The sequence below is a fragment of the Siphateles boraxobius genome, unplaced genomic scaffold (genome assembly GCF_051911475.1).
Source record: "Siphateles boraxobius isolate OS27281-9 unplaced genomic scaffold, OSU_SipBor_1 26, whole genome shotgun sequence".
NCBI lineage: Eukaryota > Metazoa > Chordata > Actinopteri > Cypriniformes > Leuciscidae > Siphateles > Siphateles boraxobius.
Genome location: NW_027508876.1, coordinates 4676678 through 4947500, shown reverse-complemented (window position 1 = coordinate 4947500; position 270823 = coordinate 4676678). Strand labels below are relative to the sequence as shown.

Genomic DNA, 270823 nt, shown 5'->3' with positions numbered 1-270823 from the left:
ATTATGCATGACACATTTGAATTGTTTATTAAAAAAATAGTGTTTTCTGTAAGTGTCGACTGCAAAGATAAAGTTAACGATGCTGACTCGCCATCTTCGCAGTGAACGCGCCTATAGAGAGAAATGCACACTTCGAATTAACCTATACATAAGTAGAGAGCAGCCCATTTCTGCTCGTTTTTAATTATTTTGTTTAAAAGTACAAATTTCAAGCTTTCTATAGATATACTTCTCATGTATGTGAGGCAAGTATCTTATACGCTGAGTTTCGTTGATTAATAAGACGCGCTCCAGTTCACACGCCCACGCCTCCGTGTCCTGCATATCTACTATTTTTGCTTCTTATTTATTATTCCAGGCAATTTGTTGATAAAACATTGATTAAAATGAAGATACAATTTATACTAAACGAAATTCACTTTAAAGAAAGGCTTTCTACAAAACAAAACTTAATAATGGTCAAAATCATGAGCCATTCCAAATGTTTTCTGATATATTGGGCATCTTATGATCATATCTGACTCATCTCATGCGGTTCCCTTTTCAACATAGATGAAATAAATAAAACCATTATATTATGAAACATAAATATAAAACGTATGTTTAGTTGATTTTTTTTAACTTATATTTAAGCGTCACACCGCTCCGCTTTGCGCACGTGCTCTGGTGTGTGGTCTATACATGCATGTGTGCGTGATGTGATGGAGGGGTGCGATTTTCGAATAATAATTGAATAATACCCAGCGATCTTCGATTATTATTTTTGCTTGAAATGCCAATCCCTACTGGTAACGTATTAGGCGTTTGTCAACAAAATGGTGCGGAGAGATACACCTTTTTCGTTGGATGCTTCAGTTTTAGCGCAGCTAACCAAAAACGTCTACTCTCTGGCATTGAATGTAGCTGATACGAACCGGACATAGCTACGCATTCTCTCCTTTTTATCTTATGCTCAAAGCATCCAGTTTCTAAAAAGTTTTTTTATCTGCTTTCATTTGTTAAAACAACCAACAACAGCACATGTAGAGCCTGAACTCATTCTCTCACTGCTAATACAGTACGAACCGGAAGTAGGCAACCGGAGTCGTCGTCATGGCGCGCGCATTGTTTTATAGCAGAATAAGGTGGATAGTTCAATACTGCTTGCAGTTCCGATGTTGCTAGGCAACCACAGACAGCCTGCAGTAACTCAGCCATACAATGTCCAATCTGCCCCAAACTTCACATGTTTGATAAGAGTCCTGTCCTGAACACATGACCATACTCCTATTTGGTTATAGCAATAGCGCCACCTGCTGGTAGCAGGAAGTGTGCAAATACAAATCCTTTGACATAGTCCTCCTATATTTATTATCATTACATACTGCCCACCGTGCTCTGTTTTCTTAAAACCGCCGGGTGGTGATGGCACGGGTGTGAAATTTACATCTGATATGGGTTTCTGAATTGGGTGGGGCAAATGGGCAAAAAGTTGGGCAAACAAATATTTCGACTAATTGCCCCTGGCGCTACGTTTCACGTACGTGGACTAAATTCGGTACATACATGTAATAACCCAATACCTACTAAAAAGTATCTTGGAGCATAGCCCTAAACACAACTGGAAGTCTGCCATTTTGTATTTTCCTCTCTGATTTTTGTGCAGTTTTTGCCATTTTCAGGCTTCGTACTTTAACAAACTCCTCCTACAGTTTTTATATGATCCTCTTCAAATTTGTCCTGTCCTGTCCTGTCCTGAACCAGGGCCGGATTCAGCCAGCCCCACTAGGGGGTGCAGGTAGAATAACAGGGGGGGTAAGTCATTTAACGGAACATTTAAATTTGACAAATATAGTGATATGATTTATATTGTGATATATATCGACATGGCCAGAAATGAAAAAATATATTGTGAAATGAAAAAATCCTATATCGCCCAGCTCTAATCTATCAGCTCCTTTGATCCATTTGATTTGTGTTATAGGTTTTATGTTGGATGCCCTTCCTGACACTACCCTCTGCATTTACCCGGGCTTGGGACCGGCACAAATAGGACACTGGCTTGTGCCCTGTTGAGGCTGCATTTATCTTTTGTTTTTGTTTTTTTGTTTATCTGTCTGTCTGTCTGTTTGCCTTCCTGTCTGTCTGTCTTGTCTGTCTGTCTGGCCTTTCGTTTTTTATTTCAATCTTTTTTGGGTTTGTTTTTTTTTCATTTCTTTAGCTCTGTACACAGCATGGCTTATATCAGCCATTATAGCATCAGTCGTCTGCTTTTCTGTGCAAAAGTCCTAACAAATGCGTCCATATCCAGACCTGTTGTTATGGCCTTCTCGTGAGCCAGAATAACTAAATTTCTTTTTCTCTCATGTTGCATAGTGCGGCGGAAGGGAGTAAGAACACGAGACCATGTGGAGAAAGAGCTCTCGCATGATGCAGATGATATTCCAATCACAAGTGAGGTCACATGCATGCTATGGAGCTGAGGAAAGGCATTCTTATACCCGTGTAAATATGTGCAAATGGTGGAGAGGTCTACAAACTCTACGTTCTCATCATCATTAGGCTTTTTGAATTCTTTTTCCAACATTATTTTTGCGACAAGAATCTCATTGGAAAGTTTGTCACTGTCACTTTTTGCCATTTTTTGCAGAGGACTTAACATGGCAACATCCAGAAAAGAGGGAAATTGTGGTTGAAGGCAATTAACTGCTTTCATGAGATCCAGATTGCTTTTGGAGAATCTTGTCTCCATCTCTACAATGGTGATGTCCAAAATGTTGAGCTCTCTTCAGAGCCTGGCTAGGAGTCATGGAGTCTTCTGCATGCCCTACAGTGGACGTAACAACGCTACCCTACGAGCAGTGAGCTCATTGTTCTTTTTCTATTAGCAAGTGGTGCAGGGATGCTGGTTAATGTCTCACTCTCCTCATCTCTCATCTGCTTCAGAGCCTGCAGAGATGCACTGACTACTTCTGAAGCACAGCACAGGTCAACAGAATGAGCCTGCAGCATAGCATTTGCAGACTTCAAGGAACCCAGAACTTTAAGGAAGAATTTTCCTATTTCAAAGAAATGATGCCTCCTTAACATCATCAACAGCCCTGATGCCTCTGTACAGATATCAACAGCAGCGGCTCTGTCCTCTGTAACCTCTGACAGGATACTCAGAATAGCATCCTGATTCTCCACAAGACACTTGGTCACATCATGGTGGCTTGTCCACCTGATCTCCAACAGTCTTTTAAGGGAGGGAACATTATAGTTCTTTGACACATAATGACGGTGAAAAAAAGAGTGCAGTGATCCTGATAGATCAAAAAAGATTTTTGCACACGGCTCTCCTTGCATTCCATGGAACACGGCCAAGTGCAGCTGGTGGTTATAGCAGTGGATATAAGGAATATCCTTCCCTACCTTCTTTTGCAATAAGGCCTGAACCCCACCCCTGACCCTACTCATGACAGAAGCTCCATCATAGCACTGACTGATAATTTCAGCTGCACTATAGCCTGAGTCAGAAAGATGCTCAAGAATTTGTGTGGTAATAAATTCAGCATTTAACTGACTGAGGTCAAGCAGGCCAATCAGGTGTTCCTCTGGAATGCCTTTACAGACAAATCTAACCATGATTGACAGATTCTCCACATTACATCTGTCCCTTGTTCCGTCACTTTTGATGCAAAACCCAGCATAATCTGCTTTGTCATAATTACCTTTTATCTGATTTAATACCATTTTGGCCAGTGTTTCAATAATTTCATTTTGTATGTTGTGAGAGGTGTATTTTGCATTTGGTGGGATGTGTTTGTTAATTTCATTAAATTTTGGGTCCTTTGCCAGTGTATAGTCAACCATTTTTAAGAACAGTCCTGCAGAGAAATCATCATCATTTGAACTTTCCACACTGCCACGAAGTGGAAGTTCATTTACTGCTAGGAACTGAACTACTTCTCCAATTGTTTTAATATAATACCTATTTTTTCCATTTGTGTGGGCCCTATTAAATTACAAATGGTCTCCCCTGTGGCCTCTCTTTGGGACATTTCAGACCAGGCTTTTGCATTTTTTATGTGGCATTGACTTGATGCGTGCTTTGAGAGTCCCTTGTCCTTTTCCAATGCAGTTTTCCAATTAGTAAATCCTTTTTTTGTGAAAAGCAAATCCCTATCATTGTTCCCCCCAAATTTCTGACACGGGAAACAAAAGCACGCATCAAGCTTTGCTGAATATTCGAGCCATGGTCTCCCACGATACCAACCTGGGCAGAATGAGCGGGAGCTCTTGACAAAATTACGTTTGGGGAAAACCAGAGCTATGGGTTGTGAAGGTGCTTCAGCGTTTAAGCCTATATGTTGTATTCATCCGCAACAGCCACGGATGGGCTGGGAACGACGGGGGATTCGGTCTCTGCTGCAGTTAATGCCCTAGCAGCCTCGTTGCTGCTGCCAGTGCTAGTTTTAGCAACCAGAAATCGGCGCATACTTGACTCGTCACTCGGTGCAAATTACAAGAGAAAGCGATAGAGAGATATGGAGGGAATGAGAACACGCTTACAGAAAGAGTAACCAAATAATTTCAGAGACTGACGGCGAAGGAAACTCAAAACAGGGGCTGAGCTCAGCTGACGACAGTGTGTCTGCTTGCTCCGCTCTGCAGTGACTGACTGAGACGTGAAGCTCAGCAGGTTCACCACAAGCCGGTGAAGCGGCCATGCCCTCCCCATGCATCTACCAATCAGTAGCTACTTTGAATGAGGGATAGAGAGCAGAGAGCGCTCACTCTGACCATTTTTCTTGAAATATTTTTTAAATTTGGCATCTTTGCATGCCATCACGTTTGGGGGGGCAGTCACGGCATTTGGGGGGGCATTGCCCCTCCTTGCCCATGCCTATATCCGGCCCCGTCCTGAACACAAGACCATGCTCATATTCGGTTATAGTAATAGCACCACCTGCTGGTAGCAGGAAGTGTGCTAAAAATAAATGACTTTGACATAGTCCTCCGGCTTAAACATGCTCGAAAACTCGAAACTTTGCACACGCTTCAGAAGTGGTAAAAATTTCCGTGTGATGTGGGTTTCGGCATTGGGTGGGGCAAATTACTTTTACATATTCCCCCTATATTTACATACTGCCCACCGTGCTCTGTTTTCCTAAAGGCGCCGGGTGGCTGTGTTTGATAAAAATCCCGCCCTGAATACATTTACATGACAATATACAGTTATAGTAATAGCACCACCTAGAAACGGGAAGTAGGAAGTGACGTGTTCAACACTGTGATTCAATCTCAGCAACATATTAAATTAGGTCATGAAGTACCAAAGACTTGAATACAATTTATAGATTTCATAAATCTAATGAAAAATATATTACTTTTTAGGTAGATGCTACAAAAAACAAGGGCACTGTAGGGAATCGAACCCCATCCCAGTAAACCAGGAGTACCATTACCAGTGTCTTTTGCTTTTTGAAACTACATTGATAGAAACTACATTGTTATTCCTCTGCTATTATGGTTGTCTGTAAAACGCTTTGAGAAAGCTACTTTTAAAGGCGCTATACAAAATAAATATATTATTATTATTATTATTATTATAGATGGAAAAGCAAAACCTGCATTGGCAACAACATAAGTGTGGTAGCACTGCGCGACTTGAACATTGGTGTAGGAGTGAAATTATAAACCAAATTCAGAAAATTGCACGAAAGGATTAATAAATGTGTAAAGACTTCAGAAACACAAGATTAACCTAATTTCTATTATATAGCCTAACATTTTCATCTCATGATACACACATGAAATGGCACAATCTTAATTCTAATTTTTTTATATGTAGTTATTGTGTAATTGTTTTAGTATGTGAAACAGCAATTGTTGGTTGTCTTTGACCTTTGAATTGAGTTATTATTTGTTAATGTTTTAAAATAAGTCATTTGCTGTCATATGCTAAGACATATGCATGTTTGTTTATCATTTTATCAGATATAACTAGTAAGATCTAATTTACTCTTTTTCCCCAATGGTGTACAAAATGAACGTTTGAATCTTTGTTACAGAAAAATTAGAGTGAGATCAGCAGTATTACATATAGAATTATTTATATGTTTAGCTAATGTTTATAACTATGCAGTTAGTGCAGTTTTGAATTGTTTAGTTAATGTGTATAACTAGTTTTGAATAAGTGTTAACGGAGACAAATATGAATAAATGTTTCAAATGTAGCATAAATGTTGTTGCAATGCAGGAAAAGAAACCATTTTGAAATGAAATTGTATTATGAAAGGTACTGTTTGAATCCAAGTTCTCTTCGTTTCCTTAGTCAAATGAATCTGTTTAATATGTTACACGTACACTTCTACCTTGCAGTGAAAACGCACTGCAATACAGCTATATTTGGCTTAGCAGAGATAAAGTATCCACAGGGATGTGAATTCTCTCTCCACCTCCTTCGCCAAACAAAGCATTTTAAGAAGTAAGTTTCATATGAAAAGAGAAGAGTGCATTACTACAGGTGGTTTGTACGACCCACTCACCTGTGTGTAGCACACTCAAAATTTTAAGAAGTAAAAGTTTAATTTCTACCTTGCAGTGAACACGCACTGCAATACAGCTATATTTGGCTTAGCAGAGATAAAGTATCCACAGGGATGTGAATTCTCTCTCCACCTCCTTCGTCAAACAAAGCTGAACAGTAAAACCTACAAATGGTCAAATTCCCACTCATCATTGTTAAAAGTATTAGATGTAAAAGAACATAAAATACCCTCATGATCACTGAAATATATTGGAAGCACTATTGCTTCTACATTATAATGTTTTGTTTTCACATACACATGATCAATTAATGTGCCTTTTTCTGTTGTGTTTTGTGTTACGTGTTGAACAAACCCTCTGTCTGTCATAAGCTTGCAGATTGTTGAAGATGTTAAAATGTTATCATTGAAATCTCCCATGACAACAGTTGTATTATTTATGGGTTCTAGAAAATCAAGTAATTTGCCTAGATTTCCTTTAAACAAAGACATTGGATATGATGGTGGCCGATAAATAACTCCTATTAATATATTGTGTGTATTGTAGTTACAAACTAAACACTCTAAATTGACATTTGGTACTTGGACAACATTATGTGCCAAATTGTCTGAGGTATATATGCCAACACCTCCATGTTGTTGACTTTGCATTTCAATTAATGTTGGGTTACTGCTACTGTAAGATAAACTTCGTGGGTGACTTTGAAAACTATATCCATTAATTTTTACAGTTTCAAATGAGATATTGTCAGGTAACCATGTTTCAGTAACAGCGATGCAGTTAGGCTGCAAATGCTGAGTACATAAAACCAAATCAGCTAAATGTTGACGTAAACTTTGCACATTCATCAAAAACACACTGAATGCTTGTTTGTTGACTCTGTGCTTTGGAATATTATTAATAAAAAATGTAGGCATGCTTTGAATTGCATCCTTAATGCTCTCTTTACAATATATAGCCTTTTCTTCAAAATCCTGAATAATCAACCCTGACAAACTTCTAACACGACTTAATGCCACATACAGTATGCCTGTCCAGGAGCAAATATTTTATTAAGGGACACTACAGCTTCATCAACAGTAATTCCTTGTACTTTATGTACTGTACAAGCCCAAGGAAGCTTTAGTGGAAATTGTCGTCGCAGTCCACATTTATTACTAACCCTTTCCTCTTCTGGTTTAATACCTGTAGAACCCATTGCAACTGCTGAAGCAAATGCAGAAGATTTTCTCCTTTGTGCACCAACCTGATTGTCATCAAATTTGACATACACTGTTTCAGGGAACTTCGTATCATTGTTAGGATAAACTACGTGTGTTACTGTGCCACACGCCCCATTAACCAAACCAGCCACTACATCTACATTTTTGCACAACATTACACCTTTCCCTATAAGCAGCGTCTCAGCCAAACATGTATTACATGTTTGGCATGATGACCATTGATTTTTCATTTCAAGTTTGCCTGTCTTTTTATTAATTATAAAATCCTGAGCATCTATCTCAAAATTTTCAGGACAAGTTTTAAAAAGCAGCTGAAAATTATGCTCATTTACCTGTTTGTTTGTGGGAAATATGTGTAAAGCTGAGCTAACTTCACCGGTTTCACATTTTTTCAATATGTCTATAAAACTGTTTAACATTGGCGTCACTTTTGTGCGTATTCTAATTCGGTTTAATAACCCTGCAAATGTGTTATCTTTTTGTCTAACTATTGTTTTCAATTCCACAACTGAAAACAGAGTAGACCACAGGTTAATACCTATGTCGTCAACATACAGTGGTTTCCCTTTTACTGGAGGTAATTGAAAAAAATCTCCAACAGCAATTATACTTACATTTCCAAAGGGAGAAAAGTCACCAGTTTGTTTTATCTGTCTGAGTCTACCGTGAATATATGCTAATAGATTGTGATCAACCATTGATATTTCAACAATTATCAAAATCTGCAGATCACTATATTTAGCACGCAAACAATTGAGCTTGTCTTCACCCAAAGGTATGTATGGCAAACGAACATCTATCCCAATGTTAAGTGTTTTATGAATTGTTAATGTGTGCAAATTATATGCTGCAATCCCTGTAATAGCGATTAACAAAACACAAATATTGTCAGGATGACGACACAAGGTTGATAATTACCTCATTGCTTCATACTGAATAGCTTTTATTAAATGGCTTTTTCCTGTCCCTGCACCACCAGTAATAAATACATGTAATGGATCTAGGGTTTTCCCCATTAGCTTATCTAAGCACCATTGTCGAATCTGATAAAAAATAGATAACCGTGTATCATTCAAAGATCGAATTAAGGCCAGACCATCACTTCTGCACATTATATTATTTTTCTTTTCCAAATGTGCAACTTTTTGATTACTTAATGCTAAACCTGGGATATTTTCCACATGTTCTTCCACTAGCTGTTTTTTGTCTTTCATTTCCTCCACACACAGTAAACGTTCTAACTCTAGTTCTGGGCACAGCTTACTCCATCCATCTATTACACCATCACTATAAATTGTATTCTGGATATTATCCAATTCATCTGCATTCATTTCAAACTTCTTTCTATTTAAATCAACAACTGATTTTACTGAATGTCTAGATCCATCACTAAATGTCACATGACCATTTTTGTAAAACTGTTCAAATTTTTCAAAGTTTGGAGGTTTCAGCTGCATATCTACACGGTATGGCAGAAACAACTGCATAATGCTTTGATAAAATGGTTCTGGATTTGCTTCCTCAGAAAAGCGCACATAACGAACAACTGCAGGTTGCGTTCGTGTTCTTTTGGTGATAAAACCACAACCATTGTTTAATTTAAGCGGAGTCTTGGATTTTTCATTTTTACTTAAAACACAATATTCTGATGCAAATGTTGCCATACATATATCATTCAAGTCATTTGGTCTATTCTTATAACGAACTACAGTCATCCACATGTCTTCTGTGGTAAGGTCACATAATGCTGCCTTTTTCCTCAACACATTTAAAGGAAGACTCATTTTTATTACATTGTCTCCTGTTGGCACAAACACAACTTTCCTTGAACATTCCTTCAGATGCATATTTGTTAATCTATACACAGATTCTTGGGCACACACGTCTCTGTTATGCAAGTAAACACTGCCTAGATTTTTTAGTGCATCTTTTGCACTAACATTTCCCTCTTTACGTGCTTCTCTTTGTGCATTTCCTAACAGCAAACCCATCTCCCTTTCCGACTTTGATATATAAGAAATTATATAGACCACACAAGCATATGCATCAACAGCATACTGGATATCTAAATTTGCATTCCAACATTTTAAAAGTGACTTGCTATATTGATTGACCCAAACCTCATTAACCTGTCTTTTCAATACAACATGTGTATTTCGATTGAAGGATTTATATGCGGTCTCAAAAGTTGCTTGATTTATAACTAAATGTTTAAACAAATGTTCTACACTATCATATTTACTATTCTCATCTGAAAGAGCCTTCTTAATTGCTGACAAAATCTCACCTGCCTGTTCTCTTTTCATTTTAATATCTGCCTGACCTTGATTTTCACATGCACATTTCTTTAAATTATCAGTCTTATCTACCTGACACTTACACTTATTTTTTGCATCACTTTTACCACGACATATAAATGTTTGAGCAGATGCTGCTCTGGGAAAGTTAAAACGACAAACGGTGTTTTTCTTTTTACAAATTTTGAAATGTCTCTTTGAATGCTGCTGCACAGATGTCACAATGTCCAATAATGTATCATCCTGTGATGGTAATTCACATGTTACATATTTATTTATCAATCACTGGGGCTTTCTCAATCCAAAACAGGCAATGTACATGAGGTGAACCACGCTGCTGGAATTCCACACGATAAAAGTAATCCTTAATTTTACCTACTGGATGTGCTGAAGACATAAGTACCTCCCTTGAAAAACAATGCCACCGAAAATCAAACCGCAGTGACAGGATTGCAACGCGACAGCTCACACCTGTCTGCCCATTGTAATTCTTCAACCGTCTGTGTTCTTCCTTCCTGTTTCAAAATACTAAACAGAAGATTTTTCCATCGCATATCAGCAGAAGAAAATGAACAAAACCAAGTAGGGACACCAAGTTGTCAAACACAAGCTAGGAGGTCACGTTGTGCTGTCTGCCAAAAAGCTGGGGTACCTCGAATAGGTTTAAGGAAACGATACCCATCATCAAATTCCAACAGTTTCTACAAAGATTCCTCATTGTTCAATACATAATCATCAACTTTTCAGACACACAACCTCCTTTTCCTTTATGCAATGCAATCGATACATTTGAAAAAACTTGTTCAATTTCAGACATGTACTGAGCAAAAAATATATATTCTACATTTTGTGCAATCCTTCCATCAGCGTGTAAAATTCGGTTGTTAAAATACCTAGACAATGTCAAACGATAGTCTCGACATTCATGATATGTATTACATCCCAGTGGGAATAACACTGGAAAGCATTTGGCTTCATTTCCAAGATCAGACATCAATCTTACAGGATTGTTTCCTTCTGCTGGTGCCACATTCAATATATCATCAACATACTGATCAAGAGCTTCCTGACCAATGTCAACAGGCATGAGACATGTGTCCTGGAACATGCAATGTTGCTGTTGGTCATGCAAAAGCTCATCTTCACCAACATCTACAGATGTTACACCACTTTCATCATCTGCATCACTTTCTTTTCCTAAAACTTTGTTATTTTCCCTACAAAACTCATTTAGTCAAACTTCATTAAACTCTACATCTTTATAATGCACATTTATCTGTTTTAAACGATTTTACAGGCAACAAAGATCCTTCCGTACTAGAAAGGGGCAACAAATTAGAAGTCTGCACAATATTAGCAGGAACACATGTTACAGGTCCATGTACTCCATTTTGCCCCCCTTTGGGTAATGCTAACATTTTCATAAACGGTATATGTAAAGCAATCAAATGTTGTTCTAAGCTATTCAAACATGACAATTCTGGTGAAATGGGACCAACTCTCAAACTGTTTGTCGCACATTCAGGTGGCATTACACCTTTATTAAGCTTATAATGGCATGTGCAACAAATCCACAGTTTGCCTCTAGGTGTATCCAGCCACTGACATGGCATTACACAGTTCTTATCACATTTCTGCAAATATTCTTCAGTTATACATTTATCTGAAATCAAAGCTATTCCTTTTCTGTTATAATATTCTCTATTACAATTTAAAACCTGATGTTGAAACAGCAATCGATGGCAAACACAACACACAAAATCAGGCCCATCTTTTACTAAATCCAAAAAGTGCTGCATAAAAAAATCAAACTGTTCTGCTTTCACTTTGATTTGTTGCCTTTTAAATTTCATACCTGCTTTAACACGTTGCTTATGCTCAGGGTTACCACGATACTTTCTTGTACTAATGGCCTTTACATTTTGCTTGTGCACCTGATTTAACCTATATTTCTTTTTGCTCAGGTCCTTTAATTTGTCCTTATGCAATACGTTTTCCTGATACATGTGCCTGCTCATGTGCTTTTTCTTTTCCTTATACACCACATCTTTGTGATACTTCATTTTACAAACATTCTTTTTATTTTCCCTATACATCACATCTTAGTGATACTTATATTTGCTCATGTCCTTTTTATTTTTTTTATACAACACATTAATCTGATATTGAATGTTTTTTTGGAATGCACATTTCCTTTTATTATACTTAGAAAAATAATTATTGCTATTTGAAATACAAATATTTGCAGTCATGTCTGCCCGTCTTATTGAATTCTCTCTACACATGCATGGTTTCTCAGGCAAATTACTGACTTTGCACAAATCAAAGCAAACCTTCTTATCAACCTGTTGGACACATATCACAAGCTCAAAATTATTATTCTCACATTGTTTTAGGTAAATTCCTCCACTTCTCACCACTGTACCCATGCAAATGTACTTGACCCATTTTCCACCATTGCATATAAATAAATCCACTCCTAAAGCATTTGCTGTACCTTGAAATTCTATGTTTGAAGCACAATATCCAACATATTTCATTTGGGACTTGGAAATATATTCTGACATTGAAGCAAAATTTTTTCCTACTAACTTCATATGTTCTTCACTGTGATTTTCCATATACTTGACAACAGCTAGTCTTATCTTCTGGTGACTCTTTTGAGAACCACTAATCACTTGAGCTACTGCTCTGAAAAAACTATTACCATCCTTTACAACTTGATCCGTCTTACAAACAACACCTAAAGACCCATAAACAGTGGGTTCCTGTATATTCTCTCTTTCAAAATTCAAATTAAATGTATTACATAATGTTTGTGCAACTTCTGTAGATAGAGGACTATATGTGAATGTAATTTGATCTGCATTTTCCACAATTTCAACAACTGAATCACTCACAACTTCAACATCTGAATCAACTACAATTCCCGCTGCACAACATGTGTCATTAGGGCCCGAGCACCGATGGTGAGAGGACCCTATTGTTTTTGCTCTGTTTATTATTAGAGCCCGAGCACCGATGGTGTGAGGACCGTCTTGAAATTGCTCTGTTTATTATTATTATTATTATTATTATTATTAGGGGCCAAGCACCGAAGGTGCGGAGGCACCTATTGTATCTGTTCCGGTTCTTATTATTATTATTATCATTATTATACTTTTATTCTATTATTCTAAAATATCTACTTTTTCTAACTCGTCCTACACGGTTTGTCCGATTTTCACCAAAATTGCACCAGATAATCTTCAGGCAGTGCGGACCAAAAATCTTGGAATTCAAGTTGATTCGTAAAACCGTTTTCGATAAACGCACAAAGAAATGTTACGTATCGCTTGCAAAAACAGACGTAAGGCTGTATCTCCGCAACGCTTTATCGTATTGAGACCAAACTTGGTACATGTCATCACAAGCATGACCTGAGGCTACATGCTGCGTTTCGGCGCAGCGCCACCTACTGGTCCGGAGATACAGAAAATGACTATTTTTGCTTATAACTTCTGAATGGTTTGTCCAAAAATCATTAAAGTGGTCTCGTTAGATTCAGGGCTTCACGTCAAGTCGAGCGATATCCAATTTTCCCAGATCGGCCATTTTGGCTGTCGGCCATTTTGAATTATGTGCTAAAATGCTGTATTTTCTGAACGCATGAACGAATTGTTACGAAACTCGGTATGGGTCATCAGTACGATGCCCTGAAGGAGCCTGAGAAGTTTCGAAACAGCGCCACCTAGTGGTAAAATTTATTTTTCAAATGCTTATAACTCTGGGTGTGGTTGACTTATTTTCACGGGAGTCATCTCCTTAGGTTTCTGAATCCTTGCCGAATCCACAGATACCAAACATGCTAGGTTTCGTCCGACGGGTTGTGTAGCGTTGTGATTTAGCGCTTAAAAAACATTTGCCGATATCTTCGAAACCGTTAGTCCGATCGAGACGAAACCACCGTCAAAAGTTTGAAACCATAGCTCGTTATTCAAATTTAACTGCCCAAATGCCAAAAAATTGATAGTACGGGGTAGTAAAATTAAATAAAAGTCACGTGTCAGTCATTTTTGATGCGTTTTTTCATATAAATGTCTATAACTCCGAAGCGAATTGAGATATTTTCACCAAATTTGGCACACACATGTATGGGCTCATTCCGAGGACAAGTGAAAAACATTTTGAGATTTTGCCTCTTGGTGGCGCTACAATAGAACAAAACATGAAATTCCCATTGACTTCACTACAGTTTTGTGATGTAAAATGCTATACTTAACAAAAGCATTACTGTAACATTATGAAACTCAGAATTTGCCACCAGCACCATCCCCTGAAGGTACTCAAAAGATTTCGAGACAGCGCCACCTGTTGGTCAAAAGTTAAAATTATATTTCCAAAAATGCTAATAAGTTTTAAAAAAATATGCCTATTGTAATGACACTGGTCTTAATAGATTCCTTGGGTCATGCCGAGAACATAGATACCAAGTTTGACGTATTTGGACGAACTTCCTGTCCGCCATCTTTATTTACTTTCAAAACCTTCTTTTTCGAACTTCTCCTAGACCATTCGTCCGATTTTCACCAAAATCGAATCATATCATCTCCAGACCATGCCGACTAAAAGTTATGGATTTCGTGACGATAGACGAAACCGTTTTCGTATACTGCAGCAGCAAAGTTGAGGCATGCTGCCAAAATGACTATTAAGTCTTTATCTCTGCAATGCCTTCACATTTTGACACCAAACTTTGTATGTGTCATTGTCACCTCACTCTGACCACATCACATCGATTTCATAACTGCGCCACCTATTTGTCGAAAGTGATAAACCATTAAATCATCTTAAAAGTTACTGTATATATGATTTTTCAGCCATTTTGCCAAATTCTCTTAAAATGTCTTTAATTGCTCCTTGCTGCAGTTGGTCTGCCACATGCGTCAGAACTGGCGAAAATTTACATCTGATATGCGTTTCAGAATTGGGCGGGGCAAAATGGCTCGATAGCGCCACCTATAAAGGTTCAACGGAGTGCGCCTCCCGCTACGTTTCACGTACGTGTACGAAGTTCGGTACATGCATGTAATGACCCAATACCTACAAAAAAGTCTCTTGGAGCATAGCCCTAAAAACAACAGGAAGTCAGCTATTTTGAATTTCCTCTCAGATTTTGTGTAGTTTTTGCCATTTCCAGACGTTGTACTTTAACGAATCCTCCTACAGTTTTGATCGGATCCTCTTCAAATTTGGTGAGTGAAATCTTAAGGCCTTTGCGACATTAAATTGCGAAGATCTTGAGTTTTCGTCGAAGGGTGTGCCCTTGGCGGCCTGACAAATGTACACCCAATTTCAGCCTTTTGGTGATTTGTGCATGAATATGTCATATAGTTCAATATTGCTTGCAGTTCCAATGTTGCTAGGCAACCACAGACAGCCTGCAGTAACTCAGCCATACAATGTCCGATCTGTCCCAAACTTCACATGTTTGATAAGAGTCCTGTCCTGAACACATGACCATGCTCATATTAGATTATTGTAATAGCGCCACCTGCTGGTAGCAGGAAGTGTGGCAAATACAAATACTTTTGTGTTTGTATTTTTTTGTGTTACAATCACAGACAGCCTGCAGTAACTCAGGCATACAATGTCCGATCTGCCCCAAACTTCACATGTTTTATAAGAGTCCTGTCCTGAACACATGACCATGCTCATATTTTGTTATAGCAATAGGGCCACCTGCTGGTAGCAGGAAGTGTGGCAAATACAAATACTTTGACATAGTCCTCCTATATTTATTATCATTACATACTGCCCACCGTGCTCTGTCTTCCTAAAACCGGTGGCGGCGGCACGGGTGTGAGGGCCCTCTTCATCGCTGCTTGCAGCTTTAATTTTTTTAATAGTTTTTGTATTAAAAACATTATGTAAGCAAAGAAGAAAAAAGTCACAATATAGAACAAATAAATGGAAAGAAAAAAAAGACAAGACAGGGGTACATAACTAATCAGAAAAGATTACATATCAAAGGAAAAGACTTACATATTTCAATTGTTTTTAAAGCCTTCTTGGTACACGAGTTAGAGATAATCCCAAAGTAATGTTGTACTTGCAAGCGTTTCTAGCTAAGACGAATGGCGACGTACACAGTGACGTAACGACGTCGTTCGCTGGCCGCTCTAGTCAGTGGAAAAAAAAACAGGTTCTGAGAAGGTTCGCAAGTTGAACCAACTCCGAACCAACTTTGAACCAGCACCAGTTCTTTTTTGGTGGAAAAGGGGTAATAGAGGCCAGATCAGTAATGAGCCTCATATAGGAAAATATAGGAATGAGCCTTTCTAAAGGGCCAAGCTCCTTCTTATATGGTATATAGAACTGTGGTTCAAGTTCACCCAGGACCAGACAGACGTCGGGCCCTATAGTTGTGGAGAATTGTGCTTTTATTTTTTAATTGTGCTTGACACTTTATTTAAACGGAAAGAACCCTTACTTGTAAAGCGGGAACTTCTAGGTTATAAAACCTCATAAATGTGGATGGTGAGGCACAGCCGGCCGCTGCACAAATATCTTCAATTGGTATTCCACTCGACCATGCCCATGACGAGGCCATGCCTCTCGTGGAATGAGCTCTGATGCCTATGGGACAACGGAGGCCCTTAGACTCATAAGCCAGCGAGATTGCATCAACTATCCAACGTGACAGTCTCTGCTTCGTGACCGCAAGACCTTTGGTGTGGCCGCCGAAGCACACGTAGAGCTGTTCTGACTGCCTGAAGGGGGCAGAACGCTCAAAATAGACTCTGAGAGCTCTCACAGGGCAGAGTAAATTTGCATCTTTTTCGTCTTCTGACAAGGGAAGAGCTGACAGCGAAATGACCTGCGCTTTTAAATGGAGTAGAGAGCACTTTAGGAACATACCCGTGCCTTGGCTTAAGGATGACTCTGGAGTCGTTGGGCCCGAATTCAAGGCAGGAAGCGCTCACTGAGAGTGCTTGCAAATCACCCACTCACTTGACTGATGCCAGTGCTAGCAAGAGAGCAGTTTTGAGCGAAAGAGGCTTCAGGTCAGCAGACTGAAGCGGCTCAAAAGGGGCCCCTTTCATGGCCTCCAGGACCGTGGAGAGGTCCCAGATAGGTACAGAGGGGGGTCGAGGCGGGTTTAGCTTTCTGGCCCCTTTGAGGAAGCGCAAGACTAGGTCTTTCTTCCCAGTCATTGCCCGGCCACATGATCGTGAAGTGCTACTATAGCCGCCACATATACTTTGAGCATGGAAGGGGTGCGACTCGCGTCCAAAAGCTCTTGTAGAAAGGAAAGTACCCTTGTCACTCCTCATGAGTAGGGGTCCAGGCTCCGTGCTGTGCACCAGCCAGAGAACATTGACCATTTTAGAGCATAAAGACGCGTGTTTGAAGGCGCTCTTGATTCAGTAATGGTATTTAGCACCCTTTCCGGGAGGTTCCCGAATACCAGTTGAGGGGCCATACATGGAGGGCCCACAAGTCAGGACAGGGATGCCAGATCGTCCCGTTTACCTGCATTAGGAGGTCTCTCCTCAGCGATATTGGCCATGGGGCTATTTCCAGCAGCTGAGACAACTGGGAGAACCATAGCTGGTTCTTCCAGAGAGGGGCTATCAAGAGAACTGCACACTTGCTCTCCCTGATCCATTTGATGACCTGAGGTAGCATCGTGGCTGGAGGGAATGCATACAGCGGGTGGCTTGGCCAGTCCTGGGCCAGCGCGTCCCTGCCCTTAGAGAAAAATGTTTGGCAACGAGCGTTGTCTTCTGAGGCGAAGATGTCGACCTCTGCCTCGCCAAAGATGCTCCATATCAGCACGTGTGCCGCTCTCAACGAGCGCAGGTTGAGCTGAGTCCATAGTAAGAGGTGTTTGGCCATGGTGTGCAGGTTGCTCGACCTGAGTCCACCATGGCAATTTATATAGCACTGACATGTTGTCCTAGGCATTCTAGATGGCCGAGGAGCCAGGATCTGTGAGTCATTAACTGCGCCTCCGATTGGGCTATAACCAGCCAATCGACAAGGTAAATCAACACTCGCACTCCCCGTTGTCTCAGGAGAGTGACAGCTGCGTCCATGCACTTCGTAAACGTGCTAGGGGTGCTAGGGATAGACCGAATGGTAGGACTGTGATGGGGTGTTATCTGAATGTGAAAGTAAGCATCTTTCAGATCCACTGAGAAAAAACAATCCCCTAGGCGAATTTGTGCTAGGATTTGTTTGGTTGTCAGCATTCTGAACGGGCGTGTCATAAGCGCTTTGTTCAGGTGTCTTAGATCTAAGATGGGCATGAGGCCGCCATCCTTCTTTGGAACGAGGAAGTAGCGACTGTAAAAGCTTGACTTGCTTAGTGATAAAGGGTCTGGCTTGACAGCCCCTTTTACTAACAGTTTTGACACTTCGGTGCGAAGAACGTGAGCCACGTTGCTTCTCACCGATGTCTCGACCACAGCTAGAAAGCGCAGGGGTCTGCGAGCAAACTAGCGAGTAGCCTCGTTTTATTATGTTCAACACTCATTCTGATATTCCGGAGATAACTTCCCAGGGGGGGTGCTAGGGATAGACCGAATGGTAGGACTGTGATGGGATGTTATCTGAATGTGAAAGTTAGCATCTTTCAGATCCACTGAGAAAAACCAATCCCCTGGGCGAATTTGTGCGACGATTTGTTTGGTTGTCAGCATTCTGAACGGGCGTGTCATAAGCGATTTGTGGTGTCTAAGCTTTCAGGTGTCTAAGATCTAAGATGGGCCTAAGGCCGCCATGTTCCTTTGGAACGAGCCCCGTCGAGCCCGCAGAGTGGAGAGCGCCATCTCATCGCACTCCGAGAAACGGCTAGAAACTTTGGTCTTTTAGATAGTGAGTCGCAGCGCCGAACACACGAAGTTTGCTTTAAAAAGGATATATGCGCGCCGGATGGCAGCAGAACAGCGGGCTGAGGGCGGCGTCCAGTTGAAAACCAGGAAGCCGGCGTCCTCAGAGCTTCTTAGCACGTGGCTTGTTCCGCTGAAGGCTTTTCGACGGTGGCGGTGAAGGCTTCTCAACCTGAGATCGGCGAAGTGGAACTTGCTGAAGGAGATTAAATCTGAATTCTATGGCGAAAATGGGGGCTTATATAGCTATAAGCCACGGCCATACTGGCGGGCTATGACGTGACCTGGCACGAAGCGCCCTGATTGGTTTGTGCATCTTAGCCGCCTCGCCATAGGTTCGTGCAGTTGCCGCAGCACAGCCAATGAGCGTGCTAGACGGTCAGCTATATGTCTACTGTGCAGCTATACTGCGTTTTAAAAAAATTTGGCTTCAATATTCTCGAGAAAAGGAGTTTTGCCATAGCGTAAGCTAATTTACGCAAAACGAGAGACCTCTCGAAAGAGAACTTTTGAAATGTTTGTCAGAAAATCATGATCTTGACATATCGACACAAAATTACTTAGGGATCATCAAAAGCATGTCCTGAAGGTACCTGAGAAGTTTGAACACACCATCACTATAGTGTTCCAAGGATTTATGTATTTTTTGCACACAAAAAGTATTCTCGTCGCTTGATAAACTTAAGGTTGATTTCATCAAAAACATCTTAATTTGTGTTCCGAAGATGAACGAAAGTCTGGGTTGGAACAACATGAGGGTGAGTAATTACTGACAGAATTTTTGGGTGAACTAACCCTTTAAACATGGTATCACGTTGATGAATATGCATATGCAAATGATATGCAGATGAGTACATGAATAGTTAAACTAGGCGTTGTAAGTTCCATGTTTATTTCGAGGTGGAGTGTGCACAATCTTCCGCTGACTGGGATTTATCTATTTTAATGTCTATGGGATTTATAAAGGGAATTTTGCCCAGGTTGATCTGGCGTAGCACGGTTTTATAAGTCTGAATATTTTTTTGCCTTTCTGGCTCGTGCACGTACACTTTTAGTAAGGATCATACACACTGTAACACACAGTTTTATAAATGAGACCCCTGAGCGTTTGAAGGTGAAGAATTTTAGACATAAATAGCCATTGCAACTTCGTAAAATCAAATAATTGTTTTCCCGATAATTAGACCTAACAACTACTACTCTGTACTCGCAGCCCTATATTAAAATAAAACTAAATATAATTAATTAAGCCAAAAATAAAAAAGCTAGACTATTTCATCTGTTTACCTGCATGTCCTCGTGTGACCATTCCCACCATCAGAAAACTATGAACATCCGAATGTGTTTTGAGTTATTGATATTACGTTAAAATGTGAGCGTTCGGCTGACAAAAAAGTTTGGGAACCTCTGGTCTAATTGAAGCTGAGGAAAGGAGCGGGTTACAAAAGAACAAGTGCTCAGAATTCTAGTGTTGCTTGTAGACTGACACAGAGAGAGAGAGAGAGAGAGAGAGAGAGCAGCCTAGTCGATCGACCCCTGGAGGAGAGAGAAAGAATGACGAGGCTGAGCTGTCCTTTACCACAACGAAAGCAGACAGAGAGAAAGCAATTGTATATAAAAGGATAAAGGAACAACCGTCAGATTGTTCCTTTGATGTATTAATGAAGATAAACCAAAAGCTTACAGCACCTGGTATTCCCATTCCCCACTCCCCTCCAAGTACCTAAACGATCGTCAGCCGTCCAATGGTTGAGCAGAGCTGAGCAGCGATTTGCTTTCTACAGCCAACAGGTGAAAGTGCTTATGACAACTTACCTCCGCTTCTCACCACGCCTTTTTCCAGCCTCGTGATGAACGTGCTGGTACTGGACCTGAAGCCGGTCTGGCGGTGGGAGGGATGTTGGCAGCGCAGGAGCTTCCGGGAACGGTGCGTCCGACAGCACTTTCAGGTGAGGCGTCACCTTTGGCAGTACCCTGACCCATCTGGTGGTCAATATCCTGAAGTGTTATTTACAGAAATACCCGATAGATCCCATCCAAGTACTAACCAGGCCCGACTCTGCTTAGCTTCCAAGATCGGACGAGATCGGGCGTGTTCAGGGGGGTGTGGCCGTAAGCGAGAGACTCAGCCGATAGAGAGATATTTAAAGAAGAGACACCGGGGCTCGGCCTACATTCACACTACTGTAAAAGATTCACACACGTCCCGGGCTGCAGCTAAAAGACAAACAGCAATCACCAAGTGTTTTCATGTCTTTATAAACTTCTTTTTTTTTAAAAATAAATATTCTCGATTCAATTAAATATGTCACGATTTTAGAATATGTCGATTAATTCTGCAGCCACATTTAATGGGCTATAATTTGACATTCCTTTCTTTTCAGATTTGTGATTGTGTTTTCTGATTTGTTTTGTTTTCGGGAATTATTATTGTGTTTTCTAACTTGTTAATTTATTTTTAGTCATATCATTGCTTTTATAGATAGATAGATAGATAGATAGATAGATAGATAGATAGATAGATAGATAGATAGATAGATAGATAGCACTTTATTGTCCATGTACACAGAAATTTGTCTTGCAGTACAAGCTCCAACAATTACAACACACACAAGCTAAAAAAAATAGAGTCATCAATTAAAAATATAAATATATACTTAAATAATATTATGGGTACTCCGCACTGCAAGAGTGTTCTTTAATAGCCATAAATATATATATATATATATATATATATATATATATATATATATATATATTAAAGTGCAAGTGGGGGGGAACTATCACTTCTTTATTTGTTGATTCAGCAGCGATATTGACAGAGGAACAAATGATTGTTTATATTTGTTTTTTCTCCACTCTGGGACAGCATCTCCCAGAGGGCAGGAGTTGATACTCCTGATTTAACACATGGGAAGAATCTTGGGAGATTTTGTCAGCCAGGCTAACAGTATGTAGTACATGGCTTTCAGTGAACGCCTTCTCAACTGAGTGTCCCACCAATTTGGAAAAAATTCCCAGTAGCCGAAGAATCCTGGCCTTCAAATGAGCTGAGAGGCCCCCAAACCACACTGCGCCTCCATACTGCAGAATGCTTTGAATTGTTGACACAAAGAAAAGAGACAGGATTTCGCTACTCGCTCCGAATGACCTAAGTCTCCTTAAAAAGGAGATTCTCTGCTGTACTTTGCTGCAGATATAGTCTACATGATAGGTCCAGGAAAGGTCACTGTCCACGTGCACTCCAAGATATTTGAATGAAGATTTTTGTTTTATGATTTGATTGTGAATTATTATTGGTGTAATGTGGCACTCATGAGAGGTGCCAAAGATAATCTCCTCAGTTTTCTGTGTATTGAGAATAAGGGCATTTAAATCACACCCAGGGTCCGAAATTAACTTTTTGGCTCACCTGCCACGGGGACTGGTAGATGAAAAAATCCACCAGCTAAGCATATTTTTTACCGGCCAAAATAATAAACAGCCTTTTTGTGTCACATATACATTCATTTCAGTACATTTAATTGAGCTAAGTATTATGTTGAATGAATAAGAGTACATAGAAGTCAAATCAGAGCAACAAATATAAGACATGGAAGATGTGAGCATGGAACTAGTGCTCATAACAGTACATTTGAAGGTTTTGTAAAACTATCAGATACTTTACCGAAAGTAAACATAAAATTATGTTTTAAAATTATATATACACACACACACACACACATTTAGCTTTTTTGTTTGTTTGCTGCATGGTAAAAAAAAAACAGTATATATACCCTGTATTTGTTAAATCATGGGGTGCGTCGACACGCGCAACCACACGCGCCTAGAGACATATTTCGCTGAGCAAGCACAATGAAGCAAGGCAAGCGAAAAGAAGTAGCTACTGTGTTTTGACCATTTTGACAGAAAGGGCGACGAAGTTACTTGCAAAATATGCTACGTGGTATTAAAATAGCAGTAGGCCTAGTGCAAGTACAATGCAATATCACTGGCGAAGCAAACATCCACAAGCAAATGAAAGGCGCTTTCCGAAATTGGCCACTCTAGCGAGACGTCATCTCTGAATTCCCGGGACATCTGTGCCATCGGAGATCCAGACTCACCCCACATCATGTAGACATATTACTTTTTTAAGTAAAAACTAGACAAGCTGTGGATTGAGGTAGGCCTGCTATTTTTATTTGACGAAAAAACGTAGTCTGATGAAAAAAAGCGTTTTTTTCAAAGCTTCAAACTGATTCAGTGTTTCTTTTTGTCATCTTAATTTGTTAATTCTTTAAGTTAAAATAATACAGGTCCTTCTCAAAAAATTTGCATATTGTGATAAAGTTCATTATTTTCCATAATGTAATGATAAAAATTAAACTTTCATATATTTTAGATTCATTGCACACCAACTGAAATATTTCAGGTCTTTTATTGTTTTAATACTGATGATTTTGGCATACAGCTCATGAAAACCCAAAATTCCTGTCTCAAAAAATTAGCATATTTCATCCGACCAATAAAAGAAGTGTTTTTAATACAAAAAAAAAAGTCAACCTTCAAATAATTATGTTCAGTTATGCACTCAATACTTGGTCGGGAATCCTTTTGCAGAAATGACTGCTTCAATGCGGCGTGGCATGGAGGCAATCAGCCTGTGGCACTGCTGAGGTGTTATGGAGGCCCAGGATGCTTCGATGGCGGCCTTAAGCTCATGTGTTGGGTCTTGCGTCTCTAAACTTTCTCTTCACAATATCCCACAGATTCTCTATGGGGTTCAGGTCAGGAGAGTTGGCAGGCCAATTGAGCACAGTAATACCATGGTCAGTAAACCATTTACCAGTGGTTTTGGCACTGTGAGCAGGTGGCAGGTCGTGCTGAAAAATGAAATCTTCATCTCCATAAAGCTTTTCAGCAGATGGAAGCATGAAGTGCTCCAAAATCTCCTGATAGCTAGCTGCATTGGCCCTGCCCTTGATAAAACACAGTGCACTAACACCAGCGGCTGACATGGCACCCCAGACCATCACTGACTGTGGGTACTTGACACTGGACTTCAGGCATTTTGGCATTTCCTTCTCCCCAGTCTTCCTCCAGACTCTGGCACCTTGATTTCCGAATGACATGCAAAACGGAGCAACAGTCCAGTGCTGCTTCTCTGTAGCCCAGGTCAGGCGCTTCTGCCGCTGTTTCTGGTTCAAAAGTGGTTTTGACCTGGGGAATGCGGCACCTGTTCTGTATTTCCTGCACACGCCTGTGCACGGTGGCTCTGGATGTTTCTACTCCAGACTCAGTCCACTGCTTCCGCAGGTCCCCCAAGGTCTGGAATCGGTCCTTCTCCACAATCTTCCTCAGGGTCCGGTCACCTCTTCTCGTTGGGCAGCGTTTTTTTGCCACACTTTTTCCTTCCCACAGACTTCCCACTGAGGTGCCTTGATACAGCACTCTGGGAACAGCCTATTTGTTCAGAAATTTCTTTCTGTCTTACCCTCTTGCTTGAGGGTGTCAGTGATGGCCTTCTGGACAGCAGTCAGGTCGGCAGTCTTACCCATGATTGCGGTTTTGAGTAATGAAACAGGCTGGGAGTTTTTAAAAGCCTCAAGAATCTTTTGCAGGTGTTTAGAGTTAATTAGTTGATTCAGATGAATAGGTTAATAGCTTGTTTAGAGACCCTTTTCATGATATGCAAATTTTTTGAGACAGGAATTTTGGGTTTTCATGAGCTGTATGCGAAAATCATCAGTATTAAAACAATAAAAGACCTGAAATATTTCAGTTGGTGTGCAATGAATCTAAAATATATGAAAGTTTAATTTTTATCATTACATTATGGAAAATAATGAACTTTATCACAATATGCTAATTTTTTGAGAAGGACCTGTATATTTAGTGTTGGTCTATTTTGGGTGTGGAGAAGGTTCACATTCACACACGCTTCTTGAGGCACACACACACACACAAGGTCTCTCGCTCTCTGCAGTGCGCGCGCTACACGGTTTGGAGCACAGTATGAGCGCGCTCTTTCTTTCTCGCTCGCTCTAGATTCCTGGAGATTTGAACTAATTTGCGGGCATCAGGCAGCCGCTAACAATATGCGGGAGACTCCCGAAACTTCTGCAAGACTTTGGATGTCTCGAACATCCACCCGCCAGTGTGGCGGATAGCCTTTTGAGATTTACTCGCCAAACGGAAAATCTACCCGCATTTTGCGCTTGGCGGGTGCTAATTTCGGACCCTGATCACACCACTTTACAAGATTATTCACTGTTTCCACAAAGAGATCAGCCCCTTCCCCCTCCTTCATCAAAGCTACCAGTGCAGTATCATCGGAAAATTTGATGATATGATGGTTGGCTGCAAAGGTAACATAGTTGTTGGTATAAAGTGTGAAGAGCAAAGGAGAGCTAACACATCCTTGTGGGGCTCCGCAGCTGGTTGTGACCATGGGGTAATAGGTGTTATTGACCCTAACCAGTTGTTGCCTGTTAGTGAGGAAGGAACAGTACCAATGTATGAGATATGGGTTCGTACCCATTAGAGCCATTTTGGATAACATATGTCCGGTTTTATTGTATTGAATGCAGAGGAGAAGTCAATGAACAGTACCCTGGCATATGGCTTTATTTTTGGAGTGTCCAGGTGTTTTGAGACCAGATGCGCAAGAGTGTAAACAGCATCCTCCGTGCAGCGCTGTTGCCTGTATGCGAACTGCAACGGATCCAGTATGTCCTGTACAGACTGAGAGAGTCCATATGCTATGATTTTTTCCAATGACTTCATTAATACAGATGTTAATGCCACAGGTCTGAAGTCATTACACCCTTTGGGGCAAGATTTCTTTGGGGGGATGATATGCAATGTTTTCCAGGCCATAGGAACAGTGTGTGTATCCATGGATTGCCACACTGGTGCTATATGCTGTAAGTTTTCAGGATAGAGGCACTGATGTTGTCCGGGCCGGTGGCTTTACGTGAATTAAGCTGAATATAAATGTGTTGTTTTGTTTTCAGAATTCCAGGCTGAGAGATAACATACCACTGTTGAAAGGAAATCTAAAAGCAGAATTCATCAGTCAATTTTCCAGAGTTACTAAATGAGACTAGTGCAGGATCCAATCTGGCTGCCCTGTGCTCCAGTTACTGAATGAAGAGTTGCTCTGATCTGACCGGATCTGAGATCTGGTTCTGTACAGTCCAATCCAAACAGAATAATAATTTAAAATGATTTAAATTATAATACATTTACAATGCAATAGGCCTATTTAAAATGATTAATATTTTTATTTTCTTTAGATGGTTATTTGCATGATTTATTACCGTAAAGTTTTAAATGCCAGGATGATATCCATTTTCAGCAGTTGATCAACAATTTACCTTTGGATGTCTGCTCTTTGATTTGATTTGCTGTTTTGATGGTAGTTTATTGTCTTCATATTTATAGTGATTTACAAAATGGGTGGGATCATGTCTGTAAACACCCATGACATTATAAAACCTGTCTCATAACATAGTTGCCATATCAGATGTACATGCTGTACTTACAGACTGAAAAAAGAAAAGTATTTGCCATATGCATAAAAATAGTAAAGATTACATGTTGTACTTCTTTATGATTCGTTCAGTTTCCATTATTACTTTACCTTTAACAGATTAAAACATCTAAAACAAAGAGAAACTTGTTCTCGCTGGTATAGCTGGTATATTTACCTTGTTCATAACATCTGCACTCCCCAGACTGGGGTCAATAAATCTTTAATGTTCATCTTTATATCAGAAACATCCAATGTTGATTTTAATTGATTTTGAAAAGCTGTTTTTAAATCTATTCGTAATGAGAGTACTTATCAAATCTGCTACATCCCTACCCTCAGTCAAGGTCACTTAGATCCACTAATTCTGGATTATCCCAGGACAAGACAAAAAAATAGAGGTGATCGTGCCTTTTCTTTCATTGGCCCAAAACTATGGAATAGTCTCCCAGTTCATATCAGAACTGCCCCAACTTTATCTAGCCTAATTTATTTTCTTTGGTGTTTAATATATCTTGACTTGTTGTTTCATGATTTTACTTTCATGTGTTACACCTATTTTACAGCTTGTGTTTTCTTGTTAGATATAATAATAATAATAATTCATTACATTTATAAAGCGCTTTTCTCGGCACTCAAAGTGCTTTAAATCGAAGGGGGAATCTCCTCAACCACCACCAGTGTGCAGCATCCACGTGGATGATGTGACGGCAGCCATATTGCGCCAGAACGCCCACCACACACTAGCTTACAGGTGGAGAGGAGACAGTGATGAAGCCAATCATTATATGGGGATGATTAGGAGGCCATGATGGACAGAGGCCACTGGGCAAATTTGGCCAGGATGCCGGGGTTACACCCCTACTCTTTCGAAAGACATTCTGGGATTTTTTTGTGACCACGGAGAGTCAGGGCCTCGATGATAGTCAGGGCCAAGATATCTTTTTTTTTTTTTTTCTTTGGTCAACTTCAGTTGTTTTTAAATTGTGCTTTATAAATAAACATTGTATTGTATTGTTACAGGTATCACACATTTTGTTTGTCAGTGTAAACAATAATTGTATTTTCTAACATGCTAACATTGATTGAAATGTTTGGCTTACATAATCTGTCTGTAAACATAAGCAGTTGAAACATATCTACTGTGTGAAGAAACATTATGTACTCTTAAAGTGTGTATATATCACTAGTATTTCCTACAGTTTTTCAAAATGGTTTAAACACAATTTCTGAAACTATGGCTACATTTCTTTAAAACAGAAAACCAAAAAACATGCACAAAACATGCAAAACACCATACATCTCTAACAAAAGCCAAACCTACTATAGAAGTAAAAAAAATAATAATTTTGATTTCATAGGGACTTTAATAATTTTGTAGCGCCTCCTTGTAAACACTTGTCATTAATCCAGCTAGATCTGTATATATATTAAAAGTCTGTATTAAGATACAATTAATACAAAACGAAATTCACCTTAATGAAAGGCTTTGTGCTTTGTTTGATGTCTCTGTGAAAGTTTTAAAGCAGTCTTTCAGTGACGCTTTCAGAACGGTCACGTCTGAACTGACACGTAACATTGTTTTTCCCTCATAAATGCGTACACGAAAAATAAGACCAAATGAATATTTTATGTTCTGTGGAGAGCAAACCCTTCTTCATCCGGTGGGTAGTATTACTTTTTGTACTTTTGCCACCTAAAAAACACATGTGTAGACTGATATTTTTCTAATGTCTGGACTCCTTTATTAAGGGAGTATGGATAAACAGACAATTTCAGACAAAACAATTTCAATATATTGGTATTAAATGCCCCCTACAGTGCAATCGCATCCACGCGAATTAAGAAATATTTATGTATATACTATATATATATATATTTATACATAATTTATATAATAGCCTATATGTATATGTGATGAGGTGAAGGCTGTAACCACTATAGTATTTACGGTAGTCCTTTGTGGTAGGGTGAATACGGTAGTTTCCGATCCAATGTCCCCTTTATGAATGGAGTAGTTAGTTCAGTAGTAATGGCGGCGTGCACGCTGAATAGACAACGCCAGATAGGCTGCTGAGATTTCTGTCTTTGAGACAGTGAGTATGTGCCTAAATTGCAAAACAGTTGTTGTAAGCTGTAGCTGTTACAATAACGTCGGATAGGTGGCAGTGATTTTCCTTTTTGGAGGTTGTAGTGATGGTTTGTTCCTGGTTTGGAAAATAGTTATTGTAAGCTGTTGCCAGGAGCTGGTCTTTGTCATTTTTTTGAATTACCTAAAGTCAAGTCAAATAATGAAGGTCTGCACTGATTTACTTGGGTGTATGAACCCTTTTAACTTGTCAACTTCCTGCCATCTAAGCCTATTTATGTGATTGTCAATAAATTTAATTGAAACGACAACTGGGTTGGACATTTTAATGTGCACCATATAGGCTTTACATATATATATATATAAATAAATGATTTTTTTCTTAAATATATACATGCATGTGTGTGTATTTATATATACAAAATAATTATACACACATATAATATGTAAACAAAAACCTTTATTTTGGATGCGATTAATCGTTGCCCAGCACTAATAAAAATATATTTAAATGGGTGATTCAGTACATACATAATTTACATACATTACATATGTATAATATATCATTTTAAGTACATTACATCATTTTAATTGTTCATTTTTAAATACATAAATATATTGACTTTCAAAAATAAACCAAACCTAAGTGTCAATTTGTCAACTAGCCCTGCTCTCCCTTATTTTTAGATTCATTCATACATGCGCATTTTAGTTTTTTTGTTAATAACTAGAAACATATGTTTTTTTTATAGTGTTTATTGAATCTTTTATTCTCATTAATCATTAATCCAGCTAGATCTTCGGTGGCCTCCTGTGCATGGAAATAGGCCTATATATTGCTACATTTATTTAGTTGATTAAAAAAGAACGACTATGTTCCTCATAAGGTCCTGTGCCTTTCACCTGGACTGCTGTTAAATGAACAGATAATGGACTGGATGTGGTTTCTGTTCTTAATTGTGAGAGATGTCTGCTGGTTCAGTAAGACAATATCCAGTAAAAGTATAAGTAGGCCTACTGCTTTTAATTGATGTGTATATATTTTAGCCAATGATATAGTATAACATTTGTTATACTATATAAAGTTTTATTGTTATTGTTTAAAATAGGATAATTATTATTTCGAACTATCGCATCTAACCAATAAGAGACAAGTTATGGGCCACCATGCCACGCCCATTTTAGTTTCCCACCTATTCTTTCCGTTTATTCTATTTCTAAAACGGCCCTCCTCTGCGTGATTTTTTTCCCCAAACCACTTCAGCGGAAATCCCGCCCTGCAGCCGATTCTAAAGTTTTCATTGGTCATGTCAATCACTGTACTGATTGCCTACACCAAACACTGATCCCTAAACCTACCCGTCACTGTAACCTAAACCAATGAAATCGGCTGCAGGGCGGGATTTCCGCTGAAGTGGTTTGGGAAAAAAAATCACGCCCCTCCTCTTCAGCAGCACATCACGTGACAATATCTTCCGGTTCATGCTACGGTTGCGTAACGTGACGTCACTGGGCATGTGCGTGCCGGTGCGTGCCGCTCTCTGTCGGGGCGTCATGGCGGTGCCGTGGAGCCTGTGCTGGAGAAGCAGTGCAGGAGCTGCTGTTGTACTGGACTGGTGTTGTGGATTCAGCAGAAGAGCTATTACACACACGGCGTCAGCAAGCAGAATGACCGCGTCTTCCTCCGCTGTGACACAGGTAGCGCGATCACACTGATGATGATGATGAAGGTCACCGGTGTGAGCCAATGAATGACAGATCACTACCGTATATTATTAGGTTTGAGATGAGTTGCGAATGTCATGCGCTGTAATAGTGTAAAAAGTCTTAGATCAGATTAATGCAGTCGTGTTTGTAAAGAACTCCTGCCTGAACTGTGTGTTAAAGGTCAAGAACTCATGCATTAGATTCTCACTGCTCAGTATTGCATGCCATTCAATGTCACTGGTGGACAAGAATGTTGCACAGGAAGTTTTGTATTGTGCTTGTGTAAAAGTTGTGTTGGCAAATGTTAAGACGCACTATATCCTGAGCACAGTTTGCACTATTGTTTTGATGGGTGTTGTCTTTCAGCCTTATATGATATGGTATTTTATGTTTTTCAGGTTTTATTCCGGCAGGGCCCTGTACATAATTTTAACAAACCAATGATCCTTGCAAGGTATTTCGATGTCATGGTGTAAATGTGTACTACCAGTTAGTACAAATGTGCATAGGTACACTGGGGCTAGTTGTCACACAGGGAAGGTGTAACATAGACTATTATAAAAACTATTAGGTTCAAAGTCTAGTTGCATAATGTTATGAGTATTACTTATGATAGTTCCAGTTAGCCAAAACAGTTTTGTGTTTTTTTTTTGTATGAAATTTGAAAAAAACTATTTAATTACTGTTCAGAAATTTGAGGTTAGCAGGATATATATTTTTTATCTTTAAAGACATAAATAGTTTGTTACAGTAAAGACATTTAAAATGTTACAGAAGATTTGTTTCATAATAATTCCCCCCCCCCCCCCCCCCTCCAAAATTAAGCAGCACAACATTTCAATATTAATAGTAATATGTTTCTTGAGCAGCAAATCAGCATATTAATTATTTTCTGAAGGATTATGTGACAGAAGACTGGAGTAATTAAATGAACTACATTCTACTTAAATATATTCATTTACTTTAAATATATTCATTTACTTTAAATATATTTACATTTAAAATATATTCAAGTAGAAAAAGGTTATTGTTATACATAAAATAACTTCATATTATTATATAAATTCTCTCACTCCATATATATATATATGGTAAGCAAAAAAATGCAGTTGTGTATTAATAACTAGAAACATATGTTTTTTTATTGTGTTTATTGAATCTTTTTTTCCATGTTTGTGTCTCAGGCACAGGTCTAGATGTCTGTACTCAACACCACGGGTCTGTTGCAATGTACACAGTGATGCAAAGTTAAAAGATCCTTTCTCACTTGCACAAAAGGACTTGCAAGATTTATATGAAGACATAAAAAAGGTACAGCAAGAATACTGCATAGTATTACATCGCTTTTACCACTAAACATTGCTTTTCTTGTCCACTGTTGTTTTATGAAGTATTATATTTAGTAATTAGTAATGCCCGGACACTTTCCTCCACTTCTCTGGGATATTTTCAGCTATTCTATGCACTCAAACTGACCTTCTCAAATGTGTGTTTCAGCAGCTGCTGGTTTCTAAAGCAGAGCTCAAAGCACTCTGTGATTATTACTTTGATGGAAAGGGAAAAGCCTTTCGACCAATGATTGTGATCTTGATGGCTCGAGCTTGTAACGTCCACAGCAATAAAGAGGGGTGAGAAAGCACTTCAGTGCTGTGTGTGTGTGTGTGTGTGTGTGTGTGTGTGTGTGTGTGTGTGTGTGTGTGTGTGTGTGTGTTTTTAATGTGATGCATCCGTCAGTGTTATAAGGCACATCTGATGTCCTCAGGGTTTTGCTGCCGGCACAGCGCTCTATCGCTATGATCTCTGAGATGATCCACACTGCCAGCCTGGTGCACGATGACGTTATCGATGACTCGGACACAAGACGTGGGAAAAACACCATTAATAAATTGTGGGGAGAGAAAAAAGTGAGGAACTTATCTGATCATAAAACAGATCGGTGGTTTTCTACTGTTGGTCACACGTTTTTGGTACTTTGTTGATGTCTAATTTGAAATCTGAAGGAAAATCAGTTGTGAACTATGGAAGTTTTTTTCAGCCAGGTAATAATAATAATAATTAAAAGAAAAACTTGTTTGCGACTTTTTAACTAACATTTTTTTTTTCTTCTAAATTAAATGTTTAACCCCTGTTTTCACAAACACGGTTTAAGTCCAGTCCAAGACTAAAATGCTTTTTTGAGCTGTTTTAACTGAAAGCAACTTGCACTGAGATTTCTTAAAATATGTCAGTTCCATTATTTTGTCTCAAGATGCACACCAGTAATGTTTTTTTCTAAGGCACGTTTATAAAAGCTACTTAAATGTCTTAATTGAAATAAGGTCTAATCCTGGCTTAATCTAAGCACTGTCTGTGAAACCAGGCCTATATCTCACAATTCGGACTTTATATAACTCTGAATTGCTAGTTAATCTTACAATTCTGAGAGAAACAGACAGAATTTTGTGATAGGCAGATCGGTGGTTTTCAACTGTTGGTCACACATTTTGGCTCTGTGTTGATGTCTAATTTGAAATCTGAAGGAAAATGAGTTGAGAATATAAGCTTGTTTCAGCCAGGCAATAAAAAAAACTAAACGTAATTGCGACTTTTTATCTCACGATTCTGACTTTCCTTCTTGCCATTGTAAGTTTATATCTCACAATTTTGACTTTTTTTCTCAAAATTGCAAGTTTATATCTCGCAATTCAGACTTTATAATTCGCAATTGCGAGTTTCTCACAATTCTAAGAAATACAGTCATGATTCTGAGAGGCATTCTGACTATTTTGTTGCAATTGCAAGTTTAAATCTCAATTTCTAGAAAAGCGAGCATTGCGAGATACAGTATGAACACACAATTCTGACTTTTTTCTTGCAATTGTGTTTATATCTCACAGTAGGCTTTTTTGCCCTTCATAATTGTGAAATACACTCGCAGTTCAGAATTATCAAAAAAGTAGAAATTACCTTTTATTTTTTACATTTCTTGGCAGAAACAAGCTTCTATAGAGAATTGAATAATGTTGTTCGTAAATTAAAATAATAATAGTTGTATCTGTAAATGTTAGGCTATCCTGGCTGGAGATTTCATTCTGTCTGCCGCCTCCATGGCATTAGCGCGTATTGGGAACAATACAGTAGTTTCTGTGCTGTCACAAGTTATAGAAGACCTTGTACGAGGTAAGTCTCTACAGATTTATGCATGAGACTTGTTTTATACAGTGGGCCTGTTATTTATATTTTTCATTGATAAATTCCAGGTGAATTCATGCAGCTAGGATCTAAAGAGAACGAAAACGAGAGATTCAAGCACTACCTTGAGAAAACCTTCAAGAAGACTGCAAGTCTCATTGCAAACAGTTGCAAGGCAGTATGTACGTTCCCTTTTAACAATAATGAGATGAAGTTCAGAGCTGAAAGAGAAGTTGAACACCAGCATTATTTCTTTTGAATTTTAGGTGTCAATTTTGGTGAATTCTGATCCTGAGGTGCATGAGATAGCCTATCAATATGGACGAAACGTTGGCATTGCATTCCAGGTAATATTTTCATTTATATGTGAAATGCTATTTTCACTTGGTTTAAATAGCATCTAGTCTATCAATATTCACACTTGGTATAATAGCATTTCATTTTATAAAGCATTTAATTTACACAGTGTAAATAGAATCTGTAATTTGTAATGCAGTGTGCTGTGATCACCAAGTTAACAATGGTTCTTCTGTTGCAGTTACAAATGCAGGAAGTAATTGTAGTTAATTATTAATTATAACAGAAACTTCAGCAGTAGAAATTTATTCTGGTTAGTTATGCACCAGAATGAAAATTTTGGGCAGAAACTGAAAATTTACGATGCACTTGGCAAAATTTAAATTTTCATTTGGCGGAAAACCAAAGATTTTATTTTATTTACAATTAATCAGATTTGTTTAATGATAAATACTCAAATAAAACTGACTTGTACAAACATTTAAATTGTACATAAGGCGGTTTTTATATAAAATTTTAAATAAAATAAATGGTTTCTACTCAAATTTACTGGTGAAAAATAAACATTTAAATTATTGTAATTTCTTTTCATGACAGATTTATTTAAACGTATATTAAAATAATGAAGACAACAGGTTAAGTAAAAATATATTTAATATTTAATGCAGCGCTTGCATTTAGAAAAATGCTGCTCTCTAGAGTTCTTTTTTTTAGCTAACTCTTGAGCTATTGCCGAAACGACATTTATTGTTTGAATCTCTTGATAAAATTGACAGAATTTGAAATTCAAGAAAGTGAAAACTGTTGTTCCGGCTAAGAATCGTCTGGTTCTTCCAGGTAAAGCTGCAGTATGTCATTTCTTTCACTAGCAACACTAGAAATAAAGGTGAATAAGTCTCCAAAACTTCACGCTGGCGTTTCTCGGTCAAACAACTAGTCAGATAGATAGCAGTTCGGTTAATAGTACAAAACTTTTACGCTGCAACTTTAAGCAGTAAAAATATTGGCCAAACCTTTATGGCTCGTTTCCACCGTGCGGTATGGTACGGTACAGTTCAGTACGGTACGCATTTATTTCCGTTTCCACTGTCAAAAGTTGCTAATGGTACCAAAATGCTGAACCGTACCGTACCACTTTTACCTAAAGGTTCGAGCTAGACTCACTGCAGAACGTTGATTGGTTGACAGAGAATCGTCACTTGCGCATGCTAGGGGAATGACAATATAAAAAGCACCAATTTTTTTTAATATACAGTTGAAATATAATACTACTGTTATTGTGTCACGAAATGTAGTTTTAAGAGTTTTTTAGGCGAGAATGTAGTTGTTTAAAGCTCAAATCTGTGGTTTATTTATAAAGATTTATGAAAATTTGATCCAGGTTGTGAGATCCATTCCAGGCGATCAGCAACAAACTTCCTCGACTAGTCGTTCTGAAGTTTGCCGCTGACTCTGACGTCTCTGTAGAGGTTAAACGAGATGAATTTGTTCCCTGGCCAATCGTTTTGGCTAAGGGCTAAGTGAAGTTTCATAACTTTATATATTTAGGCTATTTAACTTTACCGCTGTAATGTTAGACTAGAGCGCTGACTTTGTACAAATGCACATATTGCCTGGACCATATTAATGTTTTATATTTTTAAAATTTAAATAAAAAAAAGAGGTAGGGTTGTGTTTTATGTTTAGTTTTGTTATAAATAGACTAACGCTATATACATGTGGTGAATATAATCAATACGCATCGCCTGCACCACATTTGTGTGCCTATAATGTTTAAGATTTCTTTAAATGAAAACAAAAAGAGGCAGAGTAGTGTTTTATAACATATTTCGTTTTATTGTTGCCTAAAATGTATACAGAGATAACCGGAGTAGCAGAGCGAGTTGAGTGACAGAATTGCCGGACTCGCGTCCTCGGGAGTCATTCTCCTCAGTCGACTTGCCAAGTCCGAACTTTGCTTACTTGGTATTGAGAAACGCCTAATTTCGGCGCTTGTCTTCTTGTGACAAACAGCCACATGCCGAGTAGCAAGAACAAGATCTGCTGTATGCCATCCATTGTTGTTTACTGTCGCTTTCTTCTTCACGCGAAAATGATACGATCACTTCTCTCCGGCATAGGCTACACTACGCCTATCAAGTAAGGTACTGTTGGCGGTGGAAACGCAAGCCGGATCAGGGTTTACTGTCCCGAATCGCACTGTACTGTACCGTACCGTACCTTACCGCTCAGTGGAAACGAGCCATTAGGCTGTGGCTGTATATTTTAATAAATCTGTGCTGTTATAGTTGAATTCTTTCATTACAAATTATTCATTACAGGTCATATTGGTTTTATCTTGAATTATTATTGTTTAAAGTCAGGTAAAATAGAACTTAGTTGTCTTTTTCAGCTTGTGGATGACATTCTGGACTTCACGTCCTGTGCAAACCGCCTGGGGAAGCCATCAGCTGCCGATCTCAAACTGGGTCTGGCCACCGGTCCCGTTCTGTTTGCTTGCCAACAGGTACGACAGCTGAACGCATCTGTGCTCTCACAATATGATGTCACTTCCCTGAAGTACAGAAAGGGGAATCAGGTCTAATGGTTGACTTGGTTTATTACAGCCATTAACTTAACTGTAAAACAGTTTGGATTTTCTAAAGATCTCCCAACCAGTTTCACTCTTTTATCACTGTTTAGTTTCCTGAGCTGCATGCGATGATAATGAGGCGCTTCAGCTCTGATGGAGATGTGGATCGAGCCTGGCAATATGTCCTGAAGGTGAGGAGGATTTGTGTTGTATACAGGTGAATCTCATGAAAACATGTCCAGGGGCAGCTTTCAGAAAACACTAAAACTAGTCTAACAAGTGAGTCATCCAATTTTTTCTTTTAGAGTGTTAATACATGTTAGTTACATAAAACATATTACCGTTTACCCATAACTAACTACTAAATATTAAGACAGTCTTAACTTAATGGCTATGTTTATGCAACTGGCCCCAACTCACATTTCTATGGAAGCTTGTTTCCGCTACGGAATACATTTTTTGAAAAGAAAACCTTTTAACTCACAATTCTAAAAAAAATACTTTTTTTCTTACAATTGTGAGTTGTCATCTTGAAACTTTTACTTTTTTTTCTCAGAATCGTGAGATATAAACTCACAATTCTGAGAGAAAAATACTTTATATCATGCAATAACTCGCAATTGCAACTTTATATCACACAATTTTGAGAAAAAAGTCAAAATTATGAGATAAAAAGTCACAATTACATTTTTTTTTAATTCCAAGACGGAAACAAGCTTCCATACATTTCCCCCCAATATTACAAGAAAAAAAGGCTGTAAATCAAACCTCTAAGAATTGTATGATATTTTTATATTGTGACGTTTTGTATGACAGTTTCCCCCCCAAAAGTCTCATTAACGCTAACAGATGTTTTACTTTAGTGATTCTTGTTATTCTTCTTGAGATCATTACTGTAATACTGTCATTTTGACCATATTCAGAATCACCAAATATGTAATTTGTGTAGATCCGATGGGTTTTTAAAATTGCTTTCAAACAGTCCTGCGTGTATTTGTGTGTTCTGGTTTCTAATTGCAAAGGTTTCTAATCAACGTGTTTTTGCAGCGTTGAATATTGTAGCCAATCACAGGCATGCCTGTTGAAAGCAATGGCCAATAAGAGATGTTTACTGTATGTTAGTCAGAATCTGAATTTAACTAAGTTCTACATCCTTGCAAATCATCTCATTATAACAAAGTGTAGACATTATGTAAATAAGAGATTTAAATATAATTTTGAGACTGCTGAAGTCATTAAAAGTTGCATTTTCAGTTGAATTTAGGGAAACCACTTAAAACGTTTTGCAAACAGCTGAAAGTCTGTAAATTTAGCAAATAAACCTGATTTGCAATGGGGGTTGGATAATTTTGATTACATCTGTGTTAAATAGTGTGTATTTAGATTAATTGATAATAACTGGAGTTTTTGTGTGAGTAAGCTCAGTCAGCTGCTAAAGGGAACATGGGTGGGTTTGGTTTAATATTTAAAAACATAATTAAAAAATTTCAATATTTAAAATGTTATGCGATCAAGGGGAACCACCTAAGTGCTTAGACAAATATCGAACACTGCTTGAGATATATATATATATATATATATATATATATATATATATATATATATATATATATATCATAGTAATATGCAGTTAGCATTCTGTTTGCAGTTACATTCTGCAACTTTTTCATGCATTCTGATTCCCTCATATAATGGTCTTTTGCCAGACCATGCAAAATATTAATCAAAACATTCAGTAAATGACATATATTTTATATTACACTGTATCAGGAAGTTAGTTTATTATATTTGTGAATAGATGTTTAGAGATTCAGTTTTTCTGCATATTGTACTTCAAGTATAACAAAAGCAAATCTAGTGACCCATGCACCAAATAAATGCACCAATGAAGTTTTTTGTTTTGTTTTTGTATAGAAAAGATCCACTGATAAATGTAAAGTATTGTAAAAGTCTTTGGACTTAAATCTGTCATAAAAATTAAAACTAACCTTTATCTGATGAAGTTTGGGATGCAGGCTATTGTTGCAAGATAATGTAACTGAAAATTGTATTACATAGCCATTGTCCTCAGCCATAAATTCTGGTAAATATGATTTATATATGTTATTACAATGCTATTCTTTGGCTTAGTGTGTGAATTGAATCAGCCCAGTGATAGAAGATGAAAATGATCTGTTTATAACACCAGTGGTAGTTAATGTGTGTTGTCATTGACAAATAAATAAATACACAGTTTATATATATTGTAGCGGGGCTTGGGGGAAAAGGAGAGCAAACATGTAAGTTGTTAAACCTGGAGGGTGCGTTTTATTTCTTGTGCAATAATGAGTATTGAAGGAGTGTTGGTGCTCTTGTGCTTCTGTGCTGGAGAAAGTGGAGGGAAGACTGCAAACTTCAGCCAGACAGCAGGGAGTTAGCTTGACCAGCAGAGAGTTCTATCAAGGTTTCCAGGTTCCTTCTCATTAATCACTCTCTGTAAGAGAAAGGGGTAAACAGAAGTTAGAGAGTGTCTGGGAGATCAAAAGCTCAACTGGTCTTTCTTCACTGGTGTTTATATGGCCTCAGTGATGAGTTGGTCGATGGCCGTCAGGTGTGTGTGTTGATTGCTGGTCAGCTGCTCTGTGTGTGTTGCCAGGGGCGACTGATGTCGGAATGATTGTAGTCCGCCACAATATATATATTTTTTTATTATACATGCATTAATATAAGGCATGTACAAATACAATATAAATATTAAATATTTGAAATTACACAACATTTTGCAAATATGCTACATAAATAGTCAATTTGGTCTAAGGTGCCTGGATCCGACTGTTGGTTGTTGACTTTGATTGCCATCCGCTGCTTTTTTTGTGGGGGTGACCTGTCCACTCCTGCACTGTCCTGTGGAAGGAACAGACATAATCATGTAACGCTGACCAGAATTACTTTGTGATTCTTAAATAAAATCTAAAGAAAAATTGCTTCTACCATTTCAATATGATGCGTCTGAATTGAAAAGGATATGATTCGCATGATCATCCCAGATTAAATTATTAAAGTATTTAGTTTCTAAATCTTAGTAAAATTGAGAGATAGGAGAGTCTAACCAATGCTCTTTTCCGGGTCGGCTGGGACCTGGGCTGAAGTATGTTCTGAGTTCTCCGGCTGGGTTGTGAAGTGGTTATCTGAGGGGCTGGATGGTTGTAGCGCCTCAGTTCCACACAAAGTTTTTGTGGAGGTGCCTGACTCAGACCTGCATTGTCCTGTTGAAAGAACAGATATAATCATGCAATACAGGGCAGAATTAATGGGTGCTTCTTAGACTAAATCTAAAGGCGTATCTTTTATATATATATATATATATATATATATATATATATATATATATATATATATATATATATATATATATATATATATATATATATATATAATTTTGAAATCTAAAAGGATTTTAAATTGAGGACCTAGAAAACATAGTAGCATAGTTAAAGGCAATGTTTACTTGTTTGAATACATTTTAAAATAAGTAAAAACAAGAGATATAAGGGACTTACAGAAGCTTCTGTGCTCCATAGACACACCTTCTTACTCCATCTGGACATGGGTGCTCCCTGGGGAGACCTGGGTGGTTGCTGTGGGGAACACGGTGGAGCAAGTGTTCTCTGTGGGGTCTTGGCAGGCAGAGACACTCCCTTTTGGATATTCTTTTGCCTCTGCTGCTGCCCCCACCATTCCCTCAACTTCTCCCTCTGCTGCCTAGGGATCCTGAGGTTTGCGGAAGACACAATCATTGGTGCATTTTGCAAATCCCTCAGCAGCTCAGGGTTTTTAGGATCTCGCCTCTCTGAGATCTTGTCAATATCAAGTGCTCCCTGTGCACAACAGACAGGCACTAACTCAGGCTCAGGGATCTTTCGTGTTTGCCTCTTTGAGATGTTGTCAGGCATGGGTGGTCCCTGCAGAAAAGCTTGAGGCATCTGCTGCAGCAGCTCCTGCCTTATTGGCTCAGGGATCTTTAGTTTTGGCCTAGCTCCGATCTTGTCCTGCATGGGTGCTCCATGTGAGGAGTATGTGAGCACCTTTGGGGCAGCCACTGGTGCCCTCTGTAGAGACTGGATGGGCATGGGTGTTTCATTAGAGGCCTTTATCAGATGTTTAGTCAAATGTTCAGGTATCCTGAGTCTTCCTCTTTGTTGGGACCCTATGGGCACAGGTGCTTCCTTTGGGGACCCAGCAGGCACAGATGCTATCTGTGGCTTTTTCTGCCTCCAATTTCTCCTCTGGTCCGTGGCCATTATTGCATCAGAGAAACTTGAGTGCTGAGCTTTTGTCGATGCATCACTGAAGACCAGGGATGAGGTGAGGTCCTCTTTTTTAGAACTGAGAGAGTTCCGCTGGGACCGGACAAGCATACATTCTCCCTGTCTTGACCCGTCAGGCACATGTGCTTTCGGTGTCTGCTGCCTCCACTGCTTCGTGGTCTTCAGTTCTCCCTCCTCATATTTCCCAGGCCTCTGCTGTCTCCACTGCCTCGTGGTCTTAGATGCATTACTGAAAACCTGGGATGAGGTGAGGTCCCCCTTCTCAAGTCTGGCAGGCACAGATGCTCCCTGTGTGGATCTGGCAGGCACAGGTGCTCCCTGTGTGGACCTCGAAGAAAAGGGTGCTCCCTGTGTGGACCTTGAATAAAAGTGTGCTCCCTGTGTGGATCTGGCGGGCACAGGTGCTACTTGTGTGGACTTGGAAGAAAAGTCTGCTCCCTGTGTGGATCTGGCGGGCACAGATGCTCCCTGTGTGGATCTGGCGGGCACAGGTGCTCCCTGTGTGGATCTAGTGGGCACAGGTGCTCCCTGTGTGGATCTGGCGGGCACAGGTGCTCCCTGTGTGGATCTGGCGGGCACAGGTGCTCCCTGTGTGGATCTAGTGGGCAGAGGTACTCCCTGTGTAGACCTGGATGAAAAGGTTGCTCCCTGGGTCATCTTCTGCCTCCACTGCGGTGTGGTCTTCAGTTTTGCATCTGAGAAGCCCGAGTGTTGGGAATGAGCCTTCTCAGATGCATCACTGAAGACCAGGGATGTGGGGCATGATGTTTCTCCTGCCTCCACTGTTCCCCCCCACTGGCCTGAGATGAGGTCCCCATACTCAGGATCCTCAGATATGGGGTCTGAAACTTCCATTATCGCCCACCACTTCCCTGCAGCAAGGGCTGTAGTGAGCTCATCTGAGAACTCAGTAGGTGAGGACTGCTCTGCACTCTCAAAAATGGTGGGCATGGTTGACATACTCATATTGATGTTGGATATGATGTAGAAAATGAACTAGAAGTGAACAATACGTTTTGCAATATATATCTGTAAAACACTATGAAAGAAAGAGAAAGGGAAGAGATGATTTGAGTAAACATACAGTACAAGAATCTGAAAGCTTGTTGTCTTAAGCCCTACTTATATCGTCCGCATTCTGCAATTTTTGTCAACTGAAGTTCCACGGACATCCGTGTGTAGTTAGCCCAATTTTTGTGTTTGGACTAACGTGTGTGCACAACAACGCATACGCTAGGTTATTAAGATAGAAGAATGTTCACACGACTCTTTGACATCTGGTATAAATAAGAAATTGTGCGGTGTCAAACTGGTCCACCAACTAATAGCTGTGCGGACACGACTGTGCGCGAGATGGAGCGGAACGCGAAAAATCAAGTATACCCGGGCCTTTAATTTTCTAAAAAAAAAAAAAAATGTATAAAGTATACAGTGTATGCCCATTGGCGATCCATCAGAAGAGGCAAGGGAGGCTGAAAGCCTCCTTATTTAAAATGAACAATGAAGTAAATTTTTTTTTTTATCAATTTCCCTACTAATGTGCATAACTCAGATGCAGATAATGTAAATGTATAGCATTTTTTTTATTATGCCCGGTTGTCGAGGCAAATTTGATTGAATCAGCTTAAGGCCAATAAGCTTTCAGTATCACTTCAGTGTGTCATCAGATCTGCTATCGTTTTGTCAATTAAATTTAAATTATCAACAATTATATATAAATAAAAAATGTTTGATCATTATTGATTTACATATCATCCTCTCATTTCCACACAAACCGCCACTGTGTAGCCTACCATGCCTATTTATTTATCTAAATGTAGCTACAGCAAATCGAGACCATAACATTCCACAGTTTAAGCAGATTCTTCTGCAAATTATGAAAAGATTAAAATTCAGATCCCTAAACCCTGTGTAAAAAGCATACTCACACAATCGCCGACTCGCTACAAGAAGAATAACTCCGCTGCACTCATTATCTACTCACCGAACGTTCTGAGGAATGCGGCGATCATTATGACGTAACAATCATCCACACGAGTTTGTGAGGGATGGGAGACCTAGGCTTTCGTTGTATTAAAAGTGAACATGGAATACAAACAAAGACTGACTTAGCATTTTTTATTCATGATTGTTAATACAAAAACTAGCGCTGTTTATTAATTATTTGTTTGCATTTGCAGCTGGTGCATAAACGGGAGCAAAAGTGAAGCTGCGGATTGGCATACATTTTATTATAGCATAACAGACCACTCAACCAAACTTAATAAACAGATATTCCAATACAAGCACATTTCTGAAACAGAATAGGCCTATAGGCTAATTAACAAAAAAGTTCCTTGTTTTTTTTCTATAATAACAATAGCCTAGTTAAGCAACATCATACGAGGAAGTCGTTAATATTACATGACTTACATTTTGCTCTATCGCCAACGAAAATAGTTCCAAATAAATCTATAAATCGTTGCGCATCTGTGAGAAACAGTTTCCCTGACTGAAAACTTTCCATAAGTTTAGCAGCTTGAGATGCTCTCTGAAGTGCAGGCAGAGCAGCGAAACATAACTGTGTCTCTTGTCAAAAAACCCAGTTTCTTTCAGATTTTTAAACTATTATTTCCGTTATAATGTATTTAATTGAAAAACGGAGAATAATAAAATTCGGATTCCAAACGCAACACCGAGTTCATGAAACTCAACGCTGATTAAGAAATAAACGGCAAATTAAGATGATAGGCTATATTAGAGAATCAGTGGGCATATATATGGGCTGCTGGCGGTGCTTGAGGATTTGTCATTTTGTGTTTCTGTGAAAAAATACTAACAATAACGAGGCGAACAATACGCTAAAAGATACTAGGCTAAATGTAAAATGTTTTATTTAAAGAAAGACGCATTCCCTTTTCATCAGGTAGATTGCATGTCTTTTGTGTGGCTGGATGTTGGGCTCATAAACAATAGTAACGTTCATCCAATCTTGCTGAAATATAAACGCAGACTGTGAAAGGGAAATTCTGATCAGCGATCAGCCGACAAACGATTCTGTTTAATTTAAAGCCTTCCGCGAACAGAAGTGTTGATATCACTTATGATCTCTCATATTCAGGTGGCCATACGCAAAATCCCTTTAAAGCCATATTCATATTTCTGCGTATGCCATACTTACTATTGACTATACGGGACAAACTGGGTTTAATAAGGGACGTTTTGATGTCTTATGCGATACGATTTCGTATTGGCTACAGAACGGTGCAACCCGACACGCTTACTTAAAATAGACCTATGCATTAAGTGTTGTAGTAGTGTAGACCTGTAACAGCAACATTAACAAACACAATAAAAACAAGATATGTAATGTATTATTTAATTACCGGTATTATAATTAGCGTTAATATTTAACTCTTACAATTAACTTATAATTTATTTTTTGTATTTTCAAGTAGTTAACTGTTTAAATACTCAAATAATTAAGATCTGTTAATTATGTTGTGCTGTTAGGATCTAGGCTTATTTATTTAGGCCTATCTAGCCTATTTTAAATATTCCCTTCATTTAAATAGGATAAGTCTGTTCTTAAACTTGCTATAGCCTACTTCATACATAAAAGTCAGTTTATAAAGGCAAAAGCAAAACAGGAAGTGGAAATGAGCTGGGAATATGCTGCCATCTACTGGTTATAGTGGTAATTTTATGTTGAAAGTGTCTAATAAGTTTCCTAATCCTCCACTAAAGCGTGAGAAATTGGCCGTGTGTTTAAAAATTATTTAAAATATTTTATTGTGGGAGGGTGGTTATAATATTATTGTAAAAATATTAAATGCTACACAAATATGCATAACTGTAAATATTTACATATAATTTTACTACTATATATACTGTAGTACTATAATATTTTTGTAATATATATTTTTTGCATTACATTAATGAGAATTGGATTAATATGATATTGAGTTGGAAAGTTTTGGTGTGGAAATGTTCTTTGCGGAAAGTAATGTCATAATGACATTTTTTTATCTTCCTAAAAATCGGCTTCATTTTCTTAAAGCAAAATACAATATCTGTTTGATTTGTGGTGAAATATATAGAGAAAGTAAAACATTTTAAAATATGAATGAAACAGTTTAAATGTCAATTTATTTTTCAATTTAGAAATGCTTTCTATTGATTTGTTCCTTACACTATTTTAAAACTTGAATTTAAATTTTTTTTTTAAGTAAGTTCATTTAAAAAAAGAGATTTCTTTTCCAGATTTGTTTGAATTAAATATAAAATCACGGGATAAGTTATACATTTATTGTTACTCCTAGTTGAAAGAATCTGAACCAGTCAAGTCTCTTGTGATTCATCCAACTAGAAGAGTTCCAGAAGTTTCTATCGTTGGTAAACCTCCTCACTCACTCACTCATCAGCTTGTGTTGTGTGTTCTGGTTCCCAGAGTGACGGTGTGGAACAGACTAACTACCTCGCTCAACACTACTGTCAAGAGGCCATTCGTCAGATCAGCCGTCTGAGGCCGTCGACCGAACGAGACGCTCTGATCCGACTGACCGAGCTGATGCTGCGCAGAGACAAGTGAAGCTGCACACACAGCTCCACACACAGGCAGCTCCACCTCTGCAGGGCCCGGGGAATGCTTTACCGTACTGTAATCACAGAGCCCTGATCTCCGTTGACCTCTATTGACCTCCATGCCAAGGGTTTGACTGGTACAGGAGGACTAACTCTGCGAGATCATTGTTATTCCAGGTGTAGCACAGATGTGCTACTGTCTCGTGTGTGTGGATCCATTACAGACGCACACTTAAACATCCGTCCACACTACGAAAGGCCAAACGTCTTTGATTCCACTGTAAGTGCTCAATAACAACCAAGTCCTTAAACCTCACTGGCTATTTACTTAAATTAAAGAAGGTATTTTTTAAAGTAAACAGCCTGTTTGACTTTTTATTTCTGGCGAAAAAAGAACATTACATACATTTTTTTGAAAGAAGTTTCTTACACTCACCAAGACAGCATTTATTTGATCAAAAATACAATCAAAATTTAAAATAGCTTATGTAAATCCTTCTATTAAAATGTAATATATTCCTGTGATCAAAGCTGCGTTTTCAGCATCTTCAGTGTCACATGATCCTTCAGAAATCATTCTAATATGATGATCAAGAAACATTTTTGATAATTACCAATGTTGAAAACAGCATTTTATAACAATGTAAAAGTCTCTGCTGTCACTTTTGATCAATTTAATGGATTCTTGCTTGAATAAAAGTATACATTTCTAAACAAAAAAACGTTGACACAAGTTTAGTTTGGCACGGAAAAAAGTTAAAATAAAGGTAATTCAGAGAAGGTAAAGTCACAATTCAAAGAAAAAAAAGGAAACTCGCAATTATTTTTTCCTAGCAATTCCGAGATTTAATTGAAAAAGTTACAATTACTATTTTTTAAATTCCATGGCAGAAACAAGCGTCCATATTGAACCGTATTGTATCCGTTTAGTATTTCCACAAAAAAAGGTTTAAATAATACTTCTAGACCTATTTCATGTTTTCTTGACAATTAGGAGTTCATGTCTAATCCATCTAGAGCTGCAGAATCACCACCAGTTTACAGTTAATGGGTTAGTTCATTGCTATTGCAGACTAAACAATGCAAAACTTGTAAATCTCAGAAAACAGCTCATACAGTATAATTAGTTTGACGACATGAGGTCATGAACATTTTTGAACCACCTTATGTTGTAAAGACAATTATTTAGCTCAATTTCGTAGCATTTTATGAAGTTCTGTGCATGTATGGTATGATGGTACGATATAAATTCAAATACGGCTCCACATTCTTCTAAAAAAGTAACAAATAACCAAAAAATGTTAAGTGAATAGACCAAGGTTTTACATAGAATGATTTATTATAAAAGACTGTACAATTAAATTTCAATTAACATTATAAATACAAATTCTGGGCTGAGACGAGCTTCAGCGCAGATGGAATTCAGTTGGAACAGTTCAAATGTTTCAGTATGACAAAAAAAGTCTGAAGGCATTCGCTTTAAACTCCTGAAATGACTGACTGGTCAGACGCAGTTGAATGAAATCTCTGTAATCGTTTCTCAGACAGTACGACTCCTGAAACATCTCAAAGAGTGAAAAATAGTCAAAGAAAGGTGTGATTAATGCCAGACCTGAGTCGAGTAACTAGACCAGTTCATTGCTCTCTGTACTGTACAACACGCCAGTTACTTCTTACAGACCACGGCACAAAAAAATGAGTCCAGCATTGTAAGAATTGTGATTTGTACTGATTAGAGACCTTTAGATACTTTACAGCTTACATATTCAAGCTATCTACATAGAATTCATGTTTGTTCATTGTAGCAAATACTCTAGTCCTTTTGGCATTAACTAAAAATATTAACATGGAGGGAGACGCTGTTGAAACAAATGAAAAAGTTCTGTGCTTTGCATTCATTAACCAAATTAATAAAGAAATTTATATCGACATTTCGCTAAAAATTAAAGCATAAACATAAGTAATCTACAAATGCCTATATTTAAAATAAAGTGTTCTGTAAATAATACAAAGATGGAAGCTGAGTGGAATTTAACGTTGAGGTTACAATACATATTTAAATTTTGTATGCATGCTTTACTTTAAGATTTTGATACACTTTGGGGCAATGACGTGGTGCTTTAAGATAAAACACTAAAATTAATTAGTTTATAAGATGAGTGATGGTTGACTTTCAGTCGGAAATGTCAAAAGAAAAAATGGTGACCATCATCTACTTTACATGTTCACTGTTGAAGATAATGTGATTGACATTCACTACGGAAACCCCACAGGCTAACTTTCATTTTATGTACACTGACTTCCTCCGAATAGTTGCTCCATCCCGTTTGCCCACATCCACCCATCACCACAAAGTAAAGTTCATAGATTTTCATGATCGGCCATTTGTCAGGAACAAACATGTATCCTTGTACACGGTTTATACGGTGTTCACGATTTCATTGTTTGGGTAAATATGATTTTTAGGTAGAGTCCCTTCAGTCGGCATAGTGCATGATGGACTCCACGTAGTTCCCGGGAAACAGACCAGTGACGCCGTTGCTAACTCCCTCGAACCAGCCGTCGTCGTTCTTCTTGATGATGTAGATGATGGCTCCTTCCATGAAGGACAACTCATCGTCCTTATCCTTGACGTAATCGTAGATGGCAACCACTGCAAAGATGAACCTTATTAGTTATTAAAACAATAAGCCACACCAGTGCCACATCAAGGGTGTTATTAGGCAACTATAATATGATCGAAGACACCAGTGTTTAATAAATAGCTCTATTAATACGATTATTATGAACAGTATAAAAAAGTACAAATAGTTACATATGTTAATAAAATAACAATACAAATTAAAGCTGCAAGCAGCATTTATCGGGTTCAAGCGTTTAAGGGATTTAAGCACACATACATAAAAAGACATTAAGTTTCATTTAGCAAGCATTTAACCACTGACATCATAGATGGAAAAGTCCATTTACCGCCAATACAGGCAATTTAACATAAGAAATACATGGTTTTCAAAGCTTTTTGAAAGTTATAGGGACTCTTCGTTATTTATTTAAGGGACCACCGGAGGAGTTTTGAGATCTGTAGTCAAAAAAGACTTGACCCTCCCTTCGCCAGTAATACATTTTTCTATGACCCTCCAAAATGATTGTGAAAAAAGCCATGACCCTCCCCTGGAAAAAGACATGACATCTTTGCGCTTGGCAAAGATGTTCAGTATAGCCATTGTTTTTTTACAACCATGACAAACGACTAAACTCCTGCTTTCTCATCTTACTAAGGCTGTAACGATAGACCAAACCTACAATTCGGTTCGTATCATAATTTTTTATTTTAGATTTAGATTTTCAAGTTTCGGTGCTGCAGTGGTGACACGTTCATGTAACAAGGGTGGCGCTCCCAATAAAGTATCTTAAAGCTGCCACAAAGAACCGGTAAAAGTAATGATTATGAATGTCAAATATAGCAGGGAGAGATTTTAATTGTTTATTAATAAACAAGTTTTTTCTGTGTCAGTGTGTCGGCTTCAAGATGAAGTTGACGATGCTGACTCGCGATGTTCACAGATTTCATACGGATTACATAAGCAGAGAGCAGTCTGTTTTTCGTTTTTAAATGTTCTGTTTAAAAGTAGACATCAAGCTTTCTATATATTTGTCAAGTCTGTGAAGTAAATTATACGCTGAGTTTCGGTTCATTTATGAGACGAGAGTCCAGTTCACGCGCCGGCGACTCCGTGTCATGATGATCTATTTTCTACTATATTTACTTCTTATTTATTAAATCCAGGCAATTGGTTGATGAAACATTAATTAAAATTAAGATACAATTTATAAAAAACGAAATTTACTTCAAAGAAAGGCTTTGTGCTTTCTGAAGTCGCTTTCAGAGCGGTCATGTCTGTAACGGAGAACTGTCACGTCCGTAACTTTGTTTTTTTCCTCATAAATTCGAACACGAAAAACAAAATAAAAAATAGTATTTTATGTTCAGTGGAGGCCGCCCCTTCTTCATCCGGTAATTAGCCTACTTTTGTTTTGCGCAGTGTAGCCTAATTCGTAGAATTATTAAAAAATATTTTGCCACCTAAAAGTTAAAGATTTGTTGTGTCACGTCACATATTTCGCTCATATTAAATATAAAACGCATGTGTAGACTGATATTTTTCTAATGTCTTGACTCCTTCATTAAGGGATATTGATATATAAACAGATTCAGGATTAAATGCATTTTCTGATAATTTATATTTGAAGTTTTGACTGCAAATGTCACGTCCATAACACTGGAATTGCCCAATTTTAAAGAATTTATCCTCAACTATTTTTTTGGTGTAGGTCTGCGTATTTTATTATGTTAACTTAAAATAATTCTAATAGTAATTTTAAAATGTGGTAGCCCTACGTCTAACACATCACACTCCACTGTTATGGTGGCAATTTCAGTAGATTTACTCACTAACATTGTTGTGGAAACACAATAAGAATGGAAACTAAAATATGGTAGTATCATACAGAGCACATTCTATCAGCTGCAGTTCTGGCGCCTCAGTACCAATACACTCAACGTACATTCATATCACATGTTAATGCTGCGGTAGAGTTACACTCACAGGAGACTGCACTTATTCGCAATCACAAAAGTTCATTATTTGCTCGTGCTTTAAAGCTATGCCGGGTAAACATTTCATTGGCGTTCTGTAGCCTACATGATGCACTTTTTTGAGCGTACTGAAGTGCGCGCGCACTGTCAGTGCCAAACTGGATTTTTGTTGGGTCAGACCCATCTGATAGGGGGACCGAGACCGAGAGAGCTACGTAAAGCTACATAGAAAAAATATTCACCAAACAAGCCACTTTGAAATTTTGCTGTTTTCATGAATACAAAAGTTGGGTGACCCTCCGCCTAGACTAAAAAAGTTGAATGACCCTCCCCTCAACAAAGAATAAAAAGACATGACTCTCCCCTATTTTCCTCCGGTGGCCCTTTCCATAAATACCGAACGGTCCCTAGCGCCACCTCTGGTCCGATCTCCATACAATTTTGCATGCTTCTTTAGATTGTTGTCACATATGCTCACCAATTTTTGTGAAGTTCTGAGTTTTCTTACTGCTAATAATAATAATAATAATTAAGAAAATAAATAAATTATAACGTTGACTTCAAAATATAAATGTTACATACATCAAATAAACAAAATAATGGCAAAAAAATAATTAACCAATAAAAAAAAAAATCAAATCATTGCATTGTGATTATTTCAAAAATATAAATGTTACATATGTTAATAAATAAAATAAACAACAAATGCTAAATAATAATAATAATTCTAAAAATAAAACAATATAGGTTGTTACTTCACATGAATAAACATTTGATGCAGATTAATAAGGCAGATGAAAAACTTCACCTTTCTCCATGTAGATCTTGGGGGCCCACTGAGGGTCTCCGTCTGCATAGGGGTCACTGTACTGCACTACAGCTGCCTCCTCATCCTCATAGTCCACTGGTGGAGGAGGTGGAGGAGGGGGCGGAGCCTCGTCAAACAGGGGTATGTCATCAGGGGGAGGGGGGGGCGGTGGAGTCGGGGTCTCTGCAACTGCACACCCATCACACAACAGTCAGATTAACAGCATTAATACGAGTGGCCACGCTCTTCAGACGCTCATGCAGACCGGTTAGTAGACATGCAAATCACATGATCAACGGTGAATCTGCATAAACACTCATGTCTGCTGGAGACACTCACGACGGGCGCTGATTACATACACACACACACACACACACACACACACACACACACACATCTATGGATCTAGGGAGATTATTGTGTATGTACGGATATGGATACTTACCAAATTGAAATGGAACAGAGAAGTTAAATTCAACAGTCCAAATGATGGCAATACACACACACACACACACACACACACACACTAGAACACCACTAAAGGGTGTTTGTGGAATGGTGGGTCGGCTTACAGCATATTTAAAATAAAAGTTCTTATTTAAACTTCATCGTTTATTACAATCATTTTAATACATTTTGTATTTTGATTTCAGTTCGCTTTTAAACATCTGGTTAGAAATAATGACATTAATTTTATTCTATTGACAGAAGAGTTGGTATTGTAACTAAAGCTAAAGAATTTATACAAAAGTATAAAAATAAGTGCTATTTAAAAGACTACAATAAATACTATAATAGTGTATAAATAATACTAAAATTAAAATTCAAAATTAGGTAGAAAGACATGTTGTCATCTTTCTACAAATTAAAGATTTTCCAGATAATATTTCATTTATTTTATTTGGCTTTAGTACAGTGACTTAAAAACAATTATTATTAAAAAAAAATATTCAACTATTTAACCAATAATATGCACATCATGTGATTGATGAGATTTCTTTAAATAATAATAATAAAATATTATATTATTATTTATAATGACACCTAATATATTTCTAAAACAACATAAATAGTTATTTATACATGAAAATATATTGCTGCCTTTATATTTTAGTAAATCATCATATTTTAGGGTCTTTGTTTCAAAAGCAGTTGAAAACATTCCCTCCATGAATTTGCTTTTTGCACTATTATTTTTATTACATTTTTCTATACATTTAAGATAAACATGCACTTGCATGGCACATGAAACCAATATGAACTATACTTAAACAATTACTTCCATTTTCCAAACTATCACTTGAATACAAAAAAAAATAAAAAATAAAAAAAAAATAGCAAACTGAGCAGACGTTGTGCTCATAGTCAACATTCTGGCTCTGTGAGACAAACTCAAAAACTCACAGTACCAGAATGCATCATGAGAGGGCAGCAAAAACCACTCTGTGGGCATTTTAACACGAAACCTACATGACAACTTCATCAACCTAGTCTCCTTCTTTCTGAAAAATACAGTGTCCATGAACTAAACACCTGTCAGCAGTGTATGAGTTAACCGATGCTGCGAAACGTTGGGATAAAAAGTTTCTATCCTTCCCATGGTGCATCAGTGTGGTTCAGCCCTACCTTAAGCTTGCTGGCATACACAAAAGTAGCCCATAAACATTGTCTAATAACACACACAGGGCAAGTGTATCTATGAGGCATGCTTTATCGCCATTGAATATAACCCAATGTAAAAAAAAAAACATAGAGCACACGGAAAACAATGAACGCCTTCAAGTACAAACATTAAATTCTTGCCCCAAACAGCCTAGTAAGCCTCTTAAGGTTACATAAAGCAATAGACACTTATGTAAATGTGTGACACACTTTTTGTGTTCAGAAAACGCAGGCTTTAGGCGTTAGCAAAGGCTTAATTTCGATCTGTTGTAGTGGACTGAATTATGCAAAGGTAATACGCATGCACTGTGACCTGCAGTCGCCACGCAGAATGAACAGTGACTACTTCACAAACTGATGGGAGACGGAGATGAGGGCATGCAGTGAACTTCTAACACATCCACATGCTAGGGTGAGAAACGTGGCCGTCAGACTTACTGTTTTCCTGAACTCTGGCCACAAAGCCTGTGAGTGGGATCTGTGGGGTGAGCTGGGGCATGGGTGGAGGAGGAGGGGCCATACACACTGAACACCACACACACACACACACACACACACACACACACACACACACACACACACACACACACACACACACACACACACACACACACACACACACACACACACACACACACACACACACACACACACACACACACACACACACAAAGAGCAGGAGAGACCAAGAGGAAAGTGGAAAAAAAAGAAGCAGGAAGAGAAAAGAAAACATCAGTCCCACATAATAAAGGCGGGGAAGAGAAGTCCTATAGGAATCCTAGATATAGAAAGACTGAACATGACGTTCTCTCTGGTCATTTGATATCAAATAACAAATCGGCAGCGTTCTCATACCTTTTGACCAATGAACTTCTTGCTTTTCAGTAACACTTTAAGGTGTAGTTATATCAATATCAAAATTCTCATTTAAGATTGTATTAATCTCCATGTTTTTCCCCAGGACTAAATGTTTCAATTTGAAACATTTAAATGTATGTATTCAGAATTAAATTAAATTTATGTATTTAAATGTATTCAGAAAATAAAGTCAAAAGGTATTTACTTTGGAGTGGAAAAGTAAAGTATTGTATAGTATATAAAATACAAAACACAAAAGTTTGGGTTGGTAAGATTTTTCGCTTATGCTCATCAAGTCTGCATTTATTTGATCAAAATAATAATTATTATAAAATAAATATAATAATAATATTTTTAGAATTTAAAATAACTTTTTGTATTTTAGTATCTTAAAATGTAATTTATTCTTGCAATGCAAAGCTGTATTTTCAGCATCATTACTCCAGTATTCAGTGTCACACGATCCTTCAGAAAACATTCTAATATGCTGATTTGTTGCTCAAGGAACATTTCTTATTATTAATCATCAATGTTGAAAACAGTTGCGCTATTGAATATTTTTGCGATGCATTGTGATAAATGTTTCCAGCATTCTTTGATGAACAGAACATTCAGAAGAACAGCATTTATTTGAAAATCTTTTGTAACAAATGTCCTTACTGTCAACTTTTTTTTTATTGCATTCAATCCTTGTTAATTAAAAGTATTATTTCTTTACAAAAAAAAATAAAAATTGTACTGACCTCAAACTTTTGGAACAGTGGTGAAAATCATCATCAACCAAAATATAAAAAGTTGTGATAAAATTGTTCTTAACACTTGTTAAACACTGTGACAGCTGATTGTGATCATACGGTGTGATAGTGGCCGGTTAGTTAAATGAGAAGGATTTTCCCCCTGAATGCATGAATGATGTGAATTTCATTCACGTCTGATGTCGATTTAACCGTCATTCACTCAAATGCTCATGGACATCTGACAGTGGGATTTCAAATCTCAGCTTGAATGCGTAGAAGACAATAAATCTCCATTCATAAACAGGTTGCCACGGGCCCTGTGCTCTCACAAATCATAAATCTGAGGCTTAATGACATTAGTGTGTACGGACGCACACCTGTGGGAAGAGACGGACGGGACGAGCATAAAAATAACTGCCTTTTGTGATGCATGGATATGGCTTTCCACTAGCTATTGCTCAATTTAAATTTGACAGGATTTAAACTGTCAAGTGCCTGATTCAATTTGATGTGAGTTTGAGCGTGTCTGTATATTAGTGCAGCGTTCTTCGTGTCTTACTTGCGTTTGTGCCCCCGTTAACTTGCGGCTGCTGCAGGGAGAACTGGGAAGACACGGACGGGGCTCGGCGGTATGTTCCCGTGGCGGAAACCATGGAGACGGAGGACGAGGTGTTGGAGTTGTGTCGGGAGATCTGCCGAGATATCGTGCCGAACTGGGACATGGGGATTGGCCCGAGACCCGGCCCAGCAGCCACAGCTGTTAGTGCCCACAGAAGAGGGTACAGAGAAAGAGAAAGACCAGGAGTGGACAGTGAATTACATACATACAGCAGCAAGACCAGCTTCCCAAGATTGAATGGTTTAACAGATTCATTTGAGGAAATAACTAATAGGCAGAAGAGTGAATCTAACGAAACACGTCAAGCTCATTTACAGGTCATATTTTAGACTTTTTTTTATACTTTTTATAGTGCTGCCAAAAAAAGAAAATTCTGTCATTATTTATTCTCAAGTTCAAGAGAGGCCTATCAACAGTTTGGTTACCCATATTGTTCAAAATATATTTTTTTGTGTGTGTTTAGCAGAAGAAGAAAAATCATACAGGTTTGAAACAACTTGAGGGTGAGTAAATGAGTTTTTTTGGGTGAACTATCACTTTAATAACATCTAACAAAAGTTTATGCGTGTATATTTAAAGCTGCATTCCGTAACTTTTTTGAGTTCAAATTATTCAAAACTAAATGTTTAAGCAAGTACATAACCAGTCAGTGTTCAAGACTATCTGCTTGCCTTAGCTCGATTCAAAACGGTAAGGTTGTAATAATGTTTTTAACTCCAGAGGTACTGGTGGGTTTCGCGGGAAATTCGAGCATGACTTTGCATCATTGTCACATCTGTACTCATAAAGGTGTCTCGGCTAGTAGGCTATGAGTGTGAAGATGTTGGAAGTGGAGATTACATTTTCCGGTAAAAATGCTTGTGTTGGTCATACTTCCAAAAAGTAGAATCTGTGATTCCGAATGACAGTATCCACACCGGCACGGCGACTGACACCCACACATTCTCCACAAAACATTGGATTCATCTGCGCTGTGCCGTGCCGAGAAACAACCACGTACAGTTGATAATTCCGCAAATATCTGCAATTGCAAATTTCGAACAGAGATGGCGACAAAGAGGAAAAACTACGGACTGCAGCTTTAAATAAATACATTTATATATATACACATACACATATCATAAACTTATGATTTTGGCATTATTTTCACAAATATTCATATATTTTATATAATATTTCTTTTCATTTTGGGTTTAATTATGACCAGGACATGTTTCATCAGAATCACAAAGAAAAAATGGGCTTGAGAAACCCAACATCAGATGAAAAGTTCTGATTTTTTTGTATAAAAAAGTCCCATTTTACTGTAATAACTACAAACAATGGCAATGAAATGATACAACACTACAACAGGACCTGCAATAAAATGTACAAGTTAGAAAAGGCCCTGAGAAAGAGTACCATGTTGTAGTTGTATTTGTAATACTAGTCCTTCGTGTGTTTACACTGTAGATGGGATTTCCTCTATAGGGGCATTTCCTGTTGACAGTGTCAGAGAACAGATTACAGGGAAACCCTAGAGAGACACGTTCTCCCTGATAGTGATGGCCAGAACGAAGCGAAAAACAAACACAGTTGACAAACATCACTGTGGCACCACAAGCCTTCACCAGTGACATATGATATGAACACAGTACAAATATCTCATTTAAGGATGAACCTCTCATTCCAAATGTGTCCTGGTGGAGCCAGTGAAAACCCGTTCTAATTAACAGAATTATGGGATATGATGTTTACATCTTACATTCAAGCATTTAGCTTTTATCCAAAGCACTTACAAAAGCAATTAGTCAATTCGTCATGCACTGGCTAACATGATCTTTCAAAAGAGCCTGCAGTGAGGAAGTCACTGACAACTCACCAACACAATGCTAGGTTGTTTAAAGTGGTTGCTAAGGCATTGCTATGCAGTTTCTAAGTCTGGCATGAGTCCAGAGAGCCCACCCTAAATATTCTACAATGTTTTGGTTTCTAGATACAGCTTGAGTTTCTCCATGTCAAGGTGAGGTAACATTAGTGAAACTTCAGTGAAACTTTGCAAATAAAGCAAGTTCATTGTCCATTGCAAACACTAGTGATTCAATAAACACCGCTTACTTAGAAGTCACTTGAAAGTGAAAAGTGAAAGTGACACGTGATGGCCAAGTATAGTAACCCATACTTGGAATTTGACCTCTGCATTTAACCCATCCAAGTAAGTGCACACACATTAGGAGCAGAGTAGTGAACACACACACACTGCAAACGTGGATACACACACCCGGAGCAGCGGGGAGCCTTGAGTGGCGCCCGGGGAGCGATTGGGGGTTAGGTGCCTTGCTCATGGACACCTCAGTCATATTCCTGCCGGTACTGGAATCGAACCAGCAACCTTTGAGTCACCAGTCCAACTCTGTTACCATTAGGCCATGACTGCCCCCAGAAGCTTTATATTGGTAAATGTGGTAAATTGGCATGTTTAAAGTTCATCAAGCTTAAATCCAATGGCAAATACACATGGGGAAATGTTTCATGAAATTCCCAATCATGCAGATTCATAATGAGAGGACTGCATTTTGCCTTACAATGGTAACAGTAATAACCTGTTAATGGGTTAATTAAATGAATGGGTGTAATAACCCATTAAAGGCCCATTCACACCAGGAACAATAACTATAAAGACAATTATAACAACAACCATATTAGCATCCACACAAATGGACAATAACATTGTTTATTCTAAGTGCGCTCTGCAGTTTTATCATCTGCCACTGTGAATGCTTAAGCTTTTCAAAGTCCGATGGATCCTGATTGGCTGTCAATGTTTTTATTGTTAATCAGCTAGAAACAATCCTTCTGAAAGTAATTCCAACAACATTTTTCCTCTTTGACATTATCATTATATTTGTGGTGTTGTCCCTATTCTCACAGAATTAGAATTATTATTAAAACATTATAGTTATTGTCCTTGTTATGAATAGGCCTTAAGTCTGCTGGATTTTTCCCCTTATTAAACAACACTAACATAATGAATTATGTGAAATTATTTTAGGTAGTTCAGAGACTTCTCAACAGTGCATTGATTTAAATTGGTTGATTAAGCACAATTCCACCACCCAAAATAACAATTATCACCACCACCAAAAGTGACCCATTCTGACACCCACAGACAGACAGGTGGATGGCGGGACGGGAACGCCGGTGTCGCCTGGAACAGATTTTGTGCAGTTGGCGATGGGATTGGGGGAGGGGCTCACCTATAGCAGCGGCTGGCATTGGTGGACCCTGACCGGGGAGGGGGGGTGGAGGAGGAGGGGCTGGGGGAGGAGCAGCCCATGAGGGTTCGACTGCGGGTCAGAACGTCATATCAGAGAAAACACACGTTGAGCGCGATTCATTCATTAATAGCGCACAGAAAACTAAGCTCTGTTCCAAAACCCAGTGAGCGACATTGCTATCTACATAGACAGGCAGCATCCTAACCATCCTATATTCTTGTAAGTTGACTGATTTGAAATGTTCCACATGGGCAGCAACTTTTCGTGGCACACAAATAGCACTTGATACATGAAGCACATGGGAGACTCGACTCTAAATTGACTCCAGTGGATTTTGATGTTAGAAATGATGCTAAGCTAACAACACAATGCTAAAAACATAGCATAACACAAACACTGGGTAAAAACATGTACTGCAGTGACAACATTTTTGACAACCACCTCGGACGTTTGCCTCACCCCAGTTCCCTAGACAAAAACTGGATTTTTCCATTGACTTTTGGATTATTGCAGAAAAAAGCTCTCTGACCAACAATGGCTCATGATTCTCACACGTTTTGTTTACCATGATAATGTTCACAAATGCAGAACTTGGAAGCCTAAATACAATCACCATAAATGAAATAGGCCACAGTCATATGACATCATCTCTAGCTTGAACTCTTTCAATCTTTATTTAAAATCTACAAGCTATAATAGTTTGCAAGAGTGTGATTATATGATTCACACAATGAGGCAGTGAAAGCAGACTAGTGAGCAGATGAATTTCCTGTGAATTTCCTTTGTCAAGGCTCAAAAGCCTTTTTACATGTATATCAGAAGAGAACAGGACAGCGACCTCATTTCTCACTAAACTCTTTCTTTTCTCCTGTTCCCTGCCGACCGACCAGCCTTTATAGTTTTCCACTTCCTCTCCATTTCTACCTGTCCTTGTTTTGTGTAGTGGCCTACTTTGACAAACCTTTAGCTGGAAGAATCAGGCCATGCACAACTAATCCTGCTCCGTTTCTCACTCTAGAGAACAGGAAATACTGCAGCGTAAAATACCCACATGTGGAGCGCAAGTCTAACTCTCCAGTTGGCCCTAACCTAGGGCATTGTGCTTCAGATACTGTACGTCTGCAGCAGCTCACCTGGGACTGAGTTGGGAATGGAGGGAGTCGGCACAGCGATGGGAATGCCGATGCTGCTGCCGCCACTGTTCTCTCGACTGCCGCTTCCTCCGCTGCTGCCACTACAGAGAGAGAGAGAGAGAGAAGTCGTCAGATACAGTTCTCAGCATACGATCATACATATCATATCATTTCTGAACTATGCAGTATGCATACTGTGCATTTTCCACACCTGGATGACCTACTACATCAACCAAAACAAAGAATACTTTGAGGAGCACTGTATCCCACAATGCAATTTGACGTTCAATGTGATGGCAATATCAACAGTGATCTTTCTCTCAACTCGTTAGATTACACTGCCAGAAGACAACACATTACTAAACAAAATAAAAATGCAAAATAACCGTATTAATAGGGCTGCAAAATATACAGTATATCAATGACTACAAAAAAATAATATTAATAAACATTAACATTTATTATTAGAATTGTGCTGTAAATAAAATTATTATTATTAAATTAAATTCTTTTACGAATATAAATAAATAAATAAATAAATAAATAAATAAATAAATAAAAACGACTATTTAAGAAAAATAGAATATTTTTTTTCACAGTACAACTGTCTGTCTTAATTACCTCATTCTCAAATGTTAAACCATGAAGCTTTTATTTTGACAGAAAACCAGAGCCAACCCTAAAAACATCTCTTTTGTAGACAACAGATGGGTTGTAAGCGCTTCTCATTACAAGTTGGAGAAGATAGTTGCCAGATTTTGCATTCCCAAATACATAAGTAACCCAAACTCTATACTGGATCATGAGCTGTCAGTGTGTAAACGAACACAATGCGTGCTTCACGGTCTATACATATATTTATTTATTTTTATCGCAGCTTTTGCGATTTGATAATCACACTAAGCCATATCGCGATTTTTTCCAAGATCACTGGATGCCACAATAAGGTCGTTATGGCATACTACTGTTAAATCCTTTTCATTACATCATGCATACTGTTCCAAATACTATTTTAAAAGAACAGTAAGCAGAACATCATATACTGTGTAGTATTTAGTAAGTAGTAAGCCAGTGCTCCGTTCTGAGTATCACAGGCTCACATGGTAAACTGACCTAGATACACACTTGGCTATGAGACACATTGTACTACGTTAGCCATACGTAGTTACATGTACGTTCAACACAGATCAATTGATGGATTATTCAACACTGTGGAGCTACGAACATCATTGCGTCAGTGTTACACCCCCGCATGATCCTCTGTGTCCTTGTAGAAACCAGAGCAGCAGGGGTTCCCATGATGCACTGCAAGAGATCTCATCATCACAGCACAGGCTTTATTGCTCTATTGAGTTAAATGATCTGATTTTAACTAGAGATGTGCAAATCTTTTCCAACTGAATAATTTTCAAATGATTCTGTGGGTTCTCTGAAAGACCAGTAAAGGCATTAAGAGAAGATCATATAGAAGCTAGTTTCCACCATTGCATTAACAAAATGAAAACGGTAATTCCGACTTGTATCCCACAATTTTTTGTTGCAATTGCGAGCTTATATTTCACAATTCAGGCTTATTTTTGATTAAAAAAAAAACATATAATTGATTTAACTGTCTACATCTCGCAATTGTGACTTTCTCACAATGTAAAAATTTAACCAATAAGCAGTGTTAAATGTAAATTATATCATCACCCATTGATATATTAAAAATTATACATTACATCCAAATTTACCCACCTACATACAGTATACTCACGTAAAGCAATTAATACAATATAGCACACATCTCGGCTGTGTGATTGTTTATATCGTTATATATATGCTACATCACATTTAACAATATCCACATACATACACTACTCGCGTAAAGAAATGCATACTATAGTGCAAATCTCATCTGGCTGATTTTTTTATCTGGTCTCAAAATGTAACTTATTGCCCAGCACTTTATATAAAGCTGAATATATAAGCATGTCCAACTTTATCCACATACATAAAGCATTCTCGTAAAGGGTGATATATCCAGTATTAGCATATTTTAACTGCTTGATTACTTGTACTGTCGCAGAATGTAACTACATCATCGCCCAGCTCTAATCTGTGAAATGCAATATCAAGAAACAATGAAATGAAACAATGTCTATTGTGAAAATCGCTATACAAATCAATTCGACTTAACTTGATATCTGGTCATCTGACCAACATCTAAACACTCACAACTGTTGTGAAGAAGAAGAAAAAAATCACTACTCAACATCACCAGATTACTAGATCCATTTCTAAATGTAACCTTAGAGAAACTAAATGGTGAACTGACACTGCCGTAACCCATAATGCCTCGGGTACCCAAAGACGTTTGTTTGAAGGCAGGATGAGCAGAGCTGAATAAGCAGCAGTGAATGCTTCTGAGAGCAGATAATGGATTCATACTTCATCTTAATCACACATGAAGTGCATATCCAAATTGCTGACGCTGCAACAATCACATCGATTGATAAACACTGTCGGCTACACATCAGTACTCGAGAACAGCATTCAAAGATTATTCAATAAAAATATATTTGAAGTGAAATCAATGAATCTCTATTCTCGTATGTCGCTCTTTTTCATACATTACAGAGACCAAGAATGAGGCTGTCGAGAGTGACGTAAAAGCCCATTATCGTTCAAAAGTTGGTAAGTTCGAGTTGGTAAGATTTTTTTTTTTAACTAGATGTACTTTAGGGTTAGGAATAGGGGTTTGTTTAGGGGTTAGTTCCATGTATTTATGCACAATTTATGGTAATTACTATAGTAACTACATGAAACCTGTGTAAGAAGGACACTGTGAAATAAAGTGTTACCCAATATTGTATGTAGTCAAATTGCAGTGCGCTTTCATGGTGATTTTCGCATGTTTTTGGAAGCTTGAACGACTAAGTTTACATTCATTGTAATTTTACCAATACAATTCTTCAAAATTTCTACTTTTGTGTTTTTATGGAGGAAAGTAAAAAGTAAAATTCTTTCTTCTCTTTAAGACAAGTAATTTGATGGATTCAGCAGGCCACACTCACAAGACTGGCGTTGTGGTGCCACTATTTACACAAATGAAAAGCATTAACTAATGAGGCCAATTGGTTCAGTCATTCTGAGCATGAGCGCTGCAGTCCTGACTGTGTTTAGCAAGCGCTGGGCAGTGGGACGAGGGGTTATTCCCTCCGGTCTGGAGTGCGGATGAGGTGTGGGTTGGTGTGATGACATTATTTACAGATGTTAGACGAGTGGGTGTGAAGAGTACCGATCGCACACTGGAAACGTTCAGAAACCCCCCCCGATCATCATCATTTAGACATTAGCAACATGAAGAACATGAGCGAAAATGTTATACCCCCAGAGGATGTCAAATATGCGCTGACATTCAGAAATAAAACTGGAGGCTGATGGAAAAGTGTGGGAGAGGACTAGTGGAAAAAAACAAATTAAGAGAGAAAATGAGATATCGGATTCATTAGTAAAGTCCATGCACGCATCACATACACAGTGTGTCTGCACACACAAAGGCAAATAAAGAATACAAAATTACTCAAATTAAAGTAGTAAACATTTTTAACAGACAGACAAACAGACAGACAGACAAACAGAAACAGAGATAGACAGAGAGGTAGATAGACAGATAGATAGACAGACAGACAGATACATAGACAGATAGATAGACAGAGAGATAGATAAAGATAGACAAACAGACAGACAGACAGACAGACAGATAGACAGACAGACGTGTGTTACCTGTGTGTTCTGGGTCTCTGGTTGAGAGCTGCGGTGCGTCCTGGACTGTGTTGGCTGCTCAAGCGAGCTGGACTCGTCATGTAGTCATTGGGAACGGTTGGCGGTTTCACCGGCTCAAGCGTTTTATATGGATTGTTACGCCTGCATTTGCATTTAAAACAAAAAGGGATATATGACTTATGATACATGATATATGATTTCCGACTTTGCTACCGGAAATTGCTGTCAGTGTTGAAGTACTGTCTGATAGCTTTATCATACTGCTCAGTAACGTTTTCATTCTTTTCACACTGAAATATATAATAAGATCTTACCCAAGAGTGCCTCGTCCTGCCATGGGTGGGCTGGGAGGTTTCTGTGTTGGGGGATTGGTCCTGGACAGAGTTCCTCCTCTGACTGACTGATTGTTGCCGTGTTGCTGATTGGACAAGCAAAACATCAGTTTAAATGTTCAACCAGAGCTCGACCATCAGGTTACATAAATAAGACTAAAGGAATGGAGCTGAGAAGGGGACTTTACCAGACAAAACAATAGATTTCATCCAAACGTTATGTTTTCTACTGCAATAAAAGGGCCTCATTCATGAATATATAATACATATATGAGTAATTTGTTTGTAAAATGGACTTTCCTGAAAACTCTTCTAACAAATGATTTGTAACCTTGGATTTGATAGTTAAAAGTGTGTATGTTAATGAAATAATTAATAAATAAGGTATGCATGTAGGCTCCTTCACAATTAGCATAATCTCCAATCACAACTACTTTCGCTCCAGGATAATAGAAATCTATAATAAAAAGGAAAATGGACTACATAGCTGTTACTTTTGTTTTAACGAATTAACTTATTTTCATTTTTAACTAATTAATTTAGGCACTATATCTATAATGGTATAATAGTGTTATCAAAACGCAGTCTTATCAAAGTGTTAATAAACGCAGAACACAAAATGTTTGGATATTTTATGCACCAGTTATTGTGCAAAAAACATTTTTTGATAATACACTTTCATGAATCCATTAATTTACCTCAAGCGGTTTCACATCCGATTTACAAAAAAAAAAAAAAAAAAAAAATTCATTCTGCTCATGTTTCATGAATGTGGACCATTGATTCAAAATGAAAAGACAATTAGTGGTCGATCATTTGCCTATTTCTAAACAACAAGGTAGCAGAAATAACATAATAATGAACAATGAAATATTTCAATAATAGCAAATAGGAATATTTAATTGCATTTCATTTTAATTCGTTTTTTTTACTATCCAATAACAATTATTAGCAGATTTTAATATATACACAATGGGAAACTAACACTTATCAAGCTTCTACAATCTCAAAATGCTCAGACATCAGTTGACTGGCCTCGCCAATATATATCAGTCTATCACTATCATATAGACTAAAAACTTGACATTGACAGTCAATAAATTACAAACAAAATAATAGAAGCTCAAATACTTCAATTACATAGGCAACTGTGTGTTTCAGCCACATATGAACATGATTTAGTGGTAAAACATGTAATAATCTTTAAATAATACAGCTATGATGGATCACTTTGCAATGGGATTAATCTACAACTACAGCACATTATGAGGTTATGAGTAGGCCTGTCACAATCATTTGTATTGATGAATAACTGTCTTAAAAAAATTGCAATTAACATTTTACTTCTGTAAGCCTAATATGTTATGATTCCAAGTTAAATGTATATATACACTGTATAATCTAATATAAAATCTAATCTAATGTAATAAATAACCATCATATATATATTTGGGCTCTCAACGTTAATGCGTTAACGCATGCGATACATTTTTTACGCATTAAAATATTTAAAGCAATTAACGCAGCATCTGTTTGTTAGCGGTGCATTTATGATTACGCTCTTATTTGTGCAAATGCTTTTAAACTATTCAAGCATGACAAGACAAAAGAGAACGCGCTGTCTGTGAATGTCCTCCTGAAACACACACACACACACACACACACACACACACACAATGCCAGTATCGTGCGTGCGCATGCACAGACAGCGCACCAGAACACAGTTCTCTTTCGCGCTTGATTTATTTTTTTCAATTATGCCAAAATGTCTTTTTTCTCGAGTATCCTCATAAGAGCACTCTTAAATGAGTTAAAGTCTTAAATGCACAACTTCGAGTTGTGAGAGACTGAGATCCGCGTCTCTGTCAGCAGCGGCTGGTTTTAAAGGGACAGCAGCCACTAATTCTGTCCGTCAGAAAAGTTCATCAAAGAACAGAGAAATTACTCACTGCTCTTGACTAAAGAACATTTGTAGCTTTAATTAGGATTAGTCTATTTAATTTATGATTTATGCAGTGCAGACTGTTTGATAACTATTACATTTCTGTAAATGTCCTACCTGTTAGACAGAAAGAGCACAGGAAAATATGACATTTATTATGGGTTTATGTGAGGATTGTTTAAAGTTCACTTAAATTGTTAAGTGATTTTTTTTTTTTAATACTATTATTAGTATTATTAGAATTAGTATTAGAATCAGTGATACTGGCCTTCATTCATAAAAAGATGCCATTAAACAAGTATTTAAAATACAATGTCTTTATGTTGTCTCTACATTAATTTGGAGATTAAATGTGAAATCATTACATTAAAATATATATAGAAACATACGTGTTTTTATTTTGCGATTAATCAATTGTGATTAGATTGAATAACCAAACCAGATGAATTATCGTGACAGGCCTATATGAGGTAAGGATGAATGCAGGAATATGAATATGTCATTGGATCACAGGGAAGATTGAATCAGTTGCTCAGTAATAGACTAGCAGGAGGGGTTCATGAAACAAGTGCACTTACCTTGGCTTTAAGCCACTAGCGAGGGCAGGAAAAGACAGAGTGTGATTTATAGAACAAGAGAGAAAGACAAAAAGAGGGAGAGAAAGAAAGACAGGCACGTCAAAAATTGGCATGTCTCAGTTCAGAGCTCTGGAAGCAGGACAAAAGCACTTTAAATCTCGAAACCGACATTTTACTGCATTAGAGCTGAGAGTGGCGATGCTAAAATGCTTTTTCCTCTTTTCACACTTTCTTCGATTGAGTGGTCTGAAGCAGACATTAACTTTATCCCTCGGTCTCATTTCATAATGTGTTATTTGGGTCTGAACTGCAGTGTGATTATAGGAAATAACTCTTGAAAACGTGAAAAAGTATTCATCCCTTTGGGTTTACCACCAAAACTTTTCATGGACACAAAAGCATTTGCGTTTGTCTGCCGCATATGCATGAATATGAGCTTTTCTACGAGCATAACTTAGTTATGCACTTATTAAATACTGTATAAAAATGTCCACATTGCAGAAAATGCAGTGACACAAACAACTCATCACACCAAAAGCTGCAAGTGTAGTGACTGTTCTGCACTACATGCAAAGTGTGGCATTATTAATGTGCTGTCCCGTATGAGCAATGAGGGCAAAAGTAACCGAGACAATGCTCATACATTAAGTAGGCAGAAAAAAGAAATAGTGTAGACCTGAGAGTTAACAATAGTGTATTTCAGCAATAAGGCACTTGAGGTCAGTCTATATTGTGAGGATATAAAGGATGATGTTATGCACAGTATGTTGTGATGCACCCTGTCACTATATCCACAATATAACAGGACCTGATGTGCCTTACTGCTTTTATAAAACTATACCAAATAAAAATAATAATTCTATCCTAATGGTATGCTAAGCCAGTAGTTTAACCGGTTAGACTGCAGTCTAACTGAAAATACAAAGTAGAAACATGTAATTTGACAATTTCGAACTTTGGTTATATATTAGGAAAGAATTTAAAAAATAGACTGAACGCGTAATACGCATGCGCAAGATATCACCAATTTCACAAATTCGCGTTTTTGTAATTTACACGAAGACGTCTTCAAAAACCTGATTTCCAAAGTTTGTATTTTCATGCCCCCGAAACGCCGTTTTTGTGTAATAGAACGGCCAAAATGCATAAAAGGTTTTCAGATTTGAGTTGAAAACAGTGTTGTGTAAACGGCCCTTAAATCTTGCACAACATCAGTTTCCAGGATCAGATACATCCCATCAAGCAAACATACATGCGGTGTTCATTTAGATCCCAGTGGAATCAGTCGAGAGCAAAAATCCCGCCTCAGCCAGACAGAAATACGGCTTAATGTTTCATACTCTGACAGCGCCGATATCCTCTGCGTTTAAGACTGCGAAAGCGCTTCATGTTCACCGAAGCCAAAGACAAGGATCCTCATATTTTTTCCTGAACAGGAAAAGGAAGTAAAATAAACTAGTCAAAAAACGTCTGAGAACTGCATTCCTGCGGCCGCTGACTAGATTAAGTGTCAACTGACATTGAAAATAAATCTCATCTTTTGCAAACAGTAAATTTGGCTGAAGACGCTGCAATCCCGTCAGGTGACTCAAGGTTACGGCTTCTCTTACTGAACCACATCAGGTGTAATAAAACACTGCCAGGAGATTCTGTGACAGTACGGTCAGGAGGATATCTAAATGTTGGCCTTAGTTAGTATGATACAAACTCTGGAACTTTGGTATAGATTACAAATTTAAACTTTTAAGGAATAGTTCACCAAACAATGTTCATTGTATGGAAACAAAAAAAACAACATAAAACATAAAAAAAAAAAAAATGAAGTATATTATTTTGTGTTTTTCAGAGGGAAGTTTGGAATAATTGGGTCAGAAAATATAATTTTGACTTTTGGATGAACGACCCTTTTAAGCAATAAATAACCAGAGAAACGGTATAAACGCTGATAAAAATAAAAATAAAATAAAAATAAATAAATAAATATTGGGGAGGAAAATAATGATTAACTGCATATCCCTCATGTTCTGTGAGCTTCACAAAAAAAATAAAAATAATAATGAATACATTAAATTAAAAATACACTACAGTGTAAATTGAGTCAGTTATTTATTTATTTAAAGAAATTAAAACTTGTTTTCATCAAGGATGCATTAAATGTATCAAAAATGACAGGAGTAATGATGCTCAAAATTCATCATTGCATCACAGGAATAAATTACATTAAAAATTTCATTACAATCTAAAATAACTTTTTTACATTTTAAAATTAAAAATAAACTTCTTTCCTTTTTTATATATTTCACAACATTAGAGTTTCTACTGGATTTTTTATCAAATAAACGCAGCCTTGGATGAGCATAAGATAATAATGACCCGTTTGTTTCCTGGTCACTGAAACAAGGCCAGGGCAGTTCTGGACATTAATATGGACATAAACTGCCAGTGGCTACAGTCCAAATAGATACTGAAGCTACACAAACAAACAGCAGTTAGCTTTAACCCCAATAAATGTAAACAACATATACATTAATATTGATCATATGCGAGTCTCATCCTATAAATGCTTGTAATCGATTGGCTGTTGGGTCGCAGCAGGCGTCATTTAAGCCCTAATCCCCTGTGAACGGCCATGACGCTCGAATTCCTGCCAGATGAACCACAGATGGAGGGTCATGCTGTCACTAGGTCAAATGTTTTTACATTTCAGCACATCAGATAACACAGACGCATGCTGTCAACACAAGGGCTGGAATGTGCACTGCGTTGCTGGATTTAAAAATAATAATAATAATGTCAGGTTATTTAAAACTTCAGCCCTATTGCAAAGCCTTCCTCTATAAACTAGAACAGAGGCAGGTGTAATCATTCATCTTATTCGGATGATAACATTTATACTACATTTTAATAGACATAAGGTATCAGAAACCCTACTTTAGATACCCTAACCCAAAGCGCAGATTCACAAAAACAATGCTTAATGCTGTTAACTAGTGGTGGACCAATATGGATTTTGATGGCAGATCACTTAGAGAGCGGGGCGGCCGATGGCCAATATAAAGTCGATTAGGGTGCAACTGATCGCAGAACTCACGGATCGGATCGTTTTGTGGTTATTGAGTCACGGATCAGTTCATTTTTCAAATGGGAGGGGCACATATAACTTTCATTTATTATTTAAATAACACTTTTAAGTACTTCATAACCATAGTCTTTAACTTGAAGAGATGAATATTTTGACATTCTAAAAATGCGTCACTCAAGTTTAAAAAAAAGTTCAACTTTTAAGCGTGTCTCTAGACTTTGTGCTTTTATTCGTTCCCCTGACCTGCATCTCGCGCTTGTCTCATTGTTTTTATACATGTATTTGAATAATTTTAAAGGCTATTCACTTGGGTCTATTTCTATCACCAAACAAAACACTGATTACTCGATTAATCATCAAAATAATTGACCCATTACTCGATTACCAAAATAATCGTTAGTGACATCCCTAGATATCACCCTACAAATTTAACAAAAAAACCTTGATAAATGCATAAATACATCTCTAAAATAAACAGATTTTTGGATTTTTCACAAAAAAAGAAATAGTTAAATATATGAAAAAAAGTAAGAATCACGTGAGTTGGAAGCAGAGGATATAGATTAAATAGATGGCAATGTATTTACCTTCACTCCATGGCCCACATCATCCAGTAGTGTGAAGTCGATGGGCTTCCTGATGTACCTCACCGGCCGCTCGATGTTGGCAGGAGCGATGATCTTATGAGTCCTTGATGTGTTCTTATTTGTTGTCAGGATGCCAATCTCTCTCCGGGCGACCTTCTCCTTATGAATGTCCACCGTCTGATAAACACACAAGACAAGATGCAAGATTGACAACAAGGTCCAGAAACCTAGCCTATAATTTGATTACATGCTTGTCATACGTTGGTACGCACTACGGAAATCATTTACACTACTGTTCAAATGTTTGGAGTAAGAATTTTTTTAAAGGAATTCACATTTTTATTCAAGAACACAAAAGTGACAGAAAAGACATTTTAAATTTTAAAAATAAATACTTTCTAAAAGTATTACTGTTTCAACAAATAGATTAAGCAGCACAACTGTCAACACTGATAATAATCAGAAATGTTTCTTGAGCAGAAAAGCAACATTATAGAATGATTTCTGAAGGATAATGAGAGTAATGAAGCTGAAAATTAATTTTTACCATCACAGGAATAAATAAATTCTATTTTAAAATAGTTTGAAATAGAATTTGTGTATATATATATATACAGGTCCTTCTCAAAAGATTAGCATATTGTGATAAAGTTAATTATTTTCCATAATGTAATGATAAAAATTAAACTTTCATATATTTTAGATTCATTGCACACCAACTGAAATATTTCAGGTCTTTTATTGTTTTAATTCTGATGATTTTGGCATACAGCTCATGAAAACCCAAAATTCCTGTCTCAAAAAATTTGCATATCATGAAAAGGGTCTCTAAACGAGCTATTAACCTAATCATCTGAATCAACTAATTAACTCTAAACACCTGCAAAAGATTCCTTAGGCTTTTAAAAACTCCCAGCCTGTTTCATTACTCAAAACCGCAATCATGCCGACCTGACTGCTGTCCATAAGGCCATCATTGACACCCTCAAGCAAGAGGGTAGGACAGAAAGAAATTTCTGAACAAATAGGCTGTTCCCAGAGTGCTGTATCAAGGCACCTCAGTGGGAAGTCTGTGGGAAGGAAAAAGTGTGGCAAAAAACGCTGCACAACGAGAAGAGGTGACCGGACCCTGAGGAAGATTGTGGAGAAGGACCGATTCCAGATCTTGGGGGACCTGCGGAGGCACTGGACTGTTGCTCAGTTTTGCATGTCATTCGGAAATCAAGGTGCCAGAGTCTGGAGGAAGACTGGGGAGAAGGAAATGCCAAAATGCCTGAAGTCCAGTGTCAAGTACCCACAGTCAGTGATGGTCTGGGGTGCCATATCAGCTGCTGGTGTTGGTCCACTGTGTTTTATCAAGGGCAGGGTCAATGCAGCTAGCTATCAGGAGATTTTGGAGCACTTCATGCTTCCATCTGCTGAAAAGCTTTATGGAGATGAAGATTTCATTTTTCAGCACGACCTGGCACCTGCTCACAGTGCCAAAACCACTGGTAAAGGGTTTACTGACCATGGTATTACTGTGCTCAATTGGCCTGCCAACTCGCCTGACCTGAACCCCATAGAGAATCTGTGGGATATTGTGAAGAGAAAGTTGAGAGACGCAAGACCCAACACTCTGGATGAGCTTAAGGCCGCTATCGAAGCATCCTGGGCCTCCATAACACCTCAGCAGTGCCACAGGCTGATTGCCTCCATGCCACGCCGCATTGAAGCAGTCATTTCTGCAAAAGGATTCCCGACCAAGTATTGACTATTGAGTGCATAACAGAACATAATTATTTGAAGGTTGACTTTTTTTTTTTGTATTAAAAACACTTCTTTTATTGGTCGGATGAAATATGCTAATTTTTTGAGACAGGAATTTTGGGTTTTCATGAGCTGTATGCCAAAATCATCAGTATTAAAACAATAAAACACCTGAAATATTTCAGTTGGTGTGCAATGAATCTAAAATATATGAAAGTTTAATTTTTATCATTACATTATGGAAAATAATGAACTTTATCACAATATGCTAATTTTTTGAGAAGGACCTGTATATATATATATTATAAATATATTAACAATAGTTTTTATTCATCATGTTATTTTAAATTGCATTAATATTTCACATTATTACTGTTTTTTTCTGATTAAATAAATGCAACCTTATTGAGCAGCATAAGTGAAAAAATTCTTACAGACAATGAACTTTTGAATGGTGATCTACATCATAAAAAAATAAAAAATAATAATAATAATTTGAACCATGGTGAATGCTATTCTTCTTCACAGGGGTTTTGGAGACGTGACATGCCAGCCAGTCGGACCGTGTACACACGCAAGTCCAGAAGCGTGACATGCTGTTAATGTGAAATTACTGTGGTGATGCTGGGAGCAGTGAGCAGCTCATAGTGCCGGTTTCTTCAGCGGTTTGATTCGCTGCAGTGTCTGTACCCTGTCCGGCGAGACATCCTCCGGGCGTTTTAAAGGAGCTTGTGAAGAAGTGAAACACTTTTGACCTAACGGTGTATAAAACCCCTAACGGTGCATAAAACACCAGACAGCCTCTGTTTTTCAAACTAATAGGGCACAAAAATCACACGCTGTGTCTCAATTTGCCTACTAGTACTACACATTAAAAGTATGCCGGACATACTACAGCGTGAGAAAATCATTACTTTAGGTAATACATTAAAAAGCTTCAGCCTCAGCAGCCATTTCTTGCTAAATTTCAACATTCAGAAGCATCTTACAGATGCATCATCTCACAAATACATAATTAGAAAATCCACCAGAAAAGTTCATAATCCAGGCATACTATTCTTAGTGTACAAACGTAAATACCAAATGTGATTCAGGATGGACTAATTCTAATTTTGCATACAGAGAGTATGAAAATTGGGATCCAAGGAGTATTTCTGTGAATATACTTTAAATACTTAAACTAAAGAGATATACTTGAACTCCTTTAAAACCCTAAAAGAGAGCAACAGTGCCTGCCCACTTTTTCAGCAGCGCTGGTTCTGGAAGTATTTTTTTCCATTCCTTTCTCCCTTAGAGATTTTAAAGCAGTCTCCGTTAAAGCTTTATAAGCCATGAACCAAGCCAACCAGCTCAAGGTGAATGATAACAATACAAAATTTGATTTGAAGCAGAAACATATTTGAAAATCAGACAAAAATGCAATAGTTTAAGACTGTGTACTTAGCTTTAGTGAGTGAAAAAAAATTACAATCCCATGTAGACTTGCGAACATAATCAAATAAAAAATAAAGAAATATAAAATTACTCATTTGAAAATTTAGTTTTGATATATATATACAAAATTTTCAAATGAGTAATTTATTATATAAATGATATATGGCTAAAGTATTTGTTTCAAACTTATTGCAATAAAATAGGCAATATATACACATATTTTGAGAGCGCACGGTGCTTTTCACGCTGGTCTAACAGTAGTTTTCAGGTATAGAAATTGAATAAAGCATAAACTCTGAATAAAATGGAGTTTTTACTCCGGTTGTAATGAAATTAATTCATGAAACTTTTAAAATCAATATTTTAAAATGACTGAAATCTTTTAAAAAATCCTTCGAAAGAAAACTTAAGAAGTTACATCAAAATTCAGATTACTTTGAGAAGTATATTTTTACTATACAACGTATTTAGGTGATTTGTAGTAAAGACCTATATGTGTGTTTTTGAAAATAGTTTTTAAATTAAATTAAGGCCGTGTGTCCACCAAAGCGTTTTTAGCCGGCTGAAAACGCCTAGCTGTGGGCGCTTGAGAGCGTTTTGGCAGCGCTGCGTTTTTTCAGTTGAGACGATTCGATGCTATGATACAGAATATCCGCAGCACAGTTTACTTGTAACTGATTTCGTAGATAATTTGTTTCATACTAAAAATTTATTTTTCATCCATTTTGTTCGGTTAGCTCTGCTGGTTGACGACGTTGTACAGAAAGAATGTTGTGACAGTTGGTCGGTGTGGTATTTGTCCCGCCCCTCCTCCACTGTGATTGGACGGCTGTGTAAAAAGTGACAGTGATGAGCGCAGCGTTTTACCCAAAGTTGAACATTTTTCAACTCTCGGCGACCAGTAAAAAACGCCGGGCGCTCAGCGCTTGAGCGTTAAATACACGCTCAACGCCTCGTTACGCTCATGGCGTTTAAAAAACGCGGCGCTCCCATTGAAAACAATTGGAATTTTACGCCAGCTGCATGAAAAAACGCTTTGGTGGACACACGGCCTAAATGACTAGTCGCTAGTCACTAAATTAAAGATACCAGTCACATAACGTGATTTAAATTACTTTAGCCCTTCTTTTGATTTGTAAATCCAAAATTTTACCTAATTCAGTGACATTTCACGTTATATACCAGATATTGGAAAATGATTAATGTGATCACATAGAGCTCTGAGAAGAATATGAGAAAGAATGGAAGAATGGAAAGAATGTCATTATATTTTTTATTTGATGAATGGCTTAAAAATATGCATATCATGTTTTCAACTCATTCTGACTATCTACAGTTCATCCAAAGGCCAAAATCAAATCAAATCAGTGGCATGAAAAGCTCACACAATGAATGCTGGGTCTGCATCACTTGCACTAGTGCTGAGGTTTCAGTTCTCTAAAGTCACAACTTTATGGATTCCTCAATTAGGCTTCATGGGCAACAAAGTTTACCAGTAACACACCATACAGCACCAATTAAAATGTTTATTGCCATCTGCTTGATCTAGTCTCTCTCTCTCTGGCACACGAGAGACTCGAGCAGACGCGCCAGGCCTTCTGTTGGAGATGAAAGGGCAGCAGTGTCTGCAGTGCAGAAACACAGAGGATCCCATTCATTTCTCGAAAGAGTCAGAGCAGCTCCAGCTCCTATTCAACATCAGGAAGGAGGAGTCTTGTGCATTGCGCCCTTAAAAACCTCTGAGGTTTAAATTCATCTGTTTATTACTTAGTCATCTCAAAAGACACTGGTTCAATACTGGTGTAATGCTACATACAGGAGCCCTTGATTTACACACACACACAACTGTGAAAGTCCAACAAAAATCACTTCAAACTAAATTATCGAGTTAACGATATGAATATGTTAGAACTACCTTAATTCTTCATGACAGATTCAACAACGTGTTGGAAACATTCCTCAGATATTTTGGTCCATTTTGACGACAGCATCATGCAGTTGCTGCAGATTTGTCGGCTGCACATCCATGATTTCCCATTTCCCACCAAGAGCATCCCAAAGGTGCTCTATTGGATTGAGATCTGGTGACAGTGGAGGCCATTTGAGTATAGTGAAGACACTGTCATGTTCAAGAAACCAGTTTGAGATGATTTGAGCGTTGTGACTTGGCGCGTTATCCTGCTGGAAATAGCCATCAGAAGATGTGTACACTGTGGTCATAAAGGGATGGACATGATTTGCAACAATACTCAGATAGGCTGTGGTATTAAGGGGCCCAAAGTGTACTGGGAATATATCTTCCACACCATTACACCACCACCAGCATGAACCTTTGATACAAGGCAGGATGGATCCATGCGTTCATGTTCAATTCTGATCCTACCATCTGAATGTCACAGCAGAAATAGAGACTCAACAGACTCATCAGCCAACGTTTTTCCAATCTTCTATTGTCCAGTTTTGGTGAGCCCATTTGTACTGTGGCCTTAGTTTCCTGTTCTTATCTGACAGGAGTGGCACTGGTGTGTCTTCTACTGCTGTAGCCCGTCTGCTTCGAGGTTAGACGTGTTGAGTGTTCAGAGATGCTCTTCTGAAGACCTTGGTTGTATGAGTGGCCATTCTCCTCTGACCTCTGGCACTAACAAGGCATTTTCACCCACAAAACTGCCACTCACTGAATATTTTCGGTTTTTCGGACCATTCTCTGTAAACCCTACAGAGGGTTGAGTGCAAAAATCCCAGTAGATCAGCAGTTTCTGAAATACTCTGACAAGCCCGTCTGGCACCATGCCACATTCAAAGTCACTTAAATCACAGCTCTTCCCCATTCTGATGCTCAGTTTTAACTTCAGCAGATCGTACCGAACCATGTCTACATGCCATGTCTACATACAAGTATTGTGTTGAAACATTGAATATTGGAAGAAAGATATATATAACACACAATATTTATATATATATATATATATATATATACACACACAATACATACATACTGTACATACACACACACACACAATAGATAAATATACACACACAATATATATACTATATATATACATATACTATATATACTAGTGAATTTGGATTTTTATTCAGTCTGTCTGCTGTTTTTTTGTGCAGGTATGTTTAATCTAGCATAATTTCACAAAGCTAAAGTCAGTTTTGCTTTAAATCTTGAAATTATACAATCTAATTTAAATTAAAACAACTGCTCAAGCAACATGTGACATCTTTGTTTGGGTCGTGATTAAAATGCAGTGTGGTTGCCTGTAATTTCAAAAGTCTACAGATATTTATGTTTAAGGCAAGTTAGGCCTGTAATAGAGCAAATGAACAACAAATAAATCGGATTTCACCGCATTTTGACTCGCTCTAAAAAGTATAAACCTTTAATGCACTAATGGCGAACTCTGTTAGAGTAAGACTAAATCAGTGCTAGCCTGCAGGACTTCTGCAGCACTAGAATCAATTGTAACCAAAAAGACAGACAAGGTTTCAGCTGTAAATGTGTATGGACGAAAAATAGATGTAGACTTTACAGAATGGTTGTTAGTGGAATCAGCAGCTCTTTTTTGGAGTAAACTGAGCTCTACATTCAGCAGTGCAGCTGGAGTTGGGGGAAGTGGGAGGGGAGCACAATCTGACTTCATCTCCTTCCTGTAAGCTGAAAACTAGATGTGCTGAAATGTGCGTTGCATATTGCACAATGTGTGTGGGTCCAACTTTATCAAAGGTCCTCAAAAAACCCAATGACATGTTCCATTGTTCTGAAATCAAGTATTGAGAGCGTTCTCCTGACTGACAAGAATTAGGGTTCAACGAAATGCCCGCTTGGTTTCAAACTGGGAGCATTTCAACATCCTATGATGAAGGCCAACCCTGCTGCCAAAACAGTTCAAATGCACACTCCATCACTTTCACATTCATCCCTTGAGCCCTGAATGGCTTTCACACATTGCTAATCAGCATGTGGATCTAACTAATTACAAATCACAGTAGGTCATCTGAATTTGGCAAGACTCTATCTGCTCTACAGTCTTGTGAAGCCAGACTTAAGACAATTGGCATGAAGTCTGGTCCACATTGCAGCTTATTCTAGCCAATAACTACTGACTAATATATAAAACACAGTTGTTGTTTTTTTTTACTTTAGGTTAAGGGTAAGTAAATCTGGTATCAAGTAAACCACACAGATATTGGGAAATTCAACCGTTCTCCATGGATGCATTCATACATTTTGCAAACACTATCAATGTAAATTTAATGTTAAATTCGGGGAAACCTGACTCCTGCACACTGCATATAGCCAGTTAATCAGAATGGAGCATTCTGAGAAAGTGCTTTTTATTTTCTGTGCAATAAGAATTAGACGGTATATGTCTGTAGGTGAGATGTCTGAAGCTGAGATTAGAACAGCAATAGTGTGTGATATTGCTCTAAAAATTTAATTATGAAGAAATTATTCACCTTTCCCATTAACAGAATATTTCAGAAATTATATATGTCAATGTTTAAATACAAGTGGCAATAATCTCTTTAAACTGTAATGGGCTGCACAACATTTTTTTTGGGGGGGGGGGGGGGGGGGCGCTGGGTCTGGGATCATGGCATTGCATTTTTCTGATAAAATTATGATCGCAATTAAAAAAACTATTCCAGCTTTGTTATTATTTTCAAAGCGTCATGAGAGATGGCTGCCTCATGTCTCAAAGCACATTACATTACAATAATAATGAACACAAACAACTTAAAGAGCTCTGATCTGTGCCACCTGACTGCTGCAGTTTCATTTCGCCGTTGATAGTTTTGCCATTGAAACGCAAAAATTTGAATCACGAACCTCTCGGAGTATGACGTAACTGGCTTCCGTCTCTTCCAAATTACAGGAGTTGTGAACGCAGCATCAGCTGTTTGTTTTGGTTCAGGAGGAACTGTAAAGTTGGCTGCTGTTTTGGTTGTGGTGCTCGCTGACTGACGTCTGTCTAACTCTGCATAGCATGAAGCGTGTTTATGACGTGTGATGTTGGTAAGAACAGGATGCGCAGAGGTATAACATTCGTTGACAGGCAGGTAGGACATTGTACCATTGCATTCGGACCAAATGCAATGTTTGGACGAAAATTTTACAGAATGTGAAGAGACTTTCAACCAGCAACAAAAAAAATTTCCTGGAACAAATCACCTACCCTGCCTTTAATATTTTTTTATTTATTTTTACCAGGAAGTCTTACTGAGAAGCGACGAGAATACTTATTGTGCACAAAAACAAACATAAATAATGACTTTCAACTATTCATTTCCTTCTCTGTGGGCCTCTAGTCAGTTAAACTAGTGTAATTGCGTAGAGCTACGTCACACGTAGGCTCACTATTGGCCGACGCTGGTCATGTGTATGATGCATGTGACGTACAACAACAGAAGCTTACGCTGTTACACTAGTGAACTGACTCGAGGCCCACAGAGAAGGAAATTAATAATTGAAATAAAGTCTTTATTTTTGTTTGTTTTTTTGCGCACAAAAAGTATTCTCGTCATTTGATAAACTTAAGATTGAGCCACTTTAGTCACTTGGAGAATTTTAACAATGTCTTTAATAACTTTCAGGCCGGCAAGTTCAATCCCTCAAGAAGCCTATGGACTAGTATGGAGGAGTGATCCAGCTCTCAGATTTCATCAAAAATATCTTAATTCGTGTTCCGAAGATGAACGAAGGTCTTACGGGGTTGGAACAACATGAGGGTGAGTAAATACTGACAGATTTTTCATTTTTGGGTGAACTATCCCTTTAATATCAGTGCATTTAACTGCTAATTATGTATTTTGGTTTAATTTCCCATTTTATAGGCCTCCAGAAAGAGATCGGGACAACCCCCTTGGCCTACCTCAAATTTTAAATTTGATAATGCAGCCGTGAAATGAACTATATTGCAATTTCGTTTATAGCAATTAATTGCAGAGCCCTATAATTTTTAATTCACACTGAATATCTAATGTAATGGTATGCCTCGGATCTTGTGTCTTACAACAGGATGTATCAAGATGCATCACAACTCAACATGAAGTGACTTCACACAGTGTTCACAGAATAATCACGTGAAAGAGCCTTTACTGTGTTATTAGTCATTTAGTAGATAATTTCCTATTTTAAGAAACTCAATGTACAATTTCTACAGGGACGTTACTGGATAAATGTCTTGGTCAAGAGTCTTTCATCACCCTCAGAAGACGACAAGAGGGTGCTTGCTTTGATAGCATTCAAAAATAAAGATATTTATTTAGTAAATCAAATGTAAAACAAAACTACTTAACAGTATTCACTGCACTTTCCCTTTTTAATAAATATTTTTATATATGTTTAGGTTTAGATATTGCACATTAATACTTTAATACTATCACAATGTGATAATAAAGTGTAATTATAATAAGCAGCTTCTGTTCAAAATCATTTTAAACTCTCTGTATGGAAAGTAGCGTGTTAATGGAGTTATTTTGCATTAAAAAGAGTTGTCTTCTCATCACCATTTGAGTGAGAGCAAGACAAGCATGTTCAGAGAGAGAGAGAGAGCGTGAGAGAGAGAGAGCGAGAGAGAGAGCGTGAGCGAGAGAGCGCGAGCGAGAGCAAGAAAGAGCGAGAGAGAGAGAGAGAGAGAGCGAGTGCGAGCGAGAGAGAGAGCGCGTGAGCGAGAGAGCGGGAGCGAGAGAGAGAGCGAGAGAGAGATAGAGAGAGGCCGCATACATGCAAAGATGGTTCAAATGGAAAGTGATGCGCTAGGTTTAAATGCTTGTCTGTAAATGACTGAATATTTTTGGTTAAAGCACCTCTGAATAATTGAATATGTTGACATAAATAACTTGCTAAAAGGAGCATTCAGGCACATTTGACCAGACATGCACGTAGCCATGATATTATTGCATGTACTATTCACAGGAGGACACACACACACATTTATGCACAGACAGCCCACTTGGTTTTACAGAGGGGTCAATGTCATATTTTCTTTTAGTTTGACAGAAACACATTTTTTTTAATCTACCAATATACCAATTTCTTAGAAATGTACTATTTGTATTCATGTTGGTTTTCAAAACTTTTATACTATTTTCGAGCAAAGGTTTAATTTAAATGACTAAAAATGTCACTAAAAATGAGTCAATCAAGTCAAAAATCATTTTTGATAAACCTTGAAAACAATAAAAATCAAGGCCATTTGAAACCAAATAATTGGAAATATATTTAGTTGCACTTTATTTTGCAGTACATGGACTTAACATGCGCTACTGGTTATTATAGCTAGTAAAAAGCACGTGTACAACAGGACTGTAAAATAAAGTGCAATCATATATTTTCCTTAATGTGAAATATAATTCACTTACAAATTAAATTGTGAATTTTGTGGAGAAGCAGCAGACAAAAAGAGAGAGAGGCTTTGATACTGGTCAGACAGACAGTTTCACTTCAGCATCTGACAGGAAAAAAGAAAAAAGTCATTTCAGCAGTTTAACGAAGCGACCCCGGGGTGGCATGGCTTCCGGAAAAGCTAGCTATGCACAAACAGACGGACGTGTTGTGCATATCTGTAGCAACAGTGGCCTGTAGCACACACCCAAAGCAACACACACACACACACACACACACACACACACTTCCACTTTTTGTGGTTATGTCAATAGGATTGCCATGCCAGCATTTAATAATAGAGCAAAACCACATGATTATTTCTGAAATGAGAAACGGACCACACCCTGATGTTCGTGTTACTAGCCAAACATTTTTTTTATATTCATCGTAAGAATTAAAGTCCCACAGCAGGCTAAATAGCTTGTGAACCTGCATTCGTAGCACATAACCAATACAATTCAGGAAAAAACTAACCACTCATGCAACAGAACATGTGGAACAGCTCTTTGGTCGCATATCCAGCGCTAAACGGAAACACTTGGTGACTAAAAGCAAGGACGCAGCTCGGTTAGTTTAGACTGCAGCTCACTAACAACATTCAGGCAAAGCTGAAGGATGAGGACAGGCGCTCCCTTCACAGATTTACGGGTGTGTTATGCTCCATCTGGCTTTGGCTTCTCCGACAGGGTGACCACGAGCATCTGAGAGCAGCTATCTCTGCAGCGAGCCAGATGAACGCTTGCTGTAAGCTATATAAATAGTAACCTCTTCAAGAGTGAGCCTTTACTTTTTAAATGTTTGCAAAAGTATATTAATGTATTTGGTGGCATATTACACAAAAGACTGCAATTAAATTCATCAATGACAAAGTTAAAGACACATCTACATACTGTGCAATCAGGGTCCGAAATTAACTTTTTGGCTCACCTGCCAATGAAAAAATCCACCAGCCAAGCATATTTTTTACCGGCCAAAATAATAAACAGCCTTTTTGTGTCACATATACATTCATTTCAGTACATTTAATTGAGATAAGTATTATGTTGAATGAATAAGAGTACATAGAAGTCAAATCAGAGCAACAAATATAAGACATGGAAGATGTGAGCATGGAACTAGTGCTCATAACAGTACATTTGAAGGTTTTGTAAAACTATCAGATACTTTACCGAAAGTAAACATAAAATTATGTTATAAAATTATATATATACACACACACACACACACACATTTAGCTTTTTTGTTTGTTTGCTGCATGGTAAAAAAAAAACAGTATATATACCCTGTATTTGTTAAATCATGGGGTGCGTCGACACGCGCAACCACACGCGCCTAAAGACATATTTCGCTGAGCAAGCACAATGAAGCAAGGCAAGCGAAAAGAAGTAGCTACTGTGTGGGACCATTTTGACAGAAAGGGGCGACGAAGTTACTTGCAAAATATGCTACGTGGTATTAAAATAGCAGTAGGCCTAGTGCAAGTACAATGCAATATCACTGGCGAAGCAAACATCCACAAGCAAATGAAAGGCGCTTTCCGAAATTGGCCACTCTAGCGAGACGTCATCTCTGTATTCCCGGGACATCTGTGCCATCGGAGATCCAGACTCACCCCACATCATGTAGACATATTACTTTTTTAAGTAAAAACTAGACAAGCTGTGGATTGAGGTAGGCCTGCTATTTTTATTTGACGAAAAAACGTAGTCTGATGAAAAAAAGCGTTTTTTTCAAAGCTTCAAACTGATTCAGTGTTTTCTTTTTGTCATCTTAATTTGTTAATTCTTTAAGTTAAAATAATATATTTAGTGTTGGTCTATTTTGGGTATGGAGAAGGTTCACACACGATTCTTGAGGCACACACACACACACACAAGGTCTCTCGCTCTCTGCAGTGCGCGCGCTACACGGTTTGGAGCACAGTATGAGCGCGCTCTTTCTTTCTCGCTCGCTCTAGATTCCTGGAGATTTGAACTAATTTGCGGGCATCAGGCAGCCGCTATCAATATGCGGGAGACTCCCGAAACTTCCGCAAGACTTTGGATGTCTGGAACATCCACCCGCCAGTGTGGCGGATAGCCTGTTGAGATTTACTCGCCAAACGGAAAATCTACCCGCATTTGGCGCTTGGCGGGTGCTAATTTCGGACCCTGTGTGCAATGGATGCAAAATACATAACTCCTCAGTGAAAATGAACCTCACTGAAAATGGACTCTATATGTGGACTATCTGACTATAAATTCTTACAGTACTATACGAGAAAATACTCAGAGAACACTGATTTAAGCTTTCCAAACAGTAAAAATAAGCCTAATCTACTGAAACAAATAACATCTCTTTTCACTCCTGTGTGAAGAATAAGGTTTATATACCCAGGTTAGAAATAATAAAGTGAATAACATAAGTGAAGTTGAGGAATCGACTGAGGGTAGTTTACATCACTTCTACTGAGCACTAAAATTATACTGTGCCCTCAATGACTCTCTCTTCTTCTACTTGTCAATACAGACAGCTGATTTGTGCACATATTGCGTTGGAGACTTCTACTCCAGAATCAAAACACTGTAAGACAACATCAGGTTACGAGGAGTCTAAACAGCACCCTAATGCAAGGATGCTTGTATTCACAATGCTTGTGCTTTTTCTTTGCCAAATAGATTGAAGTCTTCACACTGAGTAACACATTGGAGAGTTGTTGAGCTACTCTCTGTATCTCTAGCGATTCTGAAGAGGAATAAGAAGTTTCAGAGACTTGCAGGTTGTGAGGGAAGCATGGAGTTGGGAAAGGTTATACGATTGAAGAAACCCCCTAATGTAACCTAATTAGTTGTCACAATTCACTCATAATCTCATTCCCGAGTGACACATTTTGGCCAAACTGTATTGTCAGGAAACAGAGGGAGAGCAGGTCTTCCCTACAATCTCATCTCTGGCACTCCATTTCCTGTTTGGATGAAGCTCATCTGCCAAGAGCACACTCAGGCAGACAGTCAGGAGAGATGAAGACAGAGAGATTCCAGAAGAATTTGTAGTTGATCTTGCGAACTCAAAGTGGGGGGCTAAGTTACACTTCACATATAACAACCAAGTATGCAGAACTTCCCAGCGGGGGCATTCTGCAGCGAAGTACCATACACTATAAACTTGCACTTTGGTGATAATGATTAGAGATCCATCACAAAACAGAGCTTGTAGTTTATTAGAGTCTATAAACATGTTTGAGGAATGCAAAAACTTTGCTAAATTGCGGACAACTCAGAACTTTGAATTCTTACTTGAAAATACTCAATGACCGACATGGAACTTGTAAAGTTGGCATGGATCAATTAAACCCAACTTTAATGGAAAACAGGAGATGGTAAGCCCCGCAGAGGTTTGCATGACTTTAATTCAAAACAAGGCTTCATTCACCCCAAAGGAAAGCATATTTATTCTTTCTGAATCATTCATACCCTCCTTAGGCCCCGGTCTTAACATGGACTCCATCTTCTGTTCTCAGTCTTGACTCTGAATCAACCTACTCTTGATGTTTGGACTTGGACTCAATTAAGTTGGTCAGGAACACAGCATGACGCAAACAAACAGCAGACGCTTTTTTACAGCTCCATGAATCAAAACAATGAGCTTATGCTGCGTTCACGACATTGTAACTGTAATTACGAGATGAGAACCAGTGACATTCTATCAGGAGCTGTTCACGTCCTCAGACTCAAATTTGTGTTTTAATGTCAACACTTTCAATGCCAAAATGAATCTGCAGCAGTCAGGTGGTACAAATCCAAGCTTTGTAAGTTGTTTACGTTCATTATTATTTAAATGTTATGTGCTTTGAAAAATGCGGTAATTTAACTCCGTCTCCTGTCTTGTGATGCTTTGCAGACTCTGCTGTGTGTTCATGTGTTTAGAAGGAGGCATGGCTTTAGAGATGCTCTGAAGGGAGGGTGGAATATTATGCTTTCAAAGCTAGCTTGCTTTGTTAGCCTCTCCGAAATTAGTTAATAGGAGATCAGTTGCTGATGGGGTAAGCATTAAACCATATCTAAGCATGCTGCTTCAGAACTCCACTCAGAGCTGCCTTTAATTAGTCATCTCTCTAGTTCCTCAGATGCAACAGGCAAAAACAGATTTACTTGCAGCTATGAAGAGAGACAAAAACAAAAAATGAGACTCCAAGTGTGTTGCCAAGTCTTTAGCTGGCCAGACAAAGCACGGACTGTTCACAGTCTCTCAGCAGCCACTTCATGCACTGGTCTAGGTAGCAGCACTTCAGCCTCCCACACTCAGGGTCAGTGCCGGCTCCAACAAGACAGATTCGTGATAACAACTCAGAACATTCAGTGTAGAGCTGTGATGAAAACAATGAACTCCAGACCTGGCATGCTGGCCCATTAGTCTGGTGCACTGATGTTCTAATTTAATTTGGCCACATGCTGGCAATGCAGTCCGTCTAATCGGCAGTCAGAGGAAAAGGAAAGAGTGAGAAATGCTGTAAAGACGGGAACATCCTCTGTCAGCAAAGCTCTAGGTGTGCCTCAGCTGAGAGATTAGAGCCACTTTATAGCCATTAGTCACCTTCCAGTAGAGCAGCGCAGTCATGACTGATCTGTGGAAATCAGCACTGAAGGAACTTTCACACTTGGTTCGATTGCCTGTTCCGACCCAGAGTTCGATTGCTCCCCCCTCCCCCTGATGGACTGTGTTCACATTATATTATTTGCATCCGAACCGCGGTACGCTGGCGTCATCAAGCTGCAGCTGGCACGTAATCGTATTGCTTGGAAACTTCTCCTTTTTTTACCGTTGAGCTTCCAGTCTTTCTGAGCGAGTCATGTATTTTCAGATATTGCTGTCAGAGTTGTTTTACCTTCACGTGACATTGATCCGGTGTTCTTTCCCCTCGTTTTCCCCTCGTTTTCAGGTGCTCGTTTACCTTTTTTTGAAAATGTCAGCATTTTTATGTTTTCCAGTTTGGTTTTTATGTTTTCGTCAGCCCATACATCTAACAAGGTTTCAATTTCTTCTGATGACCAAAGTAAACCCTTTCCGCTCACCTTGAAAGTGACTCGTGTGCGACTAACGATTGTCCTGTCGAACACATTATATGTCATTGATAGTGGTTCACTTCCGCGTTTTGGTGCGATTGCATTCATATCAGCAGCGAACCGTACTGGAGTTCACATGAACCGTACCCCAGACCACCCTTTTCAAGTGGACTCGAGTACGGTTCATACAGAGTTGAATGACCAATGTCAGTTTGTCTAAAATATAGGAGTGGGTATCTTTAAACACTATGCAATTCAATTCCTTTTAGTCAAATGCAAAATGCAGGGACTGCACTGAGTTCTGACTGAAATTGGTTCTCTATGACAGGGGTGTCCAATTCTGCTCCTGGAGGGCCACTGTCCTGCAGAGTTTAGCTGCAACACACCTGCCTTGAAGTTTCTAGTGATCCTGAAGACCTAGATTAGCGGACTCAGGTGTGTTTAATTAAACTCTGAAGGTGGCTCTCCAGAACAGGATTTGACACTACTAAACTGAGATGTTGACAGGTTTTGAGCTGCACATGAGCTTCCACTCATTGTTGATGTAATGTGCAGTAGTAAAGGACAATGAAACATTATGGCACAAAATCCTGATTGCCGTATAAATTCATCATGCTCTTTCCAAACTTGGTGAAAGTTTAGATACTTGAGTTTTTTTTGTGTCTGAGATTGGCACCAAGCAAAGCATACCATTCTATCTGTGAGCAATTCAGAATTGTGATGCATCACTGAATAAGTTTTCCCCCACCTTTAGTACAACATGCTACAACAGAAAGCTTGCTCACAGACAGCACCCTGTTTTCAACATAAATGTCCTATTATTCTCATCTCCATCTTTGGAGAGAATCATGATTGACTCTGTAAGTGAAGGGTGTGTGTGAAGAGCTGGACGTGAGAACAGCCCTCTGTTGACCATCTAAATAAGCCTGTCTTACAGCCATTCATAAAGCCCACTGTGATTCCCAGACACGCTTATGAATGGAGACGAGATCGGAAAATACGCTCCACTGTACCCCAATCAAACCCATCAACATCTGCAGATTAAAATTCTAATGTGACTGGCAGATTATATCAGTCTAATAATTCTGGTTTTAGCACTTCACTGTGGGCAGTGTTTGTGCTATGAGGGTGAGAAAAACAGAATTGGTGTTTGTCAAATAAGAGATCGAATTTTAAGAATCCTCAGATGGTTGAAGGTCTTGCTGACACTGTCATAGGAAGCTGAACCTTCCCACAATTCTGAGTGATGGGCAAAACAATAGTTTAATTCTTCGTTAAGCTCTTTTCAAAAGCCTAGTGAGCTGCCTTCTTAGACAGCACCAAACCTGCTGCAAACAGACAGCAGAATATTTATTCAATTCAATACCAGAAAGCATTGTAATGAGCTCAGTGAAAAGACTAAACATTTAGTCATTCAGCAGAAAAAATTGGACTATTTTACCTGATTTTTTAGATGTTTTACGTACTTTTATATTTATTACAGCAGCAAGCCGTTAGCTTAGCAACATGCTAACTTCAGACTCTATTGAAATTAATAGTAAGTCAAGTTGCTATCTATGAACAGAATTCTAAATAAGTCACTTTTGAGATTATATAACTGTAAGGACCATACAAGATCGTAATGCAGTTCACTATGTTTTGGAACAGAGATAAAGTCCTTAGCTGAAGTTAATGATGAATCAGTGTGATTCTCTAGTCCTGATCAATGTAACGAATTACTCGCTGCTCAGATAAACTAACCTTGATCATTCAAACCATTCAAAATAATATATAATGCAATGATCTGAATAAACACACTTTCTCCTAAAGAAAAGTTATAAAAATAATATTCACATTCCTAAGTAGGGATTGGCTGTATGATGAAAAGCTTATATGACGGTATAACAATATCAGATAAGGAAGACTACTTTGTTCTAAATATCAACATGGCTGTCTTATGACCATAGGTTGCAGAGGTTTTTTTTTTATTGGCAGCAGAAACTGGTGGGTTTGACTGAAGCCAGCCATGACTTCAGCAGCTAACAGCACCATATGGAAGTGAGATGAGGTTTACACAAGGACTCTGTGGGAGAGTTTTACGTCTCCATGATGACTGCATAGAGACGCATTCAAGAAGAAGCAAGAGAAACGGGGGGCAAAAGAGGTGAACAGAAACAGATATTAACTAGTCAGTCACTGTGAGAGACAGACACATGCTTAATGAAAACTCTAGACGGACATGACAAAGCAAGGGAAATGAGATTGAGAGAGAGAGATATTAAAAATGAACATTTCTGACCTGAGATATGTGGTTAATGGAGGACTCCATCCTGCGCAGCTGTGAGGCCTGGATATCCAACAACTGCAGGACATTGTTGGCTAAGGCATTGATCTGATAGGCCACGCTCGCCAGGGACTGGGTGGTGTAGGCTTTGGTCTCCTCCAAGGCTTTCCTCTTATCCTGTGCCTGAAGGTCAAGGTCAGAAAAACATACATTTTAATTCACATTTTCACCAAAAACAGCAATCGCTTCAACCTATACACAGTCTCAGCCTTAGAGAGCAGAGCACACCCACGGACAGTAAACTGCAAACAAAAATAACCAGCTAAAAGCATCCATTCCAATCTGACTGCCAGGTTTCTATGTAACTTCTGGAAGATTGCACAAGTTTTAAATCCTTCTGTGGAAAACAAAGTCACATTTACAAGGTACCAGGATGCTTTAGTAAGCAAAAGTAAATCACTGGATTTGACTGGAGTTTCGTTTGAGTTTGCTAAGGTAGTTTGCGAGCAAACCCGATGTGAGTGTACCCAATTTTTACAGATTCACAATTTTCAACAAGGGGGTTAGGTTCCACTAGGGGCCTTTGATTATACTGTGAAATACATCACATATTTAATAAATAAAGTTAATAAATGAAGTTAAACAATGAAATTAAATGGATACAATTGAAATTGCAAAAAAAACTAGACAATTTCATGAATATTGTTATAACATTAATAATATTAATATAATAATATAATAATATATACCTTTGTATATATTAAAATTAAAATGTATCTAGTATTCTGTCCAAAGCTGTAAACACATTTTCTCATATTTTTGTTCTTCATATGGGATATCTCTTTATATCAGACAATTCAACCAAAAATAAATGGTATGAAAAAAAATATATATACTTGTCTTAACTTTCACCTATATCACATATGCTAGACTAAAAATATTTTAAATTTAAACAACTCGAAAACTGTTGTGAAACTAACAGAATAACAGAATCTGCCTCAAACACAACCCCACAGAACCGAAACTTAGTTTTTAAATGTGGTATTTTCTCAGTTCTCGAATTGGCCTACCTCTGTGGTTAACCATGATCTAACTTAGGTAAACTATCACTCATGCAAGGTCTTCAGTGAAAGGACTTCAAAACCTGACACACATGCAGATAAAACATTAACAAAAACCTGCAGTGAGGAGGGATTTCGATATTGCAAGTTTGTTTCTACTTTTAAAAAGTAACTGTCCTTACCGGTGCCCGAATTTGTGTACACGATATACTATTCACGACCTAGGAAGCTAGGGAGCTGATTGAGACGCACGTCTGTATTAAATACATGAACATACAAAAAGACATTTAACCATGGGGACTACTGTACAGCTCTGCATTCTCCATTGTAAATTATGTGGTGAAGGTATGCAATAATATTGGTTTACAGATGTTTCACTGAAAAATGGAACAGAGCTGTTCTTAAGTCAAAAGTTATGCTATTTTTAGCAAGGGTTTGGCAAGGGCAATGGACATTGTTACACTAGAGATCCACTTCCCAGAGTCTTGCTTTAAGAACCATAGAATTCACACATACTGGAAGGGTTGAAAATAAATGTGTCTCCATCTAGCCTACACAGTAGTTCAGGGTGCTCACTGAAAACCAACTCAAAGCTTAACATTTAAAACCCTGTCCACATGTCATACAATCCAGGCTTCATTTTAATGGTGCTGAACAAAATGTGTAAATAGGATCCAACATTCTCCACAGACAACTTAAAAAAGATTGAAAGTGCCATAAAGGCAGGTTGTAATCTCATATCTCTTAAACAAAACATTTGGCCTATTTCCAGTCTGGATGTACGGTTCTATTATCATTCTGCTTTATGGCTGTTCTGTTGATTGAATTTTACATTTGATGCGTCTGTAGCTAAATCTCAAAGTTCACATCTGGCTAACAGAAATGTACATAAGTAGGCAAGACACTAAGGACAAGACTAGGGAATTTCTACGGTTTGAAGAAGAGAGTCTCCAAAAGTCTCCAATAACACCAGAAAAAGTTGTTAGATTTGTCGCTAGTCGCTTTTTTGAAAATGTGTCGCTAAAGAGACAAGACAAAGTCGCTAAGTTGGCAACACTGCCGAGTGAAGACCGTGCACCGCGCGAGCCACAACAGAACACGGTATCTGCGCCACTGATCGCTGCGGCAACGAGCACTTTGATCACTTGATAAAAAAAAAAACAATTCAGCGCTATATCGCCTCTTATTTAACAAATGAACAAAATGAATGCTCTGGGTTAACTGGAGATGTTTTTATTTATTTGTATTGGTACATTTGTGCCGCGAGATGTTTCAAAAGTGGTGGTGGTATTCTATTTTTTTTGATCTGACATAGTTGGTTCCTCAACTACATCAGATTCAGATTCAGATTATTTTATTTAATGCCATGTCAACATTCAAAGCTATTTTCATGGCAAAAATTCAATTATAAAAATACAAATATCATGTAAATACAAAAAAAGAAAACAAATATAAACAAGAAGTCATTTTATACAATATATATTTTTAAATGAACATATGATAAAAAATCCAAAACCGTTTCAGGCGTAATCTCATTAAATATGTCCTTTAATGAAGTAACTTCATAAAAGAGCATTCTGCTCAACTACATCAGACGTTCATAATAATAACAGAAAAAAAATTGCCATAGTTTTGTCCTTTTATCAGTAGCCAGTTTTGGTGTAACAAGTTGTACATTTTGTTGCCAATTAGTAAATGTAGTGGGTGTATTAAGAGGCTACAATTTCCAAATATGCCTAAGTGTAACTTGATCCCCTCCCATTAGGCTGATCTGATGTGTGTTGGTCTGCCTGACCCCTCTTTGTTTGGAATAATTTAATGTTACTCTGCCTTATTTGGGAAAGCTGGCCTACAGTAGCCTTAAGACATCTCATTTTCTAAATACAATTAAATAAACACATTTCTACAAATGGTGCAAACTCTGCTAGATTATAGATAAAAGATTCCCATTCCCCTGCCATTCTGTGATCGGCAAACGGCAGATCATGATTTTGGTGATCGGTAATCGGTGATCGGCCCGAAAAATGCTAATCGGAGCATCTCTAATTATCACAATAAATGTCAAATCTTTATTTATTTTAAATGAAAGTCCTCAGCTTCGCGTCGGGGTCCTGATCACCCTGACGGTTTTTTCTGAGATAACAACCATGTACATTATCCCTTACTTATTTGCTGACGCAACTGTCACTTTCCCGATCAGGCCAGAGCTGCATCATGAAACTTAAGCATTTGCACGTTTTTAATCCTTGCCATTTTATGTATTCAAGCGCAAGCAGACGCAAAAGAGAACTCAATTTAATATTGTGAGAAGTTCTGTTTGCGCACACATCCCAAGTGCTTGCCCAGAAACCTGCTTCTCGAACATACATCTGTCAAATGCTGAATTGAGCTCTTTCACGTCTTCTTGCGCTTGATTGGACATATTCACACAAAATGACGTCAAACAATGCCGCCTCGGTGAGTATCCTAGTAAACATAGTCTGTTATATCTTAAGTGAACATAAACAGTTAAGACAAAAGACGCATGTGGAACATTATATTAGATCCGTGCAGCTCTTAAAGAGACAGCAGCCTAATAAAATTGGTGCTGCAGTGCTATTTTACATTTGATTATTCATTTTCTCTACCTGAAATTACTGTTAGACTTACCTGAAAAACATGAAAAGTAGTGTTTATTTTATATGTATGTTTGTTTTATTGTATTTGTGCTATTGCTCGTAATTTGACTGTTTGTTCTTATTTTATTACTTACAGTTTACTTGTCTTTAACAATACTTGAAATGTATATGAGTTAGGCGGGCTAGTAGTTTTTAGTCTCACAACCTTATTTATTAAGGATATGGGTCAAAAACAAAGACTAGGCCTATTTGATTTATTTATAACTTTTTTGTGGTGGGGCCAGTAGATTTTTTTTTATTATCCTAAATCCTTAATATTTTTGTGAAAACCATTACACATTTTTTCAGGATTCTTTGATGAACGGAAAGTTCAAAAGAACAGCATTTATTTAAAATAGTATTTACTGATGGTAGTGTACGAGTTAGTTTCTAAGAATTTTAAAGTAGATTTTTTAAATAATCATGGACGATCATACTTGTCGTTAGCCAGTGGATCTGATTCTTTAAGACACCAGACTGTGGGAGCTGATAAGGCAAATGTGTGTTGGTTGGCGTAAGAGAAATGGCCTTGTCAGTAACAGGAGTCATTTGTTCTGATCCAGCTGTTACATTTCTTTCCATATTTGCTCTTACAAAAACATCAATAACCTTCTAGCCTTCTTGTGGGACCCACAATGCACCAATCTCACATTAGCCCATCAAGGCTAAACGGGCAGTTTTTTTTTTAGAAAAACAGCTTTATCTGAAGGACATTTCACACAGATACAATGTTTGATTGGCATCTTCAGAAATCTCCAAAAACTTCCCACGAAGCAAAAAAGGCAAACTCCCAGTCCCACAAGACAATGGCAACAATCTCTTTTTATCTCTTCCACGGTCACAGGCACAAACACACAGAAATAAGAAAGGCAGAAGGTGCAGAAGAGAAAGACATCTCTTCCTTGTGGAACGAGCGATAAAATAATTGTATGGTCATAAAATTCTTAAATATCTTTAATGGTATTTTATGGTTAAGTATTAATACAATTTTTAAGAGGTCTTAAATCGTGATATGGTTTAATTAGATTATTAAACTTCGATTACTTGAAAACTTCAAAATAATTAAATTACTTAAATAAAAATTAATGATGCACGGTCAAAGCGAAAATGTGGCGCTGTTGCACATTCTAGGCATGCCGTTTCAGAGCCGTTCACCATCACTGAATACTGCACATTTCTGCCAAGCTAATACTAATGATCTACTGTTGATGATGAATCATGACAATGTTTACCTTATGGTGTTTGTACTGTAATATGTTTTAGTTGGTTGTAAGAAAGCATATTTTCTCATGTTTGAATGTGCAGCTAGAAGTATTAAAGACTACAAATAAATTAAAGTGTTTTGCTTGTACATAAAGAAAAACAAATTATTGAATACATTTTCATTGCGCCCTTAAGTTCTTTTTGTACTCTTAAATTTTTCAAATTAGAAAAAAAAGAAAGATGTCAAGCCCTGTACCTACATAATTAAAACCTTTAAAAATTACCTTTAAGAAAATTCACATTAAAACGGAAACGTACCACCAACAAATTGCTGAAATTCCTAAGACAATATCCTGTAAACAGTGTGACGTCTATTGACAAGATAAGAGCAAACATAAAGGATTTACTTGACCAAGCACAAGGCCAGACGAACATACCATTACAAGTAAACACTGCAGTCCTTTATCTTAAGTTTAAGCTGAACCTAAAACATTCTTCAACCTTCATCTCCACGACTTCCATGAAAGGAATCATAAGATAGGTCGGCTGTTCCTGGTTCTGAGTGCACAGGAAGGAAAAGCCTACGTTTCCTCCCTTGAGTCAGAGTATCAGGAGAGATGCTCCACCCAACACACTGGTGGAGACCACAGGAAGAAACAGTAACTCTTTTGGACACTTTTGTTGGACATAATCAGCTCTGAGGCACAGTACTGTCTTGGACGGTGGAGCCAAGTATCTTGGCACGCTTACAAGAACCTACAATTAATTCCTTTCTGTCCTAGAAGAACAGTCTGTGATGGGCACTCGGTAAAACACTCAAGGTTTAGCTTGCAATGAGTTCATCTTCATGCTGAAGAACAAGTCAAAACACTCTGAGGAGCTCTGTTTGGATTTCCTGTAGTGCTGACAGCCCAGCTCACGCTGCTCTAATACATATCCTGAGGGAAATGTACTCGGAAGATCAGGTGAAAAAAAATGTTAGGAATGTCCTTTATTAACACTGTGTAACTCTTATGAAGAATCCCCCTCTGCTTTGCTCTCCTGTTTGTGAACGCAATCGTATAAGACAGTTCTGGGAGGTGATAATAACAAACCACTTTGACGACAGACTTTGCTTAGGCATTTCAGATGCTGTGCAATGAGATCGGTCCGCTGGATAGTCCGGTTATGCCGTCCTATCGCAAAGTCACGTTTTTTCTGATGCGCATCGAGGAATTTATTCTGTAATGTGCTTCCATCGTAGTTTATGGACATGTTTTCAAATCAGATAAAAAAACGTAAAAAAAGCACATTGGTCGCATATGTTTTGTTTTTACAAATTATTAAATTAGTCATTCAGGCAACCTACCAACTCATTTTTAAAAAACAAATATGCATTTTGCATTTAGCATTCTGCTTAAGGCAAGTTCACACTGTCCCAACAAACTCCCTGCAAACATTCTGCTGGTTGTTTGATTTAGAATGTCAGGAAACATATTGTCATTTTCACACCAACCCAACAAACACCAACAGCCAGGGTTTAACCACACTGACTCATCCAATTTGGTATTCATTAAGGCAGTGTGAACTAGCCTTGTCACAGGCTTAGTTTAGGCTTAGAATCCAAAAATTCATATTGCATCAACATTTACTCAAGCCTGTATTACTTTTTTTTCACCATGAAGTAAGAAATGAAAAGTTATGATGAATGTCCACGCTGCTCCTTTGCAAAACTAAAGTAAATGAAAACTGGATTCTAGAAATTATTCTCAAGCCTGACAATACACGATATAAATGTCATAAAAATGTAATCTTTCAAAATGAAAGTTTATTCAACCTTTAAACACACACACACACACACACACACGCACACACTAGTGCAAAAAATGTCCCCAAAATGGCTAAACATTAAGCTTTTAATTGCCTCAACCACAAATGATTGGTATGGAAATTAGCTAAATTTAAGCAAATGCACTACTTAAAAAAACAATGCTCTCTCAGAAAACCATCAACGACAGATTGAAGTTTTTGGCAGAATATGGGAAGTTGTGGGAGTGATGAATCACAATGAAACAAGTTGCATAACGTTTAGTCTTTAGGTTAATTAAAGACTTAAGACCAATGTTTTACAATACATTTTTTTTTACAGTGACAGTAATTTATTAATTTGTCTAGGAAGTGCACAGCAATCATGCTGAATCTAACTGGTATTTACCATTTCACATAAAAAGCGAACATGCACCTGCCATTTATTTGCAAGAATGCACAAAACAACTCCATGAAGGCTTAAAGTCCGAAGCTTTACACATTTAGAAAAATATTGATCAAATATCATATGTTTACATGACATTTCTTTAGAAAGAGTATTTCTATTAATTGTCCAATTATAGAAATGATGTGATCTGAGCGAGGTCCCGTCTCACTACTGTTATCCTTTCAGCCAGAGCAACAGAGGGAGCTCACAAACAGAAAATAGGAGCTATGAGTTATGAGTTAACCGAAGTGCATGTTTTTTATGACATACAGTATATGCCGACTCATTAGTCCGGTATTAAAAAAGGCACAGGGAAGAGACAGATGTAACCGGAAAACAAATAAATACACGATTATAATCATATATGATTTGTCTACGTTCTTCAAGCAGTCTTTGGTATTTTCCAGAAACATGTTTATTATCGCAATGGTTATCAAGTAGCCTGTAGAATTGCACAGAAATACATTTCTGCCTCATACAGTGATCAAAATCCATAATAGATCGTAAGGAAGTTATTTCAAACACTCGCTGGTGTCTGAAAGTGAGTTTTGAGCTTAAAATGATTTACATGTTGAAGTTGGCTTGTAGCCTGAGATAATGACATGGGAAATGAGCAGCGGTGTAGCGGTCTCCTGACTCCGCCTTTGTTCATGACCACTCCTCAAGCCCGTTGGCCCGCTTTGGACCAAGGTATTCGACAGGCCTAAAACCCCTGGCCGTTGGCCCCGAGGAAGCCCTGATGAGGCCCTATCAAGCCCCGAAAGTGCTAGAGGAACCTCGACTGTCCCTGGCACGCACTAGTCTACTAGCACACTCGCTTTTGGCCCGGCAGTGGAAACACGGCTATTGTGTGGAGAGCGCTGCTGGTATTGGTGAGATACTTTACTGTGAAAAGTCAATTAATGCTTTGGATTACAGGAGAATATTGCAGAATGGCTTGCTTCTCACAATTGAAAAGTTTTCTAAAGAGGAATTATCAGATGTTATTTTCAACAAGATGCTCCTGCCCTAAGTTACTTTATCTACAGTATTTGTGCAAATCTTGTTAATTTCCTTACCAGTGATTTGTGATTAAAATGGTTAAGACCATTAGAAGTCCACTAAATATTTTGCCTTCGCTCATTTTGTGTGTTTGTGTGTGGGTATATGATATTAATGCAGTGCTTAGCATAAGTGAACACACCCATGCTAAAGTTGACTAATAAGAGGAATAAAAAAATCATCTTTTGGAAATTGATCTTAATGACTTAATTTAAAAAATGAGGAAAAATACAACCTTTAAGGACACCAATTTTTTTGTCAATGAATAATGTATCGTAAATTAATAAATGTTCTTCCTTAAAATACAGGGTGCATAAGTCAGGGCTCCCTATGTTAAATTCCCATTGAGGTAGGAATTTTTTTTTAAAGGCCAATTATTTCATGGATCCAGGATACTATGCATCCTGATAAATTTGGACTTTGGAATTAAAATATTCCCACATCATCACATACCCTTCACCATACTTAGAGATTGCCATGGTTTTATTTCAGTTAGCCTAATAGCTGGTTTGATTTGCATTGAGAGATGATCTTATGGAAAGTACCCCAAGCCAATATATATATATATATATACATAAACACATACATACAAATAAGTGTTTTTTGTATCATATTTGATAAATCAGGCTTAAATGACTCATGCTAGAGGAGAATATGTAGCTCATACTCAAGGAGGAAAAAAAGAGTTCGAAGTGTATGTCCTTTGTGTCAATTCTTTCAAGCAAAAGAACAGATGGAAGTCAAGGCCAAAGAAGCAGGGTTGTAATTACAGGCCTCTTTAATCTGTTATGGCCACTGTAATCGCCATGTCTGATCACAGGAAGGGGCATTTTAGAGCGACTCCCACCCGAGTGCATGCTGGTTCGCAAACTGCCTGGGTTAAGGGACAGCCTAGGATCTCCTCCAGGAAAAATAATGAGTATTTGTAGGATCTACTGATGTGGTTTTGCTAGAGGATGCCAGTGAGAAAAAGGATTATGGTCTTGTGGCGTAATCTAGGTACTGGCATGAGCAATGCTAACGCCACTTTCCAGGACATATGTTAGGCGGAGCTGAGCTAGCCGTGGTAAAGTCTCGTCTCTCGCATGATAACTGCACTAGCCTCTGACCTCGATTCCGTAACCAGAGACATCTGGGGGGGTTATTGTGTCCATTTCCATGGCAACCCTCAATGACACCCAGGCACAATTTAAACATACAGTTGCCCCAAAAAGTAGTTGGATGCTTAAACCACATTTAAATACATGTTACAAAAATGTTGAGTACCCAATTCTGTATATAAATTGAGTACCCAACACCACTGAATGATCTCACTAAATCCATCAGAGGGGTTACTGACTCAACATCTGACTCACTCAATGAACTGCAAGTCATTCCTTTCAGTCGGTCTCGAAAGGAAGCAAGTTTACAATGGGTGCAATGTTAAAAAGTTAAAAACTGTCAAAGTTAGCAATGGTCTGGCTAGTCAATTAAGAATATGATGATGAGCAAGGCATCCAAGCCCTGCAAAAGAAAAGCCCAGGCTGAGGTAGACAGTGCCCATGATATGACAATCACCACCCTTATCCAGACTCACTGACTCATCGACGAGAAGCAAGCCACACCTATGATGGCCACGGAACAAACATTTAAAAAGCTAAAACACACATAACCTCAAGTCTGGCTCTAAAGTATTTTACAACTTTTATCTGAGAATTCTGAATGTTCTCACAGCACTGTCATGCACAGAGGAAATGATTTAAAAACCACATCGGCCAAAGTGGTCAAGTATGAAAAAGAATCCAGGTCACTATCTATGCTTATTATTAGATAGCTAATAATAGTCATGCCTCAGTAGTTGAACACTTATTAAGAGAAAAAAAAAAAAGAAAAAAAATTTTTCATCCATTTTATAACTAGTTTTCCTACTATTGTGGAAAAAAATACTATTTTCACTGTAAAAAAAAAGAAACGAAAAGGAAGATAATGAACAAAAAAGCGATGTGTACACATACAAAAGTTTTCCGTAAAAACTGACGTATATGTTGGGCTTAATTCTACCATTTTCATAGCAACGGCATCATTCGAAACACACTAGCATCATGATGGTGACTTCTGCACAGACAGCCTAGTCACATACTTGTAAAATAAAACCAAGGACATTTGTATTTGACATATCTAGTGCTACATTATCTACATATCTAGTCTTTTCACTTTTCAAGTTCTGCTGTAGGCCTTTTATATCACACTAAAATCAGACTTATTGTTCTGTACACAATACCAACATCCTCCACAGAGAAGCCATGCTGGATCAGTGGGCAGCAATCTTCACACTTGTCCTATTATATAGAAAACCCAGGTCTGCAGTGCACTTGGTTTGCTGAAGACAGTGCTTGAGTCATGTAGGGCAGAACGCCGGGAGACTGCTAACAAGTACCATTGAACTGGCCCAGCCCAACAGGAGAAGAGCACCTAAACTCAACAGAAAACCAGCCAGGAAATGGAAAAACTAAAAATGACCGTTGGAACAAACATCAATACATTTTAGTACCAGAGCACTTGCTTGACTTTACTTAACTTGTGATCAATTTCATATTTGTGCGCATAGCAGTGGTGGTCCACCAACTGTTCAAGCCAGGTGGTGTGTGTTCATTAATGCATCCTTGTCAGAAGTCAACCTGTCCACGGAGGTTACAGAAGCACGCCGTCTTGCATTCCAAAAGAGGAACTGTTGATGGCCAAACATGCAAATTGGGCTCTGGAGTATTTTAATCACATTATACAAAACATGAAACACCAGAGATTTTACTTGAATGCATGCGTGAAGCAATGCAACTTGCGTCTCAATAATGCTTAAATGTAAGTGTCTCAATGAAACAGTTAAAATAAAATTGTTGTCATCATTTGATCACCCTCAAGTTGTTCCAAATCCTGACTTTTTTTTCTGCTCTTTTCTATACAATGACATTGGGAGAGATGCACAATTCAGCGTATAACTACTTAATCTATTTGAGTAATTTCTTTCTGTTTGCTATGTACACAAAACTATGTATGGTTTCAGAAGACTTGAAATATAGTCTTCCTGTCTGAATCACTAATAAGCCCGGAACCGGAAGATCTTTTGAGCTTGAAATGCTGTGAAAAATTGCAATTTCAAATTTTGGTATCTGCTGTCAAAGAGTAAGCAGTTGAAGACTATTTTATTGAATGTCATTTGTATATCATCGTCTGTATGGGGTAGGCTACTTAAAGGGAAAACTATATACAATATAACATTAAAATAACACAAATTAACGTAGTAGCAGTTTCAAATGATATAAAACTAGAATTCTGTTATTCACTTGCTTGCACACTTGAGTTATCGGTAACTTAAATGGATATTTTAGTATATTAAAGTTTAATGCTGTGACAGTGCATGACAAGTAATTGACTAGTGCTTACTAAAATGAATGATAAACATGGTACATTAATTAGTACAGTGTACAAGTACATAAAAAGATTTTAAAAAGACTAATTGAAAAGGAGTACATACTCTTTACAGTGTTTTAGGGCGGGGCACAGTAGACATGACTCGTGTGCAGCCAATGAAGGAAGAAGACCGCAGGCTGGCATGAAAGTTCGTTACAAACCTATGCAAGTTGGAGCAGGAAGTAAACCTGGAGTTATTGACAACTCGTTTCAAGAAGTTCAGAATCGGTTCTTTCTTTTGGAAGACTATTTTTACATTCACAAACATGGTACTTTTATGGTAGTGGTGCAGTGGATCACTAAGCTCACGCTTCGGATCATATTACGGTTTTTCCCAGATCGATCAAAAAAAAGGGGGGTGGGTTAATACTAACTTTTCTTTTATTACTTAAAGCCCAATTTAGGTACTTCGATATCACAGCAAAAAATCTACCTATTAATAACTAAATATTATTAAAGGCAAATGTAATCATTAAATGTAAAATAATACTATATTGTTCACTGTATAAATTAGATTCATCTTTGTTAAAGATGTTTTGTCGTTTGATTAACATTAATGACATTGAAAGCAGCAGATTTTATAGGAGGCAGCTGTCACTTTAAGACCTAATGAACAGATCCAATATAATGATCCACATGCGATTTCTTTCTCAACTGTTTACATTCACTTAAGACATAAGCGACTGCGTTCACGAGAATACTTGCGCATACAGGCATTTTAACATCATTTTTGTGTGTATGCGTCCGTTCAAGCGCAAGGAGACGCGAAAGATGAATCAATTCGGTGTTCGCTCGCTAATTAAAACATGCCTTTCTGTGTGCGCGCGATTCGGGTGTGTTCGGCTGTGTGCTAAGATAACAGTGCGCGATCGAATTCTCTTTCCTTGTATGTGTAAAATCACATAAATGTGTAATTGTCAAGAATAAATATGCAAATGATAAACTTTCACCCTATTATGGTTAAAGTTAGCTATTAATCCGAGTATCACGTGTGCCGAACCGTGGGGCCTGGTCCATATGGATCACCCGCGATCCTATTTTATGCTGTACGTTTTTGTCTTTTTGACGTGACCAAAACAGCATATGGTGCTTTTTAGAGTTTGACCGCCATTGGTCACGGTCTAAGTTCATTGAAAATACCATTCTGCTAAACTTCTCTTTTCATGTTCCACTTTAAAAAGAAAGTCATAAGGGTTTGGAATGAGTAAATCAACTATTTCTATGACACATTCGTTGGATTTTGGGTAAAACACAAGGTCTCTGGATGTCATCTCCGATTGAATCCAGACAGAGAAAGATCAACATTTCCACATTCAGGCTGTAAAACAGCAGCGCGACCTGTCCTGGCCCTGGAGGAGACGATCGACTCCACGACACTCCTTACATGCTTCACATGCCTCTCTCTCTCTCTTACACACACACACACACACACACACACACAGAGAGAACATGAGAAAGTGGGGCAGTGGCTGTCCTGGTTATAAAGACCCACTCCCACCATCTGCTGCTGCATCACTGCAGAGACACAGTCATTCACAGGAAGTGCCTTCATCCCGCACTCAGGCATGATGTAGAGGAAGAAGAGAGGAAGACAGACACACGCCAGCCTGCAGGCCGGACTGTCAAGCCGGGACTTGAACACTAGATCTAGTGATCGGTTTCCTATCTGAGTCATCTCGTTCTGTAGTATCGGTGCGACTCGAAGCGTGCTCGGTCATGCGGAGGAATAGAGTTGCCATTTTAATTCAAACCTGACGGGCAGCCTTTACATTAAATGTGGCACAACCTGTCGAGCAACTTTTTCTGCCATTAAACCTTGATAAACATCTTGATTATGCCGCTTTGGAGCAGTAGATCTCACATGTGGCTCGATCTTAGACACTTATAACAGGTGTTTTTGTATCTCGAGAGAGAGATTGGTTAGAAAGACAGGGCTTAAACATGACACTGTTTGCAAACATCTGACGCAAATGATTACAGAGTGTCACTTTTTTTAAATGTTCCTTACAGTCTGTAAATCAAGAGTGCACTGAACTCTCTTGACAGAGGAGGATCATTAAGTGCCGTTTAACACTTCAAAAAATTCCAGTCATACTAATAAACAAATCAATTTGCCCGATCATAAATGCATAATTCCTTCTCTTTTTGATTTAAGCTTTTTCACACGTTTATGTAGTATGACTTACATATGTAGTGAGTAAAACTTTTATGTAGTAAAACTTACATTTAAAAACAAATCTCATGCATTCAAATAATAAACAAAATAAATTATAATAAATAAATGATATATATATATATAATTTATGAGTTTAATAAAATAATGTAAATAGTATGAATAAAAAAAATTATATTACAACAATAAATAATAATATTCAATGTTTTTTTGTTTGTTTAATAAGCTATTATATCAAATTAGTGATTACCAATATAAAAATGCTTTATTTAAATACTAATAGTTGGATGATGTTAAATGATAAATTATATTTTTAGCAGTTTTATGTCTCAAATTCGAATAAGCAATATGGTTTTAGAGTTTCACCAGAAAAAAAACCTTCCTCACTTTGAGGAAGCAGATTTGATGAGATAGGAGAAACAATGATCTATAAATCATGACTAACTTATAGCTCGACTCTATGATCTCTCATTTTCCCATTTGACACGACAAGTTTATGAAAACACAATGAGTTGAACGAACGTGTTTTCATATCTAATCACAGTTTATCGTCAAAACAGTCAGAAATGTGTCGTTCTAAAGACAAGACAAATCTCACATCCTCCTTTTGAAGTTTGAGACAATTCTGGTGGATATGAGCAAACTTCATTTGTCCAAGTTAAACAGTATCTAGAGTCTAGACACACCCTCAATGTAAACGACACAAATCCCGAACACGATTACAAATCTGATCTACAAACCACTTAAATAAGATCAAGCTTTTTAAAAGATCGCCCTCAATGTGCTCTTAATGTTCTCCCACAAGCGGTTCGTCCCTGCTTTTCCATTTTACAACCAGATTTCCTGTCCGATCCCCACAGCAGTGTTGGAGATCAGCGAGTATAACAGAGAAACACGCGCGCGCTTACCTGAACATAATTATTCTCACAGTAGTCCGCGACCCTCGTTAGGTTCTGGTAACTCTCTACGAGAGCTCGTTTGCCGGCTGGAATTTCTTCCTCTAGTAACATCTGCAGCTCTGCCATCTTACATGTCTCCGCAGAGCTTCCTACTCCTCGTCTCTGGGATTTGATTGAGAGCTCAAGCTCAGCCCTGGTGAAGTCGGAGTCGTTCTTTTGAGTCGAATCTCCATTGAATCGTTTCGCAAAACAGGACTCAACGATTCGTATGTACACTATTCGCACGTCTATGTATTCCCATGCCGGACTGAATCAGTAAGAATCTGAATCTCGAGTCAACAACTCACTAAACCATTGAACCGAGACATGCGCGACTCGTAATGAGCTTTGGAGTGAACCGAGCAGGCAGGAATATTACAAAAAACACTGGAAATATGTTGACGACTTGATTGTATGACAGATTTATCAACACGCATACGAAAAGGAGTTGGTTATAACTTGCACGAAAAACATGAGAAATGGTGATTGTATAGCCTAATTTAATCCGCACTAGACTACATTTAGGTTCATATGAGAGTTGTAGCAAATTGGATAAATGACATTACACTATACAACCCTATAGCCTACCTATAACTTCATAGAGAAAGAAATACCAATAAACAGAAACATGTGTCAACATATGGTTTAATAATGAGCATTTGAAATGTAATGCCAGGATCTCAGGGACACGTGGTGACGTAACTACGTATTGACGCAAAATAATATTTTTTTAAACGGTTCGTTGCAAAGATCTGTTCAAAAGAGCCGATTCTATGAAATGAGTCTGATCCCCCTGGCCTCGCTTTCGTCACAGCGTCACCTATCAACACAGCTGACACAGTGTTGCTGAGCGAATGGAAAGTTGGGATTTGTAGTATTACAATTCGTTTAGTTACGAGGGACGGTACGCTTTGATGTGTTTCATTAAGTGCTACAGTGTTACCTTCGCGTCGATTGCGCACAGAATTATTAAACGTATTTGTTTCTTTAGAAATATGCGACAAAATATTGCTAGGCAGTTTCAAAGTTCGTAACTACGTACGGTTTTTATGTCATAAACCCCCTTGGGTAAGCTTACTTCGATGAACTACATTACCCAGAATGTTACGCATGTAGGTTAAGAACTATGGTATTTGTAGGGTTTAAATGCCGTTGTTGCAAAACCCTCGGCAGTTTCGTTCTCTAAAGAAACTACAATTCCCAGTAAACACCCGAGGAAGGCTTTCGTATGTTGACTGTCAGGTACGTATTCATGAGGTCGTAGTCTCACCAGCACAGCAGGTAGAGCAGCTAATGGTAAAGTATCAAATGCTAGTGTTTCATCGCTTCGATGATTTCTAATGCAGGTTGATCTAGAAATATCACATTAAATAGTATTCTGTGCACTTTCAGTCATGTCTTGCTTGTCCTTCAGGATTTGTCGAGACATAATGGGTTGTTTTGGGCTTTGTTTACTTCTTTTGGAATGATAAATAGTCGTATGAACTTGTAATGAGCAGCTTAGATTTACTGTGACAAATGCAAGGAAAATGCATTTCATAAATAGGGTAATATGTCATGTAACTTTGCTTGTAGGTTTGATCCAGATCTTGCTGTAGCGGTTAGATCATGATGGAGGGTGACAACAAACCAGTCTACGAGCAGAGGTTCAATGCTGCTGTCAAAGTCATCCAAAGTTTACCTTCAAACGGTGAGTAGATAGGTCAGTCGTTCAGGTAGTGTATTGTGTGTTATTGCAGCAGTAGACGCGACCCCTCACCTACTTTAATTTGATCGCCGCAGTTTCATAATCAAATTACAAAAGATCTCGGGCTTCTATGGTCAACGCGATTAGCCTACATTCAGCTGGGTTTAGACGAGAAACAGCTCATGTGCCACTAGCCCAGATTGGTGATGTATTACCTTATGACAACATGCTTATGGTATTTCTATGTAGATGGATAGTTCAACCAAAACATTAAATTCTGTCTTCATTTACCCCAAACCAATATGCTGTTTGTTTGTTTATGTGTTTATTTTGTGAAACACAAGATAGTACTTTTTTAAGAATCGATAGTGCCTTCTTTAAAACGAATTGAGGATGCGTAAATTTTTTATTTTTGTGTGAATTCACATAATTTGGAATGAATTCATGGTTCAGAATGGATCATATTTATACATTATATATATATATATATATATATATATATATATATATATATATATACACACACACACACACACACACACAAAAGGCACATGAAAGTAAAGTTGATATTACTTTAGAATTTATAAAATAGTATGTATATAAAAACATGTAGTTATATATATATATATATATATACACTTGACAAATCTCTAATATTGCACTATTTTTTGTTTTTCAATCAGGTTCTTTTCAGCCTTCCAATGACATGATGCTGAAATTTTATAGCTACTACAAGCAAGCAACACAAGGCCCCTGCAAGATCCCCCGTCCAGGATTCTGGGACCCCGTTGGCAAAGCCAAATGGTATTGAACCTGCTGAATGTCCATATTTGTAAATTTCTAAAGTAATGTTTAGTTATAAATGTTAATAGTTTTTTAAAGGTGAAGTGTATTTTTTAAGTAAGGGATAATGTCCGTCAAGCTGGTTGTTCTCACAGAGTAACCCTCGACAGGGTGATGGTCTTAATCAGCCTGAATGGGGTTATTCTGAGAGAAAAGTAAATAATTAGACATGAAATATTGTTGAAATATTTGATTCGGTTTTTAAACGCAAAGCTTCCGTGGAGAGAGACGTTTCTAGCACAGCAAGTTCAAACTAGATGGACATTTAAGAGATACGGTACACAGTCATACCACTTATTACACAACATTTCGCCACATAAATAATGATGGAGATAAGAGATATTGATTTCAGATTAAACTGTTTTAATATCGTACCCTTTTGTATCTCTTTAATCCAACTGTGTACAAAATAATAGTCACAAAATGGCAGCAGCTGTGTTTGTATGAAACAAGAAAGAGCAAGTCCTCGATACTGGATGGCATAATTAAATAACTGTATAGAAAATATTGATTGGACTAAGTTTTAATATTTTATTAGCTCACCAAATGCAAAATTTCCAAAAAGAAAAACCGTTCCAAGCAAGTGTATAGCACTGCTGACTTCACTAACCCGTATAAGCCTGCGTTATCTGTTTTCAGCAGTTGTTATCGAGGAATAACTAAATAATTAATAAATAATTGACCAATCAGAATCAAGAATTCCACTGCGCTGTGTAATAATTACTGTTAATTTGGCCTTTTACAAAGTCTTTTGAAAAACTTGACTTGACATTTTTGCAGTTCCACTTGGTCTTACTATTGATGCTAAAATAACATACTTCACCTTTAAATTTCACTTTCATATTTTTTCACTTCTACAATAATCTGCCAAGTGTCTTCTTTAAAAAGAGGACAAACTGAAGTCTTTGCTCCAAAGTATTCAAGAACTAAAGTTGGAGATGTCATTGTGGGTCAATGCCAGATTTCCTGTATGAGTCTACATCATTTAGACCAGTGTCAGTGCCCTACTGAAACTGAACTGTTGCTCCGTTTAAAGTTCAGTGAAATAACAGATCAGTATCAGTAACATCTGATTCCTATTATTAGTAACTTTTTGAAATACCGCTCTGAAAGTTCCGCATTTGTACTTCTGTAAAAATGCATTTTAAAATCGTCATAGAAAATCTTTAATGTAACCGACAGAGAGTCAGATGAACATGAAGGGATTCAGTTTTTCCTACACATAGCATTTTATTATGTTTCATGCTGTTTTTCTTCCTCCGTCTTTTATACATTCGTCCAGAGAGTTGCTTTGAAATGTGCAAACTCCTGATATGGTTTTGCGTGAGATGACAACATCAGTGTTGACATGGAGCTTATCAGTGAAGTGACCCTTCATGCCGCTTGTGTTTAGGGATGCGTGGAATTCTCTTGGAGAAATGCCAAAAGAGGAGGCGATGGCGGCCTATGTGGATGACTTGAAACTGGTATTATGTTTTGGATTCTTTAGCAGTGTTTGAGAATGTAGTATGTAACGTAATTGTTTGTGTTTCAGCTTTGTTGTAACTTGGTTTTATATGTGCTGAACAGATTCTGGAAAGTATGCCTGTAACAAATGAGGTAGAGGAGCTTCTGCAGATTATTGGACCGTTCTATGAGCTCATTGATGAAAAGAGGAGGATAACCCAAGTGTCAGATTTGAGCACAGGTAAACCGACCAATAGTGCCCTCTCGGGCCTCACACAAATTGTATTTTGGCCAAAAATCAAAAGAAAAAATGCAAAAAAATTAACCTTTAAGATTTTTTCTTATTTCTGTTATAATATATATATATATATATATATATATATATATATTTTTTTTTATTGGATTAGAGCAATAATAATCATTTTATAATTTAAGCACTTTTTTTGTGCAATTTTTAGCATTTCATTTGTTGTATTACAGAAATGAGACTTTTAAGGAAGAATGTGCCTAATTGTCATAAATAAATAATGTCACAATTCCATAAAATATAGTCCGAAAAATTTGGTTTACTATACTTTTACCCTTCAAATTTGGGGTGAAATATGACTGCACTTTTCTTTGAAAGAAACTTCCTCAAAATGTTCGCTTATTTATCAAACTTGTAATAAATCAAAAGTACTGAACATGTAGCTGTAGCATCAATTCAAATTAATCATGAATCAAATCATAAAAAAAAACTCACATCAAATTAAGAAATTGTTCACAGCAATTGTTATCAGTTTCATTTTTGTAAAAATGTCAGTTACATCTGGAAAGCCTGAAGTTGTATAATAATTATATTGTAATAGGAACAAACATCATTAGAAAATAATGCATATGACTATATATATATATATATTTCTTATATTCTATTTTTGTATACACTAATACGCATACATTCAATAGGATTTTAATAATGCTTTTATTCAGTATGGACACATTAAATTGATTAAAAGTGACAGCAAAATCTTTTAAATTGTTATAAAAAAAATAAATGATTATAAAAATGTTAAAAAATATATTATTATATATATTATATATATTAAGTAACACAACTCTTTTCAACATTGAAAATAACAAGAAATGTTTTGTGAGCAGCAAATCCTCATATTAGAATGATTTCTGAAGGATCATGTGACACTGAAGACTGGAGTAATGATGCTTAAAAAAAAACAGCTTTGCCATCACAGGAATAAATTACATTTTAATTATATTTAGAAAACAATCATTTTATTTTAAATTGTAATAATGTTTCAAAATATTAATATGTTTTACTGTATTTTTCATCAAATAAATGGAGCCTTGCTGATTATAACAGACTTCTTTCAAAATCATAAAAAATCGACCCAAAACGTAGGAACGGTGGTATTTATGTAAACGGTTATAACTTCTTGTTTACATTAATTAACTAATCACCGCTTTGTTTTAATGCTCAGCCCGCTTGGAAAGATTTGCTAGGCAACTTGAAGGCAAGTGAATATCAGTGTGTTCTCCCAGTGGCCTGTGCCCTTAGTTAATAGTGCCATAGTCCAGGTGTTTCCTGACACCCCCACTGCTATTATTAGTGTAGATTGCTGGCTTCTGTACAGGGTTGTAGACAGTCCTGATAGAACAGACCTTTTAGAAACTGTGCCTCAAGATTCAGAACATATCCTCAAAGCATCATCTTGCATATGATTCGTTCCAACCAGGCTTTGGGAGCCTGCTAACGTCACCACCCAAAAGTGTCACAAAAAGCATCATCAGGACAATGGAGATGAACGGCACCCTGGACAGTTACTCCGCCAAAACAGCAATAATGCCAAAGACTAAATTAATAGAGCTGGAAGATGGAGAAAATGATAATGAGGAGGAAGAAGAGGAGAAAGATCAAGAAGAGGAGGTTAAAGAGGTGAAAAAAGGTAAACATCATTATATAATATACGGTCACATTTACCGCAGTCATTTGAATAGGAATCCACACAGTCAGGAGTTTCCCCGGGCAGATTTCACAAAGGGTTCATGTGGATTTGCCTCGCTAACCAACAGAAAGTTGCTTGGTTTAAAAGTGATCTGTGCTTCATACATCACTAAACTATAATGATAATGAACAAAATATCACATGAGCATAACATACTATGTACTTATTGAAGTAATGACACTAACCAGGTAAGAAATAGGTACTAACCCTGAATCTACCCCTAAACCTTAACTTAAAGGGATAGTTCACCCAAAAATGAACATTCTGTCAGTATTTACTCACCCTCATGTTGTTCCAACCCCGTAAGACTTTCGTTCATCTTCGGAACACGAATTAAGATATTTTTGATGAAATCTGAGAGCTGGATCACTCCTCCATACTAGTCCATAGGCTTCTTGAGGGATTGAAACTTGCCGGCCTCGAAAAGTTATTAAAGACATCGTAAAAATAGTCCAAGTGACTACAGTGGCTCAATATTAAGTTTATCAAGCGACGAGAATACTTTTTGTGCGCAAACACAAACATTAATAACAACTTTCAACTATTCATTTCCTCCTCTTTGGTCCTCTAGTCAGTTAAACTAGTGTAATTGTGTAGAGCTACGTCACACGTAGGCTCACTATTGGCCGACGCTGGTCATGTGTATGATGCGTGTGACGTACAACAACAGAAGCTTACGCTGTTAAACTAGTGAACTGACTCGAGGCGAACAGAGAAGGAAATGAATAGTTGAAATAAAGTCGTTATTTTTGTGTTTTTTGCGCACAAAAAGTATTCTCGTCGTTTGATAAACTTAAGATTGAGCCACTGTAGTCACTTGGACTATTTTTACGATGTCTTTAATAACTTTTCGAGGCCGGCAAGTTTCAATCCCTGAAGAAGCCTATGGACTAGTATGGAGGAGTGATCCAGCTCTCAGATTTCATCAAAAATATCTTAATTCGTGTTCCGAAGATGAACGAAGGTCTTACGAGGTTGGAACAACATGAGGGTGAGTAAATACTGACAGAATTTTCATCTACTTTTAAGAATTTTAAGCTACTTTACATTACTCAGTGCTTTTGTGGGTAAGTACACTGAAAGTACATTGAAATTGCACATATTGTAAAATAAAGTGCAACCGAAATTTTGTTATGACCGCATCTTAAAAGTGCCCCTATTATGCTTTTTACGGAGATTACCTTTCATGTAGTGTGTAAGGTATTTATTTATTTAACCTTTATTTAAACACGAAAGTCAACTAAGAATGAATTCTTATTTACAACCGCAGCCTGCCAGGAGAATATAAAGCAGAGATTTAAATATGTGTCTGTATTTTCAGTGATTTTTGTAACATTTGATGCAGCAAAGCTTAAAGGGGCATTCGGCAACTATTTCAACTTAATAAAACTGTTTAGAAATCATTTGAGTGGTTAAATAACCTGTTCTGGTGAGAATGGTGACTTTCCCCGCTCCCCCCAACGTTCCCAGGCGGAACACCAACCTTGCAACATGAGGACTAACGTCCCGGTAAGTTGGAAATAGGAAGTCTCGTGAGAAGCGAGAACGAGCGAGAAACACAAACTGCTTTACGGCAATTCGACATAAACACACACGCCGCCCTCAATATGTATGATGTATTACTCACCTCGGTAGACATAGCTCCACACGACAAAGTTGGCCGGCTCCGATAATAACAAATGCACATGAGCAGCGGTAGAAAGGGGGAGGAGGGGCCGCAAGTGAGTTTTTTTTACGACATTGTTGTGAAATATACGCCTCACAGCTGTAGGGGGAGCTCGTTGAGAAAACATGCGAAAACAAAAGTGAAAATCAGCGAAGAAATAGCTAGAGTTGCCGAATACCCCTTTAAAGCAGAACTGTCACAAACACTTTTCTTTCTGGGAATATTTAAAAGAAATATAATTTTCATCTACTTGATGTTTTGACATGATGTTGCAGCATGACTTGGATGTAGGTGGGTGAAAAACCAGAAATATAATATAGCTGTTTGTGAATGTAAATGTCTCTTGCATAGTTTCAAAGATCAAACTGCAGATAAATTGAGTTATTGTCTCCCAAAATGAAGAACGATCAAAACGAGTCGTCATTAATTCCAGCCTCACTTCCTGCACGAACTTACATACGTTTGCAAAAATGCATCTTGTATGCACTTCCAAATGATGAGGATGTGAATTAAAATTAATTTTCGCAATGATTTTTCAATGATTGTCTTCAACCAACGTCTCATCTACAACATACGACAAACGAAAAAAAAAATATTAGTTAGAAAAGTCCTGCTCCAGTTGTGGATTAGGTTGATCAGATACTTCTTCTGTTTCTCCATCGAACCAAAGCTTGAAACGGTAAAACCTACGCCATCGTTACTGTTCGTATCACTGTGTAGACTAGTGCTGAGGAAGAATCTGGAACTGAAATACAGATATGAAAATGGGCGTTTTGTTTGACATGCGCTGTATGCAGTTGACCAATCACAAAAGACTGGGCCGTCTGACCAATCAGAACAGAATAGGATCTCAGACAGATGGGGTTTAGAGAGACCGAAACCTTTATCGAACCATTTCAAGCCATGTGTTTCGATCGATCGGATCACAAGTGGACGGCGTTAAATATAGGTGTAACGGGGTCTAAAAAGTTTTAAGCTTGTCCACTTTCGACCACTTCCAGAGGTAGTTGAAAACATGTTCGACCGGATTGCTTTCGTAGTGTAGACGCGAATGTGTTTGAACAGCCACAAAAGACCTTCTACTCTCCATCTACTGACCTAACCTATAAACATTATGAAAGGCACACTAGGCAGACTCGATTTAGGGCGCTTTCACACTAGCACATTTGGTGCAAACCCGGGTTCGAATGACGTCAGAGTTCGGTTCATTTGGATGATGTGAACGCTGAACTTGGGTGCGCACCCGCAAACCATACTCGGATCCGCTTAAAAAGGTGGTCTGGGGTACGGTTCATGTGAACTCCAGTACGGTTCGCTGCTGATATGAACGCAATCAAACCAAATCGTGGAAGTGAACCGCTATTGATGACTAATAGTACTATTAGAAATATAATTTACTTTAGAAAATAAAACATTACATGATCTATTCTATAAACAAGAATGTAGAATCAGCAGATATTATTTTACATTTATCAAAGTGAAATCTAAACACAAGTAAACATCCAAAAATTAATCGTACCATTTTATGAAGTTCCTAGCCTAACACTTAAGTTAACTCTACAAAATATTTGATTCGTTTTCATAAACGTTAGCTCTTTCATGCGTGCGTGAGTGTGTGTATACACGTACCTTGACGAAAAGTGGGATTGACGCATCGATGATTTCTGCTTGCCTCCGTAAAAATTGTCTTCGGTCTTAGAAACGATTTTAGTACTTTTGCGGCAGACAGATGCAAGTGTGTTTCTGTATCTTTTCTTTAAAAACAAAACCAAAGGTTCAAAAAAAGAACAACAAATGTGAAGCGAGCAATTCTATCCATTTTGACGCCTTTTCATTCATAATGGTTACCAAGCAACACGATTACGCGCCAGCTGCAGCTTGATGAGGCAAGCGTACCGCGGTTCGGATACAAATAATGTAATGTGAACACAGTCCATAGGGGGCTGGGGGAGGGGGGGCAATCGAACTCGGGTTCGGAACAGGAAATCAAACCAAGTGTGAAAGCAACCTTAAACTGTCGGCTGTAGACGAAAGTTTAGTTTGAAGAAGGAAAATGTATCAAGGACAATGTTCTCACCATTCCTGATTTCTAACACACACTCACAGCGTTCAGCTGGTCTTACAGCCGTCAGAGCAGAAACTAAAGCTGATGCTCTCTGCATGTTTTTCCGTCATCTTCGAACGTCTTCAAATGTACGTGTTCAAATGTACATTGCGTGAGCTTATTTTGTCCATTAGATCAAAAGTTTGAAAAAGCCCATACATTTACATAGACCCTCCCCTCGAAGAAATGCCGGACAGAAGTGTTTGAAAGTGGGCAAAAGAGATTAAAACACCAGGGGTGCTTCTCAATATCCCTCCTCGTCTCCTCGCTCCTCTGTCCTCCATCCTATGACCCGGAAAACAATCAAGCACAGCCATCTTGAAGGACATCTCAATTCTCTAATTGCACCGCGAGGAGTCGAGGAGTGAGGAGTGAGGAGGCTTTCAGAGTCATAAACGAGGATACACAGGTGTATTCTATGCGGAAGTGTTTTATCGACTAAACGTGACGCACGTATAAATTCTCCTCCCCCTTCACATCGGTGACAATCTTTTTAATTTATAGTTTACCTTTGCAGTTTATATAAACTACACATCTCACATATTTCAACAGGGTATCTTGCTTTATTATTATTCATTATGAATTTCTTAAATAAACAAACTTCAACAACATAAGGGCAGATGCTTTGAGCGCTGCTGATGACGCTGTGAAGTGACGCTCGAGTGATCAAGTATTCCAATGTATAAAAATAGCTATCATTCGATTCCTCCATCCTCATTTTCTTTCCTTGCGTCCTTCCCTCACAACCTACAGGGGGAGGAGCTGAGGCGCGAGGAAAGGAAACGAGGATGCACAAATAAGAAATGAGAAGCACCCCAGGTGTAAACGGGAATGTGTCTCCCTCGTCTACTTGTGATCTGATCGACCAAAACGTATCTTAATACCAGGTGTAAACAGGGCTTCAGAAACTGTGAGAAAAGATGCAGCAATGTACTGTATATTATGATAAAAAAAAATTTTACCTTGGATGTATTTAATTATTATGGATTTAATATTATAGGAGACCTCCAGAACAAAATTAAGAACCTTTAGAATAGCATAATAGGGCACTTTAAAAGTTGAATAGTCTTGAAGAGTCGTAAATTAAAGGAGGGACTTGAGTCAGAGACTATTTCTAGATGGTATTTTGTTGTGGGTCAGTTCAAATTTCTTCCTAGTCCATTCAGTAATAATACATTTGCTTTTTCAACAACTTTTTTTTAGCCTCACAACCGAAGAAAAGGGCTTCTACAGGGAGACTTAAAGGACCGGTATCTAACGGCAATATCAGTCAACATAAAGTCCTCATCAATGGAACACACGGGTCTATGTCTGATCTGAACAGGCAAGAGTCAGAAGAAGACTCTGAAAGCATTAACCATGCTGGAGACATCGTAGAGATCAACAGACACATCAAAGGTGAGGAAAGGGACTTTGAAGGTAATCATTTACCTATATAACTAAGACTTTAAAAGTAAGATCTTGAACACACTGTCAGTAGTTATCTGAACTTAAATTCTCAAAGACTCAATGTCTTGCATATGAAACAGAAGATGTGTCCAGTTCTCCCCATGTGGCCAGTGATTCGGACAGCGAGGTGTACTGTGACTCTGTCGACCAGTTTGGTGGAGAGGAAGTAAGCAGATTTCAGTTTACACTTCCATCATGTCCCAACAATAATTTACTTGATGCTGAGAATTTAAGATACACGTGCGGTCACATTAGAGAAATTTTGTCAGAATGTTGTGGACAAAGGTTAGGCATTATCTATTGTCAATAGTGTAGCAATGTTTCAAACCAAGCAGTTTCTGTTGGCCAGAATATGTTACGAAATATGTGTTGGGAAATCAAGTGAAATTCCCAATCGCGTGGATTCCTATTGTAATGACTGAATTTCGCCCACGCAAATTTGCACAACATACGTAAATGTGACCGTACCATAATTCTGCAGAGCACCTCTGCACTTGTTTGCCAGGATTCTAGCAAAATGTCAGCAATGCATGTGGTTTTGCTCCTGGACACCAGGGATCTGAGACACACATCAGCCACTCACTGGACGTGACTGAGGAGAGCCACAGCAGGATGTCCTCCACAGAGGAGGTCAGATCACAGGAGGAGCTGCTGGGTGCACAGCATGGAGGAGAAGATGGACGGAGCAGCGGAAGAGCTCCTGAGAGACGGGGACTTCCTGCCAATAGAAGTAACAGTTCTGTGGTCAAGAGGGGAAGAGGTAAAACCTAGCAGCCAAAAACAGCAGCCATCATATTTTAAGCTCTGTTTCAAAACCTTGCTAGCTTATTTTTGTCTAATCACGCCAAAATTCTTTTTCTTTCTTTTCTTAAGAAGTCTGAAATAAATTTGCAGCATTATACTGTTAACAAACATCCCGCTACCGCACACGCTGCTAAGAGCTGATGACAAAATGAACGACACTTTATGCATACGCTAGCATGCGTGTAAAAACCTAAGTATACTTAGCAGTGGTGGACAGCGTACACAAATCAGGTACTTGAGTAAAAGTACAGATACTCTATTAAAATATTACTCCAGTAAAAGTTTTAAATACTCCTTTTCAATTTTACTTTAGTAAAAGTACAAAAGTACATGAATTTGAATAAACTTAAAATAAAGGTACTGATTAAAAGGAAAAAGTACTGATGGATGAATGTTTATTTGGTAATTTTATATACTTGTATATTTTCATATTGGTTTTATATTACATAAGGAGGGAGGGAGTTTGTTGGGTCTGACATCATTATGAATTGTCTATCATGTAGTCAGTATGTTAGTGGATGCAGAACACATATGTATTGATCTGCATGTAAGAAAATTCTCGTTTTAGTTTATTTCCTAAACTTGTCAAACACTATCAATACACTATATAACATTTAGAAGAAGATATAGCATAGTATTTGAAAATGAGGAAAAACAAAATGCGTGTTGACAAAGAATATAAAAATAGACATCACATAGGAATAAATGCTTAAGATGTTAAAAAGAACATTATGCAAACATACTAGATTTATAGAATTTGATCTGCTACGGCAGCGGGGAAGATGCATGGACATTCATTTGCATTATTTTACAGTAAAGTTGAGGGTTGTTGTTTTTTTTTAACCTAAAAGCTACCCCGTTGAGATGGTGATGTGGACATGTATTACAGCAGATTTTGTTCACAAACAACTGACCGTCGAGACCTAAATATGATTTTCATTTATTGCACTCCAAGGATCTCCCAGTCTTTGGCTAATTTACAGCCAGACTTGTGAATTCAGTTAACTGGAGACTCGGAATGGATTTTTAATGGGCTCATTGAAAAGAATCACCTCGTTCACGAATCAGACACCGCTGTCGCGACTTGGACCATGTGACGATTTCTTCAGTTCAAAGTAAGGAGGAATGAGATGTTTTTTTTAGGAATTGGAGTAAACAGTACAATATTATGCTTTAGAATGTAGTAAAGTAAAAGTTTCTTAAACTAAAAATACTCCAATTGAGTACAAATGCTTGAAAAATGTACTTAAGTACTGTAACAAAGAAAAAAACTGTTACTGTCCACCACTGGGCTTTAGGATGGTGCATTACAACAGCAAAATCAAAGAACAAACTGGTGTGATGTCATTTCAAACAAAATCAGGCCAAAACGTATCGGGGGTTTCGTTTCAGGAGTTCGATACAGATCTTCAAAGCAGTTTTCTCTGGCTGTTAAATGCCTTTGAACCACCTTTGGTCCGTGGCGATTACATAATAGGTAGATGTGGCGCTGAGGCTCCGCCTTCTTTGACATGGAAATCTTCTCCGGTTCATTTCTTCTGTTCAGTCCGTCGAGGTCAGACGTCCGCGAGTGAAAACATGAACGCACGGGAGAGCCGCTTTATAGTAGAAAAGGAAGTTATAATTCTAATTGAAAGTGACACTGACACTGTTTTTTCATGTTTAATACTTCACAGCTACTAGCTTTAAAGCAATCTATAGTATAACGTGCTATATAAATAAACTTGATGTGACTTGATTGGAGGGCCGAATTGCAGAACTGATGCACACATATCCCCATCGCTATGACCAGATGCTGTCCGTTTTGTTGTGCGTCTATTTTGTTATTGAGTGGAAAGCGGGCAGCATATATTTACATATTCATCTAAACGCCACTCTCAGCAGCGTGGACAGCGTTGTAATGTTTCCTAACAGTACTGTATATCGCTGCAAAAGGATTTCAAGCATCTTTTTACCCCGAAGCGAAGAACCTTGCCGTGAGTATATCAGAATCTTTACGAGCACACACACAAATATCCGGGTAAAATAGTCAGCTTGGAATGAAATATTTGAACTATTTTTTCCTGACAAAAAAGACCTCTGTATTGATGACCTTAAAATGCTTCCTAGGTGGGCAGTTCACTAGGTTTTGGAGCAGAGCTGAAGTCCTCAAGTAAACCCTGTGTCTTTAATCTGTTAATGATCTACAGAATGTTGTTTGTGTGGCGTGTATCAGGGTCCAGGTCACCTGCCTCTGGCTCCGGGCCTGCAGGACCACAGCAGGGCAGTGGGGGAGATGGGGAACGCTGGGGGACGGGTGGACCTGTGATGGAGAACCTCAACCAACAGATCATCTGTGCTCTGGCCAGACTGCAGGAAGACATGCAGAGCGTGATAGAGAGACTGCACACGCTAGAAGCTCTGACAGCCGTACAGGTTACAAACCCTCACCTTTATCAGATCAAGAGAGAGAACACAGATTCAATCTGAAGTATAACATTTTTCACTTGTCATGTGCCACTTCTCAGGCCCGGTCCTTAGCGCTGCCGTCAGACTACCTGTCACCACCTGTAAATAAATCTAAGAAGGTAGAGTCATTATTATAAACTGATTGATGGGATGTTTTAAGACTAAATAGGAGAGCATTCCTGTAGCTCAAACAGCTAGCAGCACCAAGGTCATGGGTTCAATTCTCAGTGAATGCTTGAACTGATCAAATGTCTGCCAAATGCATATTTGTAAATGTTATTTTGTTCCTGGTCATAGAAAAGGCCAGTTATTTATCATGTCCCAGATCATTTTATGTGATTATGCCATTGCCTTAGAACGAGTGCTGACATAATATTTGCATATTTTTGCTATTTACACTTTACAGAAGCCATCCTGGTGGCCTTTTGACGTGTCTCCTGTAACTGTGGCCTTTGCCGTCATCTGGCCATTGGTGGTGCAGTGGCTCATCCGTCTGTATCTGCAGCGCAGGAGGAGGTAAGCACGGGCACAATGGCACACAATACTAATGTTTTTAGGTGTTCAAGCACGAAGTGCTGAAAACCTATTGTATTTGTACTGATTATTATTATTATTATTATTATTCTCCGCTAAAACGCATCGTGCAGACCGAATCGTAAGTGCTAGAGACTTGATATTTGGGATTAAGGTAGCACAGAAATCGAGGAGAGGTTGAGAGAATATGACCCCGATTGGCCCGTAGGTGGCGCTGTAGCAACAAAAACGCGAAACTCCTAAACCGTATGTGGTACACTTGTGTCTTATATCATTGGAAAGCTGGACTCCTGAAGAACAAAACGTATATTGCGAACTAGTCCCTGGTTTTTCGCCCGATCGGAACCAGACCAGTGCCAAAATGTTCTCTGGAGTCTGAATATCAATAATTATCAAAAATAAGTTGAAATTTTGATTCACGGTCGCTAGGGGGCGCAAAATGAATGTTGTGGGTGGAGCCTATTTTACTAAAATGGCTATAACTCAAGAAGTAAATGAGATGTCCTCACCAAACTCGGTACACATGTGAATGAGTTCATTCTGAGGTCACAGTAAAAAAATCGCGACGATCAAACACTAGGTGGCGCTATAATTTGAAAAAAACATAAAAAGGGCTCTGACCACCTGACCGTTTGTCCGATTGACTTGAAAATCGGTATGCAGTGTCTTGGTCCAAGGCCCCATGTATGTATATAAGGGTATGGCGTATATCAAAAAACATGGCCGCCATTGGCCAATGAAGTTTGAGCACTTGTGAGACGAGGTTAACGGAGGCCAATCGGAACGAAACTCGATGGGCATGTTTGACTCATGGCCCTAGAGGTCTGTAAGAGTTTTGAAAGAAATCGGCCACTAGTTGGCGCTAACGAGTTTTACGGCTCTGTAATGACAAGGTGTTGCACACATCCCCACAATATGCATATCATTTGATAGATCTCCTCATGCTGAACATCTTTGCCTCTATAACCGCTGTCAATCAAACCGTTCATTAAATATTCACGAATATGTTAAAAACCTACTTTTGCGAACTAGTCCTAGGTTTTTCACCCGATCGGAACCAGACCAGTCTAGGACAATTCTGTGGACTCTCTAGATCAATAATTTATTATAATTTTCAAAAAAAGTTGAACTTTGCCCTTTGGTTCACTATAACAGGGTAATTTAGAAAAGGGACGTGTCAAAATACATTCAAAAGCCTATAAATCATAAATAAAAAATCAGAACTTCACAAAAATTGATGAGCATATGTGTCATAACATATTGAAGAAGCATGCAAAGTTTCATGGAGATCGGACCATAGGTGGCGCTATAACTGTTAAAAAGCTTTAAAACCACTTATTTCCTATGGTAAATTGCCTGTTTAAAACCAGTGCAGTACAATTATCTGGACTCTCTAGATCAATAATTGTCAGAAAAGGTATAAATTCTTCATTTGGATGGCTATAATAGGGTGTAAGTTGGATGGTTATAACAGCTATAACAGCTTTGATGACTATAACAGCCAATAAGTGGTATTTTACTGCCCCCTGCTGTCATTTCATCATACTACTCCCTAATATTGTTATATATAATTCATATTTAGACTTTATAAAATCATTATTTTAACATTTACAATCACATTTAGTTAAAAATCATGTATTATTCACAATTGTGTCACAGGAAGGCTGAAAACGAAAGTATAACGTTAGGCCACGCCCTCCCAGTACAAATTCACTCATAACTCGAAAACAGAAACTCCCTGCGCGCTCAAATTTGGATGGTAAGGTCCTCTATTGGGCCTTGATCGAAATCTATCGTTGCGGGCCTCGGGAGTGCACCCCCGCGGATCGCTAATCCGTGAGACCCCCGACTTGGAACGGCTATTATATAGATTATTGTGGGATAGCTTGTTGGAAATAGCCCGTCCTCACCTAGCTTCGATTCTAGTTTGGTGCGATTTGGCCTGGGCATTCCCGAGATATAAGCCCCAAAAGATAGCCCTTTGGACGCTCATAACTCCCAGCCCCGATCGCCCACCAACACCGGGATGGTCTCGTTCAACAGGGCTCCTGTCTACTGTCTACACTATCTAAGTTCTGAGTTTCAGATTTTTTTCAGATCTGATTTTTTTTTCAGATACGCCCTCATACCAGTAAACATTATCAGAGAAGGCATGAGATGTAAGAGGGAGGGGAAGTTATTTTGATTGAAGATTACATTGATTGATTTAAAAAAAAAAAATGATGTGCACAGTTATAGTAAATACTGCAATAAAAAGATTTCATGGTGACTTTAAGATTGTATCATCTTGTTGCAGAAGAATCAACTGAAAGGAATGAACTGATGGTTGGCTCCAGAGGAGAGGAGGAGGAGGAGGAGGGCGTATCTCTGCCTGTCCCGTGATCTCGAACTCCTGCTTTTGCACTATGATGATGACGACTCTTGAGAATTAGCGAACAGAAAGACAGTGAATGTACAGCATTGCAGCGTATCATTTTATTTGTACTTTTTTTTTAATGTAACATTTACTAAGTGAGAAATATCTGATTTGGGTAATTAAACGTAGAATTACTATCTTTCGTAGTTGTTACGAAAACCCAGTTAATAGAAATGCATTATTATAACTTTTATGTCACTTATATATCATTCAGTGTTCTGTGCTCATAGCTGCTAACTGTCATTAATACTGTAGCAAAGATTTAGATGCACTGATGAACCGCACATTTGATTTCTCTGATTCTTAGCAGAAAACAGCCCACATCAAGGGCTTCGAACAACTAATTTGTTAGAGGTACTAAGAGTAACATTTTTAATATACATGTTAATATCTAGTCTTGACATTTGCTCAAGTGATCTGTGGTGCTTCTCAAAGCCATAATGAGAAAAATCATGCGTATTTAAGTGACCCTTTGCTTTGCAAATTTATGGAAAGGGTCATAAGGCAATATAGAGATTTATGTTCTTCATCCGCTCAATATCCCATGATTCCTGAAAGATCTGGCCTATCAGACACCCTTAAAAGTGTGTAGATGCTGAACCACACATAATAAAACAAAATCCGGCGCGTCACTGCATTAGATACAGAATATTAAAGCAAGTGTCATCTATAGAGATGCACACTTTAAGAACTTTTTGCAAAAAAAGTCTAGATTTCAAATATAACCATAATAAAATAAGAATAATTTGTTTGAAGATGCAGTGACATTCAGGCGCATGTTAGTGTGATTCAAGTGTGCAAATACTTTTTGGGTCCACTGTATTGTGTCGATGCAGACACATCTACACACATTTCTCAACACGGTTGCGTCGTTACTAATGTTAATTCGTGGCTGTAGTGAATTATTTGAATGTTACTACAAGGTCTGTGTGCATGAGAAATCCTAAACCTTTGTCAATGTTTGCAGGGTTGAGATTGAAAACTACCCAGTGGAAATGTAAAGCACTTTGGATGAATGTGAAGACAGTGTCTAAAACTAATACAAGGTTGAAATCTAATGAATCATTTACATAGGCTGTTTTTTAAGGCAAACTGAGACATACAAGTGTTTTGTTTCATTGTAGTTTGTGTAAATGAGTCAATAATTCCTTTAATAATTGTATATTAGAAATGTGCAAAAATATATACACGAAAAGTTCTATTTTAATTGTACTATACTGTAATGTAGCATTTGCATATATTATTCATGTCTGTACTACTTTGAATCATCTGTAGAGCAGGAGGTTCTTGATTTGATCCTTGTTCTGACGAAACATTATGTTCCTATTAAAACAGCAGACATATAAGCGCATGTTTCACCACTCACAATACATGTCATTCGTTATGTTAGACTCAAGCTTTATTAAAAGATAATGACCAAATACAGACCAAACTTGGTAGAATGGTTGTAAATTCTTCACAAAACATCTGCATTGATGAGACAAAAATAAGTGAATTTTACAAAAAGAATCACATGATTTTCCATTTCAGTCTAGAAAGTTTTTCAACTATTTAAATAGTAATTTTATGAAGTCCCAAACATGGCACAAAAAAAATAAGTATCAAATTTATGACCACATTGTACAAGTATGTTATTGTTTTAATCTAGTTAACCCTCTGGTGTTGTTCAGTCATTTTTTTTTACTTCAGTGGAATGGTACAAAACTTAAGGTTTTGACACTTAATATGTGGAGAAAATAAAATCATGGACATGATTGGATAAGCATAACTGGTCCTGAAAAAATATTCACACTTGTACTTTCGCTTTAGAAACGAATGGTAAGCGAATTTCATTTAGTGGAAAGGTTTTGGTACTGCACCCAAACAGAATATTACTGAAAGCTAATTCTTTTGTATAACCTCAAATTAGGAACTTTGTTTAGATACAGGGCTCTGATTTATTTCACATCAAATTTTAAAATGTTTTATGATTTATGCATTTTTCATAATATACTCTTATAACTTGTTTTAGATTTTTTTCAATTTTAAAAAAAAAAAACCTTTCCACTTTTACAATAATCTGCCAAGTGTCTTTAAAAAGAGACCAAACTTAAATCTTTGATCTAAAGTATTCAAGATTTATGGCAGATTAAGACAGAAATTAAAATTTTCAGGTCGATACTCAAAACAAGTAATAAAGGTGATTAACAGGTAATAAATGGACCATAACTATTGCATAAAAATAATTCAGTACCATAAAATCCCCTAAAATACAAAATATTAAATAAGAAAACATTATCAAACTAAAACATAGTACATTCACTTTATTGAAATAATTAAAAAGGTTAGCAGTTTTGAAACCTGAACAACAACAACAAAAAAGATTTGTATACATTTCAGTCAGGTTGAGGTCTGGGCGTTGACTGGGCGTTGACTGGGCGTTGACTGGACGTTGACTGGACGTTGACTGGACGTTGACTGGACGTTGACTGGGCATTGACTGGGCATTGACTGGACATTGCCATTCTGTTGTAGATTTGCTGGTGTGCTTGGGATCATTGTCCTGTTGCATGACCTAATATCACCCAAGCTTTAGCTGTCAGACAGATGGCTTCACATTGCACTCTAGAATACTGGTATGCAGAGGAGTTCATGGTCGACCCAGTGAGGGCAAGGTGCCCGGGTCCTGTGACTGCAAAACAAGCCCAACAACACCAACCCTCCATCAGCGTGATGGACCGTTGCCAAGGTATTTGTGCTGATATGCTGTGTTTAGTTTTCGCCTAACTTGGTGCTGTGGCCAAACATTTCCACTTTGCTCTCGTCTGCGTAAAGGACATTGTTCCAGAAGTTTTGAGGTTTATTCAGATGCAACTTTCCAAACCTAAGACGTGTCTTTTTCTGATTGTTCTGCCATGAACTTTAACATTTCACATGTTAACTGAGGCCTGTAGAATCTAGAGTGTAGTTCTTGGCTGTTTTCCGATTTCTCTGAGCATTGCACAGTAGGACCTTGGGTCAGATTTGCTGGGACGTCCACTCCTGGGAAGATTGGCAACTGTTTTGAATGTTTTCCACTTGTGAATAGTCTTCCTCACTGTAGAATGATGGACTTCAAATTGTTTGTAAATGGCCGTATAACCCTTCTCAGATTGATGGCATCAGGATTTGCTTCTCTAAGATCATTGTTGATGTCTTTCCTCCTAGGTATTGTGTTAACACACACCTGAATGCTCCAGACCAGCAAACTGACCAAACTTCAGCTATTATAGAGTTGGTCACACGATTATAAATTAATCAAAGTAATTTGATTAGCAGCGCCGGACTGTTACTTACCCTCCTCATTCCTATGGAAGCAGTAAGTGTGCACTTAGTTTGTAGCCCATGGCTTTTCCATCTTGGCCTAGTTTTTGTTAAATAAATAATGACATGGTGTAATGTGTCATGTGTTGTTCATCTGAGGTTATTTACCTAATTTGACCTGCCAAGGACCAGATGATTTTTTTTTTATTATGTCCTGATACACAAAACCATAGAATTGAATAGTGCTCCCTTTCTTTTTCACATGACTATATTATAACTATATACACATCAGGCTTGTGCAAAATTCTGAATTTCAGAATTGGCCTCCATTCAATTCATGAATTTGAATTTGAATTGAATTGACTCCGCCCCACAGGGAGTGGAATTTGAATTTGAATGACAGGAAGTGGAATTAAATTCATGGCAATTCACAGAAATTCTACAGTCACACATAGGGTGACCACCATCAAACAAACCAAATGTGAGATGATGTGGGACATGTTACCAACACTATAACATAAACTGAAACTGTTATATAATGTCCATTTAACTTAATATAAACATTTGTATTCTGCATTTCAGCTGATAAAAATACTTTGTTATTTAGTCCCTTCCAGACAACACAATTACATCACAATGTAACATAACATGTCTTTATTTTACTTGCCATTTAAATTCAACATCACTGAGACCAAAGGCAGCAGGCATCATGCAGATCACTATTTTTGAAACAGTTCTGACTAAATCCAACTAAAATAAATAATGAACAAATAAAATATAAAACAACATGAAATTAGTTTATTGACAGCCTTATATATTAAGAATATATTACACCAAACACTTTCATATTTTTAGAAAGGATGTGAATTAAAACAACTACAGCAGGCAATAAATTGATAAATTCTGTTAAATTAAAATTTTAATTTTATGAAAATTTTATTTCAATTTTAATCAAATGTTGAATCTCACATACATTCGGCGTTAGGAAGGTTACTTTGGAAATGTAATTGCTTATAATGTTATAAGTTACCCATTATAAATGTGGTTTGGATTATTTTATTTGGATTACCTTATCAATGTAAATCAATTTCCTTTTAATTTGATTAATAACTAATTAAATTACACATTTTACCTCAGTAATACAACTTAATAAAATTACATTCATTTTATAATTCAATAAAATAATTTCATTACAGTTAACTCACTCCTCAACCCTGCATACATTTTGTTCTAATATAAATATAAATATATATATGTATAAACAAATGTCCACCTAAAATTGTTTTTTTTTCTTCTAAAGATTTACTAAAGTAATTCTGGGAGTCATGTTCTATCATGTTCTGATTAATGTTCTATCATGTTCCACAAAATTACAATTAGAATAAATCAAACTTAAGTATTTGTTCTGTGACTAGAGCTTTTAACATTCATTGCTGGGGGAAAATATTTCCTGTTAATGTAATCTGTACAAGTAGTTCAAACTAATATCATTTATAGAATATGTAATGCAATCATATCTGACATATACTGTAAAGCTTCATTGTTAAACACTTCACTTAAAATATCTATATGAATTTCTTAGAATTTGTTTTGAATTGCAATTCTGCTTCCTTTAATTCAAATTCGAATTGTAATTCTAGATCCCGTTTTTGACATCAATTCAAATTCAAGAATTGAATTGGAATTTAGGAGTCATTCTCAATTCAATTCTGAATTGTCCACAAGCCTGATACACATGAATATCCACGGAGTCCAAACCACAGAAACACAAAAAATATAAATATATTGTAGTCTCGAATTAAGAAATTCATTACTACTTTTACTTTTTGATATTTATATTTTTGGAGATTTCTTTCTTCACACACACTCAGCAATTGAAACTTCTGGTGTGGTGCTCAGTTGTGCCGGGGCCCGTGGAAGATTTGGGCCCGTATCCCTAAAGATTCTGAGAATCCTCTCAGAGAGCTCCTAACTTAACCTAAAAATTCCTTGCCAGGAGTTTTAGCTTAGAAGCGATTCCAGAACATTTTCAGTGAACTCTGAGCGAGGAATGGATGGAAAATCCTATCTTAGTGAGGAGGTGTGGTTGACCCCGTTGCTAGGTATGAGTCATCATTTCAAAAGCCGTGATTGGTTGATCCTACAAGTTTGGTGAAAATGAACTTTTGGTGATAATGAGCAAAGGATGTACCCTCAAATCAATAAGATTTGAGTAAGACTGTAATTGTAAATAATATTTCACATTCAAGAAAATATCTGGAAAATGAATAGTAAGCTGTAGGGGTTATAGCCTAACATTAGAATAGAATCTAAAATATGTGAAAACTTAAGCTCATCACACCCTGTTCAAATAATGATTTGTGTCTTACTTGCTCATATTAATATCCTAGCTTGCATATTTTGTACTTTCACTCCCATATGGACCCCATTGAAAACAAGATGGCCTATCTCAAGGGGCTGTCCTTAATGAAGTAGAAATTGCAACGTTACAACTCAGTGTGGTCTTAACGAGGGTAACACGGCTCAGCTTTTATCAATCTCTGTAGCGTCTCAATAATTCCCTGTCATCCAGTCTTTGCAGGACATCTCTCCTGCCTCCTCTGTTGGCCATTTTGTGCAGCTGTTTAGGGGAACTCCTAAGCCACTAAAAGTCCTCTTCCCTGCTCTTAGCAGATCTCGCCTTAGGAGCCCTTTTAAGCGCTAGGAATCTTGAGGAGTCACTTTTAGGGGAAATTCTAAAAAAACGTCATGACTGAGAATTTTCTTAGAATGTGGCCGCTAGGAGCCACTTTTTGCACAAACATTCTTTAGGGATACGGGCCCAGGTACGCATTCATAAAGATTCTAAGGGTGTACTCACACTAGGCACGGTTGCCATGAACCGGGCCCGAGTACGATTGTCCCCCCTTGCCACTCCCCCTCTGGCCTGCACTCACATAGGGTTTCAGCATTCGTGCCGGAGCACGCTTACGTCATTATGGTGCGACAGTTTCGGGATAAACAAGAAGAGCGGCGCTCTCTGAACACAATGGAGTCCATCGCTCTGTTTTCTTTGTGGATAATTTTGTGTAGTTTGGTCCACGGTGGACCACAGCCCTCTCACAGCCTGTTGTTAAACAGATGTGTCGCCTTAGTGGCGCGAACATTTTCACGTAATCGTGCTGCTCGTATATGGAGGTTTGCAAGGTACCAGCTGAAGTGCAGCAAGGACTTTGCAGCTTTGATTACGGACTACAGTTCCCGTACATCACGCGTCCTGTTCCGTGCTCCAGCACGGTTAGCGCTCACACTGCATGCGAACCGCGCCCGAGTCCAACTGAACTGTGCTCTGGCCCACCTCTTCCAAGCGGGCCAGGGCCGGCTAAGTGAGCCGCGCCCGGGCACGGTTCGGGGCACTCACACTAGTCAAACGAACCGCGCTTTGGTGGTCAAACGCACTCGGGCACGGTTCAAACTGGCTAGTGCGAGTACACACTTAGAATCCTCTCAGAAAACTCTTAATTTAGCTTAAAATCTTTTACGTAGCAGTCTTAGCTTAAGAGCGATTCGGGACCGATCTGAGAGCAACTGAGTAAGGAAAAGAAAACTTTTATCTTAGTGAGGAGATTGCTATGTATGACACAATCTTTTGAAGATTGTGATTGGTTGGTTGTCCAAGAAGGGGAAAAAAAAGATTGATTTTAAGTATAGGGTCTATTCTAAGCCTTCACTTTGAAATTACATGCGTAATTGTTTGTGATCACTGCTTACAGAAGTTTGTGACAGAACCATACATTCACTGCTGCATTGATGCATTTTACCAGCTGCCAAATATCTTAATGTACAGTTGTGATTTAATTTCTGGCACTACGCCATTCCTGCGCTGTGTCGGAGATGTTATTGTGTCTCTAATAAAATCGGTCACAAACATGTTCCCTGCACGATCTAATCTATAGTGTCTTATTAACTCACTGTCATCTATTGTCTGCAACACATTTCTTCTCCCTCTTCATCTTTCTGCCATTTTCTCCTATGCTAAAGAAAGTCTTAAGCCTCTTAAAAGTCCTCATCCGTGCTCCTAACAATTTTGACCTTAAGACCTCTTTTACTTTTTTCTTTATTAGGATTTTTTCTTTAATTTTAAGAGTAAACCCCAACATTTCTAAGAATTTTCTTAGAATTTTGTCACTAAGAGCTACTCTTTGCATTAAGATTCTTTATGAATACGGGCCCTGGTCTATATTATATGCATATTTCTGTGAGAAGCGGCCACCAGGTAGTGCATTTATTTATTTATTTCTATCTGACAAACAGCACAGGCTTTAGGTTTCAAGTGAAAATCAGAAATAATGCTCATCTATTAATATAACTGTTGTATTTTATTCATCTTAAAAATAGGCAAGTGACAAGTTATACTCCACAAACATTTTAAGGTGTTGTGAATATTTAAACAATTACAAATGAATAAAACTGATGTTTTTTAAGCAGCAACGATGTTCAAAGTCATACTTGCTGTAGACTAGTTAAAACATTTAGCATGTTAAAATTAGACAAGTAGTTTCCAAGAAAACAAGTTAAAAACAGCAGTCTTCCATTCAAATGTGCCCTAATGAGACAGTAAATAGTAGTGTTGGAATATATTACTTTTTTTCCCCAAAACAAAGATAACTTAAGATTTTACGCCACAAGCTTTGCAGCATTTATGTGCTCACTGCATTTCAGAATGCTTTCCAACATTAATTCATTCTGCAGAACATAAAAACATTTGACATGAATAACTGAGACAGAAGGAAGAAGGACATACAAGAGGACTGTGGGATCTGTATTCATTAGAGCTTCTACAACACCTGAACATACTGCGTGAGCCCATTGCGCTACAGACTGAGTGTGTGTGTGTGTGTTTACAGACTGAAGCCCGATACATTGAGATGTTGGGCTGTGTTTCTCGCCTGAAAGTACGAGGTGTCAGTCTCATCATCAGGCTGAGGGATGAAGGGCATACTCTTATGATGAAGGTTTTCCCAGTCCACACCCTCAAAGAATGCATGATACTTCAGTTCTACAGAAAGACACAACATACATGAAAACATGTCAGTGTTGAGATTAAGGCCGTTTTAAGAATGTTTGTCATTAACAATTCTTGTTAGTAAGATTAACAAGTTTTAGATGCTAGTTCAAAATAATTCAATAAAAAGAAATTGGCAACAGTTCTTCTAACCCTAATTGATGGAGTGTGTAGCTTTTCATTTTTTAAACAGCCATCTAGGAACACACATCATGGCCAAATTCCAGGACGACAATGTCAAGATTCATCAGACGCAAGTTGAGAAAAAATTGTTGGGAGTGAGCATGAAGAATTATTGGAACCTCTGAGTCCAGACCTGAAAGTCTTTGGAATGTGCTGGAGGAGACTTTACAGAGTGCACACCCATAGACATTCACTTCACTGAATACTTGTCAGCTAAGAAATAATTACAACCTTACAATCCACGTTTGAATATCAAGACATCGATGTCTCAAAAAATAACGTGCAAAATAGCTACACAGTAGTATTTACGGGAAGCAAAGGGTCCAGAAAGTGCAAGCATTACCTGGAAAACCCACACTACCAGATGTTTTGAGTACGTTATTGCTTTCCGAGAAGGAGAAAATGGCGGCCTGAGCGGCTTCAACATGTCAGAGAAGATAGCATGCATAATACATAACGCACATAAATATATTCTTTACTCGCTGAAACTGGATCGGAAGGATCAGCGAACTGAGTGAAATACTTCACAATGCATGCTAAACAGAATTAACGCCAATCCAATTAAAAACTTCAGTGGTTAGTGAACATCGTTTGACGTTTGTTGGTTTTGATGGACATTTTTTATGCTGTTACAATTGATCACATGATTTCATTTAATTCTAATGAATTAGCCACAAGTAATGTAATGTTAAATGCTAAATTACTACTCATACATGTTACTTTATTCGTCAATTCAAATAGTGGGGTAACGCAGTGCAGTTTTACAAGTTCAAAACAATCATACTAAAAGTACATTTGAACGTACCCAACAGCATATGCAAAAAGACTGACGTGCTTATGTAGAACACATACTGTATTTAATTACACTGCCATAGACATGCAGAACACATACTGTATTTAATTACACTGCCATAGACATGCAGAACACATACTGTATTTAATTACACTGCAAAAGACTTGTTCACCAGACTTGTTAAACAGCGTTAGGAAATGCCACACTGGCTACATTTAAACTTTTGTTCCAATCGAACTGAATTCATTCTGATTGATGAATCTGAATGCAGTTTTTACATGAACGCTAAACAAGTGATCGGGTTGATGTGCGCATTTATATGTAACAAGCTTCAAATCGGAATAGATTTTTTGACATGCGCACACTGCACAAATATACAGTTTCCTGCTGTTAACATAAGCATTTCCTACATTTGTTCTTTATTTGTTTTAAACAGCGGAATTAATATTTATCATGGTCATAATTTGGAGACATGTGCATATGAACTGTTATGCCGTGCTGCTAATATTTATCACACAGTAAAAATGCCCAAAACCAGTCGTCTGTGGATGAGAATCCAAAACAAGGACTGGTGGGACTCCACTTCACTGACGCTGAGTGAAATGAGAATTTTCTAATTACGGGACACTCATTTAGATGACACTTTATTCAACAGAAAAAAAAAAAAGCTTGTTCCGTGCGTCATCACGCCATTTCAAATGCGCAGTCCTTTCAGTTTCGGTTTTCAATCCGATCAAGTGTTTACGTGTTCTCTCAATCGGATTATAAAAGGAATAAACCATCCCATTCGATCTGATCAAAATTTAATTGGGATTGAGCTCAATCCAATCGATTAAGGTGTTTACATGAAGGGTTTTTAGTCCAATTGAGCCGTCAATCTGATTACAAATGGATTATTTGTTTGCTTGTAAATTAGCGCTGCAACTAACGATTATTTTGATAATCGATTAATCGGACGATTATTTTTTCGATTAATCGATTAATCGGATAGAAATTAAATTAGATTTTTTTATTATTATAACTAAATAAAACCGTAAATCAGGGTATTTATGTGTAAAAGTGTACTTTAAAAAGTGCAAAAGCCACACATTGAGTTTTACTAATATCAATATTTGCATTGTTTTTAATGATAATTGCTGATGGCAAGTTGACAAACATGATTATTGTTAAAAAAATGATATCCAACATATTATGTTTTTATCTGAACTAAAAACAAACTAAAAACATCTAAAATATATAATTCATTTAATTTTTATTTAAAATTAATTATATATAAGGAATATAAGGATAAAGAATATAATATATATTATATATAATATATAAAAGAATAATATAAGGATAAATTGATTAAATAAATATAGAAAGACTGAAAACAATTGTGTGAACGTAGAGCCGCAGTAGATCGCGTTTGAAAAACAATTAAAACTTAGTAGACAAATGCTATAAAAAGAGAACGGAATGGAGGTAACGTTACCCAGCAAGCTAACAGGCTTGAGTAAAGGACAGGAGAAATTATGCATTAGTGCACAAGCATTCGCTGAAAACCACTGAGTACAGTGACTAAAAAACAATATTTTACTGCTGCTGTTATTAACTGCCTTTATATTTAGTGCTTCGCTTTGTAAAGACCGTTTTAATTTAACCTATTTCTGCGGTAGCGCTATTTTAATCCATCACTTACGTTGCGAGCGAACTGATTGCGCAACCTGATGCTCGAGACAAAATACAGACATCCCAAGATCCCGGAAGTCCCGGGAGTCTCCCGCATATTAATTGCGGCTCCCTGATGCCCGCGAATTAGTTCAAACTCCCGAAATCTAGAGCGCGCAAGCAAGAGCGCGCATATGCGAGACAGAAGAGACTGCTCCAAACCGTGTAGCGCGCGCGCTCGGCAGAGCGCCTGAGGGAGAGAGACCTTGCGTGTGTGTGCGTACCAGTAAACGCTCCCCGTGACGTAAGCAGACCAACTAATCGATAATGACATTCGTTGACAACGATTTTCATAATCGATTATAATCGATTTTATCGATTAGTTGTTGCAGCCCTATTGTAAATGTAGCCACTGATACTCAGAAAGATTCTGAGTCTCACTGTCTTCCCATGGTTTCTACAGCAGTAAATGTAGAAACCGAGGATAAAGAGGAAATAAAAACCATTGACAGGTGATGCAATGAGGGATGTTACACTGGATACAATTGCTAATTTCACTGGATTTAAACATTATTGGAAACATTTGGGAAAATATAAGTACACAAGTGAACAAAATACATAACACCGTGCTAGTGGTTTTCAGATATTTTAATGCACAAATCGTACATGTTGTGCCTTTGTGCTTACTACAGTTCCTCACTGTAGTCTTCCAATTTGACTCTTTTATGCTGAAGTAATACATAATAAACTTGACAGGTGATTTTTATAAAATGGTGATTTATTTTATTATAAAAGTTTGAATACTATCTTCTGAGTTGTTAAAAATATTAATTTGATATATAATCTGATTCACCTTTAAAGCCAGCTCGCTTGTTTGCATCCATGGTGAGAAGAATCTCAATGGCATTTCTTGAATTCTGGGTTAACTCCTCGTCTCCATCTGGCCACGGTATATCTGAACACATCATTAGATGAAGAACAAAGATCAGAAACAGTCAACACAACTTTCTTTTCATGGTGCTGAGGGAAGAAAAAAAACAGGAGATCCATTTGTTGTTTCTCATTGACACTATTACCTCTGTTGAGAATGTTCTGGAACACCAGCTGTGGAGTCTCATCGTTGAAGGGCGGGACTCCTGTGAGAAACTCAAACAGACAGACACCTAACGCCCACCAATCCACCATGAAATCTGTTGGAGAACAACAAAACCATCTTAGGCACACAGTTTTATTAGTGCAAACATGCAACATGGCTCAAATGTGTTAGAAATGTGACGACTGTTATAAAGAGGTGACAGCAGCGGGCTTAAGTTGATTTTTAGGGGGGGGAGGGAGAAGCAGAACACAAAACCAGCTTGACATGAACTCGAAAATCAAGATAGCTAATGTTACAATACAAAGAAATCAGTCAAAAAATATATACCTTCAACACTGATAAACTTAAAGCCTAAAAGGTGAAGTTTCTGTGCCAGTAGCAGCACGGAATAGAATTGTGAAAATTACTATTTTAAGAAAACAACTGCCCAGAATGAACTGAGTGGTTGCCAGAGTGTTGCTATGCAGTTGCTAGGGTGATCTGGGTGCTCAAAAAGGGAATCAAAAGTGTCCACCACCTAAAGTCTGTAGATTTGACTGGGTCCCTTCTTTAATGCAAGTCTACAGTTTTGCTCAACCTGTTTTATTGTGAAAACTGTCAGTTTGTTTAGAAAAATAATGGAGAAATAGTAAGAGTAAAGTGTGTGGTGTTAGCTTTTGATGCGACTGACCAGAGTTCGACGCATTTTGCACTTAGTGAAAAGAAAATACTTTTGGTTGCCATTTAGACTTATGCAAATAACCGCTGTCTGTCTTTTATGACTACGGGACAAACCGTGCGGGACTAATTGAATGCCGCAGTTTGTTCAAATTGATAAACCTAAATTATGCTTGAGATTTAACGTAGCATATTTGTACAGCCGAATGCAAAGCTTTTTAAAGCATACCTCATTCTATAGTATTCACGAACACAGGAGGTCCACATGCTAAAAAAAAGTTTAATCTTTGTCCAAATGCTGAGCTTTTTCTCGAAATTTGCGATACACATGTATGCATACCCTCACATACATGCAAAAACTAAAATATACTTTGGGTTTAAAAAGTATATCTAAAGTATACATCAGTTTTTATGTATACATTAGGGTTTTCGTACAGTGCGCAACCTAGGGGTGCACGATTAATCGAAATGAAACCGCACGCGATTTGGCAAAGGCAGCGATTAATTTATGCACAGCTTGTCAGTGCAGTGGGGCTGATCGGTAGAAAATACTGTTCCATCTGAAAGCCAGAGGGCGCTCTCACGCAGACACGCCAAATATGCCCCGCCGCAGAAGTACGATAACACTCATCATTCCAAGAATTGTGCCCAGGCACAACCAATTTTGTCATCATCATTGTACACAAGTAGGTAGATTTTTTATAATTGTTCATACTCTGTAGACTCAGCTTGCTCATGCACTCATAATCGTTAATCAAAATAAATTTCCCTCCCTCTTGAAGCAACATCTCAGCTCTTCTCTGATGACATGAGAGATCACAGCAATAACAAAACAAACAATCCAATCAATTCCCAATTGACAAAAACAAGTCCTGCCTTGCATTTTTTTCTTGTTCTGGATGAATACTGTTGGTGTTACAGGGCTTGAATTTTGGAGTGGGATTGCGTGTATTGAGCATGATTTTATTAATTCCCGCAGATTTTGTGCTTACGCCCAACGTGTGCGCACATAAAGCCGCCTCTCAGTACTAAATGTTGATGAGTTCTTTTTCGCTGCATATTGTGCTTAAACAGTCAAATACACACAAAATAATGTCAGTGAATGTAAACAGTTGAGAAAGAAAAATCATGTGTAATAGTATAATGGATCCGCGCGTCAGGTCTTAAAGTGACAGCAGCCTATACCTGATGCCAAATTATGAGATAATATTAAAATAACATATATGGCAGTTGTGGCCAGTGAAAATGCTAAGTGGCCAGTAACTTTGGAAAACCACTTGCCACAGTAGCTGGTGAGCAAAAGGGTAATGTCAAGCCCATATGCCCAATGCTCATAAACACCTTTGAAAGGCTATACGTTTGGCTGTTCGCATACACTAATTTGTTGCATCAAAACTTTCCCAAACCATCCCAAAGACTTCCATTGCTCAGCCATACAGGCGGACTCGCACCCTCGTTTGAGACGCAAGTTGGCAAGGTCCGCTCGAACAGTGCAATGTTTCGAAAGCACCACAAAGTTAGCGTTCACACATTTCAGGAAGTCAAGCCACAAATTACTTTTATTTGACTGCACAATAAACTAAAATGCAAGAAAATATTTTAACATCAAAATTGCTTTTTCAGTATAATGCCCCAGAATTCCCAAGCACCGTCATAACATCCCAACAGAGTTGAGACATTCATCATTACTGAAGCATTAAGGGTTGATGAATCAGGAGCCGCCAATCACAAAAGCTGCGACCCATAATGGAATTAGTCAGCCATGTCCTTATCTAATGCGGTAAAGGTAAGCTGCCCACACATGCACCAACATCTCCATGGCTTAGAATCTCAACGAATACTTTTTATCATACTTACCATAACGTACAGACCCTGAAACTAAAACATAACATCTGTTAATGAAGCAAAGTAAAAGATTCATTACCACTTTATTTGTATACGTATAGGTGTAACAAAAATGAATTGTACAATTGTAATGTTGTATTGCAAAGCCCTTATGCTGCAATTGAGGTGGGATACGGGTAAGGTTAGGGACATGTTTGGCGATATTGTTAGGTTTAAGGTTGGGTGAAGGAGTAAGGGAAGGTTCAACAGTGTTAATTACAGATGGAACTATAGAAATTAGTTACATATATATATATATATATATATATATATACACATATATACACATATATATATATTATTTTTTATATAACTACGTGTACAGAGTAAGTGCACTCATATTCAATGCTTAATTTAAAGACATGCATTACACATTTTGTATAATATCATATTTCAGTATTATATGAGCTGTTGGGACACCCTGCTCTCTCAGCCAGAGGTGGGAGTAAGTCACACATGTGCAAGTCACAAGCAAGTCTCAAGTCTTAACCTTCGAGTCTCAAGCAAGTCCAAGTAAATTTTTTATAAAGGCAAGTCAAGTCAAGTCAAGTCACTGCCTTATGTCAAGCAAGTCAAGTCGTAGCTTGGGTCACAAGTCACTGGCAAGTCATACAAACGTTTGACGATTTCACTGAATTTATATATTAAAATAAGTTAAAACTACAGAAGTTGTGGACTATGGTTTTATTTGCAACTTTATTTTTTTTTTAATAAATGCATTTCCACATATAGCTGAGTGGTTACTACAATAAAAATCTAAATGTAACTGAAATTAGGCCAACATTAAAGCATGAAAAAATAAATATGCCTCAAACATTGCAGAAGACCATTAAAAGGTATTAAACAATTCACAATTCAAGTATAATTCCTATGTGCCAAAGGCATTCTTCAAACTGGCATCCCCTTAATACAAGTTATATATTTTTAATTATGAAGTTAAAACCGCCAATAGGTGGCACCAAATTACCGTATTAATGTACGAGTCATAGAAGCATTCATTTAACTTATGTTCAAAACGGTAGATTCGTTCTGGAACTAAGCAACTAGGTCACTGAATCACAAATACGCATAACTCTTTCTGTGGCTTGTTTGGAACTATTGGCATTGGAGAAATCGAGCAAAAACAGAAAATATTTGGAATATTAGGCTATGTCTAAATGTCACATCAAAATATTCACTCTTTGTTTACTGAACTGTTTTATAAAATCATTATCACATTTGCAATCGTGTCAATATTCTGGAAATATTTTTTTTAATATCATATGTTATAATTATGAAAATAACTCATACTAGGGCATTTTTTTCACCACATTTTGAATTTTGGGTGCAATATTAATTCTGCTGGCATTTTGATAACATCTAATAGATGTAACCCCTGATAACATCTAACCCTGCTTTAACAGAAACATAAAACATGACAACACATTAACAGTTTTCTATGTTGTTTTTTTGTCATTGGAAAGAACGACATATTTGGCTTTAAAGCATGATTTAAAAAGAAATGTGGCAAATGTTATACAAAACATATGACATCATTAATTATCATTTGAATATTGACAACATTAAGCTACATTTGAAAACATAATTGTGTATAAAGAGGCATGCTGTTTTGACCAATATTCTCGATTTAAAGATAGTCAAATTAACTATAACAAACAGGTTAAACAAGCCATAGCTTACTTTTAGACGTGGTGAATGAAGTTCGACTGTTCGAGGTTGTGATGGTCGTCCGATATCCCTTGACAGTTATTATGCGTACAGCAAATCTTCTTGTATGAATATAGTCAATTTCTAGTGTTTATATCCAAAAAGAAACGATGCTGGGAGATGTTTTTGTATTTCGCTAGCTCACCGCGATGTATGTTTTTTCTGGGCTTGTGCGGTGTCACGCCATCGCACAGAATCTGATGACTGGTGTCAATGGTTCCGTTGCTTTCATTTTGTTCATCAATTGATGTTGCGATGATAAATGTATATCAAGTCATTCTCGAGTCATACAGTTCAAGTCAAGTCAAGTCTCAAGTCATTGGATCTCAAGTCAAAGTCAAGTCGAGTCATTTTCTTAATTTATTCAATCAAGTCTCAAGTCCTTAAATTTGCGACTCGAGTCAAGTCATGTGACTCGAGTCCCCCATCTCTGCTCTCAGCCATTGCAAAATCCATAATGGTTGACAATTCCCTTTACCAACTAATATTTTAACCACATATCAGCACAAGATAAGCATGTATTTTACATACTGATCACTCAAACTCTTACCATGAGGTTTGCCTAATAAAAGTTCTGGTGCCAAGTAGTCAGGAGTTCCCAAAATAGGAGCCCCTTCTACACGTTCTGGACCTCTACGGACACTTTTTGGTGTTCTGTAGGGAGTTTGAGACACAATCATCTGCTGTGGAGTCTAGAAAAGAAAAAGAAAATATGACCATTTCATTTTAAAATATTTTAATTCCAACTCAAATCCTTTTCCTCAGTTTTATTTGAGTTCCAAAAAAACTCCAAAAGGCTCCTCACCTGGTAAAGTGAGCTGCTCAGACTGGGCCTTTTCTTCTGAACTGGAGTCACTGCAGACTGGTCATTGTGGAAGGAGGTTGACGCAGACATCTCCATGGCATCCAAAGAGGCTAGGCTGAGATGCGACGTACAAGAACGGTTTATGGAGCTGCAGTAGCTCCTGAACGCAACCACGTTCTTGGGTTTGAGGAAGCCAGGTGATTTGGTCATACTGTCAGATAGCCCATGAGGATGGTCAAGAAGAGAACCCTTAGATTCACCCCTATGTTGCTTTGAGCTGCTATGCTTTGGTGTAGCTATTGTGGGCCGAGCTGCCGGTGTGACTACGGATATCTCGTTTTCATCCTGCTCCTCGAAAGAGGCCGGCAAAGCCTCATGTTTGAAGTCTGTTGATTTTTGTGGCGTGTTAGCAACCAGTGACATCTCATGGGCCGAGCCGTCAGAGTCTAAACTAAGGCTTCTTCTGAAACTTCGGGAATCGCCAGGTGAGGTTGGGGAGCTCAAGCTGGTCTCTGCTTTAAGCAAAGCCATCCCCTCGCCTTGATCTTCGAGATCAGAGAATAGATTTTTGGCCACAGCTATAGGACTAGATTGCTTTGGGCCCATTCTCTCACTGTACTGTTGACATATCGGTGCAGTTTTAACATCATCAAGCCCCACAATTGAGAAAATTCCTGTCAAGCCTGTGTTGGCCGTTGAGTTACCCTCAGGAATATCGAAGGACCTTTTGTACACTGCACTATTTTTCTTGCAGAGGATCTCAGCTTGCTCTGGGCTTTTCTCTACTTCTTCAAACGCTCGCTTTACTGAGACTTTGGGCTCTATTGGCGGCTCCTGCTTCATAAAACTGTTCCCAAATGACTGATGGGGAACAGCCTTACCCAGTGGTGTGGCACTGTGCTTGGTTGCACTGAACTGGAGCCTTTTTGCAGAAAAATCTGGTTTAATATTTCTGCTATTGTCCAGTTGGTTATTGAGCGGAGTCAAAACATTGCTGTGATCCTGAGCTCGTGCTGGAAACATGCTCCTCCTCTCCACAGGTGTCAAGGAAATGTTTTTTGACATTCTATCGCCCCTTTCTCTTCCGTTTCCCTGAGGAAGGTTCTCGCCATCAAGTAAATTCTAGAATTGCAAGAGAGAAGTTTTTATTATCATATACACTACTGTTTAAAAGTTTAGGGTCAGTATGTTTTTTAAATAAATTAATAATTTTATTTAACAAGGCAAAAACAAACTGTGTCAGTGAAGACATTTATAATTTTACTTTTAAATAAGGCTGTTATTTTTAACTTTCTTTTCATCAAAGAATTCTGAAAAATTGTTATCGTTGTTTTCAACATAATAATAAAAATATGAATAAAAAATGTTTTGTGAGCACCAAATTAGCATATTAGAATGTTTTCTGACAGATCATGTGACACTGAACTAATGACTGCTGAAAATTCAGCTTTGCAATCACAGGAATAAATGATACTTTAAAATATTTTCAACAGTAAACTGTTATTTTAAATTATTTCAATATTAATATTTCGGTTACAATTTATCTTACAGTACGTGTACTTAACCAAGAAAGTACTGGTAATATAAGGTAACTGCATGGGTTAAGGTTTTAGGTTTAGGGTTAGTACCTAGTTATAACCCAGTTATTGTAATTGCTATAATAAGTGCATAGTATGTACATGCAGAAAAGGACTGTAAAATAAAAGTGCTACCAATATTTAATATCTGTTATTACTGTACGTTGATTAAATAAATGCAGTCTTGGTAATATACACTGACACTCTTCTTTCAAAAATATTTATCTATCAAATTATAATGAATGAAATTATAAAAGCCAAATAAATGTGTAACTACCAAAAAACACAAATATAAGATTATAGTGAAGGGGGTGGATTGGAATCCACTGCTGCTTCAATGTATATGTAATGATTGATTATAATTAAGGCATTAATCAATATTTTTCCTTCTAAATATCAAATGAGTTGAATGACTTCTCTGGAGATTTTACTTTATTTATATAAGTTACCAGTGTGATTACTGAAATGTTCTTTTCATGTATTCTTTAATGTCTGTATTTGATATCTGAATGCAGTGCTTGCTTATTTAACCCAGCTTCCAGAAATGAAATAGGGACTTGTTTTGTGTTTGAGAAAGGTCTTCAATGTGTTAAAACATATAAGGGTCATTGAAGCCAATAGTTTAAGGGGCCACTTCTTTGTTAAAGCCTTTCTTTCCAGTTAGGACTAAAGTTTAGCTATCCTTGAGAGAAAGAACGCATTATCTTGATGTTTTGAGAGGACTCTCCTGTTTATAGTGAGAGCCTGGCCAAATCCAACCTTGGAAAAGCTGTGTGTCGGTGTGTGTGTGTTAGTCTTCTTGGTTACAGGTTAAGGAACCAATGGCATTATTGGAGATTGACTGAGTTGTTGTTCTGGACATGCTGGCGCCCAGCAACCCAAATCTGCGACCTGGAAGGTCATGACGTGCCTAACTTCAGCTGCATAATCGATGGAGATATGCTTCAGTCTATCTGTATATGTGTGGAAAATTACTGTGTTTATCTATTTCATAGCCAATGAGAATCATTCATCCTGTAAGCAATGACGTAGCTTAGACCTTGGAAATCGTATAACTGCTGTGATCTTTGTAACTGTAAGCGGGGCGACCTACGAACTCCTGTGCGAGTATTGAAGCTGACTTCTGCTGATGAAACTGCAAACTATCTTCAGTAAATATTTTCTTTAATTTTTTATAATTCTGACTCCGGGTCTTCATTCTTCATATCTGGTTCTTGGTCTTTAACTGTATACCCCTTACAATAGTTTTTAATTTGTTACTTAATATTTTACACAGACAATATAGTATTGATCAATGTGCTATGAACCAAAGGCCCTTCAACAGTAATGCTGAAACAAACCTGCTCATCTTCCCACATTGGGCTGACACAGTCTTCAGAATCAGTAGTGGATGGTAACTGGCACGAGTGGGTGCTTCCAACACTCTCGAATCTCTTCCTTGATTTCATCAGCCTTGGTGTCAAACTCCGAGCCAGCAGGCCAGGACTGAACACACTGTTGGATCCTAGAGAATATCTCATGTTAGGCTTTACATTGTTCGTTTACAGCAAAAACAAATGACAAATGTCATTCTCAATAACACTAATGACACACTCCGGATGAACATTATTCTGACACGTACCTAAAGCTCGAATTGTGCCGACTGGGGATTTCAGGTACTCTGCCCGTCTCTTCAGCCGAGGTGAACACAGAGAAGTATTCCTCTGCTTGAGTTTCCCACAGGACCTGGGACTGCCAAACACTGTGCTGCTGTGACGCTTGCCCTCTGTCACCGGGGTATTCTGCCATTTCAAGTCAAAAATGTAATGTGTTATACAAGCCGTTTCAAACATGTTGTAGACAAGTAGATATAGATATATATAACAAGGCTCATAAATAAGAATGATCGATGGCCAAGGCCAGATAACGGATCGTCACTTTATCTACAAGGCTAGTGCAGTGTTGTCACTCTCATCCGGTTTATGCTTTTTTTAATATCCTGCAAAGATTTTTTTGTGTTGTAAACTTTGCTGTGATATTTGAGTAATAGAAGATCATAGATATTTACTTTCAAAGGGCTGCACGTTCTTTATATTCAGTCTGCACTAGTTTTTGTAACATATGCAGATGGTTGTTGCATCTCACTGCTATTTTCAATATCTTGTGGTGTGAACGCTGTATTAAGAAAGCATGAAGTTTGAAAAAATGTACCAAGACCCCGCAGTTCTGTTGCACTTCATCAAGCCGTTTTTAAACAAGCACACGTTCCACATGAACAGCACGCCTCAATACAGTTCCTGATCATACAGTTCCTTCAAACCAACTAGTTCAGACAATTCAAACATTAATTGATTTTAAAACTACTTACAGCACCATATAAAGTTTGGGGTTTCTTATGCTCACTAAGGCTGTATTTATTTGATCAACAGTACATACAAAAAAAAAAAAGAAAAATCAATAGTACATTTAAAAAAAGAAATCAATAGTACATAAAAAAATTACAATTTAAAATGACCATTTTCAATTTTACTATATATTTCAAATTTGAATTTATTCCTGTGATGAAAGCTGAATTTTCAGCATCATTACTCAAGACTTTAGTGTCACATGATCCTCCAGAACTCAATCTAATGACTGGGTTCCCACTCTTTCATTAACACCAGATTCAAGGACTTTAAAAACACCATTTATTTTATATCAAGCACAATAAAGGTGAGTTGTTACTGCCAATCTGAAGAGTATTGAAGACGTACTGCACCAGAGTCTATCATTATCACTGAGGAGAGAGGGCCGGAAGAATCTACGAGAGAGAGTTAGGTAGGTCTAAATTAAATTATATAGATAAGGTAATTGTTAGGCATTAAAAATATATATTTGTAAATCACATATGGTGCAGGTTTGTAAACAAATAAATTAAGGTTTATACATGCTAGTTTCCATAGCAGAGTTCAGAATCAATCTTTTTATTACTACTGGAGCTGCCAGTTTGCTATTTTTCAATTAATTATTAAACAGCAAAAACAAACTGCAAAAGCGGCAGCCCTTCCAGAGCACTCAGTGTCCGAATTCACTCACTCGTTTTCATTCACTCCTTCAGTGGACCATATTAGTGGAGTATTTTAGGGAATAGTTAATGAGGGTATAGGGGGCGAAACACGGTAAAAGTTCAAAAAATCTGTTTCAGTGTGCTAGCGTAGGCCTTTTGGTTTTTCAAATAGTAAGGCGTGTCCAACACCAGGTAAAGTACCTAAACAGTGTAACAAGTACTCATTAGGAAAAGCAGCTCAAGTCGCAGAAGCGTGTAAGTGTACCGGTTTCTTCAAACCTGGATTTTCTAGGTGGAAAAGCTATTAACATATGAACAACAGAACTGTGAGGGGGAAAAAAACACCTTATTGTTGAGCCATATAAAATACAAATGTAATGAATCTGCAAATCTACTCACGAGACCAAGAGAGCTTATCAGTGACAGAACTTGACCAGGTGTTCTGAAATAATCTTTTTTAGGTTTCACTAAAGAAGGTGTGTTTAAAATGTCCATCAGGTTTAGCTCTGGATAGTGGGAAAGGAAAAAGTTGTTAATATCACAATAAAGTATTTTAGCTTTTTGGTTGTTTAAAAAAAATTAAAAAAACATACCCCTGTCAAGTTTAACCTTGGAGAGGCCAAAGTCTGTGAGCTTAATGTGACCCTCATTCGAGATGAGCATGTTGTCGGGTTTTAAGTCCCTGAATCAAATGACAAAAAAGTCAGTTAGTTTGACAAACAAAAGACTAAATGACTCAATTCCTCAGTTTCAGAAATACCTGTGAATAATGCGGTGTCTGTGAAGGTAATCGAGAGCGAGCGAGACCTCAGAGATGTATTTCAGAGACATGTCCTCGTCAAAGTACCCATAAATATGAAGAAGTGATTTCACATCCCCTCCAATCAGATACTCCATCACCTATAAAAGTATCAAACATACTTGAACCACTTCAAATTTCACATTAATGCTGAAATAAATGCTGAGGTGAACTTAATAGATTTTTGACATTATTTTTATTACAACTCAACATTTTCTACCTCAGTTCTTTTTTAAATGTAACCTTTACACGTTTTCATGAGATTCATCCTTATACGTACCAGATATACTTTAGTTGAGGTTTGAAGAGAGTAAAACAGGTGCACAATGAAAGGACTTTTACTGAGAGCCAGAGCATCTCTCTCAGCTTTCATCTGATCAGTCATGTTCTTATCCACCATGTCTGCTTTCTTCACCACCTGCCAGACAAAAGCAGCATCTTGTTAATCAATGCTAACAATTTCAAAATTCTAAATACAAATTAAATAAAGTTAACTTATAATAGATATCACCATTTACGCCTGTCAATTGATTACATAAATAATAGCAAATATTAATGGCATCTAGTTAAAGATCAATAAAGTTTTTTAAAGTAATATGCCCTCATGATCTAGAATCAAAATAACTTCCCCTCCCTCTTGCAGGATCTCTTGGTTAAATAGCCAGTGTGAAAACTTCCTTAATTTCTTCTGACAAAATTATCACCATTCAAACCCAAGCTTTTACCTCGTACCTGATCCCATTTTCCCCTTAGACATGCAAGGAAAATAAATAAAATCCACCTCTTCTCCTCATGATATATATTCTTCCTTCTCGTTTCTTAAAACAGGCCTTCGACATTGTTGGCTCAGATATTCTACGCATTTATAATTGTCTCGCGACCACTTAAAATATATTTTCATTTTGATAAACAAATACCTACTTAAACGAATATAATAAAATACTCATTATAATTATGAATTATATAATATATTATATAGAATAATAAATAACACAAATAATGAAATATCTGTATACCTTGATTGCATAGAGCTTGGAGTTGCATGTCTTTCGGGCCAGGTAAACTTTCCCAAAGGCTCCTCGACTGATGGGTTTGACCAGCACAAAGTCCTCGATGGAGGCAGCTTTCACTGCGCTGCTTGAGCCTTCGGATGAAGATCCATGAGCCTCCATCTCTGCCGTCGCTTCAAATATCAATGTTAATCCAACTAACGTTAGACCACTTGTCTTGCAGTCAGAGGCCTCATTCACATGAGACGCATAAAAACAATTTTATGGTGATTACTGTGTGGAAAATCAAACACATATCACCACAAAAGCTTTAAAACGCTACGTGCATTCGAACTGTAAGTTAAAAACTTAGTTTGAATAAGACAGTCCTGCGTTCAGTCCACCGCATCCATTCTCACTGTTGACAAGCGCGACGAGTTTGTTTTGAAATTTGAAATGTGCCACATAAATTTGGGTCCTAAAACGCGGTTGTTTAGCCGGTTTAGCCGCCCAAAAGTGTTAAAAAAATAGTCAACTGAAAAAAAAAAAGAATGTTCATATTTATTAATTATTGTACAAGAGCAGATATTCATTGTATAAATGTGATACTAATACAAATCTTACACAAGTAAATTACGGTTACATTTCTGCAAAACGAGTCAGGCAAAGCCGTTGGCCTCTTTGCGGGTCTTTAACGGAGCAGAAGAACGGAAGAAGAGGAGGCGCCCTCTGCTGGCCAGAACCATAGACAGTAAAAGAACACACTGTAGTGACCGAATAAAACCCTGGTTTAGTCAATCATAATTTATTTATTTTTATTGTTGGAGACGTGTATATACAAAAAAGTAATCTTTTAAAGTCCACATATTTTGGGAATTGGCCCAAAAATGTCATAAAATGAAGCACAAACGACATACGACAATCAATACTTCACGCAATAATCAAACACTAATTGTTGCATCTTCAACGGCGCTGAGAAAAGTAACAGGTTGTAGCCTACGTCACATCTCTGTCCTGCTGCAGCAGCGTGCCAGCGTTCATAATTTACCAGAACAATGTTTAATTTATAACTTGTGAGCTGGTTATTATATCTAATTGGACCTTTTTAAAATCTTATATGTGGCTTTCAGCAAATATTGGATGAACAACGTTATTATTGTTCATGAGCCCAACATCCAGCCACACAAGACATGCAATCTACCTGAGGGAAGACGTGAGGAAAAGGAAAGGCGTATTTCAGCCTAATGCTGTTAAATTGAGAAAAACATTTTACATTTAGCCTAGTATCTTTATGTATATTCTTAGTCTCATTATTGTTAGTCTTTTTTCACAGAAACACAAAATTACAAATAGGCTAGTCTCAAACACCGTAGCCCTTTTGCCTACTGTTCTTATCTAAGTTCAACTGCAGCGTAAAGCAAAAAAAAAAAATTCTTTTTCATAACCTGCACCTCTGTGGGGCAATTTATTTCTTAATCAGCGCTGATTTTCATAGGCGTTCATGTAACATCTAAAGTCCGTTTTTCAATCAATGCATATAGTGGAAATAATAGTTTGAAAAAGCTGAAAGAAGCCTTTTTTTGAACGAGACATTGTTATGTTTTGTTCCTCTGTCTGTGCTTCAGAGAGCATCTCAAGCCGCTAAACTTATGGAAGGTTTTCAGTCAGGGAAACTGTTTCTCAAAGATGCGCAACGATTTATAGATTTATTTGGAACTTTTTTTGAGAAGTCATTCAATATTAACGTCTTGTTTTTAAATGGTATAAAATCAGTAGGCCTAGAATCGTGCTGAATGATGTTCGAAAAGGGATCCCTTGTCTAATATGTTGCTATTTCTATTGTTATAAATGTATAAAAACAACAGCCTACAAGAGCTTTTTTGTGAATTATAGTCTGTTTCAGAAATTTGCTTTTATTGTAATATGACTAAATTTGGTTGAGTGGTCTGTTATGCCACAGGATTAAAATTTAATCCTGAGTGGTCTGTTATGCCGTCAGGTCCCAACAAATAGGGAACTCAGGATGCCTGAACATCTGACTATAAGCATCTGAAAACGGGCTCTTTTGAAAGTCCAATGCCCATCCGGTCTCTACAGAGGGCACCAGTGGCTGCCTCAAAGGTGCTCACATACTCCTCACATGGAGTACACATGCAGGACAAGATCACAGATAGGCCAAAACCAAGGGTAGGGACACACCGAACCGATGCCAAAGAACTAGTGCTGATGAAAGCCGACTGTGTTGATTCATAGATATCTATATTCGTCGTTCAAAAAGGGAAACCGACGCTGCAGGCTGCAGATACACAACCCGTGAACAAAGCAGCCACGCACTTGCAATTTTGAATATCAATCCTGCTGATCACTTTCTTTATTCCACTCCGGTCCTGTTAATAGGCCTTTTAAAATATTCGCCCAGGAACACTCGGGTAAGATGACATAAACTTAGAATACCCTTCTTTCTCTACAGTTTTGACTTCTTTGCTCGCTGCTTTGCTATTATTCTCGTGCACTGACTCATTCACTAAGCTGAAAAGCCAGTCAGAGTTCACTCTCTCACTGACAGCCCAACCCCTATTCTACAGCGTCTGACCAACGGAGCGGAACACAGAAAAAACTAAGTCGGCTGCACCCATGCCTGACAAAATCTCAAAGAGGCAAAAACTAAAGATCCCTGAGCAGTTGAGACGGGAGCTGCTGCAGCAGAAGTCTCTAGCCCCCTCTCGGAAGATAGCGCCTGTGTGTTGTGCACAGGGAACGTCTCTAGTTACTATCGTAACCTTGGTTCCCTGAGAGGCGGGAACCAGACATTACGTCTGCTGTGACGTATATGGGAACTCCTCCCTTCTCCACTTTTGCTGAAATCTTATGGGCTAACGCCAACTGGGGACTGCTGGCCAATTGACGCGAACAGGTTCGCCGACAGTATAAATTGCATGGGTGCGACAATTACGTCAGAATCTCTTTCTTCACGCTAGAAGTCATATCTTAAGTCATTGTGGAAGTTGCTATAGAGGACTACCTACTCCCTGTTTTTACCTCTCCGCATCCGATGGCTGCTACATGCCAGATATGTGCGGGTCCCATTGTTCGGACCGCAGCCTGCCTTCCAAGCCATGCAGGTTCATGGCCCACCAGCCAGACAAGGCATATGCATCTGCGGGAGAATCTACCAAGCGCTCTGAACAGGCCATCGGCCTTTCCATGGGGTTCATGGTCGTCGTTAACAGGCACCTATGGCTAACCCTAGGTGACCTGAAGGACTCGGACCGCAAGACGCTCCTAAACGCTCCAGTCACTCCCTTCGGCCTCTTTGGTGACGCCGTGGAGTCGATCACGGAGTGTTTTTCCGAGACGCAGAAGCGTGCCAAGTCGATGAGCCACGTGATGCCCCGTCACTCACTCCTGTCATCTGCAAGGTCCAGCTCTTCTTCGGCACCTCGCCAGGCTCAAGGAAAGGCTAGGCAGCCCATGTGGCGCCCCGCCCCGAACCGGATGCTCGTTTCTGACGGAACAGGCAGTGGACGGGGCCTGGGAGAAAATGTCAGGGTCAGAGAAGGAGCCCGCGCCGCGAGAGAGTCAGCGCGCCATCCTCGGCTACCAAGCCATCTTCCTGACGGAGTGGTCAAGAGGAAGAGAGCCCCGCCCCCAATCGCCATGTTCTAAAGCATCATGTCCCCCATGTTCATATGCTGTTTATTCAAATGCTGTTTATTTTTGTGTGAGTTACACAATAAAAACATGTATCCATTCACAAAAAGAGCTTTTTCTTCCTCTTGCACCCAACACTGTATCACTCGCCCTGCCTCAGAGCAGCGCAGAGCCACAACCCATGACTATAATGGCCTCTCGAAGGCGCGAGGGAGCCAACACCACACAAAGCCCGCCCCGAGCCGCCCTCCCGCCAGTGCTTCTAGCCTTGCGGGGGCGGGCCTCCAGTCAAAACATGCCATCAGCTGCTACTGGGAATAATTCAGCACAGATATTCTCTCCAGTTCAAACGCAGACCACCCCGCTTCAACGGCGTGGTCCCGTCACTGACTTTGCCCCAAAACGTTCCCGTTCTGAGACAGGAAGTTCTCAGTCTGCTCGAGAAGGGAGCTATAGAGCGTGTCCCTCAGAGCGAGCAGGAGAGCGGATTCTACAGCCGCTACTTTGTGGTGCCAAAGAAGGATGGAGGACTCTGTCTGATACTGGACCTGAGACCCATCAACCGAGCATTCACAAGCGCACATTCAGAATGACAACACTGAAACAGATCCTGGCACAGATATGTCCCGGGGACTAGTTCGCCTCAGTGGACCTAAAGGACGCGTACTTTCATATTCAAATAGCGACGCGCCACAGGCGATTCCTGAGATTTGCTTTCGAGGGCACGGCATACCAGTATTCAGTGCTTCCGTTCGGGCTGGCCCTAGCCCCCCGCACCTTTTCAAGGTGCGTGGACGCAGCGCTTTCTCCCCTCAGATCGAGCGGAATGCACATCCTGAATTATCTGGACGATTGGCTGATTTTAGCCCACTCAAGAGATGTGCTAATCAGTCACGTGGAAAAGCTGCTTTGCCATCTGGATACGCTGGGACTGCGTGTGAATATGCAGAAGAGCGTGTTTTTACAGAGTCGGACTATAACATATCTTGGAGTATGTTTGGACTCGATGGCGATGTGAGCCCTCATCTCTCAAGAGCGCATAGAGCCAATCTCATCGACTCTGTGGTCTCTTACATTAATCACTAGGGGGGCGTGAGAGGAGAAATCTTAAAAACCCTGAGCTGCTGAGAAAGGAGCTGCTGGAACAGAAGTCTCAAGCCTCTAGTACAGGAAGCACTCATTCCAGCCAAGGCCAAACAGGATATTTTTTTCTGTTCTATTTTTTTGCATAATTGTGTGCATTTGAACCAAAGTGCATGTATAATGTTAATGTTTATTATTCAAAAAGGTGAATAGTGAAATATTTCTATAAATAAATATACATAGGCTACACTTACATTTTTTATTTCTTAAATTTTAAAACCTTTAAAACACAGCCTTTTGCACACCTTAATTATCTTCAAAGTCTCGATTTACATTAAATTTTCTATACCATTAAAGCCAGGAGGTGGCGCTGTAATCATCTCATAGTATGCTACTCATGGATCATATGCATCGATTATTTGACAATTAAATTAGTGGATATGTTGTAAAATGCAAAATAAACAAAATTGAACTTAACTGAATAGTGAAAAATTGTTACTCCTGGTTAGGCTACTAGAAAAAAACTCGAATTTTGTTTTTATTTTATTTTAGCCTATTATTAAATCAGACAGCTATCTAGAGTCCTCTCTCTCTTTCTCCCGTGTATGTCTTTGATCAGAGGTTTGGGGAAAAAGGCAGCTGTCGTGCTGCTCCCTCCCACAGAGCAGAACAAACGCTATATTCATCTGCCTCTGAAACTCCCCGGAGCAACTTCAGAACAGACGGAGCACAATAATATCATTAAATGCAGCTGGACGCAGACACGTACACCGTCTGATCTGTTCCACCGTCCGTTCTAACAATGTGGAAGATCTGCGGTGTCCTGGTCGCCTGGGCTCTGCTGCTCATCCTGAATGTGCGAGCTCAGTCTCAAAACAGGTAACTTTCTTCAGTCATGAATGATGCGCGCGCACTGAATGCCCATGTATGATCACAGTTAGCGGCGCGGCGGATCTCACATACGAAACCGCTGTGCATGCATGTCAAAGTTTTATGATCCATATAGGCTGTGTTGAAAAAATGAATTCTACATCGATGCAGGTTTTTTGTGTGTGTTCTTTCTCTTGTCTAGACAGACCTTCACGTGTGGTGGTAATGTCACAGGAGAGTCGGGTGTTATCGGTAGTCAGGGTTATCCGGGCGTCTATCCGCCGAATACCAAATGTGTATGGAGAATTACTGTAAGTAACTGATTTAGGCTATTATGTATTCGGATTGTTGCCGACTGTAATTACCATGCGTCTTAAAGCTAATATAGTTCAACCGTATTTGCATTTCCTGAAGAAAATATTAGTGCACTGCAGCAATTAAAAAAAAAAATCGGTTTAGATTAAGTTTGAGGCTTTGGCACTGTAAAAATTAAATATCGCAGTGAAAATATAACAGTTGTCATGTTAAAGGGGCTATGGTTAACACGAATCAGAATTCACTATAGCAAAATTAACCAATTAGAATTAATCATGCAAATGCAGTGATGTAACCACCGCGTCGGTGACTTTTTATCTCACAATTCAAATTTTTTTTCTCAGAAAAGGGAGTTCCCACAATTGCGACCTCACAACTCTATAAGGATAAAAAAAGCAGGTTTGTGTGATATAAACACAAGTTTATATCTTGCTTGCAGTTCTGACTTTATTTCTCATAGTTAGATATAAACTCAGAATTGTGAGATATAAGCTTGCAAGAAAAACAATCAGAATTAGGAGATAAAAATTTGCAAACGCCATTCTTATTTTTTTATTCCGGGTTGGAAACAAGCTTCCATAATAATCAGTGGATCAAGTAATGGCGAAGAATACAAAAACACATGAATTGATGAACCAAGAAAAAAAAATTGATAATTGGATTTGTTACATAGCAGGTAACAGAAAACATTTTACAGATCTTAAGTTAGCATAGAACGCTACCAAATCTAACATTTGTGGAGATTTATGTTTTTAATCCACAATCCATCAGTATGTCCAGGAATGTATCTATACACACGCATAAAGAGCATAGGTATCTACAGGACTTAATTGAATACAATGCATGCTGTGAATGTTTGCAGTGTTAAACATTGTTCAATAAGTACAAAGTTTACATTTTAGACAATCTCTAACAAGTCAGTTTTTTTCAGATTTTTAAACTTTAATCTTATAAAGTTTATAAAGAACAAAAACAGATAACAACTAAGGCTGAATCGATCAGTGTTAATGTTTGAATATGTCTGTATGTTTAGTGTTTTGTGGGTAAATAAAAAAATAATTAAAATGTAGTTCTGCATTGCATGTAGCTACTGTAATGATGATGCAATAGAAAGTCGTGGCAAGAATCAGTGTGTGTCTGGTTGTGATCTCCATTTGGTTAGGCTGCTGCCCACATTACATCCTTGTGGCAACTCCAGACTCATTCTAGCATTTTATTGCATTGCCGTCATTGCATATGAGACTTAATTGGTGACCACTCTGACTAAGAGAGATTGTCCACTTTATTTTAAAGATCTCAATTAGGGCAGAACCTGATTTCCATGTTGCTGCAGTAAAATACAAAAAACAAACAAAAAACATATGCTTATTAGTTTGCATTTCACTGTTTTTATTCTTTTTGAGAGATGCTGAATCTGTTTTTGTGGAAGTGAGATGAGCACTACAATAACCATCATATTCACACAGCACACATAACGCCTCAGCACTTATGATTTCTCTCAAAATGCCGACAGGAGAGCTGAAAGACAATAAATAGGAAAACAAAGTAACTTGAGTTACTTTATTTGAAAAGTTAACATATTACTTTTTCAAGGAACGAGTAAAGTAACACATATTGCTTTTAAATTTACAACATCTGATTACGTAACTTGTGTTACTTGTAATGTATTAGCCTACATATTTGTTAGTATAATACTTTGGAAAGATTTCATAGTCATGGTTCTTGAAGTATTTTTCCATTCATTCTCTCCATAGGCTTGTGATAAACAATCCTCAGTAAAGCATTTTAAGTCACGAACCAAACCAATCACGAGATGCATCACAACATTACAAACTAAGTCAATCGAAAAATGCTAAGAAATTACAATAAAGTATTAAAAAAATATTTTTAGCTAAGCCGCAGTCACACTAGAATTTGAGAACGCAAAATTTCTTCACACACTGCAACAGTCATACTATGACGTCATTCTGCGGCATCTTTAAAAAAAAAAAACTAATTCAACATATAAATATTTCCAAAATGTAAAAAGAAAATATACAATCTACTCCACTTTAATGCAATCCTGCAACATAACATATCTCTTTTCTATTGAGTGTTTTCATGTGATACATATTCGCAGGGCTGAGTTCACCAAACTTGAACTTTGGAACACAGCAAAATTTGTATGAGCTTGAGTATGAATGGAAGTCAATGGAACGTAAAGTGTCGTGTGATCACCCCTTTAATATCACCGTAAAATCATGTTTTTTTATGGAATATTCCAGTATTTATTATAAATGATTTATCCCGATTGACAAAATCAAGTCCCGCCTTTCATGTTTGAGAAGCAGTTTCACTCGGATGTATGTCACAAATGAGAAGAACAGGCTATCACAACATCTATCTCATGCCAACCCCATGAAGGACTGAAAATGAAGTATTTAAATTAAAAATGTTTGTACAATATAAACGGATAACTGTAAGTGTAAAGTAGTGTTGAGCTGTTTAAAATGTGTGTATCAGACGTCTTTAGAAGAGAAGTGCATTCGGTCACATTTTAGTTTAGGGTCCAATTCTCACTATTAACTATGACTTTTGCCTCAGTAAACTCCTAATTACTGCTTATTAATAGTTAGTTAAGTTTAGGTATTAAGTAGGATTAAGGGTTGTAGAATATGGTCATGCAGAACAAGGCATTAATATGTGCTTTATAAATACTAGTAATAAGCCAATATCCTAGTATTTTGCATGAGAACTAGACCCTTACGATCATTCTTATGGTTCTCGATATGACGTCTGCTTCTTGCAGGTTCCAGAGGGCAAAGTGGTCGTCCTCTCATTTCGTTTTCTTGACTTAGAGAGTGACAACCTGTGCCGGTATGATTACGTGGATGTTTATAGTGGCCACGGCAATGGACAGCGTCTCGGCCGCTTCTGTGGGACGTTCAGGCCGGGAGCCCTCGTTTCCACAGGCAACAAGATGCTCATACAGATGATGTCTGATGCCAATACAGCTGGTAGCGGCTTCCTGGCTGTGTACTCTGCTGCCAACCCTAATGAACGGGGTAAGAACATCATAAAAATGGACCATAAATGTGGCAGCTAATAAGATGTTTTGCTCTGTTCAACTCAGTAAGCCAAAAGAGTTTATTAGGTGTTTTAAAGGAATAGTTCCCCCGAAAAATTTAAATTCTGTCATCATTTACTCACCCTCATGTCTTTCCAAACTTATTAGACTTTTGAAACACAAATAAAGATATTTTTAAGGAAATCTGAAATATTTCTGTCCCTCCATTGAATGTCTGTTCACCCAAAACTCTCGTTGAAAGAGATCAATTAAAAAAACACGTGAATCAAGCGGTTTACTCCAAGTCTTTCTGCAGAGACACGATCACTTTACAAGATGAACAGATTTAATGTATGCTTTTCTTCACATAAACATTGATCAGCACTCAAATATGGTAAACATAAGCTCAACTGTACTTGATGCGTGAGAACAAACCTCATTGGTTCTTGCGGAAGCTCATGTGGATTTATTTTACTATCTCTTTATGAACTTTTTGAAACGTCAGAGTTTTGGGTAAATAGACTGTAATGGAGAGACAGAAATCTCTCAGATTTCATTAAAGATGAACGAAAGTCTTATGGGTTTGGAACGACATGAGGGTGAGTAAATGATGACAGAATTTTCATTTTTGGGTGAACTAACCCTTTAAGGTTTAGTTCAACAGTTTGTTTGTTGATTGTAATTTGGTGTTTATATACAATCATACTGCCAAGCTCTTCCAAAATATGATCCATGTTTCTGTCCATAAACTCAGTTGCTATTACGATTGGATTGTGTTTACGTTGGCAAAGGTCAAGTTTAATGAGCAGTTAAGAGCTATTTAACATCCGACAGCTCCTACAGAAGTCAGAGGTCAGTATAACGCTAGCTGGAGAAGAGAAATGGATCCTTAATGCCTCAATATAAACCGTTTCCGTTCAGTAAATCACTGAAAGACCTTGTCGATTCACACAAAAGTAAGAAAAACCTGGTTTTACTTTGACTAGTTAAACAAAATGGGATTTTCTCTGCAGGGTCTGACAGTTGATTTAGAACACTCTGGAGGAAGCTGGAGAACATCGCTGTGTACTTCATGGCATGATGTGGAATTTCTCACAGACGTATTTCCAGTGAATCAGTGATTGGTCAGACCTCCAGGGGCTGTCTCGCTCACCGAGTAACTGTATAAGTGACGAGACGTCTGCTTGGCTGAAGCAAGACAGCTGGAATGTTAATGATTTAGATTGTGTCTCTGTTTTTTGCCCATCAGTAGTTGACGGACAGCTGATACGTGTTGGAAACAATTGAAGCTTGCTGTTAGAGCCACACGATTGATTGTTTCTCGATTCAAACATCGATGAAATCTTATTCCTAATGACAACGATTCAGCTATGTCTATGCTTTGACCCACATGATCACAGCAAACATTTAAATCTGTGTCTGTTGGCGCTGCCGCTGACCCAGCTAGAGAGCAGTAGTCATTTATAGGTATGAAACAGCTTCACAAACAGTCTTTTCAACCACACAAGTATCACTATTTCTGTTTTACAGTAATTTAAATGATCACAGAAGTACTAGGATAAAAGATTATAGTTCAGATATAAACACGTAGCGATCAAAATAGAAAAAAAAACTTATGAAAGTAACTTGACTGTTGACACTTCAAATAAAGATAGTATAGATTACATCATTACATACTGGTGAATCGATACTGTCTTTATTTGAAGCTTCATGTTACTTTCAGAAGGTGTTTTACAGAGACTGTTAAAAATGTATTTGTCATTGAATAATTTTCGAGAGATTCATTAAAAAAATGATGATTCATCCAGTAATGAAACGAGTGAAGTCATTGAATCATTCGTTAAAACCAATTTTTTGTCAGAACCTCTAGTAAATTATTTGTTATTTTGTTTAGCTGTCTATTCAGAGTCGTATTAGAATTGGGATCTCTGTTAAAAAAATAAATACTCAATTTATCCAGAATCGTGCTGCTCTTCTTGCAGTCATCACATCACTGATGTTATCAGGTTTAAGTTTTGTGCTAAAAGCTGTGCCAGTGCTTATTTTGGTCACCCACTTTGTGTCAGTCTAATGACAAAGGGTCATATTTCACCTTCAATTAATAATTAAATTAGTAATAATAATTAAATATATGTTACCCTTTTTTTTAAATTCAAATCAATAAATAAATTACATATTTAATGGTTGAAGAAAATTAAGCCTATTTTCAGGACCATTCATATTTTCCACATTATTTTCACATTAATTTTGTGACAATTAAAGGATACTTTTTCTGATTTTCAACCAGCTTTTCAACTATGATGTAAATTCAATAATATATGTGAATGAATGATATGTACTCTGTTTATTTGTCAGCAAAAGTTCTCAGAGCAAAAGTCCCTAAACTGTCAGAAGTTTGCAGGATGATGAAAATGGTGCATTTTGCATCAACCTGTGGACTTTCGACAGCTTCTGGGCCTTTGTTAAAACTAAGGATTGAACTTTCACGTTTTTGTATCCCTGTCCACAGACAGAGGGGCACCGCCAAAAGTGCATTATGGGTGTTGTGTTGTAGATTTTTGCAAAAGGGAACCCACAGCCCTTTTTCTCTGTTTTCTTTAGTCATTTAGCACCGATTACATTTTTTTTTTCACGTTTCTACTGCGTAGACAGCCAAGTTTTATTAAAAGCCCATCTTGCTAGTGGTGAATTGACCCTTAAAATATATTTTCAACTATAATGCATCCGCATATTTTAATTCATTAGAATCATACATTTTCATTAGATTCATTACATTTCTTTACTGTAATACAGTGATTTGTCCCCAAAACGCCATTGTCGTGTAAATGAACGTCCAAAACGCATACAAAGTTTTTGAAAACGGTGTCGTGTAAACGGCCCCTACAATAGTCTGAATATAAACGCTTATTAAGGTGCATCATAGTGATTCAGGATTAGACAAAAACATGGTTTGGAAGATGGATTTATGTACTCGCTCATTATATAAATTTTGAACCAAAAAAGTTACAAAGTGTACCTTTAAAATTAGAGTACATTTATTGTAAACCTACAAATGGCTTACTTGTATATGAATTCAAAATATTATTTCCTTGTGATTTTGGGTTGAAATATCATTGGAAACATTTATGACGGATCTAGTGACATTCAGTCTTTTTAGTATAGAGTAGCGATCCAAAAATCCTGTTTAAAATGGCAGAGAGGTTTATAGTGCAGTTTCATCATAATTTCTGGATCAAAAATAGGCTTAGCACCTTTTAATATGGGCACCAAAATCAATACACACTGCTTTCGTTGGCATACAGTTCTAGAAGCATCAGCTTTGGATAAAGGGCTTTGGCAGCTGTGTTGAAGGATTAAGGCAGGAACTGCACGCTGGGACCAACAAGTCTGTAAACTCTCTCATAATGACAAGACTGTAGGGAAGTACATTTTAGAGTCCGCCAATGATGGTGCTGTGCAATTATCTCATGCATTCCTTTTAATTAGGGGTGAACGACCTCACACTGGATGCTTGGTCTATGTTTAGCGTTTCTCTCGTGGAGTTTAGGAAACATTTCCTAAATGTCTGTCTGAATGGATGTTTACAGGGGATCAGTACTGTGGTGGGAGACTAATGAAGCCATCAGGAACCTTCAAGACTCCTAACTGGCCAGAGAAAGACTATCCTGCTGGAGTCACGTGTTCTTGGCATATAGTAGCACCCAAGAACCAGGTGGACTCATCATTATTTTATTTTTTTATCCTTAACTTGGCTACAAAAACAATGAATGGCTTAACAGACAATCAATAATATTATCGATTTAATTGCACTGCAACATTTGTACGGAATTGATTTGGATAATGACTCAAAGGGTGTTTTCTCACTTGTACTTCAGTTCTCTTGGTTCTTTTGGTCCGGACCAAAAAAAAAGGCATTTAGTCCTGGTTCCCTTGTATTCACACTGTCATTTTTAAGACCAAACCTAAATGTATGTTTTGCAATGGAACTTCCAAAACAATGCTGTGTGCTGGGCTAAACGTGCTTATTGTATGTGCATACATATGATGATATTTCTACCAACAGAAGAGCTTACAAACTGTGTAGAGGAGTCAAAACAGTGCCAGGAATGCAAGGAGACACAGTTCTGACACCTGTACCAAACTGTGGGCAACATGGCTCGAGACGAGACAAGAAAAACCATGTATGCTTGAGCTGTCCTTTTTATGGTCGCATCTTGTAACATCACGGCCAGTTTTTGGTTCATTTAGATGTCTTTGGTTGCGTTCATATATCAGTCAAACCGCACCAGAATTTGTTTGGAATAGGTCCGAGACCAATTTTTTCAGCAGTTTCAGTGCACTTGTTTGGTGCACGCCAGGGTTCGGATGGCAGCATTCACGCTTATTCAAATGAACCGCACTAAAGCAATCGAACTAGAGTTTGTTTTAATCGAACCAAACCTGCCAAGTGTGAACACACCCTAACTTTGCAACATCAACACTGTTATTGAACTGAATTGAATCAACATTGAACTGACTTGTGCTGAATAATGACACTATTTTCTTCTTTATAGCTACTTATAGCCGAATCAAAATTTTCATAATTGATGAACTTTGCAACTTTGACATTGAACTGAAACAAAACAACACTTAACTAAATTGAGCTGTATAAGAACACTATTTCTTTTGTAGTGCTGTCTTACACCTGAAATTGAATTAGATTCATTATTAATTTTACAACATTAATACTTATTTTCCTGTTTGTCACAGTGAAGCTGCTTTGAAACAATCTGTATTGTATAAAGCGTGTATACAACCATGAATTATACCTCAAAATATAATTATTTTTCTAAGCTTTTAGACTTAGAATTTTTAAGTGGAGGATATTAAAATGGGTGAAAAAATACCAGTAGCCTTGATTAAAAGTGCAATTCCATCATTATTTCAGATATTCCTTAATCTTGTTAATTCTTGTTAATAACTCCTTAATTCCCTAAACCTCTCGCATTTAGCTTAAACATTTGTCCTTTTTTACAGATTATAGAGGTAAAATTTGAGAAGTTTGATGTGGAGCGGGACAACTATTGCCGTTATGATTACGTAGCAATTTTTAATGGTGGAGAAATCAACGACGCTAAAAGAATTGGGAAATATTGTGGAGACAGTCCACCAGCGTATGTATCAATGCATCATTTATATCATGTATTACATCAGTTCTTTGCTCTATATTCAAGATATAAACATTCTGCTGCTAGCAATACTTCTTTATTTTCACTTCATATTCTGTGTTTCTCTCTGCTTTAGGCCTGTATTCTCAGAGGGGAATCAGCTCTTCATTCAGTTCCTCTCAGATCTAAGTTTAACAGCGGATGGCTTTATTGGTCATTACAAATTTAGACCAAAGAAGTTTCCCTCCACAACCGTTCCACCAACCACGACAGCACCACCCACTACCACTCGACCTATACGTAAGTATTCTCCCTAATCATACTGCATGTAGGTGGAGAGTTTAATGTTAGCCTACATTATAGGTGTTAACTTACGGTTAAAGAGGTCATATTATGCCGTTTTACAAAGTCTTGATTTTGTTTTTGAGATCTACTAGAATAGGTTCATGCTCAAATCCTTCATATACTTTAAATTGTTGCAACACCTCTCTTCCCTGTCTGTCAGTAACGCTATATTTATTTCTGGACTCTAAGAAGCCCCTCCTTCCGAAAAGTGCAATGTGCTCTGATTGGTCGGCTAGACCAGTGTGTTGTGATAGGTCAACTTCTTTGAGCGTGTTTCAGAAATGTCACGAGCCTTACCATAACCACGAGTTTCAATGCTCTACTAACGCAACTCAACCAGGCCTCATCCCCTAAATTTTGCGTATGCTTTGTGCGGGAATTAATGAAATGAAGAATATTGTCAAGACAACAATGGAGGCGTTTCAGGGAGTTCAGAAACAGTGTGCACTGATATCGAGAATAATTCCCTTTGTAGACCTTTTTCATGCTTAAACAGCAACATTACACACTAAAGAAAGTTGAAAATGTAAAAAAAAAACTTAATAGGTCCTATTTAAAAGTCAATGATTACTCATTAAACATCCCTACTCAAAAGACCAACCTGTATTTACCTGCTGCCATGTTAACGGTTTCAGCCATTTGTCACCAACCATTCCGGTTTTCTGCAAGATGAAACTAGTCACATTAGAAATGAATGAATTAGCTTTCTAGCACCGAATGAAACTGCAGTCATATGAGGCAACATGTAATTGCATTGTACATCTGCTACATACACGTGTTCAGTCCATTAGATGAAGTTGTAGTGGAAAGTAAATGATGCAAGGTCATTCAATGCAAGCTTTTTTTTTTATTATTGATTGATTATGTTTATTTCATTCATAGATATTTTCCATTAACTTACTTCATCATCCTCATATATATAATTTATAAAACCATGATGAAAAGGAGGCAGGGCGAAGAATATCTTATATTTCCTGCCCCCTCCACAAAAAAATTAATAAAAATAAACTCAACATAACAAATGAAACAAACTAGAAACCAAAACATCAACCTGAAAGAGATTTCCAAAGCAAAAGCAAACCATGATCACAACCATCATCATCATCATCATCATCATCAATTTCTATAAATATTCATCCAAAACAAAAGCTTCATTGACAATGAGAGATGGAATAAAAAGTGTGAGAGGACAACTTCTGACACTGTGTGCATTTGATCATGTTGCTGGCAAAATCGTTCTTAATCAGTATTTGTGTCATGTTTTCCAGTAAAAGTAATATTAAATCAAAAATGTACTTCAGAAGCAAAATTGCACTGGATTAAGACTTTTTCAGAAAATTAAAATCTGACCACAGTTGCTCTTCATTATTTGTCTTTGCCATGTAGGGTAAACAAAAGGGAAAGTAATACTTTTTTTTATAAATGCTCTTATTTTTAACTTTCTAGTCCTGAAAATAATTTATCAGGGTTTTCACCAAAATATATATTTTTTTTATTTCACTTTTATTTAACCAGGTTAATCGGTTGAGAACAAGTTCTCATTTGCAACCGCGACCTGGCCAAGACATGGCTAAAAGTGCAAGGCAACATAAAGTTACACGTTGTGTACATCATTCAAATATGTAATCACACATCAAAATTTCAGGTTCAATTAAGATGCTGAACATAGAGTACAAAAATTAAAGGTAAATTTAAAACGATAAATGAAAACACAAGCAGTGTAGCTGGAGATTAGATAACCTGAGACAGCATGACTAACATGGTGAAGTGTAAGTTATGTCAAACATAACTATTCAGTTGGATATGCACAAGATGTAATATTAACATGTACAGTGGTCAGTTAGTAGTTTTGAAGGAGTTGTTTAAAAGTAGTGATAGGAACGAAGGATTCTAGTTTGAGAGATTTTTGTAAATTGTTCCAATCGTTTGCAGCAGAAAATTAGTAAGAAAGACGGCCGAATGAGGTGCGGGCTTTTTTAGCAACTAAAAGTATGTATCTACTCGAGCGCAGGTTGAGTGTAGGTACTGCTACAGGTATTAAGGATCTTAGGTAAGATGGTGTTTTGCCTAATAAGGACTTGTAGATTAGAAGATACCAGTGGCTTAGGCGCCGGGTGTGTAACGAAGGCCATCCAACTAATGAGTAAAGGGTACAATGATGGGTGTTATATGGGGCGTTAATTACAAAGCGAATAGCAATATGGTAAACAATATCAAGTGTCTTGAGGAGAGAGCTTGAAGCAGTTCTGTAGACTACATCACTAAAGTCAAGCATTGGGACGATGGTCATTTTCACAAGGGCATGTTTTGCAGAAAAAGTAAAAGAAGCCTTGTTTCGAAATAGAAACCCAATCCTTGATTTAATCTTGGACTGGAGATGGTTTATGTGTGTTTGGAAGGAGAGCGAGGGGTCTAGCCAGACCCCTAGGTATTTGTATTTCTCCACATATTCCAGCTTTGACCCGTCCAGGGTGGTGATGTTTGTTGGGCAAAAAGGTGCAGTCTGTGACCGATTGAAAATCATGCATTTTGTCTTACCAGAGTTTAAAGACAATTGGAGGTCACGCAAAGCAAATTGCAGATCTTCAAAGCTCTTTTGGAGGGTTTCCAGTACGATTTCCATTGTGGGGCCTGATGTATATAGAACAGTGTCGTCTGCATAGAGATGAATGAGAGAATTGCCTGCAGCAAGAGCGACATCATTAATATAAATGGAGAATAGCGTCGGCCCAAGGATCGAACCCTGGGGCACCCCCGTAGAGACAGCCAGAGGCCTGGACAACAAGCCCTCGGACTTAACACACTGAAATCTATCCGAAAAATCATTCGAGAACCAGGCAAGGCACTCATTTGAGAGGCCCAGTCCCCTGACTCTGCCGATAAGGATGCTGTGATTAACAGAGTCAAAAGCCTTAGACAGGTCAATAAAGACAGCAGCACAGTGTTTTCTTTGATCGATAGCTTTTGTGATATCATTTAAAACCTTAAGTGATGCTGAGGTACAACCATGTCCAGCACGAAAGCCAGATTGCATGTCAGACAGGCTATGGTGGGACTCAAGATGACCTAGTAACTGTTTTTTAATTTGGCTATCAAAGATATTTGATAGGCAAGACAGGATGGAGATGGGTCTGTAACAATTTGGGTCTGAAGTGTCCCCTCCTTTGAATATAGGGATAACTGCAGCTGCTTTCCAGTCTTTAGGTATCTCTGATGAGACAAGAGAGAGGTTAAAAAGGCTAGTAATGGGAGAGGCAATAATGTTAGCAGACATTTTCAGGAATAAAGGGTCCAGTTTGTCAAGTCCAGCTGATTTGTATGGATCAAGATGTTATAGTTCTCTCAAGACATCTTCAGTTTGGATTTTGGTGAACGAGAATTGTGAAGGGCTAAGGCCAGATGCTACAGTACATGCTGTGTTATTGCGTTGGGTGGATGTAGCCAGATGGTTCACATCGTCATTGGTCACCCATAGCGAAGTGCTTGTTTAAGCCCTCTATTATATCGGACTTGTTGGTAATGACAGTGTCTCCTAACTTTAAAGTGATAGGTAGTTGAGCGGAGAGGTTCTTGTTCTCCATTGATTTAACTGTGTCCCAGAACTTTTTAGAATTGGAACTGCAAGATGCGAATTTGTGTTTATAAAAACTAGTCTTAGCTTCCCTAACTGCCTGTGTGTACCTATTTCTGGTTTCCCTAAAAAGCTGCAGATCGTGAGGATTATTGAGGCTAGTGCAGTCCGCCACAGAGAATTTTTAGTCAGTTCCAGCGTGAACCAAGGACTGTATCTATTTTTTTATCCTGAGCTTTTTAAAAGGAGCATGCTTGTTCAGGATGGTGATGAAAGCATCCTTAAAAAAAAGGACCAAGCGTCCTCCACGTGTGGTATCAGGTCAATGTCCTTCCAGGATACCTGAGCGAGATCTGTTAAAAAGGCCTGTTCACTGAAATGTTTTAAAAAGCGTTTAACAGAGATGAGGGGCGGCCTTTCAACTACAGCTCTGTTACGGACACAAGCAATGAGGCAGTGATCACTGAGGTCTTGACTGAAGGCCGCTGGAATATATTTTGAGGGCATTTTAGTCAGAGCTATGTCAATTAAAGTGCCTTTATTTACAAATTTTGAATTATATCTAGTAGGCTCATTAATCATTTGTGTGAGATTGAGAGCGTCCAGCTTAGATAGTAGGTTTGTTGAGGCGTTTAGCATGTCTAGATTTAAATCTCCCAGAACTCGGAGGATAAGTGTGGAGCAATCAGTTCACATAGTGTGTCTAGAGCACAACTAGGAGCTGAAGGCGGTCTATAACAGGCAGCTACTGTAAGTGACTTATCTTTGGAAAAAAAATGTTTTTTTAATTAAACAAATAATAATATTGCAGTCTGAGTATAAAATGAGGTAAACCTAAACATTGTGTGACAGTAAAGGCAATTGTATCTCTAGAAGAAACAGTTAAATCAGATGAGGTTACAGAGAAGAGGGGAATTAAATGAACAAAGGACCCTAGTACATGATGAGTAGAAGATTTACAGTGAAGAGAAGCAATAGTGAATAACAGCAACAAATATAAAGGATACATGCTGATATTGTGGTTGTCAAAAGTAGTCATTCAAGCCAGTGCAATCAACGACCGGAGAAGCACCCGACCAAACGGGGCCCCGCGGCAACAAACCGCAAAACGCGTCTCTCCTTGCCCAGCACAGGTCTGGTGAAGCAATTTCGTTGTTATGAATAATCCAGTAGACCTCATTAAACCCGCAAAAATATGAAGCAGCACAACTATTTTCAACATTGATAATAATAAGAAACGCTTCTTAAACACCATATCAGCATATTAGAATTCTAAAGGATCATGTGATACTGAAGACTTGAGTAATGATGCTGAAAATTTAGATTTTCCATCACAGAAATAAATTAGAGTTTAAAACTATTCAAATAGATACAGTTATTTAAGTATAATTATATTTCACATTATTACAGTTTTTACTGTATTTGTGATCAAATAAATGCAGCCTTGGTGAGCATAGTAGATTTATTTAAAAAACATTACAAAATTTTACGACCCTAAACTTTTGTGATATATATATATATATATATATATATATATATATATATATATATATATATGTAGCAATGTTTAAGATTCAGGGAAGAAGGAGGCGGGAACCGGCGAACATTTAAACAACTTTAAATTAACAAATCAAACAAATACAAAAACAAAAGTATCCGCCAGCAGCCCCTCACGGACGACTGCTGGCTACACAAAACACAACATAAAATCAGGCCTGTTCCTCTCTCGATCTTCAGCGTCGTCGCTACTCCTTTTATGCTTCCGTTCCTCCGTGAGAGATGCGAGACCGGTCCGTCTCACAGTTCATTATCACTCAAGTCACCGGCCTTGCGCCGTTCTCTCACGTCAATATACATATATATTTCCTAACATTTCCAAAATTTGCCATGTGTACACAATCTGTGAATTCTGTGAAAAGCATTTAAAAATTGTTAAATTATTCTAAATAGTGTTAAGTAGAGCTGGGAGTACAACACTGCTACAATACTAAAAAAGTACTGATATTATTTGATGCATATAATTTAATCTAAATTGAATCTAAATTACTTAAATTTTTTAATTTGATTAAATAAATATATTATCGACAGACAGGAAATTCAGGCAAATTTCCATCCTTTTGTTCTTCGATATTGGCTTCAATATCCAATTTCCGGAGTTTGAACCTAACTTACACTTTCTCACTTTTTGCACGCATATACTAAAAGACAAACTCCCCTGGCTCAGAGTCAGCATGCTACAGTAAAACTTTTTGAAGGTTTTTTTTTATTTTGCTATCTCTGTTCTCCTCTCCAGCTTTGAAGTACTCTGCAGCGCTGTGTCAACAGAAATGCAAACGGAAGGGAACCCCTGAGAGCCACTACTGTTCCAGCAACTTTGGTAAGAGCAGCGCTCTGCAGTTGATACTAACTTTTTTGCTGACACATGAAGACAAACACACACAAAAGCGCAAAGTGAGGTGGGAATTTGTAGGTGGGGGGGGGGGGGGGGGGGGGGGCATCAGAATAAGTGGAAACAAGCAGTGATGGTTCACATTTAGTCTATAATCTTTTACTCTTCACAAGGTGCATGTGTTTATGGCTCTTTTTCAGCATGCTATCTTTGGCCTGCTGGTTTGTGTCAACGTGTTTCAAAAGATTCCTTGAGCATTTTTTGCCCTCAGCACAGTGGATTTGTGTGTGGGATTCAGTGCTCTAGTGTAAATAGACTGCAGTGGACTGTGGATAAACCAGTGGTAAATGGGAGTGTTGATTCAGTCGAGCTCTTTGGCCGCAGTCGCTGCCCCTGGAACAGGTCTGCAATGTTCACGTCCAGGAGCGAGTAGATATTTCATTATGATTTGTGCTGTTTACTTGGATTTGCATATGAGGAAATCTTGTGGTTGGTGGAGACCAGAGTCATGATGAGAAACAAGACCTGAATGTAAACGAAGGTGGAAAATTACATGCACATCAATACAAACTGCTTTAATCACACCCTTTATGTACTGCGGAAATGGATAAACACAAGTTTATGAAAATAAATGTTCAAATAATGGGCCTAAGCCATATTTGACATATCCTAATTTGACCATTTTTAAGCTACTACTTCTACTATTTGGTCTATCAGGAAGATTTGATTTTGAAGTTTATTTGAAGTACTAAAAACAGTGTTGGAGTAACGCATTATAAGTTATGTAATCAGATTACTTTTTTAAATGTTAACACAAATATATACTTTGTATTTCATCTCCCTTTATTGACCAATGTCTTTACTGCTGACCTTCAATGATCCAATTCAACCATACTAACAAGCAAAAATGACTTTTGATAAACATCTGTTTTTTGTTTTCATTTGTTTGAAATAAGAGCGTTGAACTTTCTTCTCCTGTATTTAGTGTGAAAGGGTCTTTACACTTGCCAAAAATAGAACTTAGCAGTTCTCCAGGGGGTCCGCCAATTAATGTTTGAAAACAAGTTCAGCCCAGATGAGAAAAAATAACACAAAAGTAACATAACACATTACCTTCCATAAAAAGTAACTAAATAACACAATTATTAACTTTTTTTAGGAAGTAACAACATTGTAACTCATTACTTTTAAAAGTAACTTTCCACAACACTGCCTAAGAAATATACCAAAAATAAAGAAAAGCCCCCGAATGAAGATAATTCAATCACATTCTAATTAGTGGTCTCAAATGCGTTGTTTTTATCTTTTTGACATTTTAGTGATCACTGGAACCGTTATCACCGCTGTAACGCGAGAAGGTAGCATGTACGCCACCATCTCCATAATCAATGTCTACAAGGAAGGTAACCTTGCTATCCAGCAGGCTGGCAAAACCATGAGCACAAAGATTGTCATCCTTTGCAAGAAGTGCCCCTATATCAGACGAGGTAAGAGCCTGCCTCAGCTTGTTGTAAACAGTAACACTTAAGCCCAACGTATACTAGTGTACGCACTACCCCCTGGTCTACGGGAGATCACCTGAACAACATCTCCCCATGAGTTATAACCCATATACACATCTTTTTAATATTTTAGGCAAGAGTTGTACAAATGTGGGTACTTCTAACCTCATTTCCCAATCCCTCATCCACATAGCCATCCATTGTTGTTGTAGCTGGCACAAGCTTCTGTCTCTGTTTATTCAGTTTATTCTTTGACTACCTCTTGAATCAACGGCCCTGGGGCACTGTTGTATGGTGACCGAGAAAGCTCAACACACTGAAACTGAAGAAAACACATGCAAATAGAGAAAACACCAGCAAATTAAGAAAACATCTTCATCAGTTTGACAATACATCTGCTGCAAATACTCACAACGCAACCACATACAAAAACGTTCTGCAAATACTCACAATGCATCCAAATACAGAAAAAGTCTGCAAATACTCACAATGCAACCACATACAGAAATGTGCTAGAAATACTCACAACGCAACCAAATACAGAAACGCGCTGCAAATAATCACAACGCAATCACATACAGAAACGTTCTGCAAATACTCAAAATGCAACCAAATACAGAAATGCGCTGCAAATACTCACAACGCAACCAAATACAAAAACACACTACAGATACTCACAACGCAACCAAATACAGAAACGTGCTGTAAATAGCATAAAGCTCAACACGCTGCAACTGAGGAAAACATGCAAATAGAAAAAACACAAGCAAATTAAGAAAACATCTTCATTTTTACAGCAAATGTGCTGCAAATCCTCACAACACATCCGAATACAGAAATAAGCACAAATACAGAAATTTGCATGTGTTTTCTTCAGTTGTAGCACGTTGAGCTCTCTCGGCCACCGTACTGTTGCCACATTGTGGACAAACTAATTATTGCAAGAAAACAAACAAACATTTCAGTGCATGTGCGACCTGTGCATACAAAGTGTGTGCAGTTAGAAAACTTGGGCTGCGTGCGTACATGTCCGCATCTCTGTACTGTGTTGATGATAAAATTCACGTCACACGCACTGTACACAGACCCTAGAGAATGTGTATAAAGTGACGTATACTTTGGGCTTAATGTGCTAGACAGTTTTATCTATCACAGACATCTGCTAAAACACATTAATGTAACCTCTCATATTGAATAAATATTTGTGTTCCTGTTAGTAATGCTTGTTTGCTTCTCGGTGTGTAGAAATAAAGGAATATTTCAGGTTGTTTTCCACAAACTATAATAATTTCCAACAGGTTTGCTATTGAACTAACTGTGAGCTTAATTTTTTTGTAAGATTTAAAAAAAACACTTTTTTTTTTTAAATTGATCCAAACGTTCCACAAATGTTTGCAAAACATAAGGTTGGCTGGTTGTATTTTGGTTATGAAAAACTTGTTAAAAAATATTAAGCAGCTAATTTCTCTTTAAGGTGCATTCAGTAGTTTGGTGTTTATTTGAAAAGTTTTACATGATACGAAATAAATTGTATTTTAGTAAACATTGTTCCTCATCAGCTGCCGCTGCTCTGTAGATACACCAATAGGCCTACCGGACAGGAAAGGGATTTAATTATTGTGTAGATCTCTCTAAGGCTACGTTCACACTGTCAGTGTTTGGGATTGACAACCACATTTACTTTGTCCCGTTCACACAGCAACTTACAGTAGCATCTCTCATACTATCTGTATTAACGTGCAACTGGAGTCAAGCCCGTATTCTTCTACCAGTATTCATAGCTACTAATCTAATCATAGGTAATCACAGGTAAGACTGACTCTGGTGACTCTGTGATCCTAATATTGTTAGACCTAACCTCGGCTTTCGATACAGTTGATCATAAAGTTCTCTTATCCCGAGTAGAATGTTTTGTGGGCATCCAGGGAACTGTCCTCAGTTGGTTTAAATCAAATTTAACGAATAGAAGTTTCTCTGTTAGACTGGGCCATTTTTCTTCCTCATAGGGTTCAATTCCTGCAGCCATTCTTTTTTCCCTGTATTTACTTCCTCTGGGCTCCATTTTCAGAAAGCATGGTGTATAATTTCACTGCTATGCAGATGATACCCACATTTATTTACTTCTGAAACGCAACTGAAATTCTTACTTCTGAAATCTCTTTTTGCATGCCTAAATTAAGTGAAAATGTGTTTCCCTTTCATAAGGGAACTCCCGCTGCATCGATACTCAACGCTTTGGGGAATGCCTTCGGCATGTACCGTCTGAAGTCAACTATGGAATTATTCCAATCTTGATTGGTGTAGCGTCATTACGTCACTCGTGACGTTGCATGTGACGGTGATCCGGAAGCTGCAAAGGGTCACAGGAAACAGGAAATTTTAGCTTCTGCTCTTCAGCAAGCGTTCTGTGTCAACCTGTTTGTCTTATTTGGTGTTGTCTGTCACTTTGAAAGTAATATATGGTGAATAAGGAGAAACTATTCAGGCAGTGTGCCTCCCCTTGCCCGCGCTATTTGAGCAAGGGTGACACACAATCGCTTTGCGTAGTTTGTCTGAGAGCAGAGCATGCACAAGCCGCGCTCGAGGGCGCTGTCTGTGCTAACTGTGAACAAATGCCCATTAAAATGCTCCGCTCCCGCCTGGCTATGTTTGATGAGACTGGTCAGGCTCGCGTTCCCCGTGGATCAGGTCCCGCGTCTGCTGTGGCAGCCTGGCGTCTACATTCATGGGGATCGCAAAGGGACTAAGTGGATAATGCTGAGACGGCTTCGGCCTTTTCTCATTTGATCGCTACGACGCTGTAGCGCTAGAGTGTAATGCAGCCCTTACAAATGCGATTGGTAAAAGAAAAAACGGCGCGAATTATGACGGAGTGCAAACGAATCCGAACTAGCAAGGTTTGTTTGGGAAAGTTTCACAAAACTTCAAAACAAGAATGCTGTCGTGTGCAATACATGCAATGCGGAACTTGCTTTTCACGGGAGCACAACATGCACGTTGGAGCACTTAAAGAGGAAACATACCGGCAAAAGAGGAGCCGGTGAGAATTGAGTGTTCTCCAGCTAGAGCTAACTAACTAGCGGTAAATCTCTTTATTAGAGAATGCAATACTACTAATACTACTAATAATATTATCAATAATAATAAAATTACAGTAGTGTGATGATTTATTTTGCATAAAATAAAGCTTGATCAAGCTTAGGAGTCAGGGCTGTTTTTATTATTGTAACACTATTAGGTATTATAGTCTTATCACTTGCCTGTATTTTGTTCCATAATCACGCCTTGCAAAAGATGTTAGGAAGAATATCATGGCAGTTACTTTTTCATACTGTAAATTAAAAGGTGAATGAGAACGTCTCTGTCACCTCAATTGTCATGTAAAAAAAAACAATGCTTAGAGAGCATTTGTGTGTGATTTGAGTTGGACAACTATTTCAAAAGCTGAACTGATTTTAATTTTTTTATATTATAGTAAGAATATGTATAACTCAATGTTTTAACTAATCGAAAAAGCTGAATAATCGTTCCAAATTTACTGATTAGTCGTTGAAATAATCGACGATTAGTCGATTAATCGTTCTAATAATCGTTAGATTAATCGATAATCAAAATAATCGTTTGTTGCAGCCCTAATGGGGATTCGCCACCCCATTCCCCTGCCTTTGAGGAGCTGCTAGAGGTTGTGACCAGAGCCGTGGCCAAATTAAATATTGGCCACAAGAAATGCAGGAAGCGACAAAGAAAAGTAAACTGGATGAGCGCTTCCTGCAGGCTCGGCCACAGCCTCTACACTGGAGTTTGCCATTTTTTCCCGATCTTCACACAGAGGTGTTGAGATTGTGGAACAAGCCCTTCTCCTCACGTCTATCTGGCCCCAATGTACATATATATTCAAATATAATGGGTGCCAGGGAGGAGGGCTATGGGATGATGCCCAGGGTTGAAGAGTCATTTGCTTCACATCTCTCCCCCGACGTTGCATCATCCCTGCGGGCTCCGGCGACATCGGCCTTGGTTGGGAAGGCATATATGGCGGCAGGTCGACCTCCTCAAAGAGGTGGATGATAGCGGGGAGGTCGCCTTCGCCGACATCCGCGAAATTCGTCGAGTGGCTGACTCCATGGCAGCACTGGTAGCCACAGAGAGACACCTGTGGCTGAATCTGTCGGGCATCGGGGACAAGGACAGGGCTTGTCTCCTCGATGCCCCAGTTTCGCCTTCTGGCCTTTTCGGCGACGGAGTCAATAACGTCGTCGATAGGTTTCAGGTAGGTGAAACGGCAGTCAGATGCATTTAAAGAACTTATCCCCCGTCGTCGCTCCAGGTCTCGTGGGTCTGCTGCCAGGGGGCAGTCCCAGGAGACCGCCGCCAGCTCCTCACACCTGCTGAGGCAGAAGGAGGGTGTTGCCTCTCGTGCTCCCCCACAAAAGGCCTGGAGCCAGAGACAACACTCTCAACCGAAGCCTTCTAAGCCGAAAACAGATCTGAGGACTGTGATTCAGGCGAGGAAGGCTTCGGCTAAGAGGCCTTGACACGATGCTCAGGCCTCTGAGGGCGCTCCCCCCGCGTGGAAATTATAAAACTTAGCTGGAAATCGATGTTGCTTCCCGCCGTCAAGTGCGCTTTGGGACGCATTGACTTCAAGCGAATGCATTGCACACAGTGTTTCTCTAACATCTATAGCCCTGACACATTCCCTACCCCTCAAGAGGCCTGTAGAAAAAATTATTCGGTTATTTCCTGCCAGGAAATTGCTTCAGGTCACTGAAAAAATAAAACACCTGAGGTCAGCCCTGAGAGACTGATCCCCCTAGTAGATTATTTAGACACCTGGAAAGGTCTTCAAAATATATCTTCATGGGTCCTGAATACAGTTGAGAAAGAATATAGAATCCACTTCCATTATAGACCACCAAGATTTAGTGGTGTTACTCACACACTGGTATCTCCTGACCAGGATCAGGTGATGGAACATGAAATCCAGTCCCTCTTAGCTAAGGGGGCCATAGAATATGTGCCCCCCCACCAGAAGGAATCCGGCCTCTACAGCCGTTACTTCATAGATCCAAAGAAGGATGGTGGGCTGCGTCCCATTATAGATCTTAGGGTATTGAACAAATCTCTGAGGAGGCTTAAGTTCAAAATGCTAACTATACCTATGATCGTTCAACAAATCAGATCCGAGGACTGGTTTGTAACGATAGATCTTAAGGATGCATATTTTCATATTTCTATCATCCCACATCATAGGAGTTTCCTTAGATTCGCTTTTGGGGAAAAGCTTATCAATATAGGGTTCTTCCTTTCGGCCTAGCCTTATCTCCTCGCACCTTCACTAAATGTATGGATGCGGCCCTTGCTCCACTGAGACTTCAGGGGATCCGTATCTTAACCCTCTGGGGTCTGAAGTGTTTTCTGGGTCCTAGAGGTGTTCTGACATGCTCTGACATTTGTGCTTATTTCTGTTACATGTGACATTTTCATGGCTAAATTCTGTATTCAGCACAAACTCTGCTACAATAATATGTCAGCAGCATGTATGTAAAGGTTTGTAGTTTTGAGATAATTATGTTTATGCGTGGTTTGTGAAAAAACTAAAAAAAATTGTCACTGAAATAAGGTCATGAAACCCATACTCATTATTTCTTCTTATGACTTTTGAGAATTGTATCACGTAGCCTAGAATATTTGTTTCAAAACTATGTGAAAATCATCCTGCGTACTCATTCAGATAAAACAATTTATTGATTTAAAATTTGTAAGACATGTTTCGTGTAAGAAAGCTGTATGCGAGATAGGCATGAATCATCATGAATATTGATGAGTTTCACACCTGAAAAAGACAAAGACCCTCCCATAATGGCCCTATCAGGTACTATCAGGTCCTAACATCATGAGGAGCCTTTCACAAAAAATGAGGAGAGAATGGCTTTTTGATTGTTTGGATTTATTTACAACACAACATAATTAAAAGATACACAACAAAGGACAAAAAAGCACATTATTGAACACATTTATCTAAAGACAGAGACTTGAACAGTCACATAACTTTGTGCCATTCCTTAAACATAGTACATACCTGTCATTTCCAAGGTGTTTGATTTTTCATTTTACCATGTTCATGTACAGAGACTCATGTGAATGTTGGAATCAGCAGGACTCATCCAGTGGCATCTGGTCCCTGTAAAAAAAAAAAAAGGAAACAACTGCGGACATGCTGATATCAAGATAAACTATAGGATGCATTTTAGCTTTTTCTGGTTAAAATTGCGATTTAAAATGTACAAAATACACAGACACACACACACACACACACACATATATATATATATATATATATATATATATATATATATATATATATAAAATTAACACCATGTTGGTTGTGCCTTGTAGGCATATACATGTAGGCTACACATATATGCCTACAAGGCACAACCAACCTGGTGTTCATTTTATATGTGTAGGGCTGCATAAAATAACAATAACAATAGCCTATAGCAGGCGGCCTATAAATCGTTAAAAATGAACACTTCAGAAACGCTACACTAGAGAAAAATATATGGATCATTTGTTACTTCAAATGTTTCCATTCGTTATGACCTTATAAAATGAGATTGGAGTAAAAACATGAAGCCTATTGTTTGGCGTGTTTTGCTTTACAAACGCACAGCGCAACTGACTCAGCGCGTGCAGAGAACGTTTACTGAAGCGATTATGCCGCTCAAACTATGAAACATTATTTTTTACCACATTATACATATCTACGTTTGAGCAGATATCCACAAACACAGTATTTAACAGTAAACACTGGTTTAAACATTATTCACTATATTAGAGTAAACAGAGTAAAATTAGAGTAAAAAAGTATGAGATACTTTTATATCATGCTGTGTTTATTATCCTGTGTCTATTATGTTTATTATCCTTTATTTTTACTCCAATCTCATTTCATAACGTACATTTTAGTCTGGCACCAGTTTGACTAGTTGCTACTATGTAAAGTTTATACAACATCATTATGAGTGGATGTCTTACCTTAAAAAATTTTCTCATCTTCAAATCGCGTTCTTCTAATTCTTCTGAGGTAAATCCAAGGTGCACAGCACAACACAGCACAAACACAGTCTTCTAAACTCGATATAAAGCAGAGGAGTAGGATACTGAAGTCTCTGATTCTTTGTTTTTATTATGAGTGTACACAAATAAAAGAAAATATTTAACAGTAATGTATAACACTTATATGTAAGATCAAAATCAACAGAGTATTTTGAGTCTCTTTTGCACTGATAAGTAAAAAAGTGAGGCTCCTGCTCGTATAAATACTATCTTAACCACAATGAAGAGTATTAGGTTAGGCCAGGCCATCACTGTTAAATACTTTCAAAGAGTTTTGGGCCTCATGGCTGCAGCTTCCATCGTAGTGTCTTTTGGTCTGCTCCATATGAGAGCCTCACAGTGGTGGCTCAGGACCAAGGGGTTTTCTCCGCTGGGGAACCCCTTTCGCCAGATCAGAGTTACGAGCAGATGCCTTCATTCTCTCGTTATGTGGAAGAAACCAAGGTTCCTGTCTCAAGGCCCGACTTTGGGAGCACCATGTCAGAGGAAAACTTTGACTATGGATGTGGTTATGGAGGGCCATTATACCCGAGGTACTTAGAAGGACCATCATCTCTCATGGCATATTAATCAATTGGAGATGTTGGCTGTATTCTTTGCCCTAAGGCACTTCCTTGTAGACCTCAGAGGCCATCATGTTCTTATTAGGACAGACAATATGTCGGTGGTCTCTTATATCAACCGCCAAGGAGGCCTGAGACTGCGCCCTCTTTCTAGACTGGCACATCAGATTCTTCTTTGGTCCCAGGATAAATTTCTCTCTGTTAGATCTATTTATATCCCTGGGGTTGATAATGTGGGAGCAGACATCCTGTCGAGGCAGGGGCTGAGGCCCGGGGAATGACAGTTTGGCCGGGCGGAGGTCAACCTGTTCGGTTCTCATGAGAACTCTCATTACCCGCTCTGGTTCTCTCTCTCACATCCAGCTCTTTTGGGCCTGGATGCCATGGTACAGATGTAGCCAAGGTCATGTCTGTACACTTTTCGCCCGATCGCTCTGCTCCCTGGGGTTCTGGAAAGGGTCAGGAGGTACAGTGTGAACCTACTCCTTGTAGCTCCGTACTGGCCGGCCCAAATTTGGTTCTCGGACCCTCTTAGTCTCCAGGAGAGTCCTCCCTGGTGAGTCCCTATTAGGAGAGATCTTCTTTCCCAGGTCGGTGGTACAATATTTCATCCACGGCTGGAGTTATGGAGACTATGGTTCTGGCCCCTGAGGGGGACCAACCCATAAATATGTTGACCTTTTCAACGAGGCGGTTAGGTCATCCATTCTAGAACCCCACTCTACTAGGAACTAAATATTAAAGGGAAAGTTAGGGATGGAATTGAACCCAGTTAACCCTCTGAGGTCGACTATCGCGCGGGCGATAAACAATAAAATACTCACAATAAAAACAAAGTGTTGTGCTTTTCGCCAAATAAAGAAAAACAAACATGATGCGCGTTCTGCCTTCTCTCTGTCAGTTAAGTCCATTCTGAAACGCGTCCGATAATTAACTGTAATTCCGCGAATACTTGTCATACAGGCACGAGTGTTTTTCCATTATGAAGCTTGAACTCTCTTCTTTTAAATGAATTAATTTATATAAAAAAACTAATATTCTCAGTTTATGTAATCTGTATGAAAAGAGAGAGATGTCAGTCTTTTTCTTTCCAGCTCATTATACCTGATTTGCGTTAATGTGCCATGCCCACGGAGAGCGTGCGGTATACAAACGCAAATGATCTAAGGAAAGCACAAACATGCCAACGCCCACCAGCTGGATTATAAAACACATCGTGTTTAGTAAGTATCTTACTACAGCTGTGTACACACAGCGTATCCCTACGCTGTGAGCAATAATACTATCTAAAAACCCTGGAAAATGTACCAGAAGTGCTGGTAGTTTCATTTCGTGGAGCAACGGATCCAGCTGATGTAGTAAGTCATTTATTCTTAAGTGCTTTGTTCTAATCGCGATATTGAATAGTGTCTGACTGTAAACCGCAAAAAGACTGTTTAATTGCGTGTCTGTGTGTAGGCTAAATTATGTATGAACGGCACAGGCGCACGCGCTGTTGTTTACTACAGTTATACAGCGCGTGTCTGTGCCGTTTATTCACCCTCGCACCTACATTAGTAAACGTTATGTTTACATGAACACATCCAAACTATATTGCTATAGCCTACTAAGATGAGTAAAAATAGACTGAAATATGTTGAAATAAAATGTCTGTATAAGCAACAAACTGCAAATTCACAATGATATGCTAATATATCATACACAATATGTTACAGACTAAACATGAATGTTTAGACAAGATTTTGTGATTAGTTTTGGATAGATTATAAAGTTTTGACTGTAAAAAAAAAGAATACTCACATTCAATAGGTACGCTTTTGTTCACCAATTTCTGCTCATAGTAAAATATACTGTAGTATGATGTTTTGTCAAAAATAAAGTAGGTATATTGAATTATCAACTAAGATGTTATTATAGTGTTTGTTCCAATATTCAAACTAATGAATCCTTACCTTTTTTAATACGTATGATAAAATGTATACTTTTTACAAAGAAATACACTTGAGATATTGTTAAAATTTTAATTGTTGTTGTAATTGTAACCTATTTGCAATTTGTTACAATTTCTAATTGTAAAATATGTATATATAGATCATTTCTTTTGTCCTTGCTTTCTTTGGGATCCTGTGACACACCTGTGTGAAAGGGCTAATTAATATGCAGCTCATTATGTATGTGGCACATTATCCGGCCTTTGTCTTCTCAGGTGTGAACACGCCTCCACGCGTATTGCCTTTCCAAACAAAAGGTGTCTTATAAAATTTAAATCAATGTATTGTTTTGTGTAAATGATTAGGCAGGATGATTTTCAGATAATTTTTTGAAGCAAAAATTCTAGGCAACAACACTCATTAGTCAAAAGTCTTGTGGACACATATTTAGTATGTGTTTTGTGGCCTTATTTCAGACACTTTAAGTTTTAGTTTTTTCAATAACCACGCATAAACATTATGCTCTAAAAAATAAAAACATGTACATACATGTTGCTCACATATTACGGTAGCCCCGTTTGTGCTATATAGAGTGAAATTACACCTTTGTCATTAACATGTTTATAAATAACTGAAAAAAGCACAAATGTCAGAGCATTTCAGAACACCTCAAGGACCCCAAAAACCCCTTAGACCTCAGAGGGTTAAATATTGCCCACTGGCTGTAGGATGAATCCTGTCATCCAGCATATTGGCATCAAGCTGACGGGTGATCCCTGGCACCAATCAGGCCCTGTGGATGAGATATATGAGATATATAAGAATCTATTGAGTCTGTTTCCCGCTCGTCCTACTCCCTGGAAGAGTGGTGGCGCTGCCCCCTCTTACTTGACAGCGCGGGAGCCACTCTACCTTATTTCTGCCCTGGCACTGAGGTGCCTGTAGGCAAAATCATGATTCTCAGGTATTCCATCCTCCATCGCATGTGTCGGATGGTCAAGGTCATAGCCTTGGAGGTCTCTATGTTAGGCCTCGGGCTGGGAGGAGTTAATCCATCTAGATAGGTATCAAGGGCTAGGAGTATCCCCCTTTTATTTAGACAGTTGGTTATTTGCAGAACCTCTCGTAACTGATGTACTAGGTGCGCCTTTTGCCTTCACCTCTTATCTAAAATCCTTTACTGTCTGGGGTTCCCACGCTTGGGGTCAGTTGAGCCTTCATCTCCAGACCTCCCCTTTTTAAACCAAATCTTATGCAAACTATGTTGGATCTGTCCTCTACTCATTCCTATCGTTCGTGAGTGTGCCAGATGCTTCACACCAGGGCTTATTTCTCTCAGTATGGCGGCGTGGGTATTCGTTCCCGCAAGCATCGAGTATCGATGCAGTGGGAGTTCCCTTCCAAAAGGGAACATCTCAGGTTACTATTGTAACCCTCGTTCCCTGAGTGGTGAACGAGATGCTGCATCCCTCGGCCACACTTTTCGCGCCGCTGAGAACGATTTACTTTGTCCAATCAGAAGCTAACATTTCCTGTTTCCTGTGACCCTTTAAAGCTTCCGGATCACCATCACATGCGACGTCATGACGTTTTTCCAGCTACGTCTTCTCTCTAAGATTAAATCCTCTCTCTCTCTGAGAAAACCTTAGAGATTGCTAACCATGCGCTCATTACATCTCGTTTGGATTATTGCAAATCTCTTTACTTTGGCATGTCCAAATACTCTATTGATCTTCTCCAATGTTCCTAAAAAAAAAACGTAAATTTGATTGTGTTTCTCCAATTTCGCTGCATTGGCTACCTGTGCATTTTAGAATTGAGTTTAACATTCATCTCTTTGTTTTTAAATCCTTAAATAATCAGGCACTGAGCTATTTGTCTGAGCTACTCTGTCCATACAATCCCACATGAAATCTGAGGTCTAATGATAAGAGACTTTTATCTGTCCCCAGATCACGATTAAAGCATAGATGAGATAGAGCCTTTGCTATTGCCAGCCCTAGGCTGTGGAACAGCCTTCCGGGTTACATCAGATCGGCACAGTCTTTAACTATTTTTAAATCTTCTCTTAAAACCTCCTTTTTCCTTTAGCTTTTAATTCACTGTGAGCTTCTGTCATGAATGTGTGGGTTGCTTTGTCTTCATATCTTGTGTTTTGTTCAGCACTTTGGTAATGTTTGCTGTTTTTAAATATGCTATATAAATAAAAACAAACTTGAAACTTGATAGTGACCATGACCAAGTCAACAAGTGACAAAGTAATACCAATGATGGCACTTGTCCATAAAACTGAAAAGCCTTATCGACAAAGCGCTTTTGAAAACGACAAGAGTCCAATCGAGCCACAAGTTCATTCATCAAATCTTCATTACCGTCAGGTGACAGCATCTTTTATATTATGGATGGAGAAAGGAGCATTTGAGTTGTGCTTAAATGTCTCAGGTTACTTGCGCAACCCATGTTCTCTGAATAGGGAACAAGATGCTGCATAGCAATGCCGAAATGGGAAATGCCCTTGGGGTGGTTCTGATTGTCTGAACCCCTATATATTCACGCCTATTTATTGGCTGATGGGGTGGGTGCCGACTCAGCACAGCTACATCACTCACTCTTGATGTAGTGAACCTGCCATCTGCTCCTCAGATTTGTGACCAAAGAAGCAGCCCCCCTTGGCAGCAAATGCAGCATCTCAATAGCTCCCTATTCAGAGACCATGGGTTAATAATCATGTAAACCGAGACGTTCTCTTTCATAGGTTCACTCAAAGCTGAGGGAATGGGAACTATATACCATACGCCAAGCTAAGCACTGCCAGATCTAGCCCAAATAAGTTTCTTTTTTTTTAACCAGACAAAACCAGGACAAAGGTGACTGGTTCATGCGGAGAGAACCAAGGAACCAGGTGCTGCATCCAAATTCAGGTTATGATTCATGATAAAAGTGTGCTGGGAAGACCAACCTGCCACAACACAAATGTCCTCCAAAGGGACTGCTCTAAAAAGGAGTCCTCTTTCCCCTGGAAAGACACAACACTCCTAGTAGAGTGAGCTCTAAAGCCCAGAGGTGAAGGGAGCTTTTGCACCTCATAAGCCAAAGAAATTGCATCACTGACCAATGAGAGATCTTGTGCTTCGAGGTGGCAAGTCATCTGTGGCATACAAACAACTGATACGACTTGCGCCACTGGCCAGAGCAGTCTACATACACCTCTAAAGCCCGGAAAGGGCAAAGCAAATGGAGCCTAAATGATGTGGACAAACATTGTCCTTTTTTTTTCAGAAACACCTTCACAAGACCCGGGGAAAACTTTATGCAAGGCCCACTCACAGAAAGAGCCTGCAGATCCCCAACACGCTTGAGAGAGGCTAATGCTAACAAATGCACTACCTTGGCAGTCAGAATCCGGTCAGGAGCTGACTCCAAAGGTTCAAAGGAGGTTCCAATAACCCCTCTAAGCGTCCAACTCCACGCATAAATGAAGAGACAAGACGGACTCTACCTAAGGGGACCTTTACTGACTCCCGACATGCAATGATAGCCATGACGTAAACCCTCTAAGTAATCGCAACCGCTCCGGGTGCAAACTTAACCTGCAGGAATTCCAGCACTGAACCAACCAGCTGAACCTCCCTGGCGATTTATGTAGGACACCACTGCCATGTTGTCCATTCTGACAATAACATGACAGCTCGTCAGGGCAGGATAGAACTGATCCAGAGCCAGAGAGACAGCTCACAACTCAAGGCAGTTTAGGCAGTTTATGTGTTGGTTGGTGTCGGCCGTTTCAAGTCGGTCTGCCCTCGAAGACAGCACCCCAACCAGTCAGGGAGGCGTACGTCATAAGCGAATGGTGGCAGACCACTCCCATGTTGACTCCTTGAAGCAAAAATAGAGGGTCTTTCCACCTCCAGAGAGCACAACGGCAAATGCGCGATTCTCTCAGCAGACCACAGGAATGGCCTCATATGAAGCAGACCCAAAGGCAGCACAGGAGCCCCAGAAGTCTGCAACATGTGCCCATCCAATGTTATTGCCAAGCCTGAAATGGCCCAAGCACGCACTGTGACTGGAAATTCGAGCAGGGGCTAAGCTGGCCTGCATTGAAAGAAAATCCCTTACCAGGTGGTAAGATAAGGGTTGCATAGGAATGGGTTTTGGTAGGAGCTTGGCCACATGACTTTCTGTTTGGCTGCCAGCCAGAGGCGGAGGATACAAAGCCAAAGTTACTGGAGGAGAGCCTGAGGCGTCCTCAGACAGCGAACACTGGCCCATGAGGGTTAATTTAGAGGTTGTCTGATTTCAGGGTCTAGCATAGAGGCTGTAGCATCCTTTGCGGGGAGAAAGCCAGATACGTCTCCCGTTGCGGGTGAAGCAGATCGAGCGAAAAAAGGTATTGATGGGATATAGCCTGAAGCATCTCCGTTTCCCTATACAGGAAGATGGTGTTGGTAACCTGACTCTGTATCCCGAAGTGCACATGTCGGGGGGTATAACAGATTTAGATTCTGAGAGAATCTTAAGGGGGAACAGGTACACTTCAACGGTCCATCCCTCAGTCCTGAGACAGGGCAAGCTATCAGTTTCCTGACCCGAAGATCAGGAACGACCCAGCGACGCTGAAGCAGTGGGTTTATCTGGTTGTTTCAGGTCAACATGCTTACGAGGGCGCTGGCGGAGCATGGGATGGGCAAAAGCTCCTCTAACTGTGCAAGATGGGGGATGTCTCGGTTCATCACATGTTCTCTTTCCTGTGTGCGAGACGGCCCCTGGACGCTATGGCGAAGGTGGGAGGTTTACGAGCCCTCCTAGGCATGAACTGCTAAAGGGCAGCAGATTGCGTCTTAGCAGTGCAGAATTTATTGACCACTGAGCTGACCGCTTCTCCAAATAAACCTGACTGGGAGATAGGGCCGTCCAGTAGGAAGACTTTCTCCTTTTCACAAATCTCATTGAGATTCAACCAAAAATGCCGTCAAAAATGCCACCAAACCTACTATCATGCCCCCAACCACATGTGCAGTGTGCTTTAGTCACACACAGAGGCAGGTCAGTAGCTCTACGGAGCTCATTGACTGCTCCTGGTGACAGGCCCCCGCCCTGTGGATGGCAATGACGCAGATCCATTGTGCTTACCTAGAGTTGAACGAATCAAGTTCCATTTTCGCTGAAGCACAAAGAGAGAATATCCTAAACTAAATGGTTTAACTAGCACAGGCCAGATAAACTGCTTCTTCTAAAGGAGAAAATCTGTGAAGCAGATGGCTTGTTCACTATATCAAAAATGAGCGACATAGTGCTGCTGAGATGGCGCCCATGCCATCAGCCAATACATTGGCGTGATGCGATTCAGGTTCAGACAATCAGCACTGCCCCAAGGCTGTTTCCCATTTCGTAATCTCTGTCACTGTAATTTACTGAAAGCGAAACCACACATGATAATCCGCAACACATGGTAGACACGCGTTTGTGCAGAGCAGAGTAGCGGTCTCACACTGTATGACTTGTCCCTCCAGTCCGTTTCCAGTCCGTGACTCATCACTCCAGTACGTTTCCATTCACAAAGTGCAGTTTTTCTCGAGAATACAATTTTGAAAATTTACAGCTGTGAGTTTGGTTATAGAATGTGATTTTAACTCCTGTAAATAACCATGTGTGAACGTAACCGTATTAAAGGAATAGTTTACACAAAAGTGAAAATCTTTTTCATGAAATCTGAGAGCTTTCTGTCCCTCCGCTGATAGCCTATGTAACTACCATTAAAAAGCCCCAGAAAGGTAGTAAAGACATCATCATGTGACTTTAGTGAAATGACTCGAGTGCTTTGTTTGTGCAAAAAAACAATTTACCATTTTATTAACAAAATATTAATCTTCAATGAATGTTCACAAGAGCACCACAACGCATGCGTCTTGAATTGACGCGAGAGCAGACATTGCGTTAACGTGTGTTACTTCTTTTTGGAGCTTGAAAGTAGTAGTTACGTAGGCAGAAAATGAAGGGACAGAAACAGAAACTCTCAGATCACATTAAAAACAACTGTATTCTGCTGCTGTGTGAACATAGCCTAAAACTCACTAGTATCCGTGTAATTTCCATAAAACTCAGGGGAAGATCATGCTGATCCACATCGATAGATGGCAGCGCGACGTTTAACACCATTGTGGTATTGTACTTAAAGTACTCAAAGAACAGCAATGCTAATGATAGCTAAATGACTACTGAATGCACCTTTAAATGAACAGTTCAGCCAAAAACTGAACTTTACTACACCTAGAAGAGGTGAGTTATGGAAATGTTCACTTTTTCATAAAAAATAACCGAATGTGAATTTGGAACAACAAGGGAGTAAAAAAATGTCAATATTTTTTATTTTTGGGTTAACTCACTGAGTTAGTAATGATGAGTCTGAGTTAATGATGCATCGAGCACCCCATTAACCATTGCTTAGTAACGGTGTAAGTTAACAGCCAAACTCACTAACAACATTTATTTTTTCATGACGAAATCTCACTGTCATATGTTTATACAGTATATAAACATATGGAGTGGATAGAGCGAGTGAGGCCCCTAAGAAAAGCTGATCCAAAGCCCCTCCTGAATGTCTCTGCCGTTCCGTCACTGCATTCAGGTTTTTTTTGTGTGGTGTCGGTAGGTTTGAACTACATCTTCATGGGCCAGGCCGATGAGGAGGGCCGTGGAATGATCGCCCCCCATCATTTCATCATGGCTTTCAAGGCCAAGAACCAGAGGGCCTTTAACATGCTGAAGAACAAACGCTGCTGAGCTTTTATGGAAAATCTTTGGTCTTGTAATTCACACATGGGTGTGTGATGTCTTCATATTTGCCCTGCATGTCCCAACTTCCTTCATCGCCCTCTTCTGAGGAGGCCGAGGACTGTTGAAGCACGTGGCACACACCTGGTTGGGCTTCTCTTGGTTCCTACTTCTCTTCTTACTGTTGTGATGAGCATCAAAATGACAGCAAGAGCAAAAGTAATAAGACAGGTCAAGAACACAGGAATGTAAAGAGCAAGATTATGGTGTTTTGAATGGCACAGTTTACAAGATATTTGTAGATTTTTGATCCAATTAAAAAAGTTAGAGGAGCTAAAAGGCAATAAATTAGTAGCACATCTTTGCTGTTTTTGAAATCATGCTGGATAATATTTAAATATTTTCATAGAAAACTATTCCTAGAGGTGAATGTTAAGTTATAAATAATTTGTTTTATGAGAGGAAAAATAAAGTTAATTATCAGTTAAATCTCAGATATTGTCTTCCTTTTTTATTTGTATTTTTGTAAATGAATTGCATTATTTTCCAGAATCAGATTTGTTACAAGGAAGTTTTCAGTTGAAAATATTTAGGTAGTCCACATGTTCATGTCAGGACATCTGTTTCCAAAATTGCCTAGGGCTCATAGTGCTTGACTGTGAAGGGTACTATTCTAACGTTTAACTCCTTAGTAAACTATTAAAAGGGCCATATTCTATAATTGTGTAACATACTTTTTTTCTCCCCTAATAAAGTTGCTCGATAATTCATGTGCCAGAAACACCTGTGACAATTTTACATAATCTCTTTGATCATTAGAATTAAGTAGACTGTCACTGTGAAATTAGTAACAATGTCCCAGTAATGAATAATGAACAGGTGTTGCCATGTATATGTGGGTAAATTTCTGAATGAACTGCTTTTTTCCTGCCAATTAGCTAGAAAAGTTAAAAAAAAATTCAACCTCGAAAGCCTTGCCTACAGTTTACTCCTAGATTGAATGACACTCAGGGTGCTTCTCATTTCTTATTTGTGCATCCTCGTTTCCTTTCCTCGCTTCCTTTCCTAGCGCCTCAGCTCCTCCCCCTGTAGGTTGTGAGGGAAGGACGCAAGGAAAGAAAATGAGGATGGAGGAATCGAATGAAAGCTTTTTTTATACATTGGAATACTTGATCATTCGAGCGTCACTTCACAGCGTCATCAGCAGCGCTCAAAGCATCTGCCCTTATGTTGTTGAAGTTTGTTTATTTAAGAAATTCATAATGAATAATAATAAAGCAAGATACCCTGTTGAAATATGTGAGATGTGTGGTTTATATAAACTGCATAGGTACACTATAATTTAAAAAGATTGTGACCGATGTGAAGGGGGAGGAGAATGTATACGTACGTCACGTTTAGTCGATAAAACACTTCCGCATAGGATACACCAGTGTATCCTTGCTCATGACTCCTCTGAAAGCCTCCTCACTCCTCGTTCCTCGACTCCTCGCGGTGCAATTAGAGAATTGAGATGTCCTTCAAGATGGCTGTGCTTGATTGGTTTCCAGGTCATAGGATGGAGGACAGAGGATCGAGGAGACGAGGAGGGATATTGAGAAGCACCCTCAGTCATAAGACATATCATAGATCATTGGATTTTTGCCTGTCTGCAACAAGAAAACCTTGAGTCAATTAGGATATGAACCCAGAGTTAGAACTGCGAATTTGGAACAACAAGGGAGTAAAAAAGGGCAATATTTTTTTTATTTTGGGGTTAACTCACTGAGTTAGTAATGATGAGTCTGAGTTAATTTACATTTATTCATTTAGCTGACGCTTTTATCCAAAGCGACTTACAATTGCTATATATTACAGAGGTCGCACGCCTCTGGAGCAACTAGGGGTTAAGTGTCTTGCTCAGGGACACATTGGTGTCTCACAGTGGATTCGAACCCGGGTCTCTCACACCAAAGGCATGTGTCTAATCCACTGCGCCATCACCACCCCATCGATCATAATGATGCATCGAGCACACCATTAACCATTGCTTAGTAACGGTGAAGTTAACAGCCAAACTCACTAACAATATTTATTTTTTCATGACGAAAGCTTTTGCTGAGCTTTTATGGAAAATCTTTGGTCTTGAAATTCACACATGGGTGTTTGATGTCTTCATATTTGCCCTGTATGTCCCAACTTCCTTCATCACCCTCTTCTGAGGAGGCAGAGGACTGTTGAAGCTCGTGGCACACACCTGGTTGAGCTCTCTTGGTTCCTACTTCTCTTCTTACTGTTGTGATGAGCATCAAAATGACAGCAAGAGCAAAAGTAATAAGACAGGTCAAGAATACAGGAATGTAAAGAGTAAGATTATGGTGTTTTGAACGGCACAGTTTACAAGATATTTGTAGATTTTTGATCCAATAACAAAGTTAGAGGAGCTACCTTTTTCAACCTTGAAAGCCTTGCCTACAGTTTACTCCTAGATTGAATGACACTCAGTCATAAGACATATCATAGATCATTTGATTTTTGCCTGTGTGCAACAAGAAAACCTTGAGTCAATTAGGATATGAACCCAGAGTCAGAACAGGATGAAAGAGTTACACTGTGTCTACACAGGATGCAACCGTTGAGGCCATGAGGCTATTGGAGAGGATTTATGAATGGCAGTGAAGTGATGCAACTGATGCTGTTAGGTCACATGACAGGAACATGCCGGAAGCAATAAGTCATTCGAATTGAATTCATACTACCCATATTCATACCATATAGAACAAAATTTTTGAATGGTCGTGAATTAAGTTTAAATTCAAATAGTACCTACTCAGACAGTATGCGATTTCGGGAACACTGTGGGACGTCAAGAGTAGGTTTGAAGAACTCTACCATACGTTTAAACACTGAGAACACTGAAACAGTTACTAAGAACTTAAGCAAGTTCAATAGAAAATGTTTCTTTATAATAAATGTTATTTATTTGAAAAGAATGACACTTTTAGAAAACAAGTAGGATGCAAGAATATTACATAAGTTATGGTTCTGGAGGCAGAAGAATAAACAGAGCTTAATAGAATTCCAGTAGAGTCCCAGGACTTTTTGTCACGTTACATCTTTCAAAGAAGAAGAGCATTGCTGAACATGCTGGGACACTTTTACTAAATGTTGATGGCTTAGCTTCTGGGGTAGAACATGGCATATTTGGAAGTGCGGAATCCCAAAAGGTCCCTCATTTCATTTCGGAACTTGGATAGGTCTTGCCGCAGATCGTTGAGGTTCTCTACCGTGGCCTGGTCAGTGCTCTGCATCTTCTGCCTTGTGGAGGTCAGGTAACGGTGCACTAGACAGCAAATAATCTTCTGGTAGTTCTGGTCTCTTTTATGCTTTAGGTTCTTCCATTCCTGGAAGCAAAAAGTTATTGGTTCATTGGTAGGCTGACGTTAAGGAATAATATTCTAGAGCTCACCCCTTTTTCACTAAATGGTACAAGACCCGGTTCTCAGCCAATGTTCAGGCAAACCTGTTTTGAAGCGGCCCAGTGTTTCCACAGACTTGAGAAATGAGTGGTAACAATGGATTATGACCCTATATGTTGTTTACATGACTACGTAAGCAAAAAAAAACATGGCATGGCACGTGTTTGTGAATGCCTTGGGGGGCCCAATCCTGCTCCTTGAGGGCCAACATCCAGCAGAGTTTTGGTCCAACCTTCTCCAACACACCAGCCTGGAACTTCTAGCACTTCTAAAGACCTTGATTACCAAGCTCATTTAGGTTTATTTAGGGTTGGAGCTAAACTTTACAGAACTGTCCCTCCAGAAGCATGAATTAGGCACCCCTGGTTTATGTAACAGAGGCAGATCTGCTTTATGCTGTTCACTGTACAGAGAATGACTCTTGCGTACCAGCAGTACGCAAGAGTCTGTACGCAACAGTTATTTTTTTATTCCTACTAGAGAGACATAGAAACTAAACCCACGGGTTTACTGTCTTTCTCTTGTGCATGGAAAGATGGACGAAACGGCACCCTTGGTCTCCAGAGCAGTGGTTTACAATCCTGCACATTTTGTATATCTCCCTTATTATGTATGTCACACCTGATTTGATTATCAGCTCATTAGGTGAAAGCTCTGTAAACTGAAATGTGTCCAATAAGAGAGACATACAAAATGTGCAAGATGATTCAAAACCACTGCTTTTGAGCAATTTAACCCTCCCTCTAGTAGACCACAAGAAAAGCCCCGAACCTCCTTTTCTGATGTAGAAATGCATGGAACCATTTGAGAATTGGCAATAGCCCGGAACATGGAACCATTTAGGTGGAAAGGGCGCAAGTAAGGTTCACAAATCCACTGACCAAGCACCTGTTCCATCACCAGTACAAAGCTGTAAGGATAGGCTGTCTTTAGAAGCAACAGTTTTTACTTTAAGATATAACTGTCACTATAAGTTTCTTAGAATACAATAGTGGTCAAATACTGAAACTTGAGTCTTTTATCTTTTTAATGATGTATAGTTTGTCAAAGTAATAACTTTAAATCTGATAGTAACTTTGAACTATTAAAACAAAAAAACGCTTCAGTGCGCCGGCGCTCTGGCAATGGTTAACAGGTTAAGCCCAGGACACATCAAAGAACTAGCGGCCACAAAAGCTGACTGTGTTGTCGCCTCTCGTCGACTGCGTCTCGGCCAAAAAGCTGAACAGTCAAGCAGAGTTCTCTCTCTCACAGACGGCCCGATGCCGATTCAACATGCTGAATCGGCTGATTTAGCCTGACTAAAAAAAAAACTAAGCCTCAAAACGCTCAAAAACTGCCCGACGGCCGACAGTTGGCTTGGTGTGTCAAGGCCTTTCATGTCAAATCGATCGAAATGCAAACTATGGATACACAGTGAAGTAGGTAGATTTTCCCAAATATCTTACATACCTTGAGGCTATTCTGTCTCTTGACCTTGCCTGTGGAGGTGTGGGAACAGATCCATTTGCTCAGGCTGATCACCAGGTAGCACACGGTCTTGGGAGAGGGGAGGATGTTGAAGGGTGGAGGCAGTGTACACTTGTCATCAAAGTAGCTGAGCCACAGCTTAGCCCGAGCAAACTTCCACTCCTTGTCTTCATGGTTCTGCAAGTGGATAAAATCATCATTGTACAACAATGATGCCTTCACTAACCATTGCTCATTGCCTGATACAAGTAACCGGAGGTGTCCGTACTCATGCATGTCTTCCTGAACTAAGGAGTAGGGATGTAACGGTTCACTAGGAACCGGTTAAAAATCGATATGTGACTATTTATGTCAGCTGAGATGTTAAATAAATAACGATACACATTTTAAACAGCAGGGGTGCTATACTGTGACCTCGCTTTACACAGGCACAATAGCAGCGAGCTAGTTGTAGCTAGCGTTATGGATGGTTCGTGCACACTGGTGTGAATCAGAGCGCGCGTTTTTAGTTAATTCTTGGTGGAAGCTCGACTTCCATTGGAATGAATTGGAAACGCTCGCTCTGCTTCGCGCCAGTGGACACACACCGTAGCATGTCGACGGCAAGCGGAATGTTGACATTGACTCATTCAAATCGGAGGTGTAGCAACATTTTGACTTCCCGAAGACTAATAATCAGCATAATGAGAAGCTCCAATCACCTCTGTCTGAATGTAAAAAGGCAAACCACAGGCCAAACCACAGTGACTGGCGGATTTGCAGCCCCACTCGCGGCGACAAGTGTGAAAGCCAAGGAGATCCCAAGGTGCATCAGTGTTTTCATGGCAACCAGGTGTTTTTTAAAATAATTAGTTGATTTTTATGGCATATTTTTCTAAATGTCTTGCAAGTGTAATGATACAAATTATAACAAAAAAATTTGAAATATTGCCTTACCTAAATTTTACTTAGTCTTTTTATTTATGCTATTACTCTGTGCATGGACTTTTTTGGGATTTTTTTTATAATTTCAATGTAGTTTTATTATTTGACAACAAATATAATTCAATTTTACAAACAAATGTGCAGCATTTAGTCTGAGAAATAATAAAAGGACACTTTTTCATTGATAATTTGTATTTATAATGTAGTAGCTAGTTCATCTGCCAGTCGTGGGTCTTTCATGTGGAGACTCTCACTCTCCTCATGTGTATGCAATTTGAATGTAATGATGCATTTAAAATTTAATGGCTAAACGTATCTTTATAAAAGTTCACAATGCTGCTGCAGACGCAATATAACGTAGCCAACATTGAATAAATAAATTTTCGTCAGGTTAGATACTGATAATTAATCACTTAAACCCCTTTATCTAAACCTCTCTTAACAACCACCGGACTCGCGCGTCCTCCATGTCTGTAGTTTTTTTAACACTTTTCACTCGTGTTTGTAGTTCTAACCGAATCCTCGCCCAACGCGCGATGGGTTGTGGGCAATATCAGCCGTTAGAGTGTGCATCGATCTGCACTTCGGATTCTGACCGGATATAGTAGACCATCCGGGTCTCTTTGGAACACTCATTTCAGCATACTACGATTTGGGACTTACTAGTTCTATTTTCGAATACTATTTAGGAAGGATAGTATGGGAATTGGGACGCAGCATGAATGCCCACAAGCAAAGATGGCAGATTTCTGGTCACCTATTTCCAGGATTATATGCCAGCTGATTAAACTTTGTTGAAACGAACGGTGATGCTAATGGATAGACTTCCATAAAACAACTGATAAGACTGCATTAACCTCTCTACTGCTCCCATCATGTTTGGAGAACTCTCAGTTCTCAATGCTGGCCCTCAAGATCTACTTTCCTGCCGAATTTAGCTCCAACCCTAATCAAACTCACCTGCCTGTAACTTTCTAGGAAGCCTGAAGATATTGATTAGCCTTTTCAGGTGTGATTGATTAGGGTTGGAGCTAAACTGTGCAAGACAGTGGTCCCTCGAAGACCAGAGTGGAGAACCCCAGCCACAGAGTTAATGTGATGTTAATTCAGGGGGATGGATACTATGGAACTTCATTTGTTTCATTCTACTTGACGGAAACACACAATTACAGAAATTCCAAAAATGTGAATCCTATAGGTGTTTTCTTAACATGATAGAATCAAACCATCCCAAGGGTCACTCACAGCAATCTGTCTGAAGCTCTTATGCAGCATTGCCACCAGGAGTTTAGTGAGAACGATGACTACAACAATGTTGTAGGTACCGACAATAAGAGCACCAACAAATGATCGCAGCTCCTCAGTATAGCTGATCCTTGTGACGAACAGAGCCACGTGTGCCAGGGAAAATATGTACCAGAAGAGGGCATAACATGTCCCCATAAACCTAGAGAAAGTTGAAGATAAATAATTAAGGCAAAAGATTACATTAAAACAGAGCATTCATATTCTTTTCAATGGGCAACATGGAGCCTTGCATCTTTAGAAAAATGATTTCTGTCACAAAAATCTGAAAACTGCTTTGTCTGTCAAATACCTTTCAAAGGGGTCATATTATGAGGAAGAGCTCAGAATTCAAAACTTCCTCCCCAGTCGAAGAAGAGGATTTATTGAAACTAAGATTCAAAAACAACTTATTTTGATTGAAAAATGTATATGACCCCTTTAACCTTCATTTTTACACCTTTTAAGAAAGACCTTTGAGCAAAAAATTGACTTCAAATTCTCTAATTAGTTTAAATAAGTACGTGTGAAAGGTGTCGTTGCTCTGGCGCTGACAGAAGATGCCCTCGCAGTCCTTGCTTTGATCTTTGGTTGTGGATGGATCCTTCTGATCTTTTCCATACAGCTGTGTCAGGCCAATGGTGAAAGAGATGAGCACGAGCAGGAATAAGCCAAGAAACTTCCCGAACTCTTGTAGCATCTGGCCCATGGAGATCTGAAAAAACAAAAACACCGGCCCTTTCACATCGAAGCTTGAGTAGCCCAGACTGACTTGTATATAGGATCTATAGAGATGTTCTTAATAAGGAATATTCCAGGTTAAATGAAACTTAAATGGTTAGTTCACCTAAAAATAAAAAAAATAACCAAAAATGTATTCAGCCTCAAGCCATCCAAGGTGTGTATGACTTTCTTCTTTCAGGCAAACACTATTGAAGTTATATTAAAAAAATCCTTCCAAGCTTGAGTGAATAGAGCCTTTTGAAGCTCCAAAAAGCAGATCCATCCATCGTAAAAGTAATCCATACGGCTCCAGAGGGTTAATAAAGGCCTTCTGAAGCGATGCGTTTTTGTAAGAAAAATATACATATTTATAACTCATGTTGTTATGAAAATATTTGCGTATTAAAATGCTCAGGAAAGATAAGGTAAAATTAGAACAACTTTCTGTCTGTGTCGTCTTGACACTGCTCGCTTTCATCTCTTTTGCCTTTTTATCGTGGACCTACTCATTTGCTAAACTGAACAGCCAATCAGAGTGATCTCTCTCACCAATGGCCCTGATGCCGATTCAACATGCTGAATCAGCCGAATTGCTGCCGACACATGAAACACACTCCAAAAACTAGCCTAAAATGTAGTTTTTTCTTTTCTTTTTGGATCTTCACAGACTAGTTACATGAATATTCTTCGAAAAGAAAAAAATACAGAATCTCAATTTTCTCAATTTTTAGGTGAACTATCCTTTTAACCAGGAATATTCCTTTTGAAATAGATATATTTGAGAATAGCTATTTATGGGTTGATGGTCATGGAAATAAAAAATGTTTAAAAGTTAAAGCAAGTTTAAAAAAGTTAATTAAATATGGCAATATTCTGAAACAAGTTAATTTTAAGTGTTGCATGTCATTTTTAACTAACTTCATATAGCAGACAACAACTAGTCACTGATAAACCTGGCTCGGGTAAATATTGGTTTGACTCATTAGGGGGTAATGGAAGGTAATGGAAGGGGAACATTTCTCAGGAGTGAACTGTACTTACACACATACAGTAGACTAGCTCTTTTAAGGTGCCTACTTCTATCTGTACTTTAGATTACACTGGCCTTTCCAGTGTGGGCTGAGGACTAGATGAATTACTTGTGTCAAGTCTGACCGGTGAACCAATGTTCTGTACTGTGTGTTTGCTCTGAAAAATAGCCAGGGTGTTTTTTTTTGTAATTCATTTTCTTGTCACTCTCAAACCCCTTTTCCACATCTAATATTTTTCAGTCTTTGTTAAACCGTTGCAGTTGCCATTTCAATCTTCTGTACAGCCCTGCTGTCATGCCAAATCCAACCTCAAAGCGATTTCACTGGCTGAAATGAGTATTCTATTTGATGCCTGATTAGAAATCTTATATAATACTGTGTTTTTTAACGGCTGCATTCCACTATTTTGTCCTGTTTTAAGAGTGTTAATGTTTTGTATAACAGCACTGGAATGTGCTGTTCTGACTGTGTTTATCTATACTACAGTTTGTGTTTGGCAAAGACGAATTTTCAGGATTCTGGACTGTATTTATTTGAAAAAAATTTTTTTTGTTAAAATAATGTAAAAGTCTTTATTGTCACTTTTGATCAATTTAATGCATTCTTGCTGAAAAAAGTATTAATTTATTTAAAACAAACAATGGTATCATACTGACCATAAACATTTAAACGGTAATGTGATCAACTGCAATAGGATGAAGCTATAGAAAGTTGAACACATTTTACCATGTTAATAATCCCTTCCATAGAATTTTGCAGATTTTCCCCAAATATCAGCACAAAATATTGGGGGAAAGCCCACAGATTCCATCTGGACCTGCAAGTGACTACTCCTTTACATTCAAGCAAGTGTGCTATTAGTATACTTCTTTTAAACTAAAAATAAAAAATTATACTGTACATTTTATGTACTTCTAAGAAATATTCTTTGTGTACTTCTAAGAAATAAACATAAAATTACACTTTAGTATAATTGACTTATACTGACAGAAAAGTCTATTTGGCCTATACTTGTACTCAATATTTTGAATCAAGATCAATTTAAAAGTATAACTAAGTATTCTAAGTATACTTGTAGTTGTGTTTACTCTTTTGATTAAGTATAGTCTATGAAATACTATTTTTTAGCTTTACATAATGTCTTATAAACTTATTTTTTTTAAAGATAGATTTATAAAGAAAACTTACAAGTATACTTGCACTATAAAACTACTATACTAGTAGTTTACTGAGAGTGTAATTCAAAGGGTACTTTCATAAACTAAAAATGTGCTACAAGTATTTAACTAGTAAACTATCAGTATATAAGTTTACCTGTAGTATAGTTGCAGACAGTACAAATGAAAATTGTAGTGGCAAACTAGTTGTGTGCTCAATTGTTTTACTAAAGTATACTTTAAAAGTATATTATTATACACAAAAAGTTGGCCAATTTTGTCTCAAGTCATGAAATCATGAAATAGTACACTTCGGGTATACTATTAGTACACTGATATTAGTGTACTTATTACATAAATTATGCTTATAATTTGGCAATACACCAGCCCATCACATACTGCACAGCTGGTATGTATAGGGTTAAGGCTTCATACCCTTACAAAGTTGCACAATTCAGACAGCTGTACTGTACAAACACCAAATTACTCCTTTAAATAAAGTATAAGCAGTCAGTTTGACGTCTCAACTCTTGCTCACACTAAGAGAAATATGTCCTCAGACATTTATCCAGAGGTGATTTAGTGTTTTCCACTTGCTATTTTCACTTCGGAAGATTTACTGGACACCCTCAACCAAACAATGAAGCAGGAGGGAGTAAACGTCTGACTATTCCTCTGCCTTCCCAGTGGAGGTCAGCTGTGTGAACACTTGAGTCTGTTCCTTGTCATTCCTGTATCTGTACATCATGTTTTTCTGTTAGAGGGAGTGACAAAGCAACTATTTAAGCATGTGGGTAGCTACGTGCGTTTACAGAAAACCAAAAATACCATGCTCTTTGCCCTAAATATCTTGCGTAGGGTGTGTGTTCAGGCGTGAATCCATTACATCTGAGTGCGTCTAAATGCATCATTCTGACCACACTTCTTGAGAGAATTACTTTTCCATACATCAGCGCCAGACAGTGATGTCAGTCTAGAGAGCAGAGAGCCACTCACACATTCGCTCTGGACTGACATGGTGTTACTCATGCCAAACACTGAAGTCCTCAGAGAAGAACAGTGCATTATGCAACCTCTCTGAAACTACTGCAGAAAGATGCCTGCTGAAAACTGAAGCTGCTGAAGTCGGTTACAAAGCCTGGGTGAATCTTAAAAATATGAATAAATCGTCCTGTAGCTCAGTTGGAAGAGCATGGCACATTGCCAAGGACAAAGTGATAACATCTGAACAAACAGACGCATGCCTTGACAGCTTATCTTTAATCTGTTCTTCAAGAAACAAAAAATGTTACTTCAACAAGCATGTGTTAAGTGCTAAGAAATAGAATTGTCAAGGCCAATTCAAGACAAGTTATATGTCGCCGTCCACAGTGAAGAAAAAATTCTCCAGCTATTGCAGAAAAAGTACCTGCATTTGGCAGGAGGTAGATGATACTTCATGAGATTCACCCCAAACTATAAGTGGGACATTTACATAAATAAATACCTATAAATAAGAAATGAAACCCCATGGCAGAGGTGAACAAATGGGGATTCCACCAACAGATAGAGATGAAAACTTGCAGAACTAATGTGATACAGGAAAAATGAAAGAACTTTCTGTCACACTGTATTATCGGTACGAGTCGATCAATATATTTGTCAATAATGCTCTGGACATGTAGCGCTTAATAAAAACAAATAGTGGGCGTTGAACGAGAAACTCGCTTGTTACACATAGAACCTTTATTAACTAAATTAACAAGACTTTGATGATGATGATATACCTGTGTTGAAACAGATAAATAAAAGGTCTTTGGATTTATGAGCGAATGCTTGGATTTCATTATTAATGAAAACACATCAACAATAGTACAATGGAAAATTCACTTATATTAAACATATTGAAATTTTAAATGTATAAACTAATTTTGCGCTGCAATAATCCGCACATTGCGAAGATAAACCGACCTTCTCATCTGACACCAGATGCAAATTCCAGCCCGACGCTTCACATAGTCAGTATATAGTCCAAAAACATTGATTAATTTAGGAAAGAAAGTAGTTGCGGAAACTGACCTTTAATGCTCATAGCAATTGCTCATATGCCTCTGGAGACAGAAGGATTGCATTGGCGTTTGATTGAAATGTAACATCTCTGCAAAATAATCCTTGAAACATTTCTCATTTAAGGTCATTCACGTTTCGAATATGTGATTGTGTATTGTCAACAATAAGCATAAACATTTTGCATTTCCATTTTGTAGTGTGGCAACATTTAAACTGATTCACGTGTTTAAGAATCTGCTATCAAATAATTTATGCTATACTGCAGTTCCCACTGACATCCTTCAAACACCTTAAAATGCACATGTGTAGATCGGGAAAATCAACATTTTCTCGGGGGAGTATTCAAAACTTTGCATATGAGTCACGAGACACACCCTGCTCTAAATACAATCCCGCGGCTATGGGTACGCCCACTGGGCATTATATATGTGAAGAAAAAGCTTCAGTGGTTAAACACTTCACTGGTTCCGGCAGTGAATGGATAAGAACTGTTGAGTTGTGGATGTTGTGATTACCTGTAAAGGCCCCAAGATGGAGCTGGTGGTGTACATGAAGAAGAGACGCAGATAGCTCAGAACATTGGCGAAAGCAAAAAGTCCTTCTGCAACCAGGATGGGATGGAACGCATCCCACTCTTTCCTATCTACCTCTTTATCCTTACACTGAAGCAGAGGACAAAAGAAAGGTTGGTGTAAATGATGTTATCAGAGACAGTCGAACACAGTAACACTTTACACAACAAGATTTGAAACGTTAGCCAGCGCGCACACACACACACACACATATATATATATATATATATATATATATATAAACCGTATGTTACTGTAATTAAAACATTTGGTGATTTAAAAAATAATTTAATTCTGTATAGTTTACACATCTTTGTGTCATTCCAAACTATAGCTTTCATCTTCCATGGAACACAAAAGAAGATGTTGTTCAACGAAATAGTACTTCTTTTATGTACCACGGAAGAAAGGAAGTCATAGCTTGGAAAGAAAAGAGGATGAGTAAAAGTAAATGACAATTTTCATTCTTGAGAAAACTAGTGAGTAATGACTTGACAAATTGCTCAGAATGAAATGTTCTGGACTGGGTTTATACCTTGCTGTAAGCCACCACTCTTAGGGCAAAGGTGGCCAAATAAAGGGAGTTCATGACGAAACTTAGCTGGTTTCGTGACTCTTCCAGGAAATCTTCCAATCCCTCATACCATAGACGCTTCACATCCGACCACACCATGCCTGCAGAGATAGGAATTTGCCATCAGCACAAAGAAGCGTCCAAGCAGCAAATCAGAAATTCCTTATTTCTGGCAATTTTGAATCAGTTCCAGATTCTATGATAATCCCCGCAGTGACACTCAAAGAACCATGCCTGACAGAAAAGATTTATACATGCTTTTTACAATTAGAGCAAATAGCGATAGATGCTATTTCCACTGGGTGTAAGTACAGTATATTAAAAAAGTGGAAGATACTATTTGCACCTCGGTGTATTGAATTACATTTTACAACAGTATGCATTAATAACAACATATTGTTTACCACAACACATTTATTAAAATTATAAATGAACGCAGTTGACATGCAAGGCTGTCCAAACAACTTTATAAGTGCTTGAATTACGTTTTACTAATATTTTCTTCATTTGTATTTAAAATTTATGTCTCTGAGCTGGTTTGCAATGGGAGTAGGGTGAAGAATGAGATTGGAAAAAGGCTCCATCAGACAATGGCAAGTTGAGTTAGTCTTTGATGACAAGACAGGCTATTGGAATTTAGTGCAAATAGACACTCATGAATTTACTCATGTCTATTAGGGAAGGGCGATATGAGGCTATATGTTTTGCACCTTATTTTTGCTATACTGTTTCTTTTGTAATTATCAAGACTGCTTTACATTATTTACATTTGACATTGATAAAGAATCATAAATCATGCGTGAATCATTATCAACAAACGGTAGTTGTGATAGTCTTTTTTGTGATGGTCCCTATTGTGACGTATATCAAAATGAAATGGCTTCTCAGGAATATAAAAAAAAGTAGGGCGGACTCGTGTGAGTGAAAGGCGCCAGTAAACACATCATTAGAAAGAAAATGTCAATGCAAGAGGGAGGGGAAGTAATTTTGATTAAAGATTAAGAGTACACGACTTTAACAAAAACAATGATGTGCACTAATAATTAATTTATAATAAATACTGCAATATTCCATAAAAAGAATAAGAATTTAGATTTAATGCTGACTTTATAACTTATAATGTGAAATGGTGTTTACATTTACTTGTCGCAACTTACCACATTAAAGGAATAGTTGACCCAAAAATATAAAAATCTGTCATCATTTATTTTGAAGAATGCTGGCGTCCAAACAACATTTTAAAGACTCATTGTATGCACTTGAGACATTTTTTTATAATATATTTTGTGTTTTGCAGAAGAAAGAAAGTCATACAGGTCTGGAACAGCATGTGGGTGAGTAAATGATGAGAGAATGTTTGGGTCAAATGGCTTTGAATGGGGCTAAACGAGAATCAAAAGAAGTATTTTATTCATTACACTGTACAAAGGAATATTTTTGTAATATTTAATATACAAGAGAAACCTTTTAGTGTGAGGAAGATTAACGATAAGGCAGAGTGACAACACAACAATGGATATACCAAAAAAAATTTACTCATATTAGTAAATTATGTAATTTACTCATTTGTCATTTACAACAACTTGTATGAATTTCTTTCTTCTGATGAACACAAAAAGAAGATATGGCGAAGAATGTTGGTAACCAAACAGTTGATGGGCCCGATTGACTTCCACAGTTTTTTCCCACTATTTTCTATACTAAGGAAGTCAATGGGTTCCCATCAAATGTTTGGTTACCAACATCCGTCAAAATACCTTCTTTTGTGTTCAGCAGAAGAAAGAAATCCTTACAGGTTTGGAACAGCTTTAGGGTAAGTAAATGATGACAGAATTTTCATTTCTGGGTGAACTAACCCTTTAAAGCTGAAGTGTAAAGAATTCATTTTCCTCTCTCTAGTGGTCTTCATGCAGTCTAAATTTATTTCAACCTGATCATATGACTTTCTTTTAGTCAGGGTGCACAATAAACCATACAATTTTAATATTCACAGCCATTTGAGGCCATAAATACTTAATAAAAGGAAATAAGACAAAAACTAAAACAAGTGCCATTAGCAACAAATTACCCAGTGGTATAATCGTAATGCGTTCTAGAGAGATTCTAACCACTAGCTTTGTTTCTCACTTCCGCATAAAGGAACATTATCTATGTAATTTATCAGTCATACTAATGGTGCTGTAAAATTATGAAGAACGGATGGATGAACTGAATGTATAAACTGCTTATAAGTGAACAAGTATAAGGCTTGTGGCGTGGGTCCATTGTAATAATGTATCTGACTTCATAAATATAATCTTTACAAAGGTAGATTTGAAAGAATTTTGACATTGAGACTTCATTGAATGTTTCATTGAATTTGAGAATGCAGGCTGCCACAGACTGAATCCACAACATGAACCTCTTAACATGTATTTAAAGATTTGGAAATGGGGTGAAAAAACTAAAAGTGTGAACACGCCCTTACAATTATTTGAATTTTTTAAATCGCAATGTTACAAATTACTATTTTGTACCATTTGATGCACAGCCATACTTCTGCTCTACACTCTATGCAGCATTACATCACCAAAGTGTGGACTCGGAAGAGGACTGCAAGGCCTTAGGGATGAATTCAAGGCACTTTATGATTTGTTATAATGCTTGATTTATCTTTTTCTTTCTGCTGAAACAACGATCACAGCAAAACATTCTTGTTTGTTGGATAGAAAGCAGATGCCAAAAAAATAATAGATAAAAGTTGTATGTACGTACACAAATGCCACCCATCCTCACCTATGATCCAGAGAATGAGAAGGTAGTCTATCGACTCCAAAGGGGGACCCATTAAGTTCTTCTTACCCTCATTGTAGACCAGTGAATACAGGTTAAGAAGCAGTAGGAAGGTGAAGTAAGATGCACTGTGAATGATGAACTTGATGAAAGGTGTGTGGATGACCTGGCCCACACGAGAACGAGGTCCCAGCAGGTAGCAGACGGACAGCAGCGGCCACAGCAGAGCAACACTCAAAACATACAGGATCTTTAAGCATGTGTGCTTGCGGCGGTAGCTCGCCATCTCGCCAAACCACACTGTGTTCAGGAACTGCTGACAATTGGACTGGGCGACAAACTACAGGTCAGAAAAAGAGAAAACACATTACAAAAAAGTATATGGTCTTTTCTTATAAAATAAAGGCTTATATATCTGTCAAGTCTGATAATCTGATAATATTTGTCTATTGATTAAGCAAGTTAAGCAAGGGTGCATTTCCTAACTATGATTGCAGGTTTCGTTGTTAGCAATGTTGCAATATAGTAATTTAAGCAACATTTTTAATGATTTGATGTTTCCCAGAACCATAGTTCCAAAGAACATTCACAAACATCATCACACACTTCCACAGCTCTTGACCTGAAGCATATATATATATATATATTTTTAGTATGACTTGTGGACTTAAATATATCGTACGCTGGGGCAAAATAAGCAGGTTGACATGCATGCTAGCATCTTTCATTTCGTTACATCTGTTAGTTTGTCAAGAGAATGACTTTCATTTTTGAAGAGCTTGCATGTGCGATTGTGCTCTAGAAAAGGAATACGACATAAGAGGGAACCTGCGACTGAAGCAAAATAACAGAGAACAAAAATAGCAACATAGTCCTCATATGCCATCTTCATTATTTAGCTACAGTACATCTCCACCATGCTGCTTGACATCATTAACAATGGTTCTCTATTGTTGAACCAACGTAGTTCATATGACAATTGTGAGACACAGTTAATACCGTTTCCTAAAAAATAAAGGTATATTTGGTTCCATGAAGAAATTCATGGAACATTTCCATTTAACAAAATATTCTTTAAGGTGCATGGAAAAAGGTTCTTTAGCTTATTAACATTTTCTTCACGCTAAGAAACCCACCCCCCGGTTCTTTTAAGAACTGTTAACTAAAAGGTTTTTTTAGGGAGCCAAAAATAATTCTTCTGTGGCATCGTTGAGAAATCCCTCTTTTGGAACCTTTATTTTTAAGAGTAGTTCATTTTCAAGCGATGCATCACACTTTGGTACTTCAGCGTAATTCATCGCTGTATGAGTAACACAGCCCAGGCCTGAGAGGACACAAGCACAGTAAGTTTTGTTAAAAATTCTCATTAACCTCTTTTTGGTTGTATTTGATGGCCAGTTTGAGACGACTGAGGTTCATGCGTTCCTCCAGCAGGCCTCTCTTGTCCACTTGGTCTTCACTGGACGTGTGGTTCAGAATGACTTCCAGTTCGCGAGAGTTGCGGGCCTGAGCCAGCAGGTCCTTGGCAAACATCTTGCACTGCTGGGCAAGTTCTTCATAATCATTCCTGTAATAATGTAAATGAGACCCGGAATGAGCAGTAGAAAGAAAAACCTTAATTTCTTCACGCTTACAAATAAAGGTTCTTTTGGCATCTGTGCTTTCATGAAGGACCTTTAACATACATGGAATGTATGGAAAAGGGTTTCTTTAGATTTTTAAAATGTTCTTTGTACTATGTACAAACTGGCTCTTTCTGTTTACTGAAAAGCTCTTTGGGTAACCAAAAATTGTTCTTCTATATCAGGGGTTTTCAACTGTGGCCCCCAAGATCTACTTTCCTGCAGAGTTTACCTCCAACCTTAGCTGTGTTCGAAATCGCCCCAATACCCTCATTCACTATTCCCTACATTAATCCACTAAAATACAGTTTAATAATCAAACTGGCAGCTCCAGTAGTAATGAAAACATGTATCTTGAACTCTGTCATTGAAACCAGCATGTATAAACCTTCATTTAACAATTTAATAATCAATTAAAAAGGAATTTATGGATATGGTTTATGGTTTATGGATGATTCTGGCAAGCACAGTAATTCATTCGGCATGACCCTAACAGAGCATTATGGGTATTTTCTAGCCATTGAGTGTACATCATCATCACCTGATATGATTGTAAAGCGTTTTGGGTGTACAGTAGTACATATGAAGGCGCTATATAAATACCTCATTCATTCATTTATTCATCAGTTTTTTAGAATTTACCTCTAGACTGACTGATTCATATGATGTGCCAAAAATTGCTCTAGACAAAACTTTTTTGCCTCACCTGCTAATGGTGAGTTAGGGTTAATAAATGGTAAATTTTTAATTAAATAAATACTTTTTTACTCATGATGAATCTACGCTTTTCATTATGTATATAAAAAGTCCCTCTTAAATTTAATTATTTAACTGTTTATTCCTTATTTGCAACAGATAGCACTATATGGGATAAATCATTCAGGGAAACCTGGAGAGGCTTTACAAATTTTCTCAACTTTAGCAGCTGATTTGGAATTTAAAAGGCATTCAAAAAATGCAGTAAGCAATTTCTGAGAAACGCTATTGAAAATTTTAATCCACACGTAAACAAAAAATATTTTGAAAATTTGCTAGATGTCTGTTTATGTGCTGTAAACATTTTTTTTATCTGCATTAATATGGAAAAGCTTTCCAGTGCTGGAGAGATGTTAGAGAGTGGGAAGGCCTGAAAACGAATGCCGAAGTTGCTTTGTTTCTGCTCAATATATGAGTAACATTGAACCAAGATATGCTGTTTTATGCTGATGTTGTGGTTGAATCACAGCTGATTCCCATGGCGTGCTTATTATTTTGGGGGAGGAGCAATGAAGGTAGCGGTGTTTTTGTTTGGGTGACGATTTCAAATATCAACATTAGCTGCGTTTAACATGGACCCTAATAATCCGATTATAATCGGACTACTAACATAGACGGAATAAAAGCTCACATGCAACCACGTCAATTGGAATGAATTGGCCAAATCCGATAAAGTGGGTTTTTACACAAAATGTTTTCAGTTTTTAGTTGAAAACGGTGTAATGTGTTTTGGCCATTCATTTACACAACAATGGTGTTTTGTGGGCCTGAAAATGCAAACTTTAGAAAATGGGTTTTAAACATGTTTTTGAAAACCGTTATTGCGTTTGTGTAAACTACAAAAACGCAAACTTGTGAAAACAGCTACAGCGCATGCATATTACAAAGTGACATTGCCAACTACTGGCCTGGAAGCAAAATTCAGCATTTTTTTGTTTCCGCAGATCAGTAAACGTTAAGCGTTTTGACAACATTGCCGTCTGTACTCGAAAAATGCGAAGGAAAAACTTTTCTGTTCTTAGTATATTGTTGTCATGTAAACAAACCCTAAAATTTAATTCGGATTGTAAGGGGTGTTTTAAACCACGGCTCTGAACCGGTTCAATGAACGAAAACAAAAAAAGAAAATGAATGAAATTTTGACAGGAACATTACCAGAAACGGAAACTAACGGAAACGCTAATTTGAAATGGCCATTAACTGGTTTATAACGCTATTTTATCGTTCTGTTTAATATTTTAATATGGTAGTGTAAGACTGGAAAAACTGGAAGGACTTTAAGAGAGAGGCCACTCTCGGAGAAAACAAAGGAAATTAACATTTGAACTCCCCCTCATGCACTATTGAGACGAAGGTCTCACCTCCCTCACCCTAATCTACATTTCTCTCCCCCATTCTTCATCCTGGCAGAGATCTCCCAAACTCACACAAGAATCTAAATGGTTTAATGTGAATGATTATCATCGAGTTTTATACATGTTTGGTATTATTTGAAATGTCTCTGTGCGACTGGTACAAATGTCTCATTCCCAAAGAAGTAAACCAAAAGGTAATAAAGTTCTTAGGAAGTTTAGAAACATCTTCCACAATGGAGGGTGTGTCTTTGAGTTAACACCTTCTGACCATTTGACTGAATGCTAATTTTCCACTGCTAGCAAATGGTGACTTACCACTGTGGATGATGTTTAGATTTGAAATGAGGTCTGGGTATATAATGAAACGCAGCGAGAGCTCGGGGCCTTTTCTATATTTGAGATCGGCCCGTGAGGCTGAGAGTTGCAAGACTCTCAGCCTCACGCATTTCTTGTCGGGTAAACTTTTTCCTCCTTGTTTTAGAGCATTTGATGTTGCATTGATTGTCCTTGAATTGATTATGAAATTATAATGATACATTTACCTGACATATTAAATTGTGACATTTGATTATTCTAATTGACTTTGACATTAATTTCATTCAAGAGTTTAAAAGAATAGTAAAAAATTCGCTCACATTTAATGATGCACAGATATCATTAAAGCCTTTTCATTTATGGAGTCAGATGAAATAACGCGAAAATACATATGAGAAAATGTATTGCATTTAACCAAAAATACTTTGCCGCGAGAAAAGACAGTAACACGCAAAGACCTTCACCGCTAATTCGATTACCGCCATTGGTTCGAGTTAGACGGCCTTACAGTAGTCAAGCAATATCAAATTCAAATAGTTCGGACTATATCCAAATGTGATATTGAAGCATAGTCTATCCAACGTGAGTGAAATGCCCGCGCTCAGCTGTCAAGTCATCATAGGTAAGTCGCAATTGCAATGCAAGGGTGTTAGCTTTTCCGAGGATTCGTCACCAACCATCAAGCATTAGGCCATCATTTCAGTGAAAATAAATAGCAAGTAATATGCAGCTTCTTGTGTGTTTTATAACCTATGTAAATTGCAGGATAGTGTAGGACATGGATTTACACAATGTCACATCATGCACTTAAAGCGCTTCTGTGAACAGAGAAAACAGATTAAAACTTAAAAACATATAAAAAGTAATGTATAGGCCTATATGCAAAATATATTTCACTTAAATAAATACAGATTAACAAAACGAAAGGAAAACGTTTCAGTTCATTTTCCTTTCGTTGAATACATTTGGATAATAAATCTTGTTATAAAAATTATGTTGTATTGGCTATGACTAGACGGCAAATACAAGACTCTTTTCAAGGTTTTGAGTATAGAAAATGGCAAATAATAGTTAAAAAAATTTAAATAAAAAACATTATTAACCGTTTTAAAGATATTAAAGATGTCATTTTGTTTCCTAATTCAAACCAGTTTCGGAACGGTAATAATACAGAAGGAATGCATGAACAGAAACGTTAAAATACTGATTCTGCTCGGAGTGAACCGATTGACATTTTTTTGTTTGTTTTTAAGCCCTGGTTTAAGTTTTTTTATCGTCCGATCGAGAGGACATATAAACACTTGTTCAGATGGAAAACAGCAACTGGAAAGTAATGCGCATGTAAAATGATGTAGAACATGCTGTTGTTGTTGTTAAATGAAGTGTCATAAATGACTGTCGTGTCATTCTAAAATTCTCCTTCCACTTATCGCCTGTGACGTGGAGCAGGACAACGTCCCATTAGTCCTTGTTTTGGACTTTCATCCTACACAGACACCTTGCTTTGGGCGCAGGAATGGGCATTTTTACTGCTTGAGACACAATGTAAAACCTTAATTCTTCCAAATCAAATGAGGGACGAAGACAACAAAGCCTTGGGTATCGGCTACCAAATGGATGAAGACAAGCTCTACATGTTAACCTCAGTTAACTTTTCCAAAAGGAAGAAGAAGGTGAGAGTTGGAAAAGATCTTCTCAAGGAGGAGGTGAGAATTGAGACCCCTAATCCACTGAATAGGAGGGCTCTCTTAAGCCAAGTGGCTGGACTGTACGACCCAATTGGCTTAGTTACACCTGCCAAACAGAAGGGAGCAATTCTTGTTAGAAAAGCATTCCAAGAGGGAGGGGGTGGGAAACGAACCCAAGAAACCTGGGACCAACCTCTCTTAGAAAGCCTCAGAGAAGAAGCCATACAACTTTTTGAAGAATATGTGCAGCTTGGACAGGTGAGATTCAACAGGAGCCTCACACCAGCTGGCTGGGAAGGGAAACCTTGGGGCATCACATTCTCTGATGGAACTGACAAAACCTATGGAGTTGTGATGTACTTAAGATGGGAGACAAGTCAAGGCACTGTAGTTCGATTCGTTGAATCAAAAGCCAAACTGACACCCCTGGATCAAAAGGGAGAAGCTGTAAAAGCTGAGATCTGTGGTGGCCAATGAAGATCGAGAGATGGTTCCATCTACTTGACAGTCAAACGGTCTTGGGAGCCATTCAAAGAGTCAGTTATGGGTACAAAACCTTCTTTGCAAATAGAGTGGGGTGAAATCCAGAAAGCTTGACTAGTGCAAGACTGGTGGTGGATCCGTGGAGATCTAAACATAGCTGACATCATAACAAGAGGGGGCGCTCCTGGAGATTTGAAGGAGGATTCCATATGGCAAAATGGACCAGAGTTCCTGAAGTGGCCAGTGGAAAAATGGCCTATAAAATCAGCTGGAGAGGTTGCAGCTCATGCCAGAGAAAGTGTAAACCAGCTCCAGAGGAAGGCATTCTCAGGTGCATTAACAAGAGCTCAAGCAAGGAGTCAGCAGAAAGAAGACCTACAAGGCACCCAGGAAAGTCCAAAGAGTAAAGCTCAAAAGGGAATGCCTGTGGTAAACCCAACTCTTCTAAGAAGGAAGCCCACTGGCTGGGTTAAAGACCTTGTGGAAGTAAGAAGATTCAGTAGCCTGTTAAAACTGGTGAGAGTCGTTGCCTGGGTTTGTCTAGCTGCCAAGCAGTGGCTGAAGAGGAAGTGCCAAGTCCCTAAACAGTCAAAGTGGGAGGTAAAATCACCCAAGCAAGCTGTGCTGACTATCAAAGAACATGAAGATGCGCTCAAAGACCTCTTCCTCGCAGCTCAAAAAGGTACAGTTTTTTCAGACACAACTCTGAACAGACTGGCAGTATACAAAGATGTGAACTCTGGACTGCTAGTTTGTGGAGGCAGAATTCAGACGTTCAATGAAGATAAGACAGCAGTGCCAGTTTTACCATTTGAAGCATGGGTGTCCACACTGCTGGCACAAGAATCCCACAAAGCAAACAACGAGGGAGTGGCAGGAACCCTTCTCCGGTGAGGAAGAAAGCCTTGGTAATAAAAGGCCGTAGACTTGGCAAGAAAATAGTTGACAGCAGTGTGGTTTGCAGGAAAAACAAGGCAAAACAGTGTAAAAAAATCATGTCTGACCTGCCTCTAGAGCGAACATGCCCAGCTGCACCTTTTGAATTCACCACCATGGACTTGTTCGGCCCTTGTGAAGTGAAAGATGAGGTCAAGAAGAGAACTAGACTCAAAGTATGGGGAATAGTCTTCTGCTGCATGGCTTCCCGAGCCATACACACTGAAGTGGTGAGTGACGTCATCTGAAGGCTTCCTGCTAGCCTATCAAAGGTTCACTTCACTGATAGGACACCCCAGGAAACTCTGGTCAGACCCTGGCACTAACTTTGTGGGAGCCAGACCGGCACTAAAAAAGCTTCACAAATTCCTAAACCAAATAAACAAATCTGAACTTGAAGACATGGCTGCCAAGCATGGTACAGAATGGTCGTGGAAGATCCACCCTGCAGACTCTCCCCATAGGAATGGTGCAGCAGAGGCAGCTGTCAAAGTAGTGAAGCGGGCGTTGAGCAACCTTTGTGGAGATGGTATTTTCACATGGGTAGAATTCCAAACTTTTCTCTTCATGGCAGCCAACCTTGCAAATGAGAGACCCATCGATGCAAGGACTCAAAGCAAAGAAGTATGAGTACATCACCCCAAATTCTCTGCTTTTAGGACGCGCCAATGCAAAGGGAGACCCTGCAGATTTCCAGTTCAATGGCTACCCTTACAAAAGGCTTAAACATATTCAAGCACAGGTAAGCAATTTCTGGAAGAAGTGGAGCCAATTGGCTGGACTTAATCTGTTCATAAGAAGCAAATGGGACACCAAAGAGCGAAATGTAGCTGTTGGAGATGTGGTCTGGGTGGCTGATCAAAACGCCCTGAGGGGACAGTACAAGCTGGCTAGAGTCGTCAGTGTAAATGCTGACAGCAAAGGCATTGTAAGAGATGCATTTGTGAAGACTTTTCCCAGTTATCCTGTTCACATCACAAGAGCTAACAGTGAAAGAACTAAGAGGCTTCAAACCAAAATCCCAGCCACAATTCTAAATAGGGATGTCAGACGCCTTGTCATTCTACTTCTCACTGAAGAACAAGCAGAGGTGTGAAGGGCTTGTGTGACCTCTCTGGATTTGAAAAAAAAACAGGAGCTCAAGTGGGAGGTGTTGAGTTGAATCTCAGGAGTGATAATCAAAGAACTACACTTCCTAGAGTGCACCACCAGCAGCAACAAACCGGCTGCTTGTCACCTGATTGTCATTGTCACTGATTTGGAGCACCTGAAAAAGCATGGAGGTTCTCAGTCAGTCAAAAAACAAACTTCAGAGAGAAGAGGCTCCAAGTCACTCATAGATTCATTCCAAAGACGCCAATGGTCTGTAAAATGTTTTATTTACTTTCATGGTGTTTAAAATGCTGCTTAATATGTTCGAGCTATGTTTAACTGCTGTGTAGATGTTTAAGTAAGACATTGCAGCATTGCCTTCGTTTATTTTGTGTTTGTGCTAAAATAATATTAGATTTTGAGTTTGTAAAAATGAACAGTATGAGATGCAAAAGGATGGTATAAAGTTAAAAATGGTAACTACAAACAAATTTGGAAGATTCATAAAATCACATTTTTCTTTTTTCCATGTAAAAGGCTTAAGTGGTTAATTCATTTAAAATGCATTAAAAATGTTTAAATAAAATTGTAACTTTTGTTCTCTGTCTTTAAAGGTTTACAACCTAATTTGCTGAACCGAACAATCAACTGACAAAGCAAAAATAAAAGTGATTGAGTCGGAAATTTGAGTTGTCCTTGTGTCCTTTAGAAGTTGAACTGGAGTAGGACTTGACAATAAATATAACCAGCATGGCACAACACATGTCGTCTCCTAATTAGGACATGAAATAGATAAATATTAAGTCTGCTCTTTAAAATGAAGAAAAGAAGCAATTAAGGAGAATAGTATGAGCAAACAGCAGGAAACTCAAATAAAAAAAAATCAATTCCGATTTGAAGCTTGTGACATAAAACGCGAACATCAACCTGATGACTTTATTTAGCAGTCATGTAAACACTAAGTTTGGTTTCAATTCAATTAATTCATTCCAATTTAAACAATTGTCTCACATAGATAGTGTTTCTCAGAAATCACTTTAACTGTACCTTTAACTCATTATGATTAGGTATCTAACCATAGGCAAAAATCCTGGTTCTTTCTACAACAGAAAAACATTTGTAAATTAATTGTTATTAAAATGCATGTATCTGTAAAATGGTCAAAAGCAAAGAGGGTATTTGCTGCTGTTTAGCTCTCTCATTTAGTAGTTATCCATATGAGACCTCTTTCTCTAATCACTCTTCCATTACCGAAATTCCACTTCCACCAGGCTCAGCTCTTTCAGATCCGTGCTGAGCTCAAATGCTCTCAGAATGGGGTCTTCTTCTGTAAGCATGATCAAGGATGGGCTGGCAAGGCACCGGTAGATATCTAGACGGAACCTGCAAGAGACACGATGGAGGAGGAAGGAGAGCATTAAAAACATTGCAACACATTGTAAATATACTTTAGCGTGTCTGTTTGTTCTTATCACATGTATTTACAGGCGCATTTTCAATAGAGACGACTTGAAATCCCTAAGTATGTATCATATAGTTTGAAATGTACTACATATCCTTGAATAAATATCCGACTATGTCCCTGATAAGCCTTCAACGTTTTTTCAACTTTGAACTAATAAATCTTAATTGTTCTCTAAAATGCTTTTCTTTTTTTTTCTATACAATTTTTTAAAAGATATAAATACAGAGTTAATTTTAAGAATTCTGGATCGGGAAAACGGGACAATTATTAAATGTATAGATTACAAAAATAAATAAATAAATATATACAGTATATACAATAAGACGAAGCAATAAAAAGTTTTTTAAATGTCAGAATAAGAGAAGTTAAATAAACCAAATAGTTTGATTAGATAAAAATGATTACCTTGAGTGGCGAAGACTGTCCTTCTTGTTTTTGGCATTGCAGAGTGTGCACTCGCACCCCACAGCGTGGGGTCGGGGCAGTGATATGTCTTGCTTTAATAGCATGGTCAAAATCTCATAATTGTTCCTGTGGGCAGCAAGAATGACCGGAGCAACATCCATGGTGGTGGAATACTCTGGATTTTGAATGCGCTGCAATAATTTCTAAAAACAAAACAAAAAAGGAATAATGAAATTTTGAAACATGAATATTCATAAAAATACTATTTATAAATATCAATAAATAAATATAAAACTGTATAAATATCACTGATAGTAAAATACTAGTATTTAGTCAATCAAATATAAAAAAATAAACTCTTCCAAAAAATACACATATCATTCAAAAGGGCATATGTGTGCCAGACGCTTGGCTTTTCCTTCAACAAAACAAAAGGTTTTTAAGATCAAGAGAAAAAATTCTGTCAAGCATTTCCAACTAGTTAACTGGTAGAGTTTATATTTTTAAAAAAAAAAAGAATATATAATCGAAAAATAGACTAACTGCAATAGAAGGCTTGGAGGAACGCCTGGGCCGATGGTTTAGCAGGATGTCAACTGCTCCTACCACTTCTGAATCAATAGCCACCAATAATGCATCTGTGGCCTGCACGCGTGCACACACACACACACACACACAGAGACACACACACACACAGAGACACACACACACACACACACACACACACACACACACACACACACACACATATCCCAAATTAACAGATTGGTTTTATATAATATGTTATGCATGAGCTGAGGACATGGGTGTTTTCTTACCTGACAGCCATGGTCCAAGAGCAACTGCAATATGTCTAGATTCTCATTTTCGATTGAAATGGTGACAGCATCTCTCCCAAGTACATCTACACAGTTAATGTTTAATTCACCATGTCGTTTCTCCTCCAGAAGTTTCTTTACCATGTAGTAGTCACCTTAAAATGTAGTTAGGTAATAAAACAGGTTCAATGGTTTATACAATAACAACTAAATGTTATCAGCAAGAGAGGACAGTGGTTTGTGATGGAAAATAATATTGTCCTTAAAGGAGAGATATCCTTCCCTGAGACATTTTAGGATTTCTTTATATGGTAAAAGAATAGCAACTGACCCCTGTCTGCACAATGTAACCAGAGGAAATTCATTAGTTTTCCTTTCCAAGCTGTTTCTGGAATGTTTGGAAATAAACTAAGCAGCACTGCTGTTTAACAAAACACTAAATGGACGTATGAACCATCAGTCAAGCTCTTAAAATCTACTTATCTCAAAACAAATTACTAAAACCACACTAGTACGTAATGTAACATTAATATGTGAAATTCTTAAAGTCCATTATTTTATAATAATTATTTAAATTGTACACAATTTATGGAAGTAAAATAATGTCAAATGTTTTTGAAATAAAAAGCCTGTTGAATTGCACTACTTGGAAAAAAAATAGGCATTGCATTAACCATGCTTGCATTTTAATGCATTGTATTTTTAGGGCTTGCATTTTTATGGGTTGAAATTCAACATGGTTGAATATTTAAGCTGTGAATATTTCAATTAAAAATTTTACAAACCCATTTTTATTATTAAAAATTCAATAATCCATATTAACCCTTCATATTTCACTTCCAAAATATTCTAACTGTTTAAAAATACAACCTATAATATTCAACAGGCAATTTTCGGTTCATTTTATTTCGCTTTGCAAATTCGCTACAAATTCAGTGGTTCAAATTCGACAGTAAATTCAACATTGACGTCCAGGAACTGCAGGAAAAGCAGTAGATTACCGATCATAACCTCCATCTGCTGTTAGTCGATCTCACCAGCAGGGGGTGCAAGCGCTTGTTGTTGACGAAGACCGGCACAATTAGAGCAAGTCATTCATTCATAAAACTCATTTACAGCAATGTAAGTTTATTTGTGATTATAATGACGGCTGTTTTTGTTAAATTCGGTGCCTTCACGGTTACTTTTCCTGTGTAGCCTACATGCATATTTCTCTACCGTGAACGAGATCATAATGTTATTCCCCGATGCGGATATACAGATCCAATGTTACATTTTGAGGTCGACATATATTTCTCTTGGTTGTTTAGTTGCCTTAACTTTACATTGTGGCGATGTGCTGCATGCAGGCTAATAGGGTTTCCCTCAATACTTCAGGATTCCCCTGCTGGACCTGTACAACGTTTAACATAGCTTAATGGACTAGTGATGTAAAAGTCCAAACTCACAGGCAAGCAGATGGACTCAGAATAACGCGCACAGCTGAGCGTTTCCCAGTGATAGACTGGGATAAAGATGGCTTGATGTTGGACATTCGCACATTTATGGACCGTCTCTAAAGTTTATACGACTTTGGTATACACGTTTCTAACTTCAATAGCATTTGAATAGAACGACTTACAGTCATAAAACCAACTGTAAAGTGTTCATGTAGTGTCAGGCATAATGTGCACCCTTTGGATTTTTGATATTTTTATTCAAATAAATTTAAGTTTGCTATTGAAGTTAGAAACGTACATGGCAATGTTGTATGCAACTTTAGAGACGCTCCCTAAATGTGCGAATGTCCAATGTCAAGCAAATTTTACATTTAGTCATTTAGCAGACGCTTTTATCCAAAGCGATTTACAGTTAAACTAACAATAGGAGGACAACAATATGCAAGTGCTATGATCCCAGTTTAAGCTAATGCAATACACGTAGGCATTTTAGGACTTTAGGACTTATATATAGACTATATATACATGTATATATATATATATATATATATATATATATATAGAGAGAGAGAGAGAGAGAGAGAGAGAGAGAGAGAGAGAATAGAATAGAAAGTGTTAGTATTAATTGATCAAGTGTTGATTTTATGCCAGTATATCACGAAACGCTCAGCATGTAACTTTGCGCGTAAAGTTTACAATCAGAGTCCATCTTCTTGCCTGTAGCCTATATAGTAGCCTACAGCCTACATCCCCAATAAGGTGCAAGATTGGTCTTTCATATCACTGTATGTGTTAAGCGTTTTGTCCCAACGGAAAGGGAATCCTTGAGTATGAGGTATTGAGGGAAACCGATTATAATCCTGTTCATGGTAGAGAAAGCTGATGACATGTAGAATACACAGGGAAAGTAACAATGAAGTTATTGAATGAAACATAAACACAGCTTTTGTGTGTTTATCATCATTTCCGCATATACTGTCACAGATAATCATTTCCATTTTATGAATGAATGTCTTCGTCAACAACAAGCGCTTTTGCACCATCTGATGGTGAGGTCGACTAACAGCAGATGGAGAGTATGCTCAGCAATCTACTGCTTTTCCTGCAGTTCCTGGACGTCAATGTTGAATTTACTGTCGAATTTGAACCACTGAATTTGTGGAAGCGAATTTGCAAAGCGAAATAAAATGGACCGAAAATTGCCTGTTGAATATTATGGGTTGTATTTTTAAACAGTTTAAATATTTTGGGAATGAAATATGAAGGGTGAATATGGATTTTTGTATTTTTAATAATGAAAATGTTTGAAATGTTTTTAATAGAAATATTCACAACTTAAATATTCAACCATGTTGAATTTCAGCCCATTAAAAATGCAAGCCCTAAAAATACAATGCATTAAAATGCAAGCATGGTTAATGCAATGCCTATTTTTTTTTCAAGTAGTGCAATTCAACAGGCTTTTTATTTCAAAAACATTTGACATTATTTTACTTCCATAACAATTACTCATAATCTTAAACCATTCGAAATAAAATCACATTTTGAAACGTTCTATTCTAGCACTTCTTGTTACTGTTTTTCTACATGAGACAATTTTATTAAAAGTAAGAAACATCCTCTAAATTATCTCTATATTAGCAACAATTTAAAAATATTGCTAACATATATATATATATATAAAACAATATTAATATAACAATATTTAATATATATTAAAATAATTATTTGTGTGTATATATATATATATACATACATACATACATATATGTACACTATGCTTTCATCAGAACTAAATACTTGATATTAGATTTATAGAATTATTTTAATAAAACAATAATAATAGAAACAATAATAAAAAAGTGAATATACTGTAAGTATTTTCTTTATATTTCAAAATGTATCTAACATAAATATAACCTAATATATTAGTATTGTTGTATTATACAATATATATATATATATATATATATATATATATATATATATATATATATATATATATATACGAATGTGTTTTATATATATATATATATATATATATATATATATATATATATATATATATATATATATATATATATTTAAATACATTCGTATTGTAATGGTAAATGAACTTACCCTTCTCGCAGGCCAGCAGAAAGAGCTTCTCGTCCAGAGTGGTCTCCTCCTTCACCTCTCTGACGTCTTTTAACGCCAGATATTTATCCGGTGAGGACACGTCCGTGCCCTGATATAGAGCAGCCATTATAACGGAGAGAGAGTACGGCAAAGCACTGATGTGCATCCCACTGAGCAGATAATTACACCTTTATACACATGAAATCACGAAATAAAAATAAGAGCCCTGGTCAGTCCTGATGTAAACGATGTTACGCGCTCTGATAAGGCCCTAGCTATAATGAGAGATTGACTCCTGTCAGAGCTCTTTATTTAACATCCGCGTCTCGGCTTATGTGTGTGGTACGATAGAGAACACATCCATCGGCATGTATGACGATATTCTAAAGGTTTTCATAACCAAATATTCCCCAAACGACTGTAAACACAAGAAGAGGCAGGAGCATCGCGATGTTCTGTTGAGCTGGTGCTGATGAAGCTGTAAATGCGCATGCGCGCTCACAGCCGTTAGAGCATCAATATTTACATAAGTGATGAATGTCCGTATGAGCCTTTCGGTACTGACAAAGCTAAAGTACAGAATATTTTATTGTGTATACAAGTAATGATTTTGAGTGTTGAGTCTTTACTGCATTGTAGTAAAAAAAAAAAAAAAACCTTGTCAAACTGTTAGGAAGGAAAGCAGTGATGTTCTATTTTATATGATTCCATCAAACCGAGCAAATACAAATAAGGATTGAACAAGCAAAACCAATTAATCAAAGGGGGAAGCAAAACATGCATTGGCACCACACCAAAAACATGTATAATAGGCTAAAAAAAGTTTTATTAACCCATTTATGATTTACAAACAGAAATTTTGCAGAAAGGGTGTTTAAAATATGTAAATAAATGTAAATATTCTAATGTATTTGTGTATATCTGAAATGTTTATATGTTAATTACCTTGCTTTTTAATCATGTTTATTGTTATGACACATGCTGCCATTTTGTCCATGTGTCATTCAGAAAAAATGCATGACTTTCTTAATGTCATACATGGTTGCAGGAAACACAGTGAAGATGAAGATAATAGTTCCATATATAATAAAATTCCACACAGAGGTATTCCAAACAGGCAGGCAAACAAACAAACAAACAAACAAACAAACTTTAACATAGACGGTAACAGGAACCACAAAGAGTGACTGTGAGGGTACAACTTATAAAGCAAACAGAAACAAGATGATAATCAAACACAGCTGAAATACAGAACTCATAATGATGGTAACCAAGGATACACACGAGTGGTGGGAAATTAAGACAAAGGAGAACATGTGACTGAGAAAAACAAACTTAAAGTCCATGAAAATTAAACTAACTGAACAGAACTGTGACATAATGCCCCCTCCCAGAAGGTGCCACCTCACGCTGTAAAAAGGAACAAACAGATGAGGGAGCTTTGGAGGAGAGCGAAGAGTTGTCGAAGTCAACAAACGGTGAGTCATTTCATCCTCTCCTGTTATTGTCACTTGAACTGTCTGCCAAAATGATAGCTTAGCATTCTCTATCAGTAGTGAGGGTTTCAATTGTGATAAATGGAGGGAGATGAAGTAGAAGATTTCAGAATTAGAGACACGCATCCCAACTTTAATCTAGGATAGTAAATATGCAAAGGGCTTTAGATACTGCTTTGGATTAGGGCTGGGCGGTATATCAAGTTTGTACAATATATCGATATTTTTTTCCCCCACGATATCGAATGAGGCAGTACCGTTTATATCGATACAGTAGGCTAGTTTGATACGAGCACATCTGAAAAATAGTGGAGTAGGCCTACGCAGTGTGAGCTCCTGCAGTTAAAGAACAGTACAATTTGTCCTAAACATGACACAAGCTGATTAAGCGCTTCAAAATAACTGGTAAGATAGTTAACAAGTTTAAAGCAGCTTGCCCTGTCAGATGCTCGGACAGATAGCCTGTTAGTGACTGAAAGATAAATATTGGCGCTGTTTAATGCGTTTGAGACGTGGTGCTTTCCTCAGTGCTTAAATTACATTTCACAGGTATATTCTCCATCTGTAAATGTTCAAACAAATATGTCCATTTCACTGTCAGGAGAGGACGAGCTTCTGCAAATGAATCTCCGCTAAAATTCAAGCTTCCGTGAATGAGCGCCGCCGCGCGCATGCGCACCAAACAGACGAGCACAATAGGGGATTATCGAGCTTCCGGGTTTCATGGGCGGGATTTGTCAACTTTGTGCATGTCAACTTGACACGCAGTTCAACAATGGCGGAAACGGCTAATTTTGTTTCAGTAGGAGGTGGATCTAAACTCGCACAGATCTGTACTCCTCAGCCACTTGGAGTGCCTGGGACTCAGGGTCAATTTCGCCAAGAGCTCGCTGTCCCCCAGCCAATGGATTTCGTTCCTGGGAACAGTCTTCGATTCGGCCCAAATTTGGGTGGCAGTCATGTCAGAGCATCCAGAGCCTTCAAAATCGGAGCCCTTCCCACCGTCAGGTCTTTTCAGAGGATGCTGGGCCTCCTGGCCTCTGTATCTCCACTACTTCAGCCAGGCAGTGGCGGTTCTAGAGGGGGGGCCAGGGGGGCCCGTGCCCCTGTGACAACAAGCTTGGCCCCCCTGGTGGCCCCCCTAAATGTGGAGTGTGAAATAATTTTTACAAAAATGTTTTTTTTTGCTATCGTTGTATGCGTATTATTTTTTTATTATTCTATCTTTGTGGATTTGCTTGTTCACGTGACAATTCGCATCACATTCGCGGGAATCGCGGCAGAATAACGTCTGTCTCCTGCACGCGAGAGAGGAGAGAAGGAGAAAGCTGGTAAATGTCAGTTCAGTTGCAAGTTCATTCTTTATGTGCGTATCGGGTGTGCGATGTGTATTGTCTATTATGATATTGTAATCACTGTTTTAACTATGTACGAGGCACTGTGAGCTGACATCGCATTTGTCTCTCGTCCTTTCACTGCTGTGTGCGGTTCATAGGTAGGCTATGTCCCCAAATTAGTTTATTTCTTATATTTATATCATATTATGTTCTTATATTAGAATATCACATCAGCAAGAGTGCTGTTTTCCCGTGCACAATTGCAACTGTGATATTGATCTTATACAACAGTTAAATTAACAATAAGTTAACATTGGGCATGAGAATTTCAAAATGAAACCGTAGCAGAGTCTCAATGCAACAGACAGCGATGATTTCTTGACTGAAATCCGCGTTTTGAAGGAATCACTTGCTCCTTTCCCGGATGAATCAGCCGTTTGAACGAATCGGTTGAATGAATGAATCCTTCAACTCACTTATTAAGACAGTGACTTGCCGCCGGCTACTGGCGGTTTTAGTTTCATATTTAAAGTACCCTTTAATTAAAACGTTAAAATTTTAAATAATTTCATGTTTAAATATTGATTTAAAAAAAAAATCTCATAGCTTTATTTATGCAATTGTGAATGGAGTGTAAATATATTAATGCCACTTCTGTGTCTCCTCTAGACTGCAAAGATGGATTTTGATTAAATGATCTAATTTGACTGGTGACAGTGGTACTGTATAATTATTGTATAATTAAGTATTATTGTATAAATAAGTATAATTACTGTATAATTTGAATGTTAGTATTTGACATAAAAGGTGATTCATAACTCTAAATAAGTTTAGAAAGAATGTCCATATATAGGTGAAAATGCCCCTGGAAATCAATTTAAGGTGGCAAATTAAATTAATTAAAAATTAATTAAAAAATGAATTTCGGTCCCTGCTGTTAACTGACCACTGCATAGAATATTAAAAAATATGAATATGTGAGTCAGCTGTCAACAACAGGCCTAAACCAGCCATGTCACCAGCACAAAAACACAATCAGTAAAATATCATCTAATCATCAACAAAACATTGAAAATATTGAGATATATTTTTGTCAATATTGCACACCCCTAATGTACGGTATGAATTTTGATTTCTTCAGGTTTTAAATAGCCTTAAATTCGATTTTAAAAAGTGTGCAGGAACCCTGTAAATGGTTACACATAGTTACCTAGCAAGTCAGTTATTTTCAGTAAATTAATTAATACGCTTCTTGGTCCCCATTGCTTTTGCTCTATAGTTCTCACCAAAATGAAGAGAAAGAAGGACATCATGTCAATTACAGTTACTGTGACTAATACTGAATATGTAATGCAAATGTAAAAATATAATGGAAATGCAAATACATTGTTGAATGATTATAAACATGGTATTTTGCCTGTTAATGCCTGCAGTGCAGTGCAGAAAATGATATGACAACAATAAGGTCTAAATGCAACTGGCCCCTCTAACAGTACAACTGGCCCCAGCTTGGCCCCCCCAGTTGAAATGGTCTAGAACCGCCACTGCAGCCAGGTCTACTGCACATACAGCCTGATCCCTCAGGTCATCAGTCGAATCAAGATACTGAATACAAACTGAATACAAACAGCAGCCCCGTGGCCCCATCCCTCTGAGAACAGCTGATCTATGTGAGTGCAGCCTCATCATGAGATTTCCTCAGGCATGAGACCCACTCACTGTGCTTATCTTTGACGTGCAGGGGCGCCCTACACGAGCCACAGTGGTTGCGCGACATTTGCATCATCGTCGCAATTTGCTCTTTTAGAAAAGAAATAAGGCTCTTTTAGAAAAGAAATAAGGCTCTTTTAGAAAAGAAATAAGGCTCTTTTAGACTCGCTGGATGGCGGCAGGGGATCGCTGAATCAGCTGCTTGCAGGCGCAGAGCGGCTCGTGAGCAGTGGGTCGGGATCGTCGAAGAGCTGATGCCGGAGCGCTGATTCGGCTGGATCCGCTGCTTTGCTGGTCAACGGCTAGAAGGCTTGAATCCTCAGAGTATCAGCGAAGAGAAGTGTCGTCGCTGAAGGAGAACTGATCTGAGTATCCTATGCCAGATCGCCTGCTTTTATAGCCAGATGCCAAGGCCATATCGGTGCGCTCTGGCGGGCTTCTCTGCCATAGGCTCGTGCTGCTCTGCTGCCTCGCCATTGGTTCCTTTTATTACTGTGCACGAACCAATGGCCGCGCAGTTTCACTACGTGATTAAAAAGGCTTCAGAAGTTGGAGAAAAATTTGTTTTCCCCATAACATTGTCTAGCGACGCAGTACGAGTAAAGTATCGAAAGGGAACTAATTGATGCTGTTACTTATAAAGGTCCAGAAATTCAAGTTTTTCGCCAGGTGTGTAATCTTCTTTTTTAAAGGGGACATATCATGCTTTTAAATCATTCCTTTTTACATATAAATCCTACATTTGTGGTCTATATAAAGCAGAACTTTAATGCTTGGGTCTGAATTCCTCATTATTATAGCTCCACAGGCCCCTTTTCTACCCCTTTTCTGATGTGCGTCTTAGAGCAACTCGTTTTGGTGCGGTCTCTTTAAATGCAAATGAGACACTTCATACCCCGCCCCCTCTCCAGGTTGCAGAGGTGACACTTGTTTCAACTCCACCCCGTTCGGCCATTTTTGTAGTTTGATAGCAGAGATACGATTATATGGCGGCACAGAAACTTTTTATTCACACGTTATTAACAAAATGTCAACAACGGAAGACTTGTCCATCAAGCCTTACATGTCGAGCCAGAGCCGGACCCGGAGCGAGATGAAAATGAAGACGACGAACCTGCAGAACAACGTCTTCATATGGATGTATCGCAATGGTATGTTTCTGTATTTACAGTAACTTCTCCATCCATGCCCACTACTACAATACTGCATGTTTTACAACGACTATTTAACACTCACCAAACAAAATATAAGTTGTATTATAAACAATTAAAGAAAAGCACGTTGTTATTGCACGTAAAAACGTTATTTACAGCTTACCGAAGTGCTCTGTTCATCTCCAAAGATAGAAGGAATTGACCCCTCAATCAGACGAAGTCTATCGGCAAGTCCTTCTTTATACTGGCGGAGGTTGCTGAAGTATTTATCCTTGAAGTGCTTCGTTCGTGCACACAAAAATTACTTTAACCACAGATGTGGGTAAATTTTCCATGAAAAATAAAACTCAACCAGGCACTTCGAAGAGGTTCTGCTGGGAGACGGTGTAATGAAGTGTGTGGGTTACTACATCAAACAACCGAACATTTTGACTTACCCTCTCGTAATTTCTGCATCCTTGAGCTTGTACAAAAAAATCGCAGCGAGAAATTAAAATGGCGGATTGCTCGAAGTGTTGGGCCGGTAGTCGATGTCCTTATTTGGCAGTTCCGCTGCAAATACTGTGACGTAATTGTTCAAAAAACGTCATAGAGAATAGAAAAATCGGAACAGGTTGTAAAATATGACCAAAACAGAATATAAAGATATCAATGAAGCACCTGAAGAGACATATTTCAACTTTTCTGTACTTATAAACACTCCAAATATACAACAAAATGCATTTACGGGCTAAAAAAGGGGATTTAGCATGATATGTCCCCTTTAATATGATTGTCATCACTTTTCTGTCTTACCCCCAGCCAATCATTGCATTGCTGATCATGGTTTTGAGCGTCAATCTATCTGCCCTTTCCAATGAACACAAGAACACATAGTAATCTCAGATAACTTAATCCAGATATTTTAATCAAATTCGCAAATTCGTTTGAAGAACCAAATTAGACAGAGATCAGTTGTCACGATTAGAAGATCTGGCATTTGTCAAATCATCTTATATGTATTAAGCGAGGTACAAAGAACAGACCCAAGACAGACATGACAAAGATTGACTAAACTAAAAAACAGTCTGCTTACAAAAATAATTTAAGAACACTTAAATTTAAGAGTCCTCCGGGAAACACACACATACTTTAGATCCATGGCATGTGAGATGTTGGTTTTAATGTGTTTTTTGTGATCAACCCTTTATTGTCTTTAGAAATAAAATAACATCAACTCAAACAAACAGACAGTGAAGGGGAAACAACAGACATATTACCAAAAATTTAACAATATGAAAGGAGAAGAAGAGAAAAAATAAATAAATAAAAAATAAATAAATAAATAAATAAATAAAATAAATGAAAAGAGTCATTCCTTTATATAGTCCAATATCTTGGAAGAAAAACATTGCCATGCATCAATGGTACTAGGTTTAGCCTTGTTAATTTGTGCTGTAGTACATTCACAAGTCACTATTTTGTGGAGGCTATGAATCCAATATGTTTCTTCACACATGTGCGGAGTAAACCAGTTCTGTACTATAGTCTTCTTTGCAGCTGTAAACCCAGCAAACAACTTTCTTTTTTGCAATGAACTTATCAAGGAGTCAGAGTCATCATTGAGAAGACATAAACCTGGATTAGACATGTAGTCAATTTGTAACAAGGAGGACAAAACCAAGTTTACATTAGCCCATAGGTTGACAACAATTGGACACTCCCAGAACATATGAAGAAAAGTACCTGACGATACAGTGTAACAGATATGGCAGTTATAAGTTGATTGCAGTTTCATTTTGAAGTAGAGGCTGACATTTTTTCGGGAATCCCACGGGTCACGGGATTCCCGTGGGATTCCTGCAGGATGGGAGTCATCTTTGCTATAAATCACGGGATTTGGACGGTACAGGATAAATGGTTAACGGGAGCAGACGGGAGCGGGAATCAACCAATAGCAAAGACGACAAAAAAAGAAAAAAGTAAATGCATCATTTTGTAGTTTCCTTTTAATACGCCTACAATGTAACGCAATTAAAAAATAACTACACGACCCAGCCGTCCCAGAAGCCATCAGTGCTTTTTGTCACGGCTTACCGCCGAAATTCAAAGAGCAGTGATGGAGGGAGCTAACAGCCGCGGAGAAGTCGATGTGGCAAAAAATGATTTACAGCGCAAAGTCAGAAGTAATGACATGTCTATTAAGTTCACAGAACTGGTCGGAAAGTCTGAAATATTAATTAAGTTTATGAGAGTAGAATGTGAAGGTGATAGCACAATGTACGCTGCTTGTAAGACATGCTTAGTCTTAGTCAAGTACGCAAGTGATTCAGGGACGAGCGGTCTGAAGAAGCACACTTGCAAGGCAAATTCGGGAAAGAATCAGGCAAGCATCGCTTCGTTCATCAAGCGAAAATTGCCGTATATGGGAGCGGTACAGGAGCGGGAGTCCGTTTAAACAGGAGCGGGATGGGATTGGGAGTCAATTTACCAGGAGCGGGATGGGATGGGATTATTTTTTAAACTTTGGTCTGGGAGTGGGACGGGACAAGATTTCTTTCTATGGGAGTGGGACGGGACAGGAGTGAAAATCCACTCCCGTGTCATCCTCTATTTTGAAGCTCTTGTAAGGGGTTATGTATGCTCTATGTATGACTTTGAAATGGATAAGACGATGAGCCAGGTTTTTAGAAGTTAAGATTTAATTAGACCACACCCTTTCCCAGTCGACAGATACATTATAATCAGATAATTCACGATTCCAGATAGATTTAATTGAGGCTTAATGATTTAATTGAGATTGAAAGAGGCTTTGCAATGTGATCATTAAGTTTACTATATATTATCGAAACAGAAGGCCGACCAGAGGATGGTGCGATCCAATCCCACATAGGGTGGTAAGAAATGGGGGATTCCCAGGGAACTCCATATGCCTTGAGAGCCGAGCGTAGCTGAAAAAAGACAAAATATGAGGATGCTGGTAAACAAAACTTAGTTCTTAGTTCTTGAAGTGCGCAGAGTCCCTGGTTATAAAATAGGTTGCCGCATGTGTTTATGCCCAATGAAGACCAAGAAGGCTGGACAAATGGCTGATTTCCACATAAAAATTTAAAGTTGTGCCATAAGGGTGTGTTGCTACAAAATTTGAAAGGCCCTCCCATCAGACGTTCAACCCTTTTCCAGATCCTAATAGAATTGGCCACAACCGGCCTGAATTTGTACTTCTTTTTATTTCCTGTACCAGCAAATAGAATATCCTGGAGCCTACAGTATGTGGTTTAACCTTGCCAGCTTCAATTTCTCTCCATGGAACTTTGGATTGAGAATCAACCCAAATATGAAGAGCCTTAATCTGGAATGACCAATAATATAATTCAAAATTTGGCACAGCCACTTCTCCTGAAAGTATAGGATGCTGCAATGTGGCTAGTTTTATTCTGGGTCGCTTACCCTTCCAGATAAACTGGGAAAGTATGGAATAAATCTCCTTAAAGTAACCTGAAGGGGGGGAAAGTGGCAGCATAGAAAAAAGAAAATTAAGTCGAGGTAACAAATTCATTTTGACTGCGGAAATTCGGCCTTGAAGAGAGACTTTAAGATTATTCCATCTTTGATTATCACTCTTGATCTTGCCTAAAATGTTATTAAAATTGTCCCTGGCAATCTTATGAATGTTTTTATATATGGTAATACCCAAATAATGAAATAATCTTTAATATGAATGAATGAGGGGATAGGATAATTAACCTTAACATTGTTAACTGGCATTAAAGCAGATTTGGACAAATTTATCTTGTATCCCGATAAACTACTAAAGCGGTCGAATTCCTTAATTATGCCGGTTATTGACATATCAAAGTGATCTAAGTAGAAAATAATGTCATCCGCATATAACGAAATAACATGCTTATGGTCGTGAATCTTAATAGGTGTTACATCAGATTTCCTAATGGCTCGTGCTAGTTGTTCAAGGGATAAACAAAACAGTAAGGGGGAAAGTGGACATCCCTGCCTCGTTCCTCGCTGTAGAGGGAACGGAGGGGAGATAATATTACCAGTTAAGACTGATGCCTCAGGTAAGTGGTAAAGTGTCTTAATCATAGAGATGTAATGTTCACCAAAACCAAAGCATTGCAGAACTACACACATATAGTTCCCCTCTAGCCTGTCAAAGGCTTTTTCTGCGTCCAGTGAAAAAAACGCACACGGGCTCGGATGGGCGTCTGCAAAATCCAGAACATGAAAAAGTCGACGCATATTATCGGATGTGTGACGCCCCTTAATAGAATCCGGTTTGGTCCTCCTTAATTAAACTATGAATTACTTTCTCCATGTGAGTGTCAAGGTGGAGCAGAGACAACAGGAATCCAAGAGCAGATCAACTGAAAATAGGATTTATTGTCCAAAAAGGTTGAATGAACACAATACAAAACAAAATAAACTGGTAGCCGATCCACCAAGTAAGGGAGCGAGACAGAGATCCAATGGACAGGCTGAGGTCAAAACCAGTAGCGGACCAACCGTTTCAGGGAATAGAGATTGCTAATGTGACGTCATCGTGACGTATTACCAGTGGTGAACGCAAAGCATTTTGGGAATCCGCGGCACAAACAGAAGAAGGCGCCGGACTTGATTGCATGGAGGGAAGAACGCAGTGTTCAAGATGCCGTCTACCTGCTGTGTTATAAACTGCATTAGTCCTTCTTGCACAGTTTTGAAAACGAACATTAAGGGTTGTTTTAAGGGACATGTTTGTGTATGCTCATAGACACTCTCTCTGAAGCGGTCCGAGGCGATTCTGAAAGATTCAAAAAGTCGAGACAGGATTATCGTACCCAATTCTACACACCACTCTAACTTAGTTCATCGAAAACTAACTAGAAAATAGACTCAAAGTGCTAAATACCTGAATTATCCTTTAAGAACGGATCAATATATTTGTTTTCCTTAATTTTAATTAACCCTGACTTTATTCTCATCTGAATGGTGAATAATAGATTTTCGTATAAAATAATACTACCATTAAAAACACATTTGATTTTCTTTTTTAATCAATGTAGAATATGTAACTGCTCTGAAGACAAGAAATGAAAACCAATGCGATATGATTAATGTCCAAAAGATGTAGTAACCCACAGACTGTTTTGAAATGGGGTTGGATAAATATGTTGCTTTAAAAACTGTGTGTTTGGTTGGGTGACAGTTGTAGGTTACAGTTTGACAAGAGTTTAGACTGTGACAAAAGCACAATGTTGTGTTTTATTGCGAGTGTAAATTACACGAATATAAGTAAACACTTTGCAGTTTGAATGATAACCTTTATGAACCAAATGACGGAGTATGTTTTTATGTTTCCACTGTTCGATCGCGTCTCTCTCTCTCATTCACAAACACACACACACACAGTTCGATCACGCCCGCGCCTCTCTCTCGCGGACGCACACACACACACTCCAGCATTGTAATCTTGACATGAATTGGGACTGCATGCAGATAGATGAGAGAGAGGGAGGAGTGTGGTGCTTAAAACATTAGCATACTTTTGAATGGACGAGTTTTCTGGTATGGTCCTACAATGTTTTCTTGATATTTTTTTTCATGCCAGAACACTAGCCTGCTATGCCAGCCCATGTAAACGGGCCAAACATACCCATAATTCTTTGCGTTCTGATGACGTTGCCGCCCAGTTGGTCACATGTCTTAGCGATCTCTATAAGCCAAGGCAATAATCCAGGACGAGAGCAGGGGGTCACAAACAAGTTGAGGAAGCTGAGATGAGATAGGGAACAGGAACTAGGCAAATAAAACAGCAAAACAAAAATAAGTAATCAGACAAGGCTTTAAAGGGTCTAGAAGCAATCAAAACAAGACTTTCAAGCAAGGGGACAGTGGTGAAGCGGACGGAAACCAAGACACACTGACAAAGAAACAAAGAAAGAGAGAAGCATAGGTAGTGGAGAAAATCAGTGCAGAAAATGGGAAACAGGTGTGTGAGCACTGAGAGTGAGAGCACTAATTAGGATAGGATTCAGCTGTGATGGTAGTCAGGTGAACTGACAATCAAGACACAAGATAAACACAGCAGAAAGGCTGAAGATCAAACCAGAGTCCTGACAACGAGAGGTAAGAACTTTAGCATAAACTTTTAAATCGCATGAGATGAGTGATATTGGTCTATAGTTAGAGCAATCTAGTGGATCTTTCCCCCTTTTAAGAAGCAATGATATCAAAGATGTTTTCTGATTTCTGTGAAATGCCCCGTGCTCAATTGCAAGATTAAACGAATCAAGCATGTGGGTCCCTACCAAATCCCATATTTCTAAATACAATTCAGGAGGGATGCCATCTAGGCCTGGTGACTTGCCCTTTTGAAGACTTTTTAGTGATTCGTGGAGCTCCTCCAAATTTAAAGGGGCCTCCAAAGTGTCTTTATCCTTCTGTGAGATCCGAGGCAGCTCTAATTTACCTAAATATTCTTTGCAGATTGACTCATCCAAATCGGTTTCGGTTTTGTATAGATTTGTGTAAAAATCTTGAAATATGACATTAATTATCACAGGATTCGTGGTGACCTGATCATCTGAAGATTTTATTGCACTGATAAAGACTCGCATTCCCTCAACCTTAGGGCCAATAAGTGGCTAGGTCTCTCCAATTCAAAATAATATTTTTGTCTTGTTCTATGTAAAATAAACTCTGCCTTTGATTGTGAAAGTAAATCATATTCTTCTTTTAAGGAGGACAATAGTGTAGCTTGTTGATCAGAAAAACTTTGTTTTTGTAATAATTGGATCTTACTTTCTAATTGAGTAAACTGACGGGTCTTCGCTTTGGCAAGAGTAGAAGAAAAAGATATACAGAATCCTCGTATAGTACATTTAGATGTTTCCCACAATATTTGAGGGTCTACATCACGAGATGTATTGATTTCAAGAAATTCCTTTACATGATCTTTTAGCGAATTAATGAACCTCTGATTACTTAATAATGATGTTTTAAAATGCCATCTAGGGGCCTTGGTCTTAATGTTGGAAAGATGAACATTACACAACACTGCAAAGTGATCAGACAATAAAATTGGAAATGTAGAGATAGAGGAGTTAGAGATGGGCTGAGAAATATGTAATCTATCCTAGAGAAAGTCTTAAGTCTGTTAGAAAAAACCGTAAAGTCCTTAGATGTAGTGTTTTGAATTCTCCAAAGATCGATTATATTAAGTTCAGTGATAAATTTATTCAATAACTTAGAAGATGGGTTAGCTGTTGTATCCGGGTGAGATTTATCCAATGCAGGATTTAAAACAGCATTAAAATCACCACCGACCACTAAATGACAATCAGTCTGCTCCAACAATGTATAGGAAATATTCATGAAAAATGCACTGTCTGCCTCATTCGGGCAGTAAACGGAGGTCAGTGTTAACATGTCATTATTTATTTTGCAACGTATGAAAACAAATCTACCTTCATCATCATTCCCAGTAAGCTCAATAGTTATATGTAACTTCCTATCGACTAAGATAAGTACTCCCTTAGTTTTCAGGCGATCATTTTACGGTGTAAATATTCTAATATACGGGTACGTTTAATTGGAGAATTTAGACCATTCACATTCAGTGATAAGATATTCAGAACCTGCATTGTATATTCCCAGTGCTAAGCAGATTATGTCTAAGTGAAGAGAAATGAAAGCAATGCCATACAGTAAGTGACATGTAAAGGTTAGTATATATCTTAGATTCCAGTCTATCAAGATGCATAATTATTTTAATAGAAAAGCAAAATAAATAAAAGTAAAAGTATTGGCGTCTGTTGTAGGGAATAGAAAACAACAAGAAAAAGGAACGACAAACAACTATGTACAAAAACCAAAACGGACCGCACATTACAGAGAATGTAGGCCTGCATGAACAACAGAAACACATTTTGATACGTGACCAACCCACTTCAAAGCAAGACATGTCCCCAAAAGGCCCACAGAGCCATGGGAAAAGAGAGAGGGGGGAATAATCATATTAAATAAAACTGTTGCATTATTGTTTACCAGCTAACGGACACGCGTACCGGACAAGGAGGACAAGACTTCAAAATAAAATCAACAAGTGTCCATGACCAGCTTGTTGTCCTCTTCAGGGCATTTAAGATCACCACAAACCTCGTCGTAAGATTCTCCTAGTTGAGCTGAAGGGATGGAGGCGATAGCCGTTGTATTCCATTTGCTTTTTAGAGCTGCAGAATAAGTCTTCTTCTGTGACAATGAGCTGACAAAATCCTCCGCTTTTTGAGGAGACGAACATCATCTGCTCACCCTTGTGCCGTAGTTTAATCGCCGCCGCGTAGGTGAGGAACAGCTAGAGAACAAGTGCAGTCATCTTCTTCATGACTGGATTAAAGCTCTTTCTCTTGGTAGTTGTGGCAGGGCTAAAGTCGGGAAAAAATAATAGCGTGACATTGTCCTGCGTATATTTCACCGGATATGCCTGCCGAGCACCCTTCAGGATCACGATCACTCATGCCATCTTAGTACACAAAAGATGAGAGTACGTGGCCGATCGGAATTTTTCCTTCCATCATACACGCGATGGGCATGGTCAATCTCGATATCTCGGCCTTTCAGTGAAGGGATCCACTTGGAAAGATTAGCTCTAAGGATGCCAGCTGTATCTGGGCCTTCCGCCCCCTCTGGCAACCCCACCAGTCGTACGTTATTTCTCCTGCTCCTGTCTTCAATGTCTGTCATTTTTTCGGTAAGTTGTTCCAGCTGATTTCTCACATTTGTGACTGTCCTCCTATCCTCACGTGCAGCTACCTGAACGGAATCGACCCGGTCACGTGTCTGTTTAACCGTGCTGGCTAACTTTCCAACTTCTGCTTTTAGCTCTTTAACAGAATCTTTAGTCATTTGCATATCCAAATGTAAGTCACGCAGTGCTGGGGTCAATACTGAGTCTATCGCTTCTCTTCCTGCCGAAGCCACAACCGAATCCAGAGTGCTTTGTTGCTCTTTGAGCGCTAGCTTGATACCGTTAGCTATTGGAGCATCTAGATCCTCTCTGGAGATGGCGGAATCTTTGAATTTTTTCTTTATCGGCGATTGCTCAACCTCTCTTTTACGACTATCTTTGACTGCTATAGTACTCATAATGGACTAGATAAAGAGTGGTTTTCAGGTCAAATGAAGACGGATTGTATAATGGATCAATCAAATAACGTTGTTTATTAACGAGCTGTAGTCACGCACTCACAGAAATGCAGTTGAAGTTAACGTCATGGTTCATAGAGTGCACTAATTCTGAATCTGGCGGCATGGCGAGCGCGAGACGTGGCAGTGCACAGATCGTGACGCGCGTCCCTCTATAATGTGATTGTGAAGTAGAGGATGACACGGGAGTGGATTTTCACTCCTGTCCCGTCCCACTCCCATAGAAAGAAATCTTGTCCCGTCCCACTCCCAGACCAAAGTTTAAAAAATAATCCCATCCCATCCCGCTCCTGGTAAATTGACTCCCAATCCCATCCCGCTCCTGTTTAAACTGACTCCCGCTCCTGTACCGCTCCCATATACGGCAATTTTCGCTTGATGAACGAAGCGATGCTTGCCTGATTCTTTCCCGAATTTGCCTTGCAAGTGTGCTTCTTCAGACCGCTCGTCCCTGAATCACTTGCGTACTTGACTAAGACTAAGCATGTCTTACAAGCAGCGTACATTGTGCTATCACCTTCACATTCTACTCTCATAAACTTAATTAATATTTCAGACTTTCCGACCAGTTCTGTGAACTTAATAGACATGTCATTACTTCTGACTTTGCGCTGTAAATCATTTTTTGCCACATCGACTTCTCCGCGGCTGTTAGCTCCCTCCATCACTGCTCTTTGAATTTCGGCGGTAAGCCGTGACAAAAAGCACTGATGGCTTCTGGGACGGCTGGGTCGTGTAGTTATTTTTTAATTGCGTTACATTGTAGGCGTATTAAAAGGAAACTACAAAATGATGCATTTACTTTTTTCTTTTTTTGTCGTCTTTGCTATTGGTTGATTCCCGCTCCCGTCTGCTCCCGTTAACCATTTATCCTGTACCGTCCAAATCCCGTGATTGATAGCAAAGATGACTCCCATCCTGCAGGAATCCCACGGGAATCCCGTGACCCGTGGGATTCCCGAAAAAATGTCAGCCTCTATTGTGAAGTAAATGGGAGCGGGAATTCACCGCATTATGAACTCGTCACGAAATACCCCCAACCTCAGACCAAATGTTAGGCCCTGTAGACAGGCCAGCCTATATAAATATCATATTAAGCAGAAATGTGAAATGTACCTTAGCATATTAGAGGAAGACGCGGATATCTGGATTGAATTGATGCGTGAAGAATGCACTTCCACAGCAGTCACGAGTAACAGCAGGAATAGGAGGTTAAAGTTTTCTATGCTTAAATTGATTTGATGACAGTCACAAGACCGATTACTCGATCCAAGAGAGGAGGTAAAATCTTTGCGTGGCAGGGGGAGCTGCCACTCGACCAGTCACAGATATATGCGCCTGCCACTCGACCAGTCACGGATATATGCGCCTGCCACTGCATTATATGCGCCTGCCACTCGAACTTACACAATATGTAATATTTGTTTTTAAACCAAATGCAAAAAGCCAGCGGGAGCCAGAACGGTACGCACAATAGGTCAATATTCACCATTAACCAAATGCTTTTCGCCTGACTTACAACTATCTACCAGCTTTTTTTAATCCTGAGCACCAGTCTCGTGGGGCTTGCGCCTGCCTCAAAATCTCTCACTGTTTTAATATACAAGACAAACCCACAGACAGTGCGATGCAGATCTTATTTTACCTATTTCTCACCTTATCTTATATTTTATTCACTCTTTTTATCCGTATATGGGAGTGCGCTCCTGGCTCTATTAAGCCTCGCACCAGCCACCAGCCACGCGATCTCTCACTGTTTACACCTATCAGACCAGGGGCGTTTCCAGCATTGAAGGACATCCGGGGCTTAGCCCAGACCATTTTATGTAAATACAGGGAGCACTCGAAGAAACTTGCAGATTAGCGTCACGTAAAGGAGGGGTTTGGAAAAATTTATCTTTGAACGATTCATAAGGGAAGTCGCTGAGTTAATCAGCTAAAAATAAATGCATATTATAAGACAACAAAAGTGTTTTTTGTCATTGCATGCATGTAAAACTGTTGTTGGGGACTCCCAAAACAATATTAGGAACATTTTAAATGCCAGAATATGGGCCCTTTAATATAAATAATTTTTATTTTTTTACATAAATAGTTAAAATGATGTATGAGATCCTAAGTTAAAGCAATACATGAATGACTTTAATCTACGTTCACTGACACACCATGGCATCAAACTGTATATAATTCTCAATGTATATCTGTCAAAAACTTTTCATTAGGAGCATTGGGATAAACAATGTTTCACTTTTAACTTTCTCCAAAGTAAAATGACCGATTAATTGTTACCAGTTTCCATGTCTGATCCTCCCCAGTCTGCAGCTCATCTTTGCTACCCTCTACAAAACCATTTAATCAAATCAAAGTGTATATTTACTACAAACTAATAACACAAAACAAGTCACACAAACATTTTTGTTTATACTTATTGGTTATCTTTAGAGAAAACAACACCTGATAAACAAGGAAAGTATTCAGTGCAGTGGTGGGATAAAACTAATGTTTCTGGCTACCCTTACGAAAACTTCAAGTTCATTTTATGAAGAAGTATTATTCGTTTAAATGTATTATAAGTATAAGAGTAAACTTTAAGTACACAACTAGGTTTCTCATTTGTAATGCATCTGTACTAAAAGTGAACTTATAAGTATACTAGTAGTAGTTTACTATTTAATACAATTAGTATTTTTTTAGTTTATGAAAGTACACACTGAAGTGTACTCTCAGTAAACTACTAGTTTGGTAGTTTATACTGCAAGTATACTTGCAAGTTTTCTTTAAGTGAACAAACTTATACTTGTTATAGTTCACTATTTATGTATTATTTTTGCACTTGCAGTATACTATTATGTTAAAATGTAGATATTATTTTTTATTAAAAAATACATTTAACTGTAGCTACTTTAATTTTAAAGACATTTTATTAGCTTCATGAATTCTTTTTTTATCAACACTTGAATGTTGGTAAGTTTCATAAAGAAAGGCAACATTAGAATTGTAATTTAAAGGACGATTAAATAAAATGATGCAGACAAAATTAAAACGCGGCACACTGCTTATGACTTGCGTGACGCGGGACAACAGCTTCACATTCTTCACAGCTTCACAAAATGCGGGACAAGAGGTCCCCCTTTGATAATATTAAGCGCGTTTTTGATTTACACACTGTTTATTGTTTGATGATGATCACGTTATTTTATATTTGAGTGAGTGAGCAATCTTCTATCACTTGTTTCAGCTTCTTCTTCTCCTGTGTTTTTATCCGGAGGAGATTCTGTACTAGAAAATGCCAGTACAAGTGCTAACGTATAACGTTAGATGATGATATATCTTCAGACTTTAAGGTAAAAAAAACAATTCTTACCCACTGCCTTTTTTCCGAAAAATCCCCAAAGTCTCGTTTGCTTCATTTTTCTTTAATTTTTTCTTTCCCGCTCGTTGCGGTCTCAGTTGTTAACTCACACTCTTGCGGTTGACTGTGCTAGCTCCTCCTCCTGCTGCTGCTGCTGCATATTCAACAGAGAGGAAGAAACGGAGGAGCCCATAGGCTACCGACAGCAAAGAAATGTATTCTATAGGCTAGATTATTTTTAAGGTCTATTTTTACAGGCTGTATGCAGTATATATGCAAAGCCAAAGCGCAATGATTTCGGGTGTTTACATAGGCTATTGTCCAGTTTCATATTTGCTCAGTGACAGTCATTACATTCGGGGCTTGACTCAAAACATTCGGGGCTGAAGCCCCGGCAAAATCGGCTGGCGCCGCCCCTGTATCAGACACTCCTAAAGATACACAAGAACACACAGACCGTGCAATACAGATCTTATTTACCTATTTCTCATCAGATCTTATATTTTATTCGCTCTTTTTTTCGTATAGGAGTGTGCTCGTGGCTCTATAAGCCTCGCGCCAGCCACACCAGCCACACGATCTCACTGTTTACACCTATCAGACACGACACAAGAACACACAGACAGTGCAATACAGATCTTATTTACCCATTTCTCATCTGATCTTATATTTTATTCGTCTATTTTTGCCCGTGATGAAGCGCGTCTCGATCCTGGCTCTTACATCACCAGCCAGCAGATCTGTCACTGTTCCCTTTCGAGAGGTCTCTCCTATTGCGTAAGTAGCTTACGCTATGGGAAAACTCCTTTTCTCGAGAATATTGAAGTCTTTATGTAAAACGCATTGCAGCTGCACAGCTGACAGCAATGAACGAAGGCAGCTCGGTCATTGGCTGTGCTGCGGCAACTTGCTCGAACCAATGACGGGGCGACTCTGAATGCGCGACCAATGAGCGCGCTTCGCGCCCGCGCGCGTCAGAGCCCGCCAAGATGGGCGTGGCCAAGAGCTATATATTGGGCGCCCCGTCATGAGAGTTCTTTAGATTTAATCTCCTTCAGCGAACACCTTCTTCGCTGGATCCTCCGGATTATTGAAGCTTCGCCGTCGAAAAGCATACCAGCGGGATTTGCTACGAGGACGTCGGCACCTTCAGCCGCCTTCTAACGCGATCCTACTGAGCCATCCGGCGTACTGCTCACGCAAGTATTTACATCTGTTCGCTCTGCGACACTTGTAAAAGAGCAAATTTTCCAAGGCGTTGTTTCAAATGCCTTCCTGCGCGTCGTGCAGAGACCTTCTCCCGGAAGGGGATCGTCACATCATCTGCGCTCGCTGCCTGGGCCGGGACCACGCAGAAGCTGCTTTGACCAAGGGCGGATGCCCCGAATGTGACGACCTGGGTCTCTCCGCACTGCGGGCTCGCCTCGCCGCTTTCGCCGTGAGCGAGCCCATCGCCGCCATCCCTCTGTTCGAGCCGCGCACTAAGAAAAAGCGCCGCTCACAGAGGCTTCCTGAACCTGAGCTCAGTGACGTCACGCCGAGCCAGTCTCCGCGTGCTTCACCGCCGCTCTTGCCTTCCCCACCGCCGGTTCAGTTCACCCAGCCGGACCCACACCCCTCTAGCAGAGCGGTGGGCCTTGTGACTTTCGGCGCGTCCGAGGACGACGGGGGAATGGATGACAGCTTGTCAATCGACGCTGCATCGGACGACTGGCCGGGCTCCACTCTCGACCCCGCCCCGTCGACGCTAGCTAGCGCGAGCGGGGGCTCCACCATGGATAGCGAGATTATCCGCGTTCTCTCTAAGGCCGTGGAAGACCTCGGGCTCGATTGGTCTTCTCCCGAAGAACCAACCCGGAGCCGACTGGATGAGTGGTTTCTGCAGGGGCGCCAGCAGGCCCCTCGGCAAAGGCCTTCTCCCTTCTTCCCGGAAGTTCACGACGAACTCACCAAGTCGTGGAAAGCCCCCCACTCTGCGCGCCTAAAGCCTTCTTTTTCTTCCTCGCTCTCCTCTGTGGACGGCGCGAAGGAAAGAGGCTACGAGGGAACACCGCCCCTCGAGGAGGCCGTGGCCAATCATCTCTGCCCGCCCTCCACCACCGGATGGAAAGCCAAAGCTTCCCACCCCTCGAAGCCCTGCCGCACTACTTCAGCTCTCGCCGGTCGCGCCTACGCCGCCGCCGGCCAAGCTGCATCAGCGCTTCACTCTATGGCGGTACTTCAAGTGTTCCAAGCCAAGCTTCTCCGCTCTATGGACGAGTCTGGCCCCGAACCCGAAGCCTTTAAGGACCTACGCAGCGCGACTGACATAGCCCTGCGAGCCACGAAGGCCACCGCCCAGTCTATCGGCCGTGCCATGGCTAATTTGACTGTTCTCGAGCGCCATCTGTGGTTGACTCTGACTGAGATGAAGGACGCGGATAAGGCGCCATTTCTCGACGCGCCTATCTCCACCAGCGGGCTGTTTGGACCGGCGGTTAAGGGTTTCGCCGAACGCTTCACTGAGGCCCAGAATGCTTCACAAGCTATGCGGCATTTCCTGCCCAAGCGCTCCAGCTCATCGCAGAGCAGACAGAGGCCGCCGCAGCCGCAGCGGGCTAGAACAGCCCCCACCGCCTCTCAGCCCGCGCCTCAGGCTGACGCTCGACGCCGCTCGCGCTCTCACAACCGCAAGCCGCCTTCTGAGCGACGGGGTCCTCGGCCCAAGATTGTGCTGAACCCCGAGCCTCGAAAGCCGTCCTAGCCACAAGAATGAAAAGAGAGAGTGCGTGTCTCGCAAAAGCCGGACCACTCTCTCTGCAAAAGCTCAAGCATTACCCAGTCCCCTTACAGGCGGCTGGATATGTTCATACAGCAGTCAATGGGCCAGTCACAGAGCTCGCTCACCTGCAAACAAACGCCGTTTTTACGGCGACGCACAGAAAACACAAAAAGAGTCTTTTTCTGCCTGTGTCACTAAGGGTTCACATGTCCACAAGGTGTGCATTCCCAGATACTGTCAAAACAGTGCCAAATTCATTCCCAGCTCAAGCTGCGCACCCCATGAATGTAGATCACGTGCCTACGGTCATGTACGCACCACTACACACAAGCACTGTTCACACAGTTATAAATTCATCCCCAGTAAAAGCGGGAAACATTATAAAAGTGACGCGTGTGCCTACCACTGTTTATGCACCCCCACTTATAAACACTGTCCTTACAGTGTCAAACACAACCCCAGCCCAGGCTGCGAGTTTTACAGACACAGCGCGCGCTGCTGTAATCACACACGCGCCCATTCACTCAGCTGCTCAGCGCGCGCCCGCGCCTCTGAGAGCTATGAGCTCAGGCGATTCGCTGGCCGGGTCCCTGCGTCACAGCGGCCCGCCCCTAGCCTGTATTCAGCCCATATCTGTACACGCAGCGGCATGGGAAAATATTCCAGATATGCCGAAATGGGTATTGAATATAGTAAAGCACGGATACTCGCTCCAGTTCGCTCGCAGACCACCACGTTTTACGACTGTGGTCGAGACGAAAGTGAGAAAAGAGTGCTCACATGTTCTACGCACCGAGGTGCGCAAACTAATAGAAAAGGGCGCTGTGGAAACTGTTTCCCCCTCTCTGAGCGAGGCAGGTTTTTACAGCCGCTATTTTCTCGTCCCGAAAAAGGATGGCGGTCTCCGCCCCATCCTAGATCTCAGACACCTGAACAAAGCACTAATGATTCGCTCGTTCAGAATGTTAACAACCAAGAATATCCTCGCGCAAGTACGCCCAGGAGATTGGTTTCTCTCAGTGGATCTGAAAGATGCTTACTTTCACATTCCAATAGCGCCTCATCACAGGCCGTTTCTGAGATTCGCTTTCGAGGGACAGTCGTACCAGTACACAGTACTTCCGTTCGGCCTGTCCCTGGCTCCCCGTACATTCACGAAATGTATGGATGCAGCACTTTCCCCCCTAAGGCGAAGGGGAGTGCGAATACTGAATTATCTCGACGATTGGCTGATTCTAGCACAATCAGAGAGTCAGTTAATAACACACAGATCTTGGATTATCAGCCATTTAGAATGCCTGGGTCTAAGAATCAATTTTGCAAAAAGCATACTATCTCCCAGCCAGAAGATTTCTTTCCTGGGAATAGTTCTAGACTCGATGCAAATGACAGCGCGTCTCTCATCAGAGCGCGCGCTCACCATCCGGCGCCTTGCAACATCATTCAGGGCGGGCGCGCTCGCCCCCGTCAAGCGGTTTCAGAGGATGCTCGGTCTCATGGCCTCAGCATCGGCCGTACTCCAGCTAGGATTGTTGCATATGCGCCCTCTCCAACGCTGGCTCAAGAGCCGCGGGCCACCTTTTAATCAGAGCGAACCACGGCTGTATAAAAGCCCTGACGCACTGGAAAGCCGCCGACTGGTACCAGTCAGGCGTGAGTCTGGGTGTGAACACAAGGAGAAAGATGATAACGACAGATGCCTCCAAAATAGGTTGGGGGGCCCTTTACGAGGGCAGGCCTGTCTCCGGCTTTTGGTCAAACCCGGAGAAGCGCCTACACATAAACTGTCTGGAAATGAAAGCGGTCGCTTTGGCTCTCAGAGCCCTGCTCCCACAGCTGAGAAACGAACACGTCTTGGTCCGAACGGACAACATGACGGTAGTATCGTACATAAATCGCCAGGGTGGACTCAGGTCGAGCTCCATGTATTCAATGGCCAGGAGACTCATTTTATGGTCCCAGCACAACTTGCGCTCGCTGAGAGCAGCGCATGTGCCAGGTGCCCTGAACCAGGGGGCGGACATGCTATCCAGAGACAAAATTCTCCCAGGAGAATGGGCTCTCAACCCGCTGACGATTCACTGGTTATGGAAAACCTTTGGCAAAGCGGAGATCGACCTCTTCGCCTCCAAGGAGAACGCGCACTGCCCTCTTTTCTTCACGAAAAGCATGGATGCGCTCGCCCAGAGCTGGCCGAGCCGTCCCTTATATGCCTTTCCCCCGATCGCGATGCTACCGCAGGTCATCAGTCGGGTCAGAGAGGAGAAAGACGCAGTGCTGCTGATAGCCCCACTCTGGAAGAACCAAACATGGTTTCCAGATCTGATGCAAATGCAATCTGCACCACGGCCGATTCCACTGAGGCCAGACCTCCTCAGTCAGGCCAACGGGATGATATTTCATCCCCGCCCCGATCTGTGGGCCCTTCATGCATGGCCCCTCAACGGGTTCCGAGGAACCTCACGAGCGGAGCACTAAAAACCATCGCTGAGGCGCGGGCGCCCTCCACGAGACGCTTATATGCCCAGAAATGGAAAGTGTTCAGTGTCTGGTGTAATGCCAAGGGCCTGAACCCTGAAACATGCGAGATTACGAACGTACTCGCTTTTCTACAAGGGCTTCTGGAGGCGGGCCGCGCCCCCTCCACGCTCAAAGTATATGTGGCGGCCATCACAGCATCACACGACCCTGTAATGGAACGTCCATTGGGAAGAAACGACCTAATTATTCGTTTCCTAAGGGGCGCTAGGAGGATGAACCCTTCACGCCCCCCCTCAGTGCCGATCTGGGACCTAGCTACTGTCCTAGACGCTCTTAAAGGGCCTCCGTTCGAACCACTCCGAACCGTGCACCTTAAACAGCTCTCGCTCAAGACTGCGCTCTTGCTGGCACTCGCCTCGGTCAAGAGAGTGGGCGACCTGCACGCGCTTTCGACAAGCGCTGCCTGCCTAGAATTCGGACCTAACGACTGCAGGGTCGTCCTTAGACCGAAACATGGGTATATTCCTAAAGTGCTCACCACTCCCTTCAGAGCACAGGTTATCTCCCTAACTGCGCTATCGTCCCCAGCAGACGAACACGACGCTAATCTACTCTGCCCCGTTAGGGCTCTCAGAGTGTATTTGGAGCGTTCTGCCCTATTCAGACAGACAGAACAACTGTTTGTATGCTTTGGCGGCCGTACGAAAGGTTCCGCCGTTTCAAAGCAGAGAATCTCTCACTGGATAGTTGAAGCTATAGCGCTGGCTTATGAAGCTAAGGGACTTCAATGCCCCTGGGGAGTCAAAGCACACTCCACCAGGAGTGTGGCTTCTTCCTGGGCATGGTCGAGCGGGATACCGATCGAGGATATTTGTGCGGCGGCAGGCTGGGCCTCACCGTCCACATTTATCAGGTTCTACAACCTACAGGTCCCGACACTGAATTCCAATGTACTATCAGCATGATGCTAGTTGAACTACGAGTTCGTATCTAGATTATGTATGTGCTTGTGTCACACTGAGCGCCTTCTAGCCGCTCTGTATTCTTTCCCACATATAAAGCTCGCCTCTGCCGGCTAGTTGGATGATAACTTTGCTTTTTTAGCTCAGGCACCTGCCTCTGGCTATCATAAGGCGAAGTTCAGCACGCACGGCGTTTTGCATGGTGTTCCCATAGCGTAAGCTACTTACGCAATAGGAGAGACCTCTCGAAAGGGAACGACTCGGTTACTAACGTAACCTCGGTTCCCTGAGAGGAGGGAACGAGTATTGCGTAAGCTGCCGTGCTTGTGCTTGGTTAGTTCGCTTCAGTCGTTTTAACCTAAAGAACTCTCATGACGGGGCGCCCAATATATAGCTCTTGGCCACGCCCATCTTGGCGGGCTCTGACGCGCGCGGGCGCGAAGCGCGCTCATTGGTCGCGCATTCAGAGTCGCCCCGTCATTGGTTCGAGCAAGTTGCCGCAGCACAGCCAATGACCGAGCTGCCTTCGTTCATTGCTGTCAGCTGTGCAGCTGCAATGCGTTTTACATAAAGACTTCAATATTCTCGAGAAAAGGAGTTTTCCCATAGCGTAAGCTACTTACGCAATAGGAGAGACCTCCTCTCAGGGAACCGAGGTTACGTTAGTAACCGAGTCGTTTTCATCTGACAGACACTCAGATTGATACACGAAAACACACAAACAGTGCAATCCTGCTCTTATTTACCCCTTTTCTCACCTTGTCATCTTATATTTTATTCGCTATTTTTGCCCGCGATAGAGCGCGTCTCGATCGTGGCTCTTACTAACCTTCACCAGTCACCAGCCACCAGATCTCTCACTGTTTTCATCTACCAGACACTCGGATTAATACACGAAAACACACAGACAGTGCAATCCTGCTCTTATTTACCTTAATGTCATCTTATCTAATATTTTATTTGCTCTTTTTGCCCGTGATAAAGCGCGTCTCGATCGTGGCTCTTACGTCAACAGCCACAAGATCGCTCACTGTTTTCAGACACTCGGATTGATACACTCGACATACAAACAGTGCAATTCTGCTCTTATTTACCTATTTGACATCTTATCTTATTTTTTATTAGCTCTTTTGTCCCGTAATATATGGAGCGCATCTCGTGGCGCGCCAGCCACAAGATCTCTCACGATCCAGCGCCTGATACTCCGATTGACATATTCTGAAGGAGAATGTTTTTGACCACTCCATTAAGTTTTGTTTTCTATAAAGCATTTCCTTAAAGTGAATTTCGTTTTGTATTAATTGTATCTTAATTTTAATCAATGTTTGATCAACCAATTCCCTGGATTTTATAAAAAAATAAGCAAATATAGCAGACTAGGCCTATAACAATAAAATCATGACATTTTTGCATTGCACGTTCCTCACATGCATGAGAAATATATCTAGTATCTAGAAAGGTAGAAATGTCTAGCCTAGTTTTAAACGAAACCATTCAAAACAAAAATAAATAGGCTATAGCCTACTCTCAGATTATGTAATCCGTATGAAATGAGAATTTCTCTCCGCGCGTTCACTACTGCGAAGATGGCAAGTCCAACTTCATCTTTGTAGCCAACACTGTCACAGAAAACACTTTATGGATGGGTGGAGGTGGTGGTTGTCACCCCGTGCCACCCACACGCTCACTAAATAACCTATCTTATTAATTGCTCGATATCTGAAGCTAAGAAAATGTAGTCGAGTTACGAGTATTGGTTGCAGAAAATGTGTATTAATTGAAATCAGCCACCCCCACCCAAAAGTGTATACAGGTAGCCTAACTACTTAAAAAGGTACTTAAACAATATTTCATAAACCACAATGTGATGTTTAAATATTCATTTTACTCACTTGACTTTGACATGGTCTGTGACTGACAGTTTGTTCTCCTGCACCATTCCTGGATGACAGGCAGATCTTGTGGCAGTACGCTAGAGGCTGACGCGACGAGCCACGAGACGCGCTCCTTCACGGGAAAAAAGAGTTTATAAAATTATTAGATATGATGACAAAAAGGTAAATAAGAGTAGGATTGCACTGTCTGTGTGTTTTCGTGTATCAATCTGAGTGTCTGATGAAAACAGTGAGAGATCTGGTGGCTGGTGATGTAAGAGCCAGGATCGAGACGCGCTTCATCACGGGCAAAAAGAGCAAACAAAATATAAGATAAGGTGAGAAAATGGGTAAATAAGGGGTAGGATTGCACTGTCTGCACTGTAAAAATGAATACGAATGAATACGCTAAATCTAATCAATAAAATTGAGGCAACCGATTACAAGCAATATTATTAATTAAATTTAACAAAATAGAATTGAGTAATAATTAACCAAATTAATTCCTTAAAAGTTAACCATTTAAAATGAGTAAAATTTACACATTTTCTTAAACAAAAATATCGGAATAACAGACTGACGTCAAAGATGATTTAAGAACACTTTTTTTTGAAGATTGAACATTGAAGACACCTGATGTTAACAAGCCGAATCACTGAAGGAGAAAACCGTAATTGGTATGTTACCATTATGGAGATTAGTGTTTGCTTAAGTTGGGCTCTTGACTCTTAAATCATTGACTTTAGATTTTGTTTGGTTGTTGTACTTCAGTTATAACAGCCAGATGAACAACTAAGGTGATCTGATGGTGTTGGTTGTGTTTTAATAGAATAATTATTTCATAATCATTTGACCTGAGTCACTGAGCTCATATAGAGTCCTATTTCTCAGTTAAGTTTACTTTATATTTAAAAGTAAATAATTATAGGAGCCCTGTCCTTGTACAGCTTCATATTTTTAGCGTTTTCAATGAGACCAAATCAATAATAAGACATTTTTAAAGGTACTTTATGTTGGCACACACAGACATCAAGAATTAGCATATAAATCTCAACAATGGTGACAAACAGAACAACTCTGAACACAAGCTCATTATTTATTCATGCAGCAATGCATGATGGGAGCCATGAATGAGTTTTGATTGGTGGAATGCAGAATGCACTGCAACATGCTTTATAATTGTCACCATTGTTGAGATTCACAGGCTGATTCTTGATGCCTATGTGTCTAAAAAAAAAAAAAAATGTATTGTATTTGAGATATGTTTAAAAAATTCTTAGGATTACATTGTAAAGGTTACAATTTTATGCTGTACAAGGACAGTGCTGCTATAATTAATAAAGTAAACCTAAATTGGGCTCTATATAATATGAGTTCCATGATTCAGGTCAAATGATTGTGAAATAATGGTTATGTTAAAAAACATCCAACACCATCAGATCATCTTTTCTATTTGTTCATCTGGCTGTTATAACTGAAGTACAACAACCAAACAAAATTTAAAGTCGATGATTTAGGAGTCAAGAGCCCAACTAAAGCAAACATTAATCTCCATAATGGTAACATACCAATTACGGTTTTCTCCTTCAGTGATTCGGCTTGTTAACATCAGGTGTCTTCAATGTTGGCAATAAAAAAAAGTGTTCTTAATTCATCTTTGACGTCAGTCTATTATTCCGATATTTTTGTTTAAAAAAATGTGTACATTTTACTCATTTTAAATGGTTAACTTTTAAGGAATTACTTGGTTAATTATTACTCAATTCTAATTTGTTAAATTTAATTAATAATATTGCTTGTAATCTGTTGCCTCAATTTTATTGATTAGATTTAGCATATTCATTCGTATTCATTTTTACAGTGTGTGTGTTTTCGTGTATCAATTAAGTGTCTGGTAGATGAAAACAGTGAGAGATCATGTGGCTGGTGGATAGCGCCGCTTAATAGAGCCACGAGCGCACTCCCATATACGGATAAAAAGAGCGAATATAATATAAGGTGAGAAAATTGGTAAATAATAGTAGGATTGCACTGTCTGTGTGTTTTCGTGTATCAATCTGAGTGTCTGATAGGTGTAAACAGTGAGAGATCGTGTGGCTGGCGCGCACTCCCATATACGGATAAAAAGAGCGAATAAAATATAAGATCAGATGAGAAATAGGTAAATAAGATATGTAGCCTATTGCACTGTCTGTGTGCTCTTGTGTATCATTAGGAGTGTCTGATAGGTGTAAACATTGAGAGATCGCGTGGCTGGTGCGAGGCTTAATAGCCAGGAGCGCACTCCCATATACGGATAAAAAGAGCGAATAAAATATAAGATCAGATGAGAAATAGGTAAATCAGATCTGTATCGCACTGTCTGTGGGTTTGTCTTGTATATTAAAACAGTGAGAGATTTTGAGGCAGGCACAAGCCTCACGAGACTGGTGCTCAGGATTTAAAAAAGCTGGTAGTAGTTGTAAGTCAGGCGAAAAGCGTTTGGTTAATGGTGAATATTGACCTATTGTGCGTACCGTTCTGGCTCCCGCTGGCTTCAGGGGATATGCGCTGCATTTGGTTTAAAAACATATATTACATATTGTGTACGTTCGAGTGGCGGGCGCATATATCCTTGACTGGTCGAGTGGCGGGCGCATATATCCGTGACTGGTCGAGTGGCAGCTCCCCCTGCCACGCAAAGATTTTACCCCTACAGCGATCCAATCACGTTGATGGATAAAACAGTGGCGGAACTAGTTTTATACATGGGGTGGGGCCAGGGGGTGGCCACTGGTACTTTCGGGTACTTACACACACACACACACACACACACACACACACACACACACACACACACACACACACACAGTGGAAAAGCTTGTGGAAGGAATTGGGTCACTCTGTTTGTGTCTATAAGTGTTGAACATCCAAAATATTTGCAGAAAACAAAGCTGAAGCAACAAGGAGATAAGATACCGCATGTGTCTGTTATGAACTGCTGCATTTATTTACAAAACTCGCATTTACAAAAAAAAAAAAATATTTTTTATTTTATCTTTTATTAGATATAGCAGGCATCAAGCAGACATGTCCTTGAAAAAGTTAAACAATTTTATTGCCCATCAATATAAAATCTTATCCTGGGAAGATTAAATACAACATAATTCTTTCTTTATAATAATTTATAATAATTGTAATTCTAATTATTTAATTAATATTTTTTTTTGTGTTCATTTTTGGGTGAACTATCCTTTTAATCTGGCAAAATCATCTCAACTTAAATTCCTGAATTGGGTATGTGATTGACTGCATGTGTCTGGTAGATGCTCTGACCTGTTGCTGGTTCTGAAGTCTGACCACACTGACTCTGACTAGCCAGTGGTGATGCAAGGGCTGGGGGGTCTGTTTGCACCTGATCTGCCTGTTAGTCCAGTCATTTTAAGCCAAAATGGGGGTCAACCTCAATATGTCCTGAGTAAGGAAAAAAGTCCCAAAGAATCCCATTAGGGAAAGTTTAGAAAAAAACACAAATGTAGCCTATTCATACGCCTATTCATTCTTTTTCTTACGAGAATAGGGTAAAAAGTTTAACCTTTAGATATCACCATGAAAATTACTGAGTTGATTACTTACATCAAGACAAACAAAAAATGTATTCCAAGTTTTTTAAAATTGTTTGTTAAGATGGACAAACGGTGCATAATCTAATTACGTATGTGCTAATTTGCATAAATACCACAACAGATCTAAACATTGGGTCTAGGGAGGTGAAAATGTCTTGTTGAATCTTGACACATAACAGTAAAATACTTAATGTTAACGTCTGAATGGAACCCATATAGGCTACCCATGAGCATTAATACATAAAGGCAGGAAGAAGTACTTTAGAAACCAGCCTTTTTTAATTATTAAGAGATGGGGTTTGGGGCTGGGTCTGTGCGACTGTTTCTGGGGGACGAGTCTAAGGGAAGAACAGGAGACAAGGGTAAGGAGAATGCAGAAGACAAAAGGTAAGTAAAATAAAAAGTGAATCCCCAGAAACAGATTTCGAAACTTTCCCCTAATGGGATTCTTAGGGACTTTGTTTCCTTACTCAGGACATAATGAGGATACAAAATTATTTGAGTTTGCTTCTGTTGCAATTTGTTCAACCTTTTTTTTTATAAAATGACTGGACTATGTTTGTGCTTATTTTAAAATAACTCTAATATCTCTCCCTTTCTTTTCATGTTTAATTGACCCTGTTCAAAAATATGACAAATTTAAAATATGATTCCAATCATATTCACATTCTAATCATCATCCGATTACCAACATTTAACTCTTTCTCGCCAGTATAAAAAAAATGTGGTTTTGGTAATTTTCACAATTTCATGGCACCCCAGAATATTTTGTTGTATGAATATCTGAACATACCAAAAGAAAGAACAAACCCTGTGCTTTAAAAAAAAAGATGCACGAAGCTAGAATAACATTTTTTTGTTTTTGTTTTAAATCAACACTTGAATGTTGGCAAGTTTCATAAAAAGCAACATGAGCAAACAGCTGAGAAAATCGCATTTTTATCAAAGACTACATCTAGATCAGATTCATAATGATGATCAAAACACAGTAGATCGAGTCCATCAACAACCTACACCCATAAAGCTTCATAGTCCTATAGTGATCGCATTATGATATCGCTTGTTTCTGCTCTTCTTTGTCTGCGTTTTGATCTCCTATCCTCACATTAGCTAGAACATTTGTATTCTGTAACGTACACACGGCAAGGTACTGTATATGCGTGTATTAGGCCTAATGTAGACTATTGGGAGCAAACCACCCTGATGCTAAACATTAAAAGCTTACTTCAAATATGATGTTTTCTTATTCGGTGAAGTTCGGTATCTTGCAACCATCTCTCGTCCTCTGCTCGTCCGTTTGAAAACTGCGCGCGCCGCGCTGCCGGCGAACGTAATTTAAAAAAAAAAAATCAGCATCAGCAACTGCCACCCAGATAGCAATGAGTCGGCGGACCACCGTCGGTTCTCCGGCGGCAGTAGAAGCGTCAGAATGGCGACATCGCAAACACGTTGGACGGCGCACCGCCGGCGGCAGCCGCTTTTTAAAAGCGGCAGCCGCCTTCATACCGCCTTCGTTAAGCGGCCGGCCCGCGGGCCAACCGCCGTTCCGCCGCCTTTATATTGAAGGCCGTCCTTCCGCGGCCCGCCGGAGGCAAACGCTATTTTCGAGCGCTCTGCCGCCGCTTATTCTGGCTATATATATATTTTTTTATTTATAGCATGCAGTTTAGCAAGAATAATGATTGCTCAAACCAGACAAATTTACAATTGGCATTTTTATTCCACATTTCAAAGTACAGTAACTGTCATTTAAACAAGATATTTCAGATCACTGAAACATAACAGAAAAATAAATAAATCAATATACTAACATGCAGGTTTCCAATTCAATTTTGGTTAAACAGCCTTACAAGCAAATTACAACACTTACAATAAGTGTTCATATAAAAAGCACAGCTCTAGGGTAAAAAATTACCAGTAAACATTATGACAAGTAAAGAGGATATTTGATACCAAATAATGTGCAAGATACCAAACAAATAAAAGTATAACTACATTTACAAGCCATTTCTAACAATATGATAAGTGGTAGTAATTTATAGTAAAGCTCTGGAGTAGAATAGGCCATTATAACGGCAATGCTGACCTGTGGCACAAGGATTTACAAGCTTTATTTGAAAAAGAAAAGAAGAAAGTAATTTCCACAGTGAGTGAGTGTAGTCTGACTTCTTTAGGGGTCTTGATTCTACTGACTGCAAGATAAAGAAAGGATTCCAGTTGTCAGTGATTCTGGGGTGTCAGTAGTCAGTCTAGTTTTAAGTGGTCGGCTGTGGGTCCCTCTCAGCTGTGCGGCGCCTTTTTCTGCCTTCACGGTCAGATGCTCCTTTCAGGTAACGCTTAACGTTAACCTGGACCGCCTCATCAGTGCATCCTGGGTTGCCGGGTCCTTCCAGATGGCTAATATAGAAAATACAGATCTGTCATTTAATTTGAATTGCATGAGGACAATAGGACATACACATCTACTTAAATCTAAAAAAAATATCCAACTTACTTTGAACAATGGTCTTCAGGAACATGTCTCTAAAACATGCTTTATCCCCTACACCAAGCTGAAAATCCAAAAAAGTGTTACAAATTACATTTCTCTGAAGCTTCTCATAAATAAATAAAAAATGTGAAAGGCTAAGGATTCAGACTGTAATATATGCAGTATACAATCTTAAATTTTACTTTATATCTAGGTCTACTACATGTACAGGTAGCCCCAGTGGGAATTAAACCGACAACCACAGGTGCTGTTTGCAAGTTGTGCCTAATTGCTCAGTGCAAGCAAACGTCTTCAACATTGTTTGTTGAACTTGTTTCACCTGCTCTTGAAGTAAGATTTTACAATTCGTATTTTTATATGTAATATTGTAGTGTTTATTATAAATGATTTATCTGTGCACTTCATTATTCTTTTAAAATTCATGTAGCCTTATAATCTTTAATCAAATACGTTACCCTTCCCTCCCCCCTCGAAATGACTTCTCTTCTCTTCCGGTCATGTGCTATGGTGCGAGGGCGTGGCAACTCCCCTCAAACCGTGCTATGAGCAGAGATGGAGAAGAGGAGCGCTAGAGTAAAACCTTGCCCTCCGTTCAATATACCGTTTCACTTTTAAATACGTCACAACACTGGAGAAAAGTCGTTTGTAACTTCCGGTTCATGCCGACATCAAATAGAAGCAATAGTTTCCAAGACAAAAAAACTTCACAAATAACATCACTTACTTGTACTCAAACTCTTGGCTCTGTGAAGTGGAGTCTGGATTACTGGGGAGAAACCTGGTTGCGAGAAAGAGGAAACAGAAATTTGAAAATCTAACAAATGGTATAGTTTAGTGGCAGGATCACAAATCCAGCATCACAGCAATAGATTTTACATACCAGTTCAGCATTTTTCTGGTTTTCTGGAATCGATGCATCTTTCTAGAGTTTTTTTTTTTTCTTGAGACTTCCAAGATTCTAGAGTAGGGAATAATGAATGAAAGAGTCAGTTATCCACAATAAACAGAAAATAAATTACACAGATGAAATACAGGAAAATCAAATACACAAGTCAGACCCATTTACCTGCTCCCTTCATGAACTTAAAATGATGTTTCTCCCAGGTGCTGTGTGGAGGTGTGCAGAGGATGGCTAAATTGTTGCCTTCGTCTTTTTGCTGAGGTTAAATGGGGGCCAATGGCACATGCACTCGCTGAGCCACTCTTGCGGAACCACTGCAAATGGCAGATCCTCCTCGTTGATAAACTGAACAATGTGAACCATCTAAAATAGAAGAACATTTTGCATAAAGTATACTTTTTGATTAATTTCCAGGCAAAATCAATAACATTAAAATGCTCACCCCTTCAAAAAAACGAGTCATTTTCACAAGTGGATCAACAGAAAACCATGTTCAGACAAACACAATCATATACATATACACACACATATATACATATAAACACATATATACACATTATATATGCACATATCTTAGCTTTCTTTCTAGATGTAAAGCATTGGCGATTTACTGTAGCTAGATACATTTCAACATATCGAACATGCTTGAATTCAGTGAGTAAAAAAGGCGAAGCAGCATGTTAGCTAACACTGTAAGTTAAACTAGACTAGCAGCATGGTTGTCGAATCAAACAAAACATCATTATGTTTAGTTAGAAAACAACACAAGTTATACTGATCAGTCTTTCTTGTCGTAAAGATTTTGCTAACGTTACCATTCCCACGCGGGCGGGAGAATTGTCCTTCAGGATTTGGTTACGTAAGTTAGTTAATTATTCGACTGACCAATACTATCTTAAACCACATACTGTAGTACTCACACTGGCATAAACATACGTAAATATAGTTAAAAGAAGAAAAGAAAAAACTAACGCCAGGAAGAAACTAAGTAACGTTAGCCTAACTAACGTTAGCTATGTCAGAAACATGACGGAAACTTTGTAAACAAGGCTAACTTACTAGCTTGACTAGTAAGGCAAGAACATATTTGAAAAAGATGAACTAAAAATGTAAAAAATGAACATAATATTGCGTTACACAAAAAGGAAAAATGTACTTACTTTAAAGATCGTAGTCAATGAGTAGATAGGATATCCTCTCCAAATACTGAAATCGTGTGACGAGGGGCCACTGTTGTGTTGGTAAATCTGCTTCCGTTTTTTAGGTACTGCCCCTCTCGGCCGGTGGAGGTACTTCTCTGTTTGTGCTTTAATACTTTCTTAAACATTCGTACAGATTGCAAAACTCGCAATTGCAAATTAATCCCTTATACCTGTAAAAGGTCAAATAAATAAAAAAATCGAGCTTGTAAAAAAATGAAAGACATAAACGAAATTTCCTGGGGTGACAGAGACAAAATATTTCTAAATATTTCACTTTATCTTTCAGGTCAAAACAGGGATTTTCATGTTTATTATAAATATTACCATGGTTGCAAATTAATAAAAAAAATCTAAAGCATACCCAAGCTTTTGGCCAAGTTGCAGATGTCTTTCACTGTTCACTGATTTCAGGCATTGGTGAAAAGTCTAACTTCATCCATTTATTCTGCTAAATTGTTCATACCATGAATGAAATATTTATTTTAAAACCTAATCAGAAAGATATTTATTGCCAAGTAAGTTTTACAAAAGGAATTCTTTTTGGACTATCTGTGCATCTCAATTGTGCATAAATCAAAGAAATGTAAAGAATTGTTACCTTAAGTGACTAAAATAATTCTATATATTTTACATAGGCATATCACTGAATCGCTTCAGAGTTTCAACGTAATTTAAATGTATTTTCCTAAACCTTATCATGGAATCAGACTGAGTCAAATCTGTTATAAACCCTAATGACTTTGGAGCAACAACAATAATTATAATCGCTTTAAATGTGAAAGTTAAAATGCTGTCAGTTCCACTCATGCCAATGACATGGCTGGTCGATTTCAAAGCGGCTTGCCGCCAGCCGGCCGCGGTTCATTTAGACGGCGGCAACCGCCAGAGAGAATGAAGTCGGCGGCCCGGCGGCTGTTCGCCGGCGGCATCTCGCAAGAAATGGGAGTGACGTATTCGGCGGCAAACGTTTCATCTCCGCCAGCGGGGCGCACCTATAGCCGACAGTTTGGGGCCGGCGGCAAAAAGAAGCCGTGCCGATATTTTTTGCTATCTGGGCAGTAGCAAATAAAATTTTGGGGTGGCACCCGGGGTGGCCAATCGCATGTCAGGGGTGTCAAGTGCCACCCCGGACCCCCCTCTGGCTCCGCCACTGGATAAAAATTGAATTAAATTAAAACAAGCATGTAACGAATAACGACCACAAGCAGAATGAAAATAGCGGAGAAAAAGTACCCATATATCACTTGATGTACTCAAGTAAAAGTAAAATTACACCATTTTTAAACTACTCAAAGTACAGTTTCTGAAAAAAAAACTACTTAATTACAGTAACGTGAGTATTTGTAATTCGTTACTTCACACCCTTGATGGTCATAGAATTAGAATATCATCAAAAAGCTAATTTATTTCAGTAATTACATTCAAAAAGTGAAATTTGGATATTATATTCATTCATTACACACAGACTGATATTTTTCAAGAGTTCATTCCTTTTAATTTTGATGATTATAACTGACAACTAATGAATAGCCAAAAATCAGTGTCTCAGAAAAGTTGAATATTGTGAAAATGTTCAATATCTAAGACACCTGGTGCCAGACTCTAATCAGCCAATTAACTCAAAACACCTGCAAAGGCCTTTAAATGGTCTGTCAGTCTAGTTCAGTAGGCTACACAATCATGGGGAAGACTGCTGACTTGACAGCTGTCCAAAAGACGACCATTGACATCTTGCACAAGGAGGGCAAGACACAAAAGCTCATTGCTAAAGAGGCTAGCTGTTCACAGATCTCTGTGTCCAATCACATTAATAGAGAGGCAAAGGGAAGGAAAAGATGTGGTAGAAAAGTGTACAAGCAATAGGGATAACCGCACCCTGGAGAGGATGGAGAAACAAAACCGATTAAATGTAGGGGAGATTCACAAAGAGTGGACTGCAGCTGGAGTCAGTTCTTCAAGAACCACCACGCACAGATGTATGCAAGACATGGGTTTCAGCTGTCGCATTTCTTGTGTCAAGCCACTCTTTAACAAGACACAGAGTCAGAAGCATCTCGCCTGTGCTAAAGACAAAAAGGACTGGACTGCTGCTGAGTGGTCCAAGTTATGTTCTCTGATGAAAGTAAATTTTGCATTTCCTTTGGAAATCAAGGTCCCAGAGTCTGGAGGAAGAGAGGAGAGGCACAGAATCCACGTTGCTTGAAGTCCAGTGTAAAGTTTCCACAGTGATGATTTGGGGTGCCATGTCATCTGCGAGTGTTGGTCCACTGTGTTTTCTGAGGTACAAGGTCAACGCAGACATCTACCAGAAAGTTTTAGAGCACTTCATGCTTCCTGCTGCTGACCAACTTTATGGAGATGTAGATTTCATTTTCCAACAGGACTTGGCACCTGCAAACAGTGCCATAGCTACCAGTACCTGGTTTAAGGACCATGGTATCCCTCTTAAGTGGCTAGAAAACTCACCTGACCTTAACCCTATTGAAAATCTATGGGTTATTGTGAAGAGGAAGATGCGATTACACCAGACCCAACAATGCAGAAGAGCTGAAGGCCACTATCAGAGCAACCTGGGCTCTCATAACTCTGAGCAGTGCCACAGACTGATCGACTCCATGCCACGCCGCATTGCTGCAGTAATTCAGGCAAAAGGAGCCCCAACTAAGTATTGAGTGCTGTACATGCTCATACTTTTCATGTTCATACTTTTCAGTTGGCCAACATTTCTAAAAATCCTTTTTTGTATTGGTCTTAAGTAATATTCAAATTTTCTGAGATACTGAATTTGGGATTTTCATTAGTTGTCAGTTTTAATCATCACAATTAAATGAAATACATATTTGAAATATATCAGTCTGTGTGTAATGAATGAATATAATATCCAAGTTTAACTTTTTGAATGGAAGTACTGAAATAAATCAACTTTTTGATGATATTCTAATTATATGACCAGCACCTGTATATAGCTATTATGTTAAAAGTAAAATTAACATAACCTTGTTTTAATAGTGCTTTATATATCGATATAGCTATTTAAATATGGTATTGTGCGCAATCTGTCACGCCCACTGGAGCCTCATTAATAGAGCATGCATGAACTGAACACCCTGAAGTAAATTAACCATGGAACAGATCCTGCTCCGGAGCAGGTTATGTTCATAGAGTAAGTTTCTGTGGATACTTGCATACCCTGAAGTTACCTATGTTTTTGGAACCAAAGGTTGAGGTTAAAAATAAATAATTAAATACAGCTGCGAGCAGCGATTACGGGCCCAAGCCAGTGGCACCGCAACCGGAGGCACCGGCTCGGGCCCTTCATCGCTGCTCGCAGCTATATATATATATATATATAGGTCCTTCTCAAAAAATTAGCATATTGTGATAAAGTACATTATTTTCCACAATGTAATGATAAAAATTAAAATATTGTGATAAAGTTCATTATTTTCCACAATGTAATGATAAAAATTAAAACTTTCATATATTTTAGATTCATTGCACACCAACTGAAATATTTCAGGTCTTTTATTGTTTTAATACTGATGATTTTGGCATACAGCTCATGAAAACCCAAAATTCCTGTCTCAAAAAATTAGCATATTTCATCCGACCAATAAAATAAGTGTTTTTAATACAAAAAAAAAAGTCAACCTTCAAATAATTAAGTTCAGTTATGCACTCAATAGTCAATACTTGGTCGGGAATCCTTTTGCAGAAATGACTGCTTCAATGCGGCGTGGCATGGAGGCAATCAGCCTGTGGCACTGCTGAGGTGTTATGGAGGCCCAGGATGCTTCAATAGCAGCCTTAAGCTCATCCAGAGTGTTGGGTCTTGCGTCTCTCAACTTTCTCTTCACAATATCCCACAGATTCTCTATGGGGTTCAGGTCAGGAGAGTTGGCAGGCCAACTGAGCACAGTAATACCATGGTCAGTAAACCCTTTACCAGTGGTTTTGGCACTGTGAACAGGTGCCAGGTCGTGCTGAAAAATGAAATCTTCATCTCCATAATGCTTTTCAGCAGATGGAAGCATGAAGTGCTCCAAAATCTCCTGATAGCTAGCTGCATTGACCCTGCCCTTGATAAAACCCAGTGGACCAACACCAGCAGCTGATATGGCACCCCAGACCATCATTGACTGTGGGTACTTGACACTGGACTTCAGGCATTTTGGCATTTCCTTCTCCCCAGTCTTCCTCCAGACTCTGGCACCTTGATTTCCGAACGACATGCAAAACTGAGCAACAGTCCAGTGCTGCTTCTCTGTAGCCTAGGTCAGGCGCTTCTGCCGCTGTTTCTGGTTCAAAAGTGGCTTGACCTGGGGAATGCGGCACCTGTAGCCCATTTCCTGCACACACCTGTGCACGGTGGCTCTGGATGTTTCTACTCCAGACTCAGTCCACTGCTTCCGCAGGTCCCCCAAGGTCTGGAATCGGTCCTTCTCCACAATCTTCCTCAGGGTCCGGTCATCTCTTCTCGTTGTGCAGCGTTTTTTGCCACACTTTTTACTTCCCACAGACTTCCCACTGAGGTGCCTTGATACAGCACTCTGGGAACAGCCTATTTGTTCAGAAATTTCTTTCTGTGTCTTACCCTCTTGCTTGAGGGTGTCAATGATGGCCTTCTGGACAGCAGTCAGGTCGGCAGTCTTACCCATGATTGCGGTTTTGAGTAATGAAACAGGCTGGGAGTTTTTAAAAGCCTCAGGAATCTTTTGCAGCTGTTTAGAGTTAATTAGTTGATTCAGATGATTAGGTTAATAGCTCGTTTAGAGACCCTTTTCATGATATGCTAATTTTTTGAGACAGGAATTTTTGGGTTTTCATGAGCTGTGTGCCAAAATCATCAGTATTAAAACAATAAAAGACCTGAAATATTTCAGTTGGTGTGCAATGAATCTAAAATATATGAAAGTTTAATTTTTATCATTACATTATGGAAAATAATGAACTTTATCACAATATGCTAATTTTTTGAGAAGGACCTGTGTATATATACATACAAATGGTTTATCTAAACCCCCTCTCACACACACACACACACACACACACAAACACACACAGAGACACAGAGACATATGGCTCGTTTCCACTGAGCAGTACGGTACGGTACGGTTCGGGTCGGGTCAGTAAACCATGATCCAGCTAGCGTTTCCACCGCCAACAGTACCCTACTTGATAGGCGTGGTGTTTGCCGGAAAGAAAGCCATCAACGTCATTTTCGCGCGAAGAAGAAAGCGTCAAAGTAAACACCAATGGATGGCATACAGCAGATCTTGTCCTTGCTTCTCAGCATGTTTGTCACAAGAAGACAAGCGCCGACATTAGGCATTTCTCAATACCAAGTATGTAAAGTTCTCAGCAGAAGGACTCCAGAGGACGTGAGTCCGGTAATTCTCCAAATGGAACAGCGCATTCGTGAAAGCGTCATTCGGCTCGCTCTGCATGTACATTTTAGGCAACAATAAAACGAAATATGTTATAAAACACCACTCTGCCTCTTTTCGTTTTCATTTAAATACATTTTAAACATTATAGGCACACAAATGTGGTTCAGGCAATGTATAGACCTGATTATATTATTCACTGCATGTTTAACGTTATCCTATTTATAACAAAACGAAATATAAAACGCAACCCTGCATCTTTTCATTTAAATTAAAAAAAAATATTAAACATATTCCAGGCAATATGTGCATTTGTACAAATGTTGCAATAAACAACATTACAGTGATAATCTTGTAATAAAAAAATGACAACTCAACCCTATCTCTTTTTGTTAAATTTCAGTCTTATCAATAATAGCCATTATAAAAGTATAAGTAAAAGGTAACGTTACAAGAAGCTATACAATAAGAAATAAAGCAAACAATTCAGTCAAATATACAAATTCAGCGCTAGTCTAACGTTACAATGGAAAAGTTATAGCCTAAATATATGAAACTTCACTTAGCCCTCAGCCAAAAGGCCAGGGAACGAATTATCGATTCACGAGACCAAAGATCACCCGTTAGATATACACAAGACGAATTACCATACCGTATGCATACCGTACCGTATGCACTGTGCTAGGTACCCCAATGGAAGGGTACCCAAAAAGGGCGGTTAGGCTCTTTGGTACCATTCACAACTTTTGACAGTGGAAACGCAAATAATTGCGTACCGTACCGCTCAGTGGAAACGAGGCATTACAGACCTCTTGAGCCATGAGTTGAACATGCCCAACGAGTTTCATGCTGATCGACCTCCGTTAACCTTGTCTAATAGGTGCGCAAATTCATTGGCCGATGGCGGCCATTTTTTCTTTTTCTTTTTTTTCTCATAGACATACAAGGCACCTTGGACCAAGACACTGCATACCAATTTTCTAGTCAATCGGACTAACGGTCAGGTGGTCAGATCCCTTTTTATGTTTTTTTCACATTATAGCGCCAACTAGCGTTCAATCATCGCGATTTTTTTTTACTGGGGAGCTAAACCATTTAGTGCTTTGTAAGTAATCAGCAATATTTTAAAATGTATACGATGTTTAATAGGGAGCCAATGCAGTGTTGACAGAACCGGGCTAATATGGTCGTACTTCCTGGTTCTGGTAAGAACTCTAGCGGCTGCGTTTTGAACTAGCTGTAGTTTGTTTATTAAGCGTGCAGGGCAACCACCCAGTAGAGCATTACAATAATCTAGCCTTGATGTCATGAATGCATGAACTAGTTGTTCCGCATTTATCAATGAGAGCATATGACGTAATTTAGATATAATTTTAAGATGGAAAAATGCGGTTTTACAGACACTAGACACGTGACTTTCAAATGAAAGATTGGTATCAAAGAGCACACCCAGGTTCCTAACTGACGACGAAGACTTAACAGAGCAGGCATCAAGTGTTAGACGGTATTCTAGGTTATTACGTGTGGACGTTTTTTGTCCAACAATTAGAATCTCTGTTTTTTCAGAATTTAGTAGTAGGAAATTACTAGTCATCCAATTTTTGATATCAACTATGCATTCCGATAATTTTGTGAATTGGTAAGTTTCGTTAGGTTTGAAAGAAATATAGAGCTGAGTATCATCAGCATAACAGTGAAAGCTAATTCCATGTTTCCTAATGATATCTCCTAAAGGTAGCATGTACAGAGTGAACAGCAGCGGTCCTAGTACTGAGCCCTGTGGTACGCCATACTGAACTTGTGATCGATAAGACATCTCTTCATTTACTGCTACAAACTGAAAGCGGTCAGATAAATATGATTTAAACCATGCTAATGCAATTCCACTATTGCCAACATAGACTAGAAAACTATTAAAGAGAATGTTGTGGTCAATGGTGTCAAATGCAGCACTAAGATCAAGTAACACTAATAGAGAGATACAACCACGATCGGATGATAAGAGCAAATCACTTGTGACTCTAATGAGAACTGTCTCAGTGCTATGGTGCGGTCTAAATCCTGACTGGAAATCCTCGCAGATACCATTTCTTTTAAGAAAGGAACACAGTTGTGAGGATACTGCCTTTTCTAGTATCTTTGACAGAAAAGGTAGATTTGAGATCGGCCTGTAATTGACTAATTCTGTAGGATCAAGTTGCGTTTTTTTTAACAAGCGGTTTAATCATAGCCAGCTTAAAGGTTTTTGGTGCGTATCCTAGAGACAAAGATGAATTAATGATGTTAAGAAGAGGATCTATGACTTCTGGAAGCATCTCTTTCAGTAGTTTACTCTGTATAGGGTCTAACATAAATGTTGTCGATTTAGATGAATTAACGAGTTTGCAAAATTCTTCCTCTCCTATGGCAACAAATGAATCAAATTTTACCTCGGCGAGACTATAATGCACTCCCTGATGTGATGCTGTAGTAGACGGTTGCATAGTTATAATTTTGTCCCTAATATTATCAATCTTATAAGTGAAGTTCATAAAGTCATTACTGCTGTGTTTCTTGGAAACTTCTGGGCTTGAAGCTTTCTTTTTCGTTAGTGTAGCCACTTTTTCAAATAAATACCTTGGATTATGTTTATTTTCTTTTAATAGGGTTGCAAAATAAGCAGATCTAGCAGCTTTTAAAGCCTCTCTGTAAGCAATCAAGCTCTCCTTCCATGAAATCCGAAATACCTCTAGTTTTGTTTTCTTCCAGTTGCGCTCCATTTTTCTGGCTGCTATCTTAAGGGCCCGGGTGTGCTCGTTGTACCACGGTGTTGGACTATTTTCTTTAATCTTCTTTAAGCGCAACGGAGCAACTGTATCTAAAGTGCTGGAAAGGAGAGAGTTAAAAAGTTTCTGTTGCAATATCAAGTTCTTCTAAGCTATCTGGGATGCTGAGACGATGAAACGGATTAGGAAGATTATTGATAAAGCAATCTTTAGTGGCAGAAGTGACAGGTCTAACATACTTGTAACACGGAGTTGGCTTTGCAGCCTTGGCTAAATGTAATTTACATGAGACTAGATAATGATCTGAGATGTCGTCGCTCTGTCGTCGCGAGGTTCATGTTTATAACAGTAATCATGAGGGGTGGACTCATTTAAAGTAATGTAATCGCCGGTTTTAGCCAGGTTTCTGTCATACACAGCACATCTAGGTTATAATCTGAAATCATATCATTAACTATGAGTGCTTTTGAAGTAAGGGATCGAATAGTCAGCAACCCAAGCTTTATCGTTTGCTCATCTGTATTATATCTATTTTTTATTTGTTGAATATCAATTACATTTTTAACCTTAGATCGGTTTGGATGTTTTTTGGATTTCCAAATTCGGGGAACAGACACAGTCTCTATATGATGATATCTAGGTGAAAGAGCCTCTATGTGATGGGATGTATCTGACCTTGGTGATGCGAGGCCGCTAGCAGACGGTCGGTTTAGCTAGTTTGTCTGCTTCCTGACCTGAGCCCCAGATTGTCATGTTTTGTCTCTAAGACTATGAGCCAAATTACTAGAGAGAAGAGCAGCACCATCCCAGGAGGGATTAATACCATCTCTTTTCAACAGGTCAGGTTTGCCCCAAAAACTTTTCCAATTGTCTATGAATTCTATATTATTTTGCGGACACCACTTAGACAGCCAGCCATTGAGTGATGACAATCTGCTAACTATCTCATCACTCCTTCGAACAGGAAGGGGGCCAGAGCAAATTACAGTGCCTGACATCGTACTTGCGAGTTCAAACACCTCTTTAATATTAATTTTGGTGATCTCCGAGTCGAACATCATTAGTGCCGACGTGAATAACAATCTTAGAGAATTTACGATTAGCATTAGCCAGCACTTTTAAATTTGCTCAGATGTCAGGAGCTCTGGCTTCCGGCAAACATGTGACTATGTTGGCTGGTGTCCCTATTTTCACGTTCCGTGTAATAGAATCGCCAATTACCAGGGCACAATCAACAGAATTCTCAGTGGGTGTTTCACTGAGTGGGGCAAATCGATTTGTTGTGGTAATCGGAACGGAAGAGTGTTTTTTTGATCCGTGACTAGAGCGATCCCTCACTGTCACCCATCTGCCTGGCTGCACAGGCAATAATTCAGCCGGAACCGAATCATGTAAAGAGTTCAAAGTAGAATCTAAAGCTCTAGCACACTTACTATCCTCAATTAAAGTTTGGATGCGTGTTTCTAATTCTGAAATCTTCTCCGTCAGCCTGACTGTTTCCTTGCATTTATCACATATAAACCCTATATTGCCGACGGGGAAGGCTATGCTAAACATGTAACATGAAGTGCAGGTGACAATAACAGGACAAGAAATTACTCACCGTGTTTGTTGACTGATTATTACTCACCTGGGCTTTTTATGAACTCAGAGGAGCGGGCGCGCGAGAGAAAAATAAATAAATAACTGAGCGCACGGGTGGCGCGTTAACAGGCTAGCGAGTTACTAGCGTGTTCTAACAATAACGGAAGCTAGCGATGTCAGGTTAAACTGAGATGTTGTCTAAGCGTGTTGTCTAAGCGGATCTATTAATCCGATTATTCAGCATTTATTCAGAAATATAGGACCACACACACACATTCTGTTGTAGATACAGACATTTGAACTATGTGATGGAAAAAAATGTTTACTGCAAGTCTCCTTCAGGATTCACATTTCTCAATGTGCCACAATAGTCAGTAGCAATACTTCAATAGATGAATTTTGACTAAAAATAGTGATTTTATAAAATCTAAATAAGAATTATAGAATTATATTAGTTAGTAGCATGACAAAATGACTATTTTAAACAGCAGGGGGCAGTAGAATACCACTTATTGGCTTAATATGCCATTATGTTCATATCATTTTCACCTTTTTAACTGTTTAAAAGGCATATTTGTTCCAATTTGTCTGAAAATTGTCATGCTTATTTAGAGTTACATGTTCTGACTTGTTTTTAAGATGTGAGCATTCATTGAAGAGATATAGGCTTTCATGGGCACTTGGTCAAGGCCACATTTTGAAATGACCCTATTAAAGTCATCCAAATACAGAAGTTCAACTTTTTCTGATAATTATTGATGTAGAGAGTCCAGAGTATTGTACTGCACTGATTTTGAACATTATGATATGAACATTATATGATCGTAGATGGAAAAGACCATTTACAGCTAATACAGGCAATTTACCATAGGAAATATATGGTTTTGAAGCTTTTTAACAGTTATAGCGCTACCTATGGTCCGATATCCATGAAACATTGCATGCTTCTTCACCATGTTCTGACACATGTGCTCATCAATTTCGGTGAAATTTTTCTTGCCTAAATCGAGATTGGAGATATATCTTGTCCGCCTTGAGCCACGGATCACAGTGGTGTAAAAAGCTTGAGGCTAGGACCAACGGTCTAGGAGTTGAGCAATTTAGTACTTTTGGTTGCTGTAGCGCCACCTATTGGCCAATCGGGGTCATTCTCTGATAGGTTCTCCCCAAAAGTGTGGCCTACCATCTGGCCGAGTTTGAAGTCTCTGGGCCTTATGATTTGGGCTTCACGATCCGTTTTAGGGGATTTTTTTTTCAAATAGCAATTACAATAGGTTTTCAGCACTTCGTGCTTGAACACCTAATTAAAGCTGCAAGCAGCATTTATCGGTGTTCAAGCAGTTAAGGCATTTAAGATTTTTAACCACACAAGCATCAAAAGACATTGAGTTTTATGTAGCAAGCATTTAACCACTGACATCATAGATGGAATAGACCATGTTTTAGCATGATTTACCATGATATACCACATTTTAGAGTGATTTTTCATGATTTACCATATATGATTTACCATGAATCTAGCATGATTTACCATGATTTACCACGTTCTAGTATGATTTACTATGTTCTAGGATGATTTACCATAGAGCAGTGGTTCCCAAACCTGTCCTGAAGGACCCGTTTTCTCTGTCTCTCTAATCAATCACACCTGATTCAACTCATCAGCTCGTTAACCTATGTGATTATGAGCTGATGAGTTGAATCAGGTGTGTTTGATTAGGGTTCCCAACACTGCCATAGAGTACCGTGATTCTAGCATGATTTACCATACATGATTTACCACATTGCTAGCATTGATGTGAAGTGTCAGTACAAATGAAGTGATAAACTCTGACAAAATATGATTGTGTTATAATAGTAATTTGTTATACAAGTGATTTTATAGTGTCTAAATATGAATGCATCTGTTAAAAGACTTCATTAATAAGTAGAATGAGCCAATAAGTGGTCTTCTACTGCCCTCTGCTGGCCACTTTCATTTTGACAGGCTTGATTTTCACCAGTATTCTGCACCAAAGCAAACCAGTTTTTCCATTTTAACTCCTTTATGCAAGCTTACACACACACACACACACACACACACACACACACACACACACACACACACACACACACACACACACACACAATCATTATGAAAATATATTTGAATGGTATTTCATACATGTCTTTGCAAACTATGAATCAGATTATAAACATAGGACTACACACATTCTGTTGATACAGACATTTGAACTGTCTCATTCAGGATTCACATTTGTCAATGTGACAGAATGATACTTCAATAGATGAAATTTGACTTAACTCTTCGGGGTCGCCGATCACGCCGGCGAGATCAAGTTACATGACCAGTTTAAGACGTCGAAGCATAAAAACAAAGTCACATTGAGCGCTGCCGTCCACTTCTGTCGAAAGTGCTGGCTTGAAATTCTATTTTACTTTTTGTTTTGTGTTGATAGACCAAGTAAAAACGGAGATATGATCATTTAAACTTTATATAAAAAAATACTGACGCGATCGTAAAAGAACTTTTGCTAGTTTTTGGAAGAGTTTGAGTAGATTTTGAGAGTAGTTTAGGAGTAGTGTAGATAGTTTAGGTAGTTTAGGAGTAGATTTAGCTAAACTGTTTTGAGGAGAGGCACAGATAAAAAATAAAAATAAAAAAACACCTGATATTTGCTGTAAATAGTTGTATGTATAATTTGAACCCTCATACTCTAGGAATGCAAGGCCTTAAATATAGCTCTCTGAATAATTGTGTGCACAACATTTTTAAAAAAAGTGGCTGAGCTAAAAAGAAAGAAAAAAAGCCTATGGCTACACACGCTTTTTTTTTGTTAATCATATTTTTTTTGTATATAGGTTGATTTATATCTGAATTGTACCTGTATATGTTGACATTTACAACTTGTGTTTACATTTTAAACCTTTTAAAATGCTTCATTGAGCATGTTTGTGTTTTTTGTAGTAGAAAAGCTATAATTTTTCTATTCGGATTTTGTCTTTTTTGTGTGATTTTGGGTCCAGTATGTTGATAGAGTACATCAAAGTGAAAAACTAATTGTCTGATCATATAGGTGATGTTGTGCTGAAAAAAATTATACCAAACATTGGTATGGTAAACATTTTTTTATGTTGCAAAATTTAAAAAAAATAAAAGTACTGAAAAACGGCCAAAATAGCCCAAGACTCCGAAGGGTTAATGTGATTGTAAATGTTAAAATGGTAATTTTATAAAGTCTAAATAGTAATTTTGTCACACTAAAGTATAATTCATATTTTAAACGGCAGCGGGCAGTAAAATACTACTTATTGGCTTAATATGCCATTATATTCATTTAATTTTCTCCTTTTTAACCGTTATAGAGGCAAATTTTGTCCGACCTGTCTGAAATTTTTCATGATTGTTTGGAGTCATATGGCACATGTTCTGAATTGTTCTTAAGAAGATCTGAGCATTCATTGAAGAGATATAGGCTTTCGGGGACACTTGGTCGAAACCACATTTTGAAGTGACCCTATTTAAGTCATCCAAATGCAGAAGTTCAACTTTTTCTGATAATTATTGATCTAGAGAGTCCAGAGTATTGTACTGCAGTGGTTTTGAACATTCTGATATGAACATTAAATGATACTTTACTAACGGTCAGGTGGTCAGAGCCCTTTTTATGTTTTTTTCACATTATAGCGCCACCTAGTGTTCAATTGTCGCGATTTTTTTACTGTGACCTCAAATTGAGTCTACGACATACGGTCTAGGAGTTATGAGCAGTTTCGTGCAATTGGTTGCTATAGCGCCACCTATGGACCAATAGGGCTCATAATTTGATAACCTCTCCTCGATTTTTGTACTACCATCTGACAAAGTTTCAAATCTCTAGCACTTACGGTTTGGTCTGCACGATGCGTTTTACGGCATAATAATAATAATAATAATAATAATAATAATAAAAATCAATACAATTACAATAGGTTTTTAGCACTTTGTGCTTGAACACCTAAAAATCGGTACAATTACAATAGGTTTTCAGCACTTCGTGCTTGAACACCTAATAATAAAAATCAGTACAAATACAATAGGTTTTCAGCACTTCGTGCTTGAACATCTAATACAAATCAGTACAAATACAATTGGTTTTCAGCACTTCGTGCTTGAACACCTAACAAAAAATACCACACCTCATTATGCTGCCCGTGGCAGGACCCGAACAATACAAACGTGTCTCAAACTGTGACAAGTGAATTAAACAGTTTGGATTTTTTTCATTTTTTACAGATCATCAGCCACTGACAAGCCTGCACCATAAGGGTGTCAGCCGTGCTGGAATTTGTGCAGACTATACAGAATGTGTTCAGGGGCGTAGACAGAGGTGGGCACAGATGCATCAAAAACTATTTTGTTACAAAATACAAATACTGGCTCATGAAATGTAACAAAATAAAATACAAAATACTGATGTGAAAAAAGTATTTAAATAAAATACAAGTAATTAGTATTTTGAAAATACAAAAATACTCCTACAAAAATCTTAAGTCTTTTTTTATTACTGAAAGGTCAGTAAAAAATAGTAGCAATAACACAAATATAAGAAATGTGTAAATTCAAAATGGCGAAATAGCAAAATAAAAAAGTATGGGCATTTCACTAAATCTCTACAGGGCCTGAAATAGCTCCCTCTGACGTAAATGGCATGTATAGATAAGTTCACATCAATGGTGTGGTAGGCTGCCCTTAATAACAAAACGTGTTTGATGTAGGCTACATAGCCATATTATCACCATTACTCTACTCGTGTCTTAAAGGACAAGTTCGGTATTTTACACTTAAAGCCTTTTTTTAAGATCGTTTCTAATGAAATAGAACGGTTAAGATTGAAATTTGGACAAATGCTGCTGTCCCAAGAATTTTCGGTTTCTGTATTAGCACCCCCCCACCTCCACAATGGTTTCATAGGGGCACTCGAACAATCATTCATAAAACGCATTAAACTCTAGTTTACAAAGACGTGAAACTCACCGAGTGTTCTGGGGTGTTCACTGATATGCTCACACAAAAATCGCTGCAAAAGATGCTTTCCAACAGGTGTTTTACCATTCGTTGTAAAACTGTGGACCTATTTTTCCAAACGCCTCACAACCGTTGAAAGCTTGAATAATAGACACTCCAGCCCAGTTGGTGGCGATAATGCACCTTTGCCAATGTTTGGATAGCGTAGCCTACGATACCGCGACTGGAAGACTACAGAAAGAATTCAAACAACCCCATTTCTGTTTCCGGCGGCGAAGTAATACCGTACCTCACAGAACATCCAATACAAGTCAATGAAGTTGGACAAAAACTACGATAAAACATTTTGGAAAGCATCTTTTGCAGCGATTTTTGTGTAAAAATAACAGACTGAGAATTTTTGTCATAAAATCTAAATTCCATTTTAATCATAATATATATGATTAATCATATTAACCCTCTAGGCGCCACGGTCGAGTTTACTCGACAAGATCGCGCACTGAATAAAACGGCCGATTTTTTCAAATTGGGTGTCAAATTTCGTTCGACCTCCCCTCCACTGGATGGCAGACATGTCATGCTTCACCCCCGACAAAAAAACGTCATGTTTCTATACAAAATGTTTGAGTTAGAGCGCATTGAATCAGTGCGATCAAAAGCGGAGCTAGTGTGCGAGTGAGCCATGTTATCAGAGCCTCTCCGCAATCGCGGCGACAGTATTGTGGTGGAGACTTTGTCTAATACCACTGGGTATGTTAGACGAGGTCGAAGTATTCATAGGACAGTTAGGAGGCAACATGGAGGCAGGGTGAGGAGTCGCAATGACAATGAAAGTAGTCCGAGCTGTGCACACTCGGCGCACGCGTGAGGCAGATCTGGCCGCGCTGCTCGTATCATCTCACTCATGATCTGTGCCTTGCCGTGGCGAGTGAGCGTTTGAACTAAACAGGTCTTGTCTACTTGTGTTTGTATGTCATATGAATAATATATATGTGCCCCATACATGGAATCAGAGTGCCTACTGTATTTAGTAAATGGAAAATCTCTACAGCAAAAGGCCAACCACTACATGCATTCGGTTTGTTTCTACCATTTATTAGTAATGATTTACAGTTTGTTTACTACTTACTTATACCCACATAGCAAACGGACTTGGCCCAAATGTGGCCTCATCATGGCACTGTTGGCGTGTTGCCAGCACTGGCATGCATCATGTCAGCCAACTGTGGACCATGTGTGGCAATGATGGCACTTCATGCATGACGGCAGACAACATTTGGGCCGATTGTGGATGGGAGGTGTGTGGCCCAGATCATGTCAGCCAACTGCGGGCCAAGTGTGGCAATTATGGCACTGCATGACGGCAGACAACATTTGGGCAAATTGTGCATGGGAGGTGTGTGGCCCAGATCAGTGTAGCGATTATGGGCCATACTTTGTGTACTAAATTATAAGTATTTAGGCCGCTACTATATATTCAAGGATTGTCCCCCCATCACCACAATTTTTCACGGGAGGAATAAAACAGTTTAAAGTGTTGTCCATGGATGGTGCAGTTATCAAAACTACGAAAGAGATGTAATGATTTTAATAATTAATAACAATAATAATATGAATTGACTTATGAGTCAGTGAAAAAAGCTATGTCCAGAAAAAATGATAAATAATTAATACATATAGCATTTAGTTTTCAGCAGTGTTCACAAAATTCAATAATTTAAATAATCCAAAATCCATTTGACCTGAATAAAATATAAATTTTCCTAACATGACAATTGTTAAAACTTACTATATATATATATATATATATATATATATATATATATATATATATATATATATATATATATACTAAATAACAGTTTAAAAATATGTACAATTAACTGTGCAGTGAACTATTGTTTATTTTGGTGCGGTAACAGCAACTTTCTGGTTGGTGGATGAGGTTCACCTGATGCGTCGTTTGAAATTTCTCCCGCTGAAGGGTGTGGTTCCCAAACTGTGGTCCGCGGACCACTAGTGGTCCGTGGAAAGGCAAAATAAAATATAAAATAATATTTTTTACCTTCATTTTACCAGGAATCCCCATAAAAAAATAAAAAGTAAAAAGAATATGTAGGCCTATATTGATATGAAATCATCACTCATTTTTTTAGGCGCAGCGAGATGAAAACACCTCAACTATTCATAATGCCGCAAACGCACCGCAGTTCATGTGACAAGAACAAACAAATCAGCTTCATCCTTTCCGTAAACATTGAAAGCTCAGTCAATGAAGAATGAAAGAATGCACGTGCACCCAAACACTACGGGTGTTTTTCTCTTCTCCGTAAATAAATAGGCTATTGTAGAAGAGGTACAGCAAGCGTTTTTCGGTGGTGGAAATCTATTAGCTACTAAGCACAACTAAGTTGTGGAGAGCGCGCATAGCAACGACAGATGGCACCGGAAAATCGGACCGAATTTTACTATTAGCTAATAATAAAAGATAAGCTAATGTGCATCGATGTAAATGTCAAGTAATGTATCTTTTTTGACTCATTCTTTTTATAAAAATGATTTAAAGGCTGAAATTTGTGAGGTTTATCTTTTTATAAAACCTTTTTTTGTGTTAAATGATTTAAGGGGCTGAAATATGTGAGGTTTATCTTTTTATAAAACCTTTTTTGTTAAAACTTTATTTGAATTTTATTTTACTATATGTGCCTATAGGGGTGGCAGGGGTTGGCGACAAAGTAAGTATCTGGATATTTGCCGCGGGGCGAGGGCTTCGATTACCTCTCTCTTTTTTGACCATAGGCCTACATGTTTGCATCCCTGAAATGAACCTGATTATGCCCTCGGGCGCTTGAGTAAATAACTAAATTAAATATGTGGCAGCCGTTGTGTGCAGTAAACTTTCTTTTAACAAGCTGTTGTACTGATGTGATGACCAGTTATAGTTTTAATGTTAGTAAGCCTATTTAGAGGTGCGGATTAATTCAGGAAGGACTGTGTGTAGATATATTTTATTATGTGTATTATGAGGTGGTCCGTGAAAATTCTTGATTACAAATAGTGGTCCACACACACAAAAAGTTTGAAAACCCCTGGTGTAGAAGACGTCTGTCAGACAACCCAACCGCTGCTCAGGTGAGTGAAGCTATTTTGTGCACGACCCTATTCTTTTTTACAGTCTATATTCTGTACGACCTAACATTAGATGTAATGCATACAGCAGATATGCATCCAAATGGGTTCTTTTTTGCACTCATGCCGAAACAGATCAAGCGATGTGTTTACAGCTCTCTTATTTTTTTTTTTTTTGTAGCCCATTTTTATTTAACCTTAACCTCGATTAAAAATCGACCGTGGCGGTTACAAAGGTTATTTTGGCAAGTTATGTAATGGCAATCTTTAAAAAATAGAAGAACATCTATTTTTTGGAGCTTTTTTAAATACCTGAATTCAAACTCGGATGTCACCTTGTTCTTTATTGAAGTTAACTTTTGCCTATATGGTAACGTTAGCTGATTCACTACCCTGAACTTGAGAACGCGAGTACAGACTGAAAACCCGACCGTCCTGCGGGTCATTCAATAGTGCCACATTATAAGCAATCATTTCCTGTATAAAAATTAACCGAAGCAACCTTATTTTTTTTTTTACCTAAATTTATTTACAGTAGGTGGATGAATATTTGTATATGTATTTGTTAATTTAGTATTTTGTCTTTTAGCTGCTGTGAGGAAAAATCGTCTGACACATGCCACTGATCAGGAGATAGAAGCAAAAATACAAGGATGGCTTCAGCTTGCTCCTGATAGAGATGGAGGAAGGAGATCGAGCGCTTGAGGAGAAAAGAGGGGCTGCAGAGCTATACTTCACTTCTTGAGGACAGTCCTAAATAGCATCACTTTCTCCCTCACACATGGGCTACAAACATTCTTATGTGCAAATTTGTTTTAAGTATTTTTTTTTAAATTTGCTCTGTGTTTGTTGAGAGTAAAATTACATTATAATATGTTTAAATGTCAGTGCTAGATTCATTGATAGATTCATTTAGTTAGAATTGAAAAATGTTGTACATAGTTGGCTGTTCAGGCAACTAAAATAGTGTTCACAAATTCTAGCTTCTTTTTTTTTTGGCTTGTGTATTACTACAATAAGTAAACTACTGTTTAAGACAGACCAGAAATTAAATGAAATTTTTGAAATTAAATGCACTTTGAGGTGATAATAACTAAGATGTTAAGCTTTGAATGTACTAAAACAATAGGAAATAATAATAAATTATTATTGTCTTGTGCCTATTGTTAAATAAACTATTTTTGAGAATTGAATTTTCTTGTGCCTTATTTGTTCACATAGTTTGGGTAAGATTAGGCTGGCTTATGGCTCAGTTTTGGGGTTTCACGTTAAAGGGTGGTGTCGATATGGTTAACTTATGGCTGAGAATGGGTACCAATGATAAAACCTGTTTTGGCCCAGTTCAGGGCCAGTTAAAGGTGACTAATTGGCTGAGATTCGGGCCGGTTATGTGTGACCCTTGTCTTTAATCCAGTTCTGGGCCACTTCAGGGCCGTCATTCTTTGCGGTACTTGGGCCGAGGGAAAAGTGATTGTGTGGCCCGGAGCTGGGACAGAAAAGATTGCTATGTGGGTACCTGAGCATTCAATATTGTGCAATATAGCATACAGAAGATGATGGACATTTCTGGGGGAAAGAAGTGCTGCATTTTATCATTTAAACGTGACTTTTCATGAAAATTCTATAATCCAAGATTGCCGCCACCATATGACGTCATAATATGCAAATTAGATGGGAAAATGTAATCCCTACATAAACTTTGGGTCATCCTTAATAATTCTCTAATTTACATAAAATCTCTATCTTTTATCACTTTTAATATATAGACTTTTGAAATTAAGATGTCAAAATTGGACGTTTTAGGAAAAAACCTCTGGCGCCTAAAGGGTTAATCATAATATGTGTGGGGTTTTTTTACACACGAGACTCTAACTGTCCTAACCGCGTATGCCTTTTCCATATTAGAATCGCGCTGCGTGCGCAAACAATAGAATTGATGATTATTTTATACAAAATCAATATCAATATTTCTCATATGTAATGCGTTTAAAAACGTGTAAAAACTGTATGTATGGCGATGTGACCCAACGGTGATGTTCATAATAATAAATTCCACATAGAAAAGCAATTGGCATTTTACAGCACCCTAGTGGCAATTTTGGGAACATGCCATGATAGCTTACAGCAACCTGTTTTTGTGAAATCATACTCAAAATAAAATAAAAATACTGCAGGACTTGGGACTTTCAGGCCACTGTGGACATCTATACTGTATTTTTATGAAATAAAGATTGTAATTCCCTCGAAGCACTGGCAGACACAAGTGGTTTTCTTGCTACAGGTTTATTTGAAGCTTATTCTCCAAGTCCACCGTGAAAACTAAACATACAGTATAACGAGAAAATAAAGACCACATTAGCTTAATATGAACATACAATGACATGCGCAGCATGTAAATAACATTCACCAAAGTAAAATACAGACACAAAAAATCGTACCTCGTTGGCTGCATGCTGTACACAAGGGAATAAAGGTTTCCTTAGATAGCTGACATCCACTATAACAACCTTAAAGGTGCAATGTGTAAAAAATTTGAGTATCTATTTACAGAAATGCAATTTGACATCCATAACTATGTTTTCAGTGGTGTATAAAGAACTTACTTAATAAACCGTAATGTTTTTATTACCTTAGAATGAGACATTTATATCTACATAACTGCGGGAATCCCCTTCTATGAAGGTCGACATATTGTGACGTCATGTTTCTACCGTAGCCGACAGCGAACAAACAGCGCTACAGAGCAGCAGAAAGCTAGAAGCTAGCCATAAACACCGTGAGTAGTGACTTTTCCCTTGTCAGTGGTGTAAAATATGTAGTTGGATTGTTTCATGTAACTTAGTTCTTCTCTCTCGCTGTGTTATGGCTTTGCTATGTGAGGATAAATGTGCTGCACGTTCGTGAGACAGCTGATTAGTACTCTTGTCATTGACCGTAAAACAGTAACGTTACAGGAATCACCAACCCGTCGATCTTGGAAGCATTTTAAGTCGATCGCGAAGAGTTTTCAAAATCAGAGAAAAAAAGCCTATTGTGTGTAGTAAATGGTGTCTAGGGGATGCGGAGGTGCGTGCGTTGAATAATCATGCCATTTTTGCCGCGCGCACCTTTGGGCTCATGCGGACGCGTTGAGTTTAAACAAGGCTTTACGCTTTAACCAGCTCAGCCACGGTAACAGCTCATATTGAGCCAGCTAAACTTTTACTTTTCTGTTAGAAACAATATATATATAGTTGCATAGTTTCATGTGGTTCTTCTCCCTCGCTGTATTATGAGTTTTCTATGTGGGGGGAAATGTGCTGGTTACGTTTGTGAGACAATCAGCTGATTACTATTATTATATTATATATTAAGACCCTTGATCCTCACCTGACTATGGCTTTGTGAACTTTATCCATGATGTGGTGTATAATGGACTGTGGTACAGAAACAGTGACAATGTTACACACTCTTGGCTTACTCTGGCTATTCTCTGCTGTCTCTGACGACGATATGTTTGTCCAGTTTCAGGCACCGTAGCTTCTTCGAAAGGGAGGGGTCACTGCGTCAAAAGGGGTGTATACGGGAGAATTCAGACAATGAATACGCCCGCTCAATGTGCTGTTTGGCAGGGATCTTTGGAACTTTGTTACGCGTACCTGTAAATGCCCGCAAAGGCCCGAAAACAGGAACTTGTCTGACCACATGCTGTTAGTTGATGGCTTGCTTTGTAAATGCTAATTTGTTTTGGGACTGGAAGCTCAAAATTGCCCCTATTCCCCTGCCCCCCTCATTAGTATTCAGGAAAGGTGGGCTGATAAGTGCTTTACATTGTGTCAATCTACAACAAAGACTGTAGACCCTGAAAAGCAGTTTGTATCTAGGTGTCCTCTGCTCTTCAAGATGGCTTGCAGAAGATCGCTGGAGTTTTACGGAGAGCAGAGTAGAGATGTTACTCCTTTACGTCGGGACAATGTGGCTATTCAAACTCCGAGTCCGAACGAAAACAGACTGGTGTATATGGTAAATGCAAGTTTGAAGAGGATATTTGAAAAGCTCGAGACGATGGACAAGAGGTTGGATAAGATGGAGGCTGACATCAATGAGCTCAAAGAGGCAAAAGAGGAGCATGCTTCAAAGAAATTAAAGAGAGCTGGGAATAATTCTGTTGCGGTAAGTGATTTTCTGACCGTCACAAACATTTGACGGTGTCCGCTTAACTTCGTGTGCTTTATTTATTAATGTATTTGAATTGAGCCCTCATACTATGTTGGATCTTTACAGAAAGCTGTACGGAGATTGCACAATGGGGAAAACAACATACACAAAAATATGACCCACAGACAAGGTATATCTTTAAAACTATTGTTTCATAACAGTCCTTTCTTCTAAATGATATTTTTAATCAACCTTCTTTAATTACTGCTCCACAGTCTATCCTCCCCCCACAACCTTGAGGTCACAACCTATCTTTATAATGGCGTCTCCATGGCTGTACTGGACGTAGATCCTGCTGTTTTTAAAGGTAAGTCACAAGAGAATGTCCCAAGGCTACAACTATTTATCTGTATAGATTAGTTAGTTATAAATAAACACATTCTCCCCCCTCACTATTTCCCTCTCTCTAGCATCCTGAAGACGTATTTTGAAACTGTTAGAAGGGGTTTCAGGATGGCCCAAGACGAGAACAAAGACAAGATGGAGGACAGCAGGATCATTGTCCGCATGAGACAAAGAAAAAGAAGAGTAAGTGTAAATAAAAATAAATCTCAGTAAAAGACTCAGCCTGGGAGAGGCTCCCATCCCAACCAATTTGATATTTTCAGTGGTTTAATTACTTTTTCCCTCCTATTTTGCAGCTGCTGAGCAGCAGGACTGGCGTTCTCCAGACAAGAGGAAGAGGCAGCTATCTGGAAGACTACAACAGTTGACCACATGTCTGAGGAGGAGGATGCTATCTTGGATGGAAAGTCAGTGTGGGTTGTTCGAACTCCAACCCGCAGTACAGTTTTGTCTGCGCTGTTTGGGGTGCTACAAAAAAGACTGGAAGCAGACCAGAAATACTTGGGGACTCATCATGCACGAGTTGGTGCAGATCGAGTCGCGGTGGAGACCACAGAAGCTGGCCTGTGAATTATTTTAGTATTACGCATCTAAATATTATTCTATAGTATAATTTGAATATTCTGTTTTTTTTTATATATAGTATTATTTATATTATAAAGTATTATTTATAGATTCTATTATATATAATTCTATATAGTTTTCTCTATATATACTGCATATATATATTCTATACAATTCCATATTGTTATCTATTTATAAATTGTATTATTTATATATTGTACTATTGATATATTCTAAAGTATTTGTATATTATATTGTTTTCTATATATTATACACAGACCTTATATATTATATGGGGTTATATATTGTATGACTAATAGTAAAGTGTATTCTGTGCTAATGTATTTTTATTTATAGAATTTTGAATGTGTGTATATATATGTCATGTGCCCAGTGTCATTTACAAATAATAAAAATAACAAACTCAACTTTGTCTATCTGATTGTCTTGACATTATAACCATGAAAACCAATGATAATAAATATTAATAATCCATCCATCCATCCATCTTCCTCCGCTTATCCGGGGCCGGGTCGCGGGGGCAGCAGTCTGAGCAGAGAAGCCCAGACTTCCCTCTCCCTGGACACTTCCTCCAGCTCTTCCGGGGGGACACCGAGGCGTTCCCAGGCCAGCCGGGAGACTCTCCAACGTGTCCTAGGTCTTCCCCGGGGTCTCCTCCCAGTGGGACGTGCCCGGAACACCTCCCCAGGAAGGCGTCCAGGAGGCATCCGGAACAGATGCCCGAGCCACCTCAGCTGACCCCTCTCGATGTGGAGGAGCAGCGGCTCTACTCTGAGCTCCTCCCGAGTGACCGAGCTTCTCACCCTATCTCTAAGGGATCGGCCAGCCACCCTGCGGAGAAAGCTCATTTCGGCCGCCTGTATCCGGGATCTTGTCCTTTCGGTCATGACCCAAAGCTCATGACCATAGGTGAGAGTAGGAACGTAGATTGACCGGTAAATCGAGAGCTTTGCCTTACGGCTCAGCTCCTTCTTCACCACAACAGACCGGTACATCGACCGCATTACTGCAGAAGCTGCACTGATCCGTCTGTCAATCTCCCGTTCCATCCTTCCCTCACTCGTGAACAAAACCCCAAGATACTTAAACTCCTCCACTTGAGGAAGGATCTCTCCACCAACCTGAAGTGAGCAAGCCACCCTTTTCCGACTGAGGACCATGGCCTCGGATTTGGAGGTGCTGATTTTCATCCCAGCCGCTTCACACTCGGCTGCAAACCGTCCCAGTGCATGCTGAAGGTCCTGGTGTGAAGGGGCCAACACGACAACATCATCCGCAAAAAGCAGAGACAAAATCGTGTGGTCCCCAAACCTGACACCCTCCGGCCCCTGGCTGTGCCAAGAAATTCTGTCCATAAAAACTATGAACAGAACCGGCGACAAAGGGCAGCCCTGCCGGAGTCCAACATGCACCGGGAAGAAGTCTGACTTACTACCGGCAATGCGAACCAAGCTCCTGCTTCGGTCATACAGGGACCGGACAGCCCTTAGCAAAGGACCCCGGACCCCATACTCCCGGAGCACCCTCCACAGGCCGCCGCGAGGGACACAGTCGAATGCCTTCTCCAAATCCACAAAGCACATGTGGACTGGTTGGGCAAACTCCCATGAACCCTCCAGGCACCCTGTAGAGAGTATAGAGCTGGTCCAGTGTTCCACGGCCTGGACGAAAACCGCACTGTTCCTCCTGAATCCGAGGTTCCACTATCGGCCGTATTCTCCTCTCCAGTACCCTGGCATAGACTTTCCCAGGGAGGCTGAGAAGTGTGATCCCCCTGTAGTTGGAACACACCCTCCGGTCCCCCTTCTTAAAAAGAGGGACCACCACCCCGGTCTGCCATCCCAGAGGCACTGTCCCCGACCGCCACGCGATGCTGCA

The 270823-nt window shown here is 38.7% G+C and overlaps 7 protein-coding genes across 20 annotated transcripts; 3 read left to right on the top strand and 4 right to left on the bottom strand.

The window, feature by feature from the left end:
* The first annotated feature begins 30008 nt into the window (after positions 1 to 30008).
* On the top strand, positions 30009 to 45490 carry pdss1 (prenyl (decaprenyl) diphosphate synthase, subunit 1). Of its 2 annotated transcripts, none has more exons than XM_077244219.1 (11): positions 30009 to 30212; positions 30620 to 30675; positions 31406 to 31532; positions 31722 to 31849; positions 31984 to 32125; positions 33269 to 33380; positions 33461 to 33570; positions 33659 to 33739; positions 36082 to 36195; positions 36372 to 36452; positions 44998 to 45490. In XM_077244219.1, the coding sequence occupies exons 1-11, from the start codon at positions 30030 to 30032 to the stop codon at positions 45136 to 45138; spliced, it is 1275 nt and encodes a 424-aa protein (XP_077100334.1). In that variant the 5' UTR covers positions 30009 to 30029; the 3' UTR covers positions 45139 to 45490. The 2 variants fall into 2 exon arrangements, with proteins under 2 accessions (XP_077100334.1, XP_077100333.1); XM_077244218.1 differs by having other exon boundaries at positions 31719 to 31849.
* LOC143751450 (uncharacterized) lies at positions 38337 to 40374 on the bottom strand. The gene is made up of 3 exons (XM_077244039.1): positions 39801 to 40374; positions 39351 to 39506; positions 38337 to 39144 (listed from the first exon to the last, which is right to left on the bottom strand). Exons 1-3 carry the CDS (start codon positions 40368 to 40370, stop codon positions 38995 to 38997), a joined length of 876 nt encoding a protein of 291 aa, XP_077100154.1. The 5' UTR covers positions 40371 to 40374; the 3' UTR covers positions 38337 to 38994.
* Positions 45491 to 46451: 961 nt separating the features above from the next.
* abi1a (abl-interactor 1a) lies at positions 46452 to 102019 on the bottom strand. Of its 7 annotated transcripts, XM_077244217.1 has the most exons (11): positions 101705 to 101913; positions 86997 to 87164; positions 69092 to 69268; positions 62885 to 62988; positions 62571 to 62711; positions 58803 to 58903; positions 57649 to 57738; positions 54353 to 54550; positions 52637 to 52723; positions 50537 to 50725; positions 46452 to 47784 (listed from the first exon to the last, which is right to left on the bottom strand). In XM_077244217.1, exons 1-11 carry the CDS (start codon positions 101819 to 101821, stop codon positions 47609 to 47611), a joined length of 1548 nt encoding a protein of 515 aa, XP_077100332.1. In that variant the 5' UTR covers positions 101822 to 101913; the 3' UTR covers positions 46452 to 47608. The 7 variants fall into 7 exon arrangements, with proteins under 7 accessions (XP_077100332.1, XP_077100327.1, XP_077100326.1 ...); XM_077244212.1 differs by lacking the exon at positions 57649 to 57738 and having other exon boundaries at positions 101705 to 101940; XM_077244211.1 differs by lacking the exon at positions 52637 to 52723 and having other exon boundaries at positions 101705 to 101912.
* Positions 101818 to 120562, top strand: acbd5a (acyl-CoA binding domain containing 5a). 7 transcript variants are annotated; one of them, XM_077244206.1, is made up of 13 exons: positions 101818 to 102976; positions 103310 to 103424; positions 104105 to 104225; positions 105658 to 105730; positions 105834 to 105951; positions 107441 to 107650; positions 112683 to 112877; positions 113009 to 113094; positions 113484 to 113688; positions 115948 to 116147; positions 116240 to 116299; positions 116587 to 116696; positions 119011 to 120562. In XM_077244206.1, the coding sequence occupies exons 2-13, from the start codon at positions 103343 to 103345 to the stop codon at positions 119021 to 119023; spliced, it is 1473 nt and encodes a 490-aa protein (XP_077100321.1). In that variant the 5' UTR covers positions 101818 to 102976; positions 103310 to 103342; the 3' UTR covers positions 119024 to 120562. The 7 variants fall into 7 exon arrangements, with proteins under 7 accessions (XP_077100321.1, XP_077100324.1, XP_077100320.1 ...); XM_077244209.1 differs by having other exon boundaries at positions 102599 to 102976; positions 113012 to 113094; XM_077244205.1 differs by having other exon boundaries at positions 102963 to 103030.
* Positions 120563 to 126751: 6189 nt separating this feature from the next.
* mastl (microtubule associated serine/threonine kinase-like) lies at positions 126752 to 143286 on the bottom strand. Its single transcript, XM_077244169.1, has 12 exons — positions 142649 to 143286; positions 141913 to 142050; positions 141594 to 141733; positions 141427 to 141515; positions 141233 to 141339; positions 139430 to 139589; positions 139149 to 139312; positions 136232 to 137353; positions 135977 to 136118; positions 131159 to 131272; positions 130936 to 131037; positions 126752 to 127450 (listed from the first exon to the last, which is right to left on the bottom strand). Exons 1-12 carry the CDS (start codon positions 142802 to 142804, stop codon positions 127293 to 127295), a joined length of 2592 nt encoding a protein of 863 aa, XP_077100284.1. The 5' UTR covers positions 142805 to 143286; the 3' UTR covers positions 126752 to 127292.
* A 4659-nt stretch (positions 143287 to 147945) lies between these two features.
* pcolce2b (procollagen C-endopeptidase enhancer 2b) lies at positions 147946 to 182226 on the top strand. Its single transcript, XM_077244168.1, has 9 exons — positions 147946 to 148234; positions 148428 to 148536; positions 151329 to 151584; positions 155174 to 155298; positions 156603 to 156739; positions 156870 to 157033; positions 162943 to 163026; positions 164358 to 164525; positions 180809 to 182226. Exons 1-9 carry the CDS (start codon positions 148158 to 148160, stop codon positions 180937 to 180939), a joined length of 1251 nt encoding a protein of 416 aa, XP_077100283.1. The 5' UTR covers positions 147946 to 148157; the 3' UTR covers positions 180940 to 182226.
* Positions 182227 to 183867: 1641 nt separating this feature from the next.
* Positions 183868 to 211935, bottom strand: LOC143751589 (short transient receptor potential channel 1-like). Its single transcript, XM_077244167.1, has 13 exons — positions 211440 to 211935; positions 207880 to 208034; positions 207605 to 207706; positions 207062 to 207264; positions 206443 to 206574; positions 198316 to 198511; positions 196948 to 197284; positions 194134 to 194273; positions 193542 to 193688; positions 188591 to 188781; positions 188028 to 188229; positions 185841 to 186035; positions 183868 to 184313 (listed from the first exon to the last, which is right to left on the bottom strand). The coding sequence occupies exons 1-13, from the start codon at positions 211603 to 211605 to the stop codon at positions 184086 to 184088; spliced, it is 2394 nt and encodes a 797-aa protein (XP_077100282.1). The 5' UTR covers positions 211606 to 211935; the 3' UTR covers positions 183868 to 184085.
* Between the last annotated feature and the right edge of the window lie 58888 nt (positions 211936 to 270823).

Coding starts and splice junctions, on each gene's coding strand:
- pdss1 (XM_077244218.1), top strand. CDS start 30,030: ATGTGCGTGCCGGTGCGTGCCGCTCTCTGTCGGGGCGTCATGGCGGTG. Junction 30,213..30,619: donor CTTCCTCCGCTGTGACACAG/GTAGCGCGATCA, acceptor TATGTTTTTCAG/GTTTTATTCCGGCAGGGCCC. Junction 33,740..36,081: donor ACGTTGGCATTGCATTCCAG/GTAATATTTTCA, acceptor TGTCTTTTTCAG/CTTGTGGATGACATTCTGGA.
- LOC143751450 (XM_077244039.1), bottom strand. CDS start 40,370: ATGCCCATCCAGTCTCTACAGAGGGCACCAGTGGCTGCCCCAAAGGTG. Junction 39,507..39,800: donor TATGGAGCACAGAAGCTTCT/GTAAGTCCCTTA, acceptor TTCTTTCAACAG/GACAATGCAGGTCTGAGTCA. Junction 39,145..39,350: donor CGACCCGGAAAAGAGCATTG/GTTAGACTCTCC, acceptor TTCCTTCCACAG/GACAGTGCAGGAGTGGACAG.
- abi1a (XM_077244217.1), bottom strand. CDS start 101,821: ATGGCAGAGCTGCAGATGTTACTAGAGGAAGAAATTCCAGCCGGCAAA. Junction 69,269..86,996: donor CCATTAACCACATATCTCAG/GTCAGAAATGTT, acceptor TGTGTTTATCAG/ACGGTGGACATTCATAAGGA. Junction 50,726..52,636: donor GGCCAGAGTTCAGGAAAACA/GTAAGTCTGACG, acceptor ATGGGTGTGCAG/TTGCAGAGACCCCGACTCCA.
- acbd5a (XM_077244206.1), top strand. CDS start 103,343: ATGATGGAGGGTGACAACAAACCAGTCTACGAGCAGAGGTTCAATGCT. Junction 103,425..104,104: donor CCAAAGTTTACCTTCAAACG/GTGAGTAGATAG, acceptor TTTTTCAATCAG/GTTCTTTTCAGCCTTCCAAT. Junction 112,878..113,008: donor GATCAACAGACACATCAAAG/GTGAGGAAAGGG, acceptor CATATGAAACAG/AAGATGTGTCCAGTTCTCCC.
- mastl (XM_077244169.1), bottom strand. CDS start 142,804: ATGGAGGCTCATGGATCTTCATCCGAAGGCTCAAGCAGCGCAGTGAAA. Junction 139,590..141,232: donor TGATAAGCTCTCTTGGTCTC/GTGAGTAGATTT, acceptor TTGAAATGGCAG/AATACCCCGGTGACAGAGGG. Junction 136,119..136,231: donor TGAGCAGCTCACTTTACCAG/GTGAGGAGCCTT, acceptor TTTCTTTTCTAG/ACTCCACAGCAGATGATTGT.
- pcolce2b (XM_077244168.1), top strand. CDS start 148,158: ATGTGGAAGATCTGCGGTGTCCTGGTCGCCTGGGCTCTGCTGCTCATC. Junction 155,299..156,602: donor TAGTAGCACCCAAGAACCAG/GTGGACTCATCA, acceptor CCTTTTTTACAG/ATTATAGAGGTAAAATTTGA. Junction 163,027..164,357: donor CTACTGTTCCAGCAACTTTG/GTAAGAGCAGCG, acceptor TTGACATTTTAG/TGATCACTGGAACCGTTATC.
- LOC143751589 (XM_077244167.1), bottom strand. CDS start 211,605: ATGCACATCAGTGCTTTGCCGTACTCTCTCTCCGTTATAATGGCTGCT. Junction 207,707..207,879: donor TCTTGGACCATGGCTGTCAG/GTAAGAAAACAC, acceptor GCACGCGTGCAG/GCCACAGATGCATTATTGGT. Junction 188,782..193,541: donor CCATCTTGGGGCCTTTACAG/GTAATCACAACA, acceptor TTGTTTTTTCAG/ATCTCCATGGGCCAGATGCT.